This window comes from Manis pentadactyla, chromosome 15 (assembly GCF_030020395.1).
Source record: "Manis pentadactyla isolate mManPen7 chromosome 15, mManPen7.hap1, whole genome shotgun sequence".
Taxonomy (NCBI): domain Eukaryota; kingdom Metazoa; phylum Chordata; class Mammalia; order Pholidota; family Manidae; genus Manis; species Manis pentadactyla.
The window spans coordinates 11,529,933-11,818,290 of record NC_080033.1 but is presented as its reverse complement, the minus strand read 5'-3'; the positions used below and the strand labels follow the sequence as shown (position 1 = coordinate 11,818,290).

Here is a 288,358-nt window from a genome sequence, read left to right as displayed (position 1 = left end):
AGAACGGACTAACAGTTACCAAAGTGAAAGAGACTGGGGAGGGTGGGTGGGAAAGGAGGGATAAAGGAATTAAGGGGTATTATGATTAGCATACATAATGTAGGGGGGCCACAGGGAAAGAGGTATAGTACAGAGAAGACAAGTAGTAACTCTATACCATCTTAGTATGCTGACGGATAGTGACTGTAATGGGGTATGTGGTGTGGACTTGATAATGGGCGGAATCTGGTACCACAATGTTGCTCATGTGATTGTGTATTGATGATACCTTAATAAAATAAATAAAAAAATAAATAACATCATTCCCTCTGGAGAATGTAGAGTCTTTCACTTTTTAATGACAGTCCTAATGAACAACTCATATTTTTTATTCAAAATATAATAATAATAAAATAAAAATAAAAGACAACAGTAGTCCCTTTCTCCTGCCTCCTGTTCTTTAGGGCACTGGTTCTCAACCAGGGCAGTTTTGCCCCTCAGAATCCACGAGGTCATGTCTGCCCACATTTTTGGTTGCCACAGTGGGGGAAGAGGTGCTACTGACATCTAGTGGGTACAGACCAGGGACACTGCTAAACACCCTATAGCACACAGGACGGGACAGTCCCCACAGCAAAGAATTATTCCACTCCAAATGTCAATAATACTGACAAACCCACCGAGTAGTATGTGATCAAAAAATCTAATGTGATATAATTGCTATGCATGTATCATCTCTGGGAGGACACATAAGAAACTAGTAAGAGTGATTGTCTCTGGGCAGTGGAAGTGAGGGTTTCGGGGAAAAGTAGCAGTAAGGAGACTTTGATTTTAAATATATATATATACACACACACACACCCTTTTGTGCTTTCTGAATTTTGTATATGTACATGTCATCTATTCAAAAAATAATTTAAAAATAACCAAAAAGTGGTCCGTGTGGCTCTACTCTATAATCTCAATAGACTACCTTCAGCTCACAGAGAATTACCAAAAGGAAACCAAAAAGAATGTGGCCTACAATGTTGAGTGAATCCTCAAAGAAGAGCTAGAAAATCCAGGTTTTGTTACTCCAAATTGTGGAACACAGCATGTCACTAGACCCAGAGAATCATTCCTTACTTACAGAATGAGGATAATGCACCCAACTCAGAGCACACCAAACTGTAAAGACCAAATGAAGTAAAGGAGGTGAAATACTCTATGAACTATTAAAAACTATACAAAACACTATTATTTTAAGAAGGACCTAGTATTATGAAAGAATGAGACTAAAAATGTAAATGAGACACTTTAACATTATTCCCTTCCTAAATTACACATCATTTCATTATCACTGCGGCGTTAGGCGTTGTTACCTATCAACTGCACTGAATTCTTCGATTTATGCTGCCTACCTAAGATCCAAAATCCATTTTTACTGGGAACTCCAAATTCTCTGCAGCTCTCTCTTCCCGTGGTGAGCCATGTGGCTTCTTCCTTAACAGGAAGTGTCTACAATTTGTCCAGCGTCTCTGCTCCCACTGCCAGTTCGACATGGCTGCTGCCATCAACCTCTGGCACCTCTTCCAGGAACTCATGAGGAGTGCTTACCTTGACCAACATTCTAGCACAGCTGTATGGTCTGGAGTTACTGGCCAGAGCCAGATCTCCACTTCAGCTGCTTCTTACCCATGTGGTTTCGCGTGGGACATCACAGGAAGCACTGAAAAGAAGTCCTCTTCCCTTGGCGACTTCACTGAGACTGTCACTGACCAGAACACAGCCATGTCCATGGGAGCCCAATATGGTAAGACTTCAGATGCCAATGACATGGTCCCTCTGTGTCATTCACTTTCTGCCACTCTTGTTCAGGGAACACCATCTCAGATTCCAAATCAGGGACATAGCCTGTCACTTCTTTGCCATCAAGGGAGCCAGGTATATTATTATCATCAAGGCAAACTGGAGCCTCTACTATCTGGAGAAGTGGGCCCCTGCCTGCAATCTAATTGCTGTGTGTCATAGCCACCCCACCAGGAATGCTGATGGTGCTAAAGGAGATTCAGCCCACAGATAATCTACCACCAGCCTCCACATCTGGAATTGACTACACTGCGTCTGCTACACCCATCACACAACCACAGTTTCAAGGTCAGTGCAAACAGCAAGTAGGGAGAGGAATAAAGTCAGCATTCCAAAGAAAGGTCAAATCTGCAGCTGGAAAGAAGTGAGTCCACAGACAGGTAGAGTTTAAGGCCTGAGACTTTAATAACCACCACCCTCACTCTGTGCTCCTCATTTTCAGACCTAATAGAGGTAGGAAGGCAGGACATTGTAATGGCCGTCTATGAAACACGCACATAAAACCCAAGAGGGTACCAAGCAACACGATGCTTTTCAGAGCCCTAGCCCATCAGCCCCCCTGTGTTCTCCCACACTGTAAGGAACTCTACTTTCCTGATCTAGTCCTGATTTTTGGAAGGCACTTCACTTATTGTGCTAGTACCAGTTTAACTCTCCCTCACTTCCTTAATTGACAGCAGAACTTAAGAATCTGTGTTCTGGGATCTTGTCCAAGGAAGCAGGCTATGAATCTGTCCTTGCTTATATGTTTCAACAGGAAGAGCTCCATTCTCTCTCGTAGGCTATGGGGTGAGGTATTCTTAACTTCTCAGGAGAGTACAGAGTATTAAAGACTCCATGTAAGACTGCTAGGCCTTGTGAAACATTTCAGATTTTAAAAATCATTTCTATATTTTATCTGACTTACAAAAACCCTATGAAGTACAAAGGAAACCAAGCAACAGTGACATCAAGAGATTCCCCAGTAAGAGCTACAACAGATGCCTCCTCTATCTCACACAGAGTGCTGCCTGTGATTCTTAAGAACTAGGACAAAAGTCTTGTCCATGTTGAACAATGCATGATTGCTGTGTTGTGTCTAGAAGCATCTCACTTACCAAACACTGACTTCTTCCTTGTTCCTTGGTAGTGATGGAGACTTCTGTGGGGATGGAGACTTCCCTGGGTTTGTAGCCTCCAAGACAGACATTTTCTCTGCAACAAACTATAGAATTCCCCAAGACCTGCAGGGGCAAAAATATCCAATCACTTGAGAGTAACCCACCACCTGAGCTTGAGGGCATTTCAGTGATACCTTCAACTCAGACTTCTAGTAAACTCTTGGCACTGCCTCCAGATAAAAATAAGGAACAAAAAGAGAACAACGATTTGGAGGATACTAAAACCAAGCTTTCAAAGCCTCTGGATTCCTCACAGAAACCAACAGAAAACCAAGACGATGCACTCCTCCCTTTACAAATCCCTGATATTCACCAGCTACTGGCTTGCATTGACCCCCTTGGCCAAGAGAAGAAGCCTGGTTCTGGAAACACTCCTCTGGAAAAGAACAGTATGAGCCTTGAGGGCCAACAGACAACTGGACATGAGACTCAATCAAGCGGTAGTTTTGCAAAAGTTGCTGCTGTGGTGGGGGACAGACACCTTCCTCAGCTCCTCAGTGCCTTCAAAGACCTTGATCAGTTCAATGGTGCTGAGGTGATGAAAGCCAAAGGTAACAGAGCCATCGAGTTAAACCAGGTGCGGGAGAGCCCACATACCAAAAAGGGGTCCTCTGGTCAAGCTAAGAACAAACATAAAGCCTCTGAGCGTCTCAGTGGTGCACCCAAGGCCAAAATCCAGGCAAAGGACCCATCTGTTCTGTTAGGGGGCGACATGAGTATTCACAGTGTTGCGGATGGTGAATGCTCCTGTGACCATGTCCAAGCATGCTAACTGCAAATTTCCAAAGGCAGCACGGAGCAGGACCAGAAAATCCATGAGCCATAAAGAGGAAAGGACCGAAAGGATCAGAAAAAGCAACTCCAAGGAAGCTGCAGGGGCTAAGCAGTCCGGTAGCCCAGTCATGGCAAAAGAAAAGCCAACCATTCTGGAGACAAAGCAGAAGAAAAATCAACCTCAGCTCAGCCAGGACAACTTTGAAAAACCTCAAAGCAGCCTAGGCATGCACATGCTGGAGTCTGCACAGGGTTTTCATACACCGGGGAAGGAGACTGATAGGAAACCTGAATTCTGTTCTTCCGTGGACTGTGGAAATTATAGGTACCCCAAACGCCCCCAACCATCCTGGCCACCAAACCATGGCAGAATACTCCATGTGAGGTCGAAGATCTTGATAAAACTCATGTCAAAGCCCAGAAACCAGAGGGCAGTGTCGAAAAAGAGTGTCCATCTCCATCCCAGGATGAACGGCCACCTCCTGGCAAGTTCAAGTTGGTGCTTTGGCCTCCTCTGACTGAGGAGAGGACTCCAATTCGTCGAGTTCCTTGGACGCCACAGTCTCTGGCTTCACACGGGCCAGCCTTTGCTTCCTCTACCCGGCCTGGTTCTACTGATGCAGCTCAACCTACTGCAGTCAGTGCGTCCTGGAAAGCTACTGCATTTTTGACACTTCCTGTCCACTCATCTCTTCCTGTTTTGGTCAACTCAACCCAACCAGGCTTCGGCAACTCTACCCTGCCTAGGATGCCACCATCCGCTGCTTCTAGACTGTACCCAGTAAACATTATCTTGCACTTCTCTCCAGCAGGAGCCCATTCCCACTGCTGTGCCCCAGCACCAGTCTCCACCCAAGCCTCAAATCCAACTTCCACCCAAAGAATTCTGCTTCCAACCATGTCCATGGAGGAAACGCAGTATTCCTAAGAGCCAGTAATGTCAAAGCCCATCACAGCACAGAAGAGCAGAGGCCAGAGTACGAGGAAATGGAGAGGCAGGTTCAACAAAAACAAGAAAATGTTGCCAAATACAACACCTAGGGAAAAGTACAGCTTTTTACTGAGAGGGTAATTGAAATGAAAATTGCTGACTGCTGTGGCTATGCAATATAAGAGCTGACAGGACTGTCGGTGCCACTTTGGTTACCAGCTGTAGAAAGACAGATATAAATTTCCCCATGTAGATATAGATAGATGTAAATTTCCAGACGTAGATAGATAGATATGTTTCCACACATAGATAGATATGTTTCTCTGTTAATTCTGATAGAATTTAAAACAATAAAACAATAAATGTAATAGAATTAACAGATGAGTAATAAAGAACCCTTTTGAGTTTTGAAATGCTTTTAATTGTGTGTGTTTTTTTGGTGGGAGTGGGGATGAAAGGCTGTATGAGAAAGAAAGAACTGGAAGGTGGATGTCAGGGTCGTGGAAAAGGGATAAGAACCAGGGAGAGAGGAAGGAACTCGGCCCAGGGTCAGGAAGGCCAAAGGGGGAGAGATGTTACAGGTTTATAAAAAGGAGCCAGCCTGCGGGAAATGGCAGAGGTAAGAAGCGCATCAGGGCTAAGGGTCAGGGTTAACCTTTGAATAGTTGAAGATGGCAGGAGATGCGTCTAGGTTGACCAGGAGAAACGTAGAGAGTCTCTCATGAGGGCTGACATCATGTCTCATGGCCACAGATAAGTATTTTAGAAAACAAGGCATTCAGGACACAACTCCAAAACTTTGGCTGCCTAATCCATGTATGATTATGGCTTGGGGAGGTGAGTACAAATCAGAGGGCAATCTGTCAGATGAATGGCAGGGGCTCAGGGCTATCCTGGGGCAGCTGATAGCAGGGGCTGAGCCCAGTGCACTGCTGAAGCACGAGGTCCACCCAGACCAGGGGCTGGGATTTAAATCACATTTTACTCACCACCTGTGCACCAGGTTCAAGAGCACAGTACTGCGACATGCAAGGTCCGTTTCACTGTGCTACTTCACTAGTGAGGTTCAGCAATGGACTGAGGTCACATTCAATGGGGAGGGGCCAGGCCTCAATTTGAGGCTTATATGCTTCTGAAGACCTTGGTGTTTCAGGCGCCCTTAGGCGGCCAACCTGGCTTTCGGGGCACGGCACCCGGAGCTTCATGGTGGACCAGATCAAACTTCAGGACGGGTCCTCCTCCATGAACCCTGGTGCACTCAGCCTGCCCTAAACATCACTAACAACCTAAGCTCACAAGAAAAATCTCCCTGGAAGCATCCATTTCTTCCAGGTGCAAACCATGGGAGTGTGTGTGTGCTGGGTTGCACTGACAACAACTGGAGGCCGAAACCTCATAATGGGCCACAGGTGCTCCTTAGAAGGCCCCTTGGGGCAGCCACAGGGAGGGCATGGGACTAGACATGAAAGGGAATGGAGTGGGGAGAGGGTGAAAGGCAAACAGCAGATCAGCACCTTGGGAACATTGGTAATTTACATTTTACAACTTATTCCTATTGAGATATAATTCACGTACCATAAAGTTCACCTCTAGAAACTGTAAAATCAGTGGCATTTAGTACATTCACAAGTTTGTGCAACCGTCATCATCATCTAACCCATAGCATTTTCATCATTCCCCAAATAATCCACCTTACACATTAGCAGGCACTCATTCCCTCCTCTCTGCACACCCTGGCAGCCCCTAGTCTCTCTTCTCTCTCTATGGATTTGCTTGTATGGACATTTCATATATATGAAATGATACAGTATGTGACTTCTCAGTCTGGCTTCTTTCATTTTGCTGAATGTTTTCAAAATTCATCCATGTTGTAACACATGTCAGGATTTCAGTCCTTCCTTTGACTGTATAATACCCTATTCTGTGGCTCTACAATTTTTGTTTATCCATTCATCTCCTGGTGGACATTTGGGATGTTTCCACTAGCAAAATACGTTTACTGAGAGTTTATTCTGTACCAGGCAACAAAAAGAGCCTCAGCAAATTCAAAAAGATTGAAATACTACCAACCAACATCTCAGATCACAAAGGTATAAAACTAGAAATAAATTGTACAAAGAAAGCCAAAAGGCCCACAAACACATTGAGGCCAAACAACACGCTCTTAAATAATCAATGGATCACTTACTATGCTGATGGACAGAGACTGTAATGGGGTATGTGGGGGGGACTTGATGATGGGGTAAGTCTTGTAAACATGATGTTGCTCATGTAATTGTAGATTAATGATACAAAAAAAAGCTAAAAAAAAATCAATGGATCAATGACCAACTTAAAAGAGATCAAGCAATATATGGAGACAAATGAAAACAATAGCAGAATGCCCCAACTTCTGTGGGATGCAGCGAACACAGTTCTAAGAGAAAGTATTCAGCAATCCAGGTCTATTTAAAGAAGGAAGAATAATCCCTAATGAATAGTCTAAATTCACAATAATTGAAACTGGAAAAAGAAGAACAAATGAGGCCCAAAGTCAGCAGAAGGAGGGACATAATAAAGATCAGAGAAAAAATAAATAAAATTGAGAAGAAAAAAATCAATGAAACCAAGATCTGGTTCTTTTAAGAAAATAAACAAAATACATAGACTCCTATCCAGACTTATTAAGAGAAAAAGAGAATTTACACACATAAACAGAATCAGAAATGAGAAAGGGAAAATCACAACTGACCCCACAGAAATACAAAGAATTATGAGAGAATACTATGAAAATGTATATGCTAACAAATGGGATAACCAAGAAGAAATGGACTTCCTAGGAAAATACAATCTTCCAAGACTGACCCAGGAAGAAACAGAAAACCTAAACAGACCAATTACCAGCAATGAAATTGAATCGATAATCAAAAAACTACCCAAGAACAAAACCCATGGAAAAGATGGATTCACCGTTGAATTTCATCAGACATATAGAGAAGACATAATGGCCATTCTCCTTAAAGTTTTCCAAAAAATATGAGGAGGGAATACTTCCAAAATCATTCTATGAAGCCAGCATCACTCTAATACCAAAACCAGGCAAGCACCCCACAAAAAAAGAAAGTTACAGACCAATATCCCTGATGAACAAGGATGCAAAAATACTCAACAAAATAGTAGCAAACCTAATACAAAAATACATCAATGATCAAGTGGGATTCATCCTTGCATTCGAAAATCCTTCAACATCATCCACCACATCAACAAAAAGGACAAAAACCACATGATCATCTCCATAGATGCTGAAAAAGCATTCATCAACATTCAATATCCATTCATGATAAAAACTCTCAACAAAATGGGTATAGAGTGCAAGAACCTTAACATAATAAAGGCCATATATGACAAATCCACAACCAGCATCATACTTAACAGAGAGAAGCTGAAAGCTTTACCCCTAAGATAGGGAACAAGACAGGGATGCCCACTCCCCCCACTGTTATTCAACATAGTACTGGAGGTCACGGCAATCAGACAAAACAAAGAAATACAAGGCCCCCACATTGGTAAGGAAGAAGTCAAACTATCCCTGTTTGCAGACGACATGATATTTTACATAAGAAAACCCTAAAGACCAGTGACTGTAATGGGGTATGTGGGGAGGGACTTCATAATGGGGGGAGTCTAGTAACCCTAATGTTGTTCAAGTAACTGTACATTAACCATATCTATCTATCTATCTATCTATCTATCTATCTATCTATCTATCTATCTATCTATATATATATATTGCCCTGCTCTACACAAACACACACACACAAAACCCTAAAGACTCCACTCCAAAAATATGAGAACTAATATCTGAATCCAGCAGAGTTGCAGGATACAAAATTAATACACAGAAATCTGTTCCTTTCTGATACACTAACGATGAACTAGCAGAAATAGAAATCAGGAAAACAATTCCATTCACAATAGCATCAGAAAGAATGAAATACCTAGGAATAAACCTAACCAAGGAAGTGAAAGACCTATACCCTGAAAACTACAAGACACTCTTAAGAGAAATTAAAGAGGACACTAACAAATGGAAACTTATCCCATGCTCTTGGCTACAAAGAATTAATATTGTCAAAATGGCCATCCTGCCTAAAGAAATCTACAGATTCAATGCAATTCCTATCAAAATAGCAACAGCATTCTCCAACCAACTAGAACAAATAGTTTTCAAATTCATATGGAACCACCAAAGACCACGAATAGCCAAAGCAATCCTGAGAAGGAAGAATAAAGCAGGGGGGATCTCAGTTCCCAACTTCAAGCTCTACTACAAAGCCACAGTAACCAAGACAATTTCATACTCACACAAGAATAGTCCCATAGACCAGTGGAACAGAATAGAGAGTCCAGATATTAACCCAAGCATATATGGTCAATTAATATACGATAAAGGAGCCATGGACATACAATGCAGAAATGACAGCCTCTTTAATGACTGGTGTTGGAAAAACTGGACAGCTACATGCAAGAGATGCAAACTGGATTCTTGTCTAACCCTATACAGAAAAGTAAACTTGAAATAGATCAAAGACCTGAATGTAAGTCATGAAACCATAAAACTCTTCGAAGAAAACATAAACAAAAATCTCTTGAATATAAACATGACCAACTTTTTCCTGAACACATCTCCTCAGACAAGGGAAACAGAAGCAAAAATGAACAAATGGGACTACATCAAAATAAAAACCTGTACAGCAAAGGACACCATCGGCAGAACAAAAAGGCATCCTCCAGTATGGGAGGATATATTTGTAAACAACAAATCCGACATGGGTTTAACATCCAAAATATAGAAAGAACTCACACACTTCAACACCCGAAAAGCAAATAAAGTGATTAAAAAATGGGCAGAGGATATGAACAGACACTTCTCCAAAGAAGAAATTCAGATGGCCAACAGGCACATGAAAAGATGCTCCACATCGTGAATTATCAGGGAAATGCAAATTAAAACCACAATGAGATATCACCTATTCATGACAAAAGCTCTCAACAAAGTACGTATAGAGGGAATATACCTCAACATAATAGAAGTCATATGTGGTAAGACAACAGCTAACATCATCAACAATGTGAAAAACTGAAGCTTTCCTCTAAGATAAGGAATAAGACAAGGGCGGGACTCCTGCATTTTTATTCAACAAAGTACTGGAAGTCCTAACCAGAGCAATGAGGCAAGAAAAAGAAACAAAAGGCATCCAAATCAGAACAAAAAAAGCAAAACTGTCATCATCTGTATATGACATATTATATATATATAATCCTGAAGACTCAAAAAGCTGTTACAATAACTGAATGAAGTCAATAATATTGAGAATGTAAAATCAATATTCAAAACACTGCTTTGTTTCTACACACTAATTCTGAACTATAAGAGATATTAATAAAATACTCCCATTCATAATTGCATTGAAAATAATAAAATACCCAGAAACAAATCTAACCAATGAGGTGAAAAATCTGTATGCTGAGAACTGTCAGACACTGATGAAAGAAGTTGAAGAATATGTAAACAAATGGAAAGAGTGTGTGCTCATAGACTGAAACAATTATCATCACACACTCAAAACAATCCAGATTCAATGTAACCCTTTATCAAGACCCCAGTGGCACTTTTCATGGAACTAGAACAAACCTAAAATGCATATGGAACTACAAAAGCCTGAATAGCCAAAGCAATCTTGAGAAAGAATGACAAAGCTAGAGGTATCAAGCTCCCTGATTTCAAACTATATTAATAAAGCTATAATAATCAAAACACTACAGGACAGACACCTAGATCCATGGAACAGAATAGAGAGCTCAGAGATAAACCCAGTCATAGAGGGTTAATTAACATACAATAAAGGAGCCAGGAATATACAGTGGGAAAGGACAGTCTTTTCAACAACTGGTTGGGAAAAGTGCACAGCAAAATAATGAAACTGGATGATTATCTTATACCACACACAAAAATCAACTCAAAATGGATCAATGATTGAAACATTAAGACCTGAAATCATAAAATTCCTAGAAGAAAACATAGAGGGTAAGCTCACTGACACTGGTCCTGTTGATGGTTTTTTTTAATTTAACACCAAGACTGAAAGAAGGCAACAAAACTATAAAGAAAAAGTAGGATTATATTAAACTAAAAGGCTTCTGCACAGGAAAGGAAGCAATCAACAAAATAAAAAGACAATCTATGGATTGAGAGAAAATATTTTCAAATCACAAATCTGATAAGGGATTAATACCTAAAATACAGAAAGACTTAATACAATTCAGTAGAGGAAAAAACCCACCAAACAACCCAATTACAAAATGGGCAGGGATGTAAATAGACATTTTTCCAAAGAACACATACAAATAGCCAATGGGTACATGAAAAAGTGCTCCACATCACTCATCATCAAGGAAATGAAAATCAAAACCACAATGAGATATCACCTCATACCTGTTAGAATGTCTATTATCAGAAAGGCAAGTAATACCAAGTGTTGGTTAGGATGTGGAGAAAAGGGTTCCCTTTCGGTGCACTGTTAGAATGTAAATTGGTTCTGTTACTATTTAAAACAGTATGCAGCTTCAATAAAAAATAAAAAATGGAACTACCACATGATCCTGCAATTCCACTTCTCAGTATTTATCCAGAGGTGAAATTACAATCTTAAAATATCTGCTCTGTGAAGACAAGTAGTGATTCTACAACATTTTGCTATGCTGATGGACAGTGACTGTAAAGGGGTTTGTGGGGGGGGACCTGGTATAGGGGAGAGCCTAGTAAACATAATATTATTCATGTAATTGTAGATTAATGATAACAAAAAAAAAAGAAAGAAAAGGGGGATTACTCCCTGATAGGATAAAACTAACTGTAACTCAACAATTAATGCATGCTTTAAATATCCTTAATTTTGATCATTTAAAGGGTGTCAGATGATCAGCTATGGAAGTACATTTTTCTGATAATATTCCTTTCTCTTAAAAAAAAATCAGTTCCTGTGTGGTGATCTCCAATAAGTTCTTCACAATGATATAAAGGGCATATCAAAGTGTGGGCAAAGGGTTTGTTTGTGTTTATACAGAGGATCAAAGCCTAATTTGGCTACCCGGAAAATGAATTAAGATACGATATGAAGAAGAACTTCCAACATCAGCACTCTCTGGAAGACTCATGCCAGAAGATGATCATCAAAAAACTTCAACAAAGATCCACACACTGCTACAGCTGTAGATGCACTCATCCCACCAGTTCCTGGACTTGCCATGGGAATGAAGAAGAAGATATCTAAGCTGGCCTGTGCATACAGTAAAACAACAAATTTGACTGGATCTATACTGTCAGAACTCAACCAAGAATTAGGAGAAGTGCAAGTTGCAGTGCTCCAAAATCTAGTGACTATAGACTATCTACTGTTAAAAGAACATATGGGATGTGAACAGATCCCAGAAATGTGTTGTTTTAATTTGTCTGATTTTTCTCAAACTATTCAAATTCAGTTAGACAATATCTATCATATCATTGATAAGTTTTCACAAATGCCTAGGGTGCCTAACTGGTTTTCTTGGTTTCACTGGAGATGGCTGGTAATTGTAGGTCTGCTTTGGTTATGTAGCTGTATTCCTATTATGTTAAAGTGTGTGCAATATTTAATTAGTAGTTTAAAACCTATACATGCTTATGTTACTCTACAAGAAGATATGCCAAAGAAATAATCAATCTTCCCATGTTTTCTTACGTCTGCTACTTCTATAGCTTTTCTTCTTCCTTCCTAATTACAACCCTTAAGTAGAATTCGTGCCTCATAACGAAATTACCGAGTATCATAATTCTTCCAAGTGGTAAAGATACCTCAAGATAAATGCTGGGCATAAAAGCCACAGGGCATAAATCTGCAAAGAAGTAAAAAGCTAACCTTTTCAAAGAATATTGCTTCTCTCTCACTTACCAACTTTACATTTCCCTGTATGGCCCCGGAAGATGACTGGTTAGCCAGAGACGGGTAAGATTCCTCAAGGAAGGAACAACCTAAGATAGGCACAGTCGCAGGGGGGCCATCAGGTGAGAAATTGGGGATCAACAGAGGTGAGGCTTAGAACCTCACCCCCCCTGTTTTGAGAGAAATCTTCTGCATCCGTGTATGTTTTGTTGCCCTTGTCTAGCTTGGATTACTTAGTCTATAGGCACACACCTGATCATCTACATTTGCCCTCTTACAGCACTAAACTATGTTTTCTACCTTTATCTTGCATCTACCTACCACTTCAGCATTTTATTAAAAATAATAATAATAATAATAATAATAAGGGAGAAATGTGGGATTCACATATAAATCAATTATAAAAATCAAACAAATATTCATATTTGACCTGATTGTTTATAGTTCATAATGCGTGATCAAAACTGAAAGTTTCTGTGATGACTGCCCTTGTACTGTTCACCATGTAAGAACTTATTCACTATGTAAGAATTTGTTCACCATGTAAGAACTTGTTCGTTATGCTTCAGAAGATTGGAGACTGTTGAGAATTAGGCTTGGGGTTGATTAATGATTGTGCATTGAGTCCCCTATATAGAATTTTATTGTTGTTAACAACCATTTGATCAATAAATATGAGAGATGCCCTCTCAAAAAAAAATTAGAGCAGAATCAATGAAATTGAAAACAGCAAAATAATAAAAACAATAAAATAAAAAACCAGTTCTTTGAAAAAAAATATATCTGCTCTGTTCACTGCAGCATTGTTTACAACAGCCAGGACATAGAAACAATCTAAGTGCCCACTGATGGATGAATGGATAAAGAAAATGTTGTACATAGATACACAACTGGATATTATTCAGTTCCAAAAAAATGGAAATTCTGCCATTTGTAACAACATAGATGTACCCTAAATGAAATAAGTCAGATACTGTATGATATCACTTACATTTGGAATCTAAAACAAAACAAAACAGAAAAGAGAGAACTCATACATATACAGAACAGATTGGTGAATACCAGACAAGGCGGGCATGAGGGGTAGGGGTAGGCCCAATGGTTTAAGATCAAAAGTTCAAACTTCCAGTTACCAGATGCCTAAGTCCTGGAGGTAATATACAGAATGGTGAATATACTTCGCAATGTTGTATTTATATGTTCAAATGTTGAGAGAGAAGATATTAAAAGTTCTTATCCCAAGAAGGAAAGAATCCTAACTATACATAGTAATGGATGCTAACTTACTGCTGTATTCATTTCACAATGCATAACACATATATCAAATCATTACGTTGTACACCTAAAACTAAGACAATGCGATGTCAATATATCTCAATTATAAAACTATTAATTTTAGAATTGTCTAGCAGCACTTAAAAACTCACAATTAGAGGCGCGCCATCCGGGTGGTGGGCGCGGGCAGGGCCGAGGGCGCCCCGGACCGGTGCCAGGCGGCGGCGAGGGGTAGGCTCGCCGGGCGCGGGGAGCCATCGGCGGCCGCTCACTGCAAGGACGCCCCGGTGGCTGTGCTCTCGCCGCCTGGCGCAGGCCTTCGGGGAACCTCGGCGGAGGCGGAGGCGGCGGCGGCAGCGCGGGAGGCGAGGCGGACCTCCGTTTCCTGGGGAAGGAGGCACGGGCGTCTGGTCAAGGCCTGGCGAGGAGGCCTTCCCTCGCGCGCCCCCCGAGTCCGCGCCCGCTGCCTCCTTGGTACAGAGGTTCACCGAGCTCGCCCCGTAGGCAGGCCCGGGCTGCGGGCGCTCGGCGGCCAGCGCGGCCTCGGGATAGCGACGGCAGGAGTGCGAGCGTGCGTACGCGCGCGCACGTGAGCAGACGGGCCGGCGGGACTGCCGCGCAGGCGCTGTGGGAAAATGAACCCGGGGTCAGCGCGGCGCGGGGCCTGAGGGAAGGGGCCGAGGAAGCCTGGCGGACCGAAGGCGAGAGAGGGCGCAGCAGCTCCGCAGGGACAGGCGGGACGCCCGCCGGGTGCTCAAGCTGCTGCTGCTCGCCTCTTGTAGTTTTACTGGATTGTGTTTCTAGCTATTTATCCACATCTTCTTGGTTGCCAACATATTATTATTGAAATAGTCTCTTATAATCCTTTGGATTTCAGTGGTATCAGTTGTAACATCTTCAGATTTTATTTCAGTTCTCTCTTAGGATGAGCCTAGGAAAAGGCCTGTCAATTTTATCTTTTCACAGAACCAGCCCTTGGTGTTATATTTTCATTTTTGTCTCAAGATAGTTTTTGGGTTCTTTTTGACCATGGTTGTCCAGGAGCATATTGTTCAACCCACATATTTTAATTTTCCAGAGTTCTTCATTTCTAATTTCATACCATGTGACCAGAAAACGTCCTTAATAAAATTTCAGTCTTCTTTAATTTTTAAGACTTGTTTTGTGGCCTAACATATGATCTTTTCTGGAAAATGTTCCATGTGCACTTGAGAAGAATGTGTATTCTGTTGCCTTTGGATGGAATGTTCTGTATAGATGTGTTAGGTCCATTTGGTCCAACTCATTGAAGACCAATACTTCCTTATTCATTTTCTCTCTGAATGGTCTATACATTGATGTTAGTGGAGTACTAAATTTTCTTACTATTATTGTATTTCCATATTTTATACCTATATGTTGAGAAATTACAATAGAAGTGTTAAAGTGTGCTTATTGTAACCATCTTCTCTGGCAGCTGTTTACTGTTTCTTCCATAGCAAGGTCAATTTAGGCTTTCTCTTATGTGATCAGTATTGATGAATTTACTTAGAAAGTTATCCAAACTTTCAAAAGTATTCATATAGTACTCATAATTTAAATTCCTCAGTGGTTCTTATTTTCCTCTTTTCATATCTTAATTTTATTTGTTTTTGCTCTTTTTTGATTGGTTTGCCTAATATTTTCTTTTACAAATTTTTTAAGTGCAAGCTCTTTGATTTATTTTATCTTAACTCACTTTCTTTCATAGAGATAATTATTTAAGTTTTAGGTTCTCTGAGTAGTGAAGTTGAATACCCAAGATTCTAATCAAAGCTTATTTTCTGTATAGTAAATTACTTGAATTCTTCCATTTCAGTTTTTTCTTCCCATAGTGCTCCAGGATTTTTTGGATGGGCATTTTCATTTCTACATGGAAGTGCTTCTAGTTTTCTAATATTTGTTATTAAATTCTACTGCTACTCTATTTTGAAGAGTGTTGTTATTATTTCAATGTATAGTATACATACCATACTCTGGTTACAAGAATATATTTTTAACTCCGAGTAACAGGCCCCTACTAAATAATTTCAACTTTGCTCAAGATAGTGCTTTATGTACACTTTAATTCTTCACCCTACAACTGCCAATTCTTTTTCCTGTAATTTCTGGTGCCCTTCCTCTAGAGTCATATAATCAGATCCCCTCTTTTGTCCAAATTCCCTAAATGTTCAAAGTGCTGTAAGACTGGTGCACATACCTGGTATATGTCAAAAAAATGGAATCTCTAGGGTTTTTTATGTACAATATCATGTCATCTGCAAATAGTGACAGTTTGACTTCTTCTTTACCAATCTGGATGCCTTGTATTTCTTTGTTTTGTCTAATTACTGTGGCTAGGACCTCCAGTACTGTGTTGAATAACAGTGGGAAGAGTGGGCGTCCCTGTCTTGTTCCCGATCTCAAAGGAAAAGCTTTCAGCTTCTCGCTGTTCAGTATGATGTTGGCTGTGGGTTTATCATATATGGCCTTTCTTATGCTGAGGTTCTTGCCCTCTATACCCATTTTGTTGGAAGTTTTTATCATGAATGGATGTTGAATTTTGTCGAATGCTTTTTCAGCATCTATGGAGATGATCATGTGGTTTTTGTCCTTCTTTTTGTTGATGTGGTGGATGATGTTGATGGATTTTCGAGTGTTGTACCATACTTGTATCCCTGGGATGAATCCCACTTGGTCATGGTGTATGATACTTTTGATGTATTTTTGAATTTGGTTTGCTAATATTTTGTTGAGTATTATTGCATCTACGTTCATCAGGGATACTGGTCTGTAATTTTATTTTTTGGTGGGGTCTTTGCCTGGTTTTGGTATTAGTGATGTTGGCTTCATAGAATGAGTTTGGGAGTATTCCCGTCTTTTCTATTTTTAGGAAAACTTTAAGGAGAATGGGTATTATGTCTTCTCTGTATGTCTGATAAAATTCCGAGGTAAATCCATCTGGCCTGGGGTTTCTGTTCTTGGGTAGTTTTTTGATTACCGCTTCAATTTCTTTGCTGGTAATTGGTCTGTTTAGATTGTCTGTTTCTTCCTTGGTCAGTCTTGGAAGGTTGTATTTTTCTAGGAAATTGTCCATTTTTTCTAGGTTTTCCAGCTTGTTAGCATATAGGTTTTCATAGTATTCTCTAATAATTCTTTGTATTTCTGTGGGGTCCGTCATGATTTTTCCTTTCTCATTTCTGATTCAGTTGATGTATGCTGATTCTCTTTTTCTCTTAGTAAGTCTGGCTAGAGGCTTATCTATTTTGTTTATTTTCTCAAAGAACCAGCTCTTGGTTTCATTGATTTTTTTCTATTGTTTTATTCTTCTCAATTTTATTTATTTCTTCTCTGATCTTTATGATGTCCCTCCTTCTGCTGACTTTAGGCCTCATTTGTCCTTCTTTTTCGAATTTCGATAATTTTGACTTTAGACTATTCATTTGGGATTGTTCTTCCTTCTTTAAATATGCCTGGATTGCTATATACTTCCCTCTTAAGACTGCTTTTTCTGCATCCCACAGAAGTTGGGGCTTTGTGTTGTTGTCATTTGTTTCCATATATTGCTGGATCTCCATTTTGATTTGGTCATTGATCCATTGATTATTTAGGAGCATGTTGTTAAGCCTCCATGTGTTTGTATGCCTTTTTGCTTTCTTTGTACAATTTATTTCTAGTTTTATACCTTTGTGGTCTGAAAAGTTGGTTGGTAGAATGTCAATCTTTTTGAATTTACTGAGGCTCTTTTTGTGGCCTAGTATGTGGTCTATTCTGGAGAATGTTCCATGTGCACTTGAGAAGAATGTGTATCCTGCTGCTTTTGGGTGTAGAGTTCTATAGATGTCTATTAGGTCCATCTGTTGTAGTGTGTTGTTCAGTGCCTCTGTGTCCTTACTTATTTTCTGTCTGGTGGATCTATCCTTTGGAGTGGTGTGTTGAAGTCTCCTAAAATTAATGCATTGCATTCTATTTCCCCCTTTAATTCTGTTAGTATTTGTTTCACATATGCTGGTGCTCCTGTATTGGGTGCATATGTATTTATAATGGTTATAGCCTCTTGTTGGACTGACCCCTTTATCATTACGTAATGTCCTTTATCTCTTGCTACTTTCTTTGTTTTGAAGTCTATTTTGTCTGATACTAGTACTGCAACACATGGTTTTTTCTCCCTGCTGTTTGCATGAAATATCTTTTGCCATCCCTTGACTTTTAGTCTGTGCATGTCATTGGGTTTGAGGTGAGTCTCTTGTAAGCAGCATAGAGATGGGTCTTGCTTTTTTATCCATTCTATTACTCTGTGTCTTTTGATTGGTGCATCCAGTCAATTTACATTTAGGGTGATTATTGAAAGATATGTACTTACTGCCATTGCAGGCTTTAGATTCATGGTTACCAAAGGTTCAAGGTTAGCTTCTTTACTATCTTACTGTCTAACTTAACTCACTTATTGTGCTATTATAAAGACTGTCTGATGATTATTTCTCTCCCTTCTTATTCCTCCTCCTCCATTCTTTATATGTTGGGTGTTTTATTCTGTGCTCTTTTGTATTTCCTTTGACTGCTTTTGTGGGTAGTTGATTTTATTTTTTGCCTTTAGTTAGTGTTTGGTTGGTCTGCTTTCTTTGCTATGATTTTATTTTCTCTGGTGACATCTATTTAGCCTTAGGAGTGCTCCCATTTAGAGCAGTCCCTCTAAAATACCCTGTAGAGGTGGTTTGTGGGAGGCAAATTCCCTCAACTTTTGCTTGTCTGGGAATTGTTTAATCCCTCCATATTTAAATGATAATCATGCTGGATACAGTATTCTTGGTTCAAGGCCCTTCTGTTTAATTGCATTAAATATATCATGCCATTCTTTTCTGGCCTGTAAGGTTTCTGCTGAGAAGTCTGATGATAGCCTGATGGGTTTTCCTTTGCAGGTGACCTTTTCCTCTCTCTAGCTGCCTTTAAAACTGTCCTTGTCCTTGATCTGTGCCATTTTAATTATTATGTGTCTTGGTGTTGTCCTCCTTGGGTCCCTTCTGTTGGGAGTTCTGTGTGCTTACATAGTCTGAGAAACTATTTCCTCCCCGAGTTTGAGGAATTTTTCAGAAATTATTTCTTCAAATATACTTTCTATCCCTTTTTCTCTCTTCTTCTTCTGGTACCCCTATAATGCAGATATTGTTCCTTTTGGACTGGTCACACGGTTCTCTTAATATTGTTTCATTTTTGGAGATCCTTTTATCTCTCTCCCTGCATCAGCTTCTCTGCATTCCTCTTGTCTGGTTTCTATTCCATTAACCACCTCTTGCATCTCGTCCATTCTGCTTTTAAGTCCTTCCAGAGATCGTTTTGTTTCTGTAGTCTCCCTCCCTACTTTGTCCATTAGCTCTTGCATTTTTCTCTGCAGCTCCATCAGCATGGGTATGACCTTTATTTTGAATTCTTTTTCAGGGAGATTGGTTAGGTCTATCTCCCCAAGCTCCTTCTCAGGGGTTGTCTCTGTTAGTCTGGTCTGGATCAAATTCTTCTGCCTTTTCATGGCGATAGAGGTAGTTGTGGGGAGTTGGCGCGTGTGTTAGCTGGGAGAACATCCCTTCTTGCTAGTTTGTGGCCTTCCTCTCCTGTGAGAACGGCAACCCCTAGGGGCTTGTGCTGGGCAGCTACACGCAGACGGGGTCTGGGATTCTTGCCCATGGTGCTGTGGGCGTGGCCAGCCTCAGGCTGCTGCTCTGCAATGGCAGGGTGCGCTGGAGGGGGAATGGGCAGGATGCTGTTTATCACCTGAGAGGCCTCAGAGCTGTGCTGCCACCCAGGGGGTTAGGGCGCCCAGAGTTCCCCAGGATTCCCAGCTGCTGGGCTGAATGCGCTGGGACACTTCCGTCCAGCTGTGAGGCCCCTTTCCCTTTAAGACTTTCAAAAAGCACTCACTTTTCTTTTGTCCCAGAGGCACTGGCTGTGGGGACCCACTCGCAGGTTTTACTGTCCCATTTCCCTAGTATCCAGCACAGCATGCACTGTGTCTGTGCAACCAATGCGGATGGCTAGGGCTGGGTGTTTAGCAGTCCTGGACTCCCTCTCCCTCCCCGCTCCGACCCCTTTCCTCCTGCCGAGGAGCTGGGGTGAGGGGCACGACCCGGGCCGCAGCTTGTATCTTAGCCCCTTCATGAGGTGCTGGGTTTTTCGCAGGTGTGGATGTAGTCTGGCTGTTGTACTGTATCTTCTGGTCTCTCTTTTAGGAATAGTTGTAGTTGTTGTATTTTCAAATATATATATGGTTTTGGGAGATTTCCACTGCTCTACTCATGCCGCCATCTTGGCTCCTCCCCCTCGAGTCCTGGTATGTTTTTAAAAATACTGTGTTTCAAAATATTTAAAACTTATAAGGAATGGATTTCTAGCTTCACTTCAAAAATTACTAGAACTGGCCACAGTGGCCACCTTGTGCTGTGACATCTTCCCCTGTGTGTATATAGTCATGCACTCACTAGGTGAACACAGTCTTCACTACTCCCTAATGTCTTATATTCTCACCATTGTATCATCTTGCTTACCTAGCCCTTGTGGGCTTCTGAATTTGTAACCCCTGGCCTGCTAGGAATTTACCTGACAAAGCTGCCTCTTATTTTCCACTTTACTTTCACTGATCCCATCGCCACCATGCTGCCTTCTCAGAAACAAGAGATTGGCCTTTTCTGAAGCAAGTGAGGTGAGAAATCCCAGGCTAAGAATAACATGGAAGATCTCTCCGTAAGGCACCAGTAGAGGCTTAATTAGGGATGCTTCATCTTTAATAGCTGTTTCAAGAGGAGTCTGTAAGTTTTTAGCCAGCAGCGTCTCCTCAAACATTAGGAGCAGTGTTCTGCTTAGCTATGGCTATGTACTCAACCACCCCAAAGCTTAGTGGCTTGAAATGATATACTGATTTGTCTGACAATTTTGTGGGTTAACAAGGCTCGGTGGGTAGTATTTACTTAGACTATATCATCCTACTGTGCTCAGATGGCAGCAGGAGACAGAGGTGGCTAGAGGCTCAGTTGGGCTGGAAGTCCAAGGCAGCCATTTACAAGGTTGGCAGCTGATGCCGGCTGGGAGCTCAGCTGGAGCTGCCCACTGGAGCACCGATGTGTGTGCTCTCCATGGGGCTTGGGCTTCTCCCCAGGTGGCATCAGGGCTCTAAGGGAGGTGTCCCAGAGTGAATGCTCCAGGAGGCCCAAGAATGAGGTGCAAGGCCCCTTATGCACACGCTGCAGAAGTCACACAGTGTCACTCCTGCCATGTTCCATTGGTCAAGAAAAACTCACAGAACCTGGCAGATTGTAGAGAACAGGAGTAGAGAAAGCATGAATAATGGGACGAATGATTCACTGAGGGAACCATCTTTGGAAACTAATCACCATAGGCAGCATTGAGGAGGCTGGTCCTTATTCCACAGCTGCTTTCACAGGCATGGTTTTTTTTTTTTTAAAACAACTCATCTCTCTCTTCAGCTTTCCCCAAGGTGAGATCACATTTGAACACCCTGACACAGTCATGCTTCCTTATAAAGCATACTATTATTATCAGCCTGGCTGATCACTCCCACCTGGAGTCCACAGAACACAGGGTGAGAGATGCTATTGCATATATCTCAACAACAAACAAAACTTCATTAAATCCATTGAACTAACACAGACATTCAGATTTAGTACAGATCAAATCATATTACCAACAAATTGCATCAAATGGTCTCCAAAAATCTTTTGAACCAGATGTTTTCCAAGCCCTATTTCCTTTAGGCAAATAACCCATGTAAACAATGTGAAGGCTTCCCAATAATTAGAATATCCCCTGAGATTTGTTAGAATGGGATTTGACCCATTTTCTTTTAGTCACAGATTCAGACATCTTAAAATCAGAAAGAACAAACTTGCAGGATTCCTGAGTGTGAGCTTGCTGAGAAATGGGTCTCATTTAAACTGTAGAAAATGCCTCTTTATGCTGCTATCAGGCTCCCACTTGATTCTCCAGCCAGCATCTGGGGCCTTTACAGCATGAGGGCATGTCGGGCAGCTAGGCACCCCACTCCAAATTCAGAATCTTCCCCAAGAAAGAGAGTAAACTTAAAATGAGGGTAAGGGCCTCACACCATGTAAACTTCTCGGGGAGCCATGGAGATGTTGGCATCACGTGGCATTCAGACATTTCCCCAAGGTAAGCCTCTGCTTTTATTCTTTTTGAATACACACAGTTATGAATATTTTTCCTTCTTACTTTCTGCTTAGAGGCCATAAAGGGAAGTGTCAGGGTTAGGCCAGGTGTTCAGGCACCAGGAACGCTCCTGCTCCTGCACACGGTGGCCCCTTCCCAGGGAAAATGTTCCCAAAGGCTGTTTGGGTGGCCATCTACTCCCTGAGCCTTCTTCCAACAACACCTGGTTCTTGCTTCAGGCAACACCTCCTTTCCCTTCTGTAGGTCGGAACCCAGGAATTCAGTTTCACTCCAGAAAGACCTCTACTTCCCTTCCTTTCCTTTGGCCAGTGGACAGAGTACAAACACAGTCCAGAACTGGCTGGAAGGCATTTGCCTTCTCACATGGTTTCCAGAAATATAACCTACCTAAAATTGGATACCCATGTACTCTTAGCCAGGGGCCTTTTGTTCCAGCCACCTCTGTGTTCTCCTTCCCTCAAGTTTATCCATTTCTGCCCCTGTCTTTTTCTACTAAAGAATGCCATCCCTTTCCTCCTCAGTTCATTGCCAAATTAACCTCACTCAAGCTACCACCTGCCACGTATCTGACTCCTTTGTTTTGACTCAATTTACCCCAGGTGTGCTGCATTATTGATGACTGTTTTCTCTCTGGTTTTGTCTTTAATGCAAGAAGCATAGGCTGGGAATCTGCAGAAGTGCTGGAGAAGCTGCTGAGTTCTGGGATATAAAGTGAATAATACCATATCAGATGAGGGAGCGTGAGAGACAGCCCTTACGCAAAGTGGGCATGATCTTCTGTACATGTTTGGCTTGCCCATCCCAATAGATTAATGAGCACTTTAAAGACAGCCTTCAGGCCTTTTGTTTCCATTTATACCTTGCTCTTCACACCAGCCAGCCACAGCTCTGCCCACAGTGGACACTCAGCACGAGTGGCTGGACAGCTGATGGTCCCAGGCACCGCCCTCAGGCCTGAGGCTCCTGCTACTTCCACAAAAAACAGGGCTGGTGGTGGGCTAAGAGGGCCCTAAGGAGTTACCTGGAAAAAGTGGTCCTTAGCTTCCACAGGGTGTTACAGACGAAGGTTTCAACCAGTTTTGAAGTCTGTGGCAAGAAATTTATTTCTAGTAGCTAATGTATACTTTCTTACAGGATAAATTTTAGTTTTATAAGTTGTATGGATTCCAGATCGTCCATATGTAGCCACTCTCTTTCTCACATGCATTGGAATATTCGTCCCTGAGTGGTGGTATGAACGACCTTGGTGGGGGGAGCCTGGGGACTGTCCTCTGTGGCTGACCCAGCAGGACAGCAGCCATCAGGGGTGTACCATTGTGGATAAAATGAGAGTTCCTGTGGCCAGGATTCTCACCTGGCCATGGTTGACTAGCTCACTGCACATCTGTGGGCAATACATGGCTGTTCACGCTATAAAAAGTGCTCTGCCCAGTACTCTGGGCACAAAACAGTGGCACAGCTACAAGGCTGCAGGAGAGCAGAGCAGAGGCTGGAGTGGTAGCAGTGCTGAGGACAGAGGCCCAGAGGACGGCTGTGCGGGACGACTGTGCAGAGAGGCCCAAAGGATGGCTGTGTGGACAGAGGGGCCCAGAGGCAGAGGCCGGCTTGCTGCATGCAGACTCGCTCTGAGTGAATGGGATTTTAGTGACTGACCTGCCACCTGGAAATAAAGTTGGGTATAAACCTTTCACCCCAAGAACATTTTGCTGTCAATTTCTTTGGTCACATTGAATCCATAGCAAACTTGCCCAGGGCTGAAACCCATTAGCAAGACAACCATTAACCTTTGGTGGGTATAGTTATCATAGAAGCGAACTTTTCCCAAATTCTTTATTGTTTTAAACAGAAATCTATGTTTTCTTCAGTCTTTCAGGCTTTTGAGCACCATGTTTGCATGTGCTTGGGGAAGCAAGGGTTGACTCATATTCAAGCTGAGAACAAAGGCAGAGCCTTTCTGAAGGGGCCCAGATCCCTTCTACAAGGAGGTGGAAGCCTGACAGGGCTTGGCTGCACTTGCCAAAGGAATTTTTGCCTCTTCCAAACGTGACAGGGACTCGGCTTGCTAGCCTCAGGGTGTGGGGGGAAAGCTCGCCTTTTTAAATTCTCATTTTATTGGTCATGATGTATACCAGTAATTGCCTCTTCTGCTTTATGTATTTTAACTACTTGCCTGTTTTCTCTGTCTTTGAGTCTCTGGGTGATTGGACCACCAAGGGTGCAGGTTCCAATAATTCTAATAAAGAGATAAATCTGTTAAGATGTTGGCAAGCTGACCCTCTTTATAAGACCAGCCCTTAAAAGAAAACCATTCTTAGAGATGCTGCTGTGGAAGCAGAGTGCACATCTTCGCCGGGCTTCAGGAGAGAGCACAGGAATTGCTCCACAGCACACACACTGAGCAAAGTAAGCAGGCTGCGGGACCTATGGGCTGAGCTGTGTATTTACATGTGTATGTGCATACATCTGGGCAGGCCTCTCCCAGACAAAGGAACAAGACTGCCTGCCTTCACCTGGGGCAATGGGGGCACAGTCCAGGATCAGAGGCATAATGCAAAACAAAGATCAGGAGCTCTCCATGTTCAAAAGGAACTGCTATATTTTCAGAAAACGTTCTTCCCTCCCCTCTAACCTCCCTTCTTCACTCCCTGTGGGAGTGCCACATCTTTACTGTAGCTTAGGGTAGGGGCCAGGGGAGAAAAGCAGTCTGTGGCCGTGTCCTTGCTCTGAGGACTCCCATGAGAACTGACCTCCCTCCTCCTCCAGCCTGCTGACCACCTCTCCCAGGCTGAGTCTCAGGTATGAGGCCACAGGTCAGACGGTTCAACAGAGCATGTGTGAAGCAGCATGTGGCTCAAAAGCAGGACCGGGTTAGAGAAAACCAAGCCGCAATCAGACCTCAGAACTGGAAGACACACTTCTTTTTAATTCCTACCTCATTTTGCAAGAAATTTTTTAAAAAGCCAATTCTGAATCCTGACCAGTTCTGAAAAACGGTTCATATATTATCTTTCTTACATAATTAAAATGAACAAATGTACACATTTATTTCCTTAAAAGAATTTATATACATGATCCTTGTGACCCTGTAAGACATGTAACATTACTTTCACTTACAGCTGAGGACAGAGATTCAGAGGAGCCAAGTGACTTTCCTGGAGTTACACAGTACGCAGGGCAAAGCCAGGATTGGAATTGCATTTTAATTACTGATTTCAAGATCTGTTCTTCCCAAAACAATTTGTTTCCTTTTAATTCTTTTCTCATTCCAAGCTTATTTCTCTCTTTTTATTCACCAAGAATTTATACATCACTCTAAGGTTGTGAAACCACCTTTTCCTCCTTTAGATACCAGTTCAGAGACTGATTTTCTCAGGTGGTTTTGGAAATCATGTCATTACAAAATGGTTCCAATACGTGTGTGCCCATACACAAGTGCCCTTGGTCGGAGTATTTCAGTGGCTCAGGCTGTAGCAGCAGGGGGTGGGGACCTCGACGTGACAGGGCTCCTTCCTTTGCCAAAAACACACTGGGCCTCTGCACAGGGCTTACCCTGGGATTTTGGAGGACATTTTTTCCTGCCAAAATAGCTACATTAGGTTTTTGTTATTTACAGCCTCTCTGCTTGATGGTCTATGCATATTAACTTTCATCTTCACAAGAGCCCTATAAGAAATGAATGATGGTGATGATTATTCCCATTTTACAGATTAGGAAACTGAGGTTCAAAGAGTTTAAGCCACTGTCTGTGCAGAGCTGCAACTTGTTTTGACCCTAAAGCTCACAATTTTTTTCTTTATACTCTCTTTTCCTTTATGTTTTGACATTATTTGCTAAGTAAAAGAGAACAAAAAGATATTTGATAGTCAATGGCTAAAGCTATAGGCAGTATCAGTATCAGCCCTCCTGGGTCACCCTTAAAGCCGCAAGATGAAGCCAGTAGCCCAAGGCTCGTGAGTGGTGAGTTGGCCTAAAGGATCTGAGAACCAGGAGTCTCATTCTAATTACGGTGCCGTGGCCAAGCAGTAGGCACTGGTGTGACCTTGGGCAAGCTGCTCGGCCTCTCAGGACCTCCATTTTCTCACCTGTACCGTGAAGAAATTAGAGATGGGACTTTCTGAACTCCCATCGCACACCAATTGGGACAAATTCTTTTTCAGAACAATTCTGCCTCCCAGAATCTTAGGAAGCACTGTGACTCAATTCCCCATAACCACAACATTCAGCATTCCCACTCCCCCAAAGCATATGGTGCCACGGAGCACTGTGGCCCCAAGAAGCACTGTGAGCAGAAGTGAGGGACGAATGAACATCAGTAGCCAACATGTTGGGTTTGTCCTTCTTGTTGTCCTACCACTGAGCATCCGCAGTGGGTGTGGGAGACGGTCCTTTTCACCAGTTATCTCAAGGGCGTGCAATCACTTCCTTTGCAGAGCTGATCACCTGAGACCCCCTCCTTTACCTGCCTGCCCCACCAGCACCTCGGCCACGCCCCAGTCCTCTTTGTCACATTTTCTGTTTCTTGGTGTCTCTCTGTATTCAGTATGTTAATTAAAAAATTTTTAAAGCAAAAAAACTAGGCTTCAAGTTGGGGGAAAATGGATGACAGCCTCTCCTGTTGGCCCTGCGGTGTTGGACGAAGACCTGATTCCTTTATGTAAGAGAAGTGCCAATGAAGCGAGGAGGACAGGACAGGGAGACGGTTCGATTTTTTTTTTAATTTGATTTTAATTGGCTCCCCTCTTCTTCCTAAGTCCTCTCCAACTCCATCCCAGTTTAATCTTTTATTATAAAGGCTCAATACCCAGGTAGAGAAGGAGGGTAGGGTCATAGAAAGGGTGAGGAATAAAATAAATATATCATGAGATATTATTTGGTACAGAATCCATCAGGACTGTGATAGACAAGAACAGAGTCAGACTTTCATTTTTAGGAAACCCAGGGTTTTTTTCTTTGTTTTGTTTTTTGTTTGTTTTTTGCTATTTGAAAGATCATGAGTTTTTAAAATGTTATTTTGTTTTTCCTCTGTGGGTCACATGCCCCTGTGCCCCTCTGCGTTGCTCACGGAAGAGCTCTGTGGCCAGGCCGTGGCTACCGCAGGCCCAAGGGAGCCCCCACAGCCATCGTCAGCCCAGTGGCAGGAGGGCAGGAAGGGGCTGGGGAGGAGCATGAGACCACAGCAGGCTTAGCCAGCATTTTGCCTGCACTTAAGTAGGAGTGTGTCCAGCAGAAATGTCCTTCCCAGGGCGTCAGGGGCAGCAGGACAGTGGGAGGAGAGGAGTAATGTGGACAAAAAGTTGGTCTGTAATGACAACCTGAGGGGCATGAAAAGGTTTTCATTAATGATGCCAGTTGCAGACAGTCCTGCCAGCCACAAACAGGGGTCACTGTGCCTTGGAACCGCTGTCTGGGCTCGCATGGTGGGAAGGGACTCTGTGTCACAGGCAGCTTCATGATGATGGGGTGGGGGGGATGCAAAGACCATATTTCCATTTCTATAAATAGCGAATGAGCATGAAAGTAAACACCTGCCCACAGACCAGAGAGACAAGCAGTGCGGGCCACAAGAAGAGAGCCTCAGAGCACTGTGGCCCCATGTCCGTGATCCCTGGAAACACCAAAGGAAAAAAAGGGATTGAATCAACTGTTATCTTGATGGGTTAAAAATTGGTCTGCCTTCTTTTAAACTTCCATAACTGATGTTTGATCATGGAATTAATGAATCTGGTCTCTGTTGTCTCTTGGCTAGACTTGTAAATGTTGGGAGGAGACCTCAGGGTGGCATCTATTCCAGACAGTTTGTATTTGGGCAGCTGAGGAATTTGGAAACAGAAAAATGAAGAAAAAAGTAATAAGAAGTGGGACAAGGTTGAGGGGTGGTAGCATAAGGGACAAGGACAAAATTGAGATTGTAACAGAGAAATTTTGAGATTAATGACTTCTGGGAAACAATTTATACCATGGCCCCAAGTAACTTACAAAAATATTTTGAAGTTCTTGTGACTTACATAGAATGTTTAATGAATGCACACTTGTAATACTACTAAGCACCATTTTAAGTTGAAAGGCCTTATGGAGGTTTAATAGGTATTCATTTTGAGAGGGTGGGGCAGAGGAACCTAATAACATGAGGTGTGAGAAAGACCCCTGAGAAAGGTACTTGACTCTGTGTAGGACTAATCACCCTCTAAATTCTCAAATTCATTTACATATATTTCTGAGAGACTTTCAACCACATTCTGTTCCTCAAATGCTCCATTTATTCAGTTTGCTGACACCAGACTCTATGAAGCTATTGTCATGATGGTACTTGAAGCCTGTTCTTGTTGGAAAGAACACACTTTGAAATTTTTTTGATACCTACTTTTCTCAGAATGTGTACAATAAGGAAAATTCATTTCCTTCCTGTAAAGAAAAGTTAATGATCATTTTCCATTATATTAAAATATTACCCATTGTTATGACTTCAGGTTAATGTTCCTGCAGAAATCACCATGTGTTGTGTTTTGCTACACTAAGGCCAAGGCGCCCATGTGTTATTTCAGAGTTTCTCTTTAAGAACAAGTTGTTTCAGATGAGTTATGATTAAAAAAAAAGGCAAATCACACCATTTCGAGAAAATTAATAAGTAATTATGTATTTTTTAAAAATCACTTTTAGCATGAACACCCAAATTTCTAATAATGTTGTCCCCAGAATATAATTATATGTACCACAGTGAGTCTCTAAACCAGAAATAAGAGCTTTCCTTTAAGATATAATAAATGCTCTAAGTATTGGGACAATGTTTCTCCTTCAGGAGAGATAAAAGGTAGAATTACAGGCTACTACTGTTTTGTAATTCCTTGAGTAGTTTAGTTATTATTTTTTTAAATACCCAGGCCTCCTCAGGGGTTCATTATTTGTGTCCAGAGAGAACAAAGACAAGTGAAATCATATGGTATTTTGTCTTTGAGTGTAATAACCAGGAAGTGGACAGACAGCAAGAACACACAGCTATCTTCAAACCAAACAGAGAGGCCTCAGAAGAAACCAAACCTTCTAACATGATTTTCCAGTTTCTAGAATTATCAGAAAATAAATTTCTGTTAAGATAACCAGTCTCTGTAATTTTTTTCTTTTTGTTGTTTTAAAATAAATATAATACAAAATTAACCATTTTAAAGTATACAGTTCAGTGGTCTTAAATACACCAATATTGGTGTGTAGCCATCACTACCATCTGTCACCCAACTCTTTTGATTTTGTAAAACTAAAACTCTAATACCTATTAAACAGTAAAACTCCATTCACACGTATTCCCAGCCACTGGCAAACACTCTTACAAATTCTGTCTATGATTTTGACTACTGTTAAGTACCTCATATTAAGTGGAATCAAAATATTTGTGATGTTTTTTTGTGACAGCTTATATCATTTACCATAATGTCCTCAGGGTTCACCCATGTTGTAGCATAGTGCAGAATTTCCTTCTTTTTCAAGGCTGAATAATATTGCATGGAATATATACCATTTTTGAGTTATCCATTCATCCAATGATGGACACGTGGGTTTCTCCCATGTTACAGTTACTGTGAACAAAATGCTATGAACATGGGTGTAGAACTCTCTCTTCAAGACACTGCTTTCAACTCTTTTGGGTATTACACAGAAATAGACTACCTGGATCATATGTAATTCTATTTTCAATCTTTTGAGGAACCTCCATACTGTTTTACAGAATGGCTGTACCATTTTACATTTCCACCAACAGAACAAAAGCAATTCAATTTCTCTACATCCCTACCAATATTTGTTCTATAGTAGTCATCTTAATGGATGTGAGATGGTATCTTACAGTACTTTTGGTTTGCATTTCCCTCATGATTAGTGATATTGAGCATCTTTTCATGAGCTTATTGTCCCTTCATATATCATGAAGAAATGTCTACTCAAGTCCTTTGATCATTTTTTAAAAATTAAACTATCATTAATATACAATCTTATGTTGGTCTCAAATGCACATGACAGTGCTTCAACAGTACCCATGATCAACTTATATTGTGATTATGAATTACTGTGTTTTGTCCCCCTCCCCCAACACCCACCCCAATTCCTCCCCCTTGGTAACTTGTAGTCACTTCTCAGTGTCAATGAGTCTACTGCTGTTTTGTTCCTTCTGTTTGCTTTGTTTATATATTCCACAAGTGAAATCATATAGTATTCTGTCTTTGAGTATAATAACCTCTAGATCCACCCATGTTTTTGCAAATAGCAGAATTTAAATTTTTATGGCTGAATAATATTCCATTGTGTATATGTACCATATCTTCTTTATCCATTCATCTATTGATGGACACTTAGGTTGCTTCCCTATCTTGGCTATTGCAAATAGTGAAGCAATAAACATAGGGGTGCATATATCTCTTTGAATCAGGGATTTTGTTTTCTTTGGGTAAATTTCTAGAAGTGTCTATGTCTAATCAGGTCCTCCACCCATTTTTTTATAGGGTTATTTGGTTTTTTGGACTTGAGGCACATGAGTTAGTTCTCTATACATTTTGGATGTTAATCCCGTATCAGATGGGTTATTTATAAACATATTCTCCCATACTGTAGGACCCATTTTTTAATTGGGTAGTTTTTCTGTTGTTTTTATAAATTTCTCTATATTCTAGATAATAACCACTTACCAGATCTACAAATATTTTCCCCATTTTGTGGGCAGCTTTATTACTCTCTGGATAGTGTTTTTTTAAGGTGATGATTCACACATTCTCTGATAACAAAGATATTCAGTTATAGGAATGTGTCTTCCAAAAATGATCTGTTGAAAATGATATTCCATTCCATGATATTGTTTGACATGGACATCTTTGATTCACAAAATTTTAAGATTTACATGAAGTCCAATTTGTCTAACTTCTTTTGTTAACCTGTGCGTTTGGTGTCATAACCAAGAAATCACATGCCAAATCCACTTTTATGAAGCTTTTGTCTTATGTTTTCTTCTAAGAGTTTTGTTGTTTTAGGTCTTGCAGTTAGGTCCTTGACGCATGCTAATTTTTGTACATTTGGGAATGTGTTTCCATTCATATGCCTACCTGGGATTTTGAAAGATGAGTTACGCTGGCCTCATAAAATGAATTAGGAAGGATTTCTTCCACTTCAATTTTTTTGAAAAGGATTTAGTAGTGCTTCCTTAAATGTTTGGTAGGATTCAATGGTGAGGTCATCAGGTACAGGTCTTTACTTTTTTTTGGAGATTTTTGTTTACTGAGTCAATTGTCATTTCTTATAGACTAGTTACTGGAGTATTTGGACTTTCTTTGTGATTAAGTCTTGGTAGGTTTATGTTTCTAGAAACTTGTCCATTTCATGTAGGTTATCCAATTATTGGCATATGGTTGTTCAGAGCACTCTTGTAATCCTTTTATTTCTGTAGAATCAGTAGTAATGTCTCCACTTTTACTTTTGATTTTGGCACTTTGAGTTTCCTCTCTTTAGCTTATTAGTCCACCTAGCTAAAAGTCTGTCCAGCTTGTTGATCTTTTTGAAGAAACAACTTTCGGAGAACGAACTTATTTTATTCTTTTCACTTATCATGGCTCTAATCTTCATTATATGCTTCCTTCTGCAGCTTTGCACTTAGTTTGTTCTTTTTATTGTTCCTTAAGTTGTAAAAGTAGGCTGCTGATTTGAGCTCATTCATGTTTTTTAATGTAGGCACTTACAGCTATAAATTTGCCCCTTAGCAGTCCTTGTATACCATATATTTATAATTTTATCTGTCAATTATATCTCATAAAGCTGGGGGGAAGGAAAGAGAGGGCCTTGTTGGTCCTGCAATACTTCCCTACCAAAAGATATAAAGCTCTCACCATTTCTGCTGGGCTTATTTCCTTCTGCAGAAATATCTTTCCCTATGTCGGATTCAAAGTATACTCCTTTGGTACACTTTTTATCAGTGGCCCTCTCTGCCTCGTTTCCTGGATGTCAGACCCCATGAGGCAAGGGCTAGTGTTCTGCTACCTCAGCACAAAGTGGGCTGCATTACAGCTGCATCAACCCATTGACCTGCATACAGCTGCATCAACCCACTGACAATGCAAGGAGCTAAATAAATCTTATGCACTCTATCTCCTCTCTTGCTTAAGCTAACTTTGTATCATTTGATCTCTATATGCATGCTTTCTGTTCTCCATGACCTCAAGTCATGCAGTAGTCTATTCCCTGAATAGCACTTATGTGCCTTGTAATCTTGGTCACACAGCAATATACACAAAAGCTGTAGTGGACTCTCTTATAAAAACTACATGTACAGAGAGGCTTAAATATGGCGGCTTGAGAAGAGCGACAGAAACTTCCTCCCAAAACCATATATAATATGAAAATACAGCAACTACAATCAATCCTGAAAGAGTGACAAGAAGACTGTGAGAGACTGCCTACATCTGGGGAAAAGAGAAGACCTCACAGAAAAGGATAAAGTAGCAAAGCTGCGATCCAGGAGGACCCAAGTCCTCCCCCAACCCCAGCTCACAGGCAGGAGGAAGAGAAATGTAGGAGGGAAGGGGTATAAGCATAGGACTGCTGAACAACCAGCTCTGGAGATCTGCTCCAGGAGCATAAACCCACATTACATGGTGCTCGAGATTAGTGGGGTTGGAATGCAAAGACAGGAGGAATACTCAGAGAGAGAGATTCCAGCCACATGTGGAGAACAGATACAACCAGACACTATGGAACAAAAGAAAGGCGGGCACTTTGAAAGACTTTCCAGCAGTGAGAGGGATGCTAAAGGGGCAAGGATTTAACAGACCTTGCTGCTCAGTTGAAAGGACAGGTGGACAAAATTGTCCCGGCACACTAGCCCAGCAGGTTGGGAACTGTCAGGAGCTTCAGGAGGTCCACCCCTGTGGCTTGTGATGAACTCCAAGGGCCCCCAATGCAATACGCAATCTGTTGCTCCTTCCTTCCAGCTGGCACTGGTTTGCAAGACTGCTACCCCTTCCATTGCACCAGGCCAGCTAGAGGGGGATCAACCTACAACATAAAGGTTCCTCCCTGCATGCTTGGCCCACTGACCCTGGCAGTGGAGGCAGGCACAGCAGCTGGGAAGCAGGAAAGAGCTTTTTCCCCCTGACAGACACTGGCGCCTTTCACATGCAACCCTGCCATTGCTCCAGCTGCTGAGCAGCTCCACAGAGTAGAGCTTCTGGGCACTAGAGTGCACAGCCTACACAGACTTATTTTCCAGAGTTATCAACGCAAATATGAAATGACAAAAGAACCTGGTACAAAGCAAAATCCTACAAACACCAGAATGAGGGCTAAGTGAAACTGAAATCACCAATTTTCCTGATAAACATTTCAAAATAAAAATCATAAACATGCTCACAGAGCTAAAGAAAAATATTCAAGACCTCAGGAAGGATTTCAAGAAACAGAAACTTTCAAAAATACAGTATCCAAAATGAAACATATAATGGATGGATTTAAAAGCAGATTAGAAGAAGCAGAGGAGATGATAAATGAAATTGAAATTAGAAAATATGAATACAAAGAAGCTGATGCACAGAGAGAAAAAAGGATCTGTAGGAATGAAAGAATATTGAGAGAACTGTGACCAATCCAAATGAAACAATATTTGCATTATAGGGGTACCAGAAGAAGAAAAGAGACAAAAAGGCATAGAAAGTGACTTTAGGAAATAATTGCTGAAAATGTCCCCAATCTGGGGAATGAAATAGTCTCTTAGGCCATGGAAAGGAAGACAACACAAAGACATAATATTTAAAATGGCAAAGATCAAGAAGATCAGAGTATTAAGAGCCACCAGAGAGATAAAAAAGATCACATATAAAGGAAAACCCATAAGGCTATCATCAGACTTCTCAGCCAGAAACCTTACAGACCAGAAGGCAGTGGCATGATATTTTTAATGCAATGAAACAGAAGGGCATACAACTAAGAATACTCTACTCGGCAAGATTATCATTTAAATTTGAAGAAGGGATTGACCAATTTCCAAATAAGCAAAAGTTGAGGTAATTTACCTCCCATAAACAATCTCTCTAGTGTATTTTGGATGGACTACTACAGATGGAAGTGATCCTAAGGCTAAATAGCTATCACCAGAGAAAATAAAACCACAGTAAAATAAGTAGACCAATTGATTACTAAGCAAATGCAAAAGTGAATCAACTACCCACAAACTCAGTCAAAGGATACACAGAGTGTAGAAGATGACACCTAATATATAAAGACTGGAGGAGGAAGAAAAATGGATGAAAAAAAAACCTTTAGATTGTGTTTAAAATAGCATTCTAAGTGAATTAAGTTACACTGTTAGATAGAAAGAACCTACCCTTGAACCTTTGGCAACCACGAATCTAAAGCCTGCAATGGCAATAAGTACATATCTATTGATACTCACCCTAAATGTAAATGGACTGAATGCCCCAATCAAAACACACAGTAACAGAATAGATAAAAGAAAAACAAGACCCTTCTATATGCTGCCGACAAGAGACTCACTTCAAACCCAAAGACATACACAGACTAAAAGTGAAGGGATGGAAAAGATATTTCATGCAAATGATAGGAAGAAAAACTCGGAGTTGCAGTACTTGTATCAAACAAAATAGATTTCAAAACAAAGAAAGAAACATATAATAAAAGGGTCAGTTCAACAGGAGGATATAACCATTGTAAATATCTATGCAACTAACATAGAAGCACCTAACTATGTGAAACAAATACTAACAGAATTAAAGGGGAAAATAGAATGTAACACATTCATTTTAGGAGACTTCAACACACCACTCACTCCAAAGTAGACATCAACCAGACAGAAAATAAATAAGGAGACAGAGGCACTGAACAACACATTAGAACACATGGACCTAACAGACATCTACAGAACACTCCACCCAAAAAGCAGCAGGATATACATTTTCCTCAAATACACATGGAACATTTTACAGAATAGATCACATACACAGCCACAAAAAATTCAGAAGGATTGAAATTGTACCAACCAGCTTCTCAGACCACAAAGGTATGCCACTAGAAATAAATTATGCAAGAAAACAAAAAGACTCATAAACACTTGGAGGTTTAACAACATTCTTAAAAATCAATGGATCAATGTCCAAATAAAGAGATGAAGCGATATGTGGAGACAAATGAAAACACTAACTCAACACCACAGGGAATGCCATGCTAAGAGGGAAGTATATTGCAAAACAGGCTTACCTCAACAAAGAAGAACAATCCCAAATGAAGTCTAAACACACAATTTATGAAAATGGAAAAAGAAAAACAAAGGAGTCCCAAAGTCAGTAGAAAGAGGGACATAATAAAGATCAGAGTAGAAATAAATAAAATTGAGAAGGATAAAACAATAGAAAGAATGAATGAAAGAAGGAGTTAGTTCTTCAAGTAAATAACCAAATAGGATAAACCCCTTGCCAGACCTATCAAGAAAAAAAGAGAGTCTGCACACAAAAACAGAATCAGAAATGAGAAAGGAAAAATCCCTACAGCCACCACAGAAACACAAAGAGTTATTAGAGAATACCATGAAAAATTATATGCTAAAAATTGGGTGGCCTAGAAGAAATGGACGACATTCTAGAAAAATAAAACCTTCCAAGACTGACCCAGGAAGAAACAGAAAATCTGAACATACCAATTACCAGCAATGAAATTGAACTGGCAATCAAAAACTGCCTAATAAAAAAATCCCTGGACGATATGGCTCCATCACTGAATTTTATCAAACATTTAGTGAAGACTTAACACCCATCCTCCTTAAATTTTACAAAAACTATGAGAGCAGGGAATACTTCCAAACTCATTCTGTGAGGCCAGCATCACTCCAATACTAAAACCAGGAAAAGACATCACAAAAACAGAAAACTACAAACCAATATCCCTGATAAACAGAGATGCAGAAACACTCAACAAAATATAAGCAAACTGAATTCAAAAATACATCAAAAAGATCATACATTACGATCAAGTGGGGTTCATTCCAGGGATGCAAGCATGGTACAATATTCAAAAATCCATAAACATTATACACCACGTCAACAAAAAGAAGGATAAAAATCACATGATCATCTACATAGATGATGAAAAAGCATTCAAAAAAATTCAACATCCATTCATGATAAAAACTCTCAACAAAATGGGTATAGAGGGCAAGTACCTCAACATAATGAAAGCCATATATGACAAACCCACAGCCAATATCATACTTAACAGCAAAGAGCTGAAAGCTTTTCCTTTAAGGTAGGGAAAAACACAAGAATGCCCACTCTCCCCACTTTTGTTGAACATAGTACTGGAGGTCTTAGCCACAACAATCAGACAACACAAAGAAATAAAAGGGATACAGATTGGTAAGGAAGAAGTTAAACTGTCACTGTTTGCAGATGACATGATAGTGTATATAAAAACCCCAAAGAACCCACCCCAAAAGTACTAGAGCTAATAACTGAATTCAGCAAAGTTGGATTTTACAAAATCATACGAACAAATCTGTTGCATTCCTATATACTTACAATGAGCTAGGACAAAGGGAAATCAGGAAAACAATTCCATTCACAATTGCATCAAAAAGAACAAAATACTTAGGAATAAACCTAACCAAGGAGGTTAAAGACCTATACCCTGAAAACTACAAGACACTCACGAGAGAAATTAAAGAAGACATCAATATATTAAAATAACATCCCATGCTCATGGATTGGAAGAATTAATATTGTCAAAATGGCCACCCTGCCTAAAGCAATCTACAGATTCAATGCAATCCCTATCAAAATACCAACAGCATTCTTCAACAAACAAGAACAAATAGTTCTAAAATTCATATGGAACTACAAAAGACCTGAATAGCCAAAGCAGTCCTGAGAAGGAAGAACAAAGCTGGGGGATTATGCTCCCTGACTTCAAAAGTTCTACTACAAAGCCACAGTAATCAAGACAATTTGGTACTGGCACAAGATCAGACCCATAGGCCAATGGAATAGACTACAGAGCACAGATATAAACCCAAGCACATATGGTCAATTAATATATGATAAAGGACTCATGGATATACAATGTGGAAATAACAGCCTCTTCAACTGTTGTTGGCAAAACCGGACAGCTGCATGCAAGAGAATGAAACTGGATTATTGTCTAATTCCATACACAAAAGTAAACTCGAAATGGATCAAAGACCTGAATGTAAGTCATGAAACCACAAAACTCTTAGAAGAAAACATAGGCAAAAATCTCTTGAATATAAACATAAGCAACTTCTTCCTGAATGCATTTCCTCAGTCAAGGGAAGCAAAAGCAAAAATGAACAAATGGGACTACATCATGCTAGAAAGCTTCTGTACAGCAAAGGACACCATCAGTAGGATAAAAAGGCATTCTGCAGGAGAATATATTCATAAATGACATATCCAACACGGGGTTAACATTCAAAATATATAAAGAACTCACATGCCTTAATACCCAAAAAGCAAATAACCCTCTTAAAAAATGGGTAGAGGATATAAACAGACACTTCTCCAAAGAAGAAATTCATATGGCCAACAGGCACACAAAAAGATGCTCCATGTCACTAATTATCAGGAAAATTCCAATTAAAGTCACAATGAAATATCACCTCACATCAGTTAGGATGGCCAATATCAAAAAGACATGGAACAAGAAATGCTGGTGAGGATGTGGAGAAAGGGGAATCCTCCTACACTGTTGGTGGATTGTAAATTAGTTCAACCATTGTGGAAAGCAATATGGAGGTTCCTCTAAAACCTAAAAATAGAAATACCATTTGACCCAGCAATTTCACTCCTAGGAATTTACCCAGAAAAAACAAGATCCCATATTCAGAAAGTTTATCACAGCAATATTTACAATAGCTATTTACAAAAGATAAGGAAGTAGAAGGGAGGAGCCAAGATAGTGGCATGAGTAGAGCAGCGGAAATCTCCTACCAAAACCATATATATTTTTGAAAATACAACAAATACAACTATTCCTAAAAGAGAGACCAGAAGATACAGTACAACAGCCAGACTACATCTACACCTGCGAGAACCCAGCACCTCACGAAGGGGATAAGATACAAGACGCAGCACTGCAGGACCTGAGTGTGCCCCTCACCCCAACACATCGGCAGGAGGAGAGGAGTCAGAGCATGGAGGGAGAGGGAGCCCAGGACTGCTGAATACCCAGCCATAGCCATCCTCACTGGGAGCGCAGACACACAGTGAGTGGTGTACTGGATACTAGGGAAACGGGACAGTAAAATCTGCAGGTGGGTCCCTGCAGCTGGTGCTTCTGGGACAAAAGAAAAGCCAGTGCTTTTTGAAAGTCCTAAAGGGACAGGAGCCTCACAGCTGGACAGAAGCAGCCCGGCGCACTTAGCCCAGCAGCTGGGAATCCCTGGGAATTCCAGGCGTCCTAATCCCCTGGGCAGCAGCGCAGCTTGGAGGCCCCTCACAGCAATAAACAGCCTCCCACCCGTTCCCCCTCCATTGCAGCCCCGCCATAGTGGAGCAGGAGCCTGAAGCTGACCACACCCACAGCAACGGAGCAGAGCTTCCTCCACAGTGGCCAGGGCAAGAATCAGAGACCCCGTCTGCGTGCAGCTGCCCAGCACAAACCCCTAGGGGTCGCCGTTCTCACAGGAGAGTAAGGCCACAAACTAGCAAGAAGGGACATTCTCCCAGCTAACACACGTGCCAACTCCCCACAACTACCTCTATCAATCAGAAGAATTTGATCCAGACCAGACTAACAGAGACAACCCCTGAGAAGGAGCTTGGGGACATAGACCTAACCAATCTTCCTGAAAAACATTTCAAAATAAAGGTCATAACCATGCTGATGGAGCTGCAGAGAAAAATGCAAGAGCTAATGGACAAAGTAGGGAGGGAGACTACAGAAATAAAACAATCTCTGGAAGGACTTAAAAGCAGAATGGACGAGATGTAAGAGGCAGTTAATGGAATAGAAACCAGATAAGAGGAATGCAGAGAAGCTGATGCAGGGAGAGATAAAAGGATCTCCAGAAATGAAACAATATTAAGAGAACTGTGTGACCAATCCAAAAGGAACAATATCCGCATTATAGGGGTACCAGAAGAAGAAGAGAGAAAAAGGGATAGAAAGTGTATTTGAAGAAATAATTGCTGAAAACTTCCTCAAACTGGGGGAGGAAATAGTTGCTCAGACTATGTAAGCACACAGAACTCCCAACAGAAGGGACCCAAGGAGGACAACACCAGGACACATAATAATTAAAATGGCACAGATCAAGGACAAGGACAGTTTTAAAGGCAGCTAGAGAGAGGAAAAAGGTCACCGACAAAGGAAAACCCATCAGGCTATCATCAGACTTCTCAACAGAAACCGTACATGCCAGAAGAGAATGGTATGATATACTTAATGCAATGAAACAGAAGGTCCTTGAACCAAGAGTACTGTATCCAGCACAATTATCATTTAAATATGAAGGAGGGATTAAACAATTCCCAGACAAGCAAAAGTTGAGGGAATTTGTCCCACACAAACCACCTCTACAGGGTATTTTAGAGGGACTAATCCAAATGGGAGCATTCCTAAGGCTAAATAGATGTCACCAGAGAAAATAAAATCATGGTAAAGAAAGCAGACCAACCAAACACTAACTAAAGGCAAAAAATAAAATCAACTACCCACAAAAGCAGTCAAAGGAAACACAAAAGAGCACAGAATAAAACACCCAACATACAAAAATGTAGGAGGAGGAATAAGAAGGGAGAGAGATAAAGAAACATCAGACAGTGTTTACAATAGCATAATAAGTGAGTTAAGTTAGACGGTTAGATAGTAAAGAAGCTAACCTTGAACCTTTGGTAACCACGAATCCAAAACCTTCAATTGCAATAAGTACATGTCTATTAACAGTCACCCTAAATGTAAATAGACTGAATGTACCAATCAAAAGACACAGAATGATACAATGGATAAAAAAGCATGACCCATCTATATGCTGCCTACAAGAGACTCACTTCAAACCCAAAGACATACAGAGACTAAAAGTGAAGGGATGGAAAAAGATATTCACGCAAACAATAGGGAGAAAAATCATGTGTTGCAGTACGTGTATCAGACAAAATAGACTTCAAAACAAAGAAAGTCACAAGAGACAAAGAAGGACATTACATAATAATAAGGGGGTCATTCCAACAAGGGAATGTATACCATTATATACATCTACGCACCCAACACAGGAGCACTGACATATGTGAAACAAATACTAACAGAACTGAAGGAGAAAACAGAATGGAATGCATTCATTTTGGGAGACTTAAACACACCACTCACTCCAAAGGATAGATCAACCAGACAGAAAATGAGACACGACACAGACACACTGAACAACACACTAGAACAGATGGACCTAACAGACATCTACACAACTCTACACCCAAAATCAGCAGGATACATTCTTCTCAAGTGCACATGGAACAGTTTCGAGAATAGACCACATACTAGGCCACAAGAAGAGCCTCAGCAAATTAAATAAGATCGAAATTCTACCAACCAACTTCTAAGATCGCAAAGGTATAAAATGAGAAATAAATGGTAAAAAGAAAAGCAAAAGGCACACAAACACATGGAGGCTTAACAACATGCTCCTAAATAATCAATGGATCAATGATCAAATTAAAACAGAGATCAATCAATATATGGAGACAAATGAAAACAACACAATGCCCCAACTTCTATGGGACGCAGCAAAGGCAGTTCTAAGAGGAAAGTGTATAGCAACCCAGGCCTATTTAAAGAAGGAAGAACAATCCCACATGAAGAGTCTAAAATCACAATTACTGAAACTACAAAAAGGAGAACAAATGAGGCCCATAGTGAGCAGAAGGAGGGACATAATAAAGATCACAGAAGAAATAAATAAAATTCAGAAGATTAAAACAATAGAAAACATCAATGAAACCAAGAGCTGGTTCCTTAAGAAAATAAACAAAATGGATAACCCCCTAGCCAGACTTATTAAGACAAAAAGAGAATCTACACACATAAACAGAAATCAGAAATGAGAAAGGAAAAATCACGACAGACCCCACAGAAATACAAAGAGTTATTAAAGGATACTACAAAATCCATATGCTAACAAACTAGATAGCTTGCAAGAAATGGACGACTTTCTAAAAAAATGCAACCTTCCAAGACTGACCAATGAAGAAACAGAAAATCTAAAAATCCAATTAGCAGCAACAAAACGATTTGGTAATTAAAAACTACCCATGAAAAAAACTGCCAGATGGATTCACCACTGAATTTTATCAGACATTTAGAGAAGACATAATACCCATTCTCCTTAAGGTTTTCCAAAAAACAGGAGGGAATACTTCCAAAATCATTCTATGAAGCCAGTGTCACTCTAATACCAAAACCAGGCAAAGGCACCACAAAAAAAGAGAACTACAGACCAATATCCCTGATGAACAAAGACGCAAAAATAGTCAACAAAATATTAGCAAAACGAATATAAAAATACATCAAGATGATCATACACCATGACCAAGTGAGATTCATCTCAGGGATGCAAGGATGGTAAAACATTCAAAAATCCATCAACATCATCTACCACATCAAGAAAAAGACTCCCAACTATATATAGTGATGGATGTTAACTAAACTTACTGCTCTAATCATTTCACAATGTATCATACATATATCAAATCATTATGTTGTACATCTAAAACACAATGCGATATGTTAACATATCTCAATTATAAAACTATAATTTTAGAATTATCTAGCAGCACTTAAAAACTTACAATTACAGGCGCGCCATCCGGGTGGTGGGCGCGGGCAGGGCCGAGGGCGCCCCGGAGCGGTGCCAGGCGGCGGAGAGGGGTGGGCACGCCGGGCGCGGGGAGTCGTCGGAGGCCGCTCGCTGCAGGGGCGCCCCGGTGGCTGTGCTCTCGCCGCCGGGCTTAGGCCTTCAGGGAACCTCGGCGGCGGCAGCGGTGGCGGCGCGGGGGCCGAGGCGGGCCACCGCTTCGTGGGGAAGGAGGCGCGGGCATCCGAGAGAGACCGGGTGGGGAGGCCTTCCCTCGCGCAACCCCCGAGCCCAGGCCCGCGCCCGCCTTGCTCGTACCTGCGGCCCCAGCCGTCCTCTCCCGCTGCCCCCCCGGCCCAGAGGTTCCCCGAGCTCGCCCCGGAGGCGGGCCCAGACGGCAGGGTGTCGGGAGCCAACGCGGCCTGACAGTAGCGAGGGCAGGAGGGTGTGAGAGCGCTCGGGCGTGAGAAGTGGGGGTGGGTGGGGAGCGGCGGGGCTGCCGCGCAGGCGCTGTCGGAGAATGACCCCGGGGTCAGCCCTGCGTGCTTCCTGACCTGAGAGGCCTAGGAAGCCCGGCGGATCGATGGTCAGAGCGCGCGGCAGCTCCGCAGGAACAGGCGGGACGCACGCCAGGACCTCAAGCTGCTGATGCTCGCCTCTTCTAGTTTTAGTAGATTGTATGTTTCTAGGTATTTATCCATATTTTCTTGGTTGCAAACATATTATTGTTGAAATAGTCTCTTATAATCCTTTGTATTTTAGTGGTATCAGTTCTAACATCTTCTCTTTATTTCAGATTTTATTTGTTCTCTTTTTTTGGTTAGTCTAGCTAAAGGTTTGTCCATTTTATCTTTTCACAGAACCAGCCCTTGGTTTCATTGATCTTCTTTATTGACTTTTTAGTGTATTGCATTTATTTCTGCTCTAATCTTTCTTATTTCCTTACTTCTGACTTTGGGCTGTTTATTCTTTTCCTAGTTCCTTGAGGTTTAAAGTTAAGTTGTTCATTTGAGTATTTTCTTGTTTCTGGATGTATCAAGAGCTACCTTCTTGGAACTGATTTTGCTGCATCCCATAAATTTTCGTGTTATATTTTTATTTTTGTCTCAAAATAGTTTGATTTCTTTTTCGATTTCTCCTTTGACCATTGGTTGTTCAGGAGCATATTGTTCAACCCACATATTTGAATTTTCCTGAGTTCTTCATTTCTAATTTCATACCATTGTGACCAGAAAACGTGCTTGTTAAATTTCAGTCTTAATTTATTAAAACCTGTTTTGTGGCCTAACATATGATCTTTTCTGGAAAATGTTCCATGTGCACTTGAGAAGAATGTGTATTCTGTTGCCTTTGGATGAAATGTTCTGTATACATGTGTTAAGTCCATTTCATCCAACTCATTTAAGACCAATACTTCCTTATAAATTTTCTCTCTGAATGGTCTATACCTTGATATAAGTGGAGTATTAAATTTTCTTAGTATTATTGTATTTCCATATTTTATACCTATATGTTGAGAAATTACAATAGAAGTGTTAAAGTGTGCTTATTGTAACTGTCTTTTCTGGCAGCTGTTTACTGTTTCCTCCTTAGCAACATCAATTTAGGCTTTCTCTTATGTGATCAGTATTGATGAATTTACTTAGAAAGTTATCCAAACTTTCAAAAGTATTCATATAATACTCATAATTTAAATTCCTCAGTGGTTCTTATTTTCCTCTTTTCAAATCTTGTTTTTGCTCTTTTTTGATTGGTTTACCTAATGTTTTCTTTAACAAATTTTTAAAGCACTAGCTCTTTGATTTATTTGATCTTAATTCACTTTCTTCTATAGAGATAGTTAAGTTTTAAGTTCTCTGAGTGAAGTTGAATACCCAAGATTCTAACTGATGTTTTATTTTCTGTATAGTAAATGACTTGAATTCTTCCATTAGTTTTCTCTTCCCATAGTGCTCCAGGATTTTTTGAAAGGGCATTTACATTTCTACATGGAAGCGCTTCTAGTTTTCTAATATTTGTTATTAAATTCTACTGCTACTCTATCTTGAAGAGTGTTATTATTTCAACGTATAGTATATATACCATACTCTGGTTACAAGAAGATATTTTTAAATTCTGAGTTATAGGCCCCTATTAAACAATTTCATCTTTGCTCAAGATATTGCTTCATGTACACTTCAGTTCTTCAGCCTACAACTGCCAATTCTTTTTTATGGACCTTCTGGTGCCCTTCCTCTAGTCATATAATCAGGTCCCCTCTTTTGTCCAAATTCCCTAAATGTTCAAAGTGCTGTAAGACTGGTGCATGTACCTGGTATATGTCAAAAAATTGGTTGACATACTCTTCTGGGGATTTCCAGATGGATTGGCTTTGTGTAGGAGAATGAACCAGTGAGAGAAAAATGTATTTGTAGAGGAACTGTAATTGAAAAATGGTCGTGTATAAATAGTTGCCTTTTTCAATTTTATATACGTATATATTTATATTTTAGTAAGAGTATATTAGAGCTGGCTGTACTGGCTCTGTAGTCTCAAGAATTTACATACCATTTTGAGTTTGGATAAAGCGATATGCATAGCTTCAAATTACCCATGGTGGGAGTATTTACATCATTGACATTGGCAAACGCCTCATGATTGGATGTGTATGATTCATACAGGTGAAAAGCCCTATGAACGTAAGGAATGTGGAAAGGCATTTAGTCGTCTTACAGACCTTAGAGCACATAAGAGGATTCACACTGGTGAAAAACCGTATGAATGTAAGGAGTGTGGGAAGGCATTTATTCGAGACTCAAGCCTTACACATGACAGAATTCATACTGGTGAAAAACCCAAATCATGTAAAGATTGTGGGAAGGAATTTCCTCATGCCTCAAATCTTGTTAGAAATGAGAATTCATACTGGTGAGAAACCCTATGAAGGTAGAGTGTGGGAAGACTTTTAGGAGTAGCCACCAACTTACTATACAATATAGATTTCATACCAGTGAGAAGCCCTATCAATGTAAGGAATGTAGGAAGGCTTTCAGTGTACTCGACATCAGAGTACTCACAGTGATAAGAAACCATTTGAGTATAAGAAATGCAGGAAGCCCTTTAGGCTCAGTTCAAGCCTTAAAGTACATAAGAGTATTCATATGGCTGAAACTCTTTGAATGTAACAAATGTGGGAATTTCTTTAGGCTCAGTTCAATGCTTAAAGTACATCATAGAATTCATAGTAGAGAGAGATTTTATGGAATATATGTATAGTAGGCCATGCAATTATATACCACTGAGAAAGTTTGAATGAAGAGAATGTGGCAACATATCATTCAGTTCTTACAAAACATCAAATGATTAATATTGGCATGAATTCCTTGAAATTCAAATAATGTTTGAAGATATTCATCATGACCCAAATACTGTTTGCATTGTTTGCACATACTTGTTATGTTTTATTAAGGTATTGATATACATTATGGTTTCACATGAGCAACATTGCAGTAATTGCATTCATCAATATCAAGTCGCCTCCACACACCCCATTGCAGTCACTGTACATCAGAATAGTAAGATGCTATAGAGTCCTTGTCTTCTCTCTGCTACACTACCTTCTCTGTAACGCCCTTACATTATGTGTGCTAATGATAATGCCCCTTCATTCCCTTCCCCTGCCCTCCCCATTCATTCTTGGCAACCCCCCTTCACTTTAGTAACCACTAGTCCCTTCTTGGAGTCTCTGAGTCTCCTGTTTTGTTCCTTCAGCTTTGCTTTGCCATTATACTCCACAAATGAGTGAAATCCTTTGGTTCTTGTCTTTCCCTGGCTTATTTCACGTAGCATAATACTCCCCAGCTTCATCCATGTTGCTGCAAATGGTAAGATTTATTTTCTTCTTATGGCAGGATATTCCATTCTGTATATATACCATTTCTTTATCCATTCATCTGCTGATGGACACTTAGGTTGCTTCCATATCTTTTGTACACAGCTATTGTAAATAATGCTGCGATAAACTTTCTAAATATCGGATCTTCTTTTTTCTGGACAAATTCCTAGGAGTGGAATTGCTGTGTCAAATGATATTTCTATTTTTACTTTTTAGAGGAAGCTCCATATTGTTTTACACAATGGTTGAACTAATTTACAATTCCACCAACAGTGTAGGAGAGTTCCCCTTTCTCCACATCCTTGTGAGCACTTGTTCCATGTCTTTTCTTTTTAATTAATTGTTTTGGTATCATTAATATAAATGAAATGGGCAACACTGTGGTTACTAGGTTCACCCCCATTATTAACTCCACACCACATACCCCATTACAGTCACTCTCCATCAGCATAGAAAGATGCTATAGAGTCACTACTTCTCTTCTCTATGCAATAGTACGTTCCCCGTACCCCTTCCATGTTATGTATGCTAATCATAATTCCCCTGTTCCCCTTCTCCCTCCATTTCCACCCAACCTCCCCTGTCCCTTTCCCTTTGGTCCTCTTAGTCCAATCTTGGGTTCTGTGAGTCTGCTCCTGTTTTGTTCCTTCAGATTTTCCTTTGTTTTTATTCTCCATAGATGAGTGAAATTATTCGGTACTTTTCTCCACCTGGCTTATTTCACTAAGCATAATACCCTCTAACACCATGCATGTTGTTGCAAATGGTAGGATTTGTTTTCTTCTTATAGTTCAATAATATTCCATTGTGTATATGTACCAATTCTTTATCCATTCAGCTATGATGGACACTTAGGTTGCTTCCTTATCTTGGCTACTGTAAATAGTGCTGCAATAAACATAGGGATGCATACGTCTTTTGGGAACTGGGATCCTACATTCTTAGGGTAAATTCTTAGGAGTGGAATTCCTGGGTCAAATCACATTTCTATTTTTAGTTATTAGAGGAACCTCCATATTGTTTTTCACAATGGCTGAACTAATTTACAATTCTGCCAACAGTGTAGGAGGGCTCCCCTTTCTACACAACCTTACCAGCATTTCTTGTTCCATGACTTCAATATTAGCCATCCTAACTGGTGTGTGGTGATACTACATTGTGATTTTATTTGGCATTTCCCTGATAATTAGCAATGTAGAGCATCTTTTCCTGTGCTTGTTGGCCATCTGAATTTCTTCTTTGGAGAACTGTCTGTTCATATCCTCCACCAATTTTTTAATAGGGCTATTAAGGCATGTGAATTCTTTATATATTTTGAATGTTAACCCCGTGTTGGATATGTCATTTACGAATATCTTCTCCCATACTGGATATGCCTTTTTTTCCTACTGTCCTTTGCTGTACAGAACCTTTTAAGCATGATGTAGTCCCATTTGTTCATTTTTCCATTTTGTTTCCTTGCCCAAGGAAATGTGTTCAAGGAAAAAGTTGCTCATGTTTATATTCAAGAAATTTTTGCCTATGTTCTCTTCAAAGAGTTTTATGGTTTTAAGACTTACATTCAGGTCTTTGAACCATTTTGAGTTCACTTTTGGGGATAGGGTTAGAAAATAATCCAGTTTCATTCGCTTGTGTGTAGCTGTCCAGATTTGCCAACACCAGTTGAAAAGGCTGTCATTTCAGCATTCTATATCAATGACTCCTTTACCATATATTAATTGACCATATATCCTTGGGTTTATATCTGGGCTCTTTAGTCTGTTCCATTGGTCTATGGGTCTGATCTTGTGCCAGTACCAAATTGTCTTGATTATCGTGGCTTTGTATTAGAACTTTTGAAGTCAGGGAGCATAATACCCCAGATTTGTTCTTCCTTCTCAGGACTGCTTTGGCTATTTGGGGTCTATTGTGGTTCCATATGAATTTTAGAACCATTTGTTCTTATTGAGGAATGCTGTTGGTATTTTGATAGGAATTGCAATCAATCTGTAGATCTGCTTTAGGCAGGTGGCCGTTTTGACAATCTTAATTCTTCCTATCCATGAGCATGGGATGTTATTTTCATATAGTGGTGTCTTCTTTGTCTCATGAGTGTTATGTAGTTTTCAGGGTATAGGTCTTTCACCTCCTTGGTTAGATTTATTCCTAGGTATTTTATTCTTTTTGATGTAATTGTGAATTAAATTTGTTTTCCTGATTTCTCTTTCTCCTAAATCATTGTAAATATATAGGAATGCAACAGATTTCAGTGTATTGATTTTGAAAATTCAACCAGCTGAATTCACTTTTTAGCTCTAGTACTTTTGAGGTCGAGTCTTTAGGGTTTTTCTGTATGAAATCATATCGTCTGCAAACAATGAGTTTAACTTGTTCCTTGCAAACCTAGATGCTTTTATTTCTTTGTGTTGTCTCATCGCCATGGCTAAGACCTCCAGTACTATCTTGAATAAAAGTGGGAAGAGTGGGCATCCTTCTTTTGTTCCTGATCTTAGAGGCAAAGTTTTCAACTTTTTGCTGTTAAGTATGATGTTGACTGTGGGTTTGTCATATATGGCCATTATTATGTTGAGGTACTTGCCCTCTATACTCTTTTGAGTTTTTATCATGAATGAATGTTGAATTTTGTTGAATGCATCTATGGAGATAATATGATTTTTATCCTTTTCGTTGATATGGTGGGTGATATTAACGGATTTTCGAATATTGTACCATGCTTGCAACCCTGGGAGAAATCCGACTTGATCATGATGTATGACCTTTTTAATGTATTTTTAAATTCAATTTCCTAATATTTTGTTGAGGATTTTTGCATATATGCTCATCAGGGATATTGGTCTAATTTTTTGTGTGGTGTCTTTGCCTGGTTTTAGTATCAGAGTGATGCTGGCTTCATAGAATGAGTTTGGAAGAATTCCCTCCTCTTCTACTTTTTGGAAAACTCTTTAAGGATGGGTATTAGGTCTTCTCTAAATGGTTGATAAAATTCAGTGGTGAAGCCATCTGGTATGGGGATTTTATTCTTTGGTAGTTTTATTACTGATTCAATTTCATTGCTGGTAATTGGCCTGTTCAGATTTACTGTTTCTTCCTGGGTCAGTCTTCAAAGGTTCTATTTTTCTAGAAAGCTGTCCATTTCTTCTAGGTTACCCAGTTTCTTAGTATACAATTTTTCATAGTATTCTCTAATAATTTATTTATTTTTTTTTCCTAATAATTCTTTGTACAGTGATTTTTCCATTCTCATTTGATTGTTTATGTGTAGATTCTTTTTTTCTTGGTAAGTCTGGCTAGGCAGTTATTTTCTCAAAGAACCACCTCTTGGTTTAATTCTTTCAGTTGTTTTATTCTCAATTTTATTTATTCTCCGATCTTAATTATGTCCCTCCTTCTACTGAATTTGGGTCTCATTTGTTCTTTTTCATTTCATTGTGAATATAGACTGTACATTTGGAATTGTTCTTCCTCCTCTAAAGAGGCATGAATTGTTATATACTTTCCTTTTAGAACTGCCTTTGCTGCATCACACAGAAGTTGGGATGTCAAGCTGTTTTCATTTGTCTCCATATATTGCTTGATTTCTTCTAATTTAGTCATTGCTCCATTGCTTATTTAGGAGCATGTTGTTAAGCCTCCATGTTTGTGGGGGTTTTTTCTTTGCATTATTTATTTCTAGTTTTATACCTTTTTGGTGTTAGAAGCTAGTTGGTGCAATTTCAGGACTTCTGAATCTACAGTGCCTTTTTGTGAACAAGTATGTGATCTATTCTAGAAAATGTTCCATGTGCACTTGAAAAGTATGTGCACTGATGCTTTTGAGTGGAATGTTCTGTAGATATGTTAGGTCCATCAGTTCTAATGTGTTTTTCAGTGCCTGTCTCATTTTGTTTGGTTGATCTGTCCTTTGGAGTGAGTGGTGTGTTGAAGTCTCCTAAAATGAATGCATTGCATTCTATCTCCCCCTTTAATTCTGTCCGTATTTGTTGTACATATTTGGGTGCTCCTATGTGGAGTGCATAGATATTTATAATTGCTATAACCTCTTGTTGGACTGACCCCTTTATCATTATATAATGTCCTTGTCTCGTTACTTTCTTTGTTTTGAAGTCTATTTTATCTGATACAAGTATTGCAACTCCTGCTTTTCTCTTCCTATTGTTTGCATGAAATATCTTTTTCCATCCCTTCATTTTTAGTCTGTGTATGTCTTTGGGTTTGAAGTGACTCTCTTGTAGGTAGCATATAGATAGGTCTCATTTTTTTATCCATTCTGTAACTCTATCTTTTGATTGGTGCATTCAGTCCATTTACATTTAGGGTGATTATCAATAGATATGTACTTACTGTCATTGCAGGCTTTCGATTCATGGTTACCAAAGAATCAAGGGCAGCTCCTTTACTAACAGTCTGACTTAACTTTCTTAGTACACTATTATAAACACAATCCAAAGATTGTTTTTCTCCCTTCTTTTTCTTTCTCCTCCCCCTCTCTTTATATATTGTGTCATATTTTGTGCTCTTTGTGTATTCCTTGACTTTGTGGGTAGTTGATTTTCCATTTTCTTATTATTTGGTCTACTTCCTTTACTCTTGCTGTTGTTTTGTATGGTGACGGTTATTTAGCCTTAGGAGCACTAACATCTATAACAGTCCCTTTAAAATACACTGTAGGGACGATTTGTGGGATGTAAATTCCCTCTACTTTTGCTTATCTGGAAATTGTTTAATCCCTGCTTCAAATTTAACTGGTAATCTTACCAGGTAGAGTATTCGTGGTTGGGGGCTCTTCTGTTTCATTGCATTAAATACATCATGCCTCTCCCTTCTCACCTGTAATGTTTCTGCTGAGAAGTCTGCTGCTGGCCTGATGGCTGTCCTTTGTACATGATCTCTTTTCTCTCTGGCTGCTTTTAGTTCCTTATCCTTGATGTTTGCCATTTTAATTATTATAATATGTCTTGGTGCTGTCTTCCTAGAGTCCCTTATATTGGGAGATCAGTGCACTTCCATGGCCTGAGATACTATTTCCTTCCCCAGACTGGGGAAGTTTTCAGGAATTATTTCTTCAGACACTTTCTATCCTTTTTTCTCTTACACTTCTTCTCTTATCCCTATAATGTGAATATTGTTCTGTTTGGATTGGTCCAATCCAATTCTCCATATTCCTTCATTCCTAGAGATCTTTTTCTGTCTCAGCTTCTTTGTATTTCTGTTCTTATTTCTATTCCATTTACTGTCTCCTCTACTTCATGTAATGTTTTTAGATCCCTGCAGTTTTATTTCAGCTGTATTTTCCAATGTGTATAGCTCCCTCTCAGATTTGTCACTTAGCTCTTGAATATTTTTCTGTAGCTCCATTTGCATGCTTATGACTTTTATTTTGAATTTTCTTTAAAGATTGGTGATTTCAGTTTCGCTGAGCCCTTTTTGGTGTTTGAGGGATTTTGGATTGAACAAGGTTCTTCTGCATTTTCATAATCCTATTAGATAATGAGAATTAGGTTTGTGTGGGTTGCACCCTCCGGTGCCCAGAACCTCTGCTCTTTGGAGTTGGCCAGCACCTGGAGTAGTGGCAGTGGTCGCAGGTGGGCAATGCCAATGTGAACCCTGAAAGAGATTATTTCCTGCTTCCTGGCAGCAGTGCCCGCCTCCAGTCAGGGCCAGTGAGCCGCGCACAGGGAGCCGCCTCCACATTAAGCCCATGTAGTTTTCATAGGTGTGGCTGCCTTCTGGTTGGCCTGGAGCGATGGCAGAGGCAGCAGGTTTGCACAGGTGCCAGCTGGGAGTCCGCAGTTACAGGTTATCACAGTGGGAGGCCTCAGGTCTGCGTTGCCAGCCAGGGTGATCGAGCGCCTTAAGCTCCCAAAAGTTCCCAACTTGCTGGGCTCAGTATGGTGCAACGATTTTGTCCACCTGTTCCTTCTCAGCAGCAAGCTCTGTGTAATCCTTGCCCCTTAAGCAGCCCTCACTGTTGAGAAGTCCCTCAAAGTGCCGTTTCTTTTGCCCCAGAGTAGGTGGTTGTAGTAACCTGTTCTCCACAAGCAGCTGGTATCTCAAGTCTCTCCCCATCTTCCACCTTTGATTTCCAACTCCTAAAATCTCCAGACCACTATGCAGTATGGGTTTGTGCTCCTGGAGTATATCTTCAGGGCTACATATTTTGCAGTCCTGGGCTTCTACTTCCTTCCTTTTTCTCTTCCTCTGCCTGTGAGCTGGGGTGGGGGAGGGCTTTGGTCCGGTCAGGTCACAGCTGTTACTTTACCCCTTTCCATGAGATGTTCTCTTTTCCCAGATGAAGGATGACTGGTGTCATCTTATTTCTTGCCACTCTTTTACGATTAGTTGTATTTGCTGTATTTTCATCTTGGGAGATTTCTGCCTCATTTCTCATGCTACCATCTTTTTTTCTTCCTCATTAACTATATATTTTTAAGTTATTTTAATGGCTGCTCCAAGGCTTACCATATACATCTTATTGCAGTCAACTTGAGTTATAGTAATTTAAACCCAGTGTATTATTCCTATATAATTCTGCTCCATCGTTCCCTTTTCTCTGCTCATTATACACATTACATCTGTGCTAAAAACCCAATACAATCTTATAAATTTATATAATTTTATAGCCATTAAAGCTGAGAAGATAAAGTAGTTTCTTAAAAAATATTTTACCTCTTAATTGCTATTTCTGGTTCTATTTGTTCCTGTGTATTCTAGCTCCCAACATAATTTATCTCCTTACTCCCATACAATTCTGCTGTCACTCACCTCTTCTACTATAAAAAATTCATTAATGTTGTAAGCCCAACATGTCTGTTTTATAAGTCTGTTAAGTAGAAGAAATATGCAGCTGTTCTTTTATAATTACTTTTACTAGTTCTCTTTATTTGGTATAATTTGGAATTTAGTTTCATCTTAAAGAACATTCTTCTATTTCTTTTAAGTCAAGTCAGGTAAGAATAAATTCTGCATGTTCTTTCCTGTGAATGTCTTTACCTTCATTAATGAGACAGTCCTCTGGACATAAAATTACTGGTCAGGTGTTTTGATATGCAGTGTCAGCCCACTGCCTTCTGGGCTCCATTGTTTCTGATAAGTATGCTATCTATCTTATTGCAGTTCCCTGTTTGGGGATACATTGTTTTCCTCTTGCTCCTTTCAAAGTCTTTGACTTTCCAGAAGTCTGTTGAGGTTCTTGAAGATGTAGTGTTTGTCAAAAAACTGGGGATGGTTGTTGCCATTATTTCTTTGAATATTTTTCCTGCTCATTTTTCCTTTCCTTCTGGTATTCTCATTAAGTATATGTTGCTGCACCTAAAGATGTCCCAAATTTATCTGAGGCTCTGTTCATTTTTCCTTATTCTATTTCCTGTGTTCTTCCGATTGCATCACCTCTACTGATCTACAAATTTTGATTCTTCTGCCAATTCAATCTGCTACTTAGCTCTTATGAATTTTTCATGTCAATTATTATAAACTCCAGAATTTCCATTTGGTTCTTTTTATGATTCTTTTGTTGATATAATCCACTTCATTAGACATTGTCCTCAGATATTCTTTTACATTGTGCTTTCTTGTTGAAAGCTGTACATAATAGGTAACATATTGTAGCAACTATTACCAATATTTCCTCCCACCCCCCAGGCTTTTTTCCTTATTTGTGTTTTGGCTAGGCTCTTTTAGTGAAATCCGTTGCCCTTTGCAGCAAGAAGCCTTTGGTGGTGTTCCTTAGAGGGTGTAAGGTTGGGTGTGTACCCAGTCTCCTGCGGTAATTGTTTAAGTGGGATTCTCTTTGGCTATTTTTTGCCCTGATCTCTGTGAAGCTGTCTGCCTCACTTGGTATTATTTTCAGCCCATTAGGCTTCAGAGATTTCCTGATGTTTTCAACAATTCCTTTAGGGCATAAATTGCTCAATAGTTTGATCCCGTTTAATTCAGGGAGAGGTAGTTTTTAAGGCCAATCTTTTGAGGTGTGTTTTGATCTCAGGAGGGCTCTTATTCATTCCCTGAATGTGTCTGATGAAACAGCTAGCCTATGGTTTTGGTTATTAATTTTAACTATGAGGAGCTATTTGTTTTCAACACTGTCCTTGGCCTTGAACTTCACAAGTTTCAAGTAAAACCATTTCATTAAGAGGGCTTCACATCTCTTTTCTTATGGACTCTCCCTCTCGACAAAAATCTCACCAGTTATGGGCATGTGGTTGGTGTTAAGACTATTCACTTGCTTTCTTCGTGTGGAATCTTTCCTACAAGTGAGCTGAGGGCAATCAGGGTACTAGTATACTGGACTCACTATGCCTGAGTAGAGCTCCAACGGGTAGGGCTTGGGCAGAGGAAGGGAATGCCTAACCTATTGGCCATACTCATCTGGAATTGTTTCTAGTGAGTTGGTGGGGATGAGAAATGCTGGCAGTCTGCCCCACGACATGGTAGCACTTGGGAGTTGGAGGGAGAGGGAGCCCCATCTCCCTGGCCACACCTACTTCCAGCTACCTAGAATGAAGCATCAAGGTAAGCTGTAGAGGGGAGAAGGGAACAGGTCATGTTAAACACCAGACTCTCATTGCTCATTTCAGTAGATTCCCAATTGCTGCATGCCCTTAGGAAATGCTTCAAACTTTAAATGTTTTTTTTTCTTTCAGCCTTGTTTTACTTGGGAGTGAGTCTGCAGAGCTGCCTTCACCCTACCATCTAGAAATGGAAACTCACAAATTCACTCAAAAATAATTCACCACCTTTTGCCACCTCATTCTGAAAGGATCACTGATGTAGCAGAAACACATTCTTCAAGAAAATGAGTGTCTCCCTTACATGATTTGTGTGTTATAGGAATACATGATAACATGCTTGGGGAAGATTTTTTTCCAGAGATTTGTGCCTTTGAGTCAGAGAAGACAGAAAGGAATATTGACTGTCTTTAGTGCTAACATATGGTAACTTGAGTATTCTGCTTTAATGTTAAATTTGGTTGTGAAGAAAATAAAAACACTAAAGCTGCCCTAAATAAAAGTGGATCAAACAAGACAGTTAATTTCTCTCATAAAATATGGGTATAGATAGTCTAAGCCTGGTGGAGTGGCTCTGCTCCAAATTCCTCATGGATATTGTCATACCTGGTATCAGAATAGAATGAAATTATGACTTACAGAAGATGTTGTAGGAATACTACAAAGAATTTCTGAATACCCTTCACCCAGATTCCCCAAATATTACTTTCAGCTAGTTGTTTCAGGGGAAGGTTCCAGGATTGCCAAAATATTCACTTATATCTCACCAGCCAAAGTTGTATCACATGGCAACACCATGGAGAAATAAATTCAATCCCTTTTTCTGGATAGGCACAGTCAACTATTAATACAAATTAGTGGTTCTATAACTATGGAAGCAGTATAGAATGGATGTGTGTGGTGGGGTACTAATCAGTAGACTGACCCACTGGAGAATCAAAGGGGGTAGTTTCACTTTTATCAATTACAAGTAACTACAGTGGAACCCTGGAGATGACTGGTGCAGAACTCAATAAAATGGAAGAGGATCCTAGAAATTAACACACACACAGTCCTTCATCCTTCATGTTCCAAATTGGATTCTCACAATATTCTGTAAAAGGATGACAGAAATCTTACTTAGTTTTTCTTTTTCCTGGGCAATCTATACAACATTAAATATCCACAAATATTCTGTAAAAGGATGACAGATATCTTACTTAGTTTTTCTTTTTCCTGGGGAATCTATACAACATTAAATATCCACAATTGAAATTTCTAAAACCCAAGTCTTGTCATGACACTACTTAGAAACACCATGGCAAACTTGAATCACACCAACATTTCTAAGACAGGCAAGCACATTAATGCACTCTTCTAGGCAGGCACTCCAGCAAGATACAAACTTCTCAGCTGTCACTGTAACACTAGGCCTTAGAATTCAATAAAACACCAAAGTAAAAAAGGAGATTACAGAAATTTAAGTCAAGAAAAATTGTGAACATATGGCCTTAAAATGACATTTTCAACACTGATTCTACTAAAACTATTTCAATCAAAGCAGCAACAGCCCTTTTCCTTACTTCCAACTATTATGTGCACCTTATGAGCCAGACTTTTTGGTCTCTAAAGCTCTTTTCCTCTAAGAGGAACTAGGACCCCCTAACAGGGCAGTTGGTTCCATAACTCAGAGTAAGGGATGGGGAATATGAGCCAAAACAATATGAACCTAATACCTCTTCTTGAGGCCTGATAATGGTGATCCTTCTAAGGAGAACAGGAATAGTCGAACAAATGTAAATGAATTCCTACTGACCACATCGTCAATTTGGGCGTCAACCAATCATGCTAATTAGTGTAACAGTTAATTGGAACAAGCCGAGTCTTTTAAAAACTATCAGAGAAGATTCTAGGAGGATTTCAGGGTAGGAAGCACCAGGGCTCAATGTCCAACTAGACAACTGTACTGGAAGATTTTGTCTGATATAACTATTTTGGAACTTTGTAGACTTTTGCTGGCTTGAAACTTCCATAGGAAGACAGTAAATTGTGGTTACTCCACTCAATTTCAATTCTTAGCACAGTTAACAGCTACTCATTCCTTACACCCAGCCATGTGCCAGGTAGCTATGTATGTGTCCCTAGAGCAGCTTGTACACGCCTTGCAGGACAGGATGGGCAAAATGGATCCTGTCTTCAGAGTATCTATGGTCTTATTGCTATTTCTGATCACAGGGGTGGGGACAAAGAGGCAGGCAGCTGTTGTATCTCCCCCAACATTTTTTGCAAGCTCCACCCTTTCCAGCTAAGTGACTTCCAAAATATTTAAAGGGCCATTTTCTCCCCCTTCATTTTTCATGGTTTCCCATTTTAGGAGCCAGACATTAAGGACTAGGACATTCAAAAACAACTACATATCAAGGAAAAATTGAAAAGTTATTACTCATGCCCAGGGAGAAGCTCAGAAAGGACCTGAGAAGACCTTATGTCTATACCTCAGGCTTGCCACAGAGAAAATTTTTTTAATTACAACAATTTTTAAAAAATAACAAAAATCAGCAAATCCTGGGGAAGAGGGAGAGTCTTATTTCCAGAATTACCACATCATTAGACACAAATATCATTTTCAACAATCACAAGGCAGATAAAAAAAGCAAAGTGTAGCCAACTCAAAGAAAAATAATAAATCAACAGAAACTGTCCCTGGGGGGGTGGGGGGGAATGGCATTAATTCTAGACAAAACCTTTAAAACAATTTATTTAAAGCTGCTCAAAGAACCAAAGGAACATATGGAGAAAGCCAAGAAAACAATGTGTGAACAAAACAGAAATATCAATAAAGAGATAGAAAACCTAAGAAGAAACAAATTCTAGAGCTGAAAAGTACTGAACTGGAAACATTTCACTAGAGGAATACAAAGGCAGATTTTAGAAGGCAGAAGAAAGACTCCAAAAAATTGGTAGGAAAATGGAACTATTAAATATGAGAAACAAAGATAAAATACTGAAGAAAAGCTAACAGCCTAAAGGACTTATGGGATACCATCATGTGGAACAACATGCATCATGGGCTCAGGCAAGCACTTCAGGCATTCTTAGCCAAAGCATCACTATGAATAGGCTGGGAACTTTGACATGATATCTAGTATTACCATAACTTTGGTTTGTAACTCCAAATATCATTTTCTATATAATTTAAGAGACTAAAATGCATTTAAAAGATTATTAGCTTATGTTTTGGGACAGTAATGCAGGAAGTGAGGGACAAAAAGTTATAAAGTATGTGAAAGCAAATACAATTACAGAAGTCTCTCCATTTTACTAATTACTTTAAATATAAGTGGATTAAACTTTTATAATCAAAAGATAGAGATTTACACAGTGAATATAACCACACAAACCCAACTACACTCCTCTTTATAAGAGACTCATTTGAGATCCAAAGACAAACAGGTTGAAAGTGAAAGAGTACAAAAAGATATTCTATGCAAATAGTAACCAAAGAAATCAGGTGTGGCTACACTAATATTACACAAAACAGACTTTAAATCAAAGAAGGGCATTATATATATATCAATAAAATATTCAATAAGATAGAACAAAAACATTTAGCCTTTAATGACAGACCAACAAACTATATGAAGCAAAAACTTACAGAATTGAAGGGAGAAATTCATAGCTTTAGAATTATAGTTGGAGACTTCAATACCACACTCAATACTGAATAGAATAAGCCAAGAAAATTAGTAAAGAAATTGAGGCCATAAAACAATAAGCCAATTAGACTTAACAGACATATACACAACACTCTACTCTTTAATAAAGAGAATACACATTCATCTCAAGTATAATATACATGGGACATTTTCCAGGTTAGACCATATGTTAGGCCACAAATTAAGCCTCAACAGAGTGAACAGATGTCATACAAAGTATCTTAATTGACCACAATGGGATGAAGTTAGACATTAATACCAAAGAAAACTGGAAAATTCACAAAATTGTGGAAATTTAAAAACTTACTTTTAAGGCGCCAATGGATCAAAGAAATCACAAGGGGAATTAGAAAATATTTAGACACAAACGAAAATGAAAACAGACCAAAATTTACAGGATGCAACAAAAGCAGTGCTTAAGAGTGAAATTTATGCTATAGACACTTAAAATTAAAAAATAAGATCTCATATCAACAACCTAACTTTACAACTTAGGAACTAGGAAGAGAAATAAACAAAACCCAACACTAACAGAAGGAAATAATAAAGATTAGAGAGAAACAAAATAGAGAAACTTACTTTGGCTGTTTGGAAAAACCAACAAGCCTAATAAGCCTTTAGCTAGATAGACTAAGAAAAAATAATAAAATATTTAAGTTACTTAAATAAGAAAGTGAATACTACTACTGATTAAATAAAAGATTACAAGAGCACTATGAACAACTGTACACCAACAAAGTGTATATCTAGGTGAGACAGACATATTCCTGGAAACATACAACCTGCCAAGACTGAATCATTAAGCAGCAGAAAATCTGAACAGATCAATAACAAAGAGATTGAATCAGTACTCAAAAATCTCCCCAATAAAATCCCTAACCTGACAGTTGCACTGATGACCAAACATTTAAAAAATCAATACCAACCTTTCTTACTCTTCCAAAAGAAAAAAAAAAAACTGAAGAGGAGAGAACATTCAATTTTTACAATGCCAGCATTACCCTGATACCAAAGCCAGATAAAGACATTACAAGAAAAAAAATAGGCCAATGTCCCTGATTAACACAGATCCAAAATTTTTCAACAAAATACTATCAAAGTGAATTCAACAGCACATTAGAAGGATCATACACCACAATCAAGTGACAGCCCTGGAATGCAGCAAAGGTTTAACATAGGTACACCACATTAATAGAATAAAAGATACAAATCATATGATCAGTTCAATAGATGCAAAAAAATCATTTGACAAAAATTCAACATCCTTTCTGGATGAAAACTCTCAACAAGCTGCATGTAGAAGGAACATACTTCAACAAAATAAAGGTCATATATGACAAGGCCACGGCTAAAATCTTCAATGCTGAAAGGTTGAAAGCTTTGGTGTTCTGGGTCTTTCATGTTTCCAACTGAATTTTAGGACATTCTAACTAATTTAACTAAGATCAGGAACAAGAAAAGGATGCTCACTCTCACCACTCCTAGTCAACAGAGTACTGGAAGTCCTAGCCAGAGCAATCAGGGAAGAAAAATAAAAAGCATCCAAATAGGAAAAGACAAAATAAAACTGTCTCTATTTGCAGATGACATCTTATTGAGAGAAAACCCTAAAATGTCAAATAAAAAAGATAGATCTAATTAACAAATTCAGTAATGCTGCTGAATACAAAATAAGCATACAAAAAACAGTAGCACTTCTATTTGCTAACAATAAACTATCTGAAAAAAGAAAATCCCATTTATAACTGCATCAAAAACAATCAGTTAAGAAAAAATTTAACCAAGCAGATGAAAGACCTGTATAATTAAAACTGTATTAATAAAAGAAATCGAAGACACAAAAAAATGGAAAGATACCATGTTCACGAATTGAAGTTAAAATGTCCTAAAATTCAGATGGAAACACAAAAGACCCAGAATACCAAAGCAATTCTGAGACAGAACAAAGCTGGAGTCACACTTCCTGATTTCATATTCAATGTATCCTATTATAAAGCTATAATCAGAACAGTATGGTATTGGCATAAAACCGTACACACAGATCAGTGGAACAGAATGTACAGGCCAGAAATAAACCCATTCATGTATGGTCAACTATCTGATAAGGGAGCCAAGAATACTTGATAGAGAAAAGACAGTCTCTTCGATAAACAGTGCTGGGAAAACTGGATATTCACATGAAAAACAACTAGATTCCTCTTACAAAAATTACCTCAAAATGGATTAAGGACTTAAAACCTGAAACCATAAGGGAACTCCACTCCTAGGAATTTAACCAAAGAAAAGAACTCCTCAGATTCAAAGACATATGCACCCATTTATCACAGCACTATTTACAATAGCCAAGATATGGAAGCAACCTAAGTGTCCATCAGTAGATGGATAAAGCTGTGGTACATATACACAATGGGGTATTATTCAGCCATAAGAAAACAAATCATTCCATTTGCAACACAATGAATGGATGGAGCTAGAGGGTGTTATGCTCATTGAAATAAGCCAGGTGGAGAAAGACAAGTGCCAAATGATTTCCCTCATTTGTGGAGTGTAACAAGAAAGCAAAACTGAAGGAACAAAATAGCAGCAGTCTCACAGACTCCAAGAAGGGACTAGTGGTTACCAAAGGGGAGGTGTGGTGGGGAGGGACGGAGAAGGGAATTGTGGGGTATCATGATTGGTGCACATGGCATGTGTGGGGTCATGGGGAAGACAGTGTAGCTCAGAAAAGACAAATAGGGACTCTGTGGCATCTTACTACACTGACGGACAGTGACTGCAATGGGGTATGGGGGGGACTCGGTAATAAGGGTGAATGTAATAACCACATTGCTTTTCTTGTGAAATCTTCGTAAGATACCAATGATACCTTAATAAAATAAAAAAACTTACACGTTATATGTAAATTCTCTCTCAATAAAGCTGGTGAAAAACTTGAAAGAATAAAAACCTAGAACTATAAAAATCCTAGGAGCAATCTCCCTGACATTGGTCTTGGCAATGACTTTTTGGATAAGACAGGGAAATCACAAGCAACAAAAGCAAAAACAAGTGGGATCACATCAAACTAAGAAGCTTCTGCACAGCAAAATAACTTAACAAAAAACGAAAAGGCAACCTATGGAATGGGAAGAAATATTTGTAAGCCATGTACGTATTGGATAAGAGGTCAGTATACAAAATATATAAGGAACTTACATAGCTCAACAGAAAAAAAAATCTGATTTTAAAAGGGGCAAAGGACCTGAAGATTTTTTCTAAAGATAATTCAAATAGCCAATAGGCACATGAAAAGATGCACATTATCACTCATCATTGCAAAATGCATTTCAAAACCACAATGAGATATCACTCCATACCTGTTAGAATGCTATTACCAAAAAAACAAAGAGAGAAGGGATGGTGAGGATGTGGAGAAAAGGGAACACTTGAATATAGCTGGCAGGAATACAAATTGATACAGCCATTACAGAAAATAGGATGAAGTTTCTTCAATAAATTAAAGATACCTACCACATGATCCAGCAATTCCACTTCTGTGTTTATATCCAAAGGAAATAAAAGGACTCTCCTGAAGAGGTATCAGGAACCCCATGTTCACTGCAGCATTATTAACAATAGCCAAAAAATGGAAAGTGTCCATAAATGAATGGCTAAAGAAAATATGTACATACATTCATGTGCACATTTTAATTTAAAATGGGTTTAGTCTGTTTTTCAAATAATCTTTACTGTTGCTACCTTATATTGGCTTATGGTTCACTGTTTTATAACTTGACTTGAATGCTTTTTATTTTTTTCAAGTTTATCAATTTCCAATGTGGCAGGCACAGTACAGGTGCTCGGGATAGAGTGAACAAAACAAGGTTCAGTCAAAACAATTTTGGTTTCCTGTATACACCAAAGGGTACTGATTTCATACAGAGTGTACCTTCAGCCACATCCCCCAAGTTCAATCATGTTGACATTTTAACGTTCATTTCTGGAGTGTATTTTATTTTTTTCTGGATCCAGGATTTAAATACCCATGATTATAACTTTTATTAACAATGTATTTTCTGACATATTGCAATATGACAAACAACCTGTATTTCCGCCCACCCAAGAAAACATTTAATCTCAACCTAATGTAGTCTCTAGTCCTGACTTCCGTTATATAGAAAATACAAAGGGTAGAGTAAGGCTATCTGACAGAGCAAGAAAACAAAACACCTAAACACATGGCAACTTTCCCCAGAAAGTCAACATCTTTTTAAAAACAAGAAATGTTCTAGACCAATCACTCTCTAATTGTGGTGTGTATCAGAATCACATGGAGAGCCAGTAAAGAAAACAGAGGCCCAGGCTCACTTAAGTAGGAAAGGGCCTGGGCCTCTGTATTTTTACCAAGTTCCAAGGTGATTCTGATATCCAAGAAAATTTATTAATGGTACAAAAAATATACAGAAAAATAAATGTTGAATTGTCAACTTTGAATCTCGGGTATCTGGGGGCATTCTTCAACTTTTATAACAATTTTCATGGTAAAGTTAGTTAATATATAAATGGATAGTTTTTAGTTGCTGTTATTTGTTAATATCCAATTTATAACCTAACTTCTGGACAGAGAACATAGATTATACATTTTCTGTCTATTGAAATTTTTAAAGGCAAATCACTCCAAAAACTCTTTTGATTCTTCAACAAATGTATTTTCAACATCTCCACACTAAAGCCACAGTTTCTTTCCAGCATTAACTTTTTGTTGGAACTCAAGAAATGAGTTAATGAAAACTGTCACATGTTCTTTACTTTCCAATTTTATCCGTAATATTTAAAACTTAATAATGGATGTCTTTTCTTAATTATTTGCAATACAATTTTCCTTTCACATCAATATCAGTAATGCTAATGAAACTACAATGTAAGTTATGAGCACAGGCATGTGCTAAACAGTCAAGGATTTTATATGTACTGTATTTATTCCCTTAACTGCACTAAGTACTCACTATTGTTGCCATTTACAAATGATGCAAAAAGAGTATAAGCATCTCATTTCACACAGGCAGGGATAGGATGATGATAAAGTATGTGCCTCTGTGACAAGGATATGACAATGACGGTTAAGTATGTTTTCTCACATTTGTTCCACTAATAGTTTTTCTCTAGTTTAAAGGCTTTTCTAAGTTTATGAATTAAACATATCTAGTAAAATATCTTTTTGTTAATAAACTATAAGCATGAAGGCTACCCCATATTCCTTATTCATGTTTTCTTACAAGAATGTCTTCTCTGAACTGTTTTACTGTGATTATAAAACTTTCTATATTACTTATATTCAGGGTTTCTTACCAGTATACTCTGCTGTTGAGCAGAGACCACAATGAAAGTTCCACCCATATTATTTTAAATGCATAGGCATTTCCACCAGTATGAACTGATGTTGAGTAAACTGTTCATATTCACTGAAGGTTTGCCCACATTACTTTTATTTGTAGGACTTCTGACGATTATGAATGTTTTAATGTCGAGTAAGCTGACTACTCACAGTAAAGGCTTTCCCACATTCTTCACATTAATAGGGTTTCATAACTGAATGAATTCTTTGATGGGCAATAAAAACTGAGTCGTTTTTTTAAAAAGCCTTCCTACATTCCTTACATTCACAGCGTTTCGCACCAATATGAATTCTCTGATGTGCAGAAAGGATTGACTTAAGTCTAAAGGCCTTCCCACATTCCTTACATTCATAAGGTTTCTCACCAGTATGAATTCTCTTATGTTTAGCAAGGTTTGAGCTACAATTAAAGGTCTTTCCACAGTCTTTACATTCATAGGGTTTCACACCTGTATGAATTCTCTTATGTACGGTAAAGACTGAACCAAACCTAAAGGTTTTCCCACATTCCTTACATTTGTAAGGTTTCTCACCAGTATGAATTCTCTGATGTACAGTAAGTCCATAATTCTTGCTAAAGACCTTTCCACAATCCTTACATTTATAGGGTTCCTCACAAGTATGAATTTTAACATGTTGAATGAGGTTTGAGCTACAACAAAAGGTCTTCCCACATTCCTTACATGCACAGGGGTTCTCACGAGTATGAATTCTGTAATGTGCAAGAAATTGGTAATGTCGTCGAAAAGCCTTCCCACACTCCTTACATTCAAAGGGCTTCTCACCAGTGTGAATTCTCTGATGTACTCTAAGGTCTGTACTGCAACTAAAGCCCTTTCTACTACACTCCTTACAGTCATAAGATTTCATACCTGTATGAATTCGTTGATGTTTAGTAAGTTGGTACTGATATTTGAAGACTGTCCCACATTCCTTACATTCAAAGGGTTTTTTACCAGTATGAGCTTTCTGATGCTGAGAAACTTGCAAGTGAAGCCTAAAGGCCTTCCCACATTCTTTACATTCATAGGGTTTCTCACCAGTATGAATACTCTGATGCTGAGCAAGATTTGAGCCACAACTGAAGGTCTTCCCACATTCCTTACATTTGAGTTGTTTCTCACCAGTATGAATGTTCTGATGTCGAGTAAGCTGTGTCAGAAGACTAAAGGCCTTCCCACATTCTTTACATTCAAAGGGTTTCTCACCAGCATGCATTCTATGATGTTCATTAAGTTGGTAATGATATCTAAAGGCCTTCCCACTCTCCTTACATACAAAAGGTTTCTCACTAGAATGAATTTTCTGATGCTGAATAAGGTTTGAAACACAATTAAAGCGTTTCCCACATTCGTTACATTCATGTGGTTTCACACCAGCATGAATACTCCGATGTTGAACAAGGTTTGAGACACTATTAAAGGACTTTCCACATTCTTTACATTCAAATGGTTTCTCACCTGTATGAATTTTCTTATGGCGATTAAGCTGGGTGAGAAAACTAAAGGCTTTTCCACATTCCTTACATTCAAAGGGCTTCTCACCAGTATTAAGTTTTTGATGTCGGTGAAGTTGTATAGAAAATCTAAACGCCTTCCCACATTCCTTACATTCAAAGGGTTTCTTTCCAGTATGAATACTCAGATGTTGAGTAAGACTTGAACCACAACGAAAGCATTTCCCACATTCCTCACATTCATATGGCTTCACACCTGTATGAATTCGTTGATGTTCAGTAAGTCGGTACTGATATTTGAAGGCTGTCCCACATTCCTTACATTCAAAGGGTTTTTTACCAGTATGAGCTTTCTGATGCTGAGAAACTTGCAAGTGAAGCCTAAAGGCCTTCCCACATTCTTTACATTCATAGGGTTTCTCACCAGTATGAATACTCTGATGCTGAACAAGATTCCAGCCACGACTGAAGGTCTTCCCACATTCTTTACATTTAAATTGTTCCTCACCAGTATGAATGTTCTGATGTCGAGTAAGCTGTGTCAGAAGACTAAAGGCCTTCCCACATTCTTTACATTCAAAGGGTTTCTCACCAGTATGAATTCGGAAATGTTCTATAAGGTGGCAATGATATCTGAAGACCTTCCCACATTCCTTACATACAAAACGTTTCGCACTACAATGAATTTTTTTATGCCAAACAAGAGTTGAAACACGATTAAAGCCTTTCCCACACTCCTTACATTCATATGGTTTTACACGGGTATGAATACTCTGATGCTGAATGAGGTTTGAGCTATGATTGAAGGCCTTCCCACATTCCTTACACTCAAATGGTTTCCCAGCTCTATGAATGTTTTTATGGCGATTAAGGTGCATGGGAAGACTAAACGCCTTCCCACATACCTTACATTTAAAGGGTTTCTTACTAGTATGAAATTTCTGATGTCTAGTAAGTTGTAGAAGTCTAAATGCCTTCCCACATTCCTTGCATTCGCAAGGTTTCTCTCCAGTATGAATACTCTGATGCTGAGTAAGATTTGAGCAACTACTAAAGTACTTTCCACACTCCTTACATTCATATGGTTTGCCTGTATTTTGAATAAGAGAAGTATGATTAGTAAGTATTTTTCCATAGCTGATTATCTTTTGACTTATATATACCTCTTGGTGTCCCTGTAGTCCCTCAAATCTATTTCTACACTTTGAGTCATTTCTAAAACTGGAGGCCTTGAGCCCAAGAGTTTTACTTATTTGCAGCATATCCTGTTCAGAAAAGTTTGTTTCATAAACATCATTTTCTGCCAGTAACTTCTCAGTTCCATAATTTGACTCCAAATCTGAAAGAAAAGTAGAAAGCAAACATATTTTACATTCCTTTCACATATACAAGTAAAATATCCATTAAAGAATACACAACTCTCAAATACTTTCAGAGAATTGGAAAAGGATAAAAAGAGCTCCAATAACAAGAAAGTTTATATAAGACAGTGATGCTCATAATAGAATAGATTAACTTTGTCAAACTTAGGTGTTAATCAAAATCATTTGATAAACTTGTTACAAATCAAGCAATTCAGATGCACAGAATAAGAATTCGTATGATTAAGTCCTAAGAAACTGTATTTTTACATCTCTATCAGATGAATCAGGTGCAGATCAAAGTTTAATTCTCCATACTTAAAACTATTTTGAATGGTTTATTTGCCTTTACTCTTAAAATCCAAAACCACAGACAGCAAGACCTAATATCAAGCCAGTCATCCTTCGTACCCTACCTCTACCGCACTGCTTTCTTTTAGTGCTTACAACATGATACAACCTTTTTTCCACATCTTCATGCTTTAACTTAGACTGTTTCATCTCTCTAAAATCCTGGGACCTGAGCTACATATAAAAAATATCCTCCTCATCTTTTAAGACTCCAGATAAATGTCTTCCTCAGAACAACTGTACTTTCTGGGTCCTATCTAAATACATCCCTGTCCATTATTCTCTACTCGAGAGCCTCATTCCTTGCCTTCATAACTCTGTTTTAACTATACTTTCATTAATTAACTAACATCTTACTCTGTATATTTTCTTATCCCTAAATCTGCCTAAGGGTAGGCACAATTCTGATTGCACTCACTACTATTAATAAGCCTATAGCACATAACAGATAACAGATTACCGGTGAATGAAAGATAAAGGAAATTAGGCTGAGATTAAAGGTATACCATATAAAAATAAGCCATTGGGAAAGACTTATTGTAATAACCATTCATTCAAAACCACTAAAGTTGATAAAGAACTATTCTCATATCATTTGTTTTAAATGGGAACAAATGCACATCTAAAACACTTTGGTCATGTACCTATAACAATGGGAAGACAAACACAGAAGGCAGGTAGAAACTGGAAGCTTGAACATATAATTAGGTTAATTCCCTGCTGAAATACATCAACATGCTCTAAAAATCAACAGATGCCAATTCTGAGATGACAGATGTTGTAATTATTTGACAGATTTTAAAGCTATAATTATACAAATGCAACAAGCAGCAATCACAAAGACTCTTGAAACAAATGGAAAAAGAGAAAACGTCAGCCAAGATATGAAAAGAACCAAGGAAAAGACCTAAAAACTGTAACAAATAAAGTTAAAATATTGCTAGATGGTCTCAGCCAGGAAACCACAATGAACTTATGATAATAACAAATTTATCCAATATGAAAAACAGAAAGAAAAAATACTGAAACAAATGGGCACAGCAACAAGGACCAGAAAGACAGTGCTATAAGTTTTGACATTCATATCACAGGGGTCCCAGGAGGGGAAAAGTCTGCACAACTGAAAAATTTTTTTTTAAAAAGCTATAATCTTCCCAAGTTTGGCAAAATTCATAAACCTACAGACAAAAATCTCATTGCGCCCCAATGAGAATAAGCCTAAAGAAACCCACACCCAAACTTATAACCAAATTGCTAAAAACTAAATAAAAAGGAAAATACACTTCAAAGCACCTTAAAAAACCACAAGTCATTACCTATACAATACCTGAACAATTCAAATGACTACAGACTTCTCATCAAACAGCAGCCAGAAGGAAGTAACACAGTATTCTAAAGAGCGAGAAAAAAAATTCAACCCTAAATTCAATATCCTGAAAAAATACCAACCACAAATGAAGACAGAAAACAAAAGAATCTGTCACAACCAATTGATAAATAGAATCGTTCTCATACTGCTTCTCTTTCAAATGGAGCAAATGCACATCTTAACCACTTTGGTCATGTATCTATAAAAATGGGAAAACAAAATGCAGAAGATGTGCTAAAAGGAAGTTCTTGGGAAGAAAGTGAAATGATACCAGAAGAAAAATCGGAACACCAGGAACAGTGGAAGAACAAAAGAAATGGTACATATCTGGGTAAATGTAATAGGCCATCTTTTCCTCTGGAGTTCTTTAGAAGATGTTTCATGGTTGAAAGAAAAATTAAGTCATTGTGGAATGGGGTTTTCAATGTATGTAGAGGTAATGCTACTACATAGATGTAGGATAACTACAGCACAAAGAAAATTATAGTGTTATATGACAACCAACCAAAAGGTAGGTTGTAGAACAGCAATTTCAGTATTATCTCATTTTGCTCAACAGGGAATAATGATGTGTGTATGTAAAGGTGTGGAAGGACAGTAGGAAGTACTGAAGAGTGTGATTGTTAAGGGTTATGTTTCTAATTTAAATTTGTCTCAATTAATTTTCTATAATGCACCTGTATTATAGCCATAACAACAAAAGGATATTAATATTCATATGACCCTAATAAAATGGTTTCAATATGAAGCAAATACAGATTAAGTTTTAAGGGAAAATTGGGATCCATAAATTTAGTGAAAGATTCTAACATATCTTTTTCAGCAACTTGCAGAAGTACATTTTAAAAAATTTTAAATGGGAGTGATAAAGGTGAACTCCCAATCACAATATAAGATAAAGGTAATTCACAATCACAATATAAGTTGGTCATGGGACGTTACTACAGCATGGACAACGTAGTCAATGATTCTGTAACATCTTTCTACATGGATAGATAGTAACCACACTAGTGGGGGAGAGGATTTACTAACATGGGTAACTGCTGAACCACTGCACTGTACGCTTGAAACCTACATAAGATTGTATTTCAATGAATGCTGTAAGGCTTCAACTGGGTGGTATTTACAAGATTTATTTGTGTAAAAATTTACTAAGCTGCACACTGAAGATTAGTGGACTTTATCCTTAAATTATGTATCAATTAAAGAGTAAATAAAAAACTAGAAAAAAGATTGTATATCAACAATCTTTTATTAAAATAAGAAAAAAATTTAAATGGACACCATATAAAACACAAAACAAACAATAGGAATACACATTCTTTTTTTAATCACACAGAATGTTTATAAAAACTGACTATATACTGGGCTATAAAATAACACAAGTCTGTATATACTTCAAAGGAGTGAAATCATATAGTCTCTGACCATAATAAAATCAGAATTAGTCATCTATGTTGAAATAGATATTTGGTTGACCAAAATTAGTCATCTGTAAAGAAACATCTGTGCTTCTTCACCTGATGTTACCAGAATTATACATCAATTGTGAAGCTTTCTGAACCAAATCATGAGGAAAAATTTTAAACTACACAAACTCAAAATGTCATGCTTTAAGAACACTGGCCTGGACTTGGACTCTTAAAAAAAAAAGAGAGAAAGAGAGAACCAAAATTTTAATAATTTGAATTTTTAAAAATTCAAGTCACAGTTCTTTAGATTAAAAAGGACTAACAAAACCTAACAATAAATTGATTCAAGAACTTCAATTGGATCCTGAATTTAAAAACATTCATACAAAAGAAAAAAACGTTTTTAAAGAAATGGGAGAAATTTATTATGTATCATACTTTAGATGATATTCCTGAAATAATCATAATTTTCTTACAGGTGATGACAGTTTGCTTAGGTTAATTAGGAATAATGAAAACTTATTTAGGAAAGGATGTCCTATTTATTAGAGATACATGCTTAGGTATCAAACATCACTACATTAGTGACTTAAACCTACATATCATTCAGGAAAAAAAGCTTTAAAACATTAAGATATATAAATACGTATAGGAAGTGTGGCAGCGTGTTACAAACTGGTAAGTCCAGATAATGGTTTTAAATGGAATTCAATTATTATCCTCTCAACTTTTCTCTAGGTGTGAACATTTTCAATATAAATACCTGGAAATATTTAGGAAAAAGAAAGTATTCTTGAGTCAAAGAAATACTCAAGAAATTATAAAATATGTGGGGAGGTGGGAAGTGAAGAGCATCTGCCATTGAGTATGGGGTTTCTTTTTGGGTGACAAAAATGTTAAACTGATTGTGGTGATGATGCACAACTCTATGAACATACTTAAAAAAAAAGCCATTGAATTGTACACTTTAAATGTGTGAGTTTTATCGTATGTGAATTATATCTCAGTTACTACATTAAAAAGAAAAGAGTGTGTAAACTGTTATCAAATGTCATACAAATACTCTGGGAATATCATTCCCCTGATCACTTACTTAAGAATATGTAACAGAGGAAAAACATGGCAGTATGAGAATGAGAACTGAGGCAGAAATCTCCTCCCAAAATCACATAAAACACGGAAATACAGCAACTACAACTAATCCTGAAAGAATGACCCGATCCTTCCAAAACCACATATAACATGAAAATACAGCAAATACAACTAATCCCAAAAGAATGACCTGAACACTGCATAACAGATTGCCTACATGTGGGAAAAAGAGAAGACCTCAAAGAAAAGGGTAAAATAGCAAAGTTGTGCTCTGGCAAGACCCAAGCCCTCCCCCTACCCCAGGTCACACAGGGGAGGAAAAGAGACAGATCCGGGAGGGAGGAGAAGCCCAGAACTGTTAAACACCCAACCCTGGAGATTTGCTCCAGGAGTATGAACCCACATTACATGGTGCTCTAGAGATCAGTGGTGTTCGAAAGCAAAGAGAGGCGGAATACTCGGAGAGACTGAAATTCCTGCCTCTCGTGAAGAACAGGTACACACAACCAGGCACTCTGGGACAAAAGAAAAAAGGACACTTTGAAAGAATTCCCAACAGTGAGAGGGGTACTAAAGGGGCAAAGATTACACAGAACTTGCTGCTCAGGAGAAAGAACAGGTGGACTACATCGTACTGGCATATTCAGCCCAGCAGGTTAGGAACTTTCAGGAGCTTCAGACACTCCATGTGCCTGCCTCCCAAAGCACCTCCAAGGCCCCCAACTGTGATAGGCAGCCAGCTGCTCCATCCTTGAGGCAAGCACCACCGGTCCACACCTATTGCCCCTGCCATACTGCCAGGCCAGCCCAGAGGATGACCACACAACAACTACAGGGGCATAACACAGAGGGTCTTCCCTGGGCACTTAACCCAGAGGACCTGGAAATGGAGGTAGGCACTGTAGCCGAGAAACAAGAAAAAGTTCTTCTTCCCAGCATGCACTGGTTCCACTCACCTGCAACCCCCACCATTACTCCAGGTGCTGGGCAGCACAACAGAGTAAAGCTTCCAGGCACTACAGAATGCCACCTGAACAATGTTATTAATCCACGGCAATCACTAGAAATATTAAATGGGAAAAAAATTCTGTACAAACAAAACTTCAGCAGACACCAGAAAGACGTTGCTAAGTGAAACTGAAATCACCAATCTTCTTGATAAAGATTTCAAAATAAAAATCACAAACATGCTCATGGAGCTACAGAAAAATATTGAAGATCTCAAGGAAGACTTCAAGAAATAGAAACTTTGAAAAATACAGTGTCTGAAATGAAGCATACAAAGCAGGGATTTAAAAGTAGATTAGATGGGATAGAGGAGGCAGTATATGAAATAGAAATTAGAGAACAAGAAAACAGAAAATGAGACAGAGAAAGCTAAAAGGATCTCTAGGAATCCAAACAGAACAATATTCACATTATAGGGATAACAGAAGAAGAGAGAGAAAAAGGGATAGAAAGCCTCTTTAAGGAAATAATTGCTAAAAACTCCCCAACCTGGGGAAGGAAATAGTCTCTCAGGTCATGGAAGTACAGACCTCTCCCAACACAAGGGACCCTAGGAAGAAAACACTAAGAAATATAATAATTAAAATGGCAAAGATCAAGGACAAGGACAGAGTATTAAAAGCAGCCAGAGAGAAAAAAATATCAGCTACAAAGGAAAGCCCAGCAGGCTATCAGCAGACTTCTCAGCAGAAACCTTACAGGCTAGAAGGGAGAGGCATGATATATTTATTGCAATGAAACAGAAGGGCCTCCAACCAAGAATACTCTACCTGGCAAGATTATCAGTTAAATTATGAAGTAGTGATTAAACAATTTTCAGATAAGCAAAAGCAATTCATCTCTACAGTATATTTTAAAGGGACTGATATAGATGGAAGTGCTCCTGGGGCTAAATAACTGTCACCAGACAAAACAGAACAACAAGAGTAAAGGAAGTAGACCAATTAATTAATAAGAAAATGGAAAATTAAATCAACTACCCACAAAGTCAGTCAAGGAATACACAAAGAGCACAAAATATGACACCTAATATATAAAGAGTGGAGGAGGAGAAAGAAAAAGACAGGAGAAAAACAATCGTTGGATTGTGTTTATAATACTGTAATATGCAAGTTAAGTTAGACTGTTAGTAAAGAAGCTGCCCTTGAGCCTTTGGTAACCACGAATCGAAAGCCTGCAATGACAGTTAAGTACATATCTATTGATAGTCACCCTAAATGTAAATGGACTGAATGCACCAATCAAAAGACAGAGTTACAGAATGGATAAAAAAACGAGACCTATCTATATGATACCTACAAGAGAGTCACTTCAAACCCAAAGACATTTCATGCAAACAATAGGAAGAAAAAAGCAGGAGTTGCAATACTTGTATCAGATAAAATAGACTTCAAAACAAATAAAGTAACAAGAGACAAGGACATTATATAATGATAAAGGGGTCAGTCCAACAAGAGGTTATAGCAATTATAAATATCTATGCACTCCACATAGGAGCACCCAAATATGTACAACAAATACGGACAGAATTAAAGGGGGAGATAGAATGCAATGCATTCATCTTAGGAGACTTCAACACACCACTCAATCCGAAGGACAGATCAACCAAACAGAAAATATGTAAGGAGACAGGCACTGAAAAACACGTTAGAACAGATGGACCTAACAGACATCTACAGAACACTCCACCCAAAAGCAACACAGTGCACATTCTTCTCAAGTACACATGGAACATTTCCCAGAATAGATCACATACTAGGTCACAAAAAGAGACACAGTAGATTCAGAAGCACTGAAATTGCACCAACCAGCTTCTCACAACACAAAGGTATGAAACTAGAAATAAATTATGCAAATAAAAAAGCCCAGACACACGGAGACTTAACAACATGCTCCTAAATAATCAATGGATCAATACCAAACAAAAACAGAGATCAGACAATATACGGAGACAAATGACAATCTCTCAACACCCCAAAATCTGTGGGAAGCAACAAAGGCCGTGCTTAAAGGAGAGTAAATTTCAATACAGGCCTACCTCAGGAAAAAACAATCCCATATGAACAGTCTGAACTCAGAATTAAGGAAACTAGAAAGAGAACAAATGAAGCCCGAAGTCAGTAGAAGGGGGGACATAATAAATATCAGAGCAGAAACAAGTATGATTGAGAAAAATAATACTAATAATAATCAATGAAGCCAGTTTATTTTTCTTTGGGAAATAAAAAAAATAAACACCTAGCCAGACTTTATGAAGAAAAAAAGAGTCTACAAACATAAACAGAAAGAGAAATGAGAATGGAAAAATCACTAAATACAACAGAAATACAAGGAATTATTAGAGAATACTATGAAAAATTGTATCCCAGCAAATTGGATAATCTACAAGAAATGGACAACTTTCTAGAAAAATATTACCTTCTAAGAATGATGAAGAGAAAATCTGAACAGACCAATTACCAGCAATGAAATTGAATTGGTTATCAAAAAACTACCTAAGAGAGAGATTCAAGATGGCAGTGTGAGAGGTGTAATGGAGAACTCCTCCCAAAACAACAAATACTACAAAAATATAGTTAATTAATACAACTAACCCTAAAATAGCAACAAGAAGGCTGAACCAGACCTCATACGGACCTCAGGAACAGAGCAGACCTCACGAAACAAGGTAACAAAAGAAGGCCTTAATCCGGCAGGACCCAGGCCCTTCCCCCACCCCAGCTCACTGGCAGGAGGAAGAGAAACTGAGTGGGGAGGCGGTGGAAGCCTGGGACTGCTTAACACCTAGCCCTGGAGATCTTCTTTGTGAGCAGAAACCTGTACTGTGTGGTGCCCTGGACATTGGGAGCTCAGACAGGCAGAGTGCTTGAGAGACTGAGATTCCAGCCACTGTGGAGGACGGGATCCACATCCCGCCGCTCTGTGTCAAAGGAAAGGCAGGTGGTCTGAGAGGCATCCTAGCAGTGAGAGGGCTGCTGAAGGGGTAGGGTTTGCACAGAGCTTGCTGCACAGGAGAAGAGAGAGCTGGACAAGGTTGTCTGGGTGAGCTCTGCCCAGCTGGTTGGGAACTTTGAGGAGCTTCAGGCACTCCATCCTCGTGGCTGGCTGCCCAGCTCCCAGGCACCCCCCACTGTGATATGCAGCCTGCTGCGCCTTCCTCCTAGATTGTGGGCACCGGTTCACAAAATAGCAGTCACTACGCTGGCGTCAGGCCAGCCAGAGGGGGGCCCTACCTACAACAGCTAGAGACACAAAGCATGGAGGCTTACAACTGTGTTCTCAGCCCACTGGCTCTGACACCAGAGACAGGGACCGTAGACAGAAATCAGGAAACAGACCTTTCCTCCCCCCAGGCACCAGCTGCGCTGCCCTACAACCACCAACCTCACTCTAGGGGCTGAGCAGCTCCAGAGACTGGAGATTCTGGGCACTAGTGGGCACCACACAGAAATATGAAACGTCAAAAGAACATGGTTCAGATCAAAATCTCACAAACCCCATAGAAAGGACCAAATGAAACTGAACTCACCAATCTTCCGAAAAGAGAGTTCAAAATAAAAATTATAAACATTCTAATGGAGGTACAGAAAAATATTCAAGAACTCAGGAACGAACAAAAGTCGGAGATTCAATCATTAAGAAATTCCATATCTAAATGAAACATACAATGGAGGGATTTAAAAGCAGATTAGTTGTAGTAGAAGAGACGGTAAATGGAATAGAAATTAGAGAAGAGGAATACAAAGAAGCTGAGGCACAGAGAGAAAAAAATCTCTAAGAATGAAAGAATATTGAGAGAACTGTGTGACCAACCCAAACAGAACAATATTTGCATAATAGGGGTACCAGAAGAAGAGAAAAAGAGATAGAAAGTGCCATTGAGGAGGTAATTGCTGAAAACTTCCCCAGTCTAGGGAAGGAGATAGTCTCTCAGGCCATGGAGGTGCACAGATCTCCCAACACAAGGGACCCAAGGAGGACAACACCAAGACATATAATAATTAAAATGGCAAAGATCAAGGACAAAGACAGACTTTTAAAAGCAGCTAGAGAAAAAAAGATCACATAGAAAGGAAAACCCATCATGCTACCATCAGACTTCTCAACAGGAACCTTACAGGCCAGAAGGCAGTGGCATGATATATTTAATGCAATGAAGCAGAAGGGCCTTGAATCAAGAATACTCTACCCGGCAAGGTTATCATTTAAATTTGAAGGAAGGATTAAACAATTTTCATATAAACAAAAGCAGAGAGAATTTACCTCCCACAAACCAACTCTACAGTGCATTTTGGAGGGACTCCTACAGACTGAAGTATTCCTAAGGCTAAAGAGATGTCACCCAAAGGATAGACAAAGAGAACATAATATGATTCATAACAAAGAATGTTGAAGGAAGAAAAAGGAAGAAAAAAAAAGAACCTTTAGATTGTGTTTGTACTAGCATACTAAGTGAGATAATTAGAATGTTAGATAGTAAGGGAAATACCCTTGAACCTTTGGTAACCACGAATCTAAAGCCTGCAATGGCAGTAAGTACATACCTACTGATAATCACCCTAAATGTAAATGGTCTGAATGCACCAATCAAGACAAAGAGTTACTGAATGGATAAAAAAACAAAACCCATCCATATGCTGCCTACAAGAGACTCACTTCAAACCCAAAGATATACGCAGACTGAAAGTAAAGGGATGGAAAAAGATGTTTCATGTAACTAATAGTGAGAAAAAAGCAGGAGTGGCAGTACTTGTATCAGACAAAATAGACTTCAAAACAAAGAAAGTAACAAGAGACAAAGAAGTACATTATATGATGATAAAAGGGTCAGTCCAACAAGAGGATATAATTATTATAAATATCTATGCACCCAACACAGGATCACCTACATATGTGAAACAAATACTAAGATAATTAAAGGAGGAAATAGAATGCAATGCATTCATTGAAGGAGACTTCCAACACACCACTCACTCCAAAGGACAGATCAACCAGACAGAAAATAAGTGTGTAACCCTGAAAACTAGAAGACACTCTTAAGAGAAATTATAGAGGACACTAACACATAGAAATTCACCCCATGCTCTTGGCAAGGAAGAATTAATATTGCTAAAATGGCCATCCTGCCTAAAGCAATCTACAGATTCAATGCAATCCCTATTGCATTCTTCAGTGAACTAGAGCAAATACTTCTAAAATTCCTATGTAATGACAAAAGACCCTGAATAGCCAAAGCAATCCTGAGAAGGAAGAATAAAGCAGGGGGAATTATGCTCCCTAACTTCAAGCTCCACTACAAAGCCAGAGTAAGCAAGACAATTTGGTACTGGCACAAGAACAGACCCAGAGACCAGTGGAACAGAATAGAGAGCCCAGATATAAACCCAAGCATATATGGTCAATTAATATACGATAAAGGAGCCATGTATATACAATGGGGAAATAACAGCCTCTTCAACAGCTGGTGTTGGCAAAACTGGACAGCTACATGTAAGGGAATGAAACTGGATTATTGTCTAACCCCATATACAAAAGTAAACTCAAAATGGATCAAAGATGAATGTAAGTCATGAAACCATAAAACTCTTAGAAAAAAGAATAGGCAAAAATCTCTTGGACATGAACATGAGCAACTTATTCATGAACATATATCCCAGGGGAAGGGAAACAAAAGCAAAAACAAACAAGTGGGACTAAATCAAACAAAAAAAAGCTTCTGTACAGCAAAGGACACCATCAGAACAAAAAGGCATGCTACAGTACGGGAGAATATATTCATAAATGACATATCCGATAAGGGGTTGAAATCCAAATTGTACAAAGAGCTCATGCACCTCAACAAACAAAAAGCAAATAAGCCAATTAAAAAATGGGCAGAGGAGCTGAACCATACAGTTCTCCAAAGAAGAAATTCAGATGGCCAACAGACACAAAAAGATGCTCCACATTGCTACTCATCAGAGAAATACAAATTAAAACCACAATGAGATATCACCTCACACCAGTAAGGATCACCACCATCCAAAAGACAAACAACAACACATGTTGGCAAGGTTGTGGAGAAAGGGGAACCCCCCTGCACTGCTGGTGGGAATGTAAATTAGTTCAACCATTGTGGAAAGCAGTATGGAGGTTCCTCTAAAAACTCAAAATAGAAATACTATTTGACCCAGGAATTCAACTCCTAGGAATTTACCAAGAATGCAGGAGCCCAGTTTCAAAAAGACATATGCACCCCTATGTTTATTGCAGCACTATTTACAATAGCCAAGAAGCAAATCACCCAGTTAAAAAATGGGCAGAGGATCTAACAGACAGTTCTCCAAAGAAATTCAGATGGCCAACAGGCTCATGAAAAGGTGCTCCACATGGCTAATCATCAGGGAAATGCAAATTAATACCACAAAGAGGTATCACCTCACACCAGTTAGGATGGTCAACATCGAAAAGACAAGGAACAACAAATGCTGGAGAGGATGTGGAGAAAGGGGAACTCTCCTACACTGTTGGTGGGAATGTAAAATAGTTCAACTGGGAAGGAATATGGTGGGAAGGAATATGGAGATTCCTCAAAACTAAAAATAGAAATACCATTTGACCTGGTCATTCCACTCCTAGGAATTTACCAGAAGAAAACAAAATCCCTGATTCAAAGACAAATACACCCCTATGTTTATCACAGCACTATTTATAATAGCCAAGACACGAAGCAACCTGTGTCTATCAATAGATGAATGGATAAAGAAGATGTGGTACATATACACAATGGAATATTACTCAGGCATAAGGAAGAAACAAATCCTACCATTTTCAACAACATGGATGGAGCTAGAGGGCATAATGTTCAGTGAAATAAGCAAGGAGGAGAAAGACAAGTACCAAATGACTTCACTCATTTGTGGAGTGTAACAACAAAGCAAAAACTGAAGGAACAAAACAGCAGCAGACTCAGACACTCCAAGAAAGGACTAGTGGTTAACAAAGGGAAATGGGTGGGGAGGCTGGATGGGGAGGAAGGGAAGGAGGTAGAAGGGGTTTAAGGGGCACTATAATTAGCAATCACAATATAGGTAGCTCATGGGGAAGGTAGTACAGCACAGAGATTACAAGTAATGACTGTACAGCATCTTACTATGCTGATAGACAGTGACTGCAATGGAGGGGGTGAGGACTTGATAATATGGGTGAATGCTGAAACCACAATGTTGCTCATGTGAAATGTTCATAAGAGTGTATATCAACGATACCTTAATTTTTTTTAAAAAAGGGAAAAGGAAAAAAATACTGAATCGGGCAGAGAAAGACAAATACCATATAATTTCACTTATTTATGGAATATAAAAACAAAGCAAAACAGTGGGAACAAAACAGCATTAGACTCATAGACTGAGAAGTGACTAGTGGTTACCAAGGGGGAGTGGAGTGAGTGGGGGTGGGGTAGGGAGAGGAACTGCTGAACCACTGTACTTACATTTGACAAAAAAAAGAAATGATACTGAATGCTAAACTATAAAACTTAAAGGAGAAAAAAAAAGCAAAGAATGTTTAACAGAAAAAGTTCAAACAACCAAACTGACTAGAGATAGTCACACACAGGTACATCCTTATAGAATTAACACCAAATGAGGACTATAAATATGAGATTACAGTATACACTGGCTAAGTACTTTGAAAAGTACACAGAGTAAAACTATGAAAACGAGGGAGAAAATGGGGAGGGCATAAACTGTTTTCAATAATCACACTGCCATGGGAGTGTTGGCATTGTGACTCTCAGAATGTTTTGCATATAGCAAGGCATAAAACAGTAATTATGGGATATTCTATTCTGTTACCCCCAGTATCACTGAGAACTAGGATTTTCAGTTTGAGAAAAAAAGAGACATAGGTTTAAGGCAGATTAGGTAAACAAACACTTTTTAATCCTGAAATAGAAATGTAAAGATCAGTGTGAACTTGTGAGGAATTTTAACTCTCCAATAAAACTAGACTTATTTCCTATCTCTGTCCACTGAAAATGCCTAAAAGCAGTAACTTAACCAAGAACAATAAGCAACCTTGGTTCCCAGACTATGGGCTCAAAATACTATTTTCCATTAAAGAAACCAGGACTTTGTGGAGAAATGAAACAGGTTGTCTTGCTAGACAGCAAGGAATCTCTCAAAGACTACCAGGGTCATGTTAAGAGAGCTTGGGAGTCAAACTGAAGAGGTGTGCACTGGCCAAAGATGGAACAGTTTGGGCATTAGTAAAAATAGGAAAAATAGAATGAGACACAGCAAAGTTTTTATTCTGTGTATTCATAACCATCATTAAAAAAAGGTCACGTTTGAGAGGATACTAAGAAACTAACTCGTTACTTAGAAAATTAATAAACAAAGGAAAAGAATCGAGTATTTACCTTGACTTTTCTATATAATGTGTGTAACTGAATAACCAAGTAGTGAATGAGGCAAAGTTTCTTTTTACAGATGCATTCCAGCTAATAAAGAGTAAATGACAGAATGAAAATATCACCAATTTGCCACCCCTAATGGATTAAAGGACATAGTAACTGACCATCAATAGCAGTTAATTGTCACTAAAATGAGACATCCACACATCATATGCCAACTAGCTGAAGAATTATCACCGCCACCCAGGAAACAATCTTGCCAAAAGCCCTCGAAACCTGGGTTTGATTAAGCTGCCAGATCCAACTATCAATTTACAGGAAACAGAGGACAGAGGAACATGTTCATCTATAACATCGAGATATAACCAGCAAAATCCAGATGGTGGGGCACTACAGGCTAAACAATCTACTTTAATCAAGAAAAAAACTTTTCACAAATGCTGGGCATAGAAGCCACAGGGCATAAATATGCAAAGAAGTAAAAAGCTAACCTTTTCAAACAATAAGGCTTCTCTCTCACTTACCAACTTAACATTTCCCTGTATGGCCCCGGAAGATGACTGGTTAGCCAGAGACGGGTAAGATTCCTCAAGGGAGGAACAACCTAAGACAGGCACAGTCGCAGGGGGCCATCTGGTGAGAAAATGGGGAGCAGCAGAGGTGAGGCTTAGAACCTCCCCCCTCATGTTCTGAGAGAAATCTTCTGCATACATGGATGTTTATTGCCCTCGTCTAGCTCGGATTAACACATAGTCTACAGGCACACACCTGATCATCTACATTTGCTCTCTTACAACACTAAACTCTGTTTTCTACCTTTATCTCGTATCTACCTACCACTTCAGCATTTTATTAAAAATAATAATAATAGAGATGTGGTATCCACATATAAATCAAGTTTAAAAATCAAATGAATAGTCATATTTGAACTGACTGTGTATAGTTCATAATGCATGAACAAAACCGAAAGCTTCTTTGATGACTGCCCTTGCACTGTTCACCATGTAACTTATTCACTATGTAAGAATTTGTACTCCATGTAAGAATTTGTTCGTTATGCATCAGAAGATTGGAGACTGACGAGAATTAGGCTTGGGGTGGATTAATGATTGTGCATTGAGTATTGACCCCCCTATACAGAAATTTATTGTTGTTAACAACTATTTGATCAATAAATATGAGAGATGCCCTCACACACACACACACACACACACACACACACACACACACACAAATATATATATATATATAAACACACTTCCAATTGTAAAATAAATAAGTAACCGGGATGTAATGTATAGCATAAGGAATATAGTCAAAATATTGTAACAACTTGGTATGGTGATAGCTGGTACCTAGAATTATCATGTATATAAATGTTGAATCACTGTGTTGTACACCTGAAACTAATGTAATGCAATACTGTTGTCAACTACCCTTCAATAAAAAAAAAAAAAGAAAAAAACTTTTCAGAACAATCAAATCAAAAGGAACCTATAATTTAAAAGAAACTTAAAAGACTTTTTTAAACTACAGACAAAAACAAAAATCAGACTAAACATGCTCAACTCAGGTGATAAAACTCTAAAGAGAATTTTTCTTGCAGGAAGGGAAAGATTTGTGAGTGCAGAGACATGTGACAGGTGTCTGGGACAGCTGGCAATCCTACTCTGTGACCTGGTGTCTAAAAGTGTGTGCACCTTAACATAATTTATCATGCAGTTCTTTGTTTTACGTGGTTTTTTTGTATTCTTGCCATACTTCATTTGTTTAAAAACTAAGAAATCAAGAAAAATTTAAATATAAATCAGGACACAGGTAACAACTCTTGGAAAACATTTTATATTTTCACAATGACAATGAAAACCTTGTACAATCTGGTTCTGGCCTAACTCTCAGACCTCCCTTCCTGTGCTCCCTTCACTTAATTCTGCTCTAGCCTTCTTACTGCTCCTGGTCACACAGGGATCATTTCCCTCTCAGGGCCTTTGTGTTTCCCACTCTGTATGATCAGGCTGATGAGGACTCTTGTCCAGGAATGTGACCTGAACCCTTCCTTCCAGCTCTGCAAGCATGCCCCCTTCAAGACGTGTTCCCTGACAATCCAAGTTCCGTCATTCCCACCCACTGTTCTTATTTACTCATCTGCACAGCATGATTCCTGATACTCCTGATTTATTCACTTGCTTAGTTGTTTAATCCACATCTTGCCAACTGCAGGTAAAGTCCACGTAATGACAGTGACAAGCACAGCGCCCTGTTTGGTTAAACGTTCACTGAAGATATGAATACATTTTTTTAGACACTGGTAACACATATGGAAATCTAAATGTAAAAGCAGAGCTGGAAAGCATTTGGATGCAAAATATATGTGAAAAGGTTACACTGGGAAAGAAAGAGGGCACTCCAATAAGGGGAGGAAAATTAGAGAATAAAAACTAGGTGATCTAGTAAAAGACCACGTTCCTTTGACAGCTCATGCTGTGATCTTTATCTCCTTGTCAGGGCTCGGGCATTTCTATCCAACCGGGTAAAACATAGGTCTTGGAACAAGTTTTTCGAACCACATCTCAGGAGTGTAACTGCTGTCTGACCACGGGGGCTGCCCTCCACAATGACAGGTGCCCCCTGCCGGCTTTCCCCTCACTCACTGGGGTACCATCCCCATGTTTTTTTCCTCACACCCACCTAGGGCTCTTTCTCTTGCTCTAATAACACACGTGGCTTAGAAATGGAACTTGCTCCTGCTTAAAAGAAAATAAATAATGCATGGTGTAGAATTCTTTCTTAATATAAAAAAATAAAATAAAAACTTTGGGACCTAGTTAAATTTATGACACTTTAAAAATCAAAATGATATTGAGAAAAGACTTCAAGCAGAGAGAATAAGAGACCAGCTAGATTAGAAAAGGGACTTAGTTTCATTTAAACTCATATATGGCCCATCCTTTGAGATTAAATATAACTTAGTGGTTGAGAACATGAACTGCCTGGTTCAAATTCTCTCTCTGCTATTCAGGAGCAGTATAATCTTGGGCAAGCCATTTAAACTCTGTCCTTCAGTTTTCCCATCTCTAAAATGGGGGTTATAATAATACCTATTTTATAGGGTTGATATTAAAATCAAATTAGTTAATACAGGTAGAACACTTTGGACACTGCCTGGTATGTAGTAAGTACTACAGTATCAACTATCACTTTTATTGTTGGTCTTCATTTTGCCTTAGATGTTTTGGTTCATTCGTAGAATATATTAATTCAATGAAAATACAAACTTCATGGTCTGAAACTGTCTACTACAAAGCAAGTACAGAAATGTTTACTGAGAGAGTGAGGAGCGGCTGTGGCGAGGTGAGCAGAAGGAGGCAGTGGAGGGGGGTCCGTGGCAGGGCAGCAGTTCCAATATGGGGACAGCAAAAACACCTTCTTCCATTGCATCACCTTTGTGGGGCTCATTGCGATCCCGGCCACATACTACCTCTGGCCCTGGGACTAGAATGCCAAACAAATTTGATTAAAGAATATCAGAAAGGTATATGGAAAATGTATGGGGTACTGCTTATGGTTATTAAAACCCAGCCACATATTATTTCTAAAGAAAATAATTCTGTTTGCAGGATGGGCACTGTTCTTATTCCTTGCATACAAAGTTTCCAAAACAGATCGAGACTATCAAGAATACAATCCTTATGAAGTATTAAATTTGGATCCCAAGGCAACAGTCACAAAAATTAAGAAATAGTATCATTTGCTGTGATTTAAATGTCATCCAGATAAAAGAGGCAATGAAGTTATGTTTATGAGGATAGCAAGCGTTTATGCAGCTTTAAATGATGAAGAGTCCCAGAAAAACTGGAAGAGTTTAGGAACTCAGATGGGCCTCAAGCCATGAGCTTTGGAACTGCCCTGCCAGCTGGACAGTGGACCAGGAAAATTCAATTTTGGTTTTGCTAGTACATGGATTGGCATTCAAGGTTATCCTTTCAGGTGTGGTGGGTGCATGGTGGTATTGCTCAATATGTTAAGAGTGGAGACCAGATTCTAATACGTACAACAGATTTACACATATTTTGTTTATAAAACCCCAAATATGGATATGAAACATCTTATCATGGTACTGGCTGGAGCCTCTAAATTTGATCCTCAGTGTAATAAAGATGCCACAAGCAGACCAACAGATAATATTCTCGAATCTCAGCTAATCAGAGAGATTGGCAGAATTAACTTAAAGGAGCCTCTACCTACCTGCCCATGAAGCCTGAAGGCCAGAGTTCTTTTACAGTCTCATCTAGCTGGAATGAAAATTCCTGCGACTCTTGAAGAACATCAGCAATTTAGGCTGAAAAAAATGTCCTACCCCACTTCAAGAAACACTTAATGTCATCTGCCAACTAATAATGACCCAGAGCTGTGAAGAAAGGGAGTTTTGCTCTCTAACTCTGACATCCCTAGAAAACTGTGAAGCTTTCTCAGATGGCTATGCAAGGCCTTCTGCAGTTTAAGTTGTCTCTTCGGCAGCTTCCTCACATGGAAGAGGACAATCTCAAAAGAGTTTCTAATTTCTACAGTACAAAACTGAGACTACCCAGGCTTTGCTGAGTTTAAAAGAAACAGATCGCCACAATCTACTGCACTTCCTTGAAGATGAGAAATATTAAGAGGTGAGTGCCCCGTAAGTGCCTATGGACATAAAACGACAGCTACTAGATAACGAAGACAGCAATGACATCACAGATGGCTCCCTAGTTACAGTGCTTGTTAAGCTGGCCAACAACAGCAGAAGTATTGGAAGAGAGCAGCCCATCTGGACTACAGAGGAACAGCCAGCAGAAGACGGCCAGGGTAATACTAACAAGAACAGGACAAAAGGACAGTGGCAACAGAAGAGCACAGGACCCACGAAAACTGCTCTATCAAAAAAAAGAAACCTTAAAAAACAAACATACACCATACCCTTACCAGTCAAAGCAACAGAAACTAACACAGACAAATGGAGCCATTGGGAGAGAGGCTGCAGTAAAGGAAGACAAAGTTTCTGACAAAGGCAGTGATTCGAAGAAGGAAAAACCAACAGATTACCAAAGTGAAAAAGATGACAGAGACTCTGACAGAGAGCAAGATGGAAAACAAAACAAAGAGATGAAACAGAGCAGCAAGAATTACAACACAGTACACAGGCAAAGGGGAGAGAGCTCTACAGGCAACCAGCTCAAAGATAACATGCCCCGTTCACAGTCTTCACTTTCCTGCGGAAAAACAAGTAGTGGTGGCTTTATACTCCAAGATAGGAAGGAACAGACAAGAATACCTACACCACACCACGTGTGTGCACTTAAAGATACAGAAGAGGTAGAACTTAAGTTTCCTGTGCCAGGCATCCCTGGAAATTATCACAGTATTTCTGAGTTTCCAAAACAGATCAAGGCTTCTATCTTATATGGGTTTGGATCAGACTAAACCACTGAAGTTGAAATTTCTGGAGGCTAAGCCTGTGCCAAAAAATCCCCCCCAGTGTGATACAGCAAGAGGGGGCTGAAAACCAGGAGGGCAGCAAAGGCTCTGAAGATAATACTGAGGAGAAAGAAGAGGAAAGGGAAGATGATGACTAAGCAGTACTATGAATAAACCACAATATTTGCAAATATTTTTGGAAACTTCCATTCTTTTGGAAGCATATAATAAACCAGAAACAGTGAAAAACTGATGCTGAGGGAAGTGTTAGTTCCTGAAATGGATGCATAATATAACGAGGCAGTGGCAGTGCCCTGGTACAGTCTGAATATGCTTAAGGCTTGTTAGAGCCTTTCAAGTAGAGGATGGTGCATTCATTTCATCTGCAAATAACTATAAACCCTTTGTTATAACTGTCAGAAAAAAAAAGAAATATTTATTAAAGGAATATGTCCACTTCAGTTTTAAATGAATTCAGTTGAGCCAATTAATATTATGTAAATCATAAGAGGCTCTTTTGATAGAAAATCCAAATCCTGCTCTCCTTGCAGGTGGGTCCAAAAAAAAAACCCCAGAGCATCTACAGTAATTCTGAGATCAAACGCAATATAAAATCTGGTTTCTTAGACAATGCAATGCAGACTCCAAATTCAGTTACAGAGAGGAACAGCAGAAGGAAGAAAGCTCACTGCGGGGTGGGCAAGATGCAGGCTCTTCATGGAGGTGCCCATTTCAACCCAATAAATCCCAAACTATTTCCTTTAAGAACAAGAAGAAGGAACTAAGCTATTTCTTAAGAGACAGAGCTGAAACTCATGGTGCAGAAAGCTGGTATTACAAAGAAAAGACACTATGAACTTATTAATAATTATAATTACTCAATATTAATTTAGATTTAATATTGGTTAGTATTTAGAAATAATACTGGGGGAGAAAGTCTTACCCAGTGAGACCAAGTTGTTATAGTTCTCCAGCATCACATCCCTGTATAAGGCTCTCTGAGCAGAATCCAGGCACACCCATTCCTCCTGGGAGAAGTCGATGGCCACATCCTTGAATGTCACGGCTCCCTGGAACCACAAACACATGCATTACAGTGACTGAAGGAAAGCATTTCAGGGTGAGAGGAGAGGAGGTAAAGGACTGCAATGCAGAAAAGTAGCGACACAGAACTTCCCAGGGGCCCTACACTTTCTTAAGAATCCTGCTGCCACACAGCAAACTTCTTACATACTGTGGGCTAACTCACTTATCCCAGCATGTCTGGGAATGGATAAAATGTCTGAATTTCCCTACTAAACAAGCATAGTGCCTGCTATGAGCCTGTCTCACAAATGCTCATTAAAAGTGCAAAGAGCATTTCTATACCATCTGTATTTTTAAGATATAGGGGGAAATTTTCATGAAACTTTTAGGAAAAGTTTTAGGAAAAATATCTTAGAAAAGAGAGGCTGCATAAAGTTGACAATGTTCTCATTCCTCAAGTTCATTATATTAAAAGAGAACAAAAGCATTTCTTCTTGTCCTGGCATTTTTATAAACTGCATAAGAGTCCATATAATGGACACATTTGATTTTATCGTTCTTTTCTATTTATATATTAGGATGGTCAAAGTCTATAAGGTCTTCCCCAATTCTGGGAATTTACAGTTACCTGCGATCTACATACTGGATGACCTCCTGTTACTACCCACTGCTCTTACTGAACATTTTCCTAACAGCCTCATAAAGTAGATCATCTTGTCACACACTGAGGCCACTCAATATCAAATTCTACCTTACTCCCTGGAAAGCGCAAGTCTGTGGAGAAGTTCCAAGGTTTTCCCAACTGTGGCCAAATGAGACAACCATCCTAACTTCTCAAAATCCACAAACTCCCGTTTCCCTGTGGGAACTGACACTCGCTGCTCCAATGTTTCTCTTAACAGAGGCCTTAGCACAGAGCAGGTGTTCAATAATGTGTTCAAAGTTATCAACACCATTTGGAAAAGAGAGGCATAAATGGGAAGAACACTGAGCTTTCTTTTTCACCAGCCTTCACTGTCGTGGGACAAACTGAAGTATAGGGTCTTGGACCCTTTGGTAGGAAGCTTCAGGATAAGTAAGTAACAAATACGTCACCTGAACTGAAAGTCTTATTTCAAGGAGAAGAAATACCAACTTACATGGGATGTATTTTTAGAGTTACGACATTGACCAATCTTCCTCATGCTTCCTCTCCTAGAGAGAAAAAAAAAAGGCGGGGGGAAGGTTAAGCCAAGCCTTGGCTCAGTGCTCTCAAAGTGACTTAAATTACTATAACAATTTTTTCCTCCATTTCTATGTCTCAACTACCCTGGAAGACACTTCTTCCATCCTGCCCCCCTGCGCGCACACACGGTCTCTCTCTTGTACAAGCTGGCAGCAAGCAAGAGAAGTCTGGACAAAATTAAGCTCTCCCCCAAGCTCCAGGGGACCCGCTGTCCTCCAAAACATCTCAGCATGAAGGACCTTGGCCTGTCCTCTATTCCTAGGATGCATACCTAGGCCTAGGACAGGGCCCCTCATCCTGCTCTGTGCAGATTGTCTTCCACTAGTCCCATTTCTAAGGGCTGAGAAGGGGCCACATCATCCAAACCACAATCTCTTTGTGAACTCAGGATAGGGGGAAGTGGGGCAAAGTGTGAAAACAAAAAGATGTAGGGTTGGAATTGCCCAGGCTGTGTTTGTCTGAGGCCAACAAAGCCAGAATATCCATGTAATGGAATACTAAGTGGTGATTAAGTGTTCAAGATATATGGTCAGCCAAAAAATCAGGGGTTACAAAAGAGGATGATATGACTTACATTTGTAAAATGTATATACAGATAAAGATTGTCTTGACATGGATGCAAAAAAAATTCTAGAAAATTACATGCAAACAGGTCTTATCTCTGTATTGTGGCCCCAATTCTCTACTTTTTGCCTGAAAGTGCTTCATAATTGTTGTTAAGTATGGCCAGGCATTAACTTACAACATATATATAGCTATACAGTTATATTCAAATATAGACACATACATGGTTGTGTGCACTTGTATGTTTTTTTTCCTTTTCCTATGAGGAAACTGTTCTCCACATTGGATGAAAGATAACCTTTTATTTATATGGCTTCCCCCTGAGCTTGGGAGGGGAACTCAGGATACCCTAATGAACACTTGATTTTACTTAATGGGTTTGCTTCCTTTATTTCTCAATTCTTGAACCAATACTAAGCTATCTATATTTATCTGAGTATGTTAGAATAACTCCTAAAAAGAGAGTCTACAGTCCCCAAGCAGAGTCTTATATGATTTAGTGACAGTCTCACTGCTGCTTCCTTCATGCCTTCTTAACAGAAAGGCTTGTTTCTAAACCTATCATTTTAGCCATAATGTTCTCTAAACAGCTGCTGAATCACCTTCTGTGATTAGTCACTTTGCATTTAACATATTTAGAATTTCTAAGATACAAATCTTAAAACATAATTTTATTTAACTCTACAGAAATCCCATGGGCTTACTAGAGTGTGATCAAAGCCTGGTGACTACAGACTAAAAGATGTCTCTTTCCTGTAAACTCTTCAAGTATGCTAGAGGAATTTTTCTAATGGGCTTTTCCATACTCTGCCTTACCCTTATTCAGATTTTACCTTCTTTGCTGTAATAATAAGAAATTTTCAGTCATTACATCCTCCAAAAATTATCACAGTATCCGCCCTATTGTAGGTACATGAGCATCTGAGGATTAACCCAAATTGCAATTCTGGGAATTTTCCACAGGAAAACAGCTATGGAAGCACACATGACATATGCACAAGGATGATCATCAGAGAATATTCCATAATGACCAATAATTAAAACTTAGATGTCAAACAATTGACAGATGGTTAAATAAACCATGTTCTGCTATATGATGGCATACCAGTCCATTATTCATTATGATGGTCTACATTAATTGATGAAGTAAAAAATTCATGATGATTACTCAATGAGACAAAATTTTAAAAGTATACTTAATTTTACTCCCATGAACTAAAATATCTGAGTTCCTACAATGTGTCCAGAGCTTAATACATCTTAAGTTCTGTATCTCTCAATCTTTCTTTTATTTTTTTTGAGATATAGTTGACATACAATATATTGGTTTCAGATGCACAACAGTGATTTGACAATTATATACATTAAATGCTCACCATAAATGTTGTTACCATCTGTCACCAAAGGTATTACAATATTATTAGCTATATTCCCTATGCTATACTTCGATCCTTGTGACTAATTTATAATTTGAAGTTTGTATCTCTTTATCTCCTTCACCCACTTCACCTAGGGAAGAGAAACTAAGGTAATGTGAGTTTCAGCTTTGTGCCAGAAACTTCTATGACTTCATTTAATCCTGATGCAGTGGCTACTGTTACCTGAATTTTAGCCTCAATTTACTTTCCTCAGACGTAAAATGAACATAATATAATATTATTTTCCTACCTAATCCAAACTCTTATGAAGATCAAAAGCATTTAATGTGAAAAAAAATTTTAAGGTAAACTTAATATATGTGGTAGCCTGTCATCAGTTAAAAAAAAAAAGAAACCCACAAGTTTTGTTTTCATATTCAGGATGTGAATCTAAACTAGGACAGTTAACTGTTCAGTGCCTCTGTTTCCTCATTAGTAAAACAGAAAGAGAGTAACCAGCACAGAGAGTAAGCAGAAGAATAGTAAGAAAATTCAATTAAAACACGTAATGACACTTAAATGTGTGTTATCATCATCATCGAGAATAAAGATTGCATTTGACTTAATTCTACTGTTTCTTTGTGTGTGTAAGCTATATAGTAAAACATAGCTTAAGGCCTGGTCCTTCTTAGAATGTCAACCCAAAATATTCAGAGCCTAGCCTGGAAAATGCAATTCTTAAGTAACATTTGCAAAAGAGCTCTCATAACAAGGAGCAAAGGTGCCCCAAAGCACAGAGGTCTCAAAGGGACAGGCACACTTTGCTGTTAACTCAAAGAATGAAAACCATGAGTAGATTGGATTTGTTTTTCAAACTGATTCTATTCTACAGAAACAAAATTCTCATATCCACATATAAAAACCCAACTGGAAAACAACAAAGTATCAATAATGACCATCTCTCCAGAGAGGGGCTGTAACTTTAACTTTCTTCACTTTAAGTTCCTTAAAAAGAATAGTTCCACACTATTCCAGCATCAAAAATCCACACTAAAACTACTTTGAAATTAAAAAATAAAAATGAGAGGATTATCAGGGAGTCAGTATTCCCAATCATTAAAAATCAGGACTTATCATGAGGGTCAACGAAGAAATCAATGTGCCTTTAACAAGTAACTCCGACTAGTTGAAAAATCCTTCAGCTGCAATGCATCTCACCAATATAGACAATTTTCATTATCAAGATTATTCTCCAAAAGAACACAGTGCAGGGAAGTGGCACCTGTAAAACTGAGTGAGAAGATGCATGGAATACACAGTACCATGTTTGATTCTCTTCTACACCGAATAACCACTTAAAGTATCATTTTGGACATAATCCTTACAGAATGCCCTCGTTTAGTAAATGGGATCCATATACAACATTTTCCTGAGTACTACTGGTCATAAAATGAATATTGGTTAACATACCGAATGTTTTCATTTTTCAAGATTCTTTATAAACATAATTTTATTAAGTGCATAATATTCTATCACATGAGGCTAGGATGATTTGCTTAACTACTCAGTTTGTGTAAGATTGTTTTTAAATGTCACTCCAGGTATCACAGTCTTTTGACTCTAGACCAGGGTTTCTCAATCGTGGCATTGATCACTTGGTAAAATCGCCCTCCATTGAGAATCACTGGTCTACATCAATGAGTCCAAGCCTTTTCGGTCATGCACATATTCGATAATCTCATGAAATTACATACTTTCTCCCCCCTCACAAAATGCACCATTATACATTTCTGTAACATTTCAGTATACGATTTCAGTGAGTTTATGGTCCCAAGACCATAAATGGAATCACAGGAACTCAGGTTAAGAATTTCCATTTTAGATTACTTGGGCATCTCATTCATTTTCTTAACATGCAGGCAGCCATCGCAATGGATCACATTCCTAACACTCCTTGAGTACGTGGATCACGTATTCCTAATTCTATACAAAGTTGAGGGGAATTAGCTAAAATGACCACACATATAGAACAACTAAAGCATATCAAGCACTCAGGATATGCCTGGCTCTACTCATCTGATGTTCATCACAGACCTGACAGAGCCAGAGACAAGACTCACGATTCCAATCCGGAAATTTTGGCTCCTACCACGCCACTATACTGCTCCTCACAGTCCACACAAAAATCAGCTCAAAACGCAAGGTGGCTGCCAAACCTCAAAGGACACCTGGCCGGTACTACAAATTCCAAGTGATGGGGGAGTCCCTGGAAAAATCCTGGCCTTACTGATCCCAGCTTCTGTTGTTGTAACTTTCCTACTCCTGAAAGCCTCACAGACTGAAATAATCAAACCATCTTCATTCTTCCCTTGCTTTGAAAAGCAGGCATACAAACACCAAAAGGTATCTAGTATGTGGTTCCATTTGAACAGTAATTGCCTTCTTACCAAATCAGTCTAAACTAAAGCTTTAACATTAATCTCTGGAGGTTTGTTTCCATATTATCTTAGAAAACGAGAGTGCACAAGATGTGAACATTGTTCCAAATAGCTAACTGAACATTAGGAGATGAGGGACAATGGGGAAGCACAACGGTGGAGTATCAATCTGCACGTCTTTCTTCATCTACTGAAAATTTACTGGAACCTCTGTATTTTAAAAACAAAACCGCAATTTCTTAAAACACAAAGCACAAACTCACCCTGGCCTTTTAGATGTGCCGCAGTAAGACTCTCAGCTTCTTTGGGGTCTGTAACTCCAGGAGCAAAATCCCGGGGCAAAATACCTTTGAAGCTGAAATAGGTCAAAGGAAGAAATAAAGGGGGAGAAACCCTTTTTTTTCCCCTTAAAAACTGTCCTCCACTTACGCTCCCCGTGTCTCTCGCGACCTGGCTGCAGAAGCCACCCAACCTCTCCAGTCCAGATAAGCCCTCGCTCACCAGGTAATTACCTATTGATATGGAAAAGCTACTTTCCTCCACCCCTTGGAAACACCTATTGATATGGAGATAAACTAAGGCCTGGGGAGAGATTCTGGAAATACCGGAATTTTACCCACAGGGCCATTTTGGATAATGGTATGACTGGATAAAAAGAAAGCTAGACTGAGAACCCAGGCCTTTCTTGAAGCGCAGACTAAATTTGAAAGCACCCTCCAGGGCCACACCTTCCCTTACTTCTCACAAAATGGAATGGAAGTAAAAGGAGGATTTGGTCCCTGAGTTCGAAGCTGGTTCCTGGGGACAGGTCTGAGAATGCTGAGGTTCTCAACATGTAACTGCCTTCCTGGAGGGCCCTCGCAGACGCTTCCAGCTCTAAAATTCCCATCTCAAGTTCAGATCCGTGCTTTCTAGGAGAAAGCAAGACTTTGATTCTGGACTATCTGATGTCCCTACTATGACATCTGCTGTGGCCCTGGTGGCTGTGAGCGGACAGACGGAGGAAAGCAGCAGGCCACGAGTCCCGGCGACATTCACACTGCCTCAGAAAAGCACGCCCGCTGCCCACACGCCGGCTCCTCGGGTGCCGGCCGCACATGGATGCCGCCATGGCCGGCGTGGGCACGCCTGGCGCCCTCACGCTCTCGCTCCCGCACCCGCGTCCACCGCCCCTTCCCCACCGCGCAGGCGGTGCGCACGCGGGCCCGCAACTCCGGCAACGGCCTCTCCAGCTCCCGGCGCTCGTACCCCTGAGCCCGCGTCTGCCCACCTGTGCCGGCCGCTCGGTGAAGCTGGGGCTCTAGTCAGCCGGCGCCTCCCGCAGCCACTGCAAAGTAGAGCCTCGGAAGCCCAGTGCGGCGCAGATCAGATTGAAGCGGCACGTAACGGGCCCGCCCCCAAGGGGGCCGAGCCCAGGGACTTGTGGGAGGTCCTGCCCGGGGAGTGCGCAGGCGCGGGCGGCTGCTAAAAGTAAGGCTGTACTTGTTGGACTACTAAGGTAACTTCTCCTTACCGAGGTGGATGCAAATGAACAAAGAAGAAAGAATCTTATATAAGAAAAACCCTAAGGACGTCACCAAAAAAAAAAAAAACTGTTAGAATAAGGAGATTCAGTAAAGGTTCAGGTTACAAAACCAACGTACAAATATCACTTTGTTGCAAAACACTAACAACTATCTGAAAAAAGAAATTAAGAGAACAATCCCATTCACAGTAGCATCGAAACAGTAAAATACTTAGGAATACATCTAACCAAGGAGGAGAAAGAGCTGTACACTGAATATGAAAGCAATAATGAAAGAAATTGCAGAAGTCACAAATAAATGGAAAAATATCCCATGCTTATGGATCAGAAGAATTAATATTGTTAAAATGTCCACAGTGAATACAAATTCAGTGCAACAGCTATCAAAGTTCCAGTGGCATTTTTCATAGAAACAGAACAATTTAAAAATTTGTATGGAAGCACAAAAGACCCCAAATAGCCAAAGCAATCTTGAGCAAGAACAAAGCTGGAGGCATCACATTTCCTAACTTCAAATTATGTTACAAAGCTACAGTAATCAAACATATGAAGCTATAGTAAAAACAGACACACAGACCAGTGGAACAGAATAGAAGCCCAGAAATAAACCCACACATGTACAGTCAACTAATCTTCAAAAAGGACACCAAGAATACAAGATGGGGAAGAACAGTTTCTTCAATAAATGGTGCTAGGGAAACTGGATGTCCACATGGAAAAGAATGAAATTGGACTCTTCTCAGGCCATACACAAAAATCATCTCAAAGTGGATTAAAGACTTAAACATAAGACCTAAAACCATAAAACTCCCACAAGAAAGTGAGAAAAATCTCCTTGATACTGGTCTTGGCAGTAATTCTTGGATATGACACTAAAAGCACAAGTAACAAAAGCGATGGGACTACATCAAACTAAAAACTCCTTTATAGCAAAAGGAAGAACAAAATGAAAAGATAACCTATGTGTTGGTAAAAGAAATATTTATAAACCATACATGTGATAAGGGATTAATATCCAAAAAAAAAAGCTTATATAACAGTAGTGAAAACACAAACACTTGATTTAAAAATGGACAAAAGACCTGAGTAGATGTTTCTCAAAGAAGATACACAAATGGCCAACAGGTACACAAAAAGGTGCTCAACATCACTAATCATCAGGGAAATTCAAATCAAACCACAATGAGATATTACCCTAACATCTGTTAGGATTCTATTATTAAAAGAAAAAAAAGTGTTGGTGAGGATGTGGAGAAAAGAGAACTCTTATACAGTGTTGGTGGAAATGTAAACTGGTGCAGCCACTATGGAAAACAGTCTGAAGTTACGTAAGTACTGGACAAGAATGTGCAATATTGTAGGTACATATAATGAATATTATTTATCCTTAAAAAAGAAGGAACCCCTGCCATTTGTGACAACATAGATAAACCTGGAGAACATTATGCTAAGTGAAATAAGCCAGACACAGAAAGACAAATACTCTATTTTCCTCACTTTTGTTGGAATCTAAAATAGTCAAACACATAAATGCAGAGAGTAGAATGGTGGTTTCCAGGGACTGGGAGAGAGGGAAATGGTGGCAATGGTCAAAAGTTATAAAGTTACAGTTATGCAAGTTAAATAAGTCCTGCAGATCTACTATACAGCATAGTGCCTATAGCTAACAATATTATGGTGAATATTTAAAATTTGCTAAGAGAGTAAATCTTATGTTAAGTGTTAGAAGAAGAAGAAGAATAGGGACATGAAGAAACTGGTAGGTAATGGATATGTCTGTGACCTTGATGATGGTGATGGTTTCCCAGATGTATGCTTAATATTCAAATTCATCCAGTTGTATACATTAAATATGTGCAGCTTTCTACATGCAATCATACCTCAATAAAGTGTTTCTTTAAAGTAATTGGAATTTACATTCTTATAGAAAGTGTAGAAGAGTTCCAGTTTTTTTTCATTCACCTCTGGTACTTAATGTTTTCTTTCTTTTCCAGTGTAACCATTGTAATGTGTGGGTAGTAGTCTCTTTCATCAATTTTCCTTATGTTTACTGACCCTTAGAATATCCTCTCTAGTTAAGTGGCTTATCACATTTTTTGCCCCTTTTTCTTTTTATGTATTTATTTTTGTATTGAGGTATAGTTGATATATAATCTTGTATTTATTTCAAGTATACACCATAGTAGTTCACCAGTTACCCACATTATTAAATCCTCACCCCTTCTAGTGGGGTTACTATCTGTATCTGTCAATATAGGAGGATGTTACAGAATCATTAGCTATTTTCTCCATACTATAATACCTTCCCTGTGACAAACTTATATTATGATTGAGAGTTTTTTCACCCCTTTATCCCCCTCCCCCTCCCCACCCATTCTTCCCAACCCCTCCCCTATGGTAACCACCAGTCACTTCTCATGAGACTACTGCTATTTTATTCATTTTTGTTTTGTTTTGTTTTTTGATTCCATAAATAAGTGAAATCATATGGTGTTTGTCTTTGCCTGGCTTATTTCAGTTAACATAATACCCTCTAGGTCCATCCATGTTGTTGCAAATGGCAGAATAATATTCCACTGTGTGTATGTAGCACACCTTCTTTATCCATTCATCTATTGGTGGACATTTTGGTTGCTTCCACATCTTGTTTACCCCCTTTTCTTTTGAGATGCATTTTTCTTACTGATTCTTAGAAGTTTTTTAAATGTACTGTGGTATAAATCTCATATCATATATATATACATATTTAAAATATCTTCTCTCAATGTATGGGTTGATTTTTCACTTTCTTAATGTTGCTATTTGGTTTTAACTCTTGATTTTTATATATTACAATTTACAAATTTTTATTTATGGTTATTGCTTCTTGTGTCTTGTTAAAAATATCTTTGTCTCCTCCAAGGTCAAGAAGGTATTCTCCTCTGTTCCCTCTAAAAAGTATTTTACATTCACATTTAGAGTCAAACTGTCTGGAACTGATTTGGGGCAGCATCATTGCCATGCAGTGGCACCTTTATCATAAGTAAGGTGACCATATATATATATGGGTCTATTACCAGAATTTATTCTGTTTCATTGGTCAGTTTGTCTTTCCTTGTACCTGTATCTCACTGTCTCGAACTGTACTACTGATACCAGCGTTCTTGTTCACGGAGCTGAAGAATGAATTTGCAAACACTCAAGGTAGGAGAGCAAGGTACAGGCTTTTATTTAGAGAGAAAGTGAGAGGACAGAGCTCCTGGCTCATGCCAGGAGGGCAAAAGAGAGCCCATGCTGGTGTGTTGTTTAGGGGTTTTATGCGCTGTTGAGGATTTTCAAGAATAGGGGTAGAGGGCTTGGGGTGCAGACTTGTTGTAAGACCACCTGCCCTGTCCCCAGGGTGGGCTGGGTTATTGTCTGTTTGCTTGGGCTGTTTGTAGTTGGAATTGCTTACCAGATTAGTCTTTTGCCTAGGTTCCAGATTACTTGATTAGGATTACAGAATGAAAAACAGCACATAGGTACAGTTAAAAATAAGCTGGGCCTTTTAGCAGGATAAGGCAAATTGTACAGTGTCATGATCTAATTGATACAGTGAAGTCAGGGGCTATGCTGAGATACTCTGTCTGAGAAACATTCAAACATTCCAGGCCAAGTTGCTCCTGGTCTTTTGAGCTTTAATGGATTTCACTGAAGAATGTCTAAATTCCTAATCTGGTATCTACCCTACAGAATTCGTGTGACTCTGACTTTGCATAATGCTTAACAGAGTTTAGATAGGGGCTTCTTTGCACATTATTACAATGTTCTGACTGTAATTATCTTGCATTGCCTTTTTTTCGAAGGTCCTCACCCTTCTCTGCCTAAATCCACAGTCTCACTACTGTAACAGATCTTTGTACATGGCAGTAAATGTCCTTCAGGTTTATTGCTCTTCTTTAAGACTACCTTGGTTATTTTTGACCCTTTGCATTTTCATATTAATTTTAAAATTAGCTTGTCAGTTCCCACAAAAAAAAAATCTGTAATTTTTAATCAGTATTGCATTGTGTACATTTGGGGAAATTTTTATATCTTTACAATATTGAGCCTTCTACCCCATGGATGTTATATTCTCCCTTCTTTAGGATTTCTTTAATTTATTAGAGAAAGTTTGCATTTTTTACTGTAGTGGTCTTATTCATTTTGTTAGGTTCATTCCTAGATATTTGTCATATTTTAATATAAATGGTTTATTCTTTTTCAATTTTTATTTATTTATTGCCAATATATAGAAAATACAGTTGACTTACTGACCTATACATAGAAATATTGCTAAATTCACTAATTCTAATTCTGTAGATAGTGTACCTAGAAAACCCAAAGCAAGTATTAACAGTCTTAGTCACTCCTTTCTAGCTTGTTTGCCTCTTCATTCTTTTTAAGCCCCAATTTCAATGACTAGGACATCCACTGAGCATGAGGTTGTAATAGTATAGTCATCCTTGCTTTAGCCCTACTATTTGGGGGATGCTTTTAACATTTCAATATTGAATATGATGTTTGTCATTTTTTTTTTTTGGTAGGTATCCCCTAATAGACTCAGGAAGTTGCCTCCTACTTTCACTTTGCATAATGAATGGATCTTGCTTTTTGTCAAATGCTACACTATGTACATATGAATTTAACGTATCAGGGTAATTGCAATTTTTGTCATTGTCTTTGTTAGTGTGGTAAAATACGTTGAATGTTCAAAATACATTTCATTCCTGAAAGAGAAAATTACATATCGATAAAAAGAATGTTCAGCTGAAAGACATACCAATCTTAACCTTGCATACACCTGAGAAATATCAAGGTATATACTCAAATAAATTAATTTGAAAAAAATTTTTAGTCTATTTTATTTTGAGAAGACAATTTAGTAAGGTGGAAAATTTTGAACCACTAAATAATAAGCTTGATCAAATAAACACATTTTAGACCCTGGCTCTAAAGCTAATAGAAAACACTTCTCTTCCAAAATACATGAAATATTTCCAAAAACCAATCTGGGTCTGGGCTACAAAACAATTTTCAATAAATTCTTCAAAATTCATACCCTACCCACCAAATTTCATGACCATAAAGCCATGTAACTACATTCACGCACAGTAACATCGGCAATAAACACTTTTTAAAAATGTATGAGTCAACAGAACCACTTATTTGGAATAAGCAAATGTATATATATTAACAAAAAAACATGAAAATTGTACATATCAAAAGTGAAGAGCTAATTCTAAAACAAATATTTATAGGAAAGTTAAAGCCTTAAATGGATATAATATTTAAAAGATTAAAATTAATAAACATTTGAATAAAGATATGAGTTTTTTTAAATAGCAGAATAAACACAAGGGAAATGGGCAAAAGGAAATAATTTAAGAGCAGAAATAACAAAGTAGAAAATAAAGACATTATACAGGATAAGAACCTCATTGTGACTTAATTGATGTCCTTAAAAGACAATGTGTTCAAGAAAATAATCTACACCCAAAATTTTCAATGAATGTATAGCTTTATTAAGATTTCACATAGTTTTTTAGGAGTAGCTCTCATCCTTGTACCTTATGGTATGCATTGATACACCTTTCCTCAGTACCCAAAATCCCGTTCATACTCATCCTAAATCCTCCATCTTGGAATCTGGTATCATTAGACAATATCACCAACTACATTTCCCCTTTGTAGTCACCTGCTATTCCCACCAATCACTTCCCATCATTACTGAAGATTTTTAAATCTTGAATTACTATAATTCAACATTACACCAGGCTTAATTCTTATAGCTATCTCTATGCATATTGATGATCTTTCAATATCCTTCCCTCTGGTACCTGCAATGATCTTCTCCCCCACCTGATCTCAACTCCTCATCCCCGTGGTCACATCCTGTGAAGCCCCACTCCTTCACCTTTACCACCTGAACCACCTGAACCACCTCCTCCTCTTCCAGCCGGTTCTCCAGCTCTAAAAGGTCTTTGTCACCAGAAATTCCCTCTATTGAATTGCCATTTTCCTTCCATGCCCCAGGACCTTATTCCCCTTCTTACCTACTTTAAATTCTATGTCCTTAATTTCCTAGCTCCATCAACATTTTAAAAGTTAAGTCTCAGTCTACCCCATGCCTGTATCCACACACTCGAACATGACTAAAGAAAAAAAAAACTCAATGATATTACTTCAAATTCATGCTCACTAACCTCATGAAGGCACTTAAAGTTGAGTGACAGTTCTCAGGTTCTGGGATTTGATTTTTCCTTCCTTGGAAGCAAATACAGGTAGCCTGTTATGTTTCATGGATGCTGCTAGAAGACATTAGACTCCTGGGTCAAAGACAAAGGAATTTAATAATTATGCCACGGAAAGCAGCCTTAGTATCAGCATATTTTGTATTGGTTCCCCTTTTGCCCAAATCCCCTGAGGGAATATGGATAGGTTCATATGGACACCTGCACATGGAGTAGACTTAAAAGATAAGAACACTGAGCTTTGGAAACCTGTTGTTTTTGATCAACGTGTAAACAAGCCTTTGTCCCAGAAGATGTTACTTCATACCTCACATTGCTCACTGCAAACATAACCTTAAGAAGTGGCCCAAATAAAGAGACACCAGGCCTTGTATTCTTGGCACACTCAGTAGGAGTGTGAGACCTCCCTGGAAGACTTTCACATCCGAGGGCAGTCATACAATGTTCTCCTATCCCATTCACCCTTCCTCTCTCTTAAGTGTCTACTGCTTAACCTCTCCTCTTTCTTCCAAACTCTAACACCTCCCCCACCTTTACTATCACTTTATGGCCTTGCAATCAAAAAAGAGATTCTACAACACTTACTATACCAACTAGCTACCCACGTAGGTATGTGCCCAAATATTCTTTCCTTTTTTTTAATTAAATTGTCATTGATATACAATCTTATGATGGTTTCACATATACAAAACAGTAGTTCAACATTCACCCAAATTATCAAGCCCTGACCCCCCTCCATTGCTGTCATTATCAACATAGTAAGATGTTATGGAGTCATTAATTGTATTCTCCATGCTGTACTGCTGTCCCAGTGACCTAACTATGTTGTGATTGTGCATTACAGTGCTCCTTAATCCCCTTCTCCCTCCCCACCCACCCTCCCCAACCCTTCCCCTTTGGTAACCACTGTTCCCTTCTCAGTGTTTATAAGTCTACTGCTTTTTTTGTTCCTTCTGTTTCACTTTGTTTTTATACTTCACAAATGAGGGAAATCATTTGGTATTTGTCTTTCTCCACCTGACTAATTTCACTGAGCATAATATCCTCTAGATCCATCCATGTTGTTGCAAATGGCAGGATTTCTTTTCTTTATATGGCTGAATAATATTCCATTGTATATATGTACCGCATCTTCTTTAACCATCTATCGATGGACATTTAGGTTGCTTCTATATCTTGGCTATTGTAAATAGTGCTGCGATAAACATAGAGGTTCATATGTCTTTTCGAATCAGGGATCTTGTTTTCTTCGGGTAAATTCCTAGGACTGGAATGACTGAGTCAAATCATATTTCTATTTTTAGTTTTTTGATGAACCTCCATATTGCTTTCCACAGCAATTGAACCAATTTACATTCACACCAACAGTGTAGGAGGGTTCCCTTTTTTCCACAACCTCACCAGCATTTGTTGTTTCTTGTCTTTTAGAAAGTGGCCATCCTAACTGGTGTGAGGTGATATCTCATTGTGGTTTTTATTTGCATTTCTCTGATGATTAGCAATGTGGAGCATCTCTTCATGTGTCTGTTGATCATCCATATTTCTTTTTGGAGAAGTGTCTGTTCAGATCCTCTGCCCAATTTTTAGTCAGGTTATTTGTTTTTTGGGTGTGGTGGCCTATCAGTTCTTTATATATTTTGGATCTTAACCCCTTATCAGATAAATAATTGACAAATATATTCTTCCATACTGTAGGGTGCCTTTTTGTTCTGCTGATGGTGTCCTTTGCTGTACAGAAGCTTTTTAATTTAATGCAGTCCCATTTTTTCATTTTTGTTTTGTTTCCCTTGCCCAAGGAGATGTGTTCAGGAAAAAGTTGCTTATGTTTATATTCAATAGATTTTTGCCTATGTTTTCTTCTAAAAGTTTTGTGGTTTTATGACTTACTTTCAGGTCTTTGATCCATTTTAAGTGTATGGAGTTAGACAATGATCCAGTTTCATTCTCTTACATGTAGCTGTCCAGTTTTGCCAACACCAGTTGTTGAAGAAGCTGTCTTTTCTCCATTGTATATTCATGGCTCCTTTATCATATATTAATTGACTATATATGTGTGGGTTTATATCTGGGCTCTCTATTCTGTTCCACTGACCTATGGTTCTGTTCTTGTGCAAGTACCAAATTGTTTTGATTACTGTGGCTTTGTAGGAGAGCTTGAAGTCAAGGAGTATAATCCCCCCTCTCCTGCTTTGTTCTTCTTTCTCAGGATTGCTTTGGCTATTTGGAGTCTTTTGTGGTCCCATATGAATTTTAGAACTATTTGTTCTAGTTCACTGAAGAATGCTGTTGGTATTTTGATGGGGATTGCATTGAATCTGTAGATTGCTTTAGGAAGGACTGCCATTTTGACAATATGAATTCTTCCTACCCATGAGCATGGGGTAGATTTCCATTTATTGGTGTCTTCTTTAATTTCTCTCATGACTGTCTTTTAGTTTTCAGAGTAAAGGTCTTTCAGCTCCTTGATTAGGTTTATTCTTAGGTATTTTATTCTTTCTGATGCAATTGTAAATGGAATTGTTTTCCTGATTTTGCTTTCTGCTAATTTGTCATTAGTATATAGAAATGCAACAGATTTCTGCATATTAATTTTGTGTCCTGCAACTTTGCTGAACTGAGTTATTAGTTCTAATAGTTTTTTGGTGGAGTCTTTAGGGTTTTCTATGTATATCATATTATCTGTAAACAGTGACAGTTTAACTTCTTCCTTACCAATTTGGGTGCTGTGGGATTGGTGGGGTTAATACATGATTCAAGTAATATAGAAATCAAATGTATAAGTACACATGACTTGATTGTTTTTCCCACATACTCCTGTTGATGTGTAATCAAGGACAGAGTGATGAGAACCAAAGCAGTTCTCATGGCTCAGAGCCATGTTCACACAGTTTTGGTACCCTTGAGAAGCATCGCGTCCTTGGGCTAGACTCAAGGCTGGATAATGATGTTTGAGTTCACTGTAAGTTCATTTGCTCAATAAATATGAGCAGTGCCTTTTGGGCATTGCTCTTGAGCTGTTACGCGTTGAGTCCCCTCGCTGGTCCTTTCAGATCTTCAATATATCATCGCGTCTCCTCCCTTGTTTGCAGGTCGGAAGCAGGAAGAGGACCGACAGGATGCCTTTTATCTCTTTGTGTTGTCTGATTGGTGCGGCTAGGATCTCCAGTACTATGTTGAATAAAAGTGGGGAGAGTGGAGAGAGTGGGGAGATTGGGCATCCTTGTCTTGTACCTGACCTTAAAGGAAAAGCTTTCAGCTTTTTGCTGTTAAGTATGATGTTGACTGTGGGTTTGTCATACATGGCCTTTATTATGTTGAGGTACTTGCCCTTTATACCCATTTTGTTAAGAGTTCTTATCACGTTGAATTTTATCAAATGCTTTTTCAGCATCTATTTAGATCTATTAGGTCTTTAAATGTTGGATAAAATTCAGCTGTGAAGCCATCTGAGCCAGCAGTTTGTTCTTAGGTAGTTTTTGATTACCACTTAAATTTCATTGCTGGCAATCGGTCTGTTCAGATTTTCTGTTTCTTCCTGGGTCAGTCTTGGAAGACTGTTATTTTTCTAGAAAGTTGTCCATTTCTTCTAGGTTGTCCAATTTATTGACATAATTTTTCATAGTAGTCTCTAATAATTCTTTGTATTTCTGTGGTGTCTGTTTTGATTGTTACATTTTCATTTCTGATTCTGTTTATGTGTGTACACACTTTCTTTTCTTGATAAGTCTAACTAGGGGTTTATCTATTTTGTTTAATTCCTCAAAGAACTAGCTCCTTGTTTCATTGATTCTTTCTATTGTTTTATTCTCAATTTTACTTATTTCTGCTCTGATCTTTTTTATGTCCCTCCTTCTGCTGAATTTGGGCATCATTTACTCTTCTTTTTCTAGTTTCTTTAATCGTGAGTTTAGACTGTTTATTTGGGATTGTTCTTGTTTCTTACGGTAGGCCTGTATTGCAATATACTTTCCTCTTAGAACTGCCTTTGCTGCATCACAGAGGTTTGGGGCTGTTGAGTTGTGTATTCATTTGTCTCCATATATTGCCTGATCTCTGTTTTAATTTGGTTATTGATCTATTGATTATTTAGAAGCATGCTGCTAAGCCTCCATGTGTTTGTAGACTTTATTTTTCCTTAGCGTAATTTATTTCTGGCTTCATACCATTGTGGTCTGAGAAGCTGCTCAATACAATTTCAATCTTTTTGAATTTATTGAGGTTCTTTTTGTGGCCTGGTATATGATCTAGTCTGGAAAATTTTCCATATACACTTGAGAAGAATGTGTATCCTGCTGCTTTTGGGTGAAGTGTTCCATAGATGTCTATTGGTCCATCTGTTCAATGTGTCGTTCAGTGCCTCTGTCTCCTTACTTATTTTCTGTCTGGTTGATCTGTTGTTTGGAGTGAGTGGTGTGTTGACATCTCCTAAAGTGAATGTGTTACAGTCTATTTCCCCCTTTAATTCTGTTAGTATTTGTTTCACATATTTAGGTGCTCCTGTGTTGGATACATAGATACTTATAATGGTTTTATCTTCTTGTTGGACTGACTCCTTTATCATTATGTAATGTCCTTTGTCTCTTGTTACTTTCTTTGTTTTGAAATCTATTTTGTCTGATATACGTACTGCTACTCCTGCTTTTTTCTCCCTATTATTTGCAAGAAATATCTTTTTCCATCCTTTCACTTTTAGTCTGTGTATGTCTTTGGGTCTGAAATGAGTCGAAGGGAGCATATAGGTGGGTCTTGTTTTTGTATCCAATCTGCCACTCTATGTCTTTTGATTGGTGCATTCAGTCCTTTTACATTTGTAAGTCCAGGGAGAGGAAATCCCAGGGTAAAATACCTCTAAAAACTGAAATCAGTCAAAGGGAGAAATAAAGTTTAAAACCCGTTTATTGCTTACAAACTGCAGTCCAGCACCATCTCTCTCCCCTGCTCTGGAAGAAGCATGCAAGCCTCTCCCCTTAACCTCTCAGGTTCAGACATGCCCTTGGTTGCCCAGGTAATTACCCATTGACATGGAGATGAACTTCTCTCCACACCTAAGGATATACAAATGCACCAAAGCCAGGTGAGATATTCTGGAAATATTAGAGTTTTACCCACAATGTTTAAGGTGATTATTGATAGATACATACTTATTGCCACTGTAGGCTTTAGATTAATGGTCACCAAAGCTCAAGAATAGCTTCCTTACTATCTAACTAACAGTCTTTCTTATATTACTAATTACTCTTTTTCAAACACAATCTAAATGTACTTATTTTTCTCTCCTTCTTTCTCCTCCACACTGTATATATTAGGTGTCATATGCTGCACTCTTTGGGTATCCCTTGACTAACTTTGTAGGGAGTTGATTTAACTTCATATTTGCTTGGTAATTAATTGGTCTACTACCTTTACTGTAGGTTTATTTTCTCTGGTGACAGCTATTTAGCCATAGAAGCATTTCCATCAGAGCAGTCTCTTAAGATATACTCTAGGTCTGGTTTAGTGGTAATGAATTCCCTCAACTTTTGTTTTTCTGGAAATTGTTTAATCCCTACTTCAAATTTAATCTTGTCAGATAGAGTATTCTTGGTTGGAGGCCCTTCTGTTTCATTATATTAAATATATCATTGCCACTCCCTTCTGTAAGGTTTCTGCTGAGAAGTCTACTGAGATGGGCTTCCTTTATAAATGATCTTTTTTTCTCTCTTTGGCTACTTTCAATACTCTGTCCTTGTCCTTGATCTTTGCCATTTAATTATTATACGTCTTGGTGTTGTCTTCCTAGGGTTCCTTTTGTTTGGGGATTTTTGCACTTCCATTACCTGAGTGTCTATTTCCTTTCCCAGGTTGGGTAAGTTTTCAACAATAATTTCCTCAAAGAAACTTTCTGTCCCTTTGTCTCTCTCTTCTTCTTCTGGTACCCTACAATGCCAATATTGCTCCATCTGGTTTGGTCACACAGCTCTCCTATTATTCTTTCATTCCTAGAGATCCATTGTTTTCTGTTTTTTTGGCTCATTCTTTTCTGGCTCCCTAATTTCCAAGTCACCTACAACTTCTTCAACCTGTGTAAGCCTGCTATTAATTCCCTCCATTGTATTTTTCATTTCCGATACTGTAGTCATCAGTTTTGAGTGACTTTTTTGGGGGCATTGTATCTTTTTGTTGAGGTCCTCCCTGAGATCTTGAATATTTTTTTGTAGATCTGTGAGCATGTTTATAACTCTTACTTTGAAGTCTTTATCAAGAAGATTGGTGATTTCAGTTTCACTCAGCCCACTTTCTGGTGTTTTGTCTTGTAGTTTTGTTAGGATCAAATTCCTCTGCCCCTTCATTTCCTCAGTGTTTCCTATGAAATAATAGCTTTAGGAAGGAGGTGCCCTCTAGTGCTCAGAAGCTCAATTTCCTGTGCAGGAGCCCCAGCTGCTGGCTTGCAGTGAGCAGGACACCTTTCTTTCTGGCTTGTTCTGATGTGATTTCAGGGGGCTGTGTGGGCCTTTGTGGCTGATTGTGCGAGCAGGAAGAATACTCCAAGTTGCGCCACTGGAGCTGCTGTGGGCAGGGCTGCCTCCACCTGGCCTGCAGCAATGGCAGGGCCGCTGGTGAACAGGGCCAGCACCTGTGGGGAGGAAAGAGCTCCTGGAACTGGGCCGAGTGAGAGCGCTCAGGGAAGACATTGGTGCTGCACCCCTAGAGCTGCAGTGGCAGAGCCATCCTCTGTCTGGCCTACTGCAATAGTGGGGGCTGGTGGCAAGCAAGACTGGCTGGCGCCTGTCGGAGAAAAGAACTTCTGGGGCTGGCTCCTGCACACAGCTCCCCAGCTGGCCCAAAATAGGGCTGAGCAAGCTGGGGGTTCTCCCTCTGCCTACCCAGGAGTAAAGTGTGATTCACGCTGCAGTGAGGATCCTCCAGGCTGTGTTGCCAGTGAGAGGGATGGAGAATCTGAATCTCCTGAGGGCTTCCAACCTGTTGGGCTGAGGGCGGGCTGGGGAGGTATTGTCCACCTGACCTTTCTCCTAAGCAGAGAGCTCTGTGTAATCCTTGCCCCTCTGGTGCCCCTCTCACCGCTAGGAAGTCTTTCAAACTGCCTGCTTTTCTTTCCTTCTCAGGGGGGCAAGGGAGAGGGGGGCCAGTACAGTGTGCCTGTTCTTCACAGGTGGCTGGGATCTCACCCTGTTTTCCAGCCCTACTAATTACCAGAGTGCCATGTAATGTGGGCTCATGTTCCCATAGCAGATCTCCAGAACCAGGTGTTCAGGGTTCTGGGTTTCTGTGCCCTCCCAGCTCTGTTCCTCTTCCTCCTGCCTGTGAGCTGGGGTCAGGGGAGGGCTTGAGTCCCACCAGATTATGGCCTTTCTACTTCACCCTTTCCTGTAGGGTCCTCTCTCCTCCCCCAGGTGTGGGCAGTCAGCTCTGCAGCCCTCAGGTTGCCTTCAGGGTTAGCTGCACTGGCTGTGTTTTCGTGTCCTGTGTGATTTGGGGAGGAGGTTTCTGCCTTGTCTTCCTACCATCTTTTTCCCCCTGTATATTCTTTCTCACTGTTTATTACTGAGGATGAACTCTTCATGTTCTTGACTAAGGTCAATCCCATCAGAAGTAAAAGGAGAAACAGAAGAATCCACAATCATAATTGGTGATTTTGACATGTCTTAACAGATGATGAAACAATCAAATAATCAGCAAGGATTCTGAACAACACAATTAGCAAACATGACTTAATTGTTGTACATAGGTCACTGAACAAATCAATGAAAGACTACATATTCTTTTCAACCACACAGAAACATTTACCAATATTGACCATATCCTGGGTCATAAAGCAAATCTGTTGTTATTCATAGATGACCTGATGATTCACATAGGAAATAAAAAAGAATTTACAGCAATATGGTATAATTTGCTGCAATGTTGCTGGATTCAAATTCAAAATACAAAGCTGATTTTATTTCTACGTACTTTCTAAATACTACCAACAAAGAAATGGATATAAAACGAAATACTAAAAGTGATGCCATTTAAAATAGCACCAAAAACATCAAATATTAGAAAAACATCTAATAAATGATGTGTAAGACCTATACACAAAAACCCATGAATCATTACTGAGAAAAATCAAATAAGGACTAAATAAGAGGGGATATACTCTATTTACAGATTGAAATACTCAATTTTTTAGAATACCAGTTCTGCCAAACTCGTCTATACATTCAGTGCAACCCCAGGCAGCAGGATTGTGAAAATCTATAAACTGATTCTAAAAATGTATATGGAAATGGAAAGGGCAAAGAATGACTAAGGCAAAACTGGAGAAAAAGAACAAAGCTAGAGGGCTTGTTACAAACCTACCCTAAGATATCCTTAAGACAGTGTGACAGTGGCACAGAATAGACAAATAGAGCAACAAAAAAGAGTAGAGTCTAGAAACTGACCCACAAATATATCGCCACCTGATTTATAACAAAAGAGACACTGAAATACATTTGGGGATACATCAATGGTGCCTGGGTGGCTGGATAGCCATAAGAAAAGAAAGTCTTTGAAATCTACCTCACACTACCCACAATAATAAAATAATATATATTATATATAAATGTTAAAGTATAAACAATAGAAGTTTTAGATGAAAACAGATAAGAATGTGCTCATGACTTTGGAGTATGCAAAAATTTCCTTAACAGGAAACCTAAAGTACCTACATAAGGGGAAAAATAATACAATGGACTACTTTATAATGAAGAACTTCTATTTATAATATAGATAAATTAAAAAGTGAAATAACAGAGTGGGATTAGATACTTAACACTGAGTATATCCTACAGTGGACTTATAGAGTATATAAAAATCTCTTAATGATAAATAAGGGAAAGAGGTAATCAATTGAAAAAAATGGTGACTTTTAAAAAAGAACCTAACAAAAGAAGATAACCAAATGGCCAATAAAAATATAGAAAGACTTTTAACTTCAGTAGTCATAGGGAAATTAAAGTCGTAGTGTGATATCACTACATACCCAACAATATGGCTAAAATGAAAAAAAGAGAGACAATACCTAATGTCAGGAATATTTGGAGCAACAGAATTCTCATACACTGCTGGTGGAAATGTCAGTATATTGGTACAACCACTTTGGAAAACTGGCACTCTTTATTAAAGCTAAAATATGCCTACCAAATGATCCATCAATTTTCTTCTAGCTATATTCTCAGAAGTTAAGACTTGTAGAAAAATTCATAACAGCACTGTTCTAATAGCAAAATCTGGAAACAAGCCAAATGAACACGTACATTGGGAAGATTAAATTATCTTGTATTTATACAACAGAATAATACACAGGCAGAGTAAAAGGATTTCAATTATACATAATAACACATGAGTTTCAGAATCATAATGTGGAGCCACAGAAGTCAGGCACAATGGAGGATTCATACTATCTGAGTCCACTCATACAAAGCTCAGATTCAATCAAAAGTTTTAAATAGATTTAAAATGTTGAGCAAGTTGTTAAAAAAAAAAAAAAAACGCATTTCCCTTTGGGTGCTTTCTTCATTTCCACCTTTGTCCGTCATCTGGTTTTTCATACCCACCATGAAAATCTATGGCGTTAGAAATCTAGGTAGTGGTTCCCATGGGACTAGCAACTTTATTATGGTATAAAAATGGATCCTTGGGGGTTGGTATTGTTGTTTCTTAATATGCGTTTTGGTTCCATGAGCGTATTCAAATTTTGAAAATGTAATAGTTTGTAAACTTATGAGTTGGACCCTTTTCTTTATGAATTCTGAAAACTGATAAAGAAAGCCTCGGTGACATGGCATGGGGAGACCTCCAAGGGGCGCTCCCACCCCACCACTCACTACTTGGCCACTTTTCCAGCCAGTAGAACGAGGGGAGAGTTTCTGCCTCCCCAGCAACAGCCCAGCCAATGAGAGGCTGTTATGACTCAGCCAATGAGCAGCCAGGACACATTGGACTCTTAGCTTCCTCCAATGGACTTTTTGCTTAGAACAGTCCCACAACTCTTCCCTTCCTTCTACAGAAGAACAATTCTCTTTGTTTTCCTGGTGTTTGTGGTTTTGCTATAGCTTGCTTGTCCCCAGTTGCAATTCTCTGCTGTTCCCAGAAAACTCATTTTTGCTGGTAAAATAACAGTTTTGTTTTTAAGGTTAACAGAATGCTATACTGCCAAAAAATTTATGGGGGGTCGGGGTTGTGTGAGGGGGGAGACATCAAGTTAACTAAATTAAGAGCCTGAAACTTCTATACATCTCATTTGTGCTGAAAACTGGTACAGAAATAAGTACATATAGACTTGTGTCTGCCTGGAAATCGTAATTATCTCAGAAAAGAAAATTACCTCACAAATGCATAAAATATATGTGCATTTGAACAATGCCCACCACTTCCACTGTTATGACAGTGGTATTGCAGTTTGCCTTCTAAATGTGTTCTTGTCTCCTGCTTTGATCTTCCAAGCAAAACACCAGAAGGAACAAAATTATATCAGTTAGGATTCAGTCCGAGAATTAGAACCACTGGAAAGGATCCGCAATATGAGATTTTTGAAACTAAGGATTAGACACTTCCCAACTGTGGACTTGGTGAAGTAATCTGCAGGGTGGTGTTCCCTCCACATCTGGTGGTGTGTCTGAGGTCACTGTAGGTTGGCTGGCAGCGCAGTCAGGATATAAAGGCTAGATGTGAAATAGGAGAAAGTGAAGTCCAACTAGAAACTGTCAGTGTCTCATGACCTCCAGCTTCTACAACATGAGTGACTTGCAGAAGTTGGCACCCTGCCATGGACTGTACACACACCCGCCCCACACTTGGAGAAGCCGAATGACAGGAGGCTGACAGGTGTCTGGGTGATCACAGGCCCAAGGAGGGTGATCATGCCAGCAGGGCAAGTCAGCCGATGAGCAGCAACACGAAGCAGGGCAGCAGCAAACAGGCCCCACAGCCTTTTAGAGCAGTGAAGTGCTTTTCTTCCAGCTTCTAAATATGGCACAAATATCAGTTCTTGGAAACATGGTTCCAGCATAGCTAACTTGATAGGTATAAAACCACCACCTTCGTTCTTTCAAAAAAAAAGAAAAATCAGATCATGTCCTTCCTCTGCTTAAAATTCCCTACCTCTTTTAGGTTAAAAGTCAAAATAGTTACACTACCTAAAACACTTCACATAAGATGGCCCTTGTAACTCCTACTACTTGCTAATTCCCATGTCTTCAGCAGCCCACTGATCACCTTGCTATTCCTTCAACACGCCAGTTACATTCCTTCAACACCCAGTAACCCTCCTTCCTCAGTCTTTCCTCTACCTACTCCCTGCACACTCGACATTCTTGCCAAGGGCTGTTCTCCTTCCCTCAAGTCATCTGGACTCTGTTGAAATACCAGTCTCAGGAAGGGATCTCCTGACCAGATTATAAACTGAATTGCCCAGGGCATTCCTTCTCCCCATCCTATTACTTTTCAACAGAGTCCTTATCACCAGCTGAAATACTACAACATTCTCTGTTTAACATCTTCTGCCCCTCCTAGCAGAATTTAAACTCCATAAGGACCATTCTCTTTTCCTATCTCATTTATTACTATATCCAATATCATCTCCAACAGTGACTGGCATATAGGAAGGGATCATTGGATATTCTTGATCAAATGAATGAATAAATAAACTAAAAGTGGGGCTCCACCTCCTCTATATGATCTTTAAATGAAGCTAATTTGTTTCTAGGTTTCAGGCCTAGTCTCTCCACTCTCAAATTTCCATTTCTCCTACTCAACCCTACCTTATTACCAATATATGGTGTTGACAGCCAAATGTGTATTTCCAAAGCAAACTCTCCATCTGTGCCTTACTCATAAATACATGTGTGTGTGACATATGACCAGACATGTGCATGTTGCAGGTGCCTTAGAGACACAGCTCACTCTGCTTACTAAAACAAATGCACTGTATCTTTACACCTAGACTACAGCTTCCCCAGTTTCTCAGTATCACAAAATACCAGCACAATCAATCTAGTTGCTCAAGTCTTAAAAGAATTGAGTCATTGTCTACACCTGCCTTAAACAACCATTTATGAAACAATTACCACGTTCAGCGCACACTGCTTTCTCAAGAAGTATTTCTCACGTCCTTATGCTCCTCTTCATGTTGACTGTCATCATCTTTATCAGACTCACCATCTTCTCTCACGTGGTTTACTTCAAAAATCTCCAAGTCTTTACTTCAAGTTTATTCTTGCTCCAGTCAGTAAACTAGACTCCTAGTTGTTAGGTAATAGGTAAATGGGGTAATTTTTTAAATGCTGATAAAATGCTGAAATTGCCTGAATATATTGTTGGGCTTCAAGGTAAAATTCTTAACCTGATCTGTAAGACCTGACGATTTGTCATCCCACCCTAAATCAGTAACCTCGGCTCATGCTGAATTCTCTTGTTCTGGGCACTTGAGGCACATGGAATTTCTTTCAGTTCTTTGTATGTTCTGTGTTCCTTCCTGCAAATGGTATACAAACGTGGTTTCCATTTGCCTACAACACTTACTATGGCTGGTGAGCTCCTCCAAAATATTCAGGAAGTAGCCAAAACCGCAAATACAAAGGGAAACTCACCATGCTTCTGAGCCATACAATCCCATACTTCTCACTGCAGTAATCTGTGCACCTCCAATTATATAATTAGTTGTGTAATTGTTTGTCTGAATGTCTGGATTCCCCACATGACGTTAGTGGAGCAGATACCCTTGCTGTTCACCATTGCGTCTAAAACATGAGCGGTACAGAGAAGGGACTTTGCCATATGAGATGAATGGATGAAGGAATATTGTGCAGAGCTGTCGGTAACTGGGTAAATTCTACGACTTCCTTAGTGAGAACAGCAGAAGCTGGAGATACGGGTGTCACTTTTTAAGAGCAAGAAAGGACTGAGGGCTGGAAAACAAGATGCCAGAAGCACACTGGTGTTCACAGGCCACAACTGTGGGCTGTCAAAAAGATAAGCATACATTTCAAAAGCAGAAGAGAGAGAATAAAATACAGCAAAAGTGCTCACAAGTATCAGGATAGATTTTGTGGCTCTGGTCTCTGGGGACATGCGGGGGTGTTGCCTAGTGCTGTGAATATACTTGACTTGCTGCTCGTGCCTGTGAAGGAAAAATATCATGGATCCACTGGTCCATATCATGAGTCCCAAACAAATAACATCAATAGAGGGGAAAATAACTGAGCATTTTGATTCTGTAATTGTGTTAATAAACAGACGAGAGCAATATCCAAGATTTGATTTCTCACTGATATTTCTGCTATTCTTTTGTCCAGTCACTCCCACAGGAACAATGATATTTACCAGCAAATGAAACATCCAGCTTAGGATACATGGAGAATTAATATGCTTTGGGGATCTGAATTTGAGTTCTGCCCATCTAGAGTTTGTGGGGTTAATACTTAGGGCCTGAAAGCTGCCCAAAAGACAAGTGGTGCTGAGAGAATTTCCCCAGGCCACTCTTTGAAAATAAAAGACAAGTTTACATCCAACATCATCTAGGAAGTATTTCAACCCAAAGGCTGCCATTATCCGAGGGATTCCTCCACAGAGAAGGGCCAAAGTATTGGCTAAAGAAAGATGATTGACTATTTTTTCTGATGGTCTCAATCCATGTCTCCTAAAAAGAGAGCAGATATTATGACAAAGGAGTAAAGTGTTGCCTAAAATCCCTATTACGGTCTGAGCGAAGATGACCATACCTATTGCCAAGTCAAGGGAAATCATTCCCTCAGTGAATGAGGTATGATGATTGTGCTCAGAATCCTAGAACCTGGGGAGAAACAGAAGGAACATATGAATTTCCTCAATTCAAGTGAAATATGGTTCTCACCATAATTTCTTTAATTTCTGGGGACCCTATTCCACTGTCACACCTAAAAATCCCATTCTTAAAGTTTGTTTCTCATCACCCAGTATATTGCTTGTGGTACCTACAACAACTGAAATTGTCTTATTGGATTATCTTAATTCTGTTGAAGGAAAACAACTTCCTCGAATAGAAACATGAGAGCCATGAAAGCAAGGATTTGTTACCTGTTTTCAGTTCATATCTAGGGTCTAGAACAATCTGTTACTAGAAGGCAATAAATATCTATTACATGAATAAATGAATAAATAAATCAGTGGAATCATTATTTTCATGTCAAAATATTTCAGTATGTCCTCTACATAATTAGATTTAATACAGAATGCATATACTCTACTTAATAGTTAAAAACACTTCATTAAGTTTATTGTGTTATTCAAAACTACATGTTTTTGCCTGATTTGGGGGTTTTGTTTTTGATTATGTAAAAGTGTGGCCTTTCTGAGAGATAGGTACTCAAGTGTCTTATGTTGTAATAGTTCCCATCAAATATTCTTTGTTAAATATTATTTTTCTCTAAACCAGTATAATTTTTTAACACAACTTTTGAATCAAGGACCTAAAGCGAACTGAGCAGTTATCTTAATAATACAACACTAACAGAGATATATTACAACAGAGATTTAACACATGATAAATATGGCAAACATCAGAAGGAATCGCCTTTCACTGGAAATAAAGACTAACATGACCTCAGGCATGTAATTATCCAAAATTTTCCTGACTTGGTCAATAAATGACAGGAAAAAAGTTATTCCTCTTTGAAAATTAGATTATTTTTATGTGCAACATTCCAAAAACCTACTGAGATATTTTAGAAGTAATTTGCCCAAGTATGCAAAAATTTTAAATATATTGTACATAAACAATTCTAAAATCTTAGAAATAAATTAGATCAGTAATGTGCTAGAAATACAAAAGCTAAAAAATTAAGTAGCATAAAAGAAATCTTGAATGAATGGAATTAAATTCCACATTCTTGAGTGGGAAGATATAAGTCATCAAGATTTGAAACCTCCTCAAATGTGTAGATTCAATATCAATCCAAATAGCAAGATAATTTTTGGAGAACTAGGCAACTTAAATCAAAATTTGACAAGATTTAATGATTGCTCAAGAAAATCCACATCACTTTCACGAGTGCTTTATTATCAAAATTTTCAAACACACAGAAACAAAGACATTTTTCAAAAATAATAATGATGAAATGGATTGACCTTCCCAATTTCCTAAAACAATACACAAAGTGCCCAGTACAAATGAAGAATAGTCAGACATCAATGGCTCAGAATGAAGTGTCCAGAAGAAATTATAAATAGGAAATTCCACAAAGGAGAAAATCAATAAAGGAGAGGGTAACTCTTCAAAATGAGGGACTAAAAAAACTGGTGAATGATTTGAAAAGTATGAAGTTGGTTTGCCAAATCAAATCTTACAGGCAAGTAACTTCAGGGCAAAAAAAAAAAAAAAAAAGAAAAATCAGCAGAAAGAGCAGGAACCAGCCACCCACACCCAGACAGAAATGGCAGCAGAGCTACAGCAGACCAAGGGAGCACTGGAGCTGTCAATGAATCTTGCACGGGCTCTGCACTTGAGCAAAAAAGTGGAGGTGCCTCCCTAAAGTCCACGTACCTTGAAGTTCAGTGGAATTTCATTAAATCATCAAGCTCTCATGAACATTAGACCCTGTACATTTGATCAGCACTGCCCTGATCTGTCATATTTGCCTTCAGGGTTTTTATGTTCCCTTGGAACACAAAGTAGAAGGCAGGGTCCACATCAGATGTCTGATTGTAGGACCAATATCACATCTCAGAATCCAAGTCTTGGACCCAAGTATGCTCAGGTTATTGGGGATGAGGACAGTGAGGCTATTTACTAGGAAACATGGCTTCTCCCTGTAATGGGGTCTGGCATTTATTCCAAGGTGAATTATTTTACTTTGAAGATCTGCATCTACAATAACATGTAATTTCTGAGCATACCAGTTCTAAGGAAGATTCAGACAATGTCTTAAAATTTTCATGCAATGCACACAAACTTCCAGTATAAATGAATTTCCCAAATTCACTCTCACCCAGACGAAGTCCAGTGGAAACAAAAGACATTAACATTGATGAAAGATATTCTCTGCACCAGGCCTGTAATTTTCTCTATTATACATTTAATTCATCTTGACCCCAGGCTTAGGGAATCTCAAACTAAGAAGGTTTAATCAAAGAACGAGGTGAAAATTCAGACAGAACTAATTCAGGGGAAGAATTGAGGAAACACTATAGGCAGGTGGATGAAAGGACAGGACTCTGCCATGATCAGAGGATGCCCCTTCAAAGTACAGGCCAGCTCTATCGAGGACTCTTATATGCTCTTACGAAAAGGCATTATTGTCTGGACATTGTGTTGATTGCCATCTCTGAATATTCACCCCTTTGCTTTCTCAGTTTCTAAGCCTGAAATTAAACTCCACTCACCTGAGTAACCTGTGTTCCAGGATGTTGGTGACAATGTTTACCAGATTTGTCATGGGAGGGGAAAGTTGAGCCCTCAGTTATAGGTTTGGTTCTCCTGACTTCATCTCTCTCGAGCTGTGATTATGACGTTACTTCTAGCATCAGTAACAATGCCTCCCAGAAAAACTTCTAAACATTTTTTTTTCCTCATCCTAATTATCCACATTAATTATGAGTTTTTAAAGAGACTATCCCAAGATGCTGTCAAAGGTAACAGGAAGAAAATATTTTTCTGCACTGCCTCCAGGGATGATGTCAAATAACTGGGAGGCGTAAAAAACTAAGAGCTTAGGGAACAAACACATGAGCCTGCCTATATTCTGAAAAATCTCTGAGGGGTATATTTCCTAGAAGAGAATTCTTAGACTCTAAAAACTGTGATGAAGTCTACCTATTAAAGATTTGGTAGAAAAAAAAGGGAAGGTGAGGGACATCTAAATAAGGTAGCAGGTATGGACAAGAGAACCTATTATAAAAGGTAAAATAAATTAGATGGGACCGGGAGGTCAACTTACTATGGAGTCAGAGTGTATGGGAGTAAAGGAATGGAGGGGAGTACAGATCACTCTCTCAGTAAGTGTAATTGTAAAAGAGTAACCAGAACTTTATGGGGTGAAGGGAAAGTTTAGATACTGATAGGTCAGAACTGATAGATCAGGGTTGTTGAATTGTAATTGAGTATATATTTAATATTCATTAGACCAAAAGTTATTAATAAAAAAAGGGGATCCATGTATAAGTAAAGAAATTAATCTTAGTTTTTAAAAGGGATATATCACCCATTTAACGTACATTTAGGAAAAAGGAATGGGTATAAAGGGAAGCTTATTGTGAATTATGGAAGGAAATGGCATTTCTCAACAGATGGCTTCAACTTCTCTGTGACACAGGAAACAAGCATATCTGAAAAGAAAGGGAGAAGCATAGAGATTTGAGGATGATTGAGATAATTTGGAAGCACGGCAGGAGATAATGGCAGAAAGAGTCAAAGGCTGGAGAAACACTGGGAAGCACTATACTCCCCTTTGGGCCTCCTTTATTTTTCCTCCTTCTACTCTGAGCTGTGAATATTTTTAACCCTGTACATATGGCCAGCTCCTCTGACACAGAGACTATTTTATCAGTTGTCAGACCACATCCCTAAAGAAAGAACCTCCGTGGATGTTTCCAGACTCAGGCTCTGATGGACCAAATAAAAATGATGTCTTGTAATGAAGAAAACAGAGTCAAAAGCTGAAGCAGAAGAGAGCTGCTGGGCAGAATAATTGGAGGAGTCCAGGTTATTAACAATGAAATATTAATGCTGACCTCAATCTACCAACTTGAGTATTCAGCTGCACACAACTGCCATTGTGTAGCTATAGGGTGAAAGATGAACACTAGATTCAATTAATGCGGAGGTCAGGGAGATCAAATGAAATTAGAAAGTATAAGAATACTGGGAGAGACTGAAAGGGTTGACTGGAAAATTACACTGAAGAGAGAAAGAAAGAAATATTGGAATGAATTCACATGACAGAATGTATATAAATGAGATCGAAAGGCAATGATAGAGAATAGGGAGCTATGCAGAAGAGAAGCTCCAGAAATCTGCATAGGGCATGTAAGAATATAGTAATTTATCCTCCATTTATCCCATGGTCCCAAGCACATAAGCCGGTGAGAATTATGTCTGGGCTTGCCTGGGCTTACCCCACCTTATCTCTAAACATCCCGACCCTCCCCCAAAGCAACAGGCCGAGCAGATCCGCCACAATAAAAGGCACAACGCTCTGCACCACGCTGCTGCTCTCTCTCTGTCTCTCTGTCCCCCTGCTCTCCCTGCTCTCTCTCCCTCTCTCTCTCTCTCTCCCCCCCCTGACCTCAGGAGCAGCCAGAGCAGAGTGGCTCTCTCTTTCAGATAATAAAGTCTTTTGCGTGGGCCCGTGTCTCCTGAGTTGTTCTGGGTAAGGAGGGTCGTGGCGAGATACCCTTTCATTGGTGCCGTGACTCAGATGAGGCTCTCCCATTGACTTTGCTCTTCCTCTGGGAACCTGAGCTGCTCTGGGAACCCTCACTGCCCGATCCTCCTCCACGGGCTCACTGTCTATTTCCCCAGTTGCTCATCTTCTCGCCCAACACCGGCCTTCGATTGATGAGTGGCCCCTTCATGGTCGACTTAAATGTCCCTTTGGAACCTGGGAAGTGACCATTGAGTGTCCAGCACCTCCAAGGGCTCCTCTTGGACAGGGGCACCCCCAACCACGACTTTCAGAGTCACAGTTGATCCCCATAGTTGACCCTTCTCTGTCTCCCCATGGTGAGAATCCTCTTCCACTGAGGCCCAGTCTCCCTTTATCTACATTTCTACTCTACTCATAAACTCCTGGTACCAGGTACCGAGCCTCCCCAGTGTTTTCGCCTCGACCCCGCAGTTAGGGGTGGTGACAACCCCCTAACTGTGCCTGGTCTTCTCCGTGACCTTCTCAATCACTCAGGGACGCCTCAGCGACTTCTGAATGGTCTCGTTCTCACCATGGGATCTGGCCCCTCCATTCCCGCAGATTCACCGCTAGGGTGCTTACTCAATAATCTAAAGCCCCTCCACCTCACTCCAGACCACAAACCTGTTCGCTACTCTAATGAGATCTGGCCACAATATCTCTTGGACAATCAGTCTAAATGGCCCCCAAATGGCTCTTTAGAACCTAAAATTCTCCGTGACTTATACAACTTCTGTGAGCATACGGGCAAATGGAAAGAGATCCCATATATCCAGGCTTTCTCCTACCTCCAAGCCAAGCTCTCTCTCTCCCCTGCAATCCTAAACACCTACTACTTGCCTTAAAGTCCACACCCCTAAGCTCTTTTCACGTTCCCAAATATCCTCAACTGCCTATAAAACTCCTAGACAATGCACCACCACGGGCTCTCTTGTCCCCTCCTAGCTCAAGCTAGGAGCTCTGTCTGTCCTCTCACTGTATCATTATGTCTCAATCTGTATGTTTGTGTCTAAGTGTGTAAATGAAAAATATTTTTCTACCTCTGGGTGGTATTAATAAAAATTGATTTAAAGACAAGTGCTTGTAAAAATTGGGCATTCTAAAACTTCTAAAAAATTCTAATAGAAGATATTAAGCATTAATGCTAATTTAAGTTGAACTGAATAGACATGCCCTTATGGTTATCAGCTGCCTAAGTTTACCTAAAGTCATTTAAGTTGTTAGTATCTGTTAAATCTTTCAAAGAAAAATGCTTAAAGTGAAGTGTAGCTTTGTCTAATCTGAGTAACTATTTAAGCAAGTGCCTTAAAACATTTAACAGCTTCCCAAAATCAAATGCAAAAAGGTGCTTTTACCTCTAGTTAACTCTGATATTTTCCAGAGGGCCCCTGGAACATGTCAGAGGAATTTTTTCTCATTGGAGAAAGTATTTGGCTAATTTGGCTTATTTATCTGATATATAATTACCTGCTTAATTACCTAGAAGGCACTGTCACAGGGAATGATGCTGAACTTTGTTACTGAATGTTTTGTGTTACAGAAAGATCCAAATTTCCTTATGACAGCTGTCTTATAGTAAGCTCTCATCAGATCTTTAACCATTGTCATTTGTAAGTCTTTTGTCATCTATACTCACTGTTTTATTACTCCTAAACTAGTAAAAAACTAGATTTCAGCAGAACAGGAATTAGTTACATAGGATTAAGTAAACTAAGGAAGATAATTTTATGGCTTTTTGTTTCAAATGTTGTTGATAAAGTGTTTTAAGCTTTTTCTCTTAAGCTGACAACAGTTTAGTAAATGACTGCCTTTATAAGCAGAAGATAATTTTATGGCTTTTTGTTTCAAATGTTGTTGATAAAGTGTTTTAAGCTTTTTCTCTTAAGCTGACAACAGTTTAGTAAATGACTGCCTTTATAAGCAGAATTGAAACTTTATCTTTCTCTCTACCCGATCCCTCCAGGATTTAAAAACTCTCAGTGACTATTTTTATATTTCATGGCAGTATGTTTATTTGCACAAGTTCAATAAGAATCTACTTTCCTTGTAAGAGGACCAATTAAAACAACTGGTTATATTACCAAGGCTTTGACTGGAACATCATACCTGAGAGACACATGTGTAAACTCAGATATGAACAGACAGCTTTAAGGAACTAAGATTGACTTTATAAAGCCAACAAAACCCCTTAGAAGAACTGGCCTGGTACCTTGTTACAGAGTTCCCAGCAGCCTTACCAGGTGAGTAAGGAAGGTCACTTCCTGGCAGGTGCAGGAACCTCAGGAATGTCTTGGAAACCTCAAGAAGAGAGGAATTCACCCAAACCTACAGGTACTGCAGGCACAACCTGATGGCAAGTCTGGCTTAGCTTTCTGGCCTCAAGAAGCCCTTAAAAGTTCAATCTGAAATTCCTTACTAAAAGTTCCAGCAAAGCACATTTAAAAGATCCCATGTAATCAATTGCTCTTCTTGCTGCACTTATGCAAATAATCAAGCCAACTGTTAATTATTTTCTTAATCCGGCTACTTCTAATAAAAATGAGGGTGATTTTAGAGAAAAGTATTGTTTCAATAATGCAGTTTTATCTATACTAAATCCTAATACTAGTCATTGAGATGTAAACTCGATCCAGAATTCTAGTTTCCCCATGATACCTGGCTATGATTCTCAATTAGACTCTTCATATTTCTAGTTCTCATATTCAGCCATGCATTCTTAATCTCGTCAAGTTTGTCCTTCCAGAAGGGAAAATCCAACTCCAGATGTTGCTACTTAACCTAATAACAATTTGTTCTATCTTGCCTAGAAGCCACAAAACTGCAAATAGTAATATAAATAAAGTCCAGAATAGAAGTACCAATCTTCCGAGGCCCTCTCAACTGACCACTGATGGAGACCTAGCTGCACCCTTTACTGTGCCCCCTCTCAGCATGAAGCAACCAGAGCGGTCATCACCCCCTTTCCCTAGCAGCAGCTAAGGTATCCATCTGTAGAGGGGGGAACGAGACAGGGACCATAGGCTTAGAATAAGGTGAGAGCCTCTGGAGAATGCAAGGCAGGATATTTGCAGTCAGAGCAATGTAACTACATGCAAGGAAACCCCCCGCTACTAAAACTATGTTGAACATTAAGCTCTAGAATCATTCTTCAGTGAGATCAGTTAATGTTCCCCAGATAAAGAAGAGTAGCACATGTTTTATTATGCTAATCATTTATAATCATGTATAAGATTCACTTTAGCATACTAAAAGGCCCAGGCCTATGTGCTGTCTTTCTTCCTTCAGATCTGATGAGGTAATTTTGCAAACTGAGCAGCTAACTTAGCATGCAGACCCAGCTGTAGATGGCATAGTAAAAGGCAGGATTCTTTAGCAAATAGACAATACCTCAGCCCACCTTGGGAGCTGAGCAGGCAGCCTTTTGATATGCTCCCAGACCAAGACACCGGTATCCCAGAGAAAAATCAAGGCAGGAAATTCCTTATGTTAAGTTAATTTTTAATATTCAGAGAACACTTAACAAGTCCTTCCCCAAAGCTTTAGAGATAGTTCCCACCTTTTTGGACAGGCTCTAACACAAGATCTCAAATCCCTTACTCTCTCGAGCTCCACCCTCCTTCAATATGTAGATGATCATCTCCTGTGCAGTCCCTCCCTACAAACCTCTCAACAGGATACTATTCTTTTAAACTTTCTCTCAGAACACAGCTAGAGTTTCACCCTCGAAAGTTCAGCTGTCTGCCGCTCGGGTCACATACCTGGGAGTTCAGCTCTCCCCGCGCTACAAGGCCATTACCATAGACAGGTAAAAACTTCTACAAACCATGCCCCTTCCAAACACCAAGCAACACCATCCCTAACTCCCAAATGGCAAAGACCATACACAGTAATCCTTTCCACACCAACTGCAGTTAAACTCCAGGGTCTTCCCCATTAGATACACAACCCCCACCTTAAGCCGTTTGTCTCCCCTTATTCCCCTCCCACCAAATCTCCCACAGGTTCCTACTTCTCCCTGAATGGACCTCTTACTCCCGGCATTTCGTGATGCTCATCTCCACTTCCACTCATCACTGAAGAAGTTTCTGCCAGCACAGAGTCCTAAGACCTCCCTTACAACCGCCATGTGTCGTGCTTCAGGATTATTAACCCTGGTCTCAACACTTACTCTCTCACCAGACCCATCTTCCCAATGCCAGCCCTTTCTTTTTCAGACTGTCCAAAAGATTGCACCATCAAGGATTCCCTTTGCCCTACAGGTTGCTTTGCTGCCTACACATATGTCCCCCAAAATGCTATTAATTCAGCCACCCTATGTAAACATAGCAATCAGCCCAAATGCAAAAAATTTCTAACCAAACCTTTAACTGTAGAACCTGAAGAATCAAAAGTTAGCATAAGCACAGCCATCTTAAAGGCTCAAACACCATTTTCTAACCTAGAAGGAGAAAAATTACTAGAACTTTGAAAAACAAGTTAGTCAGCCAGTGTTAATTGTAGTGACCTTTAGTTAGCCAACCTCAATCAGTTAAGCTTATCTTGCTAGAACCACCCTAAACATTCTGAAAGTGATTTTATCTAACCAGACCCCCAGGATGAGGCGTCAGCCAAAAATTTATGTGTCTATGAAAAAAAAACACTGTATTGTGACTGTAGAAAATACTGCCCCTTTGAAAATGCTATAAAAACTTCTGGCTTTGTGTGTTCGGGGTCCTTGTTGAGACCCGCTGCGTCGGGCTAACACATGGACCCCAGCTAGCTGGCCTCTGAATAAATTCCTCTTGCTTGTTGCATCAAGAGACGCCTTCCGTGAGTGATTTAGGGCGGCGTCCTCCTCTGGGAGAATCCAACATAACCAGCTTATATTACAGGATTACCACCAACCCCTCTCCAAAGATGATGATCCTTATTAAACCTGGAAAATGCCATCGCCACTGCAGACCAAGGGCTCATCTGAGGACCACTCCCCATCAATACAAAAATGAACTTCATCGCCCCTAATCAGCAGGAAGCAGTTACTGAAGACTAACCTTCACCCCTTCCCAAATCCTCTACCACTTATAAAACAGAAAAGGGAGGAATGTAAGAATATAGTAATTTATCCTCCATTTACCCCATGGTCCCAAGCACATAAACCTGGGCTTGCCTGGGCCTGCCTGGGCTTACCCCACCTTATCTCTAAACATCCCAATCCTCCCTCAAGGCAAAAGGCCGAGCGGATCTGCCACAGTAAAAGGCACAACGCTCTGCACCATGCTGCTGCCCCCTCTCTGTCTCTGTCTCTGTCCCCCTGCTCTCCCTGCTCTCTCTCCCTCTCTCTCTCTCCACCCCCTCCCTCTTGGGCAGTCACTCTCTCTTTCAGATAATAAAGTCTCTTGCGTGGGCCCGTGTCTCCTGAGTCATTCTGGGTAAGGAGGGTCGCGGCGAGATACCCTTTCAGGGCCCACTTAAGTTTTTGCTGGACAATCAGTTGTGCCTGCAGAGGGTATAACTCCATGAGGCTACACATATAAAAACTAGGTAACTGAATTAAATAGTTCCCAGAGCTCATTCAAAGCTGGAAGGTGCTCAAGATATTGAGACAGGGACCATGGATGTAGTCAGAGTAGGGTGAGAGCCTCTGGAGGGGGCAGGGTGGGATATTTGCAGTCAGAGCAATGTAACTACATTCAAGGAAACCCCCCCCTGCTAAAACTCTATGTTAAACATTGAGCTCTAGAATCATTCTTCAGTGAGATCAGTTAATGTTCCCCAGATAAAGAAGGGTAGCACATGTTTTATTATGCTAATCATTTGTAACCATGTGTAAGATTCACTTTAGCATACTAAAAGGCCCAGGCCTATGTGCTGTCTTTCCTCCTTCAGATCTGATGAAGTAATTCTGCAAACTGAGCAACTAACTTAGCATGCAGACCCAGCTGTAAACAGCATAGTTAAAGGCAGGAAGAATTCCATCTTAAAGATAAGATTGCATTTTAACACCCAGGAAGTTCAAGAGGCAAGATTCTTTAGCAAGTAGACAATACCTCAGCCCACCTTGGGGGCTGGGCAGGCAGCCTTTTGATATGCTCCCAGACCAAGGCGCCGGTGTCCCAGGACAAATCAAGGCAGGAAATTCCTTACAGTTAAGTTAATTTTTAATATTCAGGGACCACTTAACAAGTCCCCACCCCTAAGTTTTTTCATGTTCTCGAAAAATCCTCAACAGCCTATAAAACCCCCTAGACAACGCACCACTACGGACTCTCTTGTCCCCTCCTGGTGTGAGCTGGGAGCTCTGTCCTTTCACTTTATCTCTAAATAAAAGCCTGCACCTTGCTCTCCTACCTTGACTGTTTGTGAAGCTCATTCTTCGGCTCCGCAAACAAGAACCCCAGCATCAATATGACCAGCCAGGAAGGAGAGACCTCTCTGATCACTTAGAGCAGTCAGCAAAGATGCAAGAGGTGACAGTGCCTCAGTATTTGGACTAAATATCTCCATAAGAAGATTATTCTAAACCTACTTAACAGAGCTTAAATGTAAGCTTTGAAAAAATGACACTGAAGCAAAAGTAAATTAACTGCATATCAGAACAAAGCCTAATACTTCCTTTCAAAAATAAAAAAAAATCTAGGCACTCCACAAAGGAAAATTTACAGTGTCCATCATCCAATTAAAAATTAATAGAGCTTGGATTAATTCTTAGTCTATAGGCACAGACCTGATCATCTATACTTGCCCTCTTACAGCACTAAATTATGCTTTCTATCTTTATCTTGCACTACCTACCAATTCAGCATTTTATTTAAAAAAAAAATAAGGGAGAAATGTGGGATTCACATATAAATCAAGTATAAAAATCAAAGGAATAATCATATCTGACTTGATTGTTTATTGTTCATGATGCGTGATCAAAACCGAAAGTTTCTGTGATATGACTGCCCTTGCACTGTTCACCATGTAAGAACTTATTCACTATGTAAGAACTTGTTCACCATGTAAGAACTTGTTCATTATGCCTCAGAAGATTGGAGACTGTTGAGAGTTAGGCTTGGGGTTGATTAATGATTGCGCATTCAGTCCCCTATACAGAATTTTATTGTTGTTAACAACCATTTGATCAATAAATATGAGAGATGCCCTCTCAAAAAAAAAAAATTGATAGGCCAAAAATTAGAAAAATATGGCCTTATATAAGTAGAAGAAAAATAGTCAATAGACCAGACCTTTTTTGTTTCAGTCACTAGATAGGATTAACAATGGATCTCACACTGAAGAAGAGATCAGTGAACTAGAAGAAGTATCAATAAAACCATCCAAAATGAAGCAAAGAGAGAAAGAAAAGATTGAATTTTTAAAATGTAACACAGCTTCATTTACCTGTGAGATAATATTAAGCAAGCTAATACATACATAATTAAAATCCCAGATGGAAAGTGGGGAAAATATATATTTTTGGAAGGAATAACAGCTGATAATTGTCTAAATTTGATCATGGTGTATGATCCTCTTGATTATTTTTGAATTCTGTTTATTAATATTTTGTTGTATATTTTTGCATCTAGTTTATCAGGGATATTGGTCTGTAGTTTTCTTTTTTTGTGGTGTCTTTGCCTGGTTTTGCTAGTGAGACAGGGACCATGGATGTAGTCAGAGTAGGGTGAGAGCCTCCAGAAAAAGCAAGACAGGATATTTGCAGTCAGAGCAATGTAACTACATGCAAGGAAACTGTAAAGGAATGCAGGAAACACCCTAGAGCGAGAGCCACCCAGTTTCCATACCCTAAGGGGGACGAAACTCGTGACAAGATGTTAAGGGATGCTCGTGCAAAGGTCAGGCAAGCGGCGGGTCCCCGTTTCAACTTTATTGGTTAAAGCATGGGATGTGTTTTAAATTCATTGGTTGTGGTAATGTATGGGCTTTGGTGTAATGGCTGTAGAAATCCTATATAATCTATACCTAAAGTTGCTTGGGGGTAGACAGCTCGGACTTGACCTGCGTGTCAGGGGAGGTGCTGTTGGCCCCAGCTAGCTGGCTGAATAAAGACTTTGCTTGGATTTACATCTCCATGCCTGTGTGGCTTGTTCTCTGGAGAAACCCCGGAGTCACGAACCCTAACATTTTGGGGGCTCGTCCGGGATCCGAGTGACTTCCCGGAGAACAAGGGATGGCTGGAGGCAAGGTCTGATTGTCCGGACGGGGCAGTGTAATTCGAGGTTCGCCCCCTCGTGTCTGCATAAATCCAGTATAAAGTGGGAGTCGCCATCCCGTGTCTGGTCTCGGGTTAGTGATCCCGAGTAAGGAAGTCCGGGTTGGTAGTCCCGGCCCCCAGGTTAGTGACCCTGGGTGAAGCCCAAGTAACCAATCCTGGCCCTAAGGTCCGAGTGATTCGGCCTTAGGAAGAGAAGTCCGATCGGCAGGAACCTGGCGCCCGAGGAAGAAAGGATCGAGCTCGTCACCCTGCGGCAGTCCGAGTGGATGCCTTTCGGGAGAATCACAAGAGTTTTTGAGGATCCTGAAAGTGGTGAGTGTGGTGCGCACCAGAGTGAGAGAAGGACCGGTCCGAGTGAGTGCAATCAAATGTGGTGTGTGTGTTTGGTGTTATTGTTGATTGTTTTATTGTGTATTGGTTTATATTTCCTGTTGCGCTTTTCCCTTTAAGTTTCTCTTACACTGAGGCTCTCCTGTTTCTGTTCTCTCCGTTCCTCCTTTCTGCCACTAAATCATTCCCCTGTGGGCACGGGTCAGGCAACTAAGAGCCATTAGAGCGCCCGCCGCTGGAAGACTCCCGTGACAGGAGGGGGTCACAGCCGCGAATCCCAGATAAATTTGCGTCCCCCGCAGAAGAAAAACTGTGCAACGACAGGCACCCGTCCACAAGCACATACACCAGTCATCATCTTGTTTAAAGTGGCACTTCTACCTTTCGCCTTTGTCTTCCTTGCATTATTCACCATGGGCCAGACTCAGGCTACTCCTAAAGGTCTGATCCTTTCCCACTTTCTGAAGGTCAAGGAACAGGCCCTAAACATGAGTCTTAGTATCAAGAAAAGTAAGCTTGATACCTTTTGTTCAGCCGAGTGGCCCTCCTTTGGAGTAGGCTGGCCAACTCAAGGGTCTCTTTCCCTGGACCTTATTGGCAAGGTCAAACCCATCATCTCCCAGCCAGACCCTGAGGGCCACCCTGACCAGCTTCCCTATATTCTTGTCTGGGAAAATTTGGCCAAGAATCCCCCTTCCTGGCTGAGGCCTTTTTTGGTTGGGAAATTTCACACTGACCCACTAAAAACCTCCGTCTTTGTTGCCCCTGTCATAGAGGAAGATCTAAAACCCCCTGATCATAGGGCCAGAAAACCTGTGTGCCCGAGTGCGCCACCTGTTCTCCCTGACAGTTCCCCCCTCTACCCCCCTCTGCCAATTGAGTGGCCACCCCCATATGCAGGAGAAGGGGGTGAAGCTGCCAGAGGGGTAGAGAACGATGTTGGAGAGCCCAGCAGGGATCTGGCGGCCACAGCTTCCCCAGACTCTTCAGCAGGAGAAGGTAGGAGGCCGGAAAGAGCTTCCTCACGCTCTCCCGCCCTGGCTCCACGCTGGGCGCCAGGTAGAGTGGGAGGAATGCAGTTGAGGCCTCGAGGGGCGAGGGAGCAAGAAGGGGAGGCCCCCTCCTCCACCTCAGAAGAAGCAGTACTGGTTCTGCCCGTGCATGCCATCGGTGCAGGCGGTCCAGGCGGAGCTCAGCAATATCAGTATTGGCCCTTTTCATCTAGTGACCTTTATAATTGGAGGACTCAGAACCCTCCCTTCTCAGAAGACCCCAAGTGTCTTATAAGTCTGGTAGAGTCCATTATGTTCACCCATTGTCCCACATGGGACGACTGCCAGCAGTTGCTCCGCACCCTCTTCACAATGGAAGAGCGAGAGCGCATCCTCAATGAGGCCACGAAAAATGTCCTCAGAGAAAATGGAAGACCTACTACCCTCCAGCCCATCGTTGATGAGGCGTTTCCACTTACACGCCCAAACTGGGACTTCGGGACTGCAGAAGGTAGAGAGCGTCTCCGGGTCTACCGCCAGACTCTGATGACTGGTCTCCAGGTGGCCGCCAGACGGCCCACTAACCTAGCTAAGGTAAAAACTATTGTTCAGAGAGAAAAGGAAAGCCCGGCTGCGTATCTACAGAGGCTGTTTGATGCTTACAGGCAATATACCCCCATAAACCCAGAGGCAGAAGAACACAGATCAGCTGTAGTCCTCTCATTCATCAACCAGGCAGCCCCCGATATCCAGAGAAAACTCCACAAGCGGGATGACTTAGGAGAGATCTCTATTAGAGAAATGCTGCAGCAAGCGGAGAAAGTCTTCAATGCTAGAGAGACTCCGGAAGATAGGGAAGAAAGGCTGAAGAAAGAGAAATGGGAAGTGCAGGAGAGAAATAGGAAAGAAGACAGAGAATTTCAGAAGAGGGAGAACAAGAAGCAGAGAGAAGAGATGGCTAGGATATTCTTAGCTGGAGTAGAAGGGAGCCCTAGATCTCCTCGAAGAAAGGGACCCCGCCCATCCCAGCTGGGATGAGATCAGTGCGCCCTGTGTAAGGGATATGGGCACTGGAAAAGAGAGTGCCCCAAAAGGAAGGAACAAGGAGGAGGGAACCCCGTTAAGACCCTGCACCTAGGAGAGGAGAATTGAGGGGGATGGGACTTGGCACCCCTCCCCGAGTCCTGGGTAACCGTGTGTGTGGAGGGGACTCCTATTGGGTTCATGGTAGATATGGGGGCACAGTATTCAGTTCTCAACCAAGCCCATGGTCCCCTAAACCCAAGATGCACAAGTGTAGTCCAGGGAGTAACAGGGTCCAAGAAATGTGCCTGGACTACTAATAGAAAAGTGGACCTAGGAAGACATCAGGTCTCTCACTCATTCCTAGTTGTACCCGAAAGCCCCGCACCGTTACTGGGTAGAGACTTATTGACCAAGGTCGGGGTGTGCATTCATTTTGAACCCAAAGGGATAAAGATCATGGACAGAGAAGGGCAGTCCCTACAACCGGTGCATGTGCTAACCCTATCCCTAGCCGACGAGCATCGCCTGTTTCAGGCAGATCAAGAAAAGGGGGGCCAGGGAGAAATAGACTCTTGGTTGCAGAAGTTCCCTTCTGCATGGGCCGAAACCGGAAGAATTGGTCTCGCCAAACATCTGCCTCCAGTTGTTGTTCAGCTCAAAGCCGCGGCCCTGCCCATCCGAGTCCGGCAGTATCCAATACCAGAAGAGGCTAGAAGAGGGATAGCACCTCATATCCACAGTCTGTTAGAGGCTGGAGTCCTTAAATCCTGCCAATCTGCATGGAATACACCCCTGCTTCCAGTAAGGAAGCCTGGCGGCAGAGAATACCGACCGGTGCAAGACTTGCGAAAGGTTAATGAAAAGATCGAGGACATCCACCCCACAGTGCCCAACCCTTACACCTTGCTCAGCCACCTGCCACCCTCACATGTATAGTATACTACTCTGGACCTGAAAGATGCCTTCTTCAGTATTCCCCTTTCTGAAGTTCGTCAGCCTTTGTTTGCCTTTGAGTGGCAGGAACCAGGGGGAGGAAGAAACGGGCAGCTTACCTGGACTAGACTGTCACAGGGTTTCAAAAACTCTCCCACTTTATTCAATGAAGCCCTAAGCCAGGACCTGGAGCCCTTTCGCAGGAGCCACCCCCGTGTGACATTGCTGCAGTATGTGGATGACTTGTTGCTGGCCACAGAAACCCGTGAGGAGTGCGAAGAAGCCACAGGGAACTTGTTGGCTGAACTAGGCGCACTGGGATATCGAGCCAGTGCCAAGAAAGCCCACATCTATCAAAGGTCAGTGATCTACCTGGGGTCCAAAATATCTAACGGAGCCAGGTGGCTAACGCCGGCCATGAAACGAACTATTCTGACTATCCCCGTCCCTTTCTCACCCCGGGGAGTGAGGGAATTTCTTGGCTCAGTCGGGTTCTGCAGGCTCTGGATTCCAGGGTATGCAGAAATAGCCCGACCGCTATATGAGGCGACCAAAGAAAGGCAAGGCTGGCGATAGACTCAAGAACAACAAGAAGCTTTTGACAGACTAAAAGAAGCTCTCCTCCGGGCCCCCACCTTATCTTTGCCAGATCCAGAAAAACCCTTCATCCTGTTTGTAGATGAAAATAAAAGAGTGGCTAAAGGAGTCTTGGCTCAGCAGCTAGGCCCATGGAAAAGACCTGTGGCCTATTTGTCCAAGCAAATAGACCCCGTGGCCTCCGGATGGCCACCTTGTCTGTGTATCCTAGCAGCCATTGCTCTACTGGTAAAAGAGGCAGACAAGCTCACTTTTGGCCAAAACTTGAGAGTAACAGCCCCACATACTGTGAAGGAGATCCTCAGGCATCCTCCAGGAAAATAGATGACGAATACAAGACTCACCCACTACCAAGGGCTCCTACTAGATTCTCCACGAATTGCCTTCTCCGACCCTGTGACCTTAAATCCTGCCACCCTTCTGCCGGACCCAGATCTGTCGAGCCCCATTCATGACTGTAGAGACATCCTCTCTGGAATTATCCAGATGCGAGCAGACTTGAAGGACACACCATTACCAAACTGTGAGCTAAATTGGTACACAGATGGGAGCAGCTTTGTGCAGGAGGGAGTCAGGAGAGCAGGGGCAGCGGTGGTGACCCACGAGGGGGAAGTAAGTAGTTTGGAGCGCAGCCCTGCCCCCTGACACCTCAGCACAGAAGGCAGAACTTATTGCTCTTGCTGAGGCCCTGGAGAGAGCAGAAGGCAAGCGGGCCAACATCTACACAGATAGCAGATATGCCTTTGGCACTGTCCATGTCCACAGTGCCATTTACCAGGAAAGAAGATTCCGCTCCGCAGAAAGAAAAGAGCTGAGGAATCTACAAGAAGTCCAAAGATTACTAGCTGCTATCGAAAAACCGAAGGCAGTAGCAGTTATACATGTACCGGGCCACCAATCAAAGAAGACGCCTGAGGCCATTGGCAACAAACATGCTGATGCAGAAGCTAAGAGGGCGGCCCTCTCGGACTCCCTTGTACTTGCAGCCCTCGAGGTACCCATACCTGAACTGCCCGTCTTGCCACCCAAACCTGAGTATTCCCCTCAGGATCTTGAGTAGATTAGAAAACAAGTCTCGGGTAAAGTGTTAGAAGAGAGAAATTGGAGTAGGGACCAAGAAGGTAGATTGATCCTGCCAGAAGCATTAGGGCAGTACATGCTTGCTAATCTGCATAAGTCCACCCATCTAGGCTGGAAAAAACTGCTCAGCCTTTTCCACTCTGCGCAGTTGGTGTTTCCCCACCAGAATGAGGCAGCTCGTCAGATCACGAGAGAATGCAGCAGCTGTGCAATGCTGAAACCAGCCCCAAGAGAGCCCCACCCGACAGGTACTCGGGAAAGGGGGAGGGCTCCCGGGAGGAGTTGGGAAATAGACTTCACCGAAGTAAAACCAGGGAAGTATGGGTACAAGTATTTGCTAGTTATGGTAGACACCTTCTCAGAGTAAGTAGAGGCTTTTCCAACCAAGCATGAGACAAGCCAGGTAGTAGCAAAAAGATTAATTGAAGAAATTATCCCCCGATATGGGGTCCCTGAAGCCATAAGTTCAGATAATGGCCCGGCTTTCGTTAGCAAGATCCTGCAGAGACTGGCCCAGGCTTTGGGGGTAGATTAGAAGTTACATTGTGCTTATAACCCGCAAAGCTCTGGGCAAGTAAAGAGAATGAATCGGACCTTGAAAGAGACCCTTTCTAAATTAGTATTAGAGACTGGCGAGGACTGGGTGACCCTCCTTCCCTTAGCCATCTTCCGTGCTCGAAACTCCCCCTATGTACATGGTTTAACTCCATTTGAGATAATGTATGGGGCTCCTCCACCCATAACTTGGCGAGTACAGCTTTCCGGGGCAGGGGACCCGGCCCCTGACTACCTGAATGTGTTGCAAGCTCTCGCTAAAATGCAACAGGAAATCTAGTCCCTGATTAGAGCATATTATGTGAGCGAGAAGATTCCAAGCCCGGAACATGGCATAGTCCCAGGGGACATAGTATAGGTCAAGAGACACCAAGTGAGGACACTCGAGCCCAGGTGGAAGGGACCTTACGTTGTATTGTTTACCACCCCCACTGCCCTCAAAGTAGATGGTATCGCTCCCTGGGTGCATCACACCCACGTTCGGAAGGTCCTGCCTCATAAAGATCCAGGAGCCCGCGAGGAAGACTGGAAGGTGCAGCAGCATCCTGCGAATCCTCTAAAACTATACCTAAGCCGAAGATGAAGGGGATCCTGCTGATAAGCGCCTTAATATAGACTTTCGAGGGAACCACATCTGTGAAGCTGATTCCAGAACCCGCAGGAAGACCGGGTTTGAGTCCGTCCGGGTTAGATAACCCCTTGTGGGAGATAGTGCAGACAGTAGCAGAAACTCTGAACCACCCCACTCCCTCCTTCACTGATCCCTGTTAGTTATGCTACCCAGGTTCACCCCCCTTCTATGAGGCAGTCGAGATAAATAGCTCCTATACTATCAACGACTCCTATCCCACTCCTTGGGACAAGGGACCGAGGAGACTTACGATCGCTCAGGTCTCAATCGCTGGTACATGTGTGGGCACAGTCCCTAACGGCCCAGAGTCAGTTATGCTCCTCCTATAATAACACCACGTGAGAGCCAGAAAAGTAGAGTATACCCTCCTCGGGTTGGTGGCTCTGTTCAAAGGCAGGCCTCACCCCGGCCCTATCCACCCTTGTGTTCAATGCTAGCAGTGAGTTTTGTGTGCTCGTGGCCATTCTACCTCGCCTAATATATCGTTCTCATGAATCCCTCCTTTCTTTTTGGGAAAAAGTGCCAAGCCCCCACCGGAGAAAGAAGGAGCCTGTTACTGCCCTGACAATTGGGGCCCTCTTCTCCCTAGAGATAGCAGGGGCAGGCGCTGGGGTCACAGCCCTTGTAACTCAGGAACAGGGGCTTACAGCCCTGAGGCTGGCAATTGATAGGGACCTAGAACAACTCCGACAGACAATGTCAGACCTGGAGCAATCCCTCAATTCCTTGTTGGAGGTGGTTCTACAGAACCGAAGAGGCCTGGACCTCCTGTTCTTAAGAGAAAGTGAGCTGTGTGCAGCCTTAAAGAAAGAATGTTGTTTCTATGTAGACAAAACAGGTGCAGTAAGAGACTCCCTGGCCAAACTGAAGAAAGATCTAGAGAAGAGACGTAGAGAATATAAAAGTAGCGAAAGATAGTTTGAGTCTTAGTTCAAATACAAACCTTGGTTCGCTACCCTCCTCTCGGCCATTGCAGGGCCACTGGTCATCCTGCTGTTGCTGCTTACGATTGGCCCATGCATAATTAACAGACTTGTTAAGTTTGTGCGAGAAAAGATTGACACTGTCCAACTTTTACTCCTTCGTCAAAAGTATCAAGCCCTAGATGCCGCTGTAGAAGATTCCTCAGTTTAGTCAAGAAAAGGGGGGAATGTAAAGGAATGCAGGAAACACCCTAGAGTGAGAGCCACCCAGTTTCCATACCTTAAGGGGGACGAAACTCGTGACAAGATGTTAAGGGATGCTTGTGCAAAGGTCAGGCAAGCGGTGGGTCCCCGTTTCAACTTTATTGGTTAAAGCATAAGATGTGTTTTAAATTCATTAGTTGTGGTAATGTATGGGCTTTAGTGTAATGGCTGTAGAAATCCGATATAATCTATACCTAAAGTTGCTTGGGGGTCGACAGCTCGGACTCGACCTGCATGTCAGGGGAGGTGCTGTCGGCCCCAGCTAGCTGGCTGAATAAAGACTTTGCTTAGATTTACATCTCCGTGCCTGTGTGGCTTGTTCTCTGGAGAAGCCCCGGAGTCGCGAACCCTAACAGAAACCCCCACTACTAAAACTCTTGTGTTGAACATCAAGCTATAGAGTCAGTCTTCAGTGAGATCAATTAATGTTCCCCAGATAAAGAAGAGTAGCACATGTTTTATTATGCTAATCATTTGTAATCATGTGTATGATTCACTTTAGCATACTAAAAGGCCCAGGCCTATGTGCTGTCTCTCCTCCTTCAGATCTGACAGGTGATTTCGCAAACTGAGCAATTTAACATGCAGACCCAGCTGTAGACTGACTGCATGGTAAAAGGCAGTAAGAATTCCATCTTAAAGATAAGATTGCATTTTAACACTCAGAAGTTTTAAGAGGCAGGATTCTTTAGCAAATAGACAATACCTCAGCCCACCTTGGGGGCTGGGCAGGCGGCCTTTTGATATGCTCCCAGACCAAGACACCGGTATCCCAGAGAGAAATCAAGGCAGGAAATTCCTTATGTTAAGTTAATTTTTAATATTCAGGGACCACTTAACAAGTCCACATCCCTAAGCTTTTTTTCACATTCCCAAATATCCTCAACTGCCTATAAAACCCCTAGACAACGCACCACCACAGACTCTTGTCCCCCCCTGGCATGAGTTGGGAGCTCTGTCCTCTCACTTTATCTCTAAATAAAAGCCTGTACCTTGCTCTCCTACCTTGAGTGTTTGTGAAGCTCATTCTTCGGCTTCGGGAAAAAAAAACCCAGCATCACTAGGAGAGTGTTGCTGGCCTCATAGAATGAGTTTGGAAGTATTTCCTCTTCTTCTATTTTCTGGAAAATTTTAAGGAGAATGGATATTATGTTTTCTCTGTATGTCTGGTAAAATTCAGCGGTGAATCCCTCTGTTTCAGGAGTTTTGTTCTTGGGTAGTTTTTTGATTACCAATTCAAGGTCATTGCTGGTAATTGGTCTGTTTAGATTTTCTGTTTCTTCCTGGGTCAGTCTTGGAAGGTTGTATTTTTCTAGAAAGTTGTCCATTTCTTCTAGGTTAACCAGTTTGTTAGCATATAGATTTTCATAGTATTCTCTCATAATTCTTTGTATTTCTGTGGGGTGTCCATCATGATTTTTCCTTTCTCATTTCTGATTCTGTTTATGTGTGTAGATTCTATTTTTTTATTAATAAGTCTGGCTAGGGGTTTATCTATTTTGTTTATTTTCTCAAAGAACCATCTCTTGGTTTCACTGATTTTTTTTTCCTATTGTTTTATTCTTCTCAATTTTATTTATTTCTTCTCTGATCTTTATTATGTCCCTCCTTCTAGTGACTTTGGGCCTCATTTGTTCTTTTTCCAGTTTCAATAATTGTGAATTTAGTCTATTCATTTAGGATTGTTCTTCCTTCTTTAAATAGGCCTGGATTGCTATATACTTTGCTCTTAGAACTGCCTTATTTGCTGCATCCCACAGAAGTTGGGGCATTGTGCTGTTGTTGTTATTTGTCGCCATATATTGCTTGACCTCTGTTTAAATTTGGTCATTGATCCATTGATTATTTAGGATCATGTTGTTAAGCCTCCATGCGTTTGTGAGCCGTTTTGTTTTCTTTGTATAATTTATTTCTAGTTTTATACCTTTGCGATCTGAGAAGTTGGTTGGTAGCATTTCAATCTTTTTTAATTTACTGAGGCTCTTTTTGTGGCCTAGTATGTGGTCTATTCTGGAAAATGTTCCATATGCACTTGAGAAGAATGTGTATCCTGCTGCTGTTGGGTATAGAGTTCTGTAGATGTCTGTTAGGTCCATCTGCTCTAATGTGTTGTTCAGTGCCTCTGTCTCCTTATTTTCTGTCTGGTTGATCTGTCCTTTGGAGTGAGTGGTATGTTTAAGTCTCCTAAAATGTATGCATTGCATTCTATTTCCTCCTTTATTTCTGTCAGTATTCGTTTCACATATGTCGGTGCTCCTGTGTTGGGTGCATAGATATTTATAATGGTTATATCCTCTTGTTGGACTGAGCCCTTTATCATTATATAATGCCCTTCTTTGTCTCTTGTGACTTTCTTTGTTTTGAAGTCTATTTTGTCTGATACAAGTACTGCAACACCTGCTTTTTTCTCCCTATTGTTTGCGTGAAATATCTTTTTCCATCCCTTCACTTTTAGTTTGTGTATGTCTTTGGGTTTGAAGTAAGTCTCTTGTAGGCAGCATATAGATGGGTCTTGCTATTTTATCCATTCTATTACTCTGTGTCTTTTGACTGGTGCACCCAGTCCATTTACATTTAGGCTGATTATCAATAGACATGTACTTATTGCCATTGTGGGTTTTGGATTCGTGGTTACCGAAGGTTAAGGCAACTTCTTTACTATCTGACCGTCTAACTTAACTCACTTATTATGCTTTTATAAACACAGTCTGATGATTCTTTATTTCTCTCCCTTCTTTTTCTTCCTCCTTCGCTCTTTATGTTAGGTGTTTTATTCTGTACTCTGTTTCCCTTGACTGATTTTGTGGATAGCTTATTTTATTTTGCATTTAGTTAGTATCTGGTTGGTCTACTTTCTTTGCTGTGGTTTTATTTTCTCTGGTGATAGCTATTTAGCCATGGGCATACTTCCATCCAGTGCAGTCCCTTTAAAATACATTGTAGAGATGGTTTGTGGGAGGTAAATTCCCTCAACTTTTGCTTATCTGGGAATTGTTTAATCCCACCTTCAAATTTAAATGATAATCTTGCTGGATACAGTGTTCTTGGTTTGAGGCCCTTCTGCTTCATTGCATTGAATATACCATGACACTCCCTTCTGGCCTGTAAGGTTTCTGCTGAGAAGTCTCATGATAGCCTAATGGGTTTTCCTTTTTAGGAGATCTTTTTTCTCTCTCTGGCTGCTTTTAATACCCTGTCCTTGTCTTTCATCCTTGTCATTTTAATTATTATATGTCTTGGTGTTGTCTTCCTTAGGTCCCTTGTGTTGGGAGATCTGTGGAGTTCCTTGGTCTGAGAGACTATTTCCTTCCCCAGATTGGGGACGTTTTTCAGCAATTATTTCTTCAAAGACACTTTCTATCCCCTTTTCTCTCTTCTTCTTCTTCTGGTACCCCTGTAATGCAAATATTGTTCCATTTCGATTGGTCACCCAGTTCTCTTAATATTCTTTCATTCCTAGAGATCCTTTTGTCTCTCTCTGCCTCAGCTTCTCTGTATTCCTGTTCTCTGATTTCTATTCCATTAACAGTCTCTTCCACCTCATCCAGTCTCCTCTTAAATCCTTCCACTGTTTGTTTCATTTCTGTTATCTCCCTCCTGAATTCATCCCTTAGCTCTTGAATACTTCTGTGTAGCTCCATCAGCACACTAATGACTTTTATTTTGAATTCTTTTCCAGGAAGATTGGTGATTTCAGTCTCACCAAGTCCTCTTTCTGGTGTTTGAGGGATTTTGGGTAAACAAAGTTCTTCTGCCTTTTCATGGCAATGGGAGTGGTCACCAGCAAGTGGTGCGTATGTCAGCTGGGAGAACAAAGTCCTTTCCTGCTTGCCAGTTGCCTTGCCTGTCTCTGCTGTCTGTGCTGGTTAAACGCATACAGGGAGCAGCCTCTGGGTTAATCCCCTGAGCTGCCGTAGGCAGGGTGGCCCTCAGGATGACCTAGGGCACTGGCAGGGGTTGCAGGCAAGTGGCTTGTGTTCTGCCGCAAGAAAAAAACCCCTTTGTGCCTCCCAGACTCTGCGCCCATCTCCATGTCTGTGCCAGTCAACCATGCACAGGGAGCAGCCTCTGGGTCTGGGCCAGTTAGCTGTGTGCAGGGAGAAGCCTCTGTGTTAAGCTGTGTGGTTGCTGCAGGTGGGGCTGCTCCCCGGCTGTTCTGCAGCAATGGTGGATCAGCCGGTTGCTTGCAGTGCCGGCAGGGGGGAAGAAACAGCAGGCTGCTTATCACAGTGAGGGGATTCAGAGCTGTGCTGCTACCCAGGGGGTTAGGGCACCTGAAGTTTCTTAAAATTCCCAGCCTGCTGGGCTGAGTGTGCCAGGATGATTTTCTTCACCTGTTAAACCCTTGTCCATTTAAGACTTTTAAAGCACCTGCTTTTCTTTTGTCCCAGGGCAGCCGTCTGTGGGAACCTGTTCACAGTCTTAATCTCATATTTTGCTTTTCTGTTCCTCTAATATCCAGTGCACCATGCAATGTGTGTCTGTGCTCCCGGGGCAGACCACCAGGGCTGGTTATTTAGCATTCCTGTGCTTCCATTCCCTCCCCACTCTGATTCCCTTCCTTCTGCCAGTGAGCTGGGGTAGGGGGAGTGCTTGGGTCCTGCCGGGTCACAGCTTTGTGTCTTACCCATTTCTGTGAGATGTTGGGTTCTTGCAGATGTAGCCTGGCTCATGTACTGTATCTTCTGGTTACTCTTTTAGATATAGTTGTATTTTCTGTATTTTCAAAATATATATGGTTTTGGGAGGACATTTCCACCACCCTACTCACACTGCCATCTTGAGAATCCCCCTGTTTGAGTCAATTTTTTAAATTTGATGAAAACTATAAACTCACAGACCAAAGAGCCACACTGAAGCTCATAAAAATTGAGTATCTGAAAACTAGGATTAAACATAAAATCTTAAAAGCAGCCAGATAAAAATACATGTTAGAAAAAGAGTAACAAAGATAAGAAACACTGATGACTTCTTATAAAAAGTTATGCAGACTTATAACTTTATAGAGCTAAAAACGGTTAACCTAGAACTTTATACCCTAATAAAATATCTTTCTCGAGTAAATTTAAAGACTTTCTCTGATGCATAAAAACAGAGACTTTATCATCAACAGAACTTTATTATAAGAGAAGTTAAAGGAAGTTCTCCAAATGGAAGAAAAAAGATACCAGATGGGAGCCTAGATTTATATAAATAAATAAATAAAGAGCACTGGAAATGAGAAATATGTAGGTAAATGTAAGTATATTTTTCATCTTTAAGTTCCTTAAAATATTATTTTAAAAAATTATAACAATACATTGTGAGGTTTATAATATAGATAGTAGTAAAAATATATGACAATTACACAAAGACTGAGTGGGGGAATGGAAATATGCTGTTGCAGGGTTATTACATCATATGTGAAGTAGTTACATATTATTTGATGGTAGACTGTGATAAGTCGTCTATTGTAAACCCTAAAGCAACATCAACAACAAAAATAAGATATATGGCTAACATGCCAATACTAGAGATAAAAAAGAAATACTAAAAAAAAATACTAATCAATCTAAAAGGCAAAAGAGGAAAAATAAACAACAGGGGGGGAAACTAGAAAATATCAAAAAAGGTAGATTTAAACTCAATGATATCAATAATCACATTATAAATGATCTGAACACTTCAATTAAAAGGCATAGGTTGCCAGGCTGGATCAAAAAGGCAAGACCCAAACATGAGCGATCTGTATGAAATTCATTTTAAATATTCATATAAAGACATGGACAAAATTCAACACCCATATGTAAAAAAAAAAAAAATTAACCTGGATCCATACTTCACACCTTATTCAAATATTAACGCAAATTTGATCACAGGACTAAATATAAAAGTTAAAACTATAAATGGACCAGGAGAAAATATTTGCTTCTTTGAAGTAGGTACACAGTTCTTAATGAAAGCCCAAAAAGTACAAGCCATAAAGGAAAAATTTGGAGTTCATGACAAGTAAGGGCTTCCATTCTTCAAAATTCACAGATAAGAAAATAAAAAGGAAAACCATAGGCTGGAAGCAGATACTCACTGTATCTGACCTGTATTCAGAATACATAAACAACTCTTGCAAATCTTTAAGAAGAATACAGATAAAAATAAAAGCTGAGAGCCAAGATGGCAGCATGACTAGAGCAGTGGAAATCTCCTCCCAAAACCACATATATTTTTGAAAATACAACAAATACAAGTCTCCCTAAAAGAGAGACCAGAAGATACAGGACAACAGCCAGACTACATCCACACCTGCGAGAACCCAGCACCTAGAGAAGGGGGTAAGATACAAGCCACGGCCCGGTGGGACCCGAGCACCCCTCACCCCAGCTCCCAGCGGGAGGAGAGGAGTCGGAGAAGGGAGGGAGAGGGAGCCCAGGACTGCTAAACACCCAGCCCCAGCCATCCAGACCAGAGCGCAGACACAGTGCGTGCGTGGGGTGCTGGAAACTAGGGAAACTGGACAGTAAGACCTGTGAGCAGGTCCCCGCAGCTGGTGCCCCGGGAACAAAGAAAAGCGAGTGCTTTTTGAAAGTCTTAAAGGGACAGGGACCCCACAGCTGGATGGAAGCATCCCGGGACACTTAGCCGAGCAGCTGGGAATCCCAGGGAACTCCGGGCACCCTAACCGCCTGTGCAGCAGGGCGGCTCAGAGGCCCCTCACGGAGATAAACAGCCTCCCAGCCGTTTCCCCTCCGATGCGGCTCCGCCACATCGGAGTCACAGCCCAAGGCAGTCCATGCCCACAGAAACTGCAGAGCTAAACTCCATAGCGGCCGGGCAAAACTCAGAGGCCCCGTCTGCGTGCAGCTGCCCAGCACAAGTCGCTAGAGGTCGCTGTTCTCCCAGGAGAGGAAGGCCACAAACCCACAAGAAGGGAAGTTCTTCCAGCCGTCACTCGCCCCAGCTCCGCAAACTATCTCTATCGCCATTAAAAGGCAGAATCTGAGACAGACAAAAATCACAGAGTCAACACCTGAGAAAGAGAAAGACCTAACCAGTCTTCCTGAAAAAGAATTCAAAATAAAAATCATAAACATGCTGACGGAGATGCAGAGAAATATACAAGAGCTAAGGGATGACGTCCGGAGGGAGATTACAGAAGTGAAACAATCTCTGGAAGGATTTATAAGCAGAATGGATAAGATGCAAGAGGCCATTGATGGAATAGAAACCAGAGAACAGGAATGCATAGAAGCTGACGCAGAGAGAGATAATAGGATCTCCAGGAATGAAACAATATTAAAAGAACCGTGTGACCAACCCAAAAGGAACAATATCCGCATTTTAGGGATACCAGAAGAAGAAGAAGAGAGAAAAAGGGGTAGAAAGTGTCTTTGAAGAAATAATTGCTCAGAACTTCCCCAAACTAGGGGAGGAAATAGTTGCACAGACTACGGAAGTACATAGAACTCCCAAAAGAAAGGACCCAAACAGGACAACACCAAGACACATAATAATTAAAATGGCAAAGATCAAGGACAAGGAAAGAGTATTAAAGGCAGCCAGAGAGAGAAAAAAGGTCACCTACAAAGGAAAACCCTTCAGGCTATCATCAGACTTCTCAACAGAAACCTTACAGGCCAGAAGAGAATAGCATGATATATTTAATGCAATGAAACAGAAGGGCCTTGAACCAAGGATACTGTATCCAGCACGATTATCATTTAAATATGAAGGAGGGATTAAATAATCCCCAGATAAGCAAAAGTTGAGGGAATTTGCCTCCCACAAACCACCTCTACAGGGTATTTTAGAGGGACTGCTCTAGATGGGAGTACTCCTAAAAAGAGCACAGAACAAAACACCCAACATATGAAGAAGGGAGGAGGAGGAATAAGAAGGGAGAGAAATAATCATCAGACTGTGTTTATAATAGCTCAATAAGTGAGTTAAGTTAGACAGTAAGGTAGTAAAGAAGCTAACCTTGAACCTTTGGTAACCATGAATCTAAAGCCTGCAATGGCAATAAGTACATACCTTTCAATAATCACCCTAAATGAAAATGGACTGAATGCACCAATCAAAAGACACAGAGTAATAGAATGGATAAAAAAGCAAGACCCATCTATATGCTGCTTACAAGAGACTCACCTCAAACTCAAAGACATGCACAGATTAAAAGTCAAGGGATGAAAAAAGATATTTCAGGCAAACAATAGGGAGAAAAAAGCAGGTGTTGCAATACTAGTATAGATACAACAGACTTCAAAACAAAGAAAGTAACAAGAGATAAAGAAGGACACTACATAATGATAAAGGGCTCAGTCCAACAAGAGGATATAACTATTATAAACATATATGCACCCAACACAGGAGCACCAATATATGTGAAACAAATACTAACAGAATTAAAGGAGGAAATAGAATGCAATGCATACATTTTGGGAGACTTTAACACACCACTCACTCCAAAGGACAGATCCACCAGAAAGAAAATAACTAAGGACACAGAGGCACTAAACAACACACTAGAACAGATGGACCTAATAGACATCTATAGAACTCTACATCCAAAAGCAACAGGATACACATTCTTCTCAAGTGCACATGGAACATTCTCCAGAATAGACCACATACTAGGCCACAAAAAGAGCCTAAGTAAATTCCAAAAGATTGAAATGCTACCAACCAACTTTTCAGACCATAAAGGTATAAAACCAGAAATAAATTGTACAAAGAAAGCAAAAAGGCCCACAAACACATGGAGGCTTAACAACATGTTCCTAAATAATCAATGGATCAACGCCCAAATTAAAATGGAGATCCAGCAATATATGGAAACAAATGACAACAACAACAGAAAGCCCCAACTTTAGTGGGACACAGCAAAAGCAGTCTTAAGAGGAAAGTATATAGCAATTCAGGCATATTTAAAGAAGGAAGAACAATCCCAAATGAATAGTCTAATGTCACAATTATTGAAATTGGAAAAAGAAGAACAAATGAAGCCTAAGGTCAGCAGACGGAGGGACATAATGAAGATCAGAGAAGAAATAAATAAAATTGAGAAGAATAAAACTATAGAAAAAATCAATGAAACCAAGAGCTGGTTCTTCGAGAAAACAAACAAAATAGATAAGCCTCTAGCCAGACTTATTAAGAGAAAAAGAAAGTCAACACACATCAACAGAATCAGAAACGAGAAAGGAAAAATCACGACAGACCCCACAGAAATACAAAGAATTATTAGAGAATACTATGAAAACCTATATGCTAACAAGCTGGAAAACCTAGGAGAAATGGACAACTTCCTAGAAAAATACAACCTTCCAAGACTGACCCAGAAAGAAACAGAAAATCTAAACAGACCAATTACCAGCAACGAAATTGAATCAGTAATCAAAAAACTACCCAAGAAGAAAAATTTACTTCGGAATTTTATCAGACATACAGAGAAGACATGATACCCATTCTCCTTAAAGTTTTCCAAAAAATAGAAGAGGAGGGAATACTCCCAAATTCATTCGATGAAGCCAACATCACCCTAATACCAAAACCAGGCAAAGACCCCACCAAAAAAGAAAACTACAGACCAATATCCCTGATGAACGTAGATGCAAAAATACTCAACAAAATATTAGCAAACCGAATTCAAAAATACATCAAAAGGATCATACACAACGACCAAGTGGGATTCATCCCAGGGATGCAAGGATGGTACAACACTTGAAAATCCATCAACATCATCCACCACATCAACAAAAAGAAGGACAAAAACCACATGATCATCCCCATAGATGCTGAAAACGCATTCGACAAAGTTCAACATCCATTCATGATAAAAACTCTCAACAAAATGGGAATAGAGGGCAAGTACCTCAACATAATAAAGGCCATCTATGATAAACCCACAGCCAACATTATACTGAACAGCAAGAAGCTGAAAGCTTTTCCTCTGAGATCGGGAACTAGACAGGGATGCCCACTCTCCCCACTGTTATTCAACATAGTACTGGAGGTCCTAGCCACGGCAATCAGACAAAACAAAGAAATACAAGGAATCCAGATTGGTAAAGATTAGAAGTCAAACTGTCACTACTTGCAGATGACATGATATTGTACATAAAAAACCCTAAAGACTCTACTCCAAAACTAATATCAGAATTCAGCAAAGTTGCAGGATACAAAATTAACACACAGAAATCTGTGGCTTTCCTATACACCAACAATGAACTAATAGAAAGAGAAATCAGGAAAACAATTCCATTCACAATAGCATCAAAAAGAATAAAATATCTAGGAATAAACCTAACCAAGGAAGTGAAAGACCTATACCCCGAAAACTAAAAGACACTCTTAAGAGAAACTAAAGAGGACACTAACAAATGGAAACTCATCCCATGCTCATGGCTAGGAAGAATTAATATCGTCAAAATGGCCATCCTGCCCAAAGCAATATACAGATTCGATGTAATCCCTTTCAAATTACCAACAGCATTCTTCAATGAAGTGGAACAAATAGTTCAAAAATTCATATGGAACCCACCAAAGACCCCGAATAGCCAAAGCAATCCTGAGAAGGAAGAATAAAGTGGGGGGGGATCTTGCTCCCCAACTTCAAGCACTACTACAAAGCCACAGTAATCAAGACAATTTGGTACTGGCACAAGAACAGAGCCACAGACCAGTGGAACAGAATAGTGACTCCAAACATTAACCCAAACATATATGGTCAATTAATATATGATAAAGGAGCCATGGACATACAATGGGGAAATGACAGTCTCTTCAACAGATGGTGCTGGCAAAACTGGACAGCTACATGTAAGAGAATGAAACTGGATCACTGTCTAACCCCATACACAAAAGTAAATTCAAAATGGATCAAAGACCTGAACGTAAGTCATGAAACCATAAAACTCTTAGAAAAAAACAGAGGCAAAAATCTCATGGACATAAACATGAGTGACTTCTTCATGAACATATCTCCCCAGGTAAGGGAAACAAAAGCAAAAATGAACAAGTGGGACTATATCAAGCTGAAAAGCTTCTGTACAGCAAAGAACACCATCAATAGAACAAAAAGGTACCCTACAGTATAGGAGAATATATTCATAAATGACAGATTCGATAAAGGGCTGACATCCAAAATACATAAAGAGCTCACACACCTCAACAAACAAAAAGCAAATAATCCAATTAAAATATGGGCAGAGGAGCTGAAAAGACAGTTCTCTAAAGAAGAAATTCAGATGGCCAACAGGCACATGAAAAGATGCTCCACATTGCTTGTCATCAGAGAAATGCAAATTAAAACCAAAATGATATATCACCTCACACCAGTAAGGATCACCATCATTGAAAAGACAATCAACAACAAATGTTGGTGAGGTTATGGAGAAAGGGGAACCCTCCTACACTGCTAGTGGGAATGTAAATTAGTTCAACCTTTGTGGAAAGCAGTATGGAGGTTCCTTAAAATGCTCAAAATAGAAATACCAGTTGACTCAGGAATTCCACTTCTAGGAATTTACCCTACGAATGCAGCACTCCAGTTTGAAAAAGACAGATGCACCCCTATGTTTATCACTGCACTATTTACAATAGCCAAGATATGGAAGCAACCTAAATGTCCATCAGTAGATGAATGGATAAAAAAGAGGTGGTACATATACACAATGGAATATTACTCAGCCATAAGAAAAAAACAGATCCTACCATTTGCAACAACATGGATGGAGCTAGAGGGTATTATGCTCAGTGAAATAAGCCAGGCGGAGAAAGACAAGTACCAAATGATTTCACTCATACGTGGAGTATAAGAACAAAGGAAAACTAAAGGAACAAAACAGCATCAGAATCACAGAACCCAAGAATGGACTAATAGTTATCAAAGGGAAAGGGACTGGGGAGGATGGGTGGGAAGGGAGGGACAAGGCGGGGGAGAAAGAAAGGGGACCTTACTATTAGCATGTATAGTGTGTGGGGGACACAGGGAGGGCTGTGCAACACAGAGAAGACAAGTAGTGATTTTATAGCATCTCACTATGCTGATGAACAGTGACTGTGAAGGGGTATGTGAGGGGGACTTGGTGAAGGGGGGAGCCTAGTAAACATAATGTTCTTCATGTAATTGTAGATTAATGATACAAAAAAAAAAAAGAATACAAACAACTCAACTTAAAAAGGAGCAAAATATCAAACAGTCAGTTCCCAAAGAAGATAAATAAATAAATGGTCAATGAGCACTTGAAAAAATGTTCTACATCATTAGTCATCAGGGAAACACAAAACTACAGTGAGATACCACTACACAAACATTCAATTGTGAAAATTAAAAAGACTGACGATGAGAAGTAACTAGACCACTCTTACATTGCTAGCAAGAATGTAAATGTCACACTACTTTGGAGGACAGTTTGACACTTTCTTAAAAAGTTAAGCATATACTTACCATACAACTCAACAATTTCATTTCTAAGTTTTTATCCAAGAGAAATGAAAATGTATGTCGACCCAAAGATTTACACAGGATGTCCATAGCAGCTGTATTCATAACAGCCAAAAGTTGGAAACAACCCAGTGAATAAATAAGCAAATTATGGTATATTCATAGATTGTAACACTGTTGAGCAATGAACAAGGTATCACTGGACAGAATTCTACTCAAGAACGGACAACTGCTACAACATGGGTAAGTCCCCAAAACAATTTATTGAACAAATAAGCCAGGCACAAGAGAATACCTACTGTTATGATTCCATTTATAAGAGATTCTAGAAAAGTCTAAACTAATCTGTAGGGACAGAAGGCATATCAGTGGTTGCCTAGTTGCGTATAGCAGAGGAAGGAGGTGGAATTGACTTCAAAGGAACATGACAGAGCATTTTAGGGTGTGGAAATGTTTCATATCTTGGCAGTGGTGGTGGTTACATGGTTGTGTATATTTTTCAAAACTCACCTACACATTTATAGTGGTGCATTTCATTGTATGTGAATTACACTACAATACAGTTGATTTAAACAGAAAAACAGGAGAAGACTTTCATGTCTGGGTAGGATGAAGTACTTTGAAGTAAACCAGTGCTTCTGCTAAGGACACCTAGAAAAGCCAGGACAATTAGTACAATCATATTTTAAAGGTAACAGAGAGCTCTGAAAGCTATGATGATTAAGGAAATAAAAATCCAGAGAGGAAAGAATTTGTCTTTCAGACAAATGCTGAGGATCCTAAGGTTAATCTGGGATCATTTGTAAACTCTGGGTATGGTCCAAAGATGGTGATCTGGGCTTGGCCCAAGGACAAGGCTGTTGGTGAGCCACAGAGAAATCAGCAGAGCTTTTAGAACTTGTGTGAGGGTGGACACATCAACTGGATATTTGAGGGGCTTCAAGAAAATGATTTCCTCCTTAAGACATTTGCTGAATTGCAAAACTCGGCCGAGCAGGAGACTAAATAACTGTCAGAAAAGCAGAGTTGAACTTCCAATGGAATCCAGGTATATGCAAGACAAAGTCCCATTAGGAGGAGGGTCACTGAGAACAACAGATGAGATATGAAAATTCTCCAGGCTGCAGAATATTACCACTGATGACTAACTGTGACTTTCTCCCTTGGGTTATTTGCCAATCTTGACTCTGAAACTGGCTGAGAACTCAGATTTTACCTTAGGCGAAAGTCTGCTACTAGAGTTCAAAAGGAATTCCAAGTGACTTCCTCCTCAAGTTTCTGTATGAAACTTCTAGCTTGCCTGGAGGCACCAACTCAGGCACACTCCAGCCAGCAAGCTGAAACTGAAAAGTCACTGCCTTCCAGGGCAGAGGCAGCGTCAGGGCACAACACACCCAAGAAGAGCTACCCCAGGGGACACGTGGTACCCCTGGAAGCAAAGGGTTGACAATTGTTAGGGTACCTCAAGCAAAACATGAACTGGTCAGGCAGGACAGGTTACCAGGGCCCCTAGTGGGGCCTCCTACCCTGGGCCTTCCCGCCCCAGGGTTGACAGATCAGTCCAAGTGGTTTAGTCTAGACCTTGCTTTCAGAAGGAAGGCTGAGGCGGGCAGTTCCAAACAATTTGCTTTTCCATTACACTGGTTCATCTGCCTCAGGAGAGTAGACATCTAAGGACGGTTTGCATGGGCCGTGCAGGCGCGACGGCTACCTCCCGCTGTCTCCTACTCAGTTCTGTCATGTGATCTAAGGATCAGTAGTCATTTTGAATTCAAAACTAAGGTAGCAGTGTGGACAAACAGTGGAGGCATTTTTCTTTAGGAAGGGGAAGCTTCTAGGAGTAGTTTTGAAAAACAAATATCATTAATACCCTCCCTCTCTCCCATGCCTCCCCCAGATGTTGGAATTTTGGAAATTTTTTGCCTCTATTTTTACAAAATTAACATGTCCCACCTGATCATCCCTTTACTTATTTTTTTGTCTCCCCTCACTCAGATCTTTCATCTGGAAATGTTGTACAAAAGAGAAACAAAGCATTTCCACAGGAAAAAAAATTTTATTTAACTTAACCAGAAATGCTCATCCTGTTCAGAAATTGCTCAGGATGAAATCCTGAATTTTCAAAAATTTTTAAATAAGTTATCATAACCTCCTACCCCTTTCATCCCAATCATTCATCCAGTGAGTAGTCTAAAAAAGATCAATCCCTTTCTGGGATAGCTGCTTTTAACAATCAAGCTGCCTTCCTAAGGTGCACATGCCAGGAGAAAGGTGAAGGCAAGAGAGTCTGGCTAGCAATACACTGCTGCACACTGCTGCTAATCCAGAAAGCTGACCACCAGCCAACAGAAATGAGCTATCCCCCAAGAGAGGGGTCAAGAGTCAGATCTGTCAAGGCCTGTGGAGGGGTCACAGGCCTTGTGATGTCCTCCTCCAATCTGTAGCCTTTATGCAGGGATTCCAAGTTAGGAATGCAATTAGTCTGCATCAGAAGAAATACAGAGCCAATCAGGAGCTCAACAATTAGATAGTCCTATCAGAGAATGAGCACTTTCCTATGGGCACCTTAAGTGACCCAGATGGTCCAGCCAGCATGCACAATGTTGTCACGGCCCTGACACCCACAGAGAGATGCCCTAAATCTGCGACAGTCCCAGAATCTGAGTTCTATTTATTGAGCCCACACTTGCTTTCAGCTCAGAACAGCTCATATCAGGTTTTCACTTGGAGTCAGAACCAGGCCATTAGGATCTGTTAACTCAAGACTTTAAAAACCAGCAGATTTTCTTCAGCAGCAGCAAAGACACTTCAGGCCAGACAGCCCTGTACCCAGCCCAAGTGACATGCAGGGTCTTCCTAAGCCCTTCTTTTCTTGTCAAACTTGTAGTCCAAATTGATCCACTTACATTCCTGTGCCAATCAGGCTAGAAAATCATCAGCCTCTAAGGGCTGTCATATATATGATTTCTTAAGAGCGCCTTAGAAAACTGCTTCTTAAAACTCTGAAAATGTATCTCCATCTGGAGATTGTGTCTCTTTTTATGTTGTCTCTTTTTCCTGAGACTCCAAGTGGCAAAAATCATTGTAAAAAATCACCAGGAGGTCCAAACATATATGGTCAATTAATATAGGATAAAGGAGCCATGGACATACAATGGGGAAATGACAGCCTCTTCAACAGCTGGTGTTGGCAAAACTGGACAGCTACATGTAAGAGAATGAAACTGGATCACTGTCTAACCCCCATACACGAAAGTAAATTCAAAATGGATCAAAGACCTGAATGTAAGTCATGAAACCATAAAACTCTTAGAAAAAAACAGGCAAAAATCTCTTGGACGTAAACATGAGTAACTTCTTCATGAACATATCTCCCCGGGCAAGGGAAACAAAAGCAAAAATGAACAAGTGGGACTATATCAAGCCGAAAAGCTTCTGTACATACAGCAAAGGACACCATCAATAGAACAAAAAGGCACCCTACAGTATAGGAGAATATATTCATAAATGACAGATCCGATAAAGGGTTGACATCCAAAATATACAAAGAGCTCACGCACCTCAATAAACAAAAAGCAAATAATCCAATTAAAAAATGGGCAGAGTAGCTGAACAGACAGTTCTCCAAAGAAATTCAGGTGGCCAACAGGCACATGAAAAGATGCTCCACTTCACTAATCATCAGAGAAATGCAAATTAAAACCACAATGAGATATCACCTCACACCAGTAAGGATCGCCACCATCCAAAAGACAAACAACAAGAAATGCTGGCGTGGATGTGGAGAAAGGGGAACCCTCCTACACTGCTGGCAGGAATGTAAATTAGTTCAACCATTGTGGAAAGCAATATGGAGGTTCCTCAAAAAAACTCGAAATAGAAATACCATTTGACCCAGGAATTCCACTCCTAGGAATTACCCTAAGAATGCAGCAGCCCAGTTTGAAAAAGACATATGCACCCCAATGTTTATCACAGCACTATTTATAATAGCCAGAGAAAGTGAAGAGATTATATATTAGTACATAAATTTTTACATCTTCCAAATGAATGAAAATGTATGTTTCTTTGTTTTTTTTTTCCAACTAGCTTAGTAACAATACTATATGAAAGGGTATCTCGCCGCGACCCAGAATGACTCAGGAGACACGGGCCCACGCAACAGACTTTATTATCTGAAAGAGAGAGTGACTACCCCAGATGGGAGTGTGTGGGGAGAGAGAAAGAGAGAGAGAGAGAGAGCGCAGAGAGAGCAGGGGGACAGAGACAGAGACAAAGAGAGGGCAGCAGAGAGACAGAGACACAGAGAGAGAGAGAGGGAGGGGGCAGCAGCGTGGTGCCTTTTATTGTGGCGGATCCGCTCGGCCTGTTGCTTTGGGGGAGGGTCGGGATGTTTAGAGATAAGGTGGGGTAAGCCCAGGCAAGCCCCAGGCAAGCCCAGGCATAATTCTCACCGGCTTATGTGCTTGGGACCATGGGGCAAATGGAGGATAAATTACTATATTCTTACACTATATGGTTTCAAGTTTTAGATAATCTGTGGATATTTCTAATGTAAATTTAGCAGTTGTATAGTTTTTAAAAGCTTCATTGTGTGATGAAAAATCATTATGGTAATTTTGTTATCCATATTTCAGACTCAATTTTAGATACAGTGGTGGCTTCATGTTTCATATATGTAAAGCTACTCAAGAAGTTGAATCTCCATTCTAAGTTGATACAGTAATATCGATACCATATACTCATTATTAAATACAAAACTTGCTTTTATTTTGTTCCTTTGTGGAATGAGTTTCCACCAGTTCTCTTTTTAATGTCTCCTAAGAGACATTTTTTCAAAAGAGAAATTTCATTTGAGATTATAGCACACCCCATGGGCATGATGGGGAAGGATAACATGCTTTGTTACAAACTGCTGCTGAACAAAAGAAACAGTTGTGATTTGTTTTTTTGGTTTAAATGTGATAATATGTAGAATTTTTTTAATGCACCAACTTGAGGGTATAAAATGTAATAATTTTTGAACGTTTGTTTATGTTGTTAATAGTGGTGTTAAAATGTTAAATGTTCTTAAGAAAAATGGGTACCATTGATGTACATCAGTTTCTATACAATCCATAATTCTCCTGTACAGTTTTTGTATGTAGTAATGGGTCTTACTGAAATTTACATAATGGGTTTGTTTTCTTTTAAATTGTAAAATATTAAACGCCTTGAAGGTTAAAAAAAAAAAAATCACCAGCTATGCAGACTTGTTCTGTCTGCAATACTCAAAAAATTTAATTAAAATCTACCTACCAGAGGCAAAAGGCAAGGAAGTTGTGTCCAAGAGTTTTCCTTTGCAGCTTGCCTATAAGGATGATCCCTCCAGCATTTATGAGATTAAATGCATTTAACATGTTATATCAATTTTTACCACACATCCACGTGCAAGATTCAAAGCAATTAAAATATCCCCCCCTTTTTTTCCTTATTGAAAAGGTACCCAAATCTCTAGCAGTAAAGTTAGCATTTACAAGGTTAATATTACCGCGTCCAGGGAAAATACTGGCTGGAATTCAAGTGGGGGAGGGGGAGGGAGAATTTAGGGGCTCTTCATCCTCCTCCTGGAGGAGAAAACAAAAACTAGAAGCATCGCTCGGGCAGCATTGCCCCTCCCCAACCCTCACTTTATCCAGCATGGCCAGAAGTAGCAGGCACATTCATGGAGCCAACTCTCTTGGAGACGACCTATTATTTTCATATTCCACAGGTAACTTTTCTCTCTCCCAACACACAGCAACTCAGTGCTGTTCATACAGTCACCAGGCACCAAAGTTTCATCATACCTACCTACCTTCATCTTCATTTCCTCTTCTCAAACAATGCTTTTGCTCCATTTCAGTGAGTCAGGGTCTACGAATCCCAGTTCTGACGCGAACTGTATCAGAGAGAGGTCGCCAAGACCACCCCCCCCAGGTTCAAGGATTCACTGAGAAGACTCACAGGATCCTGTTATTATTCTGTCCCCTGATTGGGTAGTGGTTACATAGGTTTATCCACTTGAGAAAATTCATCAAGCTGTGTGTTTATCAATCATGCATTCTTCTATATGTATGCTTCCATTAGTTTATTAAGAAACAAAGAAATGGTTAAAATTTAAATCCTGTTTACATCACTATATTTTTTCATTATACAACATTTTTTGATATTGGTCATGAGTTTTTATTGTTATGAGAACACTAAAGAACTCACTGTGCCTATTTATAAGTAACTACATATGAAGACTACTATCGTTTCCAATATCAGATTTAACTCTTCTACCTCAAAGACCTGTGGTAACCTTCACCAATGTAAATAAGAGGAAGTTCTGGCATAATTCTAAATCATCTGTTATGTCTTATACTGGAATTTTTCTACCAGTGTGTGCTTGGATGTTTACACTCACCACCACCACACACACACACACACACACACACACACGAATTTTGTCTTTGTCTTAACAAATATAGTGTCACATTATATATCTATCTCTTGATGTTAATAAGCTCACAAAACTATATAATGGTAATATCTCAAGTTTGGCTGTATTTAACTGATTCTTTTATCTATCTACATAGTATTTCAGAAATTTGATGTATCAATTTATTCAACCACTCACTGATGGGAATTATGATTGCTTTAAGTTTTCTGCTTCTGCAAACTATGATATAATGAAAATCTCAGTGTATATCATTATGTACTGTTACTTTTATTTCCATAGAGTGGACTCAAATAATATTTCTGGATTAAAGAGAATTTACATTTTTTATTGCAATATATAATGCCAGATTGATTTCCAAAATTTCTCTAACAAATCACATTGCCACCAGCAATAAGTGAGAGGATCCTTTTCCCAGCATTCCCGCTGGCATTAGCTTTTAAGTCATTTTTGGTTTTGCCAATAAATAGATATACAATGATGCCTCACTGCTGCTTTCACTTCCTTTTCCCTGGATACTAAAGGCAGAACATCTTTTCATACGTTTATTGGCCTCTTGGTTTTTCACTTCTGTAGTTTGTCTATGTATATCCTTTGCCCAAACTTCTACTTGTTATTATTCTTTGATGCTATAATTTTGCCCTCTGCCTTGTTTGTGGTATCACTGGCCATGAGATTTTTATTTTGCCAAAAATATTAATACTATATTTTACAGACTTGAGATTCCTTATCTTAGTCAAAGAGACCTGCCCATCACAAAATGGTACATAAAATCTCTCTAATTTTCTTCTAAGATTTTTGTTGATTTTTTTACCCTTAAGTATTTTATCCATTTGGAATTTGTTTTTTGTTGTTGTTTTGCATTGCATGATATAGAGATCATACTTTATTTTCTTCCAGTTATGTCAGTGCCATTTTTAATATAAACCATTCTCCTCCTACCAAATTCAAATATCCCCTTTACATGTAATGAAATCACATCTTTTCTAGGCTGTATTTCTAATGTCCCTGATGTATCTGCCTGGTCACACAGCAGTACTGCACTATTTTTACAGTGGCTCTATGGTGTGATTAAATATCTGATGAAATTAACCTCACCTCAGTTTTTTATTTTCATAATTTTCTTGCTTTTCATGAGACATTCATTCTTCCATATAAGCTGTAAGATTATTTTACTCAATTAAAAAATCCTTTGAGGATCTTAATTGTACTTTACTGAACTTATAAATTCTAGAAGAACTTACATGATTGTTATTAAGTTCCTAATTCAAAAGCATGGCCTGACTTTCCACTTGTGCAATCTTGTTTTGTTCTCTGAAGTAATTTTATAGAGTTCATTTTACATAGGTTCTATATCTCTTGTTTAATGTATTGAATTTTTTTTTTTTGGTATCATTAATGTACAATTACATGAGCAACATTATGGTTACTAGATTCCCCCCATTATCAAGTCCCCATCACATACCCCATTACAGTTACTGTCCATCAGCATAGTAAGATGCTATAGAGTCACTACTTGTCTTCTCCATGCTATACTGCCTTCCCCGTGACCCCCCACTACATTATGTGCGCTAATCATAATGCCCCTTTTTCCCCCCTTATCCCTCCCTTCCCACCCAGACTCCCCAGTCCATTTCCCTTTGGTAACTGTTAGTCTATTCTTGGGTTCTGTGAGTCTGCTGCTGCTTTGTTCCTTCAGTTTTTGCTTTGTTCTTACACTCCACATATGAGTGAAATCATTTGATACTTGTTTTTCTCCACCTGGCTTATTTCACTGAGCATAATACCCTCTAGCTCCATGTTGCTGCAAATGGTAGGATTTGTTTTCTTCTTATGACTGAATAATATTCCATTGTGTATATGTACCACATCTTCTTTATCCACTCATTTACTGATGAACACTTAGGTTGCTTCCATTTCTTGGCTATTGTAAATAGTGCTGCGATAAACATAGGGGTGCATCTGTCTTTTTCAAACTGGGCTGCTACATTCTTAGGGTAAATTCCTAGGAGTGGAATTCCTGGGTCAAATGGTATTTCTACTTTGAGTTTTTTGAGGAACCTCCATACTGCTTTCCACAGTGGTTGAACTAATTTACATTCCCACCAGCAGTGTAGGAGGTTCCCCTTTCTCCACATCCTCACCAGCATTTCTTGTTGTTTGTCTTTTGGATGTTGGCCATCTTAACTGGTGTGAGGTGATATCTCATTGTGGTTTTAATTTGCATTTCTCTGATGATTAGTGATGTGGAACATCTTTTCATGTGCCTGTTGGCCATCTGAATTTCTTCTTTGGAGAAGTGTCTGTTCAGCTCCTCTGCCCATTTTTTAATTAGATTATTTGTTTTTTGTTTGTTGAGATGTGTGAGCTCTTTATATATTTTGGATGTCAACCCCTTATTGGTTATGTCATTTATGAATATATTCTCCCATACTGTAGGATGCCTTTTTGTTCTACTGATGGTGTCCTTTGCTGTACAGAAGCTTTTTAGTTTGATATAGTCCCACTTGTTCATTTTTGCTTTTGTTTCCCTTGCCTGGGGAGATATGTTCATGAAGAAGTCGCTAATGTATTGAATTTTTAAGTGTTTTGCTGCTCATCATTTCTTACATAGTTTATTTAATAATCGTATCTTATTTTGTTTTCTTTCAACACAGACCCACCAGGCACATAGAACATATAGGAATACTCTTTACTTCCACAAAAAAGCTATACCCTTATGCATTTATAACACTCCAAATAGGCTCAGTTGTGTTGCAATAACAAGCGGGCCTCAAAATATTGGCACTTTAACATAATACAATATGTTTATTGCTCATATTACACATCCAATATTGATCAACAGAAGGCTATACACATTCTTGTCCCTAAAGGACCCAGTCTGATGGAGATTCATCTCATGATGTATTTCCACGATCCCTACAGCAATGGGGAAAGAAACAAATTGCCACTTCTGCTCACCTTCTGTTAACCAAAGCATGTCAAATAACTGTGCCTAACATGGTGTGAAGGAGGAGAAACTGATTAGTTACAAATAGTCCAGATGACTAACACACTGTTTTTTTCTGGAAGCATGCAACATTCTCATTTCCACTTTCATCAGATTAGATAGTGACACAGGTGCACAGTAATATTTCTATATCATAAGAAAATCGGGGAGGCATTCACCAGGAATAATGGAATAAGGACCACCAAAATTTTTCTCCTCCATAAAATAAATAAGAAAACTTGCAAAAAAATAATAGTCCAGAATCAGATTTTTCTGAATTCTGGAAATTAATCAAAAGCTTACAGCAATGTGGGAAGTACTTATTCAAGAAAAATAGCTGAATCTCAATAAGAATAGTGAGATTTGTGGCATTTTAATTTTTTAAATTAAGGTATCATTGATATACAATTTTATGAAGGTTTCCCATGAGCAACATTGTGATTTCAACATTCACCCATATTATCAAGTCCCCCCCCACCCCATTGCAATCACTGTCCATCAGCATAGTAAGATACTATAGAGTCATTACTTGTAGCATTTTAATTTACCCTTGTCCCATCTCCTTCTCTCCAGATTCCCAGTAATTTTGAAAAATCAAAGCTCTCATTCAAGGTGAAAACTAGCAGCCTTGAAAACTAGCAGTCCACAGAGGGAATACAATAGGGCTGGAGCCCTTTCAAAGTCACACTCACAAAGAGTTGTCATTAATCAACCTGTCTGATGTATCCCTTGGAGACCCACGTGTAAGGCTGTCTGTATTTGACCTGACTTTTCCCAGTGGGAAATGCTTTCTCACAGTGGGCAGCATTCGTAAAAAAAAAAAATTATAGGCAGTTATTTAACTCCATGACCATCTGAAGTGGTGAATAACTGTAAAGGCAAACAATATACCAACCAAAAATCTTAAAAGGAAGAGCTAGAGAATGAGATGTCCATATGAGTGTTGAAAACCTCTGACATATTCTGAGAATCTAGAAAGTCATGCACGTGCATAGAGCTTTGAGTATGCCCAAGGCTGTGTGCACACTCAGGAAAGACCTGAGAAAGTCCTAAGCTCTCGCCTTGTGCAGACCTTGAGGCTCTGCACAAGCAGAAAGTGAAGCCTAAGGTGGAATTTTAACTGCCTGGCTAAGGGTTGTAAGCATGTCCCAACATACACACAGTCTCTCAGCAAAAACTGGGAGACATATTGATTCCAGGCATTTCAGGAAATCTCTGTCCAATCATTAGCTGATCCATAAGATAACTGAGCAGAATTTCAGTATCCACACACAACAAAGAATACAGACTTAACAGATTTAGTTTAGAAAAGTCAAAAAATCACTAAACAAATAACTATTGCAGCAAGCATCAACAAAAACAAATCTTGGGAAGACAGGAGCATGTGATTTCCAGAGTTTCCCACTGTAACAGTCAAAACATCCAGTAACAAAAAATATTATAAGACATGCAAAGATACATACAAAAAAGTGTGGCCAGAGGCAAATGCTAAGAAAATATTAAAAACAATATATTAAAAGAAACTAGGAAATTAAAAAATAATGCACTACAAAAAAATATATTTAACACAAAATAAGGCAGTAATGGAGAATAGAGGAACAAAAAAAGACAAAAGATACATAGAAAACAAATAGCAAAATGGCAGACATAAAGCCTACCTTTATAGTAATTACAATAAATGCAAATGGATTAAACATTCTAATTAAAGCATAGTGATTTGCAGAACAGATTTTTAAAAAACATGATCCAACTATATGCTGTCACAAAAAAACACACTTTAGAATAAAAATATGTTGGTTGAAAGTAAAATAACGAAAAGATATAGAATGCAAACGGTAATAAAATACAGCTGGAGTGGCTATATTAATATCAGACAAAATAGGCTTTAGAACAGAAATTGTTAGTAGAGACAAGCACATTTTATAATAATAAAAGGATTAATCCATCAAGAAGGCATAACAACTATAAACATATCATGACCTAAAAACACATCCCCAAAATACATAAAGCAAAACTGATAGAATTGAAGGAAGAAATAGACAATTCGACAATACTTGGAGACTTCAATACCTTACTTTTAACAGTATACAGAACAGTTGGATGGAAGATCAACAAGAAAATACAAGATTTGAACAACACTATAAATCAACTAGACATAATAGACACCTATAAATACTCTCTCCAGCAGAGTACATGTTTTTCTCAAACATGAATAGAACACTCTCCAACACAGAACCCATGCTAGGCCATAAAACAAGTTTCAATAAATTTAAAAACATTTAAGTCATACAAAGTATGTTCTCCAACAACAGAAGAATTAAAAATCAATAATAGAAAGCAATGTGGGAAATCCACAAATATATGAAAATTAAAAAACACACTTCTAATAACCAAATTAAAGAAGAAATCACTGGGAAATTAGGAAATAGTAAGGGAAGTATGAAAATCAAACTACAACATACCAAAACGTATGGGATTCAGTGCTCAGAAGGAAATCTATCCCTGTAAATGATTACCTTTTTAAAAAAAATCTCAAATCTATAACCTAACCTTCCACCTAAGACACTGGAAAAAGAAGAGCAAATTAAACCCAAAGGAAAAGAAAAGGAGTAATAAAGATTAAAGCAGAAATAAATGAACTAGATTATAGCAAAGCAAGAGAGGAAAATCAACAAAACTGAAGTTAGTTCTTTGAAAGGCCCACAAAATTAACAAACCTTTAGCTAGACTGACCAAGATAAAAGATAGAAGATTCAAATTACTCAAACCAGGAATGAAAAGGGGAAAATAAAATAGGATAGAAATAAAAAGGATTATAAGAGAACATGAAATTTTTATGCCAATAAGTTAGACAACCTAGACAGAATGCAAAAATCCCAAGATAGATACCAACTACCAAACTGACTCAAAAGGAAATAGAAAAACCAAAAAGGGCTATAACAAGTAAAGCAATTGCATTAGTAATCAAAAAATTATCCAGAAAAAAAATAATAAAAGCTCATGTCCAAATGGCTTCACTGGTGAATTCTATCAAATATTTAAAATACACCAGTCCTTCACAAACTCTTCCTAAAAATTAACAAGAAAAAAAAAGAATTCCCTCAGTGGAGCCACTATTACCCCTTTCCTAAAACCTGAAAAATACATCATAAGAAAACTACAGACCAATATCCTTTATGAATATAGATACAAGAATCTTTAACAAAGTACTAGCAAACCAAATCCACGAACATAAAAAATGGACTATACACTATAACCAAGTGGGATTTATCCCAGCAATGCAAGTTTGGTGCGACATGTGAAAATCATTCAATATAATATGCCATATTAATAGAATAAAGGACTAAGACCACATGATCATTCCAACAGATGCCAAAAAAGATCTGATAAAATCCGACAAAGAACCCACAATAACATCACACTTAATGGTAAAAAACTAAAAGCTTTTTCACTAACATGATGGTCAGGACCAAAATAACAATATTCTCTCTCATCACTTCTATTCAACATTGCAGTGGAGGTTCTAGTCAGGGAAATTAGGCTATAAAGAGAAATGAAAGGCATCCAGACTGAAAAGAAAGAAGTAAAACTCTCTGTTTGCATATAATATGATCTTGTATATAGAAAATCTTAAGATATCCACAAAAATCTATTAGAACTAAGAAATGAGTTCAGCAAAATTGTAAGATACAAGATCAATAAGCAAAAATCAGTTTATTTCTAAAAACACTCACAATGAACAATCCAAAAGGGAAGTTAAGAAAACAGTTTCATGTATAATAGTATCAAAAGGATAGGAATTCACAGGAATAAATTTAACAAAAGAAGGCAAGACATTTACACTGGAAACTGAAAAACATCACTGAAGAATTAAATGAATGGACAGACATTATATGTTCATGAATCAGAATTCTTAATAGAATTAAATGACAATACTGCCCAAATTCACCAACAATCCTTGTCAAAAGCCCAGCTGTCTTTTTTATAGAAATTGACAAGCGTTGAGCCAAAAATTCATATGGAAATGCAAGGGATTGAGAATAGCTAAAACAATATAATCATCTTGAAAAAGAAGAACAACTGGGGGGACTTACACTTCTAATTGCACTTTACTATAAAGCTATAATAAGAGTGTGTGAGGCTGGCATCAGGATAAACATAGATAGATGGAATAGAACTAAGAGTCCAGAAATAAATCCATACATCTATGATCGATTTATTTTTGACAAGGGTGTCAAGACAATTCAATGGGGAAAGAATAATCTTTTCAACAAATAGTGCTGGGACAACTGGATCTCCATATGCACAAGAATGAAGATGGACCCCTATCTCACACTATAAATATTAACTCAAAACAGATAATAGACCTAAACGTAAGAACCAATCTATTAAAATTAAAAGAAAACGTAGGCACAATCTTTACCAGTCTTCATGAGCTAGGCAAAAGTTTCTCTGATATGACACCTAAATTATAAGCAATCAAAGAGAAATAGATCAACTGGATTTCCTCAAAGTTAAAAAATTTTGTGCTTCAAAGGACACAATCAAGACAGTGAAGCAACAACCCACAGAACGGGAGAAAATACTTGCAAATCACATATCTGATAAGGGTCTAGTATCCAGATACATAAAGAACTCTCACAGATCAACCACAAAAAGATAACCCAATTTAAAAAACAACAAAGGATTTAATTAGACATTTCTCCAATACAGACATAGGCAATAGTACATGAAAGATACTTAACATCATTAGCCACCAGGGAAGTGCAAATCAAAACCACACCTACTAGGTGAGCGATAATCAAAAAACAAAAAATAAGAGTTAACAAAGATGAAGAAAAATTGGAACCATCATACATCGCTGCTTGGAATGTAAAATGGTGCGGCCACTTTGGAAAGGTCAAAGGTTAAGCATAGAGTTACCATGTGATCCAACACCTGGCCCAGAGCCTCAAGTTGGAACCTCGCAGCCCTGAGTGTGTGTACACTCTGTGCTGGTGACCTCACACTTGGGCTTTACCCTCTGTCAAACTTAGCGCCCAGTGAAGGGAGGTGTTTACCTAGGAATGGCCAGCCTGCCATTCTTCTAGTTCTGACTCCTTCCCAGGTGCAGATGATTTGAGGCAAGAAAATAATCCTGTGTATCTACTAGCTGGTGTCCCTAGACCATGACTTCCCATCTTTTAACACCAGTCTCCTTTTGTAGAAAATGATAATAGTGCCTAACTGTTAAGGTTGTTATAAAGAACATGGATTAGGGTGCAAACAACAGTCATAATCCAAATCAAATGGTTTAAACAATAAGGATTCAGTTGGTTATCCCCCTTATAAACAGGCCACATGTAGGGTAGGCTCCACTATTTATAGCCTAATATTCCAATATGTTTTCTGCATTGCTTCATTTATAAACAGAGGAGGGGAAAACCAATACACAAAAATTAAGCAAAAGCTACCCACACTCTTGTCCCTTTATTTGCTAATGATGTAAAGCAACAAGTGAAAGTTTTCTGATCCCAAGTCCTACAGGTAATTACTGTTTAGAATTTACAGCACATTTTCCAGACATTTTTTTCTGTCTACCTATAGATAACATCTGTGTTACAGATACAAATATATTTTAAACAAAATAAAATCATACAATATATATTGATTTTCAAACTAGTTTGGGTGTATCTAGAGCAGCTATTAAAAGCTCATATGCATAATCCGTAGAAAGAAGATAGATGGTTGCCAGGGGCTGAGAGGAGAGAGGATTGGGTACCAGGTTTCCATTTGAAGTGGTGATAGTTGCACAGCACTGTCGATGTACTTAATGCCACAGAACTGTACACTTTACAATGGTGAAACTGGTAACTGGTAATTTTTTTTTTTTGAGAGGGCATCTCTCATATTTATTGATCAAATGGTTGTTAACAACAATAAAATTCTGTATAGGGGACTCAATGCACAATCATTAATCAACCCCAAGCCTAGTTCTCAACAGTCTCCAATCTTTGGAAGCATAACAAACAAGTTCTTACATGGTGAACAAATTCTTACATAGTGAATAAGTTCTTACATGGTGAACAGTGCAAGGGCAGTCATATCACAGAAACTTTCAGTTTTGATCATGCATCATGAACTATAAACAATCAGGTCAAATATGAATATTCATTTGATTTTTATACTTGATTTATATGTGAATCCCACATTTCTCCCTTATTATTATTGTTATTATTATTATTATTATTATTTTAAATAAAATGCTGAAGTGGTAGGTAGATGCAAGATAAAGGTAGAAAACATGGTAACTGGTGATTTTTTACATAATGTGTATTTTACCACAATCTCTTAAATTTAAAAAAAAACATATCCCTAAAGAAGAGAGAGAGAAAAGGTAAATGAGTGAAGAAAGACACGTGTAGGGCAATGAGGGATGGGAACCAGGGTGAGCTGAGAAGGTCAGGTCGGTGATCACTACTCAACAATAATCTGGCACCACGGGAAAATTCTAGCAGTTTTTGGATTTTTTCAAGACAAGACAGAAATGTGGGTTTTATGCGAAAACCACTTATTTTAGATAAGTGGCAAGTAAGTGACATTTTTAAGAACAGGTATGAGTCCGCAAGACCCAACTTACAGCCTTGGCAGTAGATCATCTTCAGGGTTTAGCCAGTTCTATCCACAGAGTGCCAGGGGCCAGGCGCAGGGAGCTTCCTATGCCTGCGACACTCTGCCACGGATACAAGTGAGCTCCCTGATGGTGGAAAGGGGAACCATTCACTGAAGTGTAGAGCCCCCACCTCTGAGGTTTGGAATAGGGTTCAGCAAACAGAGGCTCCTCCCCCTTCTGCAGTGGGCAGAGGCTGTATGAATGGACTGGTAGCAGACACAGGTGCGCAAAGGTCTTAACTGTGCCTGTGCAGTTGGCTTGACTGTGTCACTCTGGGGACTGCCCTTCAGATAAGCATGTTCAGAGTAAAAGCATGTCTCCTTGAGCCTGGGCCCCAGAATGAACATATACAGAGCAAACCCAAAACCCACCCACAGTTTGGAGCCAAGCCCAGTCAGCTTGGGGTCTGACACAGAGCCACCCAGAAAAGCCCTCTCTAGATCATCACTCTGCAGCTGACCTCAGTCCAGAGATCATGAGGCAAAATGCTGAAGCCACTGAGTTTGTGTGCAGATCATCAACCAAAATTACTGAGGCAATATCTGAGTGATAACAGTGTCAGGAACCAAAGGATCTGTAAATCCCGCCCCAAGCCCCAGTCTCATGGTTTTCAAACTTTTTGGTATTAGGCTCTCTTTACACTCTCAAAATAACAGATGACCCCAATGAACTTTTATTTATGTGAATTCAATCAACATTTACTATATTAGAAATTAAAACTGAGAAATGTTTAAAAACAAGAATACTCAAAATCATTAGCCATCAAGAAAATGCAAATCAAAACCACAGTGAGCTACCACTTCACCCACTAGCATGACTATAATAAAAAAAGATACACTTATTGTCAAAGACATGGAGAAATCAGAACCTTCACACACCGCTAGTGGGAATATAAAATGGTGTAGCCACTTTGGAAAACAGTCTGGCAGTTCTTCAGGGAGGTAAACATGGAGTTACCATATGATTAGCAATTCCACTCCTAGGTATATACTCAAGAGAAATGAAAACATACATCTACATAAACACCTGTGCACAAATGTTCATAAGCAGCATTATTTGTAATAGCCAAGAAGTGGAAACAACCCAAATGCCCTTATACTGACGGATGGATAAATACAATGTGATATGTCCATACAATGGGATATTAGTTGGCAGTGAAAAGGACCAAAGTATTGACATGTATGAACCTTGAAAACATTATGCTAAGTGAAATGAATCAGATGCAAGAGACCACATATTGAATAATTCCATATTATATGAGATGTCTGGAAAATAGAGAAGAATATAGTTGCTTCCAGGAGCAAGGGGTTGGGGAATATCTGTTGAAACATTAATTGGTGTGGCATTTCTTGTTGGGGTGATTAAAGTTTTCAAAAACTGATTGTGGTGATAGTTGTACAACTCTGTGGATACGCTAATAGTCATTGGATTGTGTGCTTTAAATGGGCAAATTGTATGGGCAAATGTGAATTATACCCCCAAAAAAGCTGTTATTAAAACACACATACACACACACATACATAAATACTTATACATTCCATTAGCCAGCAGAGCAATGATGTCATCACAATATAACCTCTAAAAAACTCCAATAAGTCCATGGGAGAATTAACAATGAAAAGGACAAAAAATTTCTTCATATTATTACAGAAATAGTACTGAAAGGGCCCCTGACCCACACTTTGGGAACCACTGTCCCGGCTACTGGCAGAACCACATTGTCTTTCACAAGCCCTGGGGTTAGGGCCCCCATCACTGCCCCTGGATGGCTACCAGGTTTTTAGACCCTTCTCAGTTCCTACTCCATGAAGATAAGCACCTCCAAGGGGACCCTGAGCACAGCACCATCCCCTCAGCCTCTCCGCATACTCGGAAGCTATCAGGGAAGCCTGCCTGGAGTGGAGGCAACCAGGGCTGAGTCTCGATAGAGAAAAAGAAGAAAGGGCTGCCAGGCAGATGAACAGTCAACTACTCTGGATGGGAAATGACTAGCTGTCCAGAGCCCCTAGGAGGTACCTCATCTCTGAGCCACTGAGCTCTCTTTCTCATTCATTTTGTTCTTGTTCTTAACAAGAGTGGTTGTCCTTACCGCTCCCAGTGTGGCCTTCTTCCCTTTATGTGTTCAGCTGGATTTCATCTTTACCACAATTCTAGAGGCTAAGTGCCAGGGTAGCCCCTTTCACAGATGAATAAACTGAGGCTCAGATGGAGACGAGAACTCACACAAGATCACACAGGGCAGAGGTGACTTTCAAAACTGTTTTCTTGATCTGAAGTCCCAACTCTATGCCATTACTTTATATTTTATCTCACAGAATCAAATGTATGTCCTTCAGGAGCAACTGCTATTTAACATCTGTTATTATTATCCCTCACCCCATGTCTGAGATACTGAACTGGGACAAAGTGGGTGTTCATTTGGTAAGGAGATGGCTGGAACTTGCCCCCTTGACTACATCAGGCCTTCCTGGAAACACTTGCACCTTGCAGCATTGTGCTGAGTTCACACTACCTGCTGAGCATGTCCTTAGTATTTTTTGTGTATTAATACATTTCATCTCCACAGCAATTACAGGGGTGGGTACTACTATTAATGGCTTTAAGGATGAAGAAACTGAGGTATAGAGAAATTCTTTGCTCAAAACTTTGCACACTTAGTAAAATGTCAGAGCCAGTGTTTGACTGTAGCCAGCTCATGCTTTTATCATACTACACTGTGTCTTGGAGGGTCTGAAAGGAAGCACAAGACTTTGCAATTTTTGCCAAGAAGTCCACACTCAGCCTCTGGGGTACACTGAATAACCACAAAGAACTCCTTGCCTTATCCCCAGAACCCGGGAATATGTTCTTTCACATGCCTATAGGGACATTGCAGATGTGACGAAGTTAAGGACCTTGGGATGGGGAGCTCATTCTGGACCATCCTGGTCGCCCAGTGTAATCACAAGGGCCCTTATAAGAGTGAGGTGAGGGGATCAGAGACTGAGAGAGAAGATGTAAGGATGGAAGGAGAGGTCCAAGAGGAAGAAGATGCTCTCTAGCTGGCTTTGAAGGCAGAGGAGAGAGCCACGAGCCAAGGAATACAGGCAGCCTCTAGAAGCAGCAAAGGGCAAGGAGAAGGATTCTCCACTACAGCTTCCAGAAGGAACCAACCCTGCCAACACCTTGATGTTAGCTCAGTGAGACCCGTTTCAGACTTCTGGCCTCCACAACTATAAAGTAAGGTTGGGTGGTTTTAAGCCCCTGGTGTGGCGGCAGGTTGTTACAGCAGCACCAGGGAACAAATACAGTCTGTTAACGTGAGGTGCCAATTCACCTCTCCCACCACATGACGTAACTAGAGAGTCTCACAAAAGACAAGAAATGCTTAGCTCCTGGGCAGACAAAAAATGTAAAATGTCCACCATCCACATCAAGGGGGACTTTTGTGTTTCCTTTAATATTTAAATGACTCCTAAGAATGAATTCACACACCAATAATATAATTTAAGGAAGGTACAAATTCACTGTATTATAGTGGTGAACGCTATATAAAACTCTTTCTTGCATTCATTTAAAAATATTTACTGAGCCCCCACTATGTGCACGCACTGTTCTAAACTGCAAGAACACAAGGGACAAAATTCCTGCCCTGTGCTCATGTATCTTATACAATCTGATAGTGAGACTGATAATAAACAAAATGATGAGTAAATTATACTAGATGGAGGTGAATGCAATGAAGAAATATATGTCAAAGACAAGGGGTGCTAAGGCAGGAGTGGTAGTTTATTGGGTAGTCAGGGACACCCTCGATGAGAAGGCAGCTTTTGGGGGGGTCCTGAAGGATGGAAGGGAAGGAACCCTGGGGATCTCTGGGGAAGGAAATGCCAGGTATGGCGGAGTGAACAAGGAGAAGAGATGAAGAGTTGAGAGGAGAGGGAACAATCTTGCCAGGCCTTGGAGGCCATTGAGGGAAATCTGGACCTTACTCTTAGTGAAGCTATTCATGGTAATAAGCACAGAAGAGACATGATGTGGTTTACATTTCAGCAGAATAACTTAGTGGGGCAGGGGTGGAAGCACAGAGCCTGGGAAGGGAGTGGCTGCAAAAAGGTGATATGTGTCTTGGTCCAGAATGTTCACATTTGGGATATTTCACAGAGTCAGTGGGACTTGCTGACAGATCAGGTGTGACGTACAGAAGAAAGAGGAGCGCATCAAAGAAGATTCCAAAGATTTCAGCCTGAGCAACAGGACAGATGAAGTTGCTACTAACTGAGGTGGGCAAGCCTGTAGGACAAGCAGGTTTCAGAGGAAAGATCAGGAGTTCAGCTATGAACACAAGCAGTTTGAGAGTCCATTAGACATCCACATGCAGGTGTTGGACATCCAAGTGCAGAATTCAGGGGAGAGGTTTGCACTGTAGGAATAAGTTTGGAACTAACAGTAGACATGGGGAGACCCTGCTCAGATCCCCCTTCGAGGCAGGACTTGCAGCTCCAGCCACTGGGACTGCTGTCAGCAGACAACTTCCTGCTGTCGGCTCCTTCAGGGCCGGCCTCAGTTGCTGAGAGCTGCCTTGCCCAAACACAGATCCTTCCTGGGACGGCCCCTCAGTGACTGGTGAAGTCAGGGATATAAGGCCCAGGCTATAAAGCCAAACAAGGGACAGCCAAACAGTGGGTCATCCATGCTCCACAGGTCCTCTTGGGCAGACCAAGGCCAATGCTGTACTTGCACCACATTTCAAACTCTTCATCCACTCAACCCTGGTTCTGCTGTCTCCCTTCCACAGGTGTCAATCCCTAATAAATGTCCTGTTCTTCAAACCGCACCTAGTGTCTGCTTCCAGAGAACTCAAATTCCAACAGGATTCATCAGCATATAGATGGCACAAAAGCCTAAAATTTGCATTTAACATATGTACAGGCCCTAAAATATTTCAGGGCCTACTTCCCAAACCATAGATTTGTATTTGTGCAGTGAGCCTGACATTTTGACTTAAAGAGACAAGAAGACAATAAAAAACAGCATCTGTGGGCATTTCCCTGAGGCCACAAAAGGAAAGGCTAAAGATACCCAACCTTATTGGTATTCAGATTCTAATTAAAAACCACAGTACCATGCCACTTCACAGCCAGCAGATTGTCAAAAATTAAAACCTCTCAGTATCAGGTTTTAACCCATAGAATAAAACAAATATCCACAAGTCCATACTGATCTAAGTAAATGATCAAATAAATAAGTATATGGGGAGAAGGGACAGCTCTTTCTTTTAATAGAATTCTAATTAATAAATTAGAAAGAAGAAGGGATATGAAAATCAGTATTAGGCAAATGCCACAGTAATAACTGTTGCAGACAAAATCCAACAATGGAGGCTAAAGTCAGTGAGTGAAAATTTGAGAGAAACAGACTTCTATAGTCTCAAAGTGTCTCTCATATGATACTTATAAAGGGAAAGACAGTAACTTTATAGTGAAGTGCAGCAGGCAGTGCTATAACCAAGTGACCGAGGTCAACATTACCAGTAATGAAACACATGGACATCATGAATCCCCTGATATGGTGCGCTGAGACGGGCACACCACCATTCGTGTGGTCCTCCCGGCGAAAATGCATAACTTCTTCTCAACCATGAAAAACATCAGAAAAACCCAAACTGAGGGACATTCTATAGCACAGCTGATCAATAATCTTCAAAAGTGTCAAGGTCCTGAAAGGCAAGGACAGTCAGAGGAACTGTCACAGACAATAAGAGGCTAAGGAGGCATGACAGCTAAACACAGTGTGGGATCCTGGATTCAATCCTGGAACAGGAAAAAGACATCACTAGAAAAGCTGTTAAAATCAGTTTGGTAATTTAGTTGATAACATGGTTTCCAGTGTTAGTTTGCTGGTTTTGATCATTGTCCTGGAGTGTTAACATGAGGGGGCACAGGGAGGGGAGATAGATGAGAACTCTTTGCACTCTCTCTAGGTCTGACATTATCTAACATTGCCCCTTCCCCCTTACTCTCTCCAGGTCCACTTGCTCCAGGGGAAGCCAGACTCATGAAGACACTATGGAGAGGGCAACATGGTGACGAACTGAGACCTCCTACCAACAGCCAGCACCGTCTTCCAAGAGTGTAAATAAGCCACCTTGGAAGACGATCCCACAGCCGCAGTCCAGCCTTCTGATGACGGAAGTCCTGGCCGACATCGTCACTGCCCGGGCTTTGAGACAGAATGATTCAGAGAAGCCAACCCCACAATACCTGACCCACGGAAAGTGTGCTTTGAGCTTCTTTTTTTAAATTGAAGAATAGTTGACATACAATATTCCTGAGCTACTTTTTTAGAGAAAGTATTATCTAGAGTGACCACCAGATGGCGCCTGGATTCCAAGGATGGAACCGAAAAGTCTACCAACATTGTAAAGAGGTCAACTGCCCCCAGTTTGTTGACAAATACATCACAATCCTAATAAAAATGTCATCAGGGTTTTTTGCGAGAACTAGACAACTTGATTATAAGGCTCATTTGGACGTACAACAGGCAAATACAGGGGGAAAACCTGAAAAAGGTGAAGGAGAAAGAAGAGAAAGTGCAAGAGCAGCTCCACCAGATACTAAAAACAACATAAAAAACAGTGTTAGTGGTGCATTAACAGGCATACAGATCACGGCAAGGACTAGGATATCCAGAAACTGAAAAATTGCTTATGGAACTTTACGTGATTATATAATCATTTTTTATTTAGGAAGTGGCTTCAGGGAAGTTTATTTAGTTGTTGCAGCAACTAGATAACCAAAAAGAAAAGCTTGAATCCATTCTTCATGCTGGATACCAGATTAAATCAAAGTACATCAAAGACCTAAGTGAAAAAATACAACCTCACAAATAATTTAAAAAAAACAAACACTGGGGAGTCTCCTAATGACCTGAGAGTGGGGTAAATTCTCCAAACTTTTCATCAAAATCCAGGTGCATTAAAAGAGAATTTTGTTAAATGACCAAGCAAAAATGCAAACCTTTTGCAACTTCAAAACTTAAACCTACCATACGTAGACTAAAAATGAGAAAAATATTTACAACCTATATCACAGACTAAGGGTTAGTATCCCTAAAATATAGAGTATCTAAACCTTGAGGCGGGGAAAGACCAAGAAACCTTTTGAAAAGTGGGCAAGATATATGAACAGAGTTCCCATAAACAGAAACACAAATGTCTCCTACACATACACAAATTTGCTCAACCTCACTCAAAATTTTTCAAAGCCACAAAGTAAAACTACACTGAAATCCTTTTACCCACCTACCAGATTAGCAAAAATCCAAATGTTTGACAACATTCCTCTGGCAACACTGTGGGAAAGCAGAGATTCTCACACCTGGCTGGTGGAATGCAAAAAGGTAAAGCCTTCCATGGAGGAGAATTTGGCTATATCCAGCACACATACCCTTTGGCTTAGCGATCCTACATTTAGGATTCTATGGAAAAGACAGAGACAGAGATGACATGCCACTTGAATGTGCCTCTTCATTGCAGCACTATTTGTAACTATTTAAATGGCCATGAACAGTGCTAAGCTACATTCATAAAAATAGAACTCTATACAGCTGTAAAAGGAAATAGGATATATTAGGATTATACCTACATAAGATGTGTGGGTGTCATGACCTCCAAGATATAATTAAGTGAAAAAAGCAAGGTGCAAATTGGCAAGCAAAGTATGCTACCTTTTGTGCATAAGGAGGCATAGGGTCTTCCCTAGCTGTCTGGGACCTGGCCCTAGGGTGCTTACAGCAGGTGTAAAAGCCTGAGAGGAGAAGGTGGCCATGTGGGCTCTGGAGCCATTGTTTGTATTTGACCACACCCTGGGTGGATCATTTACTATCTTTAGGAATTGGCTAGTCCTGGAAGGGGCAGTCCCTCCAGAGCCAGCAAGGGCCCAGATGTCAAAGCCTCAGGATACAGAGAGGAATGACCTGTTTAATACACCTCCTTGGCCTCCTGCTACACTTGACCCACCTTCTTGAACCTCCATGGTCCCTCACTTTCCGTAACTTCTCGGCCCTCCGGCTGCACTCCCTCTACCCTGCCCATCCTTCTCAGTGTCTGTCCTGGTCTCTAATCCTATGGACACCTGGCCAGGGGATCTTCTCACGCTGCTTGCTTTCCTGGGTAGGCTTATCCAGGCTTCTGCTGCCTCCTAGATGCTGATCACTCACAAATCTAAATTTCTATTCAGACATCTCTCCTGAGCTCAAGACCTATAGCCAACTGCCTATTGGATGTCTGCACTTGAGTAGCTCAGTTGCAACCTGATCAAATCCAAAAGCAAGTCGATCATCTCCACCACCACCCTCCTCCTCTAGTGCCTGTATCCTGTGAATGGGCACCACAGTCCATCTGGGACCCAGGCCAGGAATCTGGGAGCTATTCCAGGTAGAAATCAAGATCTTTTAAGTAACTCCCCTTGGTCACCTCTTCTCCACCTGCCTCCCACAGCTCTGGTGTGAGCAGTCCTCATCTCTAACTTGAATGACCGCAATGCTCCCTGAATCAATCAGGATCCAATGAAGAGACAGAAACTGCACAAGTTACTTTAACAGAGAGAATTTAACACATGGAATATAAGGAATTGTCAACTTGGTATAAAGTTGTTATCTAGATAGCCCCTTCTGAAACACTCGGCACTCCTGGCGCACCCGCTCAGTGCCTCTCCTGCCCACCCAGACTCAGAGCTGCACTGAAGGCAGGGACTGTCTCCGTGACTGCTACACACTCAGTACCGTGACTGTGCTCAGCAAATATTTTTTTCCATGAAAGACGAGTTTGTCATATATGAAAACTATGGGAAGGAAATAATAAAGGTTCGTCGATGCAATTATCTGAAAAAATAAGCCTCCTGACTTAATCAAAAGAGGCAGAAGAGGGCTAGAACGCTTGCGCCAACCCCGAATCACTTCATCCTAAACTCATCGACCATCATTCCTTCTCTGCACTTCCCTCTGTTTCTAGACCTTTTCATAAAATGCTTTCCTCATCCACACCTACTAAAAGAAAGCTGGCTTCATGCATGAGAGCATGCCTCTGTCCCTCTTTCCTTTCCCCAGCTCCCGCTGTTCTCACCTCGCCTCCGGTCTTTCTTATCAGCACATCCCACAGGTCCTCAAACCAAGTCATCTGGATCACCAAGATGCTGCCTGTCCTCAGATTCATTCCTGAGCAGAAGGACTAGAATGACGCCCTGAAAAAAGAAACAACGTTGCGTGAGTGACACGTCCTGGGCCTGGGCTTGCTCAGTCTGCACGCCAAGCCCGGCTGTGCTCTGGCCGTGATGTGAACAGCGTCGGAAAGGCCCCCGTGCAAAATCATCGTTCCTCCCTCCGAGGCCAAGATGATGTCTGAACAGAGAGGGAATTCGTTTGCTGGGACCACCATAACAAAGTATCACAGATTGAGTGGCTAAAACGACAACAGAAATTTTTATTTTCTCACAGGTTGGGAAGCAGAATGTCCAAGATCAAGGTGTTGGCAGCTTTGATTTCCTCTGCAGCCTCTCTCCCTGGCCTGCAGACTGTGAACATAACTAGGTCACTTTCTGTTTTTCTGACCAAACCCCAGGAGACATGCTTTGTCTGTAGCCATATGACTAATTTCTGTCCAGAGGGATGTGAGCGAAAGTGAGGTGGGCGAGTAATTCAACTAATTACATCTGCAACAATGCTATCCAAATAAGACCACATTCTAGAGTATGGGGGGCAGGGGGGTGGGGGGATTAGGATTTCAGCATATCTTTTGTGGTGGGGGGACAGAATTCAACTCATAAGAGCTAGTAAAAAAAATGTAGAATATCTTTATGACTTTAAAGTGAATAAAGATTCTTAAACCCAGAGAACATAAACCATGTAGTGAAAATGAGATGGATTTGTCTGTGCTAAAATTAAAGATTTCTTCTAAACAAAGACATGATTGAAAAACATAATGAGTGACATACTGGAAAAAGATATTTTCAGCTTAAAAAAAAAGTGATGAATATCCAGAATATACAACAAAATCCTGCAAACATTTAAGAATAGGAAACCCAATAGAAAAAACGGGACAAAAAATACGAATAGGCAATTAACATAAAAGGAAATCCAGATGGCTAAATCTGAAGAGATGCTCAGTTTCATTCATAATCAGTGAGGAAATTACAACACATTAGTTTAAATCCATCAGTGTGGCGAAAATCAGGTCACAGAGGAACTAGTATTAGAGAAGACGTGGAATTTGGAAACAACATGTGCCTCCAGTTGGTGTAAATCAGTATGTATATCCTCTAATCCAGAGAAACTCCTACACTTGTATCCCAAAGCATACAAGTACAAAATAGCTGATTGAAGTACTATTTTGTAGTAGCAAAGATTTCCAGGCAATATAAGTCTTTATTAGTAAGTAAATAGTTAAGGAGAGTGAATTAATAACTTGGAGTACTATGCAGCTATCAGAAGCAATGAATGACATGTACAAACAACATGGAAGGCTCTTAAAACAATATTGAGAAAGAAAAGTAAAAGTAAATAAATTTAATCTAAATTTATTTATTTATTAAGTAATAAATAAAATTACTTAATATCATTTTTGTAAATTAAAAACATTTACATATACAAAGCACTATACATCTTTTGGTAGTATAGACACATTCAAGACCCATAAATTAACATTAGAAAGTATATCTATGAAGAGGAGGAAGAAATAAAAGTGGGAATGGGATATGGGGGGAAGATCACATAACGTAACAGAACAGCTTTACACAAACTATTCCAGATAACATGTAAGAAATGAAACAGTATCATAAATTCAACTCCCTGAAAAAGAAAAAAAAGAACAAAGGAATGACAAGAGAAATACCAAGGAAATGTTAATACCAAGGAAGCATTAAAAGCAAAACAAAAATATTAGGAAAGACAATGAAGGATATTTCATTCTGATAAAAGGAATAATTCAATGAGGTTATACTAATATCATGAGCCCTTATGCATCTAACAACAATACTTCAAAATACAGAAAGCAAAAACTGATACAGCTAAAAGGAGAAATTGACATATCCTTACTCATAATGGGAGACTTTATCAGAAACCAATAGATCAAACAGAAAAAAAAAAGTAAGAATCTAGTAGATAAGAATTAGACAATTAATAAACTTGTATAGTCAAACCTCTGATCCCAACAACTAGAATACACATCCTTTAAAAATACATACAGAACACTTCCAAAACAAAACAAAAAGTCATATACTAGGTCAAAGAGGAAATCTCAACAAATTTCTAAGAATTTATAGCATTTAAAATATGTTCATTGAATAAAATTAGATATTAACTGTAAAAAGATAATCAAGGAACTCCACGTACTAAAATATTCAAAAATACATTTCTAAATAATTTGGGGTTTAATGAAATTGAAATGACATCATTGAGAAACTCATGACAATGGAAACACCACATATCAAAATATGGAGTATAATGATTAACAAACACTAAAATGGGGGAGAAAAAGAATGAGTCAACAAAGCAGAAATTAATGAAACAAAATAACCCCTCCCCCTCAAAAACAGAAAAGATTATCAGTAAAATAAAAAACTGGGTTTTTTTTTAAAGATCAATAAAACTATAAAATTTTTGCAACTGTGATCCAGAAAGATAAGAGAAGGAACAAATAAATATCAGGAAAGCCAAAGGAATTATAACTTCAGATACAAATGACATGTAAAAAATAATATGTATAAAGTTATGCCAATAAATCTGAAATCCTAGATAAAATAGATACTGTTCTATGCGAATACAAATTACAAAAATTCATTCCAGGAGAAAATAATAAATCTGAATAAACCAATATCCACAGAAGTTGAAATTGTAGTCAAAGACCTAGAAAAAAGGCATCAAGCATGGACGATCTTACAGTCAAACTCTACCAAATGTGCAAAGAACAGATAACTCCAATACTTTGCAAATCATTCCAGATCATAGAAAATTATAGGTCATTCACCCAGATCATAGAACAGGGCTAACAGTTCCCTAATGTCAAAACTGGGCAAGGATGGAACAAGAAAGAAAACCGTGGGCCAATTCCATTCATAAAAACAAATGCAAACAACCCTAAATAAAAATATTAAATCAAATCCAGCAGTGGTAAAAAGGAGAAGGAGGGTGGTTCAACATTACCAGATTAAGGCAGAAAAAAACATGTGATTACATAAATAAATGCATTAAAAATATCTGATAAAAGTCAACACCTACTTCTAAAAAACCTCTTAGCGAAGTAGAAATAGAATTTGATAAAGGACTTCTAGAGATCTACTGAAAACATCATACTTAGCAGTGAAACCTTAGGGTTATTCCTTTAAAAGTCTAGAACAAGACAATGCTTCCCCTTTATCACCGCTATTATTGGAACTCTTAGTCAAAAGGGGAGGAGGAGATAAATGAGTTTCAAAGATTGGAAAGACTAAACTGTCACTTTTCTTGCCAACACAGGATCATATAGCTGGGAAAGTATGCCGAATTATCTGTCAATCCCAGAACAAGAGTGAGTTTAACAAGATATCAAGATCCAAGATCAGCATTAAAAACACAACAGCAGTAACTGACTAGAAAAAAATAACAAAATCTTAGCCATATAAGTAAGTTGAAACAATAAAGTCCCAGTGAATGAGCAGAAGAAAGTATGTACAAGATATCCTAGAAGAAAATTGTATCTATGTTCAAGAATGGAAGACTCGATAATAAAAAGCCTTAAATTTTCCCCAAATTAATAACAGTCATTACAATCCCAATTAAAATCCAAATGATTTTTTAATGGAATTGACAACTTCCATCCCACTCCCCATCCCCATTGCAGGGCCCACCAGGTTGCTTTCCTCACCCAAGTCTAGGCAGCTGTTTGGAGACCACCTGCTCTACTGTTTACGAGCTTCATTGACTTGAATCACCCCATAAGCAGTTGGTAAACAGAATAATGATGCCACCATACACAAGTATGTTGTTTAATATGCAATTTTCTCCAAGGTAGTTAAGATTTTAAAGCTTAAATCCTATGTAGGATTTAAGATTTTGGTGCATGCTTTCTCACAGTTAAAGAGGAAGACTTAGTAATAAAAAAATATATTTAGAGAATAAGCTGCAAAGCTACAGAATAGTCTTCCTTTAGATCCACAGTGATACACTTAATGGCTTCAAAAACCACAACACTAGATACAAGGTTATGGTATGTGGCAAGGCTGTGAACATAGATGAAGAACCTGAAATGATACTTTCCTAGTATTAAAATGACACATTAATGAACAAGACTACAGGTTGGATCAGATTTTGAATGATGATGAAAATGGACCAAAGTCCATTATAAGTTAACATCTCCAGACTAGCATCTCCAAGGATGAACAAGCCCCAGCCTTTAAGTTGCAAAGAAGCGATGGAAGGCTAAGTGCAAATGCTCCTGGAAATTTAACTGTGCTAATATTTCTCTTAGAATCATTACTGATTTTGTAGGGCTCTGATTACAAAGTTGCATATACGTTTGGGGCAATCTGTACCTAATTCTATTTTTCCCATAAAGCCTTGTTATTTTAGTGCACTGCTTTGCAAACCCCCAGGATTTTCAGGAACGCACACATCAGGTTATAGCAGAAAAGCCTATACTCAGAATGAAGTGGAATCTCTCTCCTCCGATAGGCATTCTTGATAAATCCTGCGTTTCCCTGACAGGTAGCCAGGAAACCGGGTACCCACTTCCCTCTGAAAGTGAAATAACTTTCCAGGAGACTTTGGGGCACGGGCACTTAGTTCCTTGGAGCTTGAACACCAAAGCTCCTCTCTTCTTTCCACCCTTCAGACCCCCAGACAACTCCAGAGAGGACAAGTGAAAAGACCCGGAGTTTTGCCCATTACAAGCCTCAATCTTGAGCAAGTCGCTAAACCTCCGCAGGACTCAGTTTTCTCCTTTTAATGAGAAGGCAGTGTTTTAAACAAATCATAGTGGTGGTGTTTTTAATTTTAAATTCTTGTTTTGCTATTTATAGCTCTGTGACCTTGGACGAGTAACTTTCTCTATGCGTCATCTGTAAAATGCGGGCTTTGCGAGGATTTAAAGAAAACATGTGTGCAAAGCACAAGAAGCATATTTAGCCCCAATAAACAGAAGTTCCTATTATGGAAGACAGGGGATTCCCGGGGGCTCGAGTTCTGACTGAGGCAGAGGACCCCAGAATTGATAGGAAAAGCAGACGTAGCTGTGATTTCCTCGGGGTCAGTAAACACATCCTCCCAGCCCCGTCTTCCCCGCAGAGGCCTCGCCGTCAGGGCGACCTGCTAGCTTACTGAGGCCACCCACCGGCTCTCCGAAGCCTCCGGTTTGGGTGCTGCCTCCCGCAGCGCCGGTCCCAGAACGGCCTACATTTCCCGGCGTGCACCTCGGATCGGGGTCCCAAGGGGTAGTCCAGCCGCGGGGATCTTGTGCCGGCTGCGTTAGAGGTTCGAGGCTTTAACCATCTCTCACGCAGCTCCTACTTCTCGCTTTGCGGAGCCCGTCCGTCACCGTCAGCCTTCAGCGCTTGGCCTCCTCCTCCTTCGCTCCTCCAGACGTCCGGCCCACCGGGACCCAGGGAGGGTCCGAGGCCAGGCTTATCTCCCGGGGAGGATTCCTGCGGCCCGAGGCTGGCAGCCGAGCTCTGGGGGACTGAGGGAAAGGGGACGAGCCTTGAGGCCGCACAACCGGAGACTACAACTCCCAGGTGGCACCGCGCGGCGGCGGCGACACGTCACTCGGGCACCGCCAGCAGCCCCGGGAAGCGACGCGGGCGGGGGCAGGACTGGGGCGGACTTGGAGGCCGGTGCTGAGGATGGGGACGACCCGACAGCCCCGCGCGTGAGGAGGGTGAGGGGCGCGCCACCCTGCTCCGGGGCGGATGCCCCCCGGGCCTCGCCACCTCCACCCCGCCCGGCGGTAGTGGTCCGGGATGCGGAGCCGGGGGCCGCCGGTGGAGCTGTGCGGGGTGAGAGGTGCGGGGAAGGGGGCTGCCTGCTGCCCTCGCCCTCGTCCCCCACCGGCGGGCCCCGGCAGGAATTCAGGAGCCGCGCGGCCAGGGCCTCTTAGAGCCCTAACGTTTGGGGGGGACAGGTGAACCCATCGCCCTACCCCCACCCCGCCCCGCCTGGGCAGCTGAATCAGCGGGGCCGACCCTGCCTTCTTAAGGAGGCATTTTCTTGCTCCTGCGGAGGCCCCCCAGCCATGAACCCCAGGAGCCCCCTAGGACTCGCAGGGACTGTCCCCCATCCTGGCCGCCAGGGCCCGCCCTCTGCATCCCGCGGGCAGCCTGTGTGAAGCGGCCTCCCGCAGCCCCCGGCCCCTCCCCCATGGAAGAGGAGGAGGGGACGGCGGCCAAGGAGTGGGGCACGACCCCCACGGGGCCTGTCTGGACCGCGGTGTTCGACTACGAGGCGGCGGGCGACGAGGAGCTGACCCTGCGGAGGGGCGACCGCGTCCAGGTGCTTTCCCAGGACTGTGCGGTGTCGGGCGACGAGGGCTGGTGGACCGGGCAGCTACCCAGCGGCCGTGTGGGCGTCTTCCCCAGCAACTACGTGGCCCCCAGCGCCCCGGCCGCGCCCGCAGGCCTCCAGCTTCCTCAGGAGATCCCCTTCCACGAGCTGCAGCTAGAGGAGATCATCGGTGTAGGGGGCTTTGGCAAGGTCTACAGGGCCTTGTGGCGTGGCGAGGAGGTGGCCGTCAAGGCCGCCCGGCTAGACCCCGAACGGGACCCAGCAGTGACAGCAGAGCAGGTGCGCCAGGAGGCCCGACTCTTTGGAGTCCTGCAGCACCCCAACATCATTGCCCTCAGAGGTGCCTGCCTCAGCCCCCCACACCTCTGCCTAGTGATGGAATATGCCAGGGGAGGTGCACTGAGCAGGGTGCTGGCAGGTCGCCGTGTGCCCCCTCACGTGCTGGTCAACTGGGCTGTGCAGGTGGCCCGGGGCATGAACTACCTACACAGTGATGCCCCTGTGCCCATCATCCACCGGGACCTCAAGTCCATCAACAGTAAGTGGTGTCCTGCCCACAAAACTTGCTTGTATGGAACCTTGTGAGGCCAAGCCTAGGTGGTGGGAAATGGGGACACCAGAAGACACTACCTAGGGCAAGAAAGAGCAGCAGTACACAGGACAAGGTGAGGCAGGACTTGCCACCATAAGGGAGGAAAAGAAGGCTCAGAAAGGTGGAGGGACTACCTGCCTCCCAGGCTAGAGTCATAGTTGCTCAATAAATAATGTATCTGTGAATGCCGGGACAGGCCCCGTGCTTCCTGTGTGCACAGGACACACAGTGAGTGCCCTCCTGGCACTCCCTGTCCAACCATAATATCAGAGTCCCCAGGCAGGGACAGGAAGAACCTAGCCTGGAGTCAGACCTTTCTCAGCCTTGGCACTGTTGACATTTGGGGCCAGATGATTGTAGGAGGTGGTCCTGTGTGTTGTAGGTTGTTTAGTAGCATCCTTAGTCTTCCCTGTCCCTCATCCAGTTATGACAACCAAAACTGGGTTCCAGACATTGCCAAATGTCCTTTAGGGAAAAACCTCCCCCAGTTGAGAACCATTTCATGGAGTCCTCCTAGGCCTCTGCCCCAGCTGGCTGAGGCCAACTGGAAAAGATGAGGGAGGAGGAAAGGGATGTGGCTTATGTAAATCTTCCCAGCTGCCTGGCTCATCACGGGCTCTCAAAAATCGGTTGGTTGGTTGGATGAGGACTGGGGCTTGGTGGAAGGGAAGCTTCTTCAGGACCCACATTTAGATCATGATGTCAGCAAATGTTAGTTGAGCACCTAGTAAGTAGGAGCCCAACAGGGTCCAAGATGGCCATGGTTTCTGCCTTTACAGTGGTCACAAACTAGAGATCTCATTCGTTCCCCACGTGTCCGAAGTGCCTGTTGTGTGCCAGACCCTGTCCTGGGCCCTAAGGATAGAGCAGGGGAACAGCCCTATCTTCCCGGTCCTCCCATCCTTCCTCACTCCCTTTCATTTCTGCATTTATGTATTCATCCTTTCATTTGGTATTTCTTGGGCCAGACTGTATGCTAAGCAAGAGGAATCAACAGGGAATGAGGCCAGCATGTTCCCTGCTTTCACATGAAATGGGAGGGTTTCCCCATTGCCCTCCACCTCCACCCCTCTTCTGTTTTTGATTCCTATCAATTCTACATGTTGAAATTTGTTTGAATCCATCCCACTATTTTTATGTTTGTTGCTATGCCCCTATCACCACCAACTGCAAGCACCTAGAACAGAGGAGTGAGTCTTCCTGCCTTCCAGGCCTGGCATTCGTATACTCAAAAGACAACTACCAAGTGCCCAAGGTGTGCCAAGCACTGTGCGAGGGCTGAGGAATTGAGCGAGACAGACGCACATGGCCCCTACCTTCACTGAGGCTCGTGCTCTGACTCCTCTGAAATGCTGGGTAAATGGAGGCAGGACTAACAGCATGCTCCTCTGGAAGGCTGGGGCCCCTTTCTGGCCCTTACCCCACTGACCCACAGCCTCCAGGGTGGGGTATAAGGACACACCTCCCCGCTCACCCCACATTTTCTGTAGCCAGTGCTACCTGGACAGTGGGGCTTTTAAGCCAGGGCTTCCTGCTTGGACAGTGGGACTGTTCCATGCCTGAAATGGGGGACCCAGAGCCTCCACAGCATGGCTTCCCCCATTTACCCTTCCCTAAGGAACCCCTCACTGATGTCACTCATTCATCGGTTCATTCTTCAACAGAATTAAGTGTCCTAGGCACTGTCCCCAGCTCTGGGATAACAGCCGTGAACAAGGCAGGAATCCCCTCAGGGAAGTTATGGTCTAGTGACCAGAAACAGATGGTTGGCACCTAGATAAGTGATGGAATTTTAAAGAGTATCAGGGGTTTTGAAGGAAACCAAGTAAATTAAGGGCGGAGCAAAGGGAGCGCTTTAGATCAGATAGTCAGGGAAGACAGTATTTGAGCAGAAACCTGAACAAAGAGGACCCAGCTTTACAAAGATCTGGGCAGAGCAAAGGTCCTGAGATGGGAATGAGCCTGCCATGCTGGAGAAATAGCAAGGAGACCAGAGGGATTGGGAGATCAGAGTCAGGAAGAGGTGGAGGCAGATGAGTTCAGAAGGGCAGGCAGGGCCAGATCACGATGACCTTGGGCACCACGGTGAGGCCATTGGGTATTTTACTCGATGTAGTGGAAGCCATTTGAGGGATTTAAGCAGAGGGTGATGTGATCAGATATATTTTTAAAGGGAACTGATTTAGGTCCAGCCTGGGAGATGCAGAGATAAAGTGAAAGACAGTGGGGTGTTCCCTCTGTCACAGGGTCACTCCACAAACAGGAAAGATGGAAGGACTTCTGGGAGGCGGAGTCACATGCTAGAGAGTCAAGGGAGACCCAAGAGGAGGTAGCATCTGAGTGGGGCTTTAAAAAATGGACAAGGTTAACAACTTTGTGACCTTGGGCAATATACTGAACTAACCTGAGCTGCTGCTTCTGCCAAAGGGGCATGGTAATAGAATTACTGCCTGGAGAAGCAGCCAGGAATGGCCAAAGATATAGCTGAAGAAATAAGGGACAATTATGATGACATCACATACTAATAATAATAGCTAATGCTTTTAAAGGAACTACTGCTGGTAAATCTTTACTAAAACCTAAAAAGTAAATGCCGTTATCTCCATTTAACACAGGAGAAATCTTGTGCTTCGAAAAATTGAAGTATACAAGGTTATGCAGCTAATAAGTGGCAGAGCTGGGATTCAAGGGCAGGACCCTATACTTTGGAGTCTCTGTTTGACAGAAGTAATAGAATATCATAGCAGTAAAAGACGGGGCCCTGATAACAGATCTAGTTCAGGTCTTTGCCCCACTGTTTTCTAGCTGTATGGTTCATCTTGGCCAAGTGACTTCATTTCTCTGGGCCTCAGTTTGCTAGTCAGTAAAACTGACTAGCTGGGTTGCTCACTAATTGATGCATGTGAAGGGCTTTGCACAGTGCTTGCCATGTAACGGGCTCCCGATGAACACTAGCCATGATTATTATTGCTGTTATTAACAACCCTAGGCTGTCAGTAAATTGGGCCATCCAGTGTGTTCGGGGATTATCAGTCAGATTTGGTCATAATAATGCTGTGTAACAAACTACCCTCAAAACAGTATCTTCAGACTCAGTGTCATTACTCACTGCTCATACACTCTCAGGCCAGTAAAGTGCTTTAGGCTAGGCCTCACTGCGGAGGTTTTGCTCCAAGTCTCTCTCATCTTCCTTGGACCGAAAGGCTAGCCAAGGCATGGCATCATGGTGATGGCAGAAGCGCAAGGCGGCTAACAGGCACATGGGGCCTTGGAAGGCTTAGGCTCGGAACTGGCACTGTGTCGCCTGTGCCTCATTCTGTTGGCCAAAGCGAGGCATGTGGCCAAGCCAGAGTAGAAGATGGGGAATACACTCTGCCTCTTTAGTGGAAAGAACTGAGAAGTCACATGGCAGACAACATGACACAGAAAGTAGAGCTGGGACCCTGAATGCAGTTATTTCACAGGGGGTGAAAAAGGCATAAGAAACCATGTTCATCTCTTCTGCTTATGGTTTGTTGTGCCAACTTCTGGGGAGTTAGGGAATTCAAAGCCTGGACCAAGGAGAGCCAAGGTGCCAGTGCTGGCCTTTCCCTGAGCTTCTCAGAGCCCAGGTTGGAATCAGGAAGGCAAGGGATGCAGGGGATGCTCCCTACACCCTCATGGAAGCCTGGGGGCAGGGATTAGAGCAGTGTGGAGGGTTTCGTGGTATTTGAGGCCAGAAAGGGGGATGCTGCAGTGGGGGCAGCTTGAGGGAGGCAGGGGTCAAGGAGGAGGGGCCAGGGCACTGGAGTCTGCAGCCCAGTGGGTCTGGGCTAACCAGCCTTTCTTCCTACCCCACAGTCCTTATTCTGGAGGCCATTGAGAACCACAGCCTCTCAGACACGGTGCTCAAGATCACAGACTTTGGCCTCGCCCGCGAGTGGCACAAGACCACCAAAATGAGTGCCGCAGGGACATACGCCTGGATGGCTCCAGAGGTTATCCGTCTCTCCCTCTTCTCCAAGAGCAGTGATGTCTGGAGGTGCTGATGGTGGGGCCAGGGAGGCCTCCTGGAATTGGGGGTGTTGAAGGCAGAGTGGGAGGGACAGTCTCCCACTGAACCCAGTATCCAGGCCTGGCAAAGGGTCCTGGCAGCAAGGTCAGATCAGCAGACAAGCGCCAAGGGTTCTGCTCAGCTGCAGAAGTGGCAGCTTGGGAGGATTTGGATTAGGGTAAAAAAAGGGTAAAAAAATTCCAAACATAGGATGTCAGCACCAAGTCCCCTCAGACACCATCCAGTACCCTGCCCGCACCTGTCAAACAGAAAACTGAGGCTTTTGGAAGCAACTCTGGATCCATTCATTTACTTATCCACCCACCCACCCATCCATCCACCGATCTGTCCACCCATCCATCCACGCATCTTTCTACCCATCCATCCATCCATCCACTCACCCATCCATCCATCCACTCACCCATCCATCTGTCCATCCACCCGCCCACCCATCCATCCATCCACCCACCCATCCATCCAGTTTCACTGGGTGCTATGGATATTGCAGTAAACAAAATAGACATGTTTCCCACCTACAAGGATAATTAAATTAATAACACAAGCTGAAAGCTGTTTTTAAGTTGAGAAAATTGTAAAATAACTAAAAAATAAGTTAACCCACCAGAAAAAGTATTAGATAGTATTAAGAGCTAGGAGGTTGGTCGAAAAGCACTCTGAGAGTGGGGGATGACTTTGGGGAGAGCTTTTCTGCGAAGTGATAGTTGAGCTGAATTCTGGATGACAAGAAGGAGCAGCCGTGGGAAGTCTGGAAGAGGAAGCCTCCCAGGCAGAGCGAACAAGACCACAAAGGAGGTAGTGATGTGCGAATGAGCCCGGTGTGCTCCAGAAACAGCTCTGCGGCCCATGTGGCTGGAGCAGAGCCCACAAGGAGGAAATTGGCAGGAAATGATATGGGAGAGAGAGCCGGAGGGCCCCAAGGATCAGGGACCAGACTGCAGGTTTCATTCTAAGTGCCGTGGGAAGCCCTCAGTGGCACTTCCAAACGATGGGATCAGATTTAGCACTGCAAAGGCTCCTGGGGCTGCAGGGGACAGGAGTGGGGGTGGGACGCCAGGGAGGAGGCTGTTGCCATTGCCAGTGAGACTTGGTGGCAGCAAAAAGTTCGGCCCAGTGCCTTCCACTGGGGCGAGGCCAAGGCCAGGTCAGTCCCCAGCTGAAGCTCCAGATGGACCAAGCAGCAAAGGCATGGCTTCTGGGCAGATGGATCAGACGGGAAGTCTTAAGTAGAGCAGCACAGCCCTTTGAGGGAAGTTCTGACTGGTTTTACATCAGGTGTTCATCTGATTTGTGGTACCAAACACTGAATGGAGCCATATTTCAGCAGCAAGGAACAGAAAACCCCAAATGGAAACATGACTGAAGTTTCTACTCTCCTGTAAAGCCCAAGATTGATATGGTGGCCCCAGCAGTAGGGATTCCGGGTCCTGCGTCAGGGCTCCTTACCACAGGGCAGGGCAATCCTTCCTTGTGTGGTCCTGTCCTGTACTTTTCAGGACACTTGAGTATCTGTAGTGTTCAGGCACCAGTGTCAGTAGCACTGCCCAGTCATTATGAAGATCAGAACATCCCCGCAGGTTTCCAGGGATGTGGGAGAGGTGGGCAGTTCATGCCACCTCCAGTTGAAAGCCACTGTATTTTCTTTCACCTTGCATGGCCTCCATTTCCAAGTTCACTTCATCATCCAAAATGGCTGCTTGAGCCCCAGCTCTTTTGTCCACATTTGAACCAGTAGGAAGGAGAAAAGAGGAGAAAGGCACCCCTTCTCTTTCAGGACACTTCCTGGAAATCAGGTGCACGCTGTACACCTCCTACATCCCCCAGGCCCAAACCAGTGCCATGTGGGCATACTCAGCTACACAGGAAGGTGAGGGGGAGGGATCATTTCAGGCAGCATACATGCCCTCAAATTGACCAGTGCTGTCACTGAGAAAGGAGGAGAGGCTGTCAGCTGCATGAGGGCAGGGGCTGTGTCCCTTGCACACAGCAGACACTTAATTAGTGTACATTGAGCGGATGCATGCATGGATATGGGGAGCATGGGGATCTACTACCCGCCAGGCACTGCACAGAACAGTAGTCAGGATCCAGAAGGAGCACAGTTCACTGAAGAAGACTGCCACAGGCAGTTGTAGCACAGAGACACGTGCTCTTGTATTGCAGAGCCATTAAGGACACTGTTGTGGGCATCAGACCTGAGTCTAAGTGTGGTTCCACCACTTAGTAGCTGTGTGGCTTCAGGCAGGCAACTCGGCCTCTCTGAGCATGCACTTACTCATCAGATGAAGTAGGGTCATACCAGTACCTTCTGCTTACAGGGCTGTTGTGAGGATTACTGAGAGTGCCTAGCATGGTGCTGGCCTGGAGGCAGTGCTTTATAAATGTTTTATAAACTGGTTTTTAGAGGTAAGTGCCGAGTATTCTGTAGGAACAGAGGAGAGGCCCCTAACCCAGCTTTGGAGGCGGTGGAACCAAAGAAGGCTTTCTGGCAGAGAGGGCACCTGAGTTGTGACTGAAAGGACAGTTATGCAAAGGGAAGGGTGTTCTCGACAAAGGGAACAGCATGTGCAAAGGCCAGAGATTAGGAAAAATAGGGCTTGTTCAACTGTTCAGTGTGGCTGAGAGGTGAAGCTGGGGTTGGTACAGGGACTGAGACTGCTTAGAAGCAAGGCTGCAGGGATCATCAGAGGTCAGGGCTAAGAAGGGTGGATTAGTCCAGTGGGCACAGGGGATCCCCTAAAGGTTTATGGGCAGGGGTGAGGGAAGAGAGGCAGAGCAAAGGGGAGACAGAAAGCCAACCCCACCACATTCGTTTGAGGTCAGGCTGATGAAGGTCAAATCAGTTCTTGCAGCCTCATCTGCCAGGGCTGGATGCTGGGGTAAGGGAAGCCTACCATGGACCAGAGGCAGGGCTGGGGTATTGGTGGGGGTTGGGGTAGGCTGCGGTATCACTCTCCCTCTCCCCACCTGCAGCTTCGGGGTGCTCCTCTGGGAGCTGCTGACGGGTGAGGTCCCGTACCGTGAAATCGACGCCTTGGCCGTGGCGTACGGCGTCGCTATGAAAAAGCTGACGTTGCCCATTCCCTCCACATGCCCTGAGCCCTTTGCCCGCCTACTGGAGGGTGAGCCGGGGCCCCGAGGAGAGGGCAGGCTCAGCTTGGGGTGGCAGGGGCCCTTGGGCCCAGACCTCACCCCTTCGTACCCATCCATACCAGTGGGTCCAGGAGTGAGGGAGAAGGGGCAGCAACCCTCGGAGCACAGTTGGCCCCATGCCCCTAATCCCTTGCTCTGACCAGGCCCACAGCCCTTAACGACAACCTGTTAGGAGGCATTCCTCCCTAATCCTTGATTCTACTACCAGTCAGCAGGTCTCTGGATTTCTCTCCGAGTTTCCCTGAGTGAAATATTGCCAAAACTTCAGCTCTGACTTCCTTCCCCTCAGCTCTGTGGAAGCAGTTTGTCCACAGTCCCTCAAAGTCCTGCCTTCCGCTGAGCAGGCCGATGCCCCAGAACATGGCCCCTGACATCTCCACTCCCACTGCTGCCCTCCCCACCCCCACCCCAGAATGCTGGGACCCAGACCCCCATGGCCGGCCAGATTTCCGCAGCATCTTGAAGCAGCTTGAAGTTATCGAACAGTCAGCCCTGTTCCAGATGCCGCTGGAGTCCTTCCACTCGCTGCAGGAAGACTGGAAGCTGGAGATTCAGCACATGTTCAATGACCTCCGGACCAAGGAGAAGGTGACCGCAGGCCACGGTGGGAGGGAGAGAGCGGGATGGCTGAGTTCTGATGCCTTGGACAGGGTGTCCCTTCCGTGAGCCCCAGTCTTTGGTCCACACAGGGCACAGGGAGCTTCTCTGCATGGTATGAATAGGATTAATAAGAGTAAGACACCCTGCCCTGAAGTACTTACAAGTGATACTGCATAGTGTCTGGCACTGGTTTTAACACATTACAGCAAAAATGAGAGAGGAGAGAAGGAAGGGGATGCATGAAAAAAATATGCAGAGTGTAAATCATTGTCGAAGTTGGCTGATGGGTACATTGGGTGTACTGTTCTCTCTCCACTTTTGTGGATGTTTGAAGTTTATCAAACTGAAGACAAAAATCAAAGAGGGGAAAAAAAACAGGGCACCCCTTTCTCTGAGCTAACACAGTCCCCTGCCCTGGCTAGTGAAGAGTGAGTTGGATGGTGCCCCCAATTTGCCCCACAGCGGGACGCCCTTGTGCAGGGCCCCAAACAGACCCGGCGGCCCTCAGTCCATCCCCAGGGGCAGAGTATGTGAGCCCCCCCCCTGGAGCCGCCCCTTTGCTCCCTAGGAGCTCCGGAGCCGCGAGGAGGAGCTGCTACGGGCGGCACAGGAGCAGCGCTTCCAGGAGGAGCAGCTGCGGCGGCGGGAGCAGGAACTGGCCGAGCGCGAGATGGACATTGTGGAGCGGGAGCTGCACCTGCTCATGTGCCAGCTGAGCCAGGAGAAGCCCAGAGTCCGCAAACGCAAGGGCAACTTCAAGCGCAGCCGCCTGCTCAAGCTTCGGGAAGGCGGCAGCCACATCAGCCTGCCCTCCGGTACCCGCCCGTGTCCCTTGCACATCCCCCAAGAGGCTGCTGGTCACATTCCTAACCCAGGGTTTATCTCTTCCTTTTATTTTTAAAATTGTTTTATTGCCCAGTATATCACACAATCAGGAAAAGACCAAAAAACCACACAGCGTAATAAGTTACTGCGATCGCCCCCTTGACAGCAGAGAGAACCTGCGGACCCCCAGAGGTCCTCTACATGCCCCCTCCAAACACAACTCCCGTCACTCCCAAGAGTAACCACTCTCTTGACTTTTAGGGCAGTCACTTCCTTACTGTTCTTTATAGTTTTGTCTCCCAACTATTTGACTATCTTTCAATCTGCCGCCTCTTCTCCCTTGCCAGTGATTTGTTGCAGACCTTCATCATTTGTCCTGTAGCATTTCCTACAGTCTGGATTTTGCCGTTTGCATCCCCCTGGTATTGCTTAACATGTCCTCCTGTGCCCTGAATTTCCTATAAATTGGTATCTGGTTAAACCATGTGAAATTGCTAATGTTCAGCCATTTTTGACCTGCAAAAAGACAAGTTTCACGTGAAGCAACCTAATAGGTGGATTTTAATCAGTTCCAAGTTTAGATGGTATTTTTTGTTGTTTTTTGCAAAGACAGCCTCCTAGGTCGTGTTCCAGTGTTCATCCCTCAGAAAGTCTGGCTGTCCCTCTCTTTGTGATGTTACAAGCCGTAGAGCAGTGCCTAGAACAGCACTGGCCACCGGAAATATAACACAAGCCACATGTATGATTTAAAATTATTTTTAATTTTCTAGTAGCCACATTCATAAAGGAAAAAGAAACAGGTGAAATTAATTTTAGCATAAAATAAAATATTTTATTTAGCCCAATATATCCAAAATGTTATGGTTTCACATGTAATCAATAGAAGAAAAACTGTTAGCAAGGTATTCTACCTTCTTTCTTTCCACTAAATTTTTGAAATCCAGTGCGTATTTTATATTTACAGTGTATCTCAGTCCAGGTGCTAAATTTTCATAAAAAATACTTGACCTATATTTAGAGTTTATAAAATTTACCATCACATTTACAGTTGAAAAAGTAGATTCACGTACCCAAGTTGTTCCAAACATGCTTAAATGTTTCCAGTAACAACTGAGTATGTGTTCTTAAATGTGCACATAGGTTAATTACAATTAAATAAATGTCCAGTTCTTCCTGTTGCACAAGCTGCATTTTAGATGCTCAGTTGCCACATGTGGCTAAAAGCCAGCATATTGGACATTCAGGCCTAGATCTTTAGTTAATTAGGGATCCAATTAGGATCCTTACTCTCAAACTCGAGTGTGCAGCAGAGGTGTCTGGAGGGCTTGTTACAATTAGATTGCAATGCACAGTTTTCCGGCTGTACTCCCCCCGCCCAGAGTTGCTGATTCAGGGAGGGCCGGGGAATATGCACTCACAAGAGGTTTCCAGCTGATGGGGACACTGCTGCTGCATTAAGGAATGCAAAATGGTGGTGTATCCATTCTAGCCTTTCTTCTACCTTTCTCAAAGGGAACTGCTCTTTGGTTACCTGTGAAACTGTTACTTAGGCAAGTCTCTTTCTTTCTGCAGGCTTTGAGCATAAGATCACAGTTCAGGCCTCTCCAACCCTGGACAAGCGGAAAGGATCCGATGGGGCCAGCCCTCCTGCAAGCCCGAGCATCATCCCCCGGCTGAGAGCCATTCGCTGTGAGTATCTCCCAAGTCCCTGACCCATCAGTCAGTCAACAAACTTTTGAGTACAGACCTTGCACCAAGCCAGAGGAGCAACAAGGAACAAGACAAGCAGGGTTCCCTCCCTCATTCTCATCAGGGGAAACACAATAGAAAAGGTTGCTGTCTTACATCAGGAAACTGAGGCTGGAGCAGGGACCTGCATGTAAGAAGGAGCAAGCATGCCGGATCTAAAGGAAGAGCATCTCTGGCAGAGGGAACAGCAAAGGCAAAGCCCTGGAGGTGGGAACAAGCACGGCCTGTTTATCAGCCCGGAAGGCCAACCTGACTGGAATAGAGCGAATGGGAGGGAGAGCAGAAGGCTTGTGGTCAAGGGCTGGAAGGGGCCAGATCACACCTGGCCCTGAGAGTGGGGATAAGGAATCTGGACCTAATTTTAAACGTGAAGGAGCCCCTGGAGTGCTGTGAGCAAGGCAGTGATGTGATAAATTTATCTTTTCCCTTGAGCTGGTGTGAGGGGTTTTTATATATAGTTTTTTGATTAGTTTATATATAGTTTTTGATATAGGGTTTTGATTATAGAAGGGCAGGAGACAAATGAAATGGTGGCAGCTGTGGGGGGACATGGCCACAGCTGGGGCTACATGGCAGGGGTACAGCCACTGGGGACACAAGGCTGACTCCTGAGTCTGTTCCACCCCGTCATTCAACCCTGGCCTTGCCCCACACATTCCCCTCTAGCACCTCTGTTTGGGCATCCGCTTTGTACCAGGCCTGGGAGGTCCTTCTTATGGAGATGCGGGGACAGTGACACGCAGTGGTTGTCAGTATTAGTACTGGGCTACCTTTAAAGTGTGGTAGGAACAGAGAAGAGAGAGCAACTGACTCTCCAAGGAACGAACTACTTCAGAGCTGGATGCTTGAAGGGCAAGTAGCCAACCAGGCCAGGAGAGGGACCAAAAGGGAGCTGACTCCCAGGTGAAGGGAACAGGCTGTGCAAAGGCATGGAGGTGTGAACATGCCCACCTGGGGGCTGGCAGACATGGGGTCCCCACCGTGCCACTCAGTGCCCTCTGCCTGGGCATCCCAGCTCCATCTCCTCCCTCTTCTCCTTCCTTCCCTCCCTCCCTGCACTGCGGGCATCCCGACCTCCCGGCTGTTCTGTGAACACTCCAGGCATATCCAGCCAAGGGCCTTGGCTTTTGCTGTTCCCTCTGCCTGAATGCTCTTCTCCCTTGTATCTACTTGACTTATTCCCTCACCTCCTTCAAGTCTTTGCTCAGATTCCTCCCCAAACGTGAGGCCTTCCCCAACTCCCCAGGCCCCTTTCCTGCTTTCTATTTCCCACATCACTTCCCACCCTCTAACCCCCTACACACCCCAGGTTACTTACCTCCTCTGATTCTTGTTGGTCATCGTCTTCTCCCACATACACATAAACATTCAAGGGCAGAGAGTTTTGCCTGCTTTGTCCACAACTGTCTTCTCAAGTACAGGGCTTGGCACACCACAGGTGCTCAGTAAATGGGGGAATGAGTGGGTGGTTGAAGGGTGAGGCTGTGAGGAGTGACAGGGGGCTGAGGGTCCACAGCGAGTAGCGAGTGAAGGGTCTCAAATGCCAGGCTGAGGAGCTGGGATGTTGTCCTCACAGCACTGGGGAGCTATGGAAGGATTTGTATCGGGAAGGGTCATGATTGGATTGAGAATCCAGGATCCCTTGGATTCCAGGGGGAGGGTGGATCCGAGGTGTGGGGGAAGTGAGGCTGGGAGCCCAGCAGGGACAGACTCTCCAAGATGCAGTAACAGAATGGTTTCTCTCTGCCCAGTGACTCCCGTGGATGGTGGTAGCAGTGGGACGTGGGGCCGCAGTGGGCCCCCAAAGAAGGAAGAACTGGTTGGGGGCAAGAAGAAGGGCCGGACCTGGGGGCCCAGCTCCACGTTGCAGAAGGAGCGGGCTGGAGGAGAGGAGAGGTATTGGTCCCTGGAGCCCAGCCCAGCCCCGGGCCCCACCCACAGGCCCAGGGCAGCCAAACCCCCATCTCTGGTGCTCTCCGCAGGCTGAAGGCCCTGGGGGAAGGAAGCAAACAGTGGTCATCAAGTGCCCCCAACCTGGGTAAATCCCCGAAACACACACCCATCGCCCCAGGCTTTGCCAGCCTCAATGAGATGGGTAAGAGGGTGAGGGTGCCTTTCAGAGGGAGGGATGGGTGTTCCCAAGACCATGGGGTGACCGTTCCCCAGGGCTGGTGGGAGGGAGCCAGGTCTCACAGGGCCGGTGGGTAGAAGGCATTCCTGGAAAGGGACACAGACCCCTGGGTGTGGGGGTCATTCCTGGAGGCAAGGAGCTTGGGGGTAGAATGGTTCCAGATCCATGCTTAGCACAGCTTGGAGGTCTCACTCTTGGAAAGGTCTCTGGGGACAGCCCCTTGCCACCAAGTCCCCGGGGGGCAGGGCCAGCCCCAAGTCGAGTTATGGCCCTCTCCTGGTTGCAGAGGAGTTCGCGGAGGCAGACGGAGGCAGCAGCGTGCCCCCCTCCCCCTACACCACCCCATCCTACCTCACCGTGCCGCTGCCCCCCGAGCCCTCCCCGGGCGCGCCCGCGCCCCCCACCCGGTCTGGGCCTAGTGGCCGGCGGCGCTGCGAGCTGGCCCTGCTGGGCTGCGCCTCGCTGCTGGGCGCTGTGGGCCTGGGCGCCGACGTGGCCGAGGCGCGTGTGGCCGACGGCGAGGAACAGCGGCGCTGGCTCGATGGCCTCTTTTTCCCCCGCGCCGGCCGCCTCCCGCGGGGTCTCAGCTCGCCCGGGCGCTCCCCGGGCCGCCGCGACGACGCCTCCCCTGGCCAGGGCCTGGTGCCTTCGGCCACCCTTGTGTCGCTGTCGTCCGTGTCTGACTGCAACTCCACGCGTTCGCTGCTGCGCTCGGACAGCGATGAGGCTGCGCCGGCTGCGCCCTCCCCGCCGCCCTCCCCACCCAGCACCAACCCACTGGTGGACCTGGAGCTGGAGAGCTTCAAGAAGGACCCCCGCCAGTCGCTCACGCCCACCCACGTCACCGCCGCGCGTGCTGTGAGCCGCGGGCACCGGCGGACGCCATCGGACGGGGCGCTGGGGCAGCGGGGGGCGCCCGAGCACGCAGGCCCCCACCCTGGTGAGTGAGGCGGCCCGCACCCAGAAAACGGCCCTTCTCCTATGCCCCCGGCGAGGTCCAGTGTCCTAGCCCCGCAGCCAGCCCTAGGATGCCAAGTTGGCCTCCTGCTCCTTAGCGTGGGGAGGGTGGGCGTCCTCGTGGCCCTCACTGCTGGAGGCCGTGTGGTTTCCGGGTGACAGACACAGGAAGAAGCCTGATGGCAAACTCTAATGCCTACAGGGACAGGCAGGTGACATGAATGACTACATGAGCTAACACTCATGTGCTAGGCCCTGTTCTCTATCCATTTTTTAACAAAGACAAAGATGAATACAAGAGAGGTAAGTACCTACTGTCAGGCACTGGGCTGCTCGTTTTACGATTACTGTTACTATTTTATCTAATCCTCACCTATTTTGTGAGCTGCTGCTCTCCCCATCCAGAGACAGTGGCATGCCTACCTTCTCTCTAGGTCTCTCTTTGTGAACCTAGTCCAGCGGAAGAGAGCTGGGAGGGATGAGGGCATTGTCTAGAGGGGCAACAAGGAAGCGGGCTCTGGAAAGATCAGGAATACACCCAGATAAGTGAGCAACTACCTACGCTCCAGGCCCAGGCAAAGGACCACCCGCTGCTGAAAAGTGGGCCCAACAAAATCAGATTTTTCACAAGTCAGAAATACCCATTTTCATGTGAGAGCTACTGGCTTTTAAATACCACCCTCTGGCCTACCCCGCTCATCTCGTCTGATTCTCTTATCAGGCCCTCGAGACCCCCTGGACTTCCCCCGCCTGCCTGACCCTCAAGCCCTGTTCCCAGCCCACCGCCGGCCCCCTGAGTTCCCTGGCCGTCCTACCACCCTGACCTTTGCCCCGAGACCCCGGCCAGCTGCCAGCCACCCCCGCCTGGACCCCTGGAAACTGGTCTCCTTTGGCCGGACACTCAGCATCTCACCTCCGAGCAGGCCAGACACTCCAGAGAGCCCTGGGCCCCTCAGCATGCAGCCCACACTGCTTGACATGGACATGGAGGGGCAAAGCCAAGACAGCACAGTGCCCCTGTGCGGGGCCGACGGCTCTCGCTGAGGCCTGCCCACCACCGCCCGCCTGGGCAGCTATGAATGTAGTGCCCCAGGCCCTGCCCCTGCCCACTGTGCCACAGGTGGGGGAGGCCCTGGGCAGGATACTCTATTTATTGGGGAAAAGGGGGGAGGGGGACCAGTTTATTTATTCCTTTTTACCCCAGGGGGTAGGGCCCTGTGCCCGCCCTGCAGGGGATTGGGGGTGGGCAGGGATACTCAGGGACAGGGCATCATAGGGGATTTGGCACAAAACAACATTAAAGGTAACCCCTGCCCCCTACTGCACTTGGCTATGTGTCTTTCCCTGGCATCGGGGCCCTGATCCCAGGTCATCCCCAGTAGGGCACCCCTCCACCCCATGCTTCCTCCTTTGGCCTCTCTAGGTTTCTGGGATCCGGGAAGTGAAGCCCAGGCCTTGTCCCCTCCCTTGGTCCCACAAGAACACCACACAAAGAAGTTATGGTCACCAGTGACAAGTGCTTTACCAGTGAGCATGAGTCAGGGAAGTTACATTGTGAAGGGGGGCTAGGGACAGTTCCCCTAGGTCGGCCTCAGCCAACGACATCCCGAGTCCCAGCCCCAGCCCCACTGTCTTCCCGCTGGAGGCTGCAACGGTTCATCTTCAGCTGAGTCAGCTGGATGTAGCGGAGGACATTGGTGTCTGCAGGGGAGGTGGGCAAGGCATTATCTGCGTGTCCAGGGGTGGTATCAGGTGGCAGGTGGTATCTGCACCACCTTGGCCCACACCTCGCTGTCCCCAGCCTTCAACGGCTCCCGCACACAGCCAGTATTGCCAGAGCCCTTCCCTCAAAGCCCCAGCCACAACAAGCGGAGCAGGGGCATCTCACACCTCCATTCTTTTGTATTTGCTATGCCCTCTGCCAGGAATGCCTCTGCTCAGAGACTCCTGTCACACTTCTACCCAGCCTCCACCGACATCTTCAAGGAATCTGTTCTCCCCAAACCACTTACCAGGAAAATGAATCTTGCCTCTGCTCCCTCAACCCTGTCATGCACCTGTTGTGCTCCCTGGTCATTGGCTATTACAAAACAGCGAGCGAGCACACACACGCGCGCGCGCACACACACACACACACACTCTCTCTCTCTCTCTCTCTCTCTCTCTCTCTCTCTCTCTCTCTCTCTCTCTCCTAGGCTCTCTCTTAGAGCACAAGGAAGAAACCTTGAACTCCTCCTCCCCACCACACATTGCCTGGCATTGCCTTCCCTGGGGTCTGCATCCCAACATGTGCCCAATATGTGGGGGGTGGGGGGACAGGTGAATGAATAGGTAAGGGTGTGAATGGGTTGGTGAGTGGATGAATGAGTTTGGTGGGGGTGGTAGTGGAGATGGGAGAGGGTGAGTGGATAGGACAGTGGCTGAGCAGGTGAGCAGATAAATCAATGACTGAATAGATGAGGTGGCTGGGTGAATGTCAGAGACCTATGGGTGAGGAGATGTTTGGCGGGTGAAGGGATGGGTGAATGGTGGGTGAGCAGCTGCGTGGGTGTGTAAGGAGTAGGTGGGTGGAGAGGGCAACGTCGGGTGGGGGTGCGGGGGTTGTACAGCACTCCCTCCAAGCAGCTCTGCCCTACCCTTCCCTTGTTTCCTCTAGCCCCTTTCCCTGCTCCTGCCGGCCCCTCACCTGTGGGCTCCCGGCTGCGGGCTTCCTGCAGATAGCGCAGCGCGCGCGCATAGTCACCCAGGTGGTAGAAAGCAATGCCGGCGCGGTAGGTGGCCTTGAAGTTGCCCTGCTGCTTCTCCAGCACCTTGAGGCAGTACTCGCGAACCCGCTCATAGTTCACCAGCTCCGACTGCAGCAGGCAGGCTGCGGGGGCACCGGGGCGGTGCTCTCAGAGCCTGGCGGCACCCTCCAGCCCTCACCTGACCGCAAGGAGCCCGGCCTTCACTGCACGGAACCCCCACCCTTTCCCTCAGCTGAACCGGGCCTAAGGGATTGCTCCGGCTACCAGGGGCCTCCAATCTTCTGACCAATTAGAATAGAATCAATCTGCGCCGCCGCTAGAGGGCGCGAAAAACACAGACAAGCTCTTATGGGTGACTAACGGAGGTTTCCGTAGAGGAGGGTACCAAGGGCAATTTCAAGTGAGGGATGGGGTCTTGAATGGCTCATCCAGGGTAAGATTTTCTCACCCTAGGTTCTCAGGTGGCAGTCCAGAGCCCATTTCCTACATCCCAGCTCCTTCCAGCCCAGTGTTGCCTTACACCCTTGATCCCTCTCCTGGATAAGTTCTGAGGTCTAACCCCTACAGACCCCAGCCCCGAGGTCTATCCCCCTTCAAGCCTCCAGCACCGCCCCACACACAAGGCTGCATGAATGCCTCTCACTCCCACTCCTCTGACATACGCTCCCTCTGTGCCCCATGACGGCTCGTACCCGTGAGAGAGTCATAACATTCCACCTCCGTGTTCTCCACCAGGCGCCGCTGCTCCTCACTGAGGCGGGCTGGCCCCGGGCTGCTGGCGGGCCCAGGGGCGGGAGCGGGCAGGCCCCCAGGGCGGGCTCCCTGCGCCGCCTTCAGCTGCAGCAGTGCCCGATGATACTTGCCGATGGCTTCCCGGAACTTCTTCTCCCGGTAGCAGCGCTGGCCCTCCGCCTTGAACGCCACAGCGGCCCGCAAGCTGCTGTCGAGCGCCGCCCCCAGGCCTCCCGACGGCTCTGAGGCAGGACCGGGCCGAGCCGAGCCATGGCAGGGGCCCGGACCCGGAGGGGAGAGGGCAGGAGGCGGGCGCGGCGGAGGCTCCGGGGCAGCGCTGAGCATCAGCACCGGGGACAGCGCGCCGCGCTGCATTGTGGGAAACTCCTGCGGCCGCCGCTGCAGCTACCGCATCGCCCCCCACGGGGCCGGTCCCCACCCTTTCTCCGCCCCCGCACCTCCGGCAGCCGATTCCGGCTCCCCCTATGGGTTTAGAGAAACCCCTCAAGACTTTCCCACTCTCCTTAAAATCAGCCCCAGTCCTAGTTACCCAGCCGTCCTCTCCCTTCTTCCCACTCCTGTTGTCCTCATCACCCTCCTGCCTGCTTTCCTCCCCATGCCCAAATCTCCCAAAGCTTTCTAGAAGGAAATTAACAAGTCTAGGGCAAAGAGCCGGAAGACAATAACTTCATGGAAAGCTGGTTTCCAGCCGATTAGGCATTCGGCATGATAAGAACACAGACTGTGGACTCAGGCTGCCCAGATTCAATTCCCTGCTTATCTTCTCATTAGTTGTATGGCTTGGACAAATAAGTTAAACTGTCTGGAACTCTGTATCCTCCTCGGTAACAAGGGACCATAATAGCAACTTTGAAACTTATTCCTTTATCTCTGCAACAAATATTCACTGATATCTTTTCTCTGCCTGCCTCTGGGCTGGGTGATGCTGGGACACAGCAGGGACTGAGAGAGCCTCAGACCCTACCCTAGGGACTGGGCCACTAGTCCAGTGGAGAGACAGACTAGTGACCAGAGTAGGAGAGCCTGGGAAGTTCAGGCAAAGTGGTTGGGGCAGGATAGGGGAGGCACATGCAGAGGGATCAAGGCCAGGATGGGGGAGGTACCACAGGCTGTGAAGAGGCAACTGCCTCTACTTCTTGCCCTCATTAAGATCACCGGGTAGGACAGTGGAAAACAGGTGAGTGACAGCTCAGAGTGAGCAGCATGATAATAAAACAATATACAGAAAAGAAACATGTGAGAGGCTTTTGAGAGAAAAACTGAAGATGAATGAGGTGGTTGTATTCAACCTTCCTTAGCTGTTTTACTAAGTGGTGGGAATTTAGCTCCTTGATCTTCCTCTGCCTTGCCCTCCTGTGTAGTATGGGGATAACAAGTGAACTCACTGCAAAGCAGTTGTAAGGACTGAATTATATGATGTAGATCCGGCACAGTAATGGATAACCAACAACTTGTGTTTCTTATCATCCATGAGACTAGGAGGTACGTGATCGTAAGTGCCTGGCTCTGAGTCAGCATCCATATATAGCTCTTGAATGGATGAGTGAATGAATAACTTTATGTATTACCCCACCCCAGCCCACCCCCACAAGACCCTAGCTTGGGCCTTAGCCCCAGACACCAAGACTGTATTTTGGCTCTACCCTCTGCCTCCCACTGCACATTCTCCCTGTGGAGATCTCATGGCAGGTCCCACCGGACAGGCCCAAACCTGAACACAGCACCTTCCATTCCAACAGCAGCATCTGCTTCTCTCTCTCCTAGTACTTTGCTCTGCCATCCCTGGTCTTCCAACTTTGAACATCTCAGGGACAGGAACTCCCTCTTCTCTGAACCCCCAAACCCAAGTTTGGTCAAGAGTCTAATATTCCTGAGTCTGAATTCCAGAGCAATGAGGTCACCTTTCTGCACTTCAGGTGTTTTGTTTTGTTTTCATTAAAGACATGGAGACCTATTGATTCATTACAAATATTTTCTGAGCACCTGCTAAATGGCTAGGTGCCAGGGGTTCAGTATCAATGGGACAACTATACCTAACCCACAGTCCTGCTAGAACACAGCGGTACCACTTTCACAGCACCTACTAGGTGTCAGGCACTGTCCTAAGCTCTCATATATTAACTCACATCCTCATTACACCTCTGTAAGGTCGGTGCCATAATTATACCTGTTGACACTGTGGCATTTCAGAAGTTAAGTATATCAGATCCCATTTATGGAACACTTGCTATCAAAGACAGGTACTATCGCAAACTGATGAACCTCCGAGGCCAACATGCGTGATATGTGCAACCATCTTTAAAGTACTGAATTAGCTGCCAACATATACAAGCAGAGATATTTATGGAATTGCAAATTTTCAGCTTCATTTGAACAAAATCTGAACATCTGGTAACACCGAGGTAGCATTCCTCATGACTGGGGCAGGCATTCTCACAGATTCCCACAGTCCCCATCCCTCCTAGTTTATTCCCAACCATGAGACCGAGAGTCATTCAGTTTGTAGTGCACTTTCCTTTCAGCATCTCTGACCACCTACCTCCCGCAAGCGTTTGCGCTGTTCTCGGTTTTATTTGGCTGAGCAGCGCTCGTGGAAGCCCGCCGGTGCCCTCTAGCGGAGCAGTCCATAATTTACATTGCAAAGCCCAGCAGCCATTCATGGGTGAGAACATCCAATCGGAAGGATGAGAGACCCGGAAAGTGGCCAATCAAAAGTGAGAGAGGCCGAACTCCTCTACCAATGAGGGCAGGGAGAGCTCGGAATAAAAGAAACTCTTTTATTGAAGTGGGAGAGGGACACAAACGGAATCTTTTTTGATCTGGCCTCGGGGCTCAAGGAGGCCCGGGCTGGGGGCGGCGGAGCAGGCGGGCGGCGGCGAGGCTGGTGCCCTGGCGCTGGGGCCGCGCGTACTTGAGGAAGATGGCGGCACGGCCGGGCGCCGGGCCTCGGAGCGCGGCGCGTACCATGAACGGCTCCAGCTGGCCCAACTCCGCTGGGCTGCGGCGTGGAGACGGGGAAACTGAGGCGGGGCAGGGGTAGCGTGGAGACGACCTGTCCTCGGAGCTGGGGACCGGAGGCTGGGAAGACACGTTTACTTGGGGCCCCGAGGACCCCTCAGGAGCTCTCTAGAGAGTGAGCGACTGGAGGGAGCCGAATAGGGGCCGACCCTCGATTCTCCCCGCAGGGCGCGGCCAGGGAATAGCCAGAACCACGGGGAGGGAAGGCGTGGGGCCGAGGATGGGCAGACATCCAGCTCTACCCTGGGCGCTCGGGCTGCGAGGAAGATGAAGCACCTGCCACGCAGTGGCATGGTTAAGGAGGTTGGGGGCGAGGGCGCCTCTAGCCGCTAAAGGAACACGCCATTCCTTGGAAGGAGATTCGAGGCTGGCAGACTCCTCAACCCGGGAACCTCAGAGCATCTTCCGAGCCTCAGGAGATCCTATCTTCCACCCTGGCCAAGGTTAAGGGTCCCCAAATCTGGACAAACACTCCATTCTCAGAAACTCCGAGACTAGACAGATATACACCATTCTCTCACACCCAGAAAAATCGTTAAGGTGCCCCCCACCTGCCACCTATAACTATCTTCCATTCTCTGGGTCCGTAAAGACAGCGACCAGGAAGGTAGGTCCCTGAGCCACAGAGAGACCACCACCACCACCACCACCACCACCACCCGCCCCCAGGCCATACCTGTAAAGCGCCGGCTTGGGCCCGGAGCCCGTCCCGTCGAGCATGCGTTGCGCCAGGCTTAGCGCCGCAGCTGCGCGACGGCCAGGCTCCCATCCTGCGGCCTCGGCCTCCAGCAGAGACAGCTCCAGGAAGTAGGTGGCAAGTAGCATCACCTGCCAGAGCTGCGGGCCGATCAGGCCACTCCCCTATCCCGTGCAGGCCATACCCCTATCCCCGCGTGCCCTTCTCCTACCCCGCGCACCTGGGGGCTGCTCCGGGCGAGGGCAGCGAGTAGCCCGAGGCAAAGCAGTGGGCCTGGGTGGTGCAACCGGAAATCCAAACAGCTCAGGATGCGGCGCTCTGCCCGCAGAAGCTCGGCTCTGGAAAAGGAGCCAGCTCCCAGGAGGCAGAGGGAGGCGGGCTGCGGATGAGGGAGAAAGAGGTCGGGGAGTCTTGGATCCCCCACCGTTACTCCCTGTCCTGGAGCGCCTGGGATGGGTTCAGTCACCGCTCTGAACCTCATTTTCTGCTCTGTAAAATGGGGCCTTTGATTTGTTGTATGGAAGTCATGGAGAGCACCGGCTGCAGAGTCAGAGAGACCTGGCTGGGTTGAGTTCAAACCCTACTAATTATTCACTGTGTGATATGGAAATTCGCTGAAGCTCCCTTGAGAAATCCGAACCTCATTCTTAAAATGGAGATGTTATCCCTACCTCCCAGGCAATTCTGCACGTAGTCCTAATTATGCATGTCAAGGACTGTAAATATTCAAGACTTGAGTCCAAGTCCCAGCTGCTGGACTTTGGGCTAATATCTTCCTTTCTCTGTCCCTCAGTCTCTTCCTCTGTTAAAGGGACACATGGGTAACCCCTACTTCATACAGATATGCTAGGATTCCACGAGTAGGTAAACGGCTCGCTTGGCACACAGTAGGGCTTTTAATCTGTGAGGCGGCGAGGAAAGGCTCCACTCCCACAATCCCCACCCTGAAGTACCTCAGGAAGCACGCATTCTTCCATTTTGCAGGCCACGAACAGGCAGGCCACGCCCAGCAGCTGCAGGCGGTGTAGGCGCACTCGGCCCGCGCGCAGGTAGGCATCAAGCAAGTGCACGGCCAGGTAGAGGGTTTCCCCTGCCAGGCCCAGGTACTCCTGGGGAAGGCCACGCATGACCACCTCTAGGCGGCAAGCCGGCCTAGCCATGCCCCCTCCCGGGTACGTACGTGCACCTGGACCAGCCAGTCCACCACCAGCGCCCGCATCTCCGGTGTCACAGTGCGGGGCAGAGCCCTCCGAGACAGCGTGCTGCACACCTGGGGTTGGGCAGGGATGGCCTCAATCCCCACACCTGTGCCTCGGCTTATCTCCTGAGCTCCAGCCCTGGGTGCGGCAGTCTCGTTGCCAGTGGGATGTCGCACGAGTGCCGCACCCAAACCGGCCTCGAGTCTCTCCTTGAAACGCGCTCCTCTTCTGAATCCCCATCTAGAGCCTTGAACTTTGTCCTCGACTCCTCCCTGTCCACCTCCACGGCCGTGGGACCTCCCGAGTCATCTCCCCGATTCCCACACTCCACTTTTGGCCACCAGCCCTCAATCCATCCTCCTTAGAGCACCCAGAAGCGTCTTCAGTACAAATCTGGCCAGGGAACTCCCCTGTTTAAAACCTTCCCCATGGCTTCCAGTGCCCTTAGGACAGTCTTAATTCCTCTCAGACCCTCAGGCCCAGCCCCTGCTTGGACACCCCCTCTTTCTGCACCACCCACAGCTACCACAGCCTTCTTTTGGCCCTAGACTGTCAAGCTCATTCCGACCTCAGGGCCTTTGCACTCTCGGCCTGTTCGCTCCACTTGAATTGGGCCTTCCCATGTCTCTGCATTGCTGACTCCTCATTCAGGTCTCAGCTCAGAGTTCCTTTTTTCTGCACTTCCCCCTGCACCCCATCCCTCCATCTCAGCACCTATTTTCCTCCTAGCATTTGCAGTCTGGAGTGAGCTGATATTTCCTTGTGTGTTTGTCTAGGTGCCCTACTAAGCTGCCAGCATCACAGGGCAGGAATTTCTGTCCAGATCACAGCCGTATGTCAGTTCCTAACACAGGCCCTGGTCTGGGAGAGATGCTCACAGAAGTTCATAAAATAAATTCATCCCTTCAGTGTTTTTCCTAACAGTGCTTGTCTCATACAGATATGTGGGGACTACGGTGTCTTTGTGGCCCTTCAGAAATAATCACCTACATTTGCTTAGCTCCCCACAAGGACAGACTGATGTTCCTCACGGAATCCCTAATGCCTAGTTCATGCTCAAAAACATTTAATAAAGCTCCAAATATTTGTTAAACGAAGAGATATGAGGGACAAATACGAGCGGCTATGAAATGCCAAAGGAGGGGCTGCACACAGCCTGGCGACGCGGGAAGAGCGTGAGAAAGAGCAAGCCAAAAGTTGGGGCGCCGGTGCTGGGAAGTCAGCGGGAAGAGCTAAGAGCCCGGCGGCGCGGCGGCAGCCCGGGGCTGCTTGTTGGGTAGGTGCTGGTGAGCGGGTCAGCTTTGGCTGGTCTGACCCGACCCTCTCCGGGGCCCTCTAGGGCTGCGGGCGACGCCGGCCCAGGGCTCCCACCAAGCTCCGCTCACCATGACTTCGGCGAAGATGTCTCCGGCGTACTCGCGCTCTCCCTCCAGCCCGAGCGCGCTTAGCGCCTCCTCCAGCCCCGGCGGCGCGCGCGGCCCCAGGGGCCTCTCTGGCCGTCCTGGGGAGGCGCTCGTTCCCGCAGGGACGCCGTCGGGGGCTGGGGCACTCCGAAGCTCGGGGTCACGGGACGCATTTGGACTCTGCAAGGGAGAAGGGCTAGAGGTCGGCGCTTGCAGAGGGGCACCTGCCGCGAGGTGGGCCCCTGGCTCCTGCATCTCACCAGCATCCTCAGGGTGGCGTTGAGGGGCGAGCCCAGTGCCTACCTCCTCCAGCTGAAGCCAAGGACAAGCAGCGGGCGGTTTAAATACTCCTGGGCGCGTGCGCGCTGAGCATGCCTCGCCTGGGCAGGTGCATAGGCGATGGCGAATGCTACCTAGGCTGCCTCTGCCCCCTTCAAGCTCTGTAAAGTCAGGCAGCTGGAGTCAAGTGGTCAAGCTGCTGCCTACCACGTGACCCAAAAGCAGTCTCTCTGAGCCTCACTTTCTACAGCTATAAAGTGGAGATTTGTTTCCAATAAGACTGTTCAGTGTCCAGTACAGGGCTTAACACAGTAAAAGCTCAAGACATGGAAGGTATAAATCAGTTAATATTTCAGAAGGCCTGTGCTCCGTGCTGTGAGTATTCAGATGAGCGAATGGCTGTGGTTGCGGCCTTTACCAAGTTCAGGGCCTGAAGCCCAGGTGGCGCTGAGGACAAGTGGCCAGCGGTTAGCTGATCTACGCAAGTGCAGGGGTGGCCTCACTGCTCCCCTGTTCCCATCCGCTAGAGTCTGTTCCCCACAGGCAGCCAGAGGGATCCTGTGCACACCTGAGTCAGCTCACTCTGCCTGCTCAGAGCTCCATCGGGGCTCCCCTCTTTCTCAGGCTGGAAACGCCTTGGTGCCCTGAACTATCATTCCGCCCCTCCGCCACACACCTTCAAGCACATCCCCTCTTCCTTTCCCCCTCACTCACTCCTCTCCCACCCCACTGGCCTCCTGGCCCCTCACCCCAACCAGACTCGCTCCTGCCTCAGGGCCTTTGTGCTAGTATTTCCTCTGCCTGAAACGCTTTCGCCTCAGAGATCCTTTTCCTTTAAGGCGTTTGCTAACTCAGATGTTACCTTCTCTGTGAAAAGTGCCATTGTCTTGCCAATGGGTTTCAGCCCTGGGCAAGTTCGCTGTGGATTCAATGTGACCAAAGAAATTGACAGCAAACATTCTTGGGGTGAAAGGGTTATACCCAACTTTATTTCCAGGTGGCAGGTCAGTCACTAAAATCCCATTCACTCAGAGCGAGTCTGTGTGCAGCAAGCTGGTCTCTGCCTCTGAGCCCCTCTGTCCGCACAGCTGTCCTCTGGGCCTCTCTGCACAGCCGTCCCTCATTAACTATTCTCTGGGCCTCTGTCCTTGGTGCTGCCACCACTCCAGCCTCTGCTCTGCTCTCCTGCAGCCTTGCAGCCCTGCCACCTATTATGCCCAGAGCACTGGGCGGAGCTCCGTATATAGAGTCAACAGCCATGTATTGCCCACAGGTGTGCAGTGAGCTAGTCAACCAGGGCCAGGTGAGAATCCTGGCCACAAGAACTCTCATTTTATCCACAGCCATCCTGAGTGTTTCTTGTCCCCATCCTCTGCATTAATTCTTCCTTAGCACTGATTATTTGCTGACTCCCTCCTGACAAGAGGGTGAACCGCATGAAGGCAGGGCCTCTGTTTTTTCGCTGCTGTATTCCCAGTACCCAGAACAGGGCTTGGCACATATAAATATCTATTGAATGAGTAAGTGAGCACGCTGGGAGGAATTTAGAGATGATGGGCCAGAAGGGCCTCTCCGAGAAGGTGATCTTGGAGCAGAAACCTGGAAGAGAAGGAGTCAGGAATGCAGAGAGGGCAGAATATTCCAAGAAGGAACAGCATAAGCAAAGGTCCTCAGGTAGGAAAGAGCTTGCTATTGTCAGGCATTAAGAGGTCAGTGAGACTGGAAAATGGAGCAGAAAGGAGTGTGAGATGCTAGACCAATGACTTCCTATCCCACAGTAAAACCCAAATGCCTTACCTTAGCTGACAGCTCCTTTGGCCCATTGGTCCCTCTCTAATCCCTTTCCCACCACTCTCCCCTCCCCCACTCCACTGAACCACTTTGGTCTCTTAAGTTCCCCAAACTTATCAGGCACTGCCTGCCTCAGGGCCTCTGCACTTGCTGTTCCAGTTGCCTGAATGCTTGGTGAGAGCCCAGATATCCAGTCTCAAGAGTATCTCTACACAAGATACTAACTACGAAGGGAATGTAGTAACTTGAGTGGAGAAACCTTACAGACAGTATCTTACCCAAGGGGTCACCTGTAATGGGACAGATCCTCTCATGTGCCTCCTGATAGTTTGCGTGAGAAGGACAAATCATTTCTGGGAATCCCTGCTAAAAATAGCCTGACTATAACCATGAGGAAACCTCAGGCAATATGCCCTTGAGACAAGTGTGCAAAGTAAGTGCTCATAAGTTTCAAACCTGACTAACTCAATGCTCTAGTGAGCCTGGACTGTCAGGAGCCTGATTTATTTCGTGCCAGGACTTTAGCGTGAGCATTAGTAAGATCTGACTAAGGTCTGGGAGAAGCGCATTCACTTGCTGACCTTGACAGCTGATTGTGGTTGTGTAAGGTTCTTGTTTCAGGGGGGATCCAGAGTGAAAGGTAGGTGAGAATTCTTTGTGCCTTTTTTAAATAAACAATGATTTACGGAGAGTTGCGAAGACAGTGCAGAGTTCTCACGTATCCCGCACCCAGTTTCTCCTATTAACGTTAGCATGGTACATTTGTCACAGCTTAATGAGCCAACAGGGATACACTGTCATTAAAGTCAAAGCCTTATTCACAGCTCCTGACTTGCTACCTAATGTTCTTTCTCTGTTCCACCATCCCGTGCACGACAGCATTTAGTCACATCTCCGAGGGCTTTCGCAGGCTGCGCCACTTTCTCGGGCTTCCCTTGTTTTGAATGACCTTGACAGTTTTGAGAACATTTTGTTGGGCATTTTGTAGAAGATCCTTCAGCTGGGGTTTCTCGGATGTGTTTTCTGCAGTGTGTCTGGGGAGGAAGACCACAGAGGTAAGTACCACACGAACTGCACATCAAAATCCTATACCGCCATGACACACGGCTGTTCATGTTGACCTTGATCACCTGGCTGACGTAGCATTTGCCAGGTTTCTCCATGGAAAAGCTGCTCTTTGGGAGGAAGTCACCTTGCAGCCCACCCCTAAGGAATGGGGATTACGCTCTCCTTTCTTGAAGGCAAAGCATCCACAGAAATTATCTGGAATTTTGTTCAGGTATGTCTCTCCTCACCATTTATCACTTGTATCAGTATGGACTCATTTTATACTTTGTGTAACCCAGCAGTATGCTATTTACTTTGTTGCTTCAATTGTTGCCAGCTTTAGCACAGGGGGCCCTTTCCCTAGCCCCCATGTCCCTTTACTGACCCCCATCAGCGAGGTTTTGACCTGTTAGGTCCGCCTATTCGGGCACTACAAAATGCTCCAAGTTCATCGTGTATATCCCCTGCTCATTTTAGTTCTATTTTTAACTTACAAAGTTGTCTACAAGTCTACAGTTATTTCAAATTGAAGTTAGAAGCATGTGAATCAAATGCATTTTTTGTAAAGCTATCTGACATGTTAAAATACAACCCTGGATGGTACAAAAATAAAAGTCCAAGAGCAATGAAGATGGATTGTTAAGGTTTATTAAAGCACTACTGATAACAGCAAAAAACAGAATAAAACTTGGAAGCCAAGTAAACTGTCAACAGCGGGCAGGCGAACCAGCTGGGGCCCACGCACTCCCAGGGCCCTTGCGAAGCAACTGGAGAGTAATGTCCCGTGGAGCCTCCAAACCCAGACAGGAGTTGAGAGGATCTCATTCTTACCACCGAGCCTATTAATGCACGTATGTTGGTAGGTGCAAGGGGAAGATGTGGCAGGATGGAGCCCAGGGCCTGGTGATACTGAGGGGAAAGCCTTATGCAAGGAAAGGGGAGGCTATCTTTTCAAAATGCGTCCATCTCTGCAGAGTAGTGAGTACAAAGGCCTGGAACGTTCTTACTCATACTTTTGTTTTGCTTGCATTATTCTCACACACACCCACATACCACCTCTGATGAAATTTGCTACATGCACATGACAAAAGAGATTAATCTACTCAAATTTCAAATTGGTAAAACTTTATTGAAACTCTTCCACCTAAAACTCCCTCTTTGGGAGTTCCCTACAGAAGTTAAGGAGCACAACTGACACCTAAGGACGTGAGCTCAGCGGGGTAAACAGCCTGTGGGGCCCCATCCGGGGGAGTGAGAGACAACCCGACCCTGAGGTAGGCTCCTGAATGTGCCCAAGTGGGGGACTGTGACCCAAGGGAAGAGAGGAGGTTTTTCCCTGTGTCTCTGTTGTTTACCTAACACCTACCAGGACATACCTTTGTAATCAAATAAAGTCCATGGGAAGTCTGAAAAACAAAATTCCCTGAGTCTTAGCTGTAGCTAACGCAGATTTCTATAAACTGGATCCAACTTTTCCACTGCCCTCACCAAAGATCTCAAAGACTCCATGTGTGTGAAGCCCTAATACCTGGCAAAATATGACATCAAATTCACCTGTGCAGGGCTCGGTGGGGACAGCCCTGGTCTGGGGGTCCAGGAGTGTTTCAAGCATGGGGACTCAGGGTAAGGGGGACAGCGATCAGGATTCCCAGAGCTGAGGGCTGTAGACAAACCTGAGGTGCTTCCCACCGACAGGCACAAGTCCCTCTCCCTGGTTTAGCACAAGGGGGGGGAAGGGGGTGTGCAATGGTCCTTCACAAGGACCATGTGAAGCAAGTCCAATCCCTCTCATGCTCACATTCAGGGCTCAGCAACACCTCGCCCACCCTCCTTGTTCAGAACCACCCATGTCCCTCCACCCCACCTCTTTTGCCTAAGCAGCTTCTGAGAGCCTGGAATGGTTTCTGTCCACCATGCCCCTGCCCGAGTCCCAGGGAGCTCCCACGCCGAGTCTCCCCTCCTCCCCTCCACATCCCCAGGCACCAGGTCCCGCTGCACACGCAGGTCAGGCCCATCCCCACCCTCAGAGGCCTCCTCCACCTGCTTCCCCACCTTGTGTTTGATAGCGCTGTGCGCGGAGTAGTGGGGGCAGGAGGCGGCTAGTGCTGGGGGCCGGTCCCCAAAACAAGGTCAGGCCCGGGGTGACAGCCCTGGTCAGAAACGAGTGTCTTTATTGCTTGTACCGTACAAATACGAGGAATAGGGAAAGGCCAGTGGGAAGAAGGGAGAACTGTCAGATAAATGACATACACAAAGAGGAAAAAACACCCCCCACCCGCCCAAACCAACCCTCACCCCACCCTAGGATGTCTTCCTGTGAACTGTCTGGTACAGGAGGTGGAGTGGGGAGATCAAAACCACAAAAACTAAATTCCATACACCCGGAGATGTTGCGGGGGGAGGGGAGGGGAGGGACAGGGCAGCAAGTGGACCCCAGGTGCAGCTTCCCCGCTAGGCCAGCACCCCTCCCACAGGATGAAATGCTCAGGCCGGGGTCAGGGCCCAAGCCCACGCATGCCACCCATACACACACACACGTGGCTAGGACACGCTTGCCCTTGCACACACATACACACCCCCCATGTCATCTGCATCCCAGATGCACAGGGATACCTACGGACACAAACAGTCCGAGGCATACGCACACGTGCTCACAGCCCTGACACGTGTTTACCTTAAGGCTGTAGAACTTGGGGCCTGAGAGGAGGAAGGGATGGGGTAGCCTGGAGCCTCCCTATTCAGAGGCCCCCACCCCAGACGTACCAGATACCCCCACCTCCTCCTCACCCCAAGTCCACCCACAGGACCCAATACTGTCTTGGTGCGAGATGTGTAACAGCTCTGCGCCAGGCGGAGAGAAGGGGGCAACCCCAGCCGCCATCCTTGGAAGGGGCTGGGGCCAGGCCTGGGGTCCAGCGGAAGGTAAGGCCAGCTGGAAGGAAGCCCTGGTAAGGCACGGGGCTGGGGGGCTGAGAGGCCAGCCCCCAAATGTTCCTCCTGCCTCGTCCACATGGTCAGGAGAGCGCTTTATGGGGTGGGGAAGGCGGGGCCAGGAGGCAGCACCGGCCCCCGGGGCCCCTCCTGGTTCCCCACGGGGCAGATGAGGCCCCATGCACTTGAGGAAGCTCTAAACCCCCTGTAGATTCCCAAGGCCCCTGCCTGTCCCTGGACATTATTGCTTTCCTGCCCCCATGACAGGAGGAGCTGGATCGCCCTGCACCAGGCCACACGGAGCCTAACAACAGGGTGTGGAGGGCAGCACCAGGTCCCTGTCCACCAGGCGTCACGTCCCACAAGGCAATCTTGACGGAGGCTGCAGCCTGGAGGCAGGCTGTCTGTGGGCACCCTGGCTGGAAATCCAGGCAGGCCCATGGCTCCAAGCTTTGCCCCTCACTGGGGCTTGCGGTAATTAAAAATCGGAATCTCTCCCCTCGCCGAAGGCATGATCCTGGGGCAGGCGGCGGAGAGTCTCTCACATCCTGGTCTGGGCGCAAAGGCAAGGGCAGGGCAGGATCCGGGAGGCAGGGCCCCTGGGACCGCGGAGTCCAGTTTGGCAGAGGGCTGAAGAAAAAAACTGGAAATGGGTGTGAGAACGTGAAGGATGGGGACACAAACAAAAAAGGCAAAATAAAAAAAGAGAAGACAGCCCCCAGCGGTGGTGGCAGCTTGCGTCCTGTGGTGGCGGCGGCGGCGCTGCTCACTCGCGGATGCTGGCCGAGTAGGAGAACTGGGGGAAGTGGGTCCTCTGGTCCAGTTCGAGCGAGCCCAGGCTGTCATCTGTGGGGGCGGGGGTGGTGGTTGGGGAGACCCCGTCTGCAGAGGGCCTGGGCGCCCTGCCCAGCCTCCCCGGTGGCGGGGCTGGCACCAGGGAGACGCCAGCCCCAGGGTCACAGCACGAAGCCCAGGCGGCGGGCCATTCCCGAGAGCGGGGCAGAGAAAGCCTGGCCGCTTCCTCACGGACACAGGCCCTCAGCTGCAGCCCCTGCTCGCTCACTCACGCAGCCTCCTGAGCGACCCACCGCCGTCTCTGCTCTCCTCCTCGCGTCACACCACTCCTCAGCCCAGGCCCCTGAACTGGCCATCATTCCTGCCCCCAACAATCCACCCTCCACACGGAGCCAGGGGGCTTTCTAAAGCCCTGATGTAAGTCCATCCCTCCTCTGCACAAACCATTCTATGGCTCCCCGTGCAACATGTGCCCATGCGTCCCAGTGGCCCCTGCCTTCCCCCACCTACTCTGACCGCCTGTGGTTCCCTGCCCATGCAATGCTGGCATTTCTGGGCATCCCATATGCCATTCCTTCTGCCAGGAATGTATCTCAGCTGCCATGTCTCCTCCCAAATCTGCAGGTCAGGTCAGGCTTTCCTCTGGGCTTCCCCAGTCCGTGGGCTCCTACACCCCAGCCCTGACCTCTCTGGTCTGTCACCCAAGCTGGACTGGGAGCACCCTAGGGCACGCCCAAGGCTGTCTCAGTCACTGCTCCACCTCCAGCAGAGCCTAGCACTGGGTGGGTGAGAGTAAGAAGGCAAACGGCTACAGAGTCAATGAACCAGCCCGGCCCCCAAATCCCAGGCCATCTGGGGAGACAAGCATGGACCTGCCACCCTGGCAATGGTGAGGGCCCAGGCATCTCCTGGCAGACCTCTGCCCTGAGCCCCTGGAGAGTGCTATAGACAACGGCTCTTGGTGACCCTCACCAGGTCCAAAGGTGGACATACCAACAGCAAAAAGCCCTGTAAGCAGACTGCAGGGCAAACTGCCCACTGAGGAGGCCTGCGAGGAGCTTTCCCTGGGGAACTGGGTCAAGAGCAGACCCCACCCTCCCCCGCCAGCCAGGCCCACCCAGGTGAGGGAGCCTCAGAGACTCACAGCGGTCCGGGGGTGTGATCGTGATGGACTGGGCGGTGAACTCGTCGTCAAAGTACCTTGTGTCGACCTCGGATGTGACCTGAGGTTTGAAGGGTGGCAGGAGCTGCGGAGGACAGGAGCCTAGACTCAGGACTTAGGGGATGAAAGACCTGGGCCAAGGCCGCCCTTAAGCAGCCAGGCTCCAAGTGCAGGCAGGCAGGTGTTGGGGCTCACCTTCTTCTGCATCACATCCTGCCAGTTGATGCCGAGGAAGAACCTGTGCTCCATGACCTCCCTGGCATCACCGGGCCCCCCGCCAAGCCTGCGCAGAGATGGTCATGAGTGCTCGCCGCCTGGGGCAGCTGGCTCTGGGGCACGAGCTTCTGGTGCAGGCCCTAAGCAACCTTTAACCATCCTATCCCAGCCACGGGCCGCCTCTCCACAGAGAAGGAAACCAAGGCTCAGGGTGGGGGCTCACGTGCCCAGGGTGAGAGCCAAAAGACAGCAATGAACTCCAACCCAGAATGGGAGCTGAGAGGGTGGGCTTAGCAGATGGCTTTCCATCCTGGCTCTTCCACAAACAGCTTGGTCACCCTGGGCCACCCTACTCCTCGGTGTCCCCATAAAACAAGGCCATGGGGGCAGAGGGCTACAGACAGACTTCCCTAAGAGAGCAGCTCTGGGGATTGTGGAAGCTGTCTGGGGGCAGCACACAGCCCACAGGCGAGTGCACCCTTGGACAATGCCCCCCCTCCAGGCCGACGGGACAGCGGTAGCAGGTGGCACTGGGCTGGGCAGGGCAGACACCAGCCCTCACCTCTGCTTAGGGTCCTTTTTAAGCAGCCCGGCGAGCAGGGACTTGGCCTCAGGGCTGAGTGTGCGTGGGAAGCGAATCTCCTCCATGAGGATGAGCTCGAAGAGGCGCTCGTGGTCCTGGTTGTAGAAGGGCAGGCGGCCACACATCATCTCGTACATGACCACGCCCAGCCCCCACCAGTCCACAGCGCGGCCATAGTCGTTGTCCTCCAGCACCTGAGCAGGGAGGGGCAATGAGCGGCCAGGGCCAGGCCCCGGGGCTGAGGAGCTGAGGGGCCCAAGGGGGACATGGCTCTGCTGGGGCTGGGAGACATCATCCTGCTCCGATGTGGAGGCTCCGAGTGGGGGGAACACACAGCTCTGAGGGCCCCTCCTCCCTTGGCCTCACATGCCCCTGGGACCTCCAGCCTCAGACACCTCGGGTGCCAGATACTCGGGGGTCCCACAGAAGGTTTTCATGGTGGCCCCATCACTGATGCCCTCTTTGCATAGGCCAAAGTCAGTGATCTTGATGTGGCCATCTTTGTCCAGCATGAGGTTTTCCAGCTGTAGGAAAAGTCCATGTGTCAGGGTTACGTCCTCCCAGGGCACCCTAATGCCACACACACCCACACCCTGCCCACCCCAGCCCTTCCCCACGGGGGGCTGTGGCCTGGGGTGGTAGCTGTCAGGCCATGAGCTCCAGACTGGACCTTGGGGCACACCTCTGGCACAAGGCTAAGCCCTTGCCCTCTGAGGCTTAGAGGGAGGCCAGACCCAACACATCCCCATCCAGGCCCCAGGGAAGCTGGAAAAAAGCCAGGCAGGAAGGTATGGGAATCAGGCCCTGACCCAACCTTCCCCCACCCATGTGCAGCAGGTCCCCAAATTAGGATGTGAGGCACACTATCTTTTTCCTGATTTTTCCTAAATGTGACACAAACGGGCAGTTTAGTGAGCCTTTGTGTAACCTCCACCAGGTCAAGAAAGACCACCACCAGCCCCCTAGAAACCCCATGTGCCCCTTTCCCAGTTATTAACCATCATGACCGAGAAGTAACTTTACTACCAGGCTTTTTTCTTTCCGGTTTTCCACCTATGTATGCACCTGCAGACCATATAGCTTCATCTCGTCTGTTCTGGCTCTTCCCTCATCGTCAGCCTGCAAGGCGCATCCACGCCGTCGCGTGTGGCTGGGGCTTGCTCTCTAGCTGCTGTGCAGAGGCCCACCGTGTGCCCAGCCACAGGGTACGATATGTGTCCATGTTCTGAGGCGGACACAGGCACCTGCTCCCGTGTGCACACACCTAGAGCAGGACGGCTCTAGGGCGCACATATGCTCAACTGGTGGATTCTGCCGAACTGCCTTCAAAGGTGCTCGTACCAATTTACAACCCCTGCCCCGCCGCCCAGGAGCGCTGCTCACAAGGGCTGGGGAGGCCCTGCACAGGGCTGCTTGCTCCAGAGCCGCCACCCGGCCTGGGCGGGAGGCGGACACAGGCTCCGAGTCAGACACCTGGAGGGGAGGCCATGAGCCCCACGCATGCACCATGGGCCAGCCCGGCCCCTCGCCTGGAGGCCACGTGCTCACCTTGATGTCGCGGTACACCACATCCTTCGAGTGCAAGTACTCGAGGGCGGAGACAATCTCTGCGCCATAAAAGCGGGCCCGCTCTTCCGTGAAGACCCGCTCCCGGGACAGGTGGAAGAAGAGCTGCCGGAGAGGGAAGAAGAGGTCAGATCCCTGGCCCAGAGGAAGGATGGACAGGACCTGGCTGCCGGCCCATGGCGCCCAGGCCAGTGACACGGGAACACCTGCTCCAGGCAGTGGCAGGTGAAGCAAGAATGGCCAACTGAGGGACGGTGAGGAGAGACAAGCTCATGTGAGTGAAAAAAACCGAGCAAGAAATGAAAAGCAAAGGCAGCCAGGAGGAGCCAAGGGAAGAGTAAGGGGGTGGCACGAAGGGACCAGTGAATGAGGGAGTGACAGCAAGAAAGCAGAGGAACTCAAGTCACGAGCCAGTGACAATGCACAGTGGGACCTGCATGCAGAGAGTAGGGTGTGTGGGACAAGGAGTGACTGGGAGCAGCTCAGCGACAGCGAGTGGCTGGTGTCTTTCACCAGGAAGACTCAGGAACACCGAGGCCTGGTGGAGCTGCACCGGCAGATGCTTTCTTTGCAGCATGTCGGCCAACCACCCCACAGCCCTTTGTACACCTCTCTGGACCTGGATTTGGCTCCTGCCCACCGACTCAGTGGTGGTGTGAACTTGGGCAAGCCACTTAACCTCTCTGAGCCTCAGTTTCCCCACCTGCAAAATGGAGGTGATGATGCCTGCCTCAAGGGCCGGGGGGAAACGATCTGACAAGCGGTAGGCAGGACATCTCCCTCGCACCCCTCCACCTCACCACAGTTCCTGTCTGCCTCCCACCACACTAGGGGAGGAAGCACACGGGACCCAGACTGGGCAGCTGGGGCTCACCTCACCGCCATTGGCATACTCCATGACGAAGCACAGGCGGTCGTGGGTCTGGAAGGCATACTTCAGCGCCTGTGGGGAAGGCAGGTGACCGTGGTAGGAGGTGGGAGGGAGGACTGTCTGCCAAACCCCAGGGGGCAGGGGCGCTGCTGATTCTGCAGATACATGCCCTGCCCTGGCCCAGGCAGCTGGAGCTTGGACCTCAGCCTCACCTTCTGGGGGTATGTAAGCTCATGGGTCTGAGGGCAGGGAAGGGGTTAATGTGCTGTACCATCCTGTCCTCTGCCTTCATGCAAGCCTCCAAGAGGCATGGCCAGCAAGGGGAGAATATGTTCTGGCCATCAGAGCTATTTTACATCTTTCATCCTCCTGTTTTATAGTCAGTGTTAAACTGTCTCTCACACACACAATGTTTGCTGGCAGGGAGTTGGCAGTGGCTTGGAAGCCAACCCCAGAGACAGGATGGACAAGTGATTTGCCAACAAACAGTGGTTCTCAAACTGAGCTCTAAGGAGCCCACCCCCTGCCCAGGATAAGTCTACTGCTCTGTGTCTCCTACACTGAAGTACCTCATAGGATTTCGTCTGAACAAGTGCCAAAGTGCCAAGGCTTCAGGACATCTGCCCAGCAGCTGAGCTAAAGAAACGACCCACAAGCCATCCTTAACCTGGGTCACTTAACTGACGGCTGCTGGCCTTGACAGACTGTAGCCCAAAGAGGTGTCTGTCTGCTCAGACTGAGCTGGCAGGCAGCACAGTGACACATCTGCCTCTAGGATTACATTATGAAACAAAATCAAAAACAGAATAACTTTGTCCAGCTGTGCTAAGCACCTCAAACTCATGACGACAGCAGTCACACCCCTGAAGCCACCTTGTAATGTGAGATCATCAGTGGCTGAAGTGCAGACGTGAAGCCACCCACCTTCTGTGATGATGCTGACACCCCAGGCTGTCTGAACCACACCTGGCCCCAGCCACCTGGCCAGTCCTAAGTCTGTGCTTCACAGTGGCAGGGTTCTCCTTCCTTGCACTCTGCCCGAAGGGGTGGGCCTGGAGGCCCCACGCACGGCATGCAGGCAGGCTAGGCCCGGCCTGAGACCGAGGGCCACTCACCGTGAGGAAGGGATATCTGGTGTTCTGGAGGACCCGGCTCTCAGTGACTGTGTGGGCAACTTCATCCTGCAGACAGAGGCCAGGTGAGAGGCTGGTGGGCAGCACCTTACCTGCACCCCGCCAACCTAAAGGACGGGGGAGGAGTGTCTTGGTGAAATGCAAGTCTATTCCCAGCCAACATGCAGAGAATGACAGGAGGAGAGCATCACCGTTTGAGGGCCCTAATGAAATAACGCACCCAGACAGGCACAATCAGTGGCTCGCTCTAAAAAATACGAAGTGACAAGTTGATGGGGACTGTTGACAAAGGGATCAGGTTGTTATCTCCTGAACTCATAGGCCAATTTTAACATCCCTAAGTGGGGGACAAGCAGACATTATGAGAACCCTGAGTTGACACCATAGTTTGGGAGTGTCACCACGTATAAACATTCTTGCTGAGAAAGAATAAGATCTAACCCCGACTAGGCTGCAGAGCAATGGTTCTCAGTGTGTGGCTCCCACACTGGCGTCATCAGAATCACCTGGGAACTTGGAGAAATGCACATTCTCAGGCCCCTCCCTGGACCCACAGAACCAGAAACTCAGGGGGTCCCAGCACCAGCTTCACAGGACCTCCCAGTGACTCTGACACAGGCTCAGGTTTGGTATTTGAGCACATGGCAGTCGCCCAGCGCGCTGCTACGAATCCTGAAACATCTGCAGTCCCCAGATGCTGAGTCTGTCCCCATGGGACATCTGATAATAATGTTTAAAGACATTCTGATGATCACAACTCAGAGACAGTGAATGACTTGGCCCCAAATTCTATCAGTGCTGTGGCTGAGAAACCCTGCCTTTGACCCATGATGTCAGGGATTGTTAATTTTGCTGGATATAATCACATAATTACAGTCTTTAAAATCTTCATCTGTTAAAAATACACATCTAAGTATGTATGGGTGAAATTATATGATGTCTAGAACATGCCTTAAAATACTCCAGAACAAAAATGGGAAGACAGAGCTAATGGAAGCGACTTGGCCAAATGCTGATAATTAGTGAATCTGGATGATGGCTACATGGGAGTCCATTATATTTTTCTTTAAAAATTTTTGTGTACATTAGGAATTTTCCATTTTAAAAACTTTAAATAAGGAAAAAAAGAAGTAGAATTCCTTTCCTGGCCCAGCCACCTACTGAGACACCTTGAGCTACACCCCTACCCTCCTGGTCTCCCTGAAGGCCCTTTATCATCTCAAGGGCCCTGCCTGCCAGCCCTGCCAGTTGAGGCCCTGGTCAGACTCCTCTTTGCCCCCTGGCACCCAGAGTGTGTGTTTGGGGTGGGGCTCCGCAGGCAGGCCCACTCTCTCTGGGCCTCAGGGTCCTGTTCCCTGGGGACTTGCAGAGCTGGGCCCAGGGGATGGGTTTTGGTGGGAGGAATGAGCCTTTGGCAGCAGAAGGCACAGGTGAGGGTTGTAGCCCTGTGTGTACTCCCCAGCACAGTCAGGCTCCGGGTGTGCCTCCTCAGAGGCCAGCCAACAGCAGCCCCGGGAACACCCACCTTGGCAATGATAACTTCCTTCCGCAGGATCTTCATGGCGTAGTAGTGGCCGGTGGCCTTCTCCCGCACCAGGATGACTTTGCCAAAGGTGCCCTTGCCCAAGAGTTTGAGATAGTCGAAGTCATTCATGGTCTGCCCAGGATGGAGAGAGTGGGACAGTCAGCACTTGGCACACGGTCCATGGGAGGAAATTTTAACAAAGAGAAAGGAAAATCAAAGGACACTGTTGCCAAAATGTTCAGGCATGAGCAGGAAAGGAGGTTCTGGGAAGAGCTGTTGCTCCGAAGTACTTGGCCTTCAGACAGAGACTCTCCTACTGCTTAGCTCTCCCTGGTACGGGAGGAGACAGCTCTCACTCTCCTCAGCCACCTGGCTAGGTGGCTCTCTCAAGATGAAGCCTCACCCCATGGGCACAGAGCAGCCCAGGGGCATCCACACCCCTACTACAGGGCAGTCACCAAGTGCCAGGCTAGGTCCCTGCATACTCTGCACGGAAACCACGGGCAGCAGGGCCAATGCTGGGGGAAAGGGTGCTCACCTCCCACCCCCCAGCACTTACCACCTTGGCCCGCGCCTTGCTGACTGCCACCTCCATCTCCTCGGCTGCAGAAGAGTCGCTGGGGGAGCCACACTTGTAGTCCATGGGGTCCTCACCTGGAACCCGCTGCTTGAGGCTGTTAGCGACCATCTGGATGGCCCGCATCCACTCCTCCCTGTGTGGTACATGTCAGGGGATCTATGAGCCCTGGGGAAGAAAGGGCTGAGCCGCATCCTCTCCAACAGGCAAGCAAATGCCCAAACACCTTTGTGCACTTTGGCAAGATCCATCTGTGCTGGGGAGAGCTGATGGGACCCGACTGTAATTTGACATGTCCTCTGGCTGTGGCCGGTTGGGGAGGGCAAGGGTGGAACACGGACAGAGACCATCTATGTCCCAGGAATGGTCTGGCCTGTGGGCCACTTGAAGTCAGGCCGCAGTTAAATAACCACAAAGGGGAGACCACCTTTCTCCACAGCCCTTTGAAAACAAGCTGCCATCCTAAGCCTTGAATGAGGGGGAGGCAGTGCTCCTCTGAACTCCTCCAAAAGAGATGACAAGTTCAAGTGTACCAGTGACCAGCATTTTATAAAAGAAAACCAAGAGTGAAAGGAAACATTCATTAGCCGAAAAATCTGAAGGTCTTACAAGGCAAGAGCCGACTGACATGACTCAGTGGAGGGGCCGTCTGCAGGAGGATGGGTGAAGGGCAGAGGATCCTGGTGGAGCAGGGACGTGCAGAGGGAGGCAGTGGACAAGGAAGCAGGTCCCAGAGAAGGGAACCTGGGTTCAGAACAATAAACCAGTACTGTCACTCTTAATTCAAAACTTGCTGAGAAACAATTTTTTGATGTCTGTATAAAGGGAAAACATCACCTAGAAAAGATAAGTAAAAATGACCAAAGACCAAACAGAAAAAAATATGAGGCTGAATGATACCAAATTGTCTGTACCCTGCCCCCTCATTTTTGATCCACCACATAATTTTAGGTGGTTCAACCCAATATATGTTGAACACCCTATGGATTTTGCTTATGTCTATAAAGCAGCCACATTTACAGTAGGAAAAATTAAACGTTCACTAGGACTGAGAAAACTCAAAGAGCACAGAAAGGAATCCTCCCAAACCACAGCAATTTCAATTAGCCCCAGTGAGCACAGTCAGCCAGGCATCTTCCAGAGTCAGCCCCCAGCCCAGGCAGCAGGGTAACTGAGGCCCCTGCCCACTGTCACACAGGGGGCACCGTGTGCCGCGCTCCTCTGAGGCTCCGTATCCTTACACCCCAAATAACACCACTTTGATTGTCCAGCAGTCCTACAACAGACTGTTTTCCCTGCTTTGACATTGCTGGACTCCAGAAGCATCTGGACTGGCAGCCTGTCTTGGTTTAACTGGGCATCACCGATCCTTGGTATTACATACAATAATGGTGTATCTTCAGGGGATGTTGTCTTAGATTCGATGAAACACGGCAACAGGGTGTTGTGAGGTGCGGAGAATGCATTTTTAGCATCTGTACAAGGAGACATTCACAGCTATGTGAAAGAACAAGGCAGGTCTACACGAAGTCTTGGACTGACCTGAGACATCTTACATTAAAAAAGAAGGGTGAAGAACAGTGCAGAACATATCATGCTACTGGAGTTAAAAGACAAGGGATTTGGAGACCAATTCCATTCATAATTGCATCAAAAAGAATAAAATACTTAGGCATAAACCTAACCAAGGAAGTGAAAGACCTATACCCTGAAAACTATGGGACACTCTTAAGAGAAATTAAAGAGGACACTAATAAATGGAAATTCATCCCATGCTCTTGGCTAGGAAGAATTAATATTGTCAAAATGGCCATCGTGCCTAAAGCAATCTACAGATTCAATGCAATCCCTATGAAAATACCTACAGCATTCTTCAATGAACTAGAGCAAATAGTTCTAAAATTCATATGGAGCCACAAAAGACCCCGAATAGCTAAAGCAATCCTGAGAAGGAAGAATAAAGCAGGCGGAATTATGCTCCTTGACTTCAAGTTCTACTACAAAGCCACAGTAATCAAGACAATTTGGTACTGGCACAAGAACAGACCCATAGACCAGTGGAACAGAATAGAGAGTCCAGATATAAACTCAAGCATATATGGTCAATTAATATATGATAAAGGAGCCATGGACATACAATGGGGAAATGACAGCCTCTTCAGCAGCTGGTGTTAGCAAAACTGGACAGCTACATGTAAGAGAATGAAATAGATTACTGTCTAACCCCATACACAAAAGTAAACTCAAAATGGATCAAAGACCTGAATGTAAGTCATGAAACCATAAAACTCTTAGAAAAAAACATAGGCAAAAATCTCTTGGACATAAATATGAGCAACTTCTTTATGAACATATCTTCCCAGACAAGGGAAACAAAAGCAAAAATGAACAAGTGGGACTACATCAAACTAAAAAGCAAAGGATACAGCAAAGGATACCATCAGTAGAACAAAAAGACATCCTGTAGTATGGGAGAATATATTCATAAATGACATATCTGATAAGGGGTTGACATCCAAATTATATAAAGAGCTCACACACCTCAACAAACAAAAAGCAAATAAGCCAATTAAAAAATGGGCAGAGGAGCTGAACAGACAGTTCTCCAAAGAAGAAATTCAGATGGCCAACAGACACATGAAAAGATGCTCCACATCGCTAATCATCAGAGAAATGCAAATTAAAACCACAATGAGATATCACCTCACACCAGTTAAGATGGCCAACATCCAAAAAGACAAACAACAACAAATGTTGGCGAGGATGTGGAGAAAGGGGAACCCTCCTACACTGCTGGTGGGAATGTAAATTAGTTCAACCATTGTGGAAAGCAGTATGGAGGTTCCTCAAAAAACTAAAAATAGAAATACCATTTGACCCAGGAATTCCACTTCTAGGATACCCTAAGAATGCAGCAGCCCAGTTTGAAAAAGATATGCACCCCTATGTTTATCGCAGGCACTATTTACAATAGCCAAGAAATGGAAGCAACCTAAGTGTCCATCAGTAGTTGAATGGATAAAGATGTGGTACATATACACAATGGAATTTTATTCAGCCATAAGAAGAAAACAAATCCTACCATTTGCAAAAAAAATGGATGGAGCTAGAGGGTATATTATGCTCAGTGAAATAAGCCAGGTGGAGAAAGACAAGTACCAAATGATTTCACTCACCTGTGGAGTATAAGAACAAAGCAAAAACTGAAGGAACAAAACAGCAGCAGACTCACAGAACCCAAGAATGAACTAAATTACCAAAGGGAAAAGGACTGGGGAGGATGGGTGGGAAGGGAGGGATAAGGGGGAAAATGGGGCATTACGATTAGCACACATAATGTAGGGGGGGTGACATGGGAAAGGCAGTATATACAGAGAAGACAAGTAATGATTCTATAGCATCTTACTATGCTGATGGACGGTGACTGTAATGGGGTATGTGGGGGGGACTTGATAATGGGGGGAATCTAGTAACCATAATGTTGCTCAAGTAATTGCACATTAATGATATCAAAATTAAAAAAAAAAAAGACAAGGGATTTATGCACAAGCACTCATACTCACATAAGCACGAACACCTCCAGAAAGGCACTCAACCCAGGGCCCTAGCTGCCTCCAGGGAGGGAACTGGGAGTCAGGGGTATGGAAGGCTAATGTCACCATTTTCTAATAATAAACATTTACAGGGCACTCACCCCTCCTGCATTAGATGGGGAAACTGAGGCACAGGAAAAAAACGAAGTCAAGAAAAATGCAATACTGCTCAGAGTGTAGTAGCTGGACTCACAAAGCATCTACATCCTTCCAGGCAGATGGGGAGGGCAGTTCTTATTTAGCTCCAAGGCTTTGGGAACCAAGCAGCACCCAAGCCTGAGGCCCCAGTTCACACCTGAAAGCCCCACCTTGGAGAAGAGCCTCACTGACAGGAGTTTGTGCTTCCCGAGACAGCTTCATGAGTATTTCCAGCACAGATGTCAGATGCTCACACACCAGACCTCCCCATGCCCAGTGCAGACCCCGTAACCCACATATGTCCACTCCTTGAGGGCTGGGTGTCTGTTTGTACATGATGAGACCCAGCATCTGGGCAGGTACTCAGTAGGTATCTGGGGCACAAATGAGCAAGGCAGCCCAAGTGTGAGTGGCCCCAGGCCCGGTGCACACCCAGGCAGAATAGCACCGGCCTCTTCCCTCCCTGACCCAATGCCTCAGACTGGCACTTGCATTTCTCAATTTATTTTAACCCATGTCCTCCTGGGAACAAATTAATAGCATAAATCCCTATTCCTACATGAATACTCCTGTTTTTCAAAAGGTGGGGGAGCAGGGGCACATCCCATGATACACTTTATCAGATCATAACTGTCCTCTCAGAAATTTTTAAATGCTGATTTTGAGTATACGACCATGGATTGAGAAAAAAACCCACCAATCTCCTGAGAGACAGGCTAACTGTATTAAAAAGGAAAAAATATCTTAATAAATATATAACATTTCATGCATAGAGCTCTTGAGGGACTGTTACATGAAAAAAGCAAGCTGCAGACTAACATGTATAGGGTGCTACCCCCTTGGTTTATAAAGGCGGAGAACACAGCCCGGCAGCAGCCTGAATGAAACCACAATGGGCCACTCATGCTGCGGCCGCCGCAGAAGCAGCTCCCCAGAGCCCCTCTGGGTTGCAGAGCAGGTGGCCAGGAGCATAGGTAACGGAGCCACAGCAGCTGGGGGTCAAACAGCAGCTCTGCCACCTGGGCAAGCTCACCTCTCCCTGCCCTGCCCCACTTAGCAGGCTGGGGACACTGGGGATGGTAAGTGGCTGTGTGGAAAGATGCATGCACATAGGAGTGTTCAACCCAAGACACAGTGAGGCCTGAACCTGTGGCTCCTTGGCTTACGCTGCCCAGCCCCATGGGGAGCCTTGGAACCCATGGGGATGCAGGAGGCTTGTTTGGGGGTAACTGGGGCTCTCCTACTGCCTGAAAAGCCCCCAGTCCCGTTCCAACTAGACCAAGGTTACAAGGTTGCAGCACATAGAATTCTAGAGAAAAAGCAAAGGCCTCCATCCAGGATGCTCCTCAAGGGTTTGCAACATGGTGTCTGGGGCAGAGGGGAGCTCCCGCCCAGAGCTCGGGCTGAGGTGCCTTCCACCCCACGCAGGGGAACCTTCCCTGCCCCTAACCCCTCAGAACAAATGAGAAAAACAGCAGCTCCACAGAGGCCACCTCATTCCACTCTCCTCCATGGTGCTGGAGGAGCAGGGGGCATGTTTCCTATGTGGAAACTAAGGCATGCAGAGCTGGGGTCACCAGTGCAGGTCACAGAGCCAGGACTGTCACCAGGCCCACCCACCTCCTGCTGGCACCGCATAGCCAGTCCCTGATGAAAGTGGCAGCTCCCTTGGGAGACAAGGCCCAGAGGACCAAGGGGGTGCTCTGGCAGGAAGGCTCAGGGATTAAGGGGCACCATCCTGTGGAGCCCAGAAAGATGCCTGTTGGGAGTTCCAACCCAGACCACCTTTCGAGAGGGCCTCCCCTACTAAACAGCACCACAAAGGCCTTCCGCTTGCAGAGCACAGTTGGCCAGATGTTGCTGAAAGTGCTTTATGTGAGGCAACTCCGAGTACACCCCTCGAACCTATGGAGTAGGTAGGTACTCTTTCTTGCCTCAAGCTATAAATAAGACTGGGGTCACAGGGAGGCTGATGTGCCCAGTTACAGAGCCAGCAAGCAGACCCAGGGACAGAAACCAGGCACCCCTGCTACCCCCAAAGCACTCCTCCCATCAGGGGTATTTTTGAGACCCTCTCATCCCTCACATGGGTTCCAGGGCCAGGGAAGGTACCAGTGGGGGAGCCTTCCCAGGCAGCACCAGCTGGGGAGACAGGAGCTGAGGCCTGGACCTCGGCTCCTCTGCAAACTGGCCATGAGGCCCTGAGCAGCCTCAATGCCAGGGCTTCTGCCTGCCTCTCACGTCCCCAGCCTGGCACAGTGGCTCAAGGAACAGACTCTGGAGCCGGATGGCCTGGCATGAATCCTAGCTCTGTCCCTTCCTGGTGGCAAGCAGGCCATTTGACTTTTTTTGTCCCTCGGATGGCTGACAAGTAGAGCCGGGACCAGTGGGTCATGTGGGGTGAAATGAGGCAGTAGGCAGAAAAGCTCCTCAAAGGGCTGTGTGCAAATTCCCCCGGCCAGCTAGCCCTTCCCGAGCGCCCAGGTGAGCTGAACAAGCCCCTCTGGAGATCCAGCCTAACAGAGAAGATGAGGGGGACTAGAGAGGGGAGCCTCCTCAGAGGGTGGTCAGGGAAGGCCCTCCAAGGAGGGGGTATGGATGCCAGGACCTGAACGATGTCGCTGGAATGTGGGCCACCCACAGCACCCAGAACAGAAACTCGGTACATGGCTGTGAAGTAAATGAAATGGAGGGAAAAAGGAGCCATGCAAAGTGCTGGGAGGGAAAGGAATCCAGGCACAGTGAACAGCCCAGCAAAGGCCCTGAGCAGGAGGGGGCTTGGGTGTCTGCAGACGGCCCAGCAGACACCAGTGTGGCTGAGGCCGACAGAGAGAGAGGAGCCAAGCAACAGTGGGGGTAGGACAGTCCCAGACCACAGCGGGCTCCATGTGGCCCCATGTCAGGTACTGACATCTTCATCCTTAACACCACGGGAAGTCACAGAAGGATTTGCTGAGGGCGTACAGGACCTGAGTTCTGTTGTAAGTCTGTACCCTGCTGCGAGGGGGTAGCCTGGGGTAGTGAGGGGAAGCAAGAGGAGCCCCTGGCAGTCTTCCAGCCAAGAGGCACCAGTGGCAGAGGAGATGGAGGAGAGAAAAGGCGCCAGCACACAAGATCTCACAGGGTGGCCCTGGGCCGCTGCTTGCACGTTTACGTCCTCCTTTGTTTCCCATGACAACCAGTGAACTGAACGCTGATGAGAAAATGGCACAGCCATGATGTGACCCCAGAATCTGGGTCCCAGGCACCCACCCCACCCTCCTAAGCAGGACTAAATGTGCACCAGAGGGAGGCCTGGAGAAGCAGAGGCAGCAGGGCTGTCCTCAATACAACCTGTCCCTGTCCCAGCTTCAGGAGGAAAAGCTGACTGCAAAGGTGGACCTCCCTCCCTTACCAGGGCCCTCCTCTGACCCAGAGGGGCATCTACAGCTGGAGGGCATCTGGGTCCCCCTCTGTTCGCAGAAACCCTCAGAATGGCTAGCTTGGCCAACACAGGCCCGGCCCCACCCATGGGGGACGATCTGGGCTCCTCAGATCTTACTCCCTGTGCCCTGGTTCTGTCATGACCCCCATTTACCAGATGAGGAACTACCTCCTAGAAATGTTGTGGGATAAAATGAGTTAAGAGATATAAAAACCTTAGAACAGGGTCTGGCTCAATAGAGAATTAGTTTTAGTTATTCTTTTATTCAATCAACAAACATTTCCTGAACACCTATTTATGTTCCTGGCACAAATAGAAAATGTCACACCTGGCAGATAGGTGTTCTGAAGAAAAATAAAGCAGGCTAAGGGTAAGGGTCATGGGGAGCAAGGCAGGACACTATTAGGAGGAGGAATTTGAACGGAGACCCCATGAAGTTATGGAAAAACCATAATGGTACCTGGGAGAAGAGGGTTCTAAGCAAAGGAAACAGCAAGTGCAAAGGTCCTGGGAGTGGGAAGTGTATGTGTTGGGCATGTTTAAGGAACTAAGGAGACCAGTGTGGTGAAAGTGAGGGAACTAGCAGTAGAAAATGACTCTGCAGAAGAAGGCCAGATCATATAGGACTTTGTAGAGTATGGCAGATCTTGGAGTTTACTCCAAGTGGGACTAAAAGCCACTCAGAGGTCTAAGCAGATAAATTACATAAGATTTACACTGAAAATATCACTAATATAATGCACTATATTAAGTACGTATACCTGCTAAGACCAGGGATCTGTAAAACAAATACCAAATAGTTTAGGTTTTGCAAGGCACATGGTATCTGTCACACGTACTCAACCCTGCCATACTAGGGGTACAAAGGCAGCCACAGATATTTTGTAAATGAATTTGTGTCATGTTCCAGTAAAACTTTATTTGGAAACACAGGAGGTGGGGCCATAGTTTGCCAGTCCTGCTCCTGACCTAAAATCCAGTTTACAGGGAATACAGCCACAAAGGAACAAAATTAACAGCGCTAAAAGGCAACAATATGATACATCCAGAGTGTAGGACATTCTACAAGACAGCTAGCCTGGCTCATCAAAAAACCAATGGTATGCAGGGGAAGAGGTCAGAAAGACAAGAGGTACCTGGAATAATCCTCATTTGAAAAACATTTTGAGAACTGGGAAAATTCAAGTATGGATGTTTATGGAGAGGATGTTAATAAATATATTACAAATAATCATCTCAGGTGTGATAATCGCATCATGAGTCTGTAGGAGAAAGTCCTTATTCTTAGGAGATACCTGCTGAAATATTAAGAAGGAAAGTATCATGAAGCATGAACAGAAGTTCAGGGCTCAGCTTAAAATACAGCCAGATGAGGCAAAAGTGGCAGTTGTTGAACTGCTGAATCTAGGTACAGGTTATGTGGATGTTCGTTTAGTATGTTATTTTTTCAGCTTTTCTCTTAAGTCTGCAACAAGCTGGCCATGGGTGGAGGATGTACAACTCCCTCTAGCTGCCCTGGGGAGGCAGGGAGGCTACCAGGGGCCCAGGGAGCAGCCCTGAAGCATTGAGGCAACCATCCGGTGGCCCTCTGCCCCCACCCCACTCCCCCCGAGCCCACCGTCCCCAGGCCCAGGCCTATGTGAGACAGGGCGGCGAGGACAGTCATGAGCAGAATGGCCTCCCCCTTGCTGGGTTTCTGGCTCACACCTCCCCCGGGGTTAGGGTCAGGAATCTGGGTTTGGTCTCAGAGCCATCCCAGCAGGTTTCTCTCCAGTGGCGGCAGCAGGCACTGAGAAACGCCAGATGATGGGGGCTCTCCAGCCCCTAAAGTCTTAGTAAAGGGATTCTTCCCCAAGCTGAAGCGCATGGTATCTTACTAAAAAGGAAACTAGGGTAGATCTCTTGCCTACTAAAACACTTTGCCAGCTCCCCACTGCTCTTTTACCAGGCTTGCAAACCGTGTGCCTGGTACTGCTGAATCACGGGCTTCCTGTTTGTCATCTCCCTGAACCTTTCAGCAACCCTGTGACAAACTCCAATTGATTCACCATCTGCCAAGCCCTGTGGGCCCCTCCATCTGGAGTCCAGGCCCTGGCTGAGCTCGCCAGCTTCAGGGTCTCCACTTCTCCTCTTCCAAGACCCCTGGCCCGTGATTCTCTGCTGACACAGGACCCTCCGTGGTCCCTGGGATGACAAATTGTACCACCTCTGGGCCTTTGCATATGCTGGTCCCTTTTCTTGGAGTCCCCTCCTTTCTATCTCCATGGCCAACTCCTATCCATTCTTTAAAACTGAGCCCAACACCCAGGCCCTATGCGCACACTGGTCTCTATTTGCTCTTATTGGCAGTCTGTGTCTGTGTCCCTAGTTTTCAACCGAGTAACACTTCAGCTGGCCTGAAATGGTCATTGTTCCCCTTGGTGGGGTGGGTATATTTTTAACCTTGGGAAGCTGTGCAACGTTAATTACAGTATAGACTGTGGTAACATGCCTTATGATACTGTTGAGTGTATGCTCTAGAAACACACTGTCCAAGAGGGTAGCCAGTAGCCGTATGTGGTGATTTAAACTTAATAAAATAAAAAATTCCATCTCTCAGTGCATTAGCTACATTTCGCATTTCAAATGCTCAATAGCCACATGTGACTACTGGCTACCCTCTTGCACAACACAGGTATTCAGCATTTCTATCATGGCAGAAAGTTCTCTTGGATGGCACTTTTCAGAGGGTCACCTAACTCCTTACCCTACAACTAAGCTAAAAGAGTATCTTTCAAAGTGAGGCCCAGAAACAAAGTGGGAAAAAATATTTGCTACTCATTACCAAGGGCTAAACTCCCTGATTTATAAAGAACTCTCAGAAACAAATAAGAAAAAGGCCAACTATCTAACAGAAAAATAGACAAAGGATATTGAACAAACAATTCAGAAAGGAAACACACAGGACTCATGAACATATGAAAGGACACTCATCCACAGAGAGAAAAAGGTTAGTTTTTAAAACTACCCTATTGTGCCATTTCCCACTGGTCAGACTGATAAAAATCTGAATGTTTGAAAACACAAGGCTGTGAGGACACTCTTAGACATTACCCAATAGAAACATGTCTCAAAATTACAAATGCAAATCCCTGTGACCCAGCAATCCAGCATCTAAGAATTCATCTTACAGATTTACCTACACATATGTTACAGGAGATACGCACAAGGTACTTCACTGTGGCACCAAGGCTGGAAACAATGCCAGTCACCGCTAATAAAGAACTGCTAAATAAAACTGGGGACATACGTGTGCGGCTGTTTATAAAAAACAAACAGCAAGCACCCACTGCAGCAGCAGAGCTGGTGTTCACATGCGGAAGCAGAAAGAGTCCCCGAGATACATTAAATAAAAAAGAAACTTCAGGTACAATGTTACCTTTTGTGTAAAGAGAAAAAACACAGGGGGTAAGGTACAAGCCTCCATCTGAATGAACTTATCTGTAAACACAGTTCTCCAAGGACACAGAAGAATAGCAGTTAATATGCAGGGGCATATGGGTCAGAAGAGATAGTGAAGACAACTCCTGGCACTGTTTGATTTTTGAAACTAAGTGAATCTATATCATCTCTTCTGATTATTCAATTGTTCTTTTTAAAACAATCTCTGGACCACATGCCTCAAAATCATGGAGATGCTCATTAAAAATGCAGCTCCCTGACTCCCCACATCTCCAATCAGAGGCCCCAGAGCAGGCCCAGAGCTCTGCCCTGTTAACAAACTCCACCCACGATCCCAATGCAACCTCCATTTGAGGACACAGAGTAGGGACACACAGAAGGGCTGAGACTGGGAACGCCTACATAGGGTGCCAGGACAATCTGTCCACCTGCATCCCTTCTCTCCGCCCTGGGCCTGGCCACTCTCAAAGGGTGGCCACATGGAGGCCCAGACTCGCCTCTCATCTGGAGAGTCGACATGGAAGGTCCTCTCAATGACGGTGGTCCACTGTAGGCAGCGTATGACAAAGGTGTTGGGCCGTGGTCTTTCAGTCTTCATCAGCTGGCATTCTGCAGAGGGAGGACAGAGCCAGGAGGGTGAGGAGACAGCCCTGCCGGCCTATAGCCCCCAGCCCCCAGGCCCTAGCTACCTCCTGTGTGCCAGCCCCCTGCCAGACAATACTGGAGATACTTCAGTGACTGAGACAGCCCTAGCCTTGCCGCCACAGGGCAAAAGGTCCAGGGTGTATGTGGAAGGGGCACAGACCACCAGACCATGATAGCTCAGTGGGCAGGGCTGTGATGGGGCAAAGCCCAGGAGGTGGCCAACCCAGCCCAGGGCTTGGGCGAGGGCACACTCCCAGGGGAGAGGCAGCTCTGCACTGAGCCCTCAAGGGAAAGAGAATGAGGTCAGTCAGACCAAAGGAGAGTAATGTACAGAAGCCCAGAGGTGTTAAGATGGCCCAGCACACTAAGGGAACGGCCAACTCTGCTCTGGATGTGAGGAGGGGAGAAGCGACTAGAAGCCTGGAGAGGGGCAGGGGCCTGCTAGCAGGGTGGGGGCATGGTGAGGAATCTGGACTTTGTCCTGAGAGCAGCCAGGAGCACAGAAGGCTTTGCATAGGGAAGGCACCTGAACAGATTCAGACAGAGCTCTCTGGTTGCCACGTAGAGGGTGAGAGAATGAAGCTGGGAGACCAGGGAGGAGGCTGGGGTTACACCAGAGTAAAGTCACAGGGAGGGGAAGGAAGGGCAGGCACACAGGCCCTGGGGGAGGCACATCCAGGACAGGGCCAGGCCTCTGGCCTGAGGACTATGGGGCAACAGCGCCCTCCCTGAGATGGAGATGGAGGAGGAGGCTAGGGGAGGGGACACTCGAAGGACAGTTTGGGACATGGTGGGTATGAAGGACCTAGGACACCAAGGGAGAAACGTGCAGGAAGCTACTCAGGACAGGTGGCAGTTAGGGCAAGGAGCCAGGGCTGGGGACAGCCATGTCATGGTCGCCAGAACACAAGGACGCGGGGAAAGCACCTAGGACAAGGCTCTAAGCAGGACAGAGAGGAGGCTGAAGCTGGACTGCTGAGAGCAGGTACGGGTGGCCTGGAGGGGTGAGGCTGAGGAAGAAGCTGGAGCAGGGGACTAGGTGGGGGCAGAGAGTGATCTGGGCTAAGGAGTGGCGGTGGAATTGGGGGTGTCTTTGAAGTGTTCGTAGGATGTGGGGCAAGGACATGGCGACTGATTAGGTTAGCAGGAAAGGGGGAAGCAGGAGACAAGGGTTTGGGGGCAGGACCATGATTCTGCAAGGCCCTGGCAAGGGCTCTGGGCCTGCCAAGCTTTCACTGGCCAGAGTCCAGCTGGAAGGCACTGCTCCGGGTACCATGAGGGAACGAAGGACGTGAGGTTAGCCCTGCAATCAACTGAGTGGTGGCCACGGCTGCCTCTAGGTTAGAGAGAGAGAGAAGCAGGCTATTATCAGAGCACAGGCCGGCAAGCACCTGACACCAGCCAGAACCACAGGACTGGCCAGCAGGAGCTAGAGCCACAGAGGCGGGGAGCTGGGGAAATGCCTGGCTTCTCCCTCCTTCCTGCTCTCCACAGCCCAACAGTACAGCCCCCCAGCTGACGTGGAGAAGGGACAGCAGGCGGAAGGCAGGGAAATGGATCCAAGGGCAAACCAGCCCTGGACTGGGCCACAGCCCAACAGGGGCCCACACCCGGGTGCCCTCAAGACCTCTGAGCCCCGGAGCTCTGGCGCAGGGCCCTGGGCCACACCTGCAACGGAGAAGTTGTTGAGAGGGGGCAGGGTCTGGTCAGGGGCTTCGGGCCGCTCCTTGTAGCCAATGAAGGAGCCATCACTCTTCAGCAGGAAGTACCGGGGCCTCCAGGTCTTGATGTATTCACCTGAACAAGGGGGTGGGGAGAGGGGTCAGGGCAGGCAGCCAGTGCCCCCCAGGGGGCACCTCGGTGAGAGGAAGGCAGATGAGAAGGTGGGCAGGAGAGTGCCACTCCCAGAGAAACCCTCAAGGAGGCCCCTGCTGACGCAGGCTGGGTGCTGAGTTGGCCCCAGTGATCCAGAGGTCATGCCTGGCAGGAAGGCGCCTGCTGCAGGGCCCCAGGGCACCAGCTGCCTCACATTGTGGCCAGCAGCGAGCCACCCTTGCCAGCACATGGCCCAGTCCCAGGGGAGGCCCAAGCTTCCAAACACACATGCCCTGTGGCCCTGTAAGGCCAAATCCCCATGGGCTGCTTTCACCAGCACAGCCACAGGTGGATCAAATGTCAAAATAGTGTGCCAGGCTGGTATAACTGTTGTTCTGCCCTCCAAGTGCTCCTTGACCCCTTCCATTTGTTCTAACCATGACTATTCAAGCACCCTGTGTATATATATATATATGCACACACTACAAGGTCCCACTCCTCAGAGGGCTGCTAGGGATTAAAATAAGATGGTGGTACATACATCCACACAAAAACTTGTATATAAATGTCCATAGCAACATCACTCATAATAGCAAAAAGGAGGAACTCAAAAGTCCACCAACTGATGAATGGATAAACAAAATGTGGCATATCTAAACAATGGGGTATTACTCAGCCATATAAAGAAATTATTAATACATGCTACACGGATGAACCATAACCTATGCTAAGTGAAAGAAGCCCGTTACAAAGGACCACAAACTATCTCACTCCATTTTTATATAATGTCCAGAAAAAGCAAATCTATAGAAATGAAAAGTAGATTACTGGTTGACTAGGACTGGAAAGAGAGGGGAGGAATCTGGGGAAAGATTGGATGGTGACAGCCAAGTCAGAGGGGCAGGTTCTTTTTTAGGGTAGTAAAAATGTCCTAAAATTGGAAATGGAAGCAACCTAAGTGTCCATCAGTAGATGAATAGATAAAGATATACACAATGAAATATGATTCAGCCATAAGAAGAAAACAAATCCTACCATTTGCAACAGCATGGATGGAGCTAGAGGGTATTACGCTCAGTGAAATAAGCCAGGTGGGGAAATACAAGTACCAAATGATTTCACTCATACGTGGAGTATAAGAACAAAGAAAAAACTGAAGGAACAAAACAGCAGCAGACTCACAGAACCCAAGAATGGACTAACAGTTACCAAAGGGAAAGGGACTGGGGAGGATGGGTGGGAAGGGAGGGATAAGGGGTGGGGTGGGGGGAAGAAAGGGAGCATTATGATTAGCATGTATAATGTAGGGGGGAGCATGGGGAGGGTGTGCAACACAGAGAAGACAAGTAGTGATTCTACAGCATCTAACTACGCTAATGGACAATGACTGCAATGGGGAATGTGGGGGGGACTTGATGATGCGGGGAGTCTAGTAACCATAATGTTCCTCATGTAATTGTAGATTGATACCAAAAAAAAAGTCCTAAAATTGATTGTGGTGATGAATGTATAACTCTGAATACACTGAAAGCCACTGAATTATAACACTTTAAATGGCTGAATTACATGTTATGTGAATCAAGATCTTAAAAAAAAGATGAGATGGCAACTACAGAGCACCCACCTCGGGACCCTGCACACAACAGGCCCTCGATGAATGCTGCATCATCAACCTACTGTGCAGGTGAAGCCTGTACCAGAATCACAGTGTGCATGGCACACGGGGAGGCGGGAGGGCAGTGTGGATCTGAGCTGTATTTGCTGTGTGGCCTCTGTTAAGTCACTCAAGTCTCTGAGTCTTTGTTTCCTCTTACAGGGATACCCATTAATTGATGATGAAGAGGAGGAGGAGAAGGATTAGATAAGACTGCAGCGGCACTCTGTGCCAAGGCACTGTCCCAAGTACCTTGTAAGTTTTAACTTATCGACTTCTTTCATATGGAGACACAAAATGACTCAACATATATAAAGTTCAAAAACTAGCAAAACCTCGAATTCAATGGCACAATTAAAGGATTATACGCCATGACCAGGTGGATTTTATCCCAGGAATGCGAAGGTGGTTCATATGTGAAAACCAGTCACTGTAAGACATGTTAGAAGAACAAAGGGGACAACCACATCATCCTCTCGACTGACACACAAGCATTTGACAAAACCCGACACCCTTTCATGATAAAAATACTCAGCAAGCCAGGAATAGGAGGAAATTTCCTCCACATGATAAAGGGCATCTATGAAAAAACCACAGTGAACATCACAGCGATGACCGACGTTCCCCTCAGATCAGGAACAAGACAGAGAGGCGCATTCACCACTGCAATGAAACACTGTACTGCTCTAGCCAGAGAAGACAGAGAGACAAAAGGCATCCAATTTGAAAAGGAGTAAGTAAAACCACCTTTACTTGTAGATAACATGATCTTATATACAGAAAGTCACAAAGAATCCACAAAATAATTGCTAGAGCTACTATAACAAGTATAGAAAGATCAACACACACAAAAATCAGCTGTGTTTCTATACACCAGCAGTGAATACTCCAAAAAAGAAATGAAGAAAAGAACTCCAAAAGATTTATACACTAAAAACTACACAGCACTGCTGAAAGAAATCAACGACCTATATAAATACAAAGACATTCTGTGCTCATGATGGGAAGACTTGATATTGTCAACATGGCAGTATTTCCCAAAATGACCTACAGATTCAAACATATCATCTATCAAAATCCCAGCAGCCTTTTTTTGCAGAAATGAAAAAGTCAATCCTCAAATTTACGTGGAATTCTAATTCATATGGCAAGGGGTCCCAAACAGCCAAAACAATATTGGGAAAAAAAAAAAGAACTAAAGTGATTCACACTTGCCCACTTAAAAACTTACTGGAGAGCTCAGTAATCAAATCAGCCTGACATAAGGACAGACATACTGACCAATGGAATAGAACCAAGTCAAAAAAATAAACCCATCCACCTATAGTCTATAGATTTTCAACAATAGTGCCAAGACCATTCAGTGGGGAATGAACAGTCTCTTCAACGTGCTGAGACAACACGCAAAAGTATAGAGCTGGACTCCAACCTCACACCCTGCACTATATACAACAGTTAACTCAATATGGATCTACTTAAATAGAAGAGCTAAAATGATAAAGCTCTTAGAATACACTGGATAAATCTTCATGACCTGGGATTTGGCACTAGATTCTTACATATGACACCAAAAGTGCCAGCAACAAAAGAACAAAATAACATGTACTCATTAAAATTAAAAACTTGTGCAAAGGATGTTCTCTCAAAGAGAGAACCAATGGGACAGGTGAAAATATCTGCAAATCATATACCTGATAATGGTCTAATATCTATTTAAACAACTCTTACAACTCAACAAAAAGACAAACAGCTGGAATAAAAAATAGGCAAATTCTGGAATAGACATTTTCCCAAAGATATACAAATGGCCAACAAGCACTTGAAAAGATGCCCAACATCATTAGCCATTGGGAAAATGCAAATCAAAACCATGATAAGATAGCACTTCAAACCCACTAAGGTGGCAGTAATTTAAAAAAAGAGAGAAAGAGCAAGCGTTGGTGAGGATGTAGAGAAACTGAAACCCTTGCGGGAATTGCTGGGGGCAATGTACAGTGGTGCAGCCCTGTGGAAAAGATGGTGCTTCCTCAAAAAGTTAAATATAAAATACACTATAGGTTATAAATATAGAATATATAACCCAAATTATATGTACATATATATGTATGTGCACTGTAAAAGTACTAAAGCCCAATGAACTGTACACTCTAACATGTTTAACTCTGTTATGTAAATTTCACCCCAATTTTAAAAAAGCAAAACAAAACAACTTCACCTATATCACTATATCAAAACTCTATCACCTATGCTATTGGAAGTCAGGAAAGTAGTTACTGCTTGCGGGGGTGGGGGAACTTCTGGGGGCTGACTTGTTCTGTTTTCTTGATCTAGACATTGGTTCAGAGGTGAGCCTATGATCCAGGAGCTTACCTGTGGTGTTTTATAGATCAGTAACAAGCTAGGAGAAAAAAAGAAACTTAGAAAAAAAGGAAAAACATCCTCACAACAAACCCATTTTACAAATGAGGAAACTGGGGGCACAGAGAGGTTCCATTACTTGCCCGAGGCTCATAGCTGTTAACTGGGAAAGCTAGGATTGGCACTGAGGTTTACTCTGTCCCGAATCTTCACTCTTGACCATTTCACTGTCTGCTTCTAAGCTGGCAGATGGGGCCTGGCACAGGATGCACTGAGGCTGTGTCAGAAAGGAGAAGGGCAAATGGCATGAGTGACTCTCACAGTTGTGCTATTTTGCAGACCTTGCTGAGCAAGAGGCAGCACGTGAGTCAGGCCTTGAGAGCACGAGTTCGGTAGCCAGAGGGCCTGAGTCCTAACCTCAGCTCCACCATCTCATGGAAACCTTGGGCAAGTCAGTCCCCCAGAGGAGCCTCAGCTTCCAGGTCTGTAAAATGGTGGCTGCCCCACAGGACAGTTATGGAAATGCAATGAAATCGGACTTGTCCAGAGCAGAGCCCCATGTCTGGAACAGAGTGGGCACAGTAAACTGGGGCTGCTGTTATTTTAATTGCCAGGGTGGGGTGGGATGGGATGGCACAGGTGCCAAAAAAGCAGCAGTCGGCAGGGCCCATGTTGCCATGCCCACCTCTGCTCAGAATGATGGGCACCAGGAGGCGCAGGAATGAGACATGTATGTACTTGTGCGTGTACAGTACAAACCCAAGGCAGGTGCGCCCTAGCTCGGCCTCCCCAGCAGCTCATCTGACCCCCTGTAGTACGAGTGGAGACAACTAAGACCCATTTGCTGCCATTAGCAGCCCTAGACCAGAGACAGACTCCCACCCTGGCAATAATTCACCCACCTCTGGGGCACAGCACCTCACAGCCCAGCCCTGCCCAGCTCAGCGAGCCAGCGGCTGTGGGAACACAGAAGCCTGAACCTGGTATACACTAACACACTCACACCACCCCACACACAACCCCAACCACCCATTCAAGAGTTATCAAGCACTTATCAATGCCAAGCACTTTCCTAGGCACTGGAGATACCAGAGAGAACAAGCCAGATAATCTCTGCCTTCATGGAGTGGACATCAGAGGCTATTTTACAGATGTGAAACCAAGGCTCGGAGAACCTGGGCCCTGCCAAAGCTCAGAAAGCTCCATCAGCAGCCCCAAACTCGGGGCCCAGTCTTGGGAGGGATGTGCCACAAATGCCAGCCCTGCCTGGGAAGGGAGTCAGGAAACGGGTCTCCCCTGCTCAATCTGACTGCAGAGGCCTGGCCCTGGGGAGTTACCTCCATCCTCTGTCCCTGCTCCATGTCTGTGGACTGCAACAGGGCAGGGCAGTGGGCGCTTCTCCTGGGTCCTGCAGCACTGCTCCCTCAGCTTCCTTGCCCTCTTCAGACATGCCCAACCCACTGCCCTCCCCGGAGTCAGGGGCTGGCCCCTCTGCCAGTGTGCTCTTGCCCCATTTGGCCGTGGGTCTCACTCCCTGGCCTCCTCCAGATCTTTATTCAAATGCCCCCTTCTCAGTGAGGCCCTCCCAGCCCACACGCCCTTCTCCTTACATTGCTCAATTTTTCTCCATGGCCCTCTCCACCACGGGACACACTTATTGCCTTGGGTGCCGCCCACCCTCCCCAGTAAATGGGGTTTTTTTGCTTGTTTGGTTCACTGCTGAACCCCCAGTGTGTGGAAAACAGTAGCTGCTCAATAAATGTTTGCTCCATGGATGACAGTGCAGAGAGCAGCTTCCACCAGGCTTGGCATCCCTCCTCCCCAGGAGAAGGTCCACGGAGGCCAGGGCAGTCTGCCACCTTCACTCTTGTGCCTGGACGAGCTGCCCCTCAGCACGTGCTTCTCCCCAGCTGCATGCACAACCCTGGGGACAGGGACCCTGGGTTTTCTTCTCTGCACATGACTTAATTTCTTGGGCTTCAGTTGCCCAAATCAGGTAACACCCGGGGGGCTCAGAACATCCTGGGCTCTGAATGCACAGAGTTAAAGCCAAGGTCCCTTCCATGGCCTCCAGGGCCCATCATGGCTCGAAGCCACATCACTGGTCTGCTTACCTCCTCCCATTTGCCCTCACTCATTCTGCCCCAGCCACACTAGCCAGCCTGCTTTTCCAGACCCATTCCCACCTTGTCCTTGCTGTTCTAGTCCCTGGGACACCCTTGCCCTGTTTGTAGCTCACTCCCTCACCCCCTCCAGGCCTCTGTTCACTGGCACCTCCGCTGAGCGGCTTCCCCTGGCAGCCTCCCACTCAGAGTTCCTACTTTTCACAATAGTGCTTATTACCACCTGACATCCTATATCTGATTAACTGCTTATTGTCTGTTGCAACCCCATGTTTATTGTTTGTCCCAACCCAACAGAACCTCCATGAGGGCACCATGGTTCCCCAGGCCCAGGATGGCCTGGCATACCACACACATCGATGATATTTGCCAAATGAATGAAATGTTGATAACACCCCACACCAAGTTGTGACTTACCCTCTCTGAGCCTCAGTTTCTTCATTTATAAAACAAGGCTATGAATGAGATCACTAATGCAGAGGCAGAACTTGAGGCCTAGGCTAGGAGCTCATGCAGGGTGTCCAGCTAGGCCTGGAGGTTTAAACCCAGGCAGATCCACGGCTCCCCAGACTGCTGCTAAAGGATTCCATAAAATGGGCTCGTAAGGAGCTGTGAGCCTGGGACAAGCAAGTGGGGGCTCAGAAGGCTGGCTCCTTGGGCTGTGAAGACCCTGCACCTCTGCCTCTCAGGGCACCAGCCACCAGGGAGAGAGCTGGGGTGGAGGGGAGACATGTAACCTAGCAGGTAAAAGCAGCCCCTTACCGCGCTTATGTAGCCAGCCTTCTTTGATGACAGACACCTCGTTCATGGTGGCAGTGTGACACGCTGTCACCTAGCTTGGGACAGCTCAGGGCAGCAGGACATGCAGGAGGTGCAGTGGACAGAGCACAGTCTGCAAGACAAGAGAGGCACCGTCAGAGTGCGAGGGGGTTCAGCCCCAGCCGTGTCCCTCAGAACAACCAGGCTCTGAGGCCCCACGGGCTGCTGTGCCTGCCGTGCGCAGGGTGGAGCCAGTGAGGGTGGGGAGCCCTGCCCAGAGGGCCCAGTCTGAGGGGGAGATGTGGCCATGTCCCCAGGAACCCCAATCTGGAGGGGGCAGGGGAGGGGAGGGGCATGACCCTGCCCTCAGAGCCCTGCTCCAGCAGGAGCAGAGTTCCCTGGCCTACGCACAGGCCATGCCCAGGAGAGGCGGCCCCTTCACCCACCTTTACTTGACAGGGCTGGAGAAAAGGGTGCTGTGGCCCCGCCCCTGTGTCACTCCCATGCCCCAGTGCTGAGGTAACCTGGGATGAATCAGACAGCCCTAGGCACCTGAGGGAGCGCTCAAAGCCACCAACATTTGCCTGCCACCCCCCAATAAACACACACACACACGCACACACTCTTTTCCAACCTACCACACTTAGCAAACGAGGTGCCCACACCCTCCCGGACCAGGCCGCCCCAGGTCACCCCCTCAGCCTCAGTCCCCTCCACGCCCCCACAGGATGGCTATGGAAGAAGGGTCCTCAGACAGTCCGGATTCTGAACAAGACAGCAACCTACTCTGTAGGCACTCATCTGGGTCTAAGAGAGCCAGTCCCGGGGGCTCAACCAAAGCCCTGGTCCCTTCCCTGAGAACTCTGCTTCTGTCCTCAGGACTAGCGGCCGACAGACTGATGGACGCCGAGGCTGCTGCTTCGTCTCAGGTTCCCGGGAGGAGGAGAGAAGGGCAGGAGGCAGCCGCCAGCTGGGCCCCTACCTGGAGCCGCAGGCCTGGACAGGGGCCACGGAGCCCAAGGCGCCTTTTGCCTTGCCCAGCCGGGGGTTATTTGCGGACAGCAGGTCAGGAGGTGCAGAGGCCCCCAGAGAAGTGGCAGCTGGCTCTAGGGACACCGTGGGCATCAGCTTTCTTTCATGCCTCAGGGGAGCTGGTAGGACGGACACACTACTGCCTGGCATGTGACGATGGCAGACTGCCCGGGCACTGGGCAGGGAAGGGAGGTAAGTGGGAGGAAATGGGAGGAAAGACAAGACGGACAGTGCCGGGGAAGTAGACTGTGGGGTGAGAAATCACATTTGGGACTCAGAGCTGCAAAGGCAAGGCCAGGAGCAGCAATGGGAGCTGCCCCCACAGGCAGGACTGCCCCCGAGGGTCTTATGCCCCATGGGCTGAACGCCCAGGATCACCAGACCCTCAATCCTAAATACCCAGCAGTTCATGCCTCAACCTCAGTGTGACCAGTCTCTCCACCCTTTCCTCCCCAAGGCCTGGCTCACTTCCATGAGGGTCCCTGGACACCCCTATTCCACTCCCCATCAATTAAATTTGTTCCCCATTCAGCAGCTAGAGGAACCCTTAAATCCGACCTGGCTTTCCCCTACTCAAAACCCTCCCCTGGAGTACGACCAGCCTCGGGAAAGGGCCAAGCTCCTTGGCTTGGACTTCAAGGCCCTTCAGGCCCTGACCTCTACTGACCTTCACTCCACATACTTCCCAATCGCTCCTACCTCCTCTCCCCTCCCTGGGCTCTCAACCTCTATACTCCACCTAAATATCACCCTGCCTCTTCCGTTCAAAAGCCTTCCATGGCTCCCTACTGTGCTCAGAACAAAGTCCTTCCCACAGGAGCCAAGAGACACCTAGAAAAGTCGTCTCTCCAGCCCCTCCTCCTCCAACCCCTACTCTCTGCCAACCTTCTGTCACTCAGGCCGTTCCCTCTGGCCTCTGTCCCCTGTACCTTCTGTGGGTCCTCCTTTCTCCTTGAAGTCTCAGCTGAACCAATGTCTCCTCCAGGAAGCCTCCTCAGAGGCTGCACTGGGTGCTCTCCATGCGCCTATGTGGCCAAAAACTCCCCACACCTCTAAGTGCTAATTCAGTGGACCAGCACAGTGTCTGGATATCTGTTGAGTACACCACGACTGAACCCAAGTCTCTCCAACAGATCCCCATCCCAGAACCAGACATGGCCCTGGAAACATTTCCAGCGTCTATTCATGCACCAATCTTCTTTGAAAGTATCTTAAGCTCCCAGACACTGTCCTGGGTGCCGAAGACCAAAACTTTCACTAAGACAGAGCCCATGCCTTCACATTCTGGTGGGGAGACAGACAGTGCACAGATACACATACAACAATGTCAGGTGGTGGGAAGGTGCTGAGAAAAAAAAAAAACAAGGGAGAAGGATGGTGGGGACCCTGGGTGCTATGGCTGCTATGTGGTACAGGGGACATGGGAGCAGGGAGTGAGCCATGCTGACATGTAGGGAAAAGACTTTCAGGTAGGGGAATAGAAAGTGCAAAGCCCCTGAAGCAGAAAGGAGCTTGGTAAGTGGTGTGCTGCCAAGGGCCGGTGTGGCTCCAGGATAAGGAGCCAGGAGAGGTGGGCAAGGAGAACACTTAGGGCCTGGTGGCTGTGGTGGGGCGTTAAGGAATTCCTCCCCCGACACAGGCCACCACCACACTTTCCCCAGAACCAGCTCAGTTCAGAATAGTTCCAAAGGGCTGGGATGGAGAACTCGGGAGTCCAAAGGAAGGGCAGACGTGGGAGGAAAGGACAGGGGCCCAATCTCGGCTCTCCTCTTCCCTCCCCAGCCTGGCAACTTCACCTTGTGACTCTGTAGCACCAGGGCTCAGCAGCACTAAAGTACTCACTGTGTGTGGAGGCTCAGCCTACTGCCTGGCCTCCAGTGAACACCCAAACACGTGGCTGCCGTGATCAGAAGAGAAGCAAAGGCAACCAGGTGGGGCAAAAAATGGTCAGGGTTGCAGAGTCCAAGAGCCACTGCCAGCTGGGTGGCCCTGAGCAGGGGCAGGCACTCTCTCGGAGGCTCTCCTGAGTGTTTCCATCCACCCCAGCAGAGGGGTTGTGACCATGCTCAGGGGAGGGCAGAGGCTCCGAGAGGGGACATGTTTACCTGGGGCTCCCCAGCTGAGTGGTGGTGGAGGCCCTGGCCGCTGCTTGGCACGCCAGAGCTACTTTTTACATTCTCATTTCAGCAGCTAAGCAGCCAGCAGCAGCCTGGGTGAGGGCAGGGGAGGAACTGGAAGATCCCCTGTGTCCTGCCTGGATCCCGTCCTGTCCTCCCACTGAGGGTGGCGCCTCAGCTGAGGCGTCTGTGACGCAGTCCTGAGATGATGAAACACCAGGCACCAAAGCCAAGAGGACGGCCTGCTCCCCGGGGAGGTGCTGATGGAGGACGCCCAGGCATGAGGACAGAGAGCGGCCTTGGGAAGCCAGCATCAGCACGCAGGGGCCTGCCCTGGCTGCCTGCCTGCACGCAGCAGGCCCCACGGCAGGCAGGGCTTGCACGGCCCCGTCCCCACCTGTTGCTTCCCAAGGTGTCAGGGCCTGAGTCTGCTGCAGGCCTGGGCCAGAGCTGTGGCTACAGGTGAGCCACCTGGAAGGCAAGGTGAAAAGAGCAAGGGCACCTCACAGGATGGGACACCCCACAACCAGTGAGCCCACACAATCTCATTATTTACAGAGAAATGCAAATTAAAACCACCTGCCAGGATAGCTAAAATTTTAACAACTAATAATGCCAAGCACTGACAAAATTTTCAACTTACTGCTCCTGGTGGGAGGGTAAAACAGCTCAACTACTGTGGAAAACTGTTTGGCAGTGAGAATTAAAATTCAATATATGAAGGGAAACAAAAGCAAAAATGAACAAGTGGGACTATATCAAACTAAAAAGCTTCTGTACAGCAAAGGACACCATCAATAGAACAAAAAGACATCCTACAGTATGGGAGAATATATTCATAAATGACATATCTGATAAGGGGCTGACATCCAAAATATACAAAGAGCTCATGCACCTCAACAACAACAATTAAAAAATGGGCAGAGAAGCGGAACAGACACTTCTCCCAAGAAGAAATTCAGATGGCCAACAGGTACAGGAAAAGATGCTCCACATCCCTAATCATCACAGAAATGCAAATTAAAACCACAATGAGATATCACCTCACACCAGTAAGGATGGCCACCATCCAAAAGACAAACAACAACAAATGTTGGCGAGGATGTGGAGAAAGGGGAACCCTCCTACACTGCTGGTGGGAATGTAAATTAGTTCAACCATTGTGGAAAGCAATATGGAGGTTCCTCAAAAAACTCAAAATACAAATACCATTTGACCCAGGAATTCCACTGCTAGGAATTTACCCTAAAAATGCAGCAGCCCAGTTTGAAAAAGACATATGCACCCCTATGTTTATCGCAGCACTATTTACAATAGCCAAGAAATGGAAGCAACCTAAGTGTCCATCAGTAGATGAATGGATAAAGATGTGATACATATACAATGGAATATTATTCAGCCATAAGAAGAAAACAAATCCTACCATTTGCAACAGCATGGATAGAGGGTATTATGTTCAGTGAAATAAGCCAGGTGGAGAAAGACAAGTACCCAATGATTTCACTCATATGTGGAGTGTAAGAACAAAGCAAAAACTGAAGGAACAAAACAGCAGCAGACTCACAGAACCCAAGAATGGGCTAACAGTGACCAAAGGGAAAGGGACTGGGGAGGATGGGTGGGAAGGGAGGGATAAGAGGGAAAGGGGGCATTACGATTAGCACACATAATGTGTGTGGAGAGGGACAGGGAAGGCAGTATAGCACAGAGAAGACAAGTAGTGACTCCATAGCATCTCACTATGCTGATGGACAGTGACTGTAATGGGGTATGTGGTGGGGATTTGATGATGGGGGGAGTCAAGTAACCACAATGGTGTTCATGTAAATGTATATTAATGATACCAAAAAAATAAAAAATAAATAAAAATAAATAAAAATCCAATATATGCCTACCCCACCACACAGCCCCCACACACACGTGTGTGTGTACCGGGATATGGGAACTGCTCCAGCAGCAGAACTCACAATAACTCCAAACTGGAAACAGACCAGGTGCCCACCCACAGGAGAATGGGCAGACAAACTGAAGCAAATTTATCCAGTGGAACACTTCTCAGCAACAAAAAGGAGCAAACTACTGAGACATGGGACAGGGATGACGTGTACGAACATTAGGCTGAGCGGACAAAGCCAGACACAAAATAACACATCAAATAGGAGTCCACGCACAGCACAGTCAGAACAGGCAGGGATGTTTGCTTGGAAAACTACAGAAAATCAAGGAAACAAATAGCCAAAAGTCAGATTGGTTAGATTCGGGAGTAATGGGGTTGGGGAATCTGGGAGCTGACAGTTTTCATCGTGATTAGAGAGGGCTTTGCTCTACAGTTATCATATAGTGTACTGTGCAAAACGGATTTAACATATTTTTCTGTATTTTATGACAAAGGAAGCAACTATAAAAACAAACCTAGGTTTGGGAGCCACAGGATACAGGGGAACCAAAATCGGGCCTCCTGGCATCTAGGGCTCCCCGACCCAAGACTGGCCTGCCTGGGTTTTCCACTCAACAGGGCCAGTCATCAGTAAGTAGGAGGAATCCAGGGCCCAGAGGACCTGAATTTCAACCCTGGGCTCTGCTGCTTCTTGGCTATGTGGCTGTGGCAAGGGACAACCTCTGAGCACAATAGTGTCTCCATCTGTACAATGATCCCTCTGGAGGAGGGTCAGGCACCCCAGGATGGAGCAGGGTGGCACACTTACAGCCCCACAGGCCAAGAAGGGCAGGCTGGAATTTTGGGGGTACCGTTTAGCTCTGCACAGGAGAAAGCTGAATGGGAATGAAAACCCTTGCACTCAACAACGGTCAGCTGAGCAGGGAGTGGGGAGGTAACTGGACAGGGGTCCCTAAGGGAGCTCTGCCTGCACTGGTAGGTTGTATTTTTTAACCTGCATCACTGACTTACTCTTATCATTACATCTCAAATACTCTACAATAAGTTACATTAAAAAGTCTTTAACACATTTTTATTTTCACCTGCCTGCCTCTCCAGCCTTATTTCTCAATGCTTTCCAAACCGCAGCTCCTTCAGAAGCTTCACCTCATAGTGCCAGGTCAGATCCACGAGAGGCAATTTAAGGAACAACGCATGACCCAACGCGGAGAGGCCCCTGAATGACTGCCTCATCCTAGCTGGCCTTGGGAAGGGACTGGGTCTGGGAAGGGTCTTCCAACTTGTTTCCTCATCTGTATAATTAGGGTCATGTGGTTTCTGCTGCTCAAGGGAGTGTGTGAGGCCCAGATGAGCTCTAGTGCTTCTCACCCCTCCTATACTCTAGGACCCTGTGACCACTTGAGTCACAGCCCACCCCTTCCCTGCTCAAATGCTCCAGGGTCCCCAGGTCACCCAGAGGAAAAGCCAGAGTCCTTACAGGAGCCCCAGGACCCTAATGAGGTCTGCACCGGCCCCCCTTTACTGTGGCTCCTCCAACATGCTGGCACACCCCCACCTCAGGGCCCTTGCACAAGCTGCCCCTTCAGTTGGGAATGCTCTCTTCCCAGATATCCTTGGGGTCCCACTCCACTTTCTCCAGTCTCTGCTCACATGTCACTTTCTTTCAGAAGCTTCCTAACTTCCCTGCACAAAAGTGCACCCTGCTACTTCCCCAAATCCTCTATTTTTCTCCATAGGTGCTTTACCATCACAGACATGATTGTACACGTTTACTTGTCTATCAGCTTCCTGTTGACCTCTTCCCACAGTTATCTCAGCATGGGGAAGAGGGGCTCATACCTGTCTTGGGCACTGCTAAGGATCCTCAGAGCCTTGCATGGTGCTGGGTATACAGTGGGTACTTATTTAATAAATGTTTGTGGAATGAATGTATACAGAGTGAAGCCAGTGCCCAGAACAGGCTCAAAGTAGGTTAAATTCCTATCCTTGCCACTTGTCAAGTCCTTCTTCTCTTGCCCTCTCCCCGACCTGGTTTCAATGCCAGATGGCACAGATGGGCTATGGGACCCCGGAGGGGAGATACAGGGCCTGCGTCTCCTGGAGCTGGATTCATGGGGAAGGGCCTCCTTCCTCACAATGCAACCCCCCAGGGGCCTCTGTTGCCTGTCCTCTTATCTGTGCCTTACCAACAGCTCCCAGAGAAGGACTTGCTTAGGGGACACACTCAAAGACAACCAGAACCTATTGTTAGACAGGCAGCATCCACTTGTGCAAATCTGGGAGAAGAGGCACATGGGGTGAGCAGAGAGGAAGGACTCCCTCACTGGCTACCCACAGTTCTGCACCTGGTCCTGTGTTTTGTGAGGGCACTTCAGCAAAACTGATAAAAGTGGAAAATGCACCTGTCCTTGGAGGAATTTCTACTGCAGAAATGCTTATTATGCCAGTGCACATTGTTCCAAAGCAGGGTTTCTCAACCTCAGCAATAGTGTTATTTGGGGCTGATGGTTCTTACCTTGGCTGTTCTGTGATCAGTAGGAAGGTCAGCTGCATGCCTGGTCTCTACTTACTAGAATCAACAGCATGCCCTCCTCCAAGCTGAGACCGTCAAAAATGTCTTCAGACATTACCAAGCGTCCTCTGGGGGCAAAGCCAGCCCCTAGTTGAGATCCGTAGTTCTGAGGGTGTTACTGCTGGAGTAGGGGAAACCCTGGAAGCAGCCCAACTGTTTGCCACTAGGGTCTGGTGTTGGAATAATGGTTCAGATGATGACAGTACACAAAGGAGTGAAAGCACACAGCACTAACCACACGCAAGGCTCCCTTACATGCTCTGCACACGTGATCTCAACCCTCACAACAGCTCTACGCAGCAGGCACTTTTCCAATCTGTTTTACTGAAGAAACTAAGTCACAGAAGTGAAAGGATTTGCCCCAATCACCTCATCAGGAAATACAGAGCCAGACGGGACCCCAGGCAGCCAGGCTTCTCCACCACACTGCATGTCACGGCCTTTGGAGTTAGGCAGGCCTAGCTGCAGTCTCTGCTCCCTGACTCTATAGTCACCCCAAGTCTCCTCCATGCAACAGGGATGACAGCAGTGCAGCCCTAACAGGCTCCTGTGTGAGAAGGGCTCAGCACGGCGCCTGGCCTTGTGGATTGTCCATCCACCCATCAGGACACCATGTGGCCATCCTACACTCAGGCAGCAACCTCGATGTGCTTCCAGCACAACAGAACGTTCAACCCATCCCTTTTCCGAAACAAACAGGTCCACATCACATGCTGCCTTTCACAGGCTGACAATACTGAGACAGATGTGCACGTCACAATCCACACATATGTTTCAGGACAGCATCCTTTTCAAGAAAAAGTTATGCCACTACCAATGGGTCTCACAAGGAAAGTGTCTTACACTGGAGGGCCTGGAGGTATATGCTGAAACATCACACGCCCAGCAGGAATTGTGCCAAAGAGCCAACAGACGCAGTCAAGGTGGGCACGAGTCAAGGTGGCCTTGGGAACCAAATGCGTTTCAACCTCAGCCCGCCACTTGCTGTGACCTCGGGCAAATCACTTCCCCTTTCTTCACCTCAATTTCTTCATCTATATATTAGAGATAATAATAGTACATATCTACAGGGCTGGGTACGGCACAGTCGGGGGGTGCACTTTTGTCCAGGGAGGTTAGAAAGCTTCTCAAAGAAAGTGACATGTGAGCAGAGACTGAAGAAATTAATTAATCCACGTAAAGTTCTTCAAATAGAGCCCAATACACTATGAGGTACTGCTCAACACCCATCAGGTGCTATTACTTCCTCTGGTGAGCACAGACCTGGGAACCTTCACTTCCTACCTTACACATTTCTGTGACACCTACTCTTCCTCCTTGGTAAGAACGAGGCATTAAAGATACTTTTCTTTCTTTAAACACCACACACTCCCTAACCACCCCATCTGTCTACTTGGAGGTAGGACTGGAGGCAGGCTAAAGACGTGGGCGGCTGCAGAAGACGCTGGGATAGGAAAAGCACCAGAGCAGATTTCCTTCTCTTCCTTGCCACCCCCACCCCACACCTTCCCCCTCGCCCTGCCACTCCAGGCCTTACAGCACCCACAGAAAGCAATGTCAAGTACTTGTGTCTGCCTGGCTGCAGGGTCCAAACACACAAAGGGTGCTGTGCCACAGCCAGGGAGACCCTAAAGGGGTCTCTGACCCTGACCCTCCTCTGTGGGGGTATCACATCCAAAGCCCTCATGGAGGCCTCTGCCTGTTCTCCAGCCTTGTAGGTTAGCACACCCCCACATACACAGCCTTTCCCCTTCTCTTGGTCTCTTGAATACTCCTTGCTCTCTGTTCACACCAGGGCCTTTGCACATGCTCACCCCCTGCCTGGCACACTGCTCACCCATTTTCACCAGTTAAATCTTCATTTCCTCAGGGAAGCCTGCCTTAACTGTCCCCTGCCCCACAACACATCAGAGACACTCAGGACCCAGCCTTCCCATTCCCTCGTGGCACTTACCTCTACTGCGCTCAGTCACCTGTACAGTTACCTGGGTGATGGTGCCTCCCCCATGGACTGGGAGCTTCAGAAGGCAGGGACAGGGTCTGTCCTGGTCCCCATCGTGTCTCCAGCCCCACACAGCACAGGGCCGGGCCCAAAGCTTTCATTAATTCTGGGTGGGGGTGGCAAAACAGAACCACAGCTTTTGAGGTCAGGGTTCTGCCAAGTGAAGGTAAAACAAAAAAATCCTGCATTCATTCATCCCACAGATATGGCATCCAGGCTGTCAGCACTGCCCTGGTCACCAGCAAGGCAGCAGCAACCAAAACAGAACTCCCTGCCTTGGAGGAGCTGACGGGGAGGCAGGGCTGGGGAGGGTGGACAGATATTATAATAAATGAGTTAAATAATTAGTTATGAATAATTATAAATAAATAATGAGTTATATAGTGTATCAGAAGTTGGCAAATGTCAGGGAGAAAACTGGCATATGCAAGACTGTGTGGGAAGGGGTGAGGGTTTCTAATTTTAAACAGGGGGATCAGAGATAGGCTCACTGCGATGTAAGATCTGGGCAGAAGCCTGAAAGATGAGGCAGCCATGTGGAGATCAGGGAGCACACCCCAGGCCAAGGTGAGGGCTGCATGAGACACAGTCAGGAGGTGGGGAACAGAGGAAGCAGGGGGCCTGGCTGGGCAGGGCCTGGGAGGCCACCATAAGGGCTGTGGCTATTTCTCTCAAAGGAAGATGGGGAACTGTTGGCTTGAGGCAGGAACAGCGTATAGAATCCCCTGGCCCCATAGTGGCAAGGGCTGTATCACTCACTGCCTTCTCCCCCAGGAGTTGATCCCAAATGTAGCCCTGTGTGCCAGCCTGACACACCCACCACCTGGTTCATTTGGGACCCCGAGGACCCACACTTCACAGATGCGGAAACTGAGGGTGGGAAGGATTCAATGAGTACCCCAGGCCAGGCAGTTAGGATCCGGCAGAGACTGGCTCACACCACCCCAGCCCTGAGCCTCTTCCACTTCCCTCTGCTCTTGCTCCTCAGAGACGGGGCCCCTCCCACACCCTAGCCAGTCGCCCTTACCACCCCTCACACCCTGCAGACCTGGGCTGAACCCAACACACACAAACACATGCACACGTACATGCAGGGCCCCTCTGGCTGAGGGGTTCCTCCCTCCCAGGCACTGTTCCGCTTCATCATCTGTCTGCCTGCCCCACCAGGAGCTCTGAAGTAGGGCCTGATGGCCCGAGTCCCCATCTCATCCCTAGGGCACCTAGACTCCAACAGGACAGGTCCTAAACATGGCTAATATTTACTAACACCCACAGTGTGCCAGGCCTATACTGCTAGTAACCCTCACAGTAACCCTGTGTCATAGGTGTTCTTACTGTGCTCGTTCTTTAGAAAAGGAAACAGACCCAAAGAGAATAAATTATGTTCACAAGATCACACAGTAGGTTGAGTACAAGAGATAGCTGATGTAGCCGACAGAACTGTGTGTAATGATGGAAATGTGGCCACTGTGCCTAGTGCAACTGAAGAACTGATTTTTTACTTTTATTTCACTTAAATTAAAACTTACAGGGCCACACAAAGCTAGCGGCTAGCATACCAGAGATGCAATTCGGTCGAACCTCTGAAGGAGCACCAGGAGCCTGAAGGCCGGGGGTTGGGGCAAGGCAAGCACCACAATGCTCACAGGTCAAGGGACGCCACACCACTGTTCCCAAGCCTGAGCCACTTCCCTAGAAAACTGGAAAGGTCTCAGATGCCCAATACCACCCCTGGAGTCCCGATCGACTCAAATCTAGACTCCCACTTTCAGGCTGCATAGATCACTTCTCTGAACCTCAGCATCCTTGGCTACAGAATGGGATCTCATTTACCAACCTGACCAAGCACATGCTTATGTTATTTCAAATGATGATTTTTATTTTGGCAATCCAGGGTCATGGTGGGGACCCTGAGACGCACTTCAGGCACAGCTGGGCATGAGGCTGGTGCTTTGGAAGACAGGCAACAGTCACACAAAGTCAAAGTCCAAAGGCTCAGCTAACTCCCTCAGTCAGAACTACAGAAGTAGCTACATTAATACTGTCACTAGTTGGTTAAAAGGAATCATCTGGATGATTCATGACATGCCTATATTAACTTTTTGAAAGTATCATCTAACTGAGAACACACAGCTAAATAAAGCAGACAACTCACAGACTCTACCCCAAAATACATGCTCAACACCTGCCACCACCTCATCCCCCTGCCCAGGCCTTTGGACACAAGTTTGAGAAGCATGGCCCTTGGGGACCCCAGATCTGCCTACTGGACCTTGGTCCTGCCACCCTCCTCGTCCCTCTCCACCACTCCCGCAGCTCCGGCCACAGTGGGCTGCACATCGAGGTCTCCCCCCTCAGAGCCTCGCCTGTGCTGCACCCTGCCTCGCCCATTCCTCTGGCTTTCACTTCATGGCCAGAATGCCTCACCTCAGGAGCCTTCCCCAAGCTCCCCCCCCACCAGGTCCAGCTAGATCTCTGACCCCTCCTTAGCCACATCAGGCACTCATAGGGCAAATGCTACCTTTCTGCCTCCTCTATGACATCCAAAACTATACACAGCACATAGTAGGTAATTGATAAAATTATTTGGCGAAAGAATGGAATACACAAATAACCAAAACAGCCAAGGGCCGGCTCCAGAGGCCATTCAGGAATCAGACCCCAAGGCAGCGGGTAGGGGAGTGCCTCCCACCCTCACCCCTTCCCTGCTCCAGCCTCCCCAGCCAGGGCTCCATCAGTGTTAAGGGTAGAGAGAGGCAGCTGCACCCCATCTCCTGAGCAAGCATCAAACGGAGCTAATCCAGTCATGCCCAGGACAACTGAGGCCTACTTTGCACCAGCTCTATCTAGAAGAGAAAGCAGAGAAGATCATTAGAACAACAGTAACGACCCCAAAAACAGGGACCACAACACTGGTCAGAGGCAAAAGAGCCAGTCTTAAACAGGCAGACTCAACCCCAGATAGAGCTGGATTCAATTTTCATGTCTGCTAACTACTAACACTTTGACTCTGTACAAGTCCCATCATCCACCTGGTACTTGGTTTCATCACCTGAGAAATGGGGAGAACTGTGCCAAGCTCCTCAGTTGTGGAGCAAGAATGTGAAGCCCTAGAGCAGTGCCTGGCAAAGAGAGGCTGCTCTGCTAGCCCTCAATAACGACACAGCATTCTACATAGCTTTCTGTGCCTCAGCTTCCCGTCTACAAAGTGGGAGTGACTATTACTCACCTCACAGGCTGCTGTGCATCCCAGCTGACACACATGGTGTGCTCAGAGCGGTGCCTGGCCAAGCAGGGGCTCAGCAGTGGATGTGATTAATGTTCCCGTCCAGAGCCTTCCCCAGGAAGAGCCTCAGGTTTATTGGCCTGCCACCCCTTCCCAAGGTTCCGAGCACAAACACTCTCTACCCACCAAGCAGCCCAGGCCAGCTACAGCCAGAGCCCCATCTCTATTCTCCAGTGCCCAGCCTGACAATGTCCAGCAGCAGCTCCCACCTTCTCAGGAGGCCCATCCCCAGCACCTTCTAACACACTAGCTCCCTGAGTCCTCCTACAGCCCCACTCAGTAGGGATGTTCCCACTTCAGTTGAGCAAAATGGACCTCAAAGAGATGAAATGAGGCACCCACACTTTCACAGCAACCAAGGAGGAAGCCATGAGCAGAGTTCACACTCTGTTGCCACCGGCAGCCTGGACCACTATACAATGACCCAATAGACAATGAAGACCTTGAAACCAAGCTGGGAAGGGCTGAAGATGGGGGCAGGGGAGTGGCAGCTGCCCAGGCCCGTTCAGAAAGGGCTCACAAGGTGGCAAACCAAAGCAGGCTTGGATTTCTGGCCTCTCCCTTAGAAACATCATCTTTGGATGAGCTTCCTAGCCAGAATGGCTGGGTTCAAGGAACTTTCTGCAGGGACCTCTAACATGCATCTCCCCTCAGCCGCCCTGGCTTGCTATCCCTGCTCCATGCACCCAGCACAGCCAGGCCCTGCAGCGGGTGCCAAGTTGGCAGTGGGTCCTGCCCCCATGGGGACCAGGCAGAGCTCCCACCCACTCCCGCCCCTCCCATGCCCGCTCCCTGGATCCCTCCCTCCTGGTCCTGCTCCCAGGGCTGTCTCCCCGAGCTGGGCCTCTCGCTGCTTGGCTGGTTGTCCAGAAGAGCCTGCCACGGAACCACCCCACCACGCAGCCCAGAGGCCTGGTGCTGGAAAGCCTTCCACTGAGAGCACTTGGGAAGTGCAAGACAGGCCCAGGGAGGGGCGTCCCTGGGTCCTCCAGAGGCTTGAAGATCAACTGCAAAGGACATACCTGCCCAGCCCCTCATCCCAAGGGATTTCCGGAGACCCCAGGAGGTTTGCTCTGAAGGGCTCCACTCCTTCCAGGAAGACAGCCCAGAGGAGGCCTGGGAGGATCAACACCCAGGCTCCTGCTTACTGTGCTGCCTTAGGTTTAAGGCTCAGGTGGGGGATTAGAAGCCACCCTCACCCACGATTACCAAGCACCTTCCTGGGCCTGGGGGGACTCTGGAGCCACACTATCAGAATTCAGAGCCTGTCCCAACACTGCCAGATGGTGACCCAGGACAGGTTACTGAGGCTCTCCAGGCCTCAGTTCCCACCACTGCGAGGTGGGAAGCAGAGCTGATTCCTCCTTGGTCAAAGGGGTCTTCACTCAAGTCCTTCCAAAGCGCCTCATTGTTCCAGTCCTTACCTACACATCACTGCCTCTGTGAGGACCTCCCTGATCACCCGAACTAAAACACAGTAATATCCCCACACTCTTTCCCGACCCCCATTCATTTTGCCTTCATAACATCGATGACGACCCGATATCCTATCACAGATTTGTTTGCTAGGCACCTGTCTCCCCTAGAAGGTAGGCCCACAAGTCCTGATCTTCCAAGTGCTACAGCAGTGCCAGGAATGTCACAGGCCCTCTGGCACACGAGCTGAGTGGAAGGCAGAATAAGCAAGTACAGATTTTATCAGGTATTAATTATGTTCTGCACTGTTATTTGATATTAGTCCAGCTGTTTGGGGAAGGGTAGACAGAAATTTAGCCCAGTGAGCCTCTCCCCATCTGTCCCTAAAGGGAACAGCCACAGGCCCTGGGGAACACGGTGTGAAAACCACAGAGGAGGGAGGCGACCATCAGGCCTGTGCTGTTTCTAAGGCAGTGATTCTGCTCAAGGGGGAAGTGGGAGGCCCATGAAACTACCGGGCTCAGAAACCTACCCCCGCCCCAGGCATAAGCCTGTGAAGCTCTCCCACAGCAAAGGCCCCTTGTAAAACCCTAAGGCTGGCGTGACCAAGCTGCTCCTCACGGTGGTCTGTCTATGAGGCTCTGAGCCCTGCCTGCCTTCAGCCCTGGCGCCACCTCCCATGTTCTCCCTCCCTCACCCTGCCCACCCTGCCTAGCCAGAGGCCTCTGCAGCCATCCCTACAACTCATCAAGCTGGGTCCTCCCTGCGACTCTTGCCGTGGGGTCCCCCCATGGCCCTGGGCTGTTCCTTCTCCTAAGTCACCTTGTCTGTCTGGGATCAGCTCCGAGGCCTTCCAACAGCCCATAGGTAGGAGCACACCACCACTCCTGATTTTAATTCCCTGCCCCTTGTTTATTCACCAGGCTTAGAGTTTGTCTCCCTCACCTCCATAGGGGTAGGGCTTGTCAAGTGCACACCACTATATCCCCAGCACCTGAAGCAATACCAGGCACACAGTAGGTGCTCAATAAACGGCAGAAGATAAATGAAACCATTCCTGAGCCCTCAATGTCTTTGAGGTCAAATCCACACCTCCCACCCAGGCCCATGAGGCCCAACAGCTCTGCACTGCCCAGCCCAACTCCCACAAGTCCAACTCCCAGCTCTCCTACCTGGTCTGCTCCCACCACCCTTCTGCCTCAAAGCCTTCTAAAGGGCTGCTCTCACCTGGGTCAAGGCCCTTCCTGCCACTCCTAGGGCTGTGGCAGAGATTCAACGTAAGCACATACATGGGGGTTCAGCAGAGCCCAATATCTGGAAAGGAGCTAAAATATCAACATTGGAGAGGCTCCAGGTGGGAGAGGGAGTCGGCCTGGGTGCTGCATTTGCCAGTCTTTATTTGGTTTTATGCCCCCACCAACCCACTCCTCCAGAACATCTTGTTTCCTCACCTGGAAAATAGAGATGCTAATTTTGGACTTCCCCTCTTGGTGTTACCTGACAAGGCTCTGTAACCTGGGAAGGGCCTTCAAATTCCAAGCAGAAACAAGACTACAACTGCTAAGCTATCTTAAGGGTTCACCCTGTGTGGGCACTCTTCTTAAAGAGTGAGAACAGGTAACGGTGACTGTAGACTTACTGTTATGTCAGCACAGTTATAAATGCTCTCCACAGATAACCCACTTAACCTTCACAACAACCTATCAGCTGGGAATTATCATCATCCCATGACGCAGATGACAAAATGAGCTCAGATGGGTTGGGAAATCTGCTCAAGGTCACACAGTCAGCAAGTGGTAGGGCTGAATTTGAACCCTGTGCTCTGAATCACTTCAGGACACCGATTCCTAGATGATGGCTGGACCAGGTGGGGGGTGTGGACACAAGGAAACCTGAGAGAACTGGGGGGAAGGGATGCCCTCAGGACTGCCGACTGATCATTTTACACAGTGCCAGGTAATGGTCTAGAAACTTCTTGTAGGTTAACTCATTTAATCCTCACAACAGCCTGAAGTGGGCACCATTCTGAGCCCACTGCACAGAGATGAATACTGTGGCTCTCGGATACATCACACAGCCAGAACATGAAAGTAACAGAATTTTCATACATGCCCAATATGCCATCCTGTACAAGGGCCTCCACATGGCTGCCATGGTAGCTGTGTCACTGCTACACATCTCTCCTGTTTTCTCCCAGCTCCTAGTACACATACTGCCCCAGGTTAAAAGATGCCTGGCTCAACTCTTGAGAAGAGACCAGGTTTCATGAGCAAGCCTAGAACTGCTAGACTGGCTGCTGGCAGAGTAGCTCACAGCAGCCCTAGACTCCAAAGGTAAGGGAGAGGAAATGCCCAAGGATGCAGTTGGCAGGGGCTTTGAGGTTACAGAGACCTACTACATACAACTCACAGACCTGGTGAGCAAAGTATGTGTGACACCAGGGGCAAGCCCACCTGGGGTCAAATCCCAGCCTGGCCCTCTAGGGTCCAATAGACCTAGGGCAAAGCAATTCCTCCTGGGCCCCAATTTCTGACTCCACAAAGTGGACAGAAACACCACATCTGCCTCTGGGTGCAACCAAACCACTGTTCCAGTGACTCACGGACGAGAGATTCACTCTGAGACCAAACTGGGCCCAGGCTCACATCCCAGCTGTACCACTTCCAGCTGGGAGATTCCAGCAAATCATTTCACTTCACAGCAAGTATCCTGGTTTCCTCATCTGTAAAATAGGTATCACACTTGTACCTAGCTCACTATAAAATGGGCATAACCATACCTACCCCACAGCAATGTTTTGAGATTTAGATGAGGTCATGTGCATAAAAGCTCCTCTTCTAAAACAGACTGTGCAACAGTCCCTTCAACTCTAGGATGTGAGTATTCAGCAAAGTAATCCACATGAAGCACTCTGAACAACGTGTGGCACACAGAATGTGCTCAATAAATGTCAGCCATCAATCACATAATTGTTTTTATTTGCTGGTGTTAACCCCATCAGGCAAATCCTCTAAAAGACGGCAGGAGGAGGCCGTAAGAACAAACCCTTAGTACAGAAAAATTCTAGAGCCACCACAGCCTGCCTCCCAGAGACTCAGGGACTGTTCTCTCCAGGAACCACAACCCAAGGAAGCCAGTCAGCCTCGAGGATGATAGTGCGGACCAGGAATAACTGTCCGCCTCCTTTGACCACATCACCAGCCCAGATGGAATTAGCTGGGTCAATCAGGGACTGCAGCCAGTCCTTGAGGAACTCCAGACCTGGAGCAAAGGTTATGGGGCAAGCCAAGGTCACAAGCGGGCCTGGGAACCAGGGGCAGTGGCCCGTCTCACATCTAGTAGTGTGAGGGGTAGTGCTGCTCCAAGTACCTACCCAGTGACCAGTGAGAAAGGAGACCTATGAGGGGTGCCCAAGTCCTTCAGAACGGCCTTCCTCCCTGGGTTCCGGCTGGGCTGGGGCACTCCCGCCCAAGTCCCCTTGGCCTATACAGAGGAACATCTGGGAAAACAGCACTCAGCCTCACTGCCGCCTAATGGATAGGCCAACTGCTATTGCCTGGTGGGGAGTGTAAACATAAGACTGTTAACTGGGCAGACACATAAGCCTCAAGGCTAGGATGCAGGGGTCTGCAGTGGTCTGTGTTGGTGCCTGACCCCTTCGTACCCACTGCCAACCAAGGTCAGGCCGGGACTGAACTCCCAATGTTCCCCTGAAAAATTACGAGTGGACAACGTTGCAAAGCAAACCACGGAGGACCTAAATACTCCAACTCTGGCCTCTTGCTAAGCCCACACCGCCTCCAAATTAGAGGAAGGGCGTCCTCAGAATCCCAAGGATCAAGACGTCCCCGACCACCTTGCCCTAGGGGAGAGCTGTCCCAGAAACACTCCTTCCTCCCATGTCTTAATGAGCAGGTTCAGGGCACAGCTCCTCACACCCAAGCTCCATACGCCCTCCCCTCCCTAATAAGGAGCCAAAGCTCAGAAAACTTCAGGCGGTGGCTTCTATGGTATCTCCCTCTACACCCCATTGAAAGAACCAATTTGCCACATAAGTGTCCTACACACCTTAAAAGTAAGGCTTAATAATATGAAAAAGTTCTGCCTTTCATAACAACACGAAACGGGTGGACGGAAGTCACAGTGACCAACCAGGTCCCCCCAGTCACTAAGGAAATTCACTGAAGAGCGATCCTCCTCACTCCAGCCCAGTGTAAACTTCCAAGCCCCACCCACCAAACACAGGAGGCAGGAGCCCCTCCTCATCTCCCTGCATTACAGCCCTCCCAGAATACTCCGCTGAACACCCACTTGGGCCTGGACCAACCCCCAGCCCGCTCCCTCAGAGATTACAAACATTACAGCCCTCCTAGGATAGAGCGCCGCTCTACGTCCTTAGGACGGCTCCCCCAAGCACCCCAGTGGTATAACCCAGGCGGCGCAACCCCGTCCACACTTGGTACAGCTCGCTCCCCAGAAGCCCCCATCTCTAAACACGCTATAGGAACCACTCCCGCAGCCCCGAATGGGTACAGCCCCCTACGCTAGGTAAGGCGCGCCCCCTCGGTGGCTCAGCTCTCGCACACCAGGCGCTATTTCCCTTCATGCCGTACCGGTTCAGCCCCCAGCCCACACACGCCGGGGTCTGCGCCCCAACCCTTCAGTGGTTCGGTCCCCCCACTCTGGTTTGTTCCCCCTGACGCTTCAGTGGTACGGCCCATCGCCCCCCGCCACCGGCCCCTCAGGGCTGGTCCTATCACCCCCGCGCAGCCACCCCCCCTCAGTCCCGGAAGGGGGGGCTCGAGGATGGCGGTCCCCGCCCGGCGGGCACTGGTGGTACGGCCCAGCGCGGCACTGCGGGGCACCCGGACGCGACCATCGCGGGGGGCGACGGGGGGCGCTCAGGGACACGCGCCGGCGCACTCACCTGTCACCGGCGGCCGCCCAGCGTCTCTGGAGGGGCTTTACTCCCGCCCATCGCCACGCTGCGCTTGGTCCCACTCCTTGTGTTTCCTGGTGGCGGCAACGGCAGCGGCAGCGGCAACGCCTTCTCAGAGCCAGGCCCAACGGCTCTCGCTGCGCGGCCCCCCCTCCCCTCCCCCTGGCCCCCGCTTACCGCCCCCTCCCACCCTCTGGCCGGAAATACCGCCTTCTCCAGCCACAAACAGGAACAGACGTAGAAGACCGAGCCATGCACTCTGAGAGCGCTAGAGCGCAGGCGCAAGGAATGGGCGGTGGCGGACTCAGGGCAGGACGCCTGCGTGCTTAAGGCAAGTTTGGGCCGGTTTCGGTAAGGGATTCCTCGCGCAGGCGCCGAACAGAAAGAAGGGATAGGATTGAGCAGGCGCAGTAGAACTCTGACGCCACCTTTCCCTGGAGGCTAATCGCGGTGGTGTTTCCCGGCAGCCCGGGGTCTTTATTTACATCCGCTTTGATCTCGTTTTACTCTGTATTCGCCTTTCCTCGCGGTTCCGAGGCTTTTAAAAGAGCCTTGGAGAGGGGTTAGCACGGTTTGCCGTTACAGTGCTCCCCTGATTTTGAGCACTGATTTTGAAGCCATACAAACCCAGCTTTGACTGGGCAGAAGACTTGACGGTTTTCTGTGCCTCGGTGTCCACATTGCAAAACGGAAACAAGCATAGCTGTGTCACTCAGCTATTGGACTGTTTTATGTTTTTCATATCTCAAAACCATTAGCTCCTCTGCCTAAACTAGGATGGGGCACTGGGGGAAGCTCAAGAGACTCTGGCAAGTTCCTCGTAATGGACTGCTACCCCTCGCACATAATGGACGGCTACTCCTCAGCTTGGCAACCTGCTATAGCCCTATACCTTCCCCAAGCTGGAAGGGCCTGGATCTCTGACACTGATTCCCCAAAGGGATTACTCATGAAAGGTGACTCCAGGGGGCTGTTGCTTGGGGAAGATGCCCAAGGTGGCGCTGTGATGGGGTGAGGACCCAGGCTGGTGAGCCCACTGCCTCCACTTGTTTACTGACAGCCTGAGCCCAAAGGCCCCATCTTTTCTGGGTCTGCACATGGGAAGATTCATGGGGAATAGCCACACACAGCTTAACTAGAGCTGAACCTGGGCTAGCTGAGGATGGAGGGCGGTCACTTTTCACTAATGCCTGTGCACACCTGGACAGGTGGAGGCCGAGCATCTGGCCCTCCAAGTCACTGTGCACTCTGGATTCCCTTCCTAGGCCCAGTACCCTCCTGGCGAGCCACATGTGTCTGCTTCCAGGAGCCCCTTCCTTATGCACTGGTGGGCAGGACCAGACCAGTTGGGGTGAGGCTCCATGCCCCACAATTTCTGTGTTGGAAAGGGGACAGATGCAGGGCCAGGGCCTCCCGTCCTCTTGGGGCCAGCTGCTGCTCTGACCAACAGGCCTCCCCTGAAGGGAGGAGCTGGGACTATGTCCACCCACTTGGCACCCAGAGGATCTCTGCATTGGCGCAGAGGATGGGACGCCCACTCCTGATCTCCTTGCCCCTGGGGCAGCAGTTGGGGGCATCGATGCTGCCAGTAGCCTCAACCGCATGGCTTCTCTGAGGAGCCCAATGACAAGCAGTCCCCAGAGGCCCTGTGCTCCAGGTGCCAGATGTCCCTGCCACCTCCCCAGCACAAGTCGATTGGGGCAGATGCGCTGCAGCCCACAGTCAGGGTGGCCAGGCAGCCATGTGAGCCTGCTGTCCCAGCATCAGTCCAGGGCCTGGCGTGCTTGGGGCACCTGCACACACCCGGGGCAGGATGGACCGCTAGGCCCCAGTGACCACCCGGCAGGCCCAGGGCTTCTGCTTTGTTTCTGGGCCCAGAAGTTTATCTGTCTCAGATTGAGGCTGGTAGGCCCTGCAGGAAGAGAGGTCTGACCTGCACCACTGCCCTGCAGAGGCCTGTCTGCCCTCCTTCTGCCCAAACCTACCTCCTTATTTGGCTGGGGAGCCTGAGGTCATCCCTGGGACACCGTGCTATGCAGATGGCTCTGAGGGTGCTGTAGGCAGGGTGAGGGGAAAGAGGGTGGCCTGGGTGTCCCAATTTTACCCTGTCACTGTTCACTTGAGGCTGTCAGGAGGGCCCACATATGCTTCCCCAGTCCCAGTCCGGGGGTCCACCTGCAGCATAAGCCCTGGAGACTGTCTTCAGCCTGGAGTCCCCCATGGGGGTGTTTGTGCTGATCCTGGAACTCCCCTCCAAGCCAGCCCTCTCTTCCTGGGAGGGTGAACACATCCTGAGAGCCCTGTGAGAGGGTTATGGGAAGAATCAGAGCCAAGTGCCTCCACGCAGCCTCCCCAGCCTTTTGTCACAGACCTCAGGCCGCTCAGCCAGGAGCCATGGGCGGGACACCATGGGCCTCACACCAGCCTGGCCTGGGGCTGGATGGCTGAGGGGCCCCATGGAGGACTGGGGGACCTGGGAGTTTTGGTGGGTGATCTGAGGTGTGAAGCATGGAGAAATTGGGCTCAGAGAAAGTCCCCCAGTGGAAGGAGAGCACGTCTTGGATGTGCTTTGAGAGACCAAGTTCAACACACTTTTTGGAAAGGAATTTCTTGGAAGGTGTGGGGCAGCTGTGTCTCATTAAATGGGGCAGTGCTAGACTGGTGCCCTGCAGCCCTGGGATCTACTTGGGTTACATATGCAGAGGTATTTAAGATGTGAAGAGACACCCCGGGGCTTCTAATCAATAGATTTTGGCATCTGATCATAATCTATAGGCAACAGGAAAGAAGGTCCAGTTTCTGTTTGGATAACCCTCCCACCCCCCAGTGTTGCCAAGGTGTGCCAGGCTGGTACTTAGAGCTCCGCGCTCTTCCTGAGCACCTTATGGGTGGAGGACGGAGGATGGAGGGCAACCTGACAGAGGTCAGGGCCAGGCTGCATCAGAGAGTTTGAAGACTGGGGGTGGGGTGGGCTGGGGCACATGACGTCTGCATGTGGGGCAGAGCTTTGAGAAGAAAGAGCAGTGCAGTGGCAATCCTTTCATCATTTATTACATTCTGCTTGCACAGGGATGACCCCTGTCCCCAGGAACCAGAAACCTCAGAGACAGCATCCACATCACACTGCCCTCAGGGAGGCTATTTCTCATGGATGAGGGGAGGGAGTTGCACAGGGGTCTCCCCTGGGAGCATGCCCCAGGACCCTGTGACAGCTGGCTATCCCTGCATCCCCGGATGCCTCTGCTGGGCACCCAGGGGCCAGTGGTCCCACACAGGAGTGTGCCATATCCAAGTCCATCCCGGGAAAGGCCGGGCCTGGTGAGGACAGCCCCCACCTCTTCCTTGAACCCTGTGTCTACAATTTGGTGGCTGATGGCACCCAGGCAACAGTTGGCACCAGCGTTATTGATGCCAACACAAGGGGGCGCATCCTCTGCACGGTGGGGTGGCTTGCATCTGTCCAGTGGGCCATGAGCAGAGGGGAGGACACAGCATGAAGGTGGCCAGGTTGGCCATGGCTACATACAGGCCCCTGAGGATGCAGCAACAGCCTGGGGAGTTGCCCGAGTCTGCCCACCGAGGAGGCACCAGAGCACCTGCCCCAGCAGAGGCTCAGGAGAAGCAGCGGGAGGAATAGGAACAGCAGGAAGACTAGGGTCCTGGGGCGCCAGCTGCCACCTGCCTGAAGGGGAAGCTCTCCCCCGCATGCAGCCAGGACACCAGCAGGGCCGCGGGCCAATGACAGCAGCTGCAGGGCCACGCAGGTGAACAGAAGAGGCAGGTTATCCCAGGTTCCTCTCATTATCCTGCTTTCCCCACCCTCACTACCCTCTGTGCTCCTGGCCCTGTGCGGAGGGTTCTGTCAATCACCAGCACCCAGGGGGTCCCCGTCACGGGAAGGCTCATGAGCATCACCTACGCACAGAGGAGGAGGCTGGGTCCCAGAGAGGGAGGGGAGTCACCCTTCAGTCTGACAGGACTTGTCGGCCGTGCAGCTGGGGTCCCAGCCCAACCTGTCTTTAGGACGCCCCCACACCCAACAGGGCCCAAAGCTTCCCTGAGGATCTGGAGCAGCCCACCCCTTGCCAGTTGCCCCAATCCAGAAACTCACCTGGCCCTGGCCAGTAAATTTAAACATTGAGGCACATGAAGAACCATAACAGTCCCTTTCTGTTGGCCCTCTGGCCTGGGGGCTTCAGCTGGCAGGACAGGGTGTAGCTGCAGGACAGAGGGCCAACTATGAGCCCCTGGAGCCACATGTCAGGGGGCCCTTCTCCCAGAGCCTGGCAGCAGCTGGAGCCCACACCTGACTCCTGCTGGCCTCACCTCTCCTCCTCATCCAGGGGCTCCACAGCCTGGAGAAAGGACATGAAGTGCTCCTCAGGCTCCAGGTTATAGTCGAAGGCCAAGGTCCTGTGCATTAGGATTTCACGTAGGGCGGCAGTGACCTGGGGCAGAGGAAGGACAGGATGCAGACAAGGCGGGGAGGTGAGGAGTGGGGCAGTGGGATGGTCCCAGATCTTTGCTCACATGGGAACCCGCCTTCCAATTCCATGCAGCACTGCCTGTTCCCACTGTTGGGTCTCCAGCTCCTCCCCAAGGAAGGCGGCCTTGAGGCCACTCCCATCCCCAACCTGGCAAAGCCTTTAGTGTCTTCAGCTCTGCCTGTCTTAACTCCCCCAAGACATGTAAGACCCAGGGGATGGGCCAGAGAGGGTCCTGCCCAGGGGGTCTTGACTCCTTCCCTCACCTTTCCTGGTAGGATGCTGTAGCCGTTGACCTTTCTTTCTTTTATTCCGTTAGCCTGGAAGGCAGAAAGGCAGCCAAAGTGCATCAGAAACAGCCCCACTGAGCCCAGAACAAGGCCTGAACCTCCCCACCCTTTCTCAAGTTGGAGGATTGCCAGGGCCCTCCAAGAGGCAGGCCTGCCCAGAAACAGCACCCGGATCTGGCCCAGGATCCGAGATACTGAGAAGCAGTACTGGACTGGGGAACTGAGGCCAAGCTTCCCATGCAACTCTCTGTGATGACAGACAGGGAGACAGGTCTCAGGGGGGAAGGCAATGCCAGCCCCCTGATGTGCTTCCTGCCTTGAAGGAGCAACATCCCTCCCCTTGGGCAGCGCCTGAGAGGAAGGCCAGTCCTGCTCAGATGCTGCCCCCTGAAGCCCTCGGCCCCACCTGCCCTGGGCCAGGACTGGGGTTTGGGGGGGTCCTTCAGGCAGTCCTCTCAAAGAAGCCCAGCTCCTGGGGTGGAGGGGGATTCTCAGAGGGGAGGTGGCCCAGTGCTGAGAGGTGTGGGCTCACAGGGACTCTCTCTTCTCCAAAGCTCACCATCCTGCCCCCCCCACCCCTTGCCCCTGTGGGATCACTCACATCCTCATTATGCTCTGGGAGTTTGTCTACGAGCAGGTTATCAAGAAACATTCCAAGGAAGGGGACCATGCCCTGTGCCACCGGGGTTGGGGGGGTGATGAGTCCCCGCCTGCCTCAGGGGCACCCAAAGAGCCTCCCCTGAACCCCACACCCACAGCCCCCAGCTCCCTTGAACCCACCTATGCTGCCTCCCTCCCCTCCCTTCACCCTGGCTCCCCTCCTGGTCCCTCCCAGGGCTGGCTTTTGGCCAATCCCAGGACCTGTGGTCCCTGCATCTCTCCCTCAACTTCCCCCTGTACCCAGCTGCTCTCACCCTCCTCCTGGTCACCCCAGTGCTGGCAGTTCAGGGTTCCTGGCACCAGAAGCAGGTGCAGGATCACCCCCACTGCCCATGACCCTGGCCATGCCACTCTCACCTGCTTCCTCCTATCCTCGGTTCCCCAGGCGTCCCACAGCTATTGCTGCACCATGGAGTCCGCCTCCTGCAAGGTCCAGGACACTCAGATGCTCATGCTCCCCTCCCACGTGGCCTCCCACAACCAGACCTTGGTTGATGGATGCCTTGCCTGAGTCACCTGGCACCTATGCTGTCCCCACCACCAGCAGAATCTCAGCCAAGAGCGATCCCAGCTCCAGCACACACTCATTCTCACGGGTGTCCTTGGGCCACAGCTGGCCGCCCTGAGAGGCTTCCTCACCTGCAGAGTGCCAGAGGAGATCCCTCTGCCTCCCAGGGTGCTCTGAGGACTCACTGTCACCTGGCTATCACCACGGCTCCCCTCACATGACCAGGTGGGATGGGCACAAAGCTGAAGGCCATCTTGTGCTCCCTGGACCCTGCTCATCTGGGGGGCCTGCACTGCAGAGTGACAACCCTCCATGTTCACATGAGGAGCCTGAGGCCACAGAGGGGCAGTGACGGGCTCAGAGGACCCAGGGGAGAGGCCGACCTTATTCAGCCATAGACCCCAATGCTGCTGCTGACCCCACGCCAGCCCCAGCCCTGACCAGGGGCCTGTCCCCTGGGTGCTCACTGGATGTCAGGCCCCAGTCGAGCGGAGCCAGGCAGGGAGACAAACAGGACACCTTGGGGGCCTGTGGGACCCAATTTACCCCATCAGCTCCCCCCTCTCACACAGCACACCTCGAGTCTGCCACAGGGCTGGGCCACAGTACGGCAGAGGACTTGCCCCAAGAACCACCTCCTTCCAGACTTCTAGCCTCCATTTACCTTGAGGAGCCACTTTCTGTTTATGCACTTGTCCCTTTTGAGCTTTTTGTACATCCTGAATCTTTCCTAAGGGGAGGGGAGAAGAAGAGGGAGATACATGGCCAGTAGGTGGAGAGTTTGGGGGCAGACCCCTTTTCCTAGGACATCCAGAAGATCCACTAGCCTGCATGAGGCTTTCGACCACTGCCCTGAGCCCTGGGAAATCCGTGGCCTGGGGAGGGGGCTGCATGTTTCCACCCAGGGCCTCCATCCCCAGTTCTCCCCAGGGCAGATCTGGTTTGAGCCAGGTCGCTGTTCTTGGGGCGGAGACCTCCTGCTGCAGAACACATGCTCAAAATCTGCAGTTGGCTTCAACTCACACCTGATGTTGCAGGAGACATACCTGCCGGGGACCCGCTGGCCTAACCCACAGGGGCTTCGAGAGCCCACCATCCCTGTCCCTAGGCTCTGCCACCTCCCAGGAAGTGCCAGCTGACTGAGGGGACGCTGCTAGACCGAGGGGTGTCCCTGTCCACTCAGGTGCCCTGGTCCCGGAGACAGGACTACCCACCAGGAAACATGTCCCCAGGTGCTTTCCAGATGATGTACGGTACGGCTTTTCAGGGCCAAGAGAATAGCATGGAGGGATGCAAAATTCTTGAGGGGCAGACACTCCTGGGAGGGAAGACAGAGCTGAGAGTGTGGTCTGCATCTCTGCTTCTGTCCACCAATGAACTCCTATCCTTAAGGAGACAGACACCCAGGGAGCCCAGCACACCTGGTACCTGGTGAACAGCCCTCCTGGTTGGAGGATTTTAGCTCAACCCATGGAAGGGGCCAGGTATGGCTGTCCCACCCCTGGGGCCTGCAAATCCAGGTCCGCATGCCCCTGGCAGAAGGGGCCCAGAGACCATGCAGGGTCAGACCACAGGCATCCATCCTGAGGCTGGCAAAGGTGGGGAGCAGGTCCCAAGACACGAACCCTGGGGGCTGTCCAATGACACACCTTGGCCACCCGGATCCAGAACTCCACCACTCGGGCCCTGTCCTGGGCTGTCATGCTCCGGGCCTTGAGGCAGGAGGAGGTGACCATGTTAACCACTCTATCAAATTGCCGGGTGGCCTTGTGGATGGTGGGGGCCAGGTGCTCAATGCCTCCCATATGTGGCTGGTTCAAGAAGTAGGCCTTGCAATCAGAATATGTCAGTCTGGTGAACAGCTCCTGAGAACGACAACAGAGGGTCATCCAGCCATGCCCACAGCGCCCCTGGTCCCAGGCAGAGTCACCAGTCAGAGCTGGAGCCCAGGCAGCTGGGGATGTGCTGTGAGCCCTGTGGCCATTTGAGTCTTGCACCCCACCCACTGAGGCGCCCTGGACCAGATGCACAGGACCCCACAGTGATGGGGAACAGAGGGGCTTTGCTCCCAGACATCCTCATTCACCTCCCTGCAGCACAAGGCAGCTCACCATGCCCATCCTGGGGCATCTGCCCCCCACTCCGTTACCCCATGGATCCCGCTGCCCACTCAAGTGCAGTTTCCCCCAAAACAACTCCACCCAGGGCCTTTGTTGCTGTCTGTGTCTCCCATGCAGTCAAGTACATGGCAGGGGCCTCTGAAGTGCAGAGGCTGCGGAGGCCTGCCAGGCCAATGGCCCGAGGACCTAATGCCCTGGCAACACCTCCCTGAGCACCCCTCCCCTGCCCTGCCCAACTTCCTTCCACTCCTCATTGGTCTGCAAGGATCCCTAACTGCCAGCCCTACTGTCCCTGTATGGCCAGTGAAGGCATGGGTGTGAGGAGAGTCTCCCAGGGCACACTGGGAGTCCATGGGGAGGCTGGGCCCAGTGGGCCCAGATCACAGGAGTCCACGTCAGGGGATGGCAGGTCTGTGGCAGCCCATGACACAGGGAAAGCCCACCTTCAGCTCCAAGAGCCCACTCCACTCACCGTATACATCAGGATCAGCTGCTCAGCCACCAGGAGTGGGGGGAATGCCAGGATAGTCGGTTCCTCCTCCCTTGGCACATCCTGGGTGCTCATGGCAGAGGGGCTGGTGAGCTCCGGGCCTGGTTCTGGCTCTGCCAGGCCTGATGCCATTTCTGCAGGTGTCACAGGCCCTGGGCCCGAGGGCTCATGGGGCTCCAGCTCGGGGGCCTGAGACCACTCCTGGGATGTCCCAGGTGCTTGTGGCACAGGGCCTGGTGGGATCTGGGTCTGGCTGTGCCTCTGCCAGGCGCGGTGTCATTCTTTATTTTATTTTATTTTATTTATTACATTCCTTATGAATTATTTAGTTATCTATCTATTCATTTATTTATTTTGGTATCATTAATCTACAATTACATGAAGAACATTATGTTTACTAGGCTCCCCCCTTCACCAAGTCCCCACCACATACCTCTTCACAGTCACTGTCCATCTGCGTAGTAAGATGCTGTAAAATCACTACTCTGTGTTGCACAGCCCTCCCCGTGCCCCCACACACACTATACATGCTAATCGTAATGCCCCCTTTCTTTTTCCCCACCCTTATCCCTCCCTTCACACCCATCCTCCCCAGTCCCTTTCCCTTTGATAACTGTTAGTTCATTCTTGGGTTCTGTGATTCTGCTGCTGTTTGGTTCCTTCAGTTTTCCTTTGTTGTTATAATCCACAGATGAGTGAAATCATTTGGTACTTGTCTTTCTCCGCCTGGCTTATTTCACTGAGCATAATATCCTCTAGCTCCATCCATGCTGTTGCGAATGGTAGGATCTGTTTTTTTCTTATGGCTGAGTAATATTGTTTTCCTGATTTCTCTTTCTATTAGTTCATTGTTAGTGTATAGGAAAGCCACAGATTTCTGTTTGTTAATTTTGTATCCTGCAACTTTGCTGAATTCCGATATTAGTTCTAGTAGTTTTGGAGTGGAGTCTTTAGGGTTTTTTATGTACAACATCATGTCATCTGCAAATAGTGACAGTTTGACTTCTTCTTTACCAATCTGGATTCCTTGTATTTCTTTGTTTTGTCTGAATGCCATGGCTAGGACCTCCGGTACTATGTTGAATAACAGTGGGGAGAGTGGGCATCCCTGTCTTGTTCCCGATCTCAGAGGAAAGGCTTTCAGCTTCTCGCTGTTCAGTATGATGTTAGCTGTGGGTTTATCATATATGGCCTTTATTATGTTGAGGTACTTGCCCTCTATGCCCATTTTGTTGAGAGTTTTTATCATGAATGGATGTTGAATTTTGTTGAATGCTTTTTCAGCATCTATGGAGATGATCATGTGGTTTTTGTTTTTTTTGTTGATGTGGTGGATGATGTTGATGGATTTTCGAATGTTGTACCATCCTTGCATCCCTGGGATGAATCCCACTTGGTCATGGTGTATGATCCTTTTGATGTATTTTTGAATTCAGTTTGCTAATATTTTGTTGAGTATTTTTGCATCTACGTTCATCAGGGATATTGGTCTGTAGTTTTCTTTTTTGGTGGGGTCTTTGCCTGGTTTTGGTATTAGAGTGATGTTGGCTTCATAGAATGAGTTTGGGAGTATTCCCTCCTCTTCTATTTTTTGGAAAACTTTAAGGAGAATGGGTATTATGCCTTCTCTGTATGTCTGATAAAATTCCAAGGTAAATCCATCTGGCCTGGGGGTTTTGTTCTTGGGTAGTTTTTTGATTACTGATTCAATTTCGTTGCTGGTAATTGGTCTGTTTAGGTTTTCTGTTTCTTTCTGGGTCAGTCTTGGAAGGTTGTATTTTTCTAAGAAGTTGTCCATTTCTCCTAGGTTTCCCAGCTTGTTAGCATATAGGTTTTCATAGTATTCTCTAATAATTCTTTGTATTTCTGTGGGGTCCATCGTGATTTTTTCCTTTCTCATTTCTGATTCTTTTGATGTGTGTTGACTCTCTTTTTCTCTTAATAATTCTGGCTAGAGGCTTATCTATTTTGTTTATTTTCTTGAAGAACCAGCTCTTGGTTTCATTGATTTTTTTCTATTGTTTTATTCTTCTCAATTTTATTTATTTCTTCTCTGATCTTTATTATGTCCCTCCATCTGCTGACCTTAGGTCTCATTTGTTCTTCTTTTTCCAATTTTGATAATTGTGACATTAGACTATTCATTTGGGATTGTTCTTCCTTCTTTAAATATGCCTGGCTTGCTATATACTTTCCTCTTAAGACTGCTTTTGCTGCGTCCCACAGAAGTTGGGGCTTTGTGTTGTTGTCATTTATTTCCATATATTGCTGGATCTCCATTTTAATTTGGTTGTTGATCAATTGATTATTTAGGAACATGTTGTTAAGCGTCCATGTGTTTGTGAGCCTTTTTGCTTTCTTTGTGCAATTTATTTCTAGTTTTATACCTTTGTGGTCTGAAAAGTTGGTTGGCAGGATTTCAATCTTTTGGAATTTACTGAGGCTCTTTTTGTGGCCTAGTATGTGGTCTATTCTGGAGAATGTTTCATGTGCACTTGAGAAGAATGTGTATCCTGTTGCTTTTGGATGTAGAGTTCTATAGATGTCTATTAGGTCCATCAGTTGTAGCGTGTTGTTCAGTGCCTCTGTGTCCTTACTTATTTTCTGTCTGGTGGATCTATCCTTTGGAGTGAGTGGTGTGTTAGTCTCGCAAAATTAATGCATTGCATTCTATTTCCTCCTTTAATTTTGTTAGTATTTGTTTCACATATATTGGTGCTCCTGTATTGGGTGCATATATGTTTATAATGGTTATATCCTCTTGTTGGACTGAGCCCTTTATCATTATGTAATCTCCTTCTTTATCTCTTGTTACTTTCTTTATTTTGAAGTCTATTTTGTCTGATACTAGTATTGCAACACCTGCTTTTTTCTCCCTGTTGTTTGCATGAAATATCTTTTTCCATCCCTTGACTTTTAATCTGTGCATGTCTTTGGGTTTGAGGTGAGTCTCTTGTAAGCAGCATATAGATGGGTCTTGCTTTTTTATCCATTCTGTTACTCTGTGTCTTTTGATTGGTGCATCCAGTCCATTTACATTTAGGGTGATTATTGAAAGATATGTACCTATTGCCATTGCAGGCTTTAGAATCGTGGTTACCAAAGGTTCAAGGTTAGCTTCTTTACTACCTTACTGTCTAACTTAACTCACTTATTGAGCTATTATAAACACAGTCTGATGATTATTTCTCTCCCTTCTTATTCCTCCTCCTCCCTTCTTCATATGTTGGGTGTTTTGTTCTGTGCTCTTTTTAGGAGTGCTCCCATTTAGAGCAGTCCCTCTAAGATACCCTGTAGAGGTGGTTTGTGGGAGGCAAATTCCCTCAACTTTTGCTTGTCTGGGAATTGTTTAATCCCTTCTTCATATTCAAATGATAATCGTGCTGGATACAGTATCCTTGGTTCAAGGCCCTTCTCTTTCATTGCATTAAATATATCATGCCATTCTCTTCTGGCCTGTGAGGTTTCTGTTGAGAAGTCTGATGATAGCCTGATGGGTTTTCCTTTGTAGGTGACCTTTTTTCTCTCTCTGGCTGCCTTTAATACTCTTTCCTTGTCCTTGATCTTTGCCATTTTAATTATTATGTGTCTTGGTGTTGTCCTCCTTGGGTCCCGTCTCTCGGGACTTCTGTGTGCTTCCGTAGTCTGAGTAACTATTTCCTCTCCCAGTTTGGGGAAGTTCTCAGCAATTATTTCTTCAAAGACACTTTCTATCCCTTTTTCTCTCTCTTCTTCTTCTGGTACTCCTATAATGTGGATATTGTTCCTTTTGCATTGGTCACACAGTTCTCTTAATACTGTTTTATTCCTGGAGATCCTTTTATCTCTCTCTGCGTCAGCTTCTATGCGTTCCTGTTCTCTGGTTTCTGTTCCATCAATGGCCTCTTGCATCTTATCCATTCTGCTTATAAATCCTTCCAGAGATTGTTTCATTTCTGTAATCTCCCTCCGGACGTCATCCCTTACCTCTTGTATATTTCTCTGCAGCTCTGTCAGCATGTTTATGATTTTTATTTTGAATTATTTTTCAGGGAGACTGGTTAGGTCTGTCTCTGCAGATCCTCTCTCAGGTGTTGTCTGAACTATCTTGGACTGGACTAAATTTTTTTGCCTTTTCATGGTGATAGGGGTGGCTGTAGGCAGGTTGCGGGTATGTCAGCTGGGAGAAGAAAGTCCTTTCCTGCTTGCTGGGTGCCTTGCCCTTCTCCACTGCCTGTGTCGGTTACCTGCACTCCTGGAGCAGCCACCGGGTTAGTCCCCTAAACTGCTGTGGGCCGGGTCTCTGTCAGAGCAGCGCAGAGCCCTGTGGGGAGTGGCAGGCACACCAGGTGTGCTTCTCTGCAGTAGTGGCACCTCTGCCAGGCAGCTGTGTGCCAGCAGCGGCCTTTGGGTCTGGCCCGGGCAGCTGTGCATCAGGCAGGGATTCCAGTCAGCTCCTGGGAGCGCGGCTGCCCCCTCTGGCACTGCTGCAGGTGCGCGCGGGCCTCTCCCACTACTGGGCCAGTGTGTCAGGGTCCATGTCCTTTGGAGGAACGACTGGCAAGCTGCTTAGTGCCATGAGGGGCTTCAGAGCTGTGCTGTCACCCCACGGTTTAGGGCACCTAAAGTTCCCCGGGATTCCCAGCTGCTGGCTAAGTGTGCCAGGACGACTTCGTCCAGCAGTGGGGTCCCTATCTCTTTAAGACTTGCAGAAAGCACTTGCTTTTCTTTTGTCTCAGGGGCCCCGGTTGCGGGGACCTGCCCACAGGTTTTGCTTTTCCGTTTCTCTAATATACAGCTCCCCATGCACCTTGTGTCTGCGCTCCGGGTGCGGATTTCTAGAGCTGGTTGTTTAGCAGTCCTGGGCTTTCACTCCCTCCCCGTTCCGACTCCTTTCTTCTTGCTGGGTTCTGGGGTGGGGGAGTGTTCGGGTCCCACCTGGCCATGGCTTGTATCTTATCCCCTTCATGTGATGTTGAGTTCTTGCAGATGTAGATGTATCCTGGCTGTTGTACTGCATCCACTGGTATCTCTTTTAGGAATAGTTGTATTTATTGTATTTTCATAAATATATATATTTTGGGGAGGAGATTTCCACTGAACTACTCACGGCGCCATCTTCCCGTGATCCCCCGCAGTGTCATTCTTGCAGGTTTCACAGGCCCTGGGCCTGAGGGCCCAGGGGGCTCCAGCTTGGGCCTCAGACCACTCCTGGGATATCCCAGATGCTCATGGCACGGGGCCTGGTGGGATCTGGGTCTGGCTGTGGCTCTGCCAGGTGCGGTGCCATTCCTGCAGATGTTATAGGCCCTGGGTCCGAGGGCCTAGGGGGCTCCAGCTCGGGGCCTGGCACTGGGGCTCAGACCACTTCTGGGATGTCCCAGATGCTCGTGGCATGGGACCTGGTGGTATTAGGGCCTGGCTGTGGCTCTTCCAGGTGCAGTGGCATTCCTGCAGATGTTACCGGCCCCAGGCCCAAGGGCCCAGGGGGCTCCAGTTCAGGGCCTGGCACCAGGGCTGATGCCACTCTTGGGACATCCTCCGGCTCTTCAGGGACTGAAGCAGGTGACACCAGCCATAGCTCCAGCACAGGTGTAAGGAACACCTCAATTTTCTGTAGAAACAGAGCCTGCTCTTCCTGTCTCTGGAGTCAGCTGCATCTGCCATGGTTCTGGAGCAGGACAGAGAGAAAGGGTCACCCCAGGGCTGATTTCCCATGTCTTACCAATGACAGGAAAGACCGCACTGCCTTGAAGGGAACCCCAGTCTGGGAAGCCCACCCTCGATGGTCTCCTGGCTGCAGCCCCTCACCTTCCAGCTCTGCCACCGTGGGCTCCAGGTGCTCCTCCTGGACCAAGTCGTGGAGGACTTGGCCATCCAGGTTGGTTGAAGGCTGGCTGCCATGGAGGATGCTGGGCACATGCTCGGGCTCCCAGACATAGCGCCTAGCCCATCCCATCCAGTGGCTGTGGAGAGGCCTTGGGGTGGCAGAGAGAGAAGCCTGGTCTTTCCAGCCACACTGCCCTCCCAGCCCACCCTTGCGTGAGCCTGGCCACTCTGCATTCCCCTGCCTGTCCAGGAAACTGCCCTTCCCCCTTCCTGACCCTGTGTGTCTGTCCTGGGACCCCATCCTTTCCAATTCTCCTGAATAAGAAGTCCCCAGTCATCAGCCCGCCCGTGGGAATCCAAAGATGCATGACCTGCTGGATTCTGCTGTGCTCCCCCTGCCCCAAGTCCCAAACACCTCCTCCTCCCATTCTGTGCAGATGGGCAGTACCCCCTCTGGACCCAGTGAGAGCTCACATTTTCAGTTCCTCCTCAGGCCCCTTGTCATGCCCCCTGTCACCTGAAGTGACTGCCCAACTCCACCCAGGACGGTGTCCCAGTATTGTATCTGCTTCTTTCACTCAGTTATGCTAAGTGTCTCCAAAGGGCCTGCACAAAGTGGGTGCTGCATATCTATTGTTGCTGAAATAAGTCCCACCAGAACCTTTCCAGGTACCCCTCTGCTGCCCCCAGAGGTCCCTCATGTGGCCACAGTGGGACAAGGACCAGGCCCCGCCACAGGGAATCGTAAGCCTCCATTCCAAAGGCTACTTTCCACGTGCTTTTCCAAATTCAGCTAGGCTTCCAGCCACTGACTGGTGAGGCCAAAGGCTTTTCATCAGGTACAGAGAAGCAACAGCCCCAAAGTGGCCCAGCTTGGCCAGCAGTCCTTTCCACAGTGCCAGACACCAGGGGAGCCCCTGTAAGGCTCCTCCCGTGTTCCCCATGGGCACCCTAAAAGGCTGATCATCAGCCACCCTGCCTGTCAGAGGAGCACACTGCAGCTCAGACACATGTGGGAACACTCAACACACACAGCAGGCTGTGGGCAGAGGCCCGACTGTGCAGGGGAGGGGGTGGGGGCTCACCAGGGGAGCAGCTGGCAGTATGTGACCAGCTGGTCAGCAACCTCTGCAGGGAGTAGGCCCCCGGAAGCGTTCTGGTTGTGGGTGACACCTGGAGACCCTCTTGCCATGAACAGTTCTTGCATCTTCTCCACACCTGTCAGCTGGTCAGCGACCTGGGGAAGGAGTGTGAGCACAGGAGTGATGCAGCTGATGTTCCTAGCTGGGTCCACGTGTGCCGTGCCCCTTCTCCACCTCTTCATCACACCTGTCCAGGGAGCCCTCCACCTGGGGACCTTAGTCCCATGGAGAGCTGACCCATGTTCACCCTGAGGGGGCAGGGGGGATATAGTCCATGGGAAACCCAGGAACCGCCAGGACGAGAGAGGTTTGCAGCTCACCCTAGAGCCCCCAGCCCCCTGGGATGCGAGCAAGGCAAGGGACGGGGTGCCCCCAGGGAATGAGGTTCCGGGCCCTCTGGAGTGGGACTGTCGACCACTTTCATGGGGAAGCCCTGGGAGGACCCTGGTAGGTTGCCAGGTTTGGAACAGGGTCCTGGGTGTAGACAGCCTGCCCCAGGTCCAGGGAGTGGAGTAGGTGAATCCGTCCGCCAGCTCCTCCACGTTCCCCAGGGTGGAGTTCTGCAAAGCTGGCACCTGGGAGCTGGGGAGGAGGCACCTGGGGCTGCCTGGACTCCCCTGCAGGGGCAGTGTGGGCCCCAAACCCTACCCCTGAGATCAGGCACATAGGGCCATCTGCATAGACGTCCTGTTCCTGAGGGAAGGAGAGGACACCCCCTGGGCTCAAGATTAACATGTGGGTGGAACTACCTGGTCCCAACACTCACCTCCACATCCTGAATGGTGAGACCAGAGCCAGAACACTGACTGACCCGCCAGGGGGCCACCACCTCACAACATGCTGCCACCCAGGAATGGCCCCCCTCCTCCCCAGCCTTCAGTCCCACCCATGCCCCACGCCCACCGCACACACACAGAAGGGGCCTGCGGGAAGGTCAGCCCAGGATGGGTCACACTTGTGGCCTGGCCCTGGAGTGGCCCGCTCTGGACTGCCTTGTGTTACCTCGGGGCTCCTCGGGCACTGGTGGTGGTCACTGAGCCAGCGCCGACAGCGAGCAGGGATACTGTTCCTCTTGGCTTTCCTGACTCCCATGCCTTCAGAAGGCTCTACACGACAAGACCGCATGTTGCTCTGTCGAGCGTCTCCGGTCAAGTGGGAGGGGTCCACCCCTTTAGGAGGCACTTTGCCCCAGACACCATCCCCACTGGGGGATCTTTGGATGAATCCTTGCCATCCACAGGTGAATCCCCAGGTGAGTCCCCACCACCTCTAGGGGATTAAGAGTATCTCCCCACCATCTATAGGAGAAGCCTGCCCAAACACAGCACCCATGAGGACCTATTTCAGGTTCACCGGGTGCTGCCAACTATGCCAGATGTAGCTCCAGAGGGAAGGATGTTCCTAGGCCAGGGTGAGTCCCCCTATGAGACTGCAAAACCAAAATCAGTCAAGGGAAAGGATAGGGAGGGAGAAAGGCTTTTATTTCTTAGTCGCTAGCCAGGCTCTGCACCATCCGTCTCCTCCAGCCACGGCTGGTGCTCTCCTTCCCTACCCACCCCTTCTAGCAGGAACTCCACGGGCAGGTCCTTGGTGCCTGGCACATGCCAGGCCAATTACAGACCTGGAGTGGAGGGGAGGAGAGAAGGGCCTTTTTCTCTCCACCCCTTGTCCCAGAGTCTGCAAGGCTCTGCACTGATTACAACCATTGATTTGTAAATGAGCTAAGGCTACATGGGAGGTACTGGAAATTCTGCCATTGACCCATTACCTCTGTGCCCTCTGGAGCTTACAGACAGGTCAGAGGAATGTATACAATAGATTCATCCTAACTACACGAAGCACTTGTGATGTGCCAGGTAATCCAAGCCTTATTCCAAAGGTAATTCCTTCAGTACTCTCTGTGACCTCATGTAATCAAGATCGTGTGATGATGGCCAATGGACAGATGGAGAAATGGATGTGCTTACTAAAAAAGGTAGGTCATTCACTCATGGTCAAATGCCTACTAAGTGGTTAAAGCTGGAAGTTGAACACCAGTTGGTAACTCCCTATTTTATGATCTTAACCATGACATTTGCTCCCTAAATATGTCACACCATGAACACAACGGATGAATGTATCCATTTTCTGAGTGTATCCAAACCCCACTCCTCTTTGTCTGAAAAATAGAATATGTGCATAGAAGTCATGACACATATATGATGACAAGGGCTCCCGAGCTCACTGAACTGGGTGTCGTCAGAATCCTATTGGATGGAGAGCATGAAAAGTGGGTAAGTGACCGACTGGTTATCCTGAAATGTGGTTGTAACAGCCTTGGCTGTGCTGTTCACAACATGCAGTGGTCACAGGGCAGGTGTTACTACAAGGAGGGATTACTGGATTCACTATACAGGCTGCCCACCACACACGCCAACGGGAGGCACTGGGGTGTATAGTCCTGGTTCTCTCATTGCCACCCCTTCAAGGTGCACACATGAAAATGGCCTAGAGGGGGAGTGACTTGCCCAAGATCACAAGGCCCAAACCTGGGCCTGATTTGCATCGTGTTCCACGCTCCATGCCAAGCCAGGTTGGCATTCTTCCATCTCTGAGTCTGTGCATCAGACAAACCTGACACCAGCCCCCAGGAGTTGGAGGTGTCATCCATATATCCCTGAGGATGTCCATGGGGAGAAATGTCTGGCATGACCCTTCTTGTGCAGGTTGGGACCTTGGGCAGCTCCTGGGAGGTACCGTGGCTTCAGCAGGACAGGGAACTAGTGAGAAAAAGAGGTCTGAGCTCAGCTCTTGTATCCTCAGAGCTGGGACCCTGGTGACATTGCTGAAGAGCGAGGGGAGGGCTCTGGTGGAGATTGGTGTAGTCATGCATGGCAAGGGCTGGGAGGGTGGGCAGTCAGCAGCCCAGAGGGCCATGTGAGCATGTCTGAATGCAGGGAGGGGCCCAGGAAATGGACCCTTGAAGAAGTGATGTCACTGATGACACGCCCAGTAGATCCTAAATTGTGCCCCGGAGGGAACAGTAAGCACATCCATTTCTCCATCTGTCCATTGGCCATCATCACACGATCTTGATTACATGAGGTCACAGAGAGTACTGAAGGAATTACCCTTGGAATAAGGCTTGGATTACCTGACACATCACAAGTGCTTCGTGTAGTTAGGATGAATCTATTGTATACATTCCTCTGACCTGTCTGTAAGCTCCAGAGGGCACAGAGGTAATGGGTCAATGGCAGAATTTCCAGTACCTCCCATGTAGCCTTAGCTCATTTACAAATCAATGGTTGTAATCAGTGCAGAGCCTTGCAGACTCTGGGACAAGGGGTGGAGAGAAAAAGGCCCTTCTCTCCTCCCCTCCACTCCAGGTCTGTAATTGGCCTGGCATGTGCCAGGCACCAAGGACCTGCCCGTGGAGTTCCTGCTAGAAGGGGTGGGTAGGGAAGGAGAGCACCAGCCGTGGCTGGAGGAGACGGATGGTGCAGAGCCTGGCTAGCGACTAAGAAATAAAAGCCTTTCTCCCTCCCTATCCTTTCCCTTGACTGATTTTGGTTTTGCAGTCTCATAGGGGGACTCACCCTGGCCTAGGAACATCCTTCCCTCTGGAGCTACATCTGGCATAGTTGGCAGCACCCGGTGAACCTGAAATAGGTCCTCATGGGTGCTGTGTTTGGGCAGGCTTCTCCTATAGATGGTGGGGAGATACTCTTAATCCCCTAGAGGTGGTGGGGACTCACCTGGGGATTCACCTGTGGATGGCAAGGATTCATCCAAAGATCCCCCAGTGGGGATGGTGTCTGGGGCAAAGTGCCTCCTAAAGGGGTGGACCCCTCTCCAGAATCTGGGGAAAATGGGGACGCTGGAAGCATGCTAAGCACCCTCCTATAGCTCTGCTTGTACCTTAGCAGATGACAAATACTAAGTTTTCCCTCTGTAAAATTGGGGACTCGGGAACTGAGTGGCCATGACGTGGCAGTAAAAGTGGGCTGGTTGTTTCTTGCAGCATTGGAAAGTGTTGCTAATGACAGAAATGCCCCCCAGTGATAAATGTCCAGAAAGATGAGCTGTGGGATGTTTTGAAAAGGGAACAAAAGTTATTGAAAACTGAGGTCACACTGCTGAGAGACATGCTTAGTGACACGGGAGGAAACAGCAGAAAAATGGGAGATGCGAGAGGTTCTGCGGGTGGTGAAGGAAGGGGTGGTGCCTTCAGCCCTGGAGACAGTAGAGGAGATGTCAGGGTGGGACGAGCCAGGGACAGTGAGGGGGTGGGACCGAGGACAGAGCTACTGCTGATTCTGCTGCCTGAGGCATGAGCCCCTCCCATATTGAAAGCCTGCCCAATTTTAGTTATGAAAATGAAGATGCCACAACTGCAGGTTCCTCATGGAGAGGAGCAGCCCCCACCGCGGGCTGTGGAGCACTCCATGCTCCGCTCCTGTACCCAGGCTGAGCTGGTAGATTTGAGCACCCAGTTTCAGCAGAAGCCCTTGAAGCCTCTGCCTACATGGGTTTTGTGTCTTTGGGATTTAGGAGTAGAGGGCATTGTTCCATCTGGATCAGAAATGAGTAAAGTGGCTTCCCTGATGACTCACCCATCTCTCTGGCAGAGGATACAAAATGCCCAGCAGCGCCAGGGAATGATGTACTTTTGGATTGGCTGACTGCAGCCCTAAGGGCAGTTTGGCCTAATCAGGGTGATTTACAGTATTTCCCTCTTAGTTGGAAAACACACGCAGTGCTCCAGCCGAACATGAAACATATCATTTATAATATGGACCAAAAGGGCCCCTACGAGGAGTTATTCACTACAGGGATGAGAAATCTGGTGCTCCACACAGCTCCTCCATCCTTTTTTGGCTCCCTAGTGACTATTCTTGTTCCTCCACATAGGAAAACCCATAAGTGAGGTCACTCCTACTGCAGCAGATCTAGGGAAGGCTGAAATAATAGCACACAAGGAAATATGGTCTGTGACTGAAAGAAGAGGTTTAAAGGGCCCTGTGACAGTCTCAAGGACCAGATTATGAGTTGATTTGATAAAGGTGGGGGCAGTGAAAGAAATATTACATGGCAAGTCCAATCGAATCTTCCTAGAACTGTGGCACCAATTAAAACCAAAGCAGCCATTCAAGCTGCTGAGGTACAATACACAGAAGCCCCACATCTGGCCCATGTTCCTGCAGGACTTCCTGGGGGACAGTACCCAGACCCTGCCTGGGTCCCTGCCACCACAGAAGGGTGATTGGGCATTGTAGTTTGACTGAGGGGGGGGGTCAAGGCCCCCACCTTGGGGACACGGTGAGGATGGAGGCCACTTGTACAATTAATGATTCACTGATCCCCAGAGACTGTACAACGTGTCCTGACACTGGTGCAGTCAGGAGCTGAATGTTCTCTGATTTATGGTAACCCTGCATGTTTTTCTGGGACCCCTACTGTGATAGGTGGCTATGGGGGTAAGGCAATTAGAGTGAGAAAGCCCAAATTCCACTGGGAATGGGGCATTTACCCCCAAAGCAGTACACTGTGTATATCTCTCCAATCTCTGAATATATTTTGGGGGTGGATATCCTGCAGGGCCTGTGGTTACAGACCACTGCAGGTGAGTTCAGACTGAGGGTACGTGTGGTAAAGGCAGCTCGGAGGGGACATGCTAAGTACCCTCCTACAGCTCTGCTTGTACCTCAGCAGGTGACAAATACTAAGCAGTATATATTGCCAGGAGGGCACAAAGAAATTGGAGAAACTCTACAGGAGCTGGAGAAGGTGGGCATCATAAAGCACTCTCATAGTCCTTTTAATTCCCTGGTGTGACATATTATTATGTTGAGGGCCTTGCTAATGCTTTCTTCTCTATTGATGTAACACAGGAAGTCTGAAACAGTTTGCCTTCACATGGCAAGGCCAGCAGAGGATGTTGACTGTCCATCTACAGGGATACCTCCACAGTCCCACCATTTGTCATGGACTTGTAGCCCAGGACTTGGCAGAATGGGAGAAACTGCCAACAGTGCACCTGTATCATTATATTGATGACATTATGCTCACATCTGATTCTCTTCTAGATCTAAAAGGTGCAGCACCTAGACTGCTGCAACATCTACAGGAGAAAGGATGGGCTGTGAGCATGGCTACTGGAGAGTGTTTATCCCACACTTTGCAAAAGTTTTGAGGCCCTTATACCAGTTGGTATGAAAGGGCATCAGGTGGGACTGGTATGAAACGTGCATTCGCCTTTGCTGCTGCTAAGCGAGCAGTCAAGGCTGTGCAGGCCTTGAGTGTAATGGACCCATCAAGGCCCTGTGAGCTAGATGTTCATGTAACTGAAGATGGTTATGGGTGGGGCCTTTGGCAGCGTCTTGAGCAGACCCTCCAAACTTTTGCATTCTGGTCACAACTACGGAAAGGAGCAGAGGTCCAGTACACCTTGAAAGAGAAGAAACTGGCTGCTGTGTATCATGCCTTGACCATTACTGGACCAGCTCTGACCAAGATAATCACCTGTACAATCACGGAGTCAGTGCAAGTCTGGACCCAAAGACCAGAGTGGTGTGGCACAGACGCCTGTACTGGCCAAATGGGGTGCATATTTACAGCAGCATAGTGCCCTCTTCACTAGCCCCTTATGTGAAGAACTCCAACACTTACTAGGACCAGTGATATACACCAACAGAAAGCAGGAAGAACTTGCATTGTAGCCTTTAGTAACAGAGTCCTTATTGGGAGGAAAGAGCCCCTTTTCCTGAAGAGGCTTGGTATACAGACAGCCCCAGTCATGGGAAGCCCCCAAAAGCTTTCCATCCTAAGACTGAGACAATATGGTTGGAGGATGGGGAGGGGAAGATAAGTAAATGGGCTGAGCTGCGGGCAGTATGGCTCATGATCACCCAGGAGCCCTCCCCTATAGCTGCCCTCCCAGCTGGGCCATCTATCAGGGTTTGACCCTGTGGCTACCAACATGGTAACTTGCTAACTGGATGGTTGCTAACCGGCCCCTTGGGGGCAATAGTTGTCACAAGACTGTGGGCCTCTGGTCAGACTAAGGCAGTTACCGTATATCATGTGACTGGCCATTTGCCTTTGGCATCCCCAGGGAATGGTGAAGCAGACACATTGGCCCAGGTGCACTGGCTAGAAGGAAAGCCTGCCTCTGTTGTGGTCCAATGGTTACATCAGCATTTGTTGCACACAGGGCAAGAGACAATGTGGGTTGTAGCCTATCGGTGAATGATATGGAAGTTAGAGGTCAGAAACAGACAGAAAAAAGGATCTCTTGGATCAACAGAATGATAAGAGCTATGTTACCAATCTAAATGAAATAATATTCACATTTTAGGGGTACCAGAAGGAGAAGAGGGAGACAAAGCGAAAGGAAGTTTCTTTAAGGAAGTGTTGAAAACTCCCCAACAGGGGAAGGAGATAGACACTCAGGTCATGGAAGCTCAGAGAGGCCCTAACAAAAGGAACCCCAGCAGGACAACACCAAGACATATAATAACTAAAATGACAAAGATCAAGAATAAAGAGAGAGATGGAGAAAGACAAGTACCAAATGATTTCACTCATCTGTGGAGTATAAGAACAAAGCAAAAACTGAAGGAACAAAACAGCAGCAGAATCACAGAACCCAAGAATGTACTAACAGTTACCAAAGGGAAAGGGACTGGGGAGGATGGGTGGGAAGGGAGGGATAAGCGGGGGGAAAGAAAGGGGGCCTTACGATTAGCATGTATAATGTTGGGGGTGGCATGGGGAGGGCTGTGCAACACAGAGAAGACAAGTAGTGATTCTACAGCATCTTACTACGTTGATGGACAGTGACTGTAATGAGGTTTGTAGGGGGGACTTGGAGGTGGGGGGAGTCTAGTAAACATAATGTTCCTAATGTAATTATAGATTAATGATACCAAAATTAAAAAAAAAATAATAAAAAGAATAAGGAGAGAGTAGGGAAAGCAGCCAGAGAAAGAAAAAAGTTTACTTATAAAGGAAAACCCATCAGGCTATCATCAGACTTCTCAGCAGAAATTCTACAGGCCAGAAGGGCATGGCAGGATATATTTAATGTACTGAAGCAGAAAGACCTCCAACCAACAATCCTCTACCCAGCAAGAAGACTATTTAAATTTGAAGCAGGGATTAAACAATTTTCAGATAAACAAAAGTTGAAGGAATTCACCACCCCTACCCAGCATTGCAGGATATATTAAAGAAACTGCTGTAGATGGAGATGTCTCTGAGCCTAAATAGCTTTCCCCAGTGAAAACAAACCCACAGTAAAGATGATGGGCCAACTAATCACCAGCAAGTAAGAAATTAAAACAAAAGAAGCAAAATTAACTATGTACACAATCAGTCAAGGGATACACAAAAAGTGCACATGATGACATCTAATATGAAAAATGTAGAGGAGGAAGAGGAAGGAAAAAAAGTACCTTTAGACTGTGTTTGAAATAGAGTAATCAGCAATTTAAGATGGACTATTATGTAGTAAGAAAGCTATCCTTGAAATTTTGATAAGCACAAAACTAAAGCCTAAAATAGATACACACACACACACACACAAAGTGGAAAGAGAATATGAAGAAAACCATCAATAACAAGAGAAACACATAAGAGGAAGAAAGCAACAGAGATAAAAACGAGTCAGAAAACAATAAAATGGCAATAAGCACATATTTATCAATAATAACCTTAAATGTAAATGGACTGAATGCAACCATCAAAAAGACATAGAGTGGCAGGATGGGTAAAGAAACAATACCCACGTATATGCTGCTGACAAGAGACCCATTTCAGACCCAAAGACATTCACAAACTAACAGTGAAGGAATGGAAAAAGATATTCCATGAAAATAATGTAAGTCCAGGGAGAGGAAATCCCGGGGCAAAATACCTCTAAAAACCGAAATCAGTCAAAGGGAGAAATAAAGTTTAAAATCTGTTTATTGCTCACAAACTGCAATCCAGGCCCTTCTCTTTCCTCCTCCAGCAGAAGCAAAACTGGCCCTCCCCTCCCCTCTCAGGTACAGATAAGCCCTCCCTTGCCCAGGTAATTACCCACTGATACAGAGATGAACTTCTCTCCGCCTCTGAGGAATGATGCAAATGCACTAAAGCCATACTTCTCTCCACCTTTGAGTGCCTATTGATATGCAGATGTACTAAAGCCAGGTGAGATATTCTGGAAAGGTTACAATTTTACCCACAAATAACAAGAAGCAAAAATCAGGATTAGCAGAATTTATATCAGACAAAAATGAATTCAAAACAAAGTAACAATAGACAAAGAAGGACATTCAATAACAATAATAGGATCAGTCAAACAAGAGGATACAACCACTATATAATCTGTGCACCCAACAGAGTATTTGTTTTATATATTAAGTGATCCTAACACAATTAAAGGGGAAGTAGATTGCAACACATTCATTTTAGAAGACTTGAACACACCACTCACATGAATGGACAGACCAACCAGACAGAAAATACATAAGGAAACAGAGGCACTGGACAATACATTAGATAAAATGAACTTAACAGACATCTACAGAACACTCCATCCAAAAGCAGCAGGATGCACATTTTTCTCAAGGGTACATGGAACATTATCTGGAATAGACCACACAGTAGGCCACAAGAAGAGCACCAATAAATTCAAAAACATTGAAACTGTATCAAGTAGCTTCTCAGACCACAATGGCATGAAACTAGAAATAAATTACACAAACAAAACAAAAAGACTCACAAACACATGGAGGCTAAACAAGATGCTCCTAAATAATCAAGGGACTAATGAACAAATTAAAACAGAAATCAAGCAATACATGGAGACAAATGAAAACAAAAACACAACAGCCCCAAATCTGTGGAGGCGGCAAAGGCAGTTCTAGGAATGAAGTGAACAGCAATAAAGACTTACTGCAAGAAACAAGAACAATCCCAAACAGTCTAAATTCACAAGTGGAGAAACTAGAAAAAGAAGGACAAATGATGCCCCAAGTTAGTAGAAGGAGAGACATAAAAAAGATCAGAGAAGAAATAAATAAAAGAGAGAATAAAACAATAGAAAAATGGGAGCAACTTCTTTGAGAAAATAGACAAAATAGACAACCCCCTAGCCAGCCTTAGGAAGGAAAAAAGAGAATGTATACACACAAACAGAGTCAGAGACAGAGAAGGATAAGCACAACAGATACCACAGAAATACAAATAATTATTAGTACTGTGGGTAAAATTGCAACATTTCCAGAGTATCTCGCCTGCCTTTAGTGCATTTGCATATCCTCAGGAGTGGAGAGAAGTTCATCTCCATGTCAATGGGTAAGTACCTGGGCAACCAAGGGCATGTCTGAACCTGAGAGTTTAAGGGGAGGGGTTGGCTTGCTTGCTTGCTTGCTTCTTCCAGAGCAGAGACAGCCCTTGAACTGCAGTTTGTAAGCAATAAATGGGTTTTAAACTTTATTTCTCCCTTTGACTGATTTTGGTTTTTAGAGGTATTTTGCCCCGGGATTTCTTCCTCCCGGACTTACACCTGGTGGCAGTTGGCAGGGTGCCTCTGAACCCGAAATCTGTCATAATGGGTGCAACCTTTGGGAGGGCTGCTCCTGTGGATGGTGGGGAGGCCCCAGTGCATGCAGCAGCAGAGGGTGCCGCTTCACCTATTATCCCCCTAGCTGTGGGGCTTCTAAGTTGGGAACCCCTAGTGGGGAATTGGTCTAGGGTAAAGTACCTCTTAGAGGGGTGGGGCCTTCCCCAGAACTGGAGAAGGGTAGAAACACCGGAAGCTGCACTAAGCCCCTGCTAGATGCTACTATGTTGGAAAGCTCATTTTAGAGTAATGTTAAGTGTTTGGCGGAAGTACAGATAAACCTCAGGGATCCTCTAGATGTCAGTTCCAATTTCCTTTTTATAAAATATGTTTTCTCTTTCAAAAATTGTAATAGAGGACACCATGTACATTCAACTTTTTAACACATGAGAGACAAGTGATGCTAGGCTATGTGCTTTTGTCAGGACCTTGGGATGCATTTTCGACCCATTGAGATTGAACTTCATTAAGACTGAACACTTTATTGATCTGCTCCAAACACACAGATAGCTTCCCGCACCATGTGGCATAAAAGTAAAGGCTCATCCATTGCCTTCCGGGCTCTGAGCTATCCCCTCCTCTTTCCAACTTCATCTCAAGCTACTCTTGCCTTTAATCACCACATTCCAGACACAGTAACCTTTCTACCCATCCAAACGGCAAGCCTGTTCCCACCTCAGGGCCTTTACACTTGCTCTTCCTTTTGCTCGAACTGTTCACATCCCATCCTTAGCTTTGCATGACTGGCTCTTTCTTGGCATTCAGAACTCAGGCTAAGTCTCACCTTTTCAGAGCAGCTTTCCCTGGCCACCCTAATGCAAAGGAGCCACACTGGCACTCTCTCCTTTGCATATTTGAATTCCCTACCTAGCACTTAACACTAAAGAATATTTTTGTTTGTTTATTTGTTTTGTTTATTTAGTTATCATTCATCTACAATTACATGAGCAACATTATGGTTACTAGACTCCCCCCTTCACCAAGTCCCCCCCACATACCCCATTACAGTCACTGTCCATCAGCGTAGTAAGATGCTATAGAATCACTACTTGTCTTCTCTGTGTACAGCCCTCCCCATGCCCCCCCTACATTATGTCTGCTGATTATAATGCCCCTTTTCCCCCTTATTCCTCCCTTTCCATCCATCCCCCCCAGTCCCTTTCCCTTTGGTAACCGTTAGTCCATTCTTGGGTTCTGTGTGTCTGCTGCTGTTTTGTTCCTTCAGTTTTTTTCTTTGTTCTTATACTCCACAGATGAGTGAAATCATTTGATACTTGCCTTTTTCTGCCTGGCTTATTTCATTCAGCATAATACCCTCTAGCTCCATCCATGTTGCTGCAAATAGTAGGATTTGTTTTCTTCTTATGGCTGAATAATATTCCATTGTGTATATGCACCACATCTACTTCATCCATTCATCTACTGATGGACACTTAGGTTGATTCCATTTCTTGGCTATTGTAAATAGTGTTGCGATAAACATAGGGGTGCATCTGTCTTTTTCAAACTGGGCTGCTGCATTCTTGTGGTAAATTCCTAGGAGTGGAATTCCTGGGTCAAATGGTATTTCTACTTCGAGTTTTTTGAGGAACCTCCATACTGCTTTCCACAGTGGTTAAACTAATTTACATTCCCACCAGCAGTGTAGGAGGGTTCCCCTTTCTCCACATCCTTGCCAACATTTGTTGTTGTTTGTCTTTTGGATGTTGGCCATCCTAACTGGTGTGAGGTGATATCTCATTGTTGTTTTAATTTGCATTTCTCTGATGATTAGTGATGTGGAGCATCTTTTCATGTGCCTGTTGGCCATCTGAATTTCTTCTTTGGAGAAGTGTCTGTTCAGATCCTCTGCCCATTTTTTTATTGGATTATTTGCTTTTCATTTGTTGAGGTGCATGAGCTCTTTATATATTTTGGATGTCAACCCATTATCGGATATGTCATTAATGAATATATTCTCCCATACTGTAGGATGTCTTTTTGTTCTATTGATGGTGTCCTTTGCTGTATAGAAGCTTTTCAGCTTGATATAGTCCTACTTGTTTGTTTTTGCTTTTGTTTCCCTTGCCCCGGCAGATATGTTCATGAAGAAGTTGCTTATGTTTATGTCCAAGAGATTTTTGCCTGTGTTTTTTTCTAAGAGTTTTATGGTTTCATGACGTACATTCAGGTCTTTGATCCATTTTGAATTTACTTTTGTATATGGGGTTAGACAATGATCCAGTTTCATTCTCTTGCATGTAGCTGTCCAGTTTTGCCAACACCAGCTGTTGAAGAGGCTGTCATTTCCCCATTGTATATCCATGGCTCCTTTATCATTTATTAATTGACTGTATATGTTTGGGTTACTATCTGGACTCTCTATTCTGTTGCACTGGTCTGTGGGTCTGTTCTTGTGCCAGTACCAAATTGTCTTGATTACTGTGGCTTTGTAGAAGTGAGATCCCCCCTGCTTTATTCTTCCTTCTCAGGATTGCTTTGGCTATTCAGGGTCTTTTGTGGTTCTTGTTGTTTATTTTTAAACTGTCTTCCCCCAAACCAGAATATAAATCTGTCCATGAGGGCAAAGATCTTGTCTTGGGCACTACTGTATACCCAATCCCTCGAACAATGCCTGGCACATAGCTGGGACTTGGGGATCAATAACTATTTGTTGACTGAATGTGGTTTTGATTAGGAAGGTTAAAGCTCTGTACTGGGCTGAATTTTACTTCATGTCTGAACTTGTCTACTCACAAAACATTGAACATATAATAATAATCTCTCAACCTTTATTGAAGAATTCCCACATTATCAGGCACAGTGCTAGGAATTATATTCATGAACTTGTTAAATGTTCTTGCAGGTGGAAGTCTCTGTAAGGCCATTTTGCAGGAGTAAACATAAGCTCTGAGAGGAAAGTCTCTTGTCAAACATCACACAGCCAGAATGTTGCAGGCCAAGACTACATTTTACCCATAACACTGGACTTCACCTGCATGGGTCCAGATTTAAGATACTGCAAAGTCTCATTTAATGCTAAATTAAAGTAGATGAATTTGAAACAGCAAAACATAGTTAGAACATAATTCCCCACATTTTTAAGAAAAACTGAGATAATAAAAGTATCACCTGATCTTTTTAGGTCGTCAAGAAGAGAATCATTTCACAGCTGACCCAATGGGGGGATTTGTAAACTCTATTAGCGCTGTTGCCACAAGATGGCGCCACACGAGCTGGCCATCCCTGCTGGCCAGCTGGCCCTTGACAGGCATCAAACCTTCCTGGAGTATAAATTAGGGGAGGTTTGTGCTGTTATTCAAACACTGGCTTTTTGAAAGGGAACTCTGACACACCTAAGTACAACACATGATTCAGAATTGGATTCTGAGCCAAGGGAAAAAATAAGTCGATAAGGAATATTATTGGGACAATTGATCAAATTGGAATATGAACTGGGGTTTAGAGAAGAGTGTTGTATCGGTGTTAAATTTCTTGGTGCTTATGAAAGAGAATGTTCTTGTTCTTAGAAAATACACCTTGAAGTATTTCGAGGTAAAAGGGAATGATGTTCTCCAGCTTAACTCTCAAATGGTTCAAAACCACAACATGCACGTGTGTGTATGTTTGTACGTGTATGCCTTTGGAGACGGGGTGGGGAGAAGAGGGGACCAAAACAAATGAAGCGAACAACTGGAATGTCTGGATAAAGCGTGTCCAGGAATGCCTTGAACTGTCCTTGCTACTTTTCTGTAGGTTTACAATTACATTAAAATAAAGAGTTACCCAGAGAGCTCTTTTTTTATAGCCAGTGGGAATGTCATTGACAGGTTCTTTAAGTGGTGGTGCTAATGCCGGGGCTGAAAATCTTCCCTAAAAATTGTCAATTTCAGAGACAAAATTAGGTAACACTGTGCCAGGCACCTATTTTAAGCCTTTCATACAAATTGACTCATTTAATCCTCACAAGCATCCTGTGAGGTAAGTGCTTATATCTCTCCCATTTAGTGATGAGGATATTAAGGCACAGAGAGGTTGGGTAACTTGCCCAAGATCACAGAGCTACAGAGCTCATGCTCTCAATAACAACAGACCATCAGTAAGGCCAATGACCACCAGGATATGCTATCTGGTCATTTAGGAGCAAGCACTGTACTAAGTATAAGGGGCAGAAAAGGTAGCTTTAGGGCAAAACCTTGGAATGTAGGTTTATGTGCCCTGAACTCCTGCCTCAACCTGACATTCAAGTCTATGCAAAAGTCAGGTTTTGATTATTCAAGGCTTATTTAAAAATAAAAGGGAAATAAAGTGGCTGCAGATTATGATGTGACTGAACCTGCTAGCTGTTAACACTGGAGGAAAAATCAGAAAGTTCCTCATCTTTGACATCTGGTCAAAGTTGACATCTGGTCATTCTCAGTATTTACCTTTAAATACACAAATGACATAAACTTAAACTTATAAAACAGGAACATTCCTTTTGCCCCTGTAATTTAACTCCTAGGTATTTCCCCTATGTATATGTTTACACATGAGCAGAATATGTGGACAAGAGGCACTGTTTGTGATGGGAAAAGGCTTGGAAGTCTCCTAGGTGTCCACCGTAAAATACTGGTTCAATATAATAAGGCTCATTGACACAAGGGAATACTGTGCAGCTACATTAAAAGGAAGCTCTTTACAATAAGCACATTAAAAGATGTTTTACATCATTAGCCATGAGGGAAATGCAAATCAAAACCACAATAATAAATGCCATTTCACAACCGCTAGTGGGAATAAGCAAAAAGATAATAATGTGTTGGCAAAGATATGGAGAAATTAGAACCCTCATATGCTATTGGTAGGAATGCAAAATGGTGCAGCCACTTTAGAAAACAGTCTGGCAGTAAACAGAATTGGAATTAACTTATGACCCAACAATTCCACTCCTAGGTATATACCCAAGAGAAATGGAAACGTACGTCCACACAGAAACTTGTCCACAGATGTTCAGAGCAGCACTATTCATAATAGCCTAAAAGTAGAAACAACCCAAATGTCCAACAGGATAAACAAATGTGATCCAGCCATACAATGCTGTGGTATTCGTCAATAAAAGAAAGGAAGTACAGATACATGCTACAACATGGATGGACCTTGAAAACATGCCAAGTGAAGGAAGCTGGTCACAGAAGGCCCCATATTGTATGAGTCCATGTGTATGAAATGACCAGAAGAGGCAAATCTATAGAGACAGGAGATTAGCGGTTGCCAAAAGCTTGGGGTTGGGCTGAACATGATGGTTCAGGAGGATGGGGTTTCTTTTTGAAGAAATCGAAATGTTCTCAAATGATGGTGATGACCTCACAACTCTGTGAAAAATTAAAAGCTACTGAATTGCATGTTTAAATGGGTGAATTGCTGGTATGAGACTTATATCTCAGGAATGTTTTTTCCCCTAAATCTCTTTATGTACCGTTATGAAATGATCACCAGGATATATTAACTGGCAAAAACAAAGTATAAAACTATCCCATATGCTACCATCTGAGTGGGAAAATAGTTATGTTTGCAAATAAAATATTTCTGAGAGGAAAAATATAATTGTAAAACTATTTCTGGAAGGACATTAAAACCCTAATTGCCTCTGGAGAGGGGAACTGCATGGCCAAGAGACCCAGGGTAGCAGAGAGAATTATTGTATTTTAATTGTAAAGAGATCCCAAAAAAGTATAAACAACAATACAATGAATACCTGTGTGCCCACAACCCAGCTTTAAAAACCACTACTGTTCTATTGAATCCCCATGTGCCCCTCTCCAGTAAGCCCTGGAGAGAACCACTGTCCTATGTTTGGAATTTATCATTCTCATGCATCTTGTACATGTACTATACTTTTAAGTATCCATAGCCCATGTAAATTATTTTGCATTATCTTATACATTTTCTTCTGCAATTTGCCTTTTTCACTGCTTTGCTATATTCATATTGATATGTGCAACTTTGATTCATTTTCACTGATGTATAATATTCCACACCCAATGCATAATATAGCCACTGTTGATGTATGATTTTCCAAGATGGCCACCAGATGATCTCTTATCCCACATTGCTTTTCTTATAATGAAACGCTGACATTCCCATCATTGAGAGGTAGGGTCTGTAGTCCCTCCCCTTAAATCTAAGTGGGCCCATGACTGGCAGAAGTGAAGCAATGTGATCCCCAACGCTAGGTGAGAAAAGGCAACACTGTTTCCCCAGCCTCCCTTGGGAAGCTGGCTCTCAGAGCCCAGCCACCACATTGTAAGGAAGCCCAGGCCACAGTGATGTGGGTATGTCAGGACACAGGAGCCAACTGAAAGAGTTCCCGATGGCCAAAGGTGGAATAATGTGGACGACTAAATATAGTATTAGATCATAACCCAAAGAATAAATAATGATCTGCGAGTCCATACTGATAAAAATAAAGGATTGAATAAGTTAATAAATATAGGGAAGAGACAAATGGCCTTTGCAGAGGAATGCCAAATCATACGTCAGTACTTTGCTCTCGAAGAGGTGGAGCATAAACCCCCAACTGTAGGTGTGGGCTGCATGGTGATGTCCTTTCAAAGAATCCAATATGGAAAGGGAGAGAGAAGGGTAATTCTTCACTGGAGAAACCCGACCAGTAGTAGGTAATCAAGCTAGGTGATCAAGGTTAATAAAAACAGTGATAAATGATGTGGCCAGTATATACCCCAGCTGACGTGATAAAATGGCACTCTACCTCTGCACTCCTCCGAAAAACAGATGAGCCCAGGCTGATTGTGAGAAAAACATCAGACAAACCCCGACTGAGAGACAGCCTGTGATATACGTGACCAGTGTTCTTCAAAACCATCGAGGTCCTCAAAAAACAAGTCTGAGGGACTGCCACAGACAAAGGGGCCTAAGGAGACGTGACAGCTCCTTACTTGTCAACAGATGTCTGACAGCATAAATGTAAAGTGGTATCCTGGAACAGAAAAAAGATGTTAAAACTAAGGAAATCTGAATATGTATGGGCTTCAGTTAATACTAACGTATCAGTATTAGTTAATTATAACAAATATGTCATTTGT

At 44.6% G+C, this 288,358-nt stretch overlaps 6 protein-coding genes, 1 long non-coding RNA gene and 1 pseudogene across 13 annotated transcripts; 2 read left to right on the top strand and 6 right to left on the bottom strand.

Moving 5' to 3' along the window:
- Positions 1 to 63,368: 63,368 nt before the first annotated feature.
- LOC118933729 (zinc finger protein 780A-like) lies at positions 63,369 to 176,706 on the bottom strand. Of its 3 annotated transcripts, none has more exons than XM_057493371.1 (6): positions 176,550 to 176,706; positions 171,233 to 171,350; positions 92,169 to 92,260; positions 87,460 to 87,514; positions 86,238 to 86,364; positions 63,369 to 66,194 (listed from the first exon to the last, which is right to left on the bottom strand). In XM_057493371.1, the coding sequence occupies exons 4-6, from the start codon at positions 87,502 to 87,504 to the stop codon at positions 63,637 to 63,639; spliced, it is 2,730 nt and encodes a 909-aa protein (XP_057349354.1). In that variant the 5' UTR covers positions 87,505 to 87,514; positions 92,169 to 92,260; positions 171,233 to 171,350; positions 176,550 to 176,706; the 3' UTR covers positions 63,369 to 63,636. The 3 variants fall into 3 exon arrangements, with proteins under 3 accessions (XP_057349354.1, XP_057349355.1, XP_036784262.2); XM_057493372.1 differs by having other exon boundaries at positions 176,471 to 176,608; XM_036928367.2 differs by lacking the exons at positions 171,233 to 171,350; positions 176,550 to 176,706 and adding an exon at positions 93,176 to 93,413.
- Positions 81,385 to 86,225, top strand: LOC118933730 (translocation protein SEC63 homolog; annotated as a pseudogene).
- Positions 176,707 to 177,089: 383 nt separating the features above from the next.
- MAP3K10 (mitogen-activated protein kinase kinase kinase 10) lies at positions 177,090 to 192,874 on the top strand. 2 transcript variants are annotated; one of them, XM_036896497.2, is made up of 10 exons: positions 177,090 to 178,174; positions 182,069 to 182,249; positions 185,253 to 185,401; positions 185,845 to 186,020; positions 186,601 to 186,847; positions 188,430 to 188,546; positions 190,358 to 190,502; positions 190,589 to 190,701; positions 191,024 to 191,677; positions 192,416 to 192,874. In XM_036896497.2, the coding sequence occupies exons 1-10, from the start codon at positions 177,493 to 177,495 to the stop codon at positions 192,736 to 192,738; spliced, it is 2,787 nt and encodes a 928-aa protein (XP_036752392.2). In that variant the 5' UTR covers positions 177,090 to 177,492; the 3' UTR covers positions 192,739 to 192,874. The 2 variants fall into 2 exon arrangements, with proteins under 2 accessions (XP_036752392.2, XP_036752390.2); XM_036896495.2 differs by having other exon boundaries at positions 185,722 to 186,020.
- A 183-nt stretch (positions 192,875 to 193,057) lies between these two features.
- Positions 193,058 to 195,803, bottom strand: TTC9B (tetratricopeptide repeat domain 9B). Its single transcript, XM_036896498.2, has 3 exons — positions 195,134 to 195,803; positions 194,381 to 194,563; positions 193,058 to 193,395 (listed from the first exon to the last, which is right to left on the bottom strand). The coding sequence occupies exons 1-3, from the start codon at positions 195,546 to 195,548 to the stop codon at positions 193,286 to 193,288; spliced, it is 708 nt and encodes a 235-aa protein (XP_036752393.2). The 5' UTR covers positions 195,549 to 195,803; the 3' UTR covers positions 193,058 to 193,285.
- Positions 195,804 to 197,951: 2,148 nt separating this feature from the next.
- Positions 197,952 to 201,777, bottom strand: CCNP (cyclin P). Its single transcript, XM_036896541.2, is given in 7 exon segments — positions 197,952 to 198,192; positions 198,889 to 199,040; positions 199,130 to 199,288; positions 199,863 to 200,018; positions 200,090 to 200,179; positions 201,494 to 201,717; positions 201,720 to 201,777. Coding segments are annotated over 7 exon segments (1,005 nt in total). The 3' UTR covers positions 197,952 to 198,026.
- Positions 201,778 to 208,115: 6,338 nt separating this feature from the next.
- Positions 208,116 to 255,371, bottom strand: AKT2 (AKT serine/threonine kinase 2). 4 transcript variants are annotated; one of them, XM_057493503.1, is made up of 14 exons: positions 255,187 to 255,371; positions 235,941 to 236,070; positions 228,897 to 229,025; positions 227,077 to 227,192; positions 215,970 to 216,119; positions 215,411 to 215,542; positions 213,868 to 213,933; positions 212,756 to 212,824; positions 211,864 to 211,986; positions 210,711 to 210,839; positions 210,295 to 210,509; positions 209,712 to 209,799; positions 209,499 to 209,601; positions 208,116 to 208,405 (listed from the first exon to the last, which is right to left on the bottom strand). In XM_057493503.1, the coding sequence occupies exons 2-14, from the start codon at positions 235,984 to 235,986 to the stop codon at positions 208,326 to 208,328; spliced, it is 1,446 nt and encodes a 481-aa protein (XP_057349486.1). In that variant the 5' UTR covers positions 235,987 to 236,070; positions 255,187 to 255,371; the 3' UTR covers positions 208,116 to 208,325. The 4 variants fall into 4 exon arrangements, with proteins under 4 accessions (XP_057349486.1, XP_057349487.1, XP_057349488.1 ...); XM_057493504.1 differs by lacking the exon at positions 255,187 to 255,371 and adding an exon at positions 236,724 to 236,747; XM_057493505.1 differs by lacking the exon at positions 255,187 to 255,371 and adding an exon at positions 236,384 to 236,404.
- Positions 255,372 to 258,204: 2,833 nt separating this feature from the next.
- Positions 258,205 to 260,003, bottom strand: LOC118918048 (uncharacterized). Its single transcript, XR_008994203.1, has 3 exons — positions 259,833 to 260,003; positions 259,310 to 259,646; positions 258,205 to 258,946 (listed from the first exon to the last, which is right to left on the bottom strand). It is a non-coding gene; the product is annotated as an uncharacterized LOC118918048 (long non-coding RNA).
- A 1,679-nt stretch (positions 260,004 to 261,682) lies between these two features.
- LOC130681149 (ral-GDS-related protein-like) lies at positions 261,683 to 263,959 on the bottom strand. Its single transcript, XM_057493507.1, has 2 exons — positions 263,733 to 263,959; positions 261,683 to 263,005 (listed from the first exon to the last, which is right to left on the bottom strand). Exons 1-2 carry the CDS (start codon positions 263,880 to 263,882, stop codon positions 262,604 to 262,606), a joined length of 552 nt encoding a protein of 183 aa, XP_057349490.1. The 5' UTR covers positions 263,883 to 263,959; the 3' UTR covers positions 261,683 to 262,603.
- Positions 263,960 to 288,358: the final 24,399 nt, after the last annotated feature.

Coding starts and splice junctions, on each gene's coding strand:
- MAP3K10 (XM_036896495.2), top strand. CDS start 177,493: ATGGAAGAGGAGGAGGGGACGGCGGCCAAGGAGTGGGGCACGACCCCC. Junction 182,250..185,252: donor AAGAGCAGTGATGTCTGGAG/GTGCTGATGGTG, acceptor CCCCACCTGCAG/CTTCGGGGTGCTCCTCTGGG. Junction 191,678..192,415: donor GCACGCAGGCCCCCACCCTG/GTGAGTGAGGCG, acceptor TTCTCTTATCAG/GCCCTCGAGACCCCCTGGAC.
- LOC118933729 (XM_057493371.1), bottom strand. CDS start 87,504: ATGAGGAAGATTGGTCAATGTCGTAACTCTAAAAATACATCCCAT. Junction 86,365..87,459: donor ACTCTAAAAATACATCCCAT/GTAAGTTGGTAT, acceptor TTGTGGTTCCAG/GGAGCCGTGACATTCAAGGA. Junction 66,195..86,237: donor TAACAACTTGGTCTCACTGG/GTAAGACTTTCT, acceptor CTTTTCTTTCAG/ATTTGGAGTCAAATTATGGA.
- TTC9B (XM_036896498.2), bottom strand. CDS start 195,548: ATGCAGCGCGGCGCGCTGTCCCCGGTGCTGATGCTCAGCGCTGCCCCG. Junction 194,564..195,133: donor ATGTTATGACTCTCTCACGG/GTACGAGCCGTC, acceptor GTGCCCCCGCAG/CCTGCCTGCTGCAGTCGGAG. Junction 193,396..194,380: donor CCGCAGCCGGGAGCCCACAG/GTGAGGGGCCGG, acceptor CCTCCCCTGCAG/ACACCAATGTCCTCCGCTAC.
- LOC130681149 (XM_057493507.1), bottom strand. CDS start 263,882: ATGGCATCAGGCCTGGCAGAGCCAGAACCAGGCCCGGAGCTCACCAGC. Junction 263,006..263,732: donor AGCTGATCCTGATGTATACG/GTGAGTGGAGTG, acceptor TGTCGTTCTCAG/GAGCTGTTCACCAGACTGAC.
- AKT2 (XM_057493503.1), bottom strand. CDS start 235,986: ATGAACGAGGTGTCTGTCATCAAAGAAGGCTGGCTACATAAGCGCG. Junction 216,120..227,076: donor ACTCTCCAGATGAGAGGCGA/GTCTGGGCCTCC, acceptor CCACACAGGGAG/GAGTGGATGCGGGCCATCCA. Junction 210,840..211,863: donor TGGTGTACCGCGACATCAAG/GTGAGCACGTGG, acceptor CTTTTCCTACAG/CTGGAAAACCTCATGCTGGA.